Source organism: Choloepus didactylus, chromosome 10 (genome assembly GCF_015220235.1).
Source record: "Choloepus didactylus isolate mChoDid1 chromosome 10, mChoDid1.pri, whole genome shotgun sequence".
NCBI classification, from domain to species: Eukaryota; Metazoa; Chordata; class Mammalia; order Pilosa; family Megalonychidae; genus Choloepus; species Choloepus didactylus.
In genome coordinates this window covers 100,944,062-101,223,003 of record NC_051316.1, presented here as the reverse complement: position 1 = coordinate 101,223,003, position 278,942 = coordinate 100,944,062, and the positions used below count along the sequence as shown (strand labels likewise).

The following is a 278,942-nucleotide window of genomic DNA, read 5'->3' as shown; positions in this document are numbered from 1 at the left end:
ATAAATGTCAGGACTATTGAATTTTTGGTTTGTAAATCCTCTTTACACTTTTTACAGGAGCTAAAATGCAAATGCAAAAATTTAATGAGAAATCAGTGGGTTTGGACTCATAATGTATAAACATGTAATTTGTGATAAGAACTATATAATGTTGGTGGGATGGCAGGATATAGGAACATAGTTTGGGTACACTATTGAAGTTACATTGGTATCAAAGCAAATGAGAATGTTACAGATTTAGGATGTTAAATTTAAGCCTGATGATAACTACAGAGAAAATATCAGAGAATTTGCAAGTTCACAGAGACAGAACTTAGAGTACAGGCTGCTAGGGGTGGGAGGCAGGGGGAATGGAGAATTAATGCAAAATGGGTTCAGGTTTTCTGTTTGGGGAGATGGAAAAGCTTTAGTAATGGAAGGTGGTGAGGGTACTGCAATATTGTGAATGGGATTAATCCCAGTGAATGGTATGCTTGGGAGTGGTTGAGATGGGAAAGTTTATGTTGTATGTATGTTCCCACAACTTAAAAAAAAAAAAAAAAAAAAAAAAAAAAGAGCAACTAAAGAGACAATGACAATTAAAGGCAATACATGATCCTGAATGGGATCTAACACAGGAGGAGAGGAGGCTCAAAGGGACATTATTGGGACATAGGGAAAAGATAGAACATAGATGGCAAGCTTTCTGTCAAAGTTAAATTTCTTGACCTTGATAACTGCACTTAAGGTGGATACATAAGTGAATATCCTTGTTCTTAGGAAATTTATATGACAGTATTAAGGATATAAGGAGCATGTTCAGAAAATGGACTGATAGATAGATAGATACACAGATGGATAGATGGATGGACTGATAGATATGGCAGATGTAGCAAAATGTTAAAATTGGTGGGTCTGGGTATCTGGAAGGGAAAGGGGTATGTTGGAGTTCTCTGTGTGGGATCTGCATTATTTTTCTAACTGTCCTGTATGCTTGGAAGTATTTCAAAATGAAAAGTTAAAAAAAAAAAAAAAACTTTTAGGGGAGAATATCTGTAGTATCTTATAATAGGTAAGGATGTATTTAAACACATACCCTAACCTTAAAGAAAAATACTGATAAATTTGGCTACATTAAAATGCAAAACATACAGAAAAGACACCACCAACAAATTATAAGACAAACCAGAAATTGGGAAAAGATATTTGCAACCTGTATAACCAGCAAAGGATTAGTATCCAGAATATGTAAGGAACTCCTGTAAGTAAACAAGAAAAGAGAAATATTCTTCTTCCACTTTTGCACATGACTGAAGTCCTGGATGAAATGTCATGGAGTCACAGCCCCTGCAGGCCCATCAGGGCACTTATCTCAACTGTACTGACAGAATTGTTGGTTTATTATCTGCTAGCAGCATGCCCCAGGAGTCAGTGGCCATATCTGTCTTGTCACACTGCATACTCAGCACATGGCAAGTGCCTGGCATACAGGCCATGTGCAATAAACATGTGTTGACCGAATAGAGAAATCGGTACATGGATGGATGGATGGATGGATGGATGGATAACACATACTGAGATTCTTTATATGCTGGCCTCACCGAGATGGTGAACTGCATGAGGGCAGGGCCTTGTGCCTTTCATTCTGCTTACCCCACCATGGGCCTGTGTTGGGGATTGAATCACTTGTCCCACAAATGACATGTTCACGTCCTAGCCCCTGGTCCTATGGGTGTGAACCCATTTGTAAATAGAACCTTTGAAGAGTTATTATAGTGTGCCCAAACTGAATTGGACACAGAAGGAGAAGCTGCAGGGAGCAGCCAGGAGCTGGAATTTGGCAGGAACCAGGAAGAGAAAGGAGAAGACACAACCATGTGCATTGCCAAGTGACAGAAAAGCCGAGGAACCCCAAAGATAGCGGCCAGCTAGATGATACCATCCCCAGGAGGAAACCAGCCTTCTTGCCTCTGAAATCGTGAGCCAATAAATCCCTGTGGTTAAGCCCACACATCATATGGTGTTTGTTTTAGCAGCTAGGGAACTAAGGCAACCAGGTACAGGGTCAACTCTCACCAATGACCTTATATTTTTGCATTTCCACTTACCAAGGGCATTCTGCAGCCAGCCTCAATCCTCTCTCACCCAGTCCTTTTGTCTCTGAACAAGGTCCCTCTCTTCCTCAGTTTCTGCACATTAGAATCACTGAAGTGAGACAGGGTGTTGGGATGAGCACCCAAAAGTTTCCCGGCAGGAACATTGGCCTCCTCAAGACCTGTGGGGAAGAGAAATGTCAACAAGGGTGGGCTGTGGGAGGGCCAAGGTCCCAGAAGGTTGGGGAGCCCTTCTCACAGAAATACAGGTGGAGGAAGGTAGAACTTCCACAGAACCAGAAAACACACAACCGGGGAGCCCCATGCAATGGCCAGGCCCACCCCTCAAATGACAGATAGGGAATGATCTCCAGATACGAGACGGACTTCCTCAAAATTACAAACCTGGAATTTTCAGAGCTGGGATTCATTCCCCAACCCCTCACTTGCTCCTCCGTCCCAGGCAGGTGAAGATGCTCCCAGGTCCAGGGGAGAAGGTTTTTTTTGAGGAGCTGTGGGAAGTGGGAGGGTTGGTCAGGAAAAGCAGAAAGGTGAATTTAAGCGCTGAGTCTTGGAGGAAATGGGGATCAGCAGAGTAGAGGCACAGAGAAAGGAGACTGAAGTTCAACGCAGGAGAGCCCTGAGGTCTGTCTGGTGGGTCCAGGGAGACTGGGTGATGAAGTTATCATAGCAGAGAAGGTCTGATGGAGAAGACACGGATTCTCATTTTACTGCTTCCATAGAAAAGAACCTCGGGAGGGTCCCGGGGAGGGGAGGGGTGACATGGAGGCCATGTTTGAAGGGTGTTACTCCCAATCCTGCCCTCAGAGTCACGATAAAGTCACAAAGGAAGGAAATAAGGGAGGGAGAAAGGAAGGGAGGAAAGGAGAGACAGAGAGAGGGAAAAGAGGGCATGGGGAGAGAAAGAGAGAGAGAGAGAGAGGACTGACTTTCTGATTCGGACTGGCATCAGAGCATTTCTTTTCTTCCGGCTTGACAATACACAAGATGCGGGGGGGAACTGACGAGCCTGGGGGCCCACAGCAGAATTTGGCTCCTTAGAGGCCCATCAACTTCCCTGTCCTTTATTGACCCAGGGAAATGCTGGAAAAATCCACTATTTCTAGAGGAGGAAATGTCCTCTCTTCTTACTTGCTTATGTACTTTGGAAGTTCTTGGTTTTCTAATGATATTAAATTCCACTTCTGGTATTTACACATATCTAACTTTAAAAGGCAGAGAAACAGGGGAGAAAGCCAAGTATTTTTATGCTCTTGGATTCATTTTAAAAAACTATCAGTTGCTCCAGGGCCAAAGAATTTTACCCGCTGAAATAAAATTTCACCTATGCAACCAAAACTTACAAAGTTACATTCCACCGGGTTTAAATGTCTGTTCCAACGTTTACAAAATGGTCATAAAGATAATCCATTTGCGTGGAAGAATGGAGTGGGAGGGAAGTTTTCAATCATAAACCCTTTAATAATGTGGATTGTTTTTCCATGAGAGTGCCTTGTTTTATTTTAAAAATTAAATACACAAATAGGGTGAAAAATAAGAAAGCAACTAAAAAAAAAAACCACTAACTAAAAAGCTCATGTACTGAATCTTCACAAGAGTGCTGGGCATTAGAAAAAACAAAACTTGTGCATAGTAGAACAAGCCAAGATTAGCTGGAATCCAAGTTCTGTCCCTGCAATTCCACAAGCTGTTTGACCTTGGAAAAAATCACTTAACCTATCTGAATCTCAGTTTTCTTGCCTGTAAACCAAGGATAATTATCTCCACCTCCCAGGAATGTTGTAAAGATTAAAAATGAGATAATATGAGTTCTTACAGAAAGACTTCTATGTACTCTAAGGCACCAGGTAAATGTGAGTTTGTATCATCAGTTTTATACACAGGTCGTTTGAATTCTTCAATAGCTAAACCCTCCAGGAACGGGGTTGCCCCCTCCTTTACCAAACTGACCCTGACTCACACTTTAGGCCTCAGCTTGGGCACCGTCTGGCTCCCTGGCTCCTCACCTCCCATCCCTCTTCCCTGCCTGCTGGGCTCCAGCCACATGCTCCTTCATCTGGTCCTCAAACAAGCCAAACACAGCCCAGATATGGGCGTTTATACCCTACCTCCTCTGCCCACCCTCCCCCCAGCTCCCATGACCACATCGCTCGCTCTCTCCCCGTCATTCGGGTCCCTGCACAAATGTCACCTCCTTACTTTGCCTCCTGACCACCCCATCTAAGTGCCACCACTCCCCATCACTATTCTCTTTGCCTACCCTGCTTTATTTTTCTCCACAACACTTAGGAGGCCCAGCCATTCTGCTGTCGGTTTGTCTATTGTCCTTCTCCCCAGGAGGGCGGGGACTTCCTCTGCACCCTTAGCTTCCTGGCACTTACTAAATATTTCTTAAAGCAATGACTGGGTGAATGAGCCATCACTTCTGCATGCAAGCTGGCCTTCCCAGGGTCAAATCCCCCTACTCCATGCTTTCATATGTCTATGAATGAATGAATGAGTGGATGGGCAAGTGAAGTGAGGGTATGAGGCCTGAAGTCACAGCAGCATTCCTGGGACAATGAGTGGGAGAGAGAACTGTTAGGTTTTTCAATCGAGAAGAGAAGAGACGAAAACTCGATCAAAAGGAGTTTTTTAATCCAGCTGTTGCCATCAGGTGGGCTGAAGCCTAAGAAAATGGCAACAGCCCTGAGCCAAGGGAACTGTTAGGACTTAAAAAGGATGGTTGGAGGGGTCCCAGGGAAAGGGAGGCTGCAGGTCTAGGCATGGCAGTTTCTCAGTGGCTACTTTTGGGAAAGGGGGGGTAGCTAGCAAGTTTCCATTGGCTTGATTTTAAAGCAGGAGCTTGGAAGCAGGAAAGTTCAAAATTTTAATGTTCAGGATTCCTAAAGGTGGGGGCAATGGCTTATTGCAAACCTGCAGGGTTCCTAGGGAAGGGTGTGAGGGCTGCTGTTGGCCTCTATTGCAAATTCCTAAGGGCAGGGGTGGGGTGAGAGTGTAGGGCTTGAACCTAACATTCCAGGCTTTTTCTTGTATTTTTCCAGGGATGTTGAGGGACACAGGTCTGTTCTGTATCTGCTTCAGGCTGATGGGGGCTGTAGCGTTGTCCCTTGCAGTCTGTTGTGGCGGTAGTGGCTGGTAAGGGTGTTTTCATTGGTGGAGTAGCCTGGTTTGTCACAGCTGGAACAGTTCTACAAATAAACCTGGTTAGAAGTTTAGCAACAAGGTCCCACAGAATAAACACAGAGGAGATGAGAGGTAGGATAGGAGAGAGCTGAACTAGAGTATGTTGTTAGCTACATTTTCTTTAGCTCATTTTATGATGTCTGTATTCTCTTTTAAAGTTCAATTATTAAACAAAGTACAGGTTTTTCCCAATTCGGCAAGGGAGAGGTGGGGTTAAGGCTCAAGCTTGAGATTTTTATCTACTCCCACTATAGGACAGGTTTTAGAGGAGAGAGGACTGGAGTAAGAGGTTAAGACAGAATAGGTGGCTCCAATATTAATTTAAAAATTAACTATCTTACTCACCACGTCAAGAGACACCCAGGGCTTGACAATCTCTATATTCTTTGGTGAGATCCAGGGAGCCATGCCCCAGACCCCTTTAGTCTGGGTCAGGGGTAGCCAACCGGGCTTTTGGAGAAGCCTCACTCCCCCTTGGCAGCTCAATGCACTCTTGGGTCCGGTGTTCTGCCTTTCCATTCTCAGGGCTCCTTTCATCCTTTGGGGCACTCTCATTTCCAGTGCCTCTTCTCTTTGCATTGATGAACGGTTGCTGGTGTCTTCTGCCCCCGAATGACCCTGAGATGGCTGATTACCACTTACAGCTAAAGCTGTGAGCCTTGCCTTATCCAGTCCCATCTTGCGTCTCCTCCCTCTGCAGTCTGGTCCCGATTATTAAAGACAGAAAGGGCAATATTTATAAGGTCATTCATAGGTGTTTGATGGTCCCAAGGCTGACTGTCCTTATAAGTAGGTTTTTAAATGACTGTTTTTACCTTCTATTAGGCAATTATATGGTTCTTTGCTTTCAGTGTTTTATTGTCCCCTGTGATAGTTCTAGACAGGTCTGTGCTAGGGACAGCTTCAGTCCCAACCCTGTACTGTGTGGGCTGTTTCTCTTGCAGTTTATCTGCATGTACTTGGGCTTCTGCTCAGATCCTCCACTTTTTCTCGGGAGTGCAGCAGGAGGAAAGAATAACTTGAATGTTTCCCCAAGTAAACTCATAAGTTAAGACTAGATTTTTGATTCCTCCATAAATCTGGAGGGTTTTCAGAAAATTTCCCTAATTGTCTTTGTTCTAGTTTGCTAATGCTGCAGAATGCAAAACACCAGAGATGGACTGGCTTTTATAAAATGGGGGTTTATTTCGCTACACAGTTACAGTCTCAAGGCCGTAAAGTGTCCAAGGCAACACATCAGCAACCGGGCACCTTCACCGGAGGATGGCCAACGGCATCCGGAAAACCTCTGCTAGCTGGGAAGGCAGCCGGCGTCTGCTCCAAAGCTCCGGCCTCAAAACAGCTTTCTCCCAGGACGTTCCTCTCTAGCAAGCTTGCTCCTCTTCAAAACATCACTCCCAGCTGCACTCAGTTCCCTCTCTTTGAGTCAGCTCATTTACATAGCTCCACTGATCAAGGCCCACCCCGAATGGGTGGGGCCATGCCTCCATGGGAACATCCCATCGGAATCATCACCCACAGCTGGGTGGGGCACATTCCAAGCAAATCTAACCAACACCAAAACTTCTGCCCCACAAAACTACAAAGATAATGGTATTTGGGGGACACAATACATTCAAACCGGCACAGTCTTTTACACTGTGCTAGGTTTGTCATAGAAAAAGGGACATGGATCCTTTAGTTCCCATATTCCCATTTGCTATAGGTCAGGTGGGCTCAGAGGCTAAGTTTAGGGGATTTTTATTCCTGAGCCTTTTTGCTGTTTTAATTTGTGGAGGCTCGACTACCTGAGATAAAGGGATTTATTTCTTATTTTACCTTTAAGATAACATACTTTACAACTTCCATTTTACTTTTAAGATAGTATACTTTACAAGCTTTCCTCATGGTCCTGTCCTGATAGAGGATTATAAAAATTGGACATTCAGAATTTTAGACTATTTCCCTGTTCCTTTTTATGCAAAAAAAAAAAAAAAAGATTTAATTGGCATATGGTGTTGGAGCAATGTGGCAATGTTTGGACAGAGGGTGAGAAGTTATGTAGAGATAGATTACGATGGTGCTTTCTCACCGGGCGGGTGCAGCATTCGCAAGGAAGTTGGCTGCATGCTTAAAGAAGTGGCTGAGCAAGTTATAAGAATTTAAGACAAAGACATTCCTAAATGTCGGAGAGCACAGATGTGGGAACAGGTTCTGTGACACAGGGGTGATGCAGGAAGGAGGGGAGAATTATAGGATGGGGCTTTGTAGATAACTTCAAGAGTGACAACATGTGGGAGCCAGGAAGCAGGTGAACTAGATTAACATTTGGTGGTGGGAGGTCTGGGGTACATTTACATCTTGCCCTTTTGTGAGACCAAGAGGTTTTCAGTTCCTGCTTACTTCCCATTTCACGTTTTAAAGTTACATTTTAAGGTTAATTTACTATTATCTCTTTACTGGCTTACAAAGATGACAGGTTAAGCATTAGCTGTCTAGGTCACACAGACTGCTGTGCACTAAGGTCCACAGCCCCGTTTTGCTCAGGCCAGGGGCTGCCACAATTTACCCCCACACAACAGTTTGCATTGACCATAGCACAGACTTTGCATTTATAATTTACAGCAACAACATAATAAACAACAGAGTACAAGTAACTAGTACATATGGACAGCAATTCTATTAATAAGTGGCACTATAGCCAAGTTAATCAGTGTTACTATTTAAACAAAGGATTATCAAATGATTAATGCTTTGTATGTGATTTTGCATATGATTAAGAGTATGGGTTTCATTTTGTGAATTATTAGGCATATATACACAACAGTGACTATTAATTAGAGCACAAGTACTGCCTGGGAGGTGGTTAGAATATTTAAATGCCATTCTGTTCTGCAGAACTACTTCTTGTTTTATTAAGCAATGATGTCACCAGTTTTTATCATTCTCTAACTTTGACCACAGAAATAAATTTCCCTTTTTGCAAACTTTCTGCAACATTCTGTATCCATTTTTAGGTTTTGTCCCAAATTTTTAAATAGACTACTTTCCTTTCCTTTCAATAAAAACATCTTACATACCCTTTACATCTAAGTTATTAAAACAATCTTGTTCTTGAGAAAACATTTTATAACATACTATTACCATTAAAATTAAACTTGCTAGAATAATGATAAATACTTAAAACACTTTAGTTAATGCATTATTGAAACAGAAACACACAATTTTTAGCAAGAATTCTCAGAATAGGAGTGGGACATTTTGGGATTATTAAGGAGTGAGAAAAAGGTATACTATGGAGGGCATAAGGCAGTGAGGGGTTTGCAGGGGCTTAGAGATTCTCATAATAGAGACTGAGTGGAGTAAGTGGCTTCCATGTTTAAAGGAATGAAATGTTTTTACCTGTGACCGAGAGGATTACCCGTGGTTCTGTCAGTGTGATGGTGGTGACTGGAGTCTTTTTAGTACCCGGGCATTTTCAGTTGTCCATGGTGAGCCCCAGGAGATTGGGGAGCTCAAGCCATGAATTGGATTGGCTTTGGGAGTTTGATGTTCTCTGGCTGGGAGGGGCCTGAGAACAGTCAAGTTCAGTGGCTTCTCTGTTTACCAAGTGGACAGGGCTTGAAGGTTTATTTTTTTTTAAGGTTAGTAATTGACACACCTGCTTTTTAGAGTTAGCCTTGGCTCTTGTTTTCTCCTGCTTCTGCTGAGAGCGCTCCAAGTTTCTATTATTAAACAACTTTAAGTTTAGGTTTTTGGAGTTTGGGGCTAGATTTTAATTTTTGGAGTTTGCGGTCTATATCGGAAGTGGCTTGAGAAATGAAGTGCTTATTTAGGAGTAGGGTAGCCTCAGGCCTGTGAGGAAAGAGATTAGCCTAGTGCAGAAGGGCGTTTCTGAGACAGGAGAGAAAAAAGGCATAGTTTTTAGAGTATGAGTCTAGGCACTTTTTAATTTGGGAAAGGTCAAAAGAGAGAAGGGAACGTGGAGGCGGATGGGCCCCTCCAGTCCAGACACTTCTCACAAGGGAAGGATAGGCTGAGATCAAGAGGAGTGGGTCCTTCGTGGGGAAGGAAAGGAGGGCTGAGACACTGAGGTGGAATTTAGAGATGGGGGAGGGTGTTGACTGGCTGTGGTTTAACAGCAGTTTCAGCTTGGCCAGGAGAGGCTGTGTAAGGAGGAGGCTGCCCTGGTGGGGTGGGGTGTGGCAGCAGCAGTGGCCTGGAGCTGGGCAGGCACCCAGCGAGCGCAGTGAAGGCTGGGGGATGGAGCCAGGTGGGGAGCTCGAGGAGAATTGAGGAGACAGTTTTGGAAGGATGGAAGAAAGAATTGAGAGGAGGAGGAGGAGGAGAAGGATTTGATGAATGGAACACATTTGGCAGAGAGAGGGGCAGAGAGAGCAGAGGGGCACCTGCGCAGGTTGAAAAAGGCCTGGACACGTGGGACTTCCCTCCACTTGCCGAGATGCTGACAATAACTGTCAAGGTTTCTTGGGTTTTAGATCTATGCTGAGGCCGAGTTCTTTGAGGTTCATAGGATAAGGAGAAATCCCAGCTCTCAAGCTTAGGAACAATCAAGGGAGCATCCCTCCTTGAGAGTTTCTAAGCTCCAGTGCAGTGATGAGGGAGCTGACAGTGGCATCCCACCATCCTACTCACCCCTAGGGTCCAGGACCCCATAGTAGCACCTCCCACCTAGCGCTAGGATTCCAGTGAATGTTGTCCAGGACAACAGAGAAAGAGAGTGCCAGAGACAGAGAAGGCACTTTCTCCTTAACCAGAGATGATTCGCCGGTGTTGGGTGTTGGATGCTGAAGTCAGGCAAATGGGTTCCAACCCTCCTTATGGAGGTTTCATCTCTTTTCTCAATCCCAGGTTTCGGCAAAAATGTATGTTAGGTTTTTCAATTGAGAAGAGAAGAGATGAGAACTTGATCAAAAGGAGTTTTATTGCCTGGCCGTGCACAGGCGGGCTGAAGCCTAAGAAAATGGTGACAGCCCGGAGCCAAGGGAACAGTAGGGCTTATAAAGGATGGTTGGCGGGAAGTTCTTTGTCCAGGGAATGGGAGGCTGCAGGGCTAGGCATGGCAGTTTCTCAGTGGCTACTTTTGGGAAAGGGGATAGCTAGTAAGTTTCCATTGGCCGGTTTTAAAGAGGGGGCTTGGAAGCGGGAAAGTTTAAAACTTTAACATTCAGGATTCCTAAGGTTGGGGGCAGTGGCTTACTGCAGATCTGCAGGGTTCCTAGGGTGTGGTGAGGGGGTGGTGGCTCTATGGCAAAATTCCTAAGGGTGGGAGTGGGGTGAGGGAGCGGGGCCTGAACCTAACAAGAGCCACCATGCTAACGATGACAGAGCAGAAAGATAAGAAAACTTGGGCACTGCTGAGTCATACACTTAACCACCTCTGACCGGTCTGCTTGTTTAAGCCATTTTGAATTAGGTCTTTGGCTCCTACTAGCTGACACCCTCCTAAAAGATACCTTTGCCTTGCCAGAAATATGGATCCTGCCTCCAGGGTCTGGCAGCCTCTGTTCTCTGTTCTGGCAGCCAGCACTCTCTTTTTTTGCCTGACCCACCTCCTGGGCTCTGGACTCCTGCTTGCCTCAATAACAACAGATCCCATTATCTGAGCACTTCCTCGGAACTGGTTCATTATAATTTGGTATTTTGTTCTCACTGTGTAAGAAGGTAGTGGAGGCCTTTGCGCTCCCTTAGGTCAGGGTTACAGCAGAAGCTGCTTGAAGACCACACCTCACCCTGGATTAAGTTTATGAAATCCTCACTTTGCAATGGCCTGGCAGAGAGAAGCTGGTACCTTTGAACAAGGGTAGGGAGGAGGGGAAGAGGACCTGGAGAGCAGACGGGAGGGCTGAGAGAGACTCCCCAAAGCTGGAAAGAGCTAGTAGGGGGAGGCTGGTGTCCGTTCCGCTGCAGTGCTCTTATGAGCTTGTCTGCAAGGGTGGTTCTCTGGGCATGTGCCCTGAGTTCGTGAGTTCATGCATGTGCAGGCACTGAGGGTGTGAAAGCCTGGGCGCCTGCAATGTGCAAGGAGCCAATGGGCCCTAAGTTTCTTTCCACAGGAAGTGCCTGTGGTTTACATAATGGATCATTTCCCCTTTCACTTCAGAGGGGGTTGTAATAGCCCCTGGCAGCCTCTCAGATTCTCTCACACATCCACTTATTTCTGCTTCTTTTGTGAGAACTAGAAGCGGTTAGTTTGCAAGAGTTGCACAGAAACTTATCAAAGCCCTGACACAGAGGGCATGGAGGAAAACACCAAGGCTCTGCCTCCAAAGAGGGAGCCCCTGTTCTGCTCCCCGCCACCTCCTGCAACTGTGCTCCCAGGCCCTCTGTGTGTGTGAGTAGGGCCCTGCCCCATCCAGGTGAGCCTCAGTCCCTCACCAGGAAGGGTTTGGGCAAGAGATTTGGGCTCAAGTCCTGCTGCCACCTTGGGCATGGCTGCGTGGCTCTGGACAAGTCACTGAAACTCTCTGAACCTCCACTCCCTCACTTGTGAAATGAGACTCCTGATATCGAGGTTGACCCCTCCCAATTCCAGCAAGCCTGCACCCAGACCATGACTATGTGTAGTGAATGCTCCACCCAGAACTCCTTCACCCCAGCTGGTGCAGCTCTCCCCATCTTCTATGCAAATTGGCTTCTAGATCACAACCATCCCTTTCTTTAGGGAATTGTCCTGGCCCAAATGCAAGCTGCTTTGCCTGGGAGGTTGTCTCCTCCCCTCACCCCCATGCCAGAGCATTCAGCAACCAATGACCACCGACTGCTATGGATATAGAAAGTTAGCCCTCATGCCTCAAGATGGGCCCAACTTTGTGATACAATTCATGTTTTAGAGCTTCCCATGTGCTCAGGCTAAGCTAATCACCAGCCCAAACCATATCCTTCCTTAGCTTTCTATCCCCCACCACACCCTGCTTCCCTCACCCCCTTCTTCTCCTGAGAATGTGTCCCTAATAAATCACTTCCACATGCAGCCCCCTTTCAGGTTCTGCTTCTAGCTTAAAACATGATTAAGGCACTTTTACAAACCTCATCTTATTTTATATATACAATAACTCCATGAATTGGGGTATCAGTTGGGTATTATTGCTCCATTTTACAATGAGAAAATGGAGCTTCAGGAAATCATGGAGAACCAAGAGCTTAGACTGAGTTAAGAGCCCAATTGTCAACTTGAGCCTGTCAAACGATAGCCAGCTAGCTGTTTCATCATGATTTCCCCTACTCTCTAGCTCCTTGGGGTCAAAAGTGTGGTGTAATAAAGAAGTTGGCTGGTCATTGTCCCCAGTTCCTGGGAGAAGTCCTCTGAATCTTTGGAATTTTCTGTGATGGGCACATCCTTGTTATTCGTGATGGGTCACAGAGCACACCTCAAGAGTTCAGGCTAAGGCAATGACTCAGGTGGGAGCTTTGCATCACATCCTATCAGCCTGACCTCTGGGGTGGTGGTGGGGGAAGGGGCTGGAGATTCCGTCAATCATTCCTACAAAACCCCAATAAAAACTCTTGGGCACTGAAGCTCCAAAGAGCTGCCATGATTGATAATGTACACTGATGTGCCAAGAAGGTGACAGGAAGCTTCGTGTGGGACTGTTCCAACCCAGATTAGCCCCCAGACCAAAGAACACACCTGGCATGGAGTTACCCCTGAGTTTAATTAGGGACTTACAAAACAGAAGACATTCCAATGATGGAAGGTTGAAGGATGGAAGTCAGTGTTCTGCCATTCCACAGAGAGAGAGAGGTGTGCCAAGGAGAGGGTGCATATAAAGGTTTGTGACAACAGAGTTTCTCGCAAGATTTGGTTACTAACAGTGATTAGGGGAGGGAAGTTTTAATGCTCCCCACCCTGAGGAGGAAGGGTGTGTTGCCTGGTCATGTAGGTGGCTGCGTGTCCCTCAGTAATGGAGGAAGGAGTGGGACCCTGGGCCCTGGGTCCTCACAGGAGCCCTCCCAGACCTTGTCCTTTGCATCTCTTATTTGTATCCTTTCTGCTATAGTAAAACTATAGTCATAAGTACACTGCTTTCCTGAGTTCTGTGAGTCCTTCTAGCAAATTATCAAACCTGAAGGGATGATGGGAATCCCTGAATTTGTAGCCAGTTGGCCAGAAGTGTGGGTGGCCTGGTGTAGTAGACTGAATTATGCCTCCCACAGAAAAAGTTCAACTGCTGACCCCCAACCTTGAGGGTGTGATCTCAACTGTAACTAGGACCTTCAGAGATCCTGTTTGGATGAGGCCAAATCAAATCAGGATGGGTGTTAATCCAATGTGGCTAAAGTCCTTAAAAGCAAAGGAAATTTGAACACAGTCAGTTGGGAGAAGCCAGAGGAGAGAGGTTTCCATGTGATGGAGGCTGAAATGCATCACAAGCCAAGGAATGCCAAGGATTGCCGGAAGCTAGCACCGGAACACTGCAGACTCGGGGAGAAAGCAAGGCCTGGGGATACCTTGCTGCTGGACTTCTAGCCTCCAAAACTGTGAGACAATAAATTACTGTTGTTTAAGCCAATCAGATGTTGTTTTCATAGCAGACCTGGGAAATTAAGATACTCAGGAACCCCCGAAATTGCAGCTGTGTAACTGAGAGTTAAGAGTTTCTTAATGATTATAGTCACTGAATCATTACATAGATGTTTTTTTATTTTCTAGTAATATTGTAGAATAGTCAAAAGTAAGTACTTGAAACTAGTGTAACTCACTGAACTGTAACCCAGGTTCCTTGATCTTTGATAATGATGCTTTATTTTGTAAGTATATAATCTTTACCTTGTGCTGTAAAGCCTCACAATAATTGTGATTGGCCCTACTTATACTCCTGTATCTTCTTTTACAATTTTGAAGTCTTCGATTGCATACACAGCCCCTTAATGTTTATTAATGAAGGAACTTAAATCAGCTCAGAACTAACTCACCCCAATTCCTATACTATCTTACTAGACAGAGCTAGTTCTAACCAGAATTGGCCCACCTGACATGTACAGTAGCTTAACCCTTAATCTATAGGTGACATTTACCTAATTTGAAAACTAAAAATCAGGCCCATCATCATGTTAAGGCCGCCATTTTCTTACCTGTTACTAAGCATGTAATCAATCTGCAAATGCTCAATAATCAGACTCTCTCTAACTTCATCATCTCAAGCCATTATACTCATTATCCTATACCTGCCTGACTTTGAATACTATAAAACTCTCAGAGTTACTGCATTTTGGGGAGACAGATCTGAGGCCCATAAGCCTCCTGTTCTCCTTGCTTTGCACTTTCCAGTAAAGCTCTTTCTCCCCTTGAAACCCCAGGGTCACAGGATTGGTCATTGTGTGCATCAGGCAGAGTACCCACGCTCTGATCGGTACCAGCTGGTATCTGAAATGAGGGCAGGAATGTGCCCTTACTCTGTGGAGTCTGACCTAACTCTGGGTAAAGTCAGAATTGTATTGTAGTTGGTGTCAGAAGTACCTGGATTGAAAAGCCAAAGGGAACCTGAAACTCATCTAGGACATCCACCTGCTGTGTGACTCCCCTCTAGACCAAAACTCTATCCAGGCAAATGTCCAGTTTGTATTGAATACTCTCCAATGCTGGGGGGCTCACTCCCTCCAAAGAAGTCCCTTCAACCATTAGACCATGTATTAGTCAGGGTTCCCCAGAGAAATAGAACCAACATATATATGGGGGTGGGGGGGAGTGTGTAAAGCAGGGGGTGGAGAGAGAGAGAGAGAGAGAGATTTATTATAGGAATCCTCAGTTCTCCCTCTAAGGCTTCCAACTGATAGGATGAGGAGACTCCTCTCATTGCTGAAGGCAATCTCCTTTGTTGACTGTAGATGTAATCAGCCATAGATGCAACCAATTGACTAAAGATTGAAATCCATTAAATACTCTCAGGATAATAATTAGACCAGTGCTTGCTTGACCAAACACCTGGACACCATAACCTAGCCAAGCTGACAAATGACATTAGCCATCACAGCTGAACTCTTCATCTCTTTCTATTCACTCATCAGTTCTTCTTTAAACACCTATTGTGTGCCAGGTGTTGTGCTGTGCATGGAGGATGCAATGATGAGCAAACCACATCGAGCCGATTTTGGCCGGCAGAGTGGGGGCATAGGGGCTCCGCAGCTTCAGCTGGCTGTGCTCTGGGGCAGAGCAGCCTCTGAGGACAATTAAGTTACTGAAGAGTGCCATCTGCTAGACAGTCTGGAAACTGCAAGAACCCTTTCTTAGGAACACAGGAGCGGGTCTACACACCCTATATGGAAACCCAGCCCTGTTTTGGCTGAGAAATAGGGAAGACCCAACTGTTAAAGCAGGTCCCCAAAACATACCCAGGTCTTGATAGCTGGTGGAAAATAGAGCACCACTGGAAGCCAGAGTATTTGTATTACCACAAACAGTGAACTTGCTGGGGTGCCCAGTGCCTACCTCCCATCCCTGTGGCAGGCCACAGTGGACACCTGATTTGGGGGAGAAGACTGGAGGGCATAGCCAATCTGCCAACTGGCCAGGGAGAGAAAAAAGTAAAGATAGAAATCAAAGTCAACCAACAAGAAAGCCTTGGGCAAAAGAGAGAAAACAAACTACAGAATAAACCAATCAAGAAAATCAATGACTAGACACCAGCAGAAAATCATGAGCCACATCAGGAAATGGGAAGATATCGTCCAGTCAATGGAAGAAACTAACATTTCAACTGAGATTCAGGAGTTGAAACAACTATAGAAGTTGAAACATATCTTTTAAATCAAATCAATGAGTTGAGAGAGAATGTGACAAAAGACATGAAGGATATAAAGAAGACACTAGGTGACCATAAGAAAGAAGTTGTAAGCTTGAAAAAACAAATGGCAGAACTTATGGGAATGAAAGACAGAACAGAAGAGATGAAAAACACAATGGAGACATATAACAGCAGACTTGGAGAGGCAGAAGAAAGGATCAGTGAGATGGAGGACAGGACATCTGAAATCCTGCACACAAAGGAACAGATAGGGAAAAGCATGGAAAAATATGAGCAGGTTCTCAGGGAACTGAATGACAACATGAAGTGCACAGATATGCATGTTATAGGTGTCCCAGAAAGAGAAGAGAAGGGAAAAGCAGCAGAAACAATAATAGAGGAAATAATCAATGAAAATTTCCCAAATTTTATGAAAGACATAAAGTTTCAGGTACAAGAAGCACAGTGCACCCCAACCAGAATTGATCCAGGTAGACCTACTACAAGACACTTACTAATCAGATTTTCAAATGTCAAAGAACATTCAGAGAGAATTCTGAAAGCAGCAAGAGAAAAGCAGTCCATCACATACAAGGGGAGCTCGATAAGACTAAGTGTGGATCTCTCAGCAGAAACCATGGAGGTGAGAAGGCAGTGACATGACATATTCAAGATAATCAAAGAGAAAACTGCCAACCAAGAAGCCTATATCCAGAAAAACTGTCCTTCAAAAATGAGGGAGTGTTTAAAATATTTTTTATTTTTATTCTTATTTTCATTTTTATTTTTTGTAGTGATGAAAATGTTCAAAAATTGATTGTGAGGCGGGGCAAGATGGCAGAATGGTGAGCTGTAAGTTTTAGTTACTCCTCCAGGAAAGTAGGTAAAAAGCCAGGAACTGCGTGGACTGGACACCACAGAGCAATCTGTCTTTGGGCATACTTCATACAACACTCATGAAAACGTGGAACTGCTGAGATCAGCGAAATCTGTAAGTTTTTGCGGCCAGGGGACCCGCGCCCCTCCCTGCCAGGCTCAGTCCCGGGGGAGGAGGGGCTGTCAGCTCCGGGAAGGAGAAGGGAGAACTGCAGTGGCTGCTCTTATCGAAAACTCATTCTACTGATTCAAACTCCAACCATAGATAGACTGAGACCAGACACCAGAGACTCTGAGAGCAGCCAGCCCAGCAGAGAGGAGACAGGCATAGAAAAAAAACAACACGAAAAACTCCAAAATAAAAGCAGAGGATTTTTGGAGTTCCGGTGAACACAGAAAGGGGAAGGGCGGAGCTCAGGCCTTGAGGCGCATATGCAAATCCCGAAGCAAAGCTGATCTCTCTGCCCTGTGCACCTTTCCTTAATGGCCCTGGTTGCTTTGTCTATTAGCATTTCAATAACCCATTAGATCTCTGAGGAGGGCCGTTTTTTTTTTTGTTTTTTTTTTTTAAATGCTTTTTGCTTTTTCTAAAACAATTACTCTAAGAAGCTCAATACAGAAAGCTTCAAAGAATTGCAATTTGGGCACGTCAAGTCAAGAGCAGAACTAAGAGAGCTCTGAGACAAAAGGCAATAATCCAGTGGCTGAGAAAATTCACTAAACAACACAACTTCCCAAGAAAAGGGGGGTGTCCGCTCACAGCCACCATCCTCGTGGACAGGAAACACTCCTGCCCATCGCCAGCCCCATAGCCCAGAGCTGCCCCAGACAACCCAGTGTGACGGAAGCGCTTCAAATAACAGGCACACACCACAAAACTGGGCGTGGACATTAGCCTTCCCTGAAACCTCAGCTGAATGTCCCAGAGCTGGGAAGGTGGAGCAGTGTGAATTAACAAAGCCCCATTCAGCCATCATTTGAGCAGACTGGGAGCCTCCCTACACAGCCCAGCAGCCCAGAACTGCCCTGGGGGGACGGCACTCACCTGTGACATAGCACAGTCATCCCTCAACAGAGGACCCGGGGTGCACAGCCTGGAAGAGGGGCCCACTTGCAAGTCTCAGGAGCCATACGCCAATACCAAAGACTTCTGGGTCAGTGGCAGAGACAAACTGTGGCAGGACTGAACTGAAGGATTAGACTATTGCAGCAGCTTTAAAACTCTAGGATCATCAGGGAGATTTGATTGTTAGCGCCACCCCCCCTCCCTGACTGCCCAGAAACACGCCCCACATACAGGGCAGGCAACAACAACTACACACGCAAGCTTGGTACACCAATTGGGCCCCACAAGACTCACTCCCCCACTCACCAAAAAGGCTAAGCAGGGGAGATCTGGCTTGTGGAGAACAGGTGGCTCGTGGACGCCACCTGCTGGTTAGTTAGAGAAAGTGTACTCCACGAAGCTGTAGATCTGATAAATTAGAGATAAGGACTTCAATAGGTCTACAAACCCTAAAAGAACCCTATCAAGTTCAACAAATGCCACGAGCCCAAAAACAACAGAAAATTATAAAGCATATGAAAAAACCAGACGATATGGATAACCCAAGCCCAAGCACCCAAATCAAAAGACCAGAAGAGACACAGCACCTAGAGCAGCTACTCAAAGAACTAAAGATGAACAATGAGACCATAGTACGGGACATGAAGGAAATCAAGAAGACCCTAGAAGAGCATAAAGAAGACATTGCAAGACTAAATAAAAAAATGGATAATCTTATGGAAATTAAAGAAACTGTTGACCAAATTAAAAAGATTCTGGACACTCATAGTACAAGACTAGAGGAAGTTGAACAACGAATCAGTGACCTGGAAGATGACAGAATGGAAAATGAAAGCATAAAAGAAAGAATGGGGAAAAAAATTGAAAAACTCGAAATGGACCTCAGGGATATGATAGATAATATGAAACGTCCGAATATAAGACTCATTGGTGTCCCAGAAGGGGAAGAAAAGGGTAAAGGTCTAGGAAGAGTATTCAAAGAAATTGTTGGGGAAAACTTCCCAAATCTTCTAAACAACATAAATACACAAATCATAAATGCTCAGCGAACTCCAAATAGAATAAATCCAAATAAACCCACTCCGAGACATATACTGATCACACTGTCAAACATAGAAGAGAAGGAGCAAGTTCTGAAAGCAGCAAGAGAAAAGCAATTCACCACATACAAAGGAAACAGCATAAGACTAAGTAGTGACTACTCAGCAGCCACCATGGAGGCAAGAAGGCAGTGGCACGATATATTTAAAATTCTGAGTGAGAGGAATTTCCAGCCAAGAATACTTTATCCAGCAAAGCTCTCCTTCAAATTTGAGGGAGAGCTTAAATTTTTCACAGACAAAGAAATGCTGAGAGAATTTGCTAACAAGAGACCTGCCCTACTGGAGATACTAAAGGGAGCCCTACAGACAGAGAAACAAAGACAGGACAGAGAGACTTGGAGAAAGGTTCAGTACTAAAGAGATTCGGTATGGGTACAATAAGGATATTAATAGAGAGAGGGAAAAATATGGCAAACATAATCCAAAGGATAAGATGGCCAATTCAAGAAATGCCTTCACGGTTTTAACGTTGAATGTAAATGGATTAAACTCCCCAATTAAAAGATATAGATTCGCAGAATGGATCAAAAAAAATGAACCATCAATACGTTGCATACAAGAGACTCATCTTAGACACAGGGACACAAAGAAACTGAAAGTGAAAGGATGGAAAAAAATATTTCATGCAAGCTACAGCCAAAAGAAAGCAGGTGTAGCAATATTAATCTCAGATAAAATAGACTTCAAATGCAGGGATGTTTTGAGACACAAAGAAGGCCACTACATACTAATAAAAGGGGCAATTCAGCAAGAAGAAATAACAATCGTAAATATCTATGCACCCAATCAAGGTGCCACAAAATACATGAGAGAAACACTGGCAAAACTAAAGGAAGCAATTGATGTTTCCACAATAATTGTGGGAGACTTCAACACATCACTCTCTCCTATAGATAGATCAACCAGACAGAAGACCAATAAGGAAATTGAAAACCTAAACAATCTGATAAATGAATTAGATTTAACAGACATCTACAGGACATTACATCCCAAATCACCAGGATACACATACTTTTCTAGTGCTCACGGAACTTTCTCCAGAATAGATCATATGCTGGGACATAAAACAAGCCTCAATAAATTTAAAAAGATTGAAATTATTCAAAGCACATTCTCTGACCACAATGGAATACAATTAGAAGTCAATAACCATCAGAGACTTAGAAAATTGACAAATACCTGGAGGTTAAACAACACACTCCTAAACAATCAGTGGGTTAAAGAAGAAATAGCAAGAGAAATTGCTAAATATATAGAGACGAATGAAAATGAGAACACAACATACCAAAACCTATGGGATGCAGCAAAAGCAGTGCTAAGGGGGAAATTTATAGCACTAAACGCATATATTAAAAAGGAAGAAAGAGCCAAAATCAAAGAACTAATGGATCAACTGAAGAAGCTAGAAAATGAACAGCGAACCAATCCTAAACCAAGTACAAGAAAAGAAATAACAAGGATTAAAGCAGAAATAAATGACATAGAGAACAAAAAAACAATAGAGAGGATAAATATCACCAAAAGTTGGTTCTTTGAGAAGATCAACAAGATTGACAAGCCCCTAGATAGACTGACAAAATCAAAAAGAGAGAAGACCCATATAAACAAAATAATGAATGAAAAAGGTGACTTAACTGCAGATCCTGAAGAAATTAAAAAAATTATAAGAGGATATTATGAACAACTGTATGGCAACAAACTGGATAATGTAGAAGAAATGGACAATTTCCTGGAAACATATGAACAACCTAGACTGACCAGAGAAGAAATAGAAGACCTCAACCAACCCATCACAAGCAAAGAGATCCAATCAGTCATCAAAAATCTTCCCACAAATAAATGCCCAGGGCCAGATGGCTTCACAGGGGAATTCTACCAAACTTTCCAGAAAGAACTGACACCAATCTTACTCAAACTCTTTCAAAACATTGAAAAAAATGGAACACTACCTAACTCATTTTATGAAGCTAACATCAATCTAATACCAAAACCAGGCAAAGATGCTACAAAAAAGGAAAACTACCGGCCAATCTCCCTAATGAATATAGATGCAAAAATCCTCAACAAAATACTTGCAAATCGAATCCAAAGACACATTAAAAAAATCATACACCATGACCAAGTGGGGTTCATTCCAGGCATGCAAGGATGGTTCAACATAAGAAAAACAATCAATGTATTACAACACATTAACAAGTCGAAAGGGAAAAATCAATTGATCATCTCAATAGATGCTGAAAAAGCATTTGACAAAATCCAACATCCCTTTTTGATAAAAACACTTCAAAAGGTAGGAATTGAAGGAAACTTCCTCAACATGATAAAGAGCATATATGAAAAACCCACAGCCAGCATAGTACTCAATGGTGAGAGACTGAAAGCCTTCCCTCTAAGATCAGGAACAAGACAAGGATGCCCGCTGTCACCACTGTTATTCAACATTGTGCTGGAAGTGCTAGCCAGGGCAATCCGGCTAGACAAAGAAATAAAAGGCATCCAAATTGGAAAAGAAGAAGTAAAACTGTCATTGTTTGCAGATGATATGATCTTATATCTAGAAAACCCTGAGAAATCAACGATACACCTACTAGAGCTAATAAACAAATTTAGCAAAGTAGCGGGATACAAGATTAATGCACATAAGTCAGTAATGTTTCTATATGCTAGAAATGAACAAACTGAAGAGACACTCAAGAAAAAGATACCATTTTCAATAGCAACTAAAAAAATCAAGTACCTAGGAATAAACTTAACCAAAGATGTAAAAGACCTATACAAAGAAAACTACATAACTCTACTAAAAGAAATAGAAGGGGACCTTAAAAGATGGAAAAATATTCCATGTTCATGGATAGGAAGGCTAAATGTCATTAAGATGTCAATTCTACCCAAACTCATCTACAGATTCAATGCAATCCCAATCAAAATTCCAACAACCTACTTTGCAGACTTGGAAAAGCTAGTTATCAAATTTATTTGGAAAGGGAAGATGCCTCGAATTGCTGAAGACACTCTAAAAAAGAAAAACGAAGTGGGAGGACTTACACTCCCTGACTTTGAAGCTTATTATAAAGCCACAGTTGCCAAAACAGCATGGTACTGGCACAAAGATAGACATATAGATCAATGGAATCGAATTGAGAATTCAGAGATAGACCCTCAGATCTATGGCCGACTGATCTTTGATAAGGCCCCCCAAAGTCACCGAACTGAGCCATAATGGTCTTTTCAACAAATGGGGCTGGGAGAGTTGGATATCCATATCCAAAAGAATGAAAGAGGACCCCTACCTCACCCCCTACACAAAAATTAACTCAAAATGGACCAAAGATCTCAATATAAAAGAAAGTACCATTAAACTCCTAGAAGATAATGTAGGAAAACATCTTCAAGACCTTGTATTAGGAGGCCACTTCCTAGACTTTACACCCAAAGCACAAGCAACAAAAGAGAAATAGATAAATGGGAACTCCTCAAGTTTAGAAGTTTCTGCACCTCAAAGGAATTTCTCAAAAAGGTAAAGAGGCAGCCAACTCAATGGGAAAAAATTTTTGGAAACCATGTATCTGACAAAAGACTGATATCTTGCATATACAAAGAAATCCTACAACTCAATGACAATAGTACAGACAGCCCAATTATAAAATGGGCAAAAGATATGAAAAGACAGTTCTCTGAAGAGGAAATACAAATGGCCAAGAAACACATGAAAAAATGTTCAGCTTCACTAGCTATTAGAGAGATGCAAATTAAGACCACAATGAGATACCATCTAACACCGGTTAGAATGGCTGCCATTAAACAAACAGGAAACTACAAATGCTGGAGGGGATGTGGAGAAATTGGAACTCTTATTCATTGTTGGTGGGACTGTATAATGGTTCAGCCACTCTGGAAGTCAGTCTGGCAGTTCCTTAGAAAACTAGAGATAGAGCTACCATTCGATCCAGCGATTGCACTTCTCGGGATATACCCGGAAGATCGGAAAGCAGTGACACGAACAGATATCTGCACGCCAATGTTCATAGCAGCATTATTCACAATTGCCAAGAGATGGAAACAACCCAAATGTCCATCAACAGATGAGTGGACAAATAAAATGTGGTATATACACACGATGGAATACTACGCGGCAGTAAGAAGGAACGATCTGGTGAAACATATGACAACATGGATGAACCTTGAAGACATAATGCTGAGCGAAATAAGCCAGGCACAAAAAGAGAAATATTATATGCTACCACTAATGTGAACTTTGAAAAATGTAAAACAAATGGTTTATAATGTAGAATGTAGGGGAACTAGCAGTAGAGAGCAATTAAGGAAGGGGGAACAATAATCCAAGAAGAACAGATAAGCTATTTAACGTTCTGGGGATGCCCAGAAATGACTATGGTCTGTTAATTTCTGATGGATGTAGTAGGAACAAGTTCACTGAAATGTTGCTATAGTATGTAACTTTCTTGGGGTAAAGTAGGAACATGTTGGAAGTTAAGTAGTTATCCTAGGTTAGTTGTCTTTTTCTTACTCCCTTGCTATGGTCTCTTTGAAATGTTCTTTTATTGTATGTTTGTTTTCTTTTTAACTTTTTTTTTCATACAGTTGATTTGAAAAAAGAAGGGAAAGTTAAAAAAAAAAAAAAAAGAAAAAAGACAAAAAAGGAAAAAAAAAAAAAAAAAAACGATGTAGTGCCCCCTTGAGGAGCCTGTGGAGAATGCAGGGGTATTCGCCTACCCCACCTCCATGGTTGCTAACATGACCACAGACATAGGGGACTGGTGGTTTGATGGGTTGAGCCCTCTACCATAAGTTTTACCCTTGGGAAGACGGTTGCTGCAAAGGAGAGGCTAGGCCTCCCTGTATTTGTGCCTAAGAGTCTCCTCCTGAATGCCTCTTTGTTGCTCAGATGTGGCCCTCTCTCTCTGGCTAAGCCAACTTGAAAGGTGAAATCACTGCCCTCCCCCCTACGTGGGATCAGACACCCAGGGAAGTGAATCTCCCTGGCAACGTGGAATATGACTCCCGGGGAGGAATGTAGACCCGGCATCGTGGGATGGAGAACATCTTCTTGACCAAAAGGGGGATGTGAAAGGAAATGAAATAAGCTTCAGTGGCAGAGAGATTCCAAAACGAGCCGAGAGATCACTCTGGTGGGCACTCTTACGCACACTTTAGACAACCTTTTTTAGGTTCTAAAGAATTGGGGTAGCTGGTGGTGGATACCTGAAACTATTAAACTACAACCCAGAACCCATGAATCTCGAAGACAGTTGTATAAAAATGTAGCTTATGAGGGGTGACAGTGGGATTGGGAATGCCATAAGGACCAAACTCCACTTTGTCTAGTTTATGGATGGATGTGTAGAAAAGTAGGGGAAGGAAACAAACAGACAAAGGTACCCAGTGTTCTTTTTTACTTCAATTGCTCTTTTTCACTCTAATTATTATTCTTGTTATTTTTGTGTGTGTGCTAATGAAGGTGTCAGGGATTGATTTAGGTGATGAATGTACAACTATGTAATGGTACTGTAAACAATCGAAAGTACAATTTGTTTTGTATGACTGCGTGGTATGTGAATATATCTCAATAAAATGATGATTAAAAAAAAAAAAGAACATGCAGGTTTTGCAGGAGAGAGGGGGTGTTATGGGAATGTTCTAAAATTAGATTATGATGATGGTTGTACAACTCTGTAAATTTACTACAAGTCACTGAATTGTACACTTAAAACAAGTGAATTTTATGATATGTAAATCATGCCTCAATAAAACTGCTTAAAAAAAAATTGATTGTGCTGTTGAATGCACAATTATATGATGAAATTGTAAACAATGTACACTTTGGATGATTGTATGGTATGTAAATATATTTCAATAAAATTACCTTAAAAAAAGAAGGTGGGTGTGAATGGGGCATGGTAGATTGAGGGCACTGGAAGGAAGGCAATGAGATGGGTCAGAAGGCAAGCTGGGGGAGAACAGAGTGGCAAGAGGCTGGGGGGCAGGGCAGCACTTGCATTTACTGTTACCCTGAGAGTGGTGGAGCCCCAAGAGGGTTTTAGAGAGGGCCCTCATCCTCCCAGATCACCAGAGCCTCCTTCTCCCAGTTCTTCCCGTGGCAGAGTGACTGCTCTCCACCTGGGAGCTTCCTGTTTATGGCATGCCCTGTCCCACCGAGATTCCTCTGCATGCTCCAGCAAGCCCCTACATGCTGTCCTCACCACCCCTAAGTGACTCAGAATGAGACATTTTTGGATCTCAAAGAGACACACTTAGAATGTTGCATAAACAACTGGAATCTCAATAGCCTGAAGGTGAACAGATGGTGCAGGGCCCAGGTAACAGAAGGGCAGGTTTTCAGGGACAAGAAGAACCCATCAGAGATGTCTGGGGATCTCCTCTTGGGCACCCTGGCCCACTTCCCACCTCCACTCCCCCACACATATACACATACTTCAGACTTGGACTTAAAGCCACCGGGAATGTAGCCAATCCTGGCCCTACTCTGGAGTTTCTGGTTTCTCTGAGCAGGATACAGCTGCTGAAGTCCAGGCGGGTAGGAAGCCCTTTGGAAGCTTGAGGAGTGGAAGAAAAGTTTGATAAGGCTGCATCAGCTGTACCTGCCCCACGTTATGGGTTGAATTGTGTCCCCCTCAAAAACAAAAAAAGAGATGTTGAAGCCCTGATCCTCAGTATCTTATTTGGAAATAGGCTTGTTACCTATTGGAATGAAATTAAGCAAGTTAAAATCAGATCATACCAGAACAGGTCGGGCCATTAATTCTATATGACCAGTGACCTAATAAGAAGGGGCAAGGATAGCAGATGCAGGGGTGGGGGTGGGGAATGGGGAGTTAATGCTTAATGACTATGATGCAGAACAAATGTGGAGTTCTCTGCCCGATGTGTGCAACAGCCAATCAACAACACAGGAGTTTTCAAAGAAAAAAGAGTTTAATGCTATGCACAAACGAGGAGATCAGATGGCCTATTGGCCCAAAAATCTTTCTCCCTGAGTCTAAGGAGTTCAGGGTTTTTATGGATTCAAGCAAGGAGGGGGGATGAGTTGTTACCATTACAATAGTAAGTATATATAAGGCTGAAACCAGGCTAGAATAACCATTACAATAGTATAAACAGGGCTGAGACTCCTTGGGTTTCAGTAATTTCAGTTATTAACTTCTGCCTATTCTACAATATAGAAAGAAGAACATCTATGTAATGACTCAGTAATCATAATCATTTGTTGATTCTTAATTTCTTGGTTACTAAGTGCAGAGTTTCTGTTTTGGGTGATGGGAAAGTTTTGGTAATAGGTAGTGGTGATGATACCACAACATAGTGAATGTAATTAATACCACTGAACTGTATACTTGAAAGTGGCTAAAATGTGAAATTTTATGTTGTATATATATTACCTGTGATAGGTTGACTTCTGTACCCCAGTTTAGACATGTTAATCTGAATCTACATTGCTTTGGCTGTGAGTCCATGGTAAATAGGATCTCTGAAGATGTTATTTCAGTTAAAGTATGGTATGATTGAATGAGTCTTAATCCAGGTTACTGGAGTCTGTTAAAAGCAGAAGAAATTCAGACATTGTGCTGGTTTGAAGCTATGTACCCCCAGAAAACCCCATGTTCTTTTAATCCATCCCTGTGAGGCAGACCTATTGTGAGTGAGATCTTTAAATTAGGTTGTTTCAATTGAGATGTGACCCAGGCCATTCAAGGTGGGTCTTAATCCTTTACTGGAGTCCTTTATGAGCAAAAAAAAGGCAGAGACATTTGGAGAAAGCTTAGAGACAGAAATGCCCTGGAGAAGCAAGAAAGGACCCACAGAAACCGAAAGAGCCAGAACCTGAAAGCAATGAAACCCAGGAGAGAAGGACCAGCAGACACTGGCCATGTGCCTTTCCATGTGACAGAGGAAGCCCAGATGCCAGCAGCCTTTCCTCAGAGAAGGTGTCCTCTTGCTCACACCTTAACTGGGACATTTTCATGGACTTAGAACTGTAAAATTATAAGCTAATAAATCCCCTTTGTAAAAGCCAACCCATTTCTGGTATATTGCATTCAGGCAGTTTTAGTAAGCTGAAACAGACATAGTAAGATAAAGCCATGGGGAGGATCCAGAAACCAGAAGTCACTGGGCAGCTGGAAGAACGGCGAGGACATTGCCACATGATGGGAAAGCCTAGGAGCCTCACGGATTATACACACATGCCACAGACACACACAGAGACACACACCAAACATATTCATACTCAGACCAACCAGTACACAAACACACACATGCAGAGACACACACACTTTTAGGATTGTAAATTCCAAACCTGATAGATCATCAGAATCACCAGGGAAGCCTGTAAAATGCAGATTCCTCAGCCATACATCCGGATATTAAATCAACCTATGTTTACAAAGGGGCCCAGGGATCTGCACTGTAACAAGGTGTGGGAGGCAGAATAATGGCTTTCTCCCCAAAGATGTCTGCATCCTAATCCCTGTTAGCTGTGAATATGTTACATTGCATGGCAAAGGGGATTAAGAACTGCAGAAGAATTAAGGTAGCTAATTAGCTGACCTTAAAATAGGGAGATTATCCTGGATTATCCAGATGGGCTCAATGTCATCACAAGAGTCTTTAAAAGAGGAAGCAGGGGTGGGGGTGGGCAGGAGAGTTAGAGTTAGAGAAGAAGTGAGGATGGAAGCAGAGATTGAAGCAATACAAGGTGAGGACTCAACGCAGCACTGCAGGCTTTGAAGCTGGAGGGGATGCCAAGGATTGCCAGCAGTCCATAGAAGCTAGGAAAGGCAAGAAAACAGATTCTCCCCTGGAGCTTCCAGAAAGGAACACAGCCCTGCCAACACCTAGATTTTAGCCTAGGGAGACCCGGGTCAGATTTCTTATCTATGGAACGAGAAGAGAATAAATATGTTGTTTTAAACCACTATACTGAAAAATCCCATTGTGGAGGCAGGGCAAGATGGCAGAGTGGTGAGGTGTAGGTTTTAGTTACTCCTCCAGGGCAGTAGGTAGAAAGCCAGGAACTGCATGGACCAGACACTGCAGAGCAATTTGACTTTGGGCATGCTTCATACAACACTTATGAACATGTGGCACTGCTGAGATCAGCAAAATCTGTAAGTTTTCGCAGCCAGGGGACATGCACCCCTCCCTGCCAGGCTCAGTCCCGTGGGAGGAGGGGCCATCAGCACTGGGAACAAGGAGGGAGAACTGCAGTTGTGGCCCTTATTGGAAACTCATTCTACTGATCAAAACTCCAAGCATAGATAGACTGAGACCAGACACCAGAGAATCTGGGAACAGCCAGCCCAGTGGAGAGGAGATAGGGATAGCAAAAACAGCAAGAAAAACCCCAAAATAAAAGCGGAGGCTTTTTGGAGTTCTGGTGAACAAAGAACAGGGAAGGGCAGAGCTCAGGCAGAGTCAGGCTCATATACAAATCCAGAAGAAACACTGGTTTCTCTGTCCCCCTGGACCTCTCCTTAATGGCCCTAATTGCCTCGTCTCTTAGCATTTCAATAACCGATTAGCTCTGCAAAGAGGGCCTTTCCCCTTTTTTTTTTTTTTTTAGATCTTCTTCTCTTTTTCTAAAAACAATTACTCTAAAAAGCCCAATACAGAAAGCCTCAAAGACTTGCAATTTGGGCAAGTCAAGATAAGAGCAGAACTAAGAGAGCTCTGAGACACAAGGCAATAAGTCCAGTGGCGGAGAAAATTCACTAAACACCACAACTTCCCAAGGAAAGGGAGGAATCCCCTCACAGCCATCTTCCTGGTGGACAGGGAACACTCCTGCCCATCGCCAGCCCCACAGCCCAGAGCTGCCCCAGACAACCCAGTGTGATGGAAGTGCTTCCAATAACACAGTCACACACCACAAAATCAGGCATGGACAGTAGCATTCCCTGCACCCTCAGCTGGTGGTCCCAGAATTGGGAAGGCAGAGCAGTGTGAATTAACATGCCCCATTCAGCCATCCTTTCAGCAGGCTGGGAGCCACCCTACACAGCCCTGCAGCCCAGAACTGCTCTGGGGGGATGGCACTCACCTGTGACATAGCACGGTCATCCCTCAACAGAGAACTTGGGGGTGCACAGCCTAGAAGAGGGACCCACTCGCAAGTCTCAGGGGCCATACGCCAATACCAAGGACTTGTGGGTCAGTGGCAGACACAAACTGTGGCAGGACTGAACTGAACAATTAGACTATTGCAGCCACTTTAAATCTCCAGGAACACCAGGGATATTTGATTGTTAGAGCCAAACCCCTCCCTAACTGCCCAGACACATGCCACATATACAGGGCAGGCAACACCAACTACACATGCAAGCTTGGGACACTAATTGGACCCCACAAGACTCACACCCCCACTCACCACAAAGACAAAGCGGGGGAGAACTGGCTTGAGGGGAACAGGTGGCTCACGGATGCCACCTGCTGGTTAGAGAAAGTGGACTCCATGAAGCTGTAGATCTGATAAATTAGAGATAAGGGTTTTAATCAGTCTACAAATCCTAAAAGAACCCTATCAAGTTAAACAAATGCCAAGAGGCCAAAAACAACAGAAAATTTTAAAGCATATGAGAAAACCAGATGATAAAGATAACCCAAGCCTAAGCACCCAAATCAAAAGATCAGAGGAGACACAGTACTTGAAGCAATTAATCAAAGAACTAAAGATGAACAATGAAAACATGGCACAGGATATAAAGGGCATCAAGAAGACCCTAGAAGAGCATAAAGAAGAAATTGCAAGAGTAAATTAAAAAATACACCATCTTATGGAAATTAAAGAAACTGTTGACCAACTTAAAAAGACTCTGGATACTCATAGTACAAGACTAGAGGAAGTTAAACAACAAATTAGTGACCTGGAAGATGACAGAATGGAAAATGAAAGAACAAAAGAAAGAATGGGGAAAAAAATCAAAAAAATCAAAATGGACCTCAGGGATATGATAGATAATATAAAACGTCCAAATATAAGACTCATTGGTGTTCCAGAAGTGGAAGAAAAGGGTAAAGGTCTAGGAAGAGTATTCAAAGAAATCCTTGGGGAAAACTTCCCAAATCTTCTAAACACCATAAATACACAAATCATAAATGCTCAGTGAACTCCAAATACAGTAAATCCAAATAAACCCACTCCAAGACATATTCTGATCACACTGTCAAATACAGACGAGAAGGAGCAAGTTCTGAAAGCAGCAAGAGAAAAACAATTCACCACAAAGGAAACAGCATAAGACTAAGTAGTGACTACTCAGCAGCCACCATAGAGGTGAGAAGGCAGTGGCATAACATATTTAAAATTCTGAGCAAGAAAAATTGCCAATCAAGAATTCTTTATCCAGCAAAGCTCTCCTTCAAATTTGAGGGAGAGCTTAAATTTTTCACAGACAAACAAATGCTGAGAGAATTTGCTAACAAGAGACCTGCCCTACTGGAGATACTAAAGGGAGCCCTACAGACAGAGAAACAAAGAAAGGACACAGAGACTTGGAGAAAGGTTCAGTGCTAAAGAGATTCGGTATGGGTACAATAAAGGATATTAATAGAGAGAGGGGAAATATATATATGACAAACATAAACCAAAGGATAAGATGGCTGATTCAAGAAATGCCTTCACGGTTATAACACTGAATGTAAATGGATTAAACTCCCCAATTAAAAGATATAGATTCACAGAATGGATCAAAAAAAATGAGCCATCAATATGTTGCATACAAGAGACTCATCTTAGACACAGGGACACAAAGAAATTGAAAGTGAAAGGATGGAAAAAAATATTATTTCATGCAAGCTACAGCCAAAAGAAAGCAGGAGTAGCAATGTTAATATCAGATAAAATAGACTTTAAATGCAAGGATATTACGATAGACAAAGAAGGCCACTACATACTAATAAAAGGGGCAATTCAAGAAGAAGAAATAACAATCATAAATGTTTATGCACCCAATCAAGGTGCCACGAAATACATGAGAGAAACACTGGCAAAACTAAAGGAAGCAATTGATGTTTCCACAATAATTGTGGGAGACTTCAACACATCACTCTCTCCTATAGATAGATCAACCAGACAGAAGACCAATAAGGAAATTGAAAACCAAAGCAATCTGATAAATGAATTGGGTGTAACAGACATATATAGAACATTACATCCCAATTCACCAGGATACACATTCTTCTCTAGTGCTCACGGAACTTTCTCCAGAATAGATCATATGCTGGGACATAAAACAAGCCTCAATAAATTTTAAAAAATTGAAATGATTCAAAGCACATCTCAGACCACAATGGAATACAGTTAGAAGTCAATAACCATGAGAGGCTTAGAAAATTCACAAATACCTGGAGATTAAACAACATGCTCCTAAACAATCAGTGGGTTAAAGAAGAAATAGCAAGAGAAATTGCTAAATATATAGAGATGAATGAAAATGAGAACACAACATACCAAAACCTATGGGATGCCGCAAAAGCAGTACTGAGGGGAAAATTTTTAGCACTAAATGCGTATATTAAAAAGGAAGAAAGAGCCAAAATCAAAGAACTAATGGATCAACTGAAGAAGCTAGAAAATGAACAGCAAACCAACCCTAAACCTAGTAGAAGAAAAGAAATAACAAGAATTAAAGCAGAAATAAATGACATAGAGAACAAAAAAACAATAGAGAGAATAAATATCACCAAAAGTTGCTTCTTTGAGAAGATCAACAAGATTGACAAGCCTCTAGCTAGACTGACAAAATCAAAAAGAGAGATGACCCATATAAACAAAATAATGAATGAGAAAGGTGACATTACTGCGGATCCTGAAGAAATTAAAAAAAAATTTTAAGAGGATATTATGAACAACTGTATGCCAACAAACTGGATAATGGAGAGTTGTCCTGTGAGTTATTCATCCACAACATCTCTAAGGACCTACCACATGCTGGCCCTGAGCCAGAGTTATCACACACATTTTCAATTATTCCTCAAAGCACCCTGAAATAGAGATGATTCACTCCATTTTACAGATGAGGAAACTGAGGCTCAAAGTGATTAATGGATTTACCCAACATCGTGTAGCTAGAAAATAGCAGAGTAAGAATTTGAACCCAGGTCTGACTCCAAACTCAGGGTCCCTTTCTCCCAATATTTTCCCTCCTTTTTTACCAAAGTTCTTTTAGGAGCATCTATACTTGTGGGGAGACCCTGCAGGAGGCACAGCAAATGGTGTGGTAGAGAAATGAGGCAGAGGCAGTTCTCAGAGTTGCATTTCACAGGAAACGGGGAACAGGCACTCGGCTCTAGCATGTTCACAGGCCAAAGCGGGGATGCCGAGGCCCAGCCGTCTCTCCCCCACTCCCTATAACTTGGCTGCTTCCCTGAGGCTTTCTTGACAACCCTTGTTTTCCATGGTGATGGTGAAAGCAGCTGGCCCAGGAAACCAGTGAACCAGAAGCCACTCTCCGGGGAGGAGAAGCTGCAGGCACCCATCTGCTTTCTGTTGGTAGCAACGGTCACTAGAAAGCTCTCAGCATCCTTAGCAATCCTGCTTCCCAGAGGGAGGGACCAGGAGGGAGGTCAAATGGCCATGCAGAGTTACAGCAAACACACAGAGGTTTCCATATTGGCACCCTCTAGGTCTCAGCTGAGGGCTGTGCTGTCACCCTCCATCTGGGTTGGATGTCCCAAAGTCAGAGTGTAGCACAGGGAAGCCCTGGCCATACAGACCTGCCCCCTGAGAGACCCTGTGGGAAAGGCAGATTTTGTCCCTGCCCCAGAATGTCCCAGAATACAGAGGGGTGGGTGGAGAACAGGTCCAGTAACTGCAAGCAGAGCAGGAGAGAGAGGAGCCAGGGAGGGTGTGACAACTCCTGGGGGTCAACAGGGTTGGTGATGGAAGGGGCAAAGCCATTGTATTAGTTATCTGTTGGTCCGTCACAAATTATACCAAAACTCAGCACACATTCATCATCCCATAGTTTCTAGGGGTCATAAATCTGGTTGCAGCTTAGCTGGGTGTCTCTGTGAGCCTGCAATTGAGGTCGGCTGGAGCCGGGGTCTCAACTGAAGGCCCCATTGGGGGAAGATCCATTTCTAAGCTCCCTTGCGTGGTTGTGGACAGGATTGGTTTCCTCATGAGCTGCTGAATTGAAGCTGCCCTCAGTCCCTTGCCACCTGGGCCTCTCCTTAGGACAGCTCATGACACGGCCACTGGCTTCTCTGAGGGAATAAGAGAGAGCAAGAGGGAGCACCTAAGAAGGGAGCAATTGTCTTTTGCAGTTTCATCTTGGAAGTGACACCCATCACTTTTTCTGAGTTCTGTTCATTAGAAGCATGTCACTGGCTTCAGCTCACACCCAAGAGGAGGGATGACATGGGTGCATGGAAACCAGAGGGGGATCGAATTTGGGCCCTGTGCTGGTTTGGATGCATTATGTCCCCCAAAACACCACGTTCTTTGATGCAATCTTGGGGGCAGATGTATTAGTGTTGATTAGATTGGAACCTATTGATTCAGTGTTTCCAAGGAGATGTGACTCAATCAGCTGTGGGCGAGATCTTTCATTGGATAATTTCCATGGAGGTATTGCCCCACCCATTCAGAATGGGTCTTAATTGGATCACTGGAGTCCTTTAAAAAGAGCCACACAGCCCAGATGCTTCAAAGCAGCTGTGAGTGACATTTTGGAGATAACTGAGAGTGACATTTTGAAGAAGAGCTGCAGCTAAGAGAGGACAAAACACCCCAAGAGCAACATTTTGGAGAATGCCATTTTGAAATGCAACCTGGGAGCAAGCAGACACCAGCCACGTACCTTCTGAGCTAACAGAGGTTTTCGGACGCCATTGGCCATCCTTCAGTGAAGGTACCCGTTTGTTGAGGCCTTACCTTGGACACTTTATGGCCTTAAGGCTGTAAGTTTGTAACCAAATAAGCACCCATTATAAAAGCCAATCCATTTCTGGTAATTTGCATAATGGCAGCATTAGCAAACCAGAACAGGCCCTCTTAGAGGCTGCCTGCCACAGCCATCTACAAGCTGCTCCTGAAATATTCCTTCAGAGTGGAGCTGAGATGGGGCAGTAAAGAGAGCAGCTGACTTAGAAGTGAGGTGGGGGTGGCTCCCGGAGGGGGCAATGCTTGGGTGGATGGCAGTTCATCCTCAGAGATGCTTCCCAACCCAGGTACCAGCCAAGGCCACCAGCATCTTGCCCCTGTCAGAGCCCACTCCTACACCTTCATTGAACAGATGGGGAAACTGAGGCCCAGAGAGGGAAACTGACTTGTCCACACTCCCTCCAATTATTGGTGGCAGAGTCAGGATGAGACCCCAGAGTTCAGGGCTTTGGGCTCAGAGCTTTGACCTACGTCTGGCTGGGCTTGTTTCAGAGCAGCTCATGCCCAGTTTGTTCCATGATGTGACCAGCAGATAACATGGGAGACATCTGTTCACAAGAGGACACTCGTGAACACCTCCACCTCCACCCCAGGGCCTCCGCTGTGAGTGTCGGGCCTGAGCAGTCGCTTGGTCCAATCTCTTGCCTTTGTGTTATTGGAGACAGGCTCACAGACTCAATTGTACAAAGTACAAAGGCAATTGAGATGGGCCCTAATGTTTGTGGGTCCGGCGCAAGAGGGCAAAGGGAGGCCCCAGCCCATGCCCCTCCTATGTCTCCCCACCTATGGCTCCATCCATACCACAACAGGGGCCTTGCACACGTACACATGTGGATCCCCAGGTCATATAAGCTGTGTCCATATCCTCTCCCCAAACAGCCACCCCAGAGTCCAGGCATGTGAATGCCAGCAGTGTAGTCTACAGCCAGGGGACAGAGGAGAGGCCCTGGGAGGGACTCAGGGCCTCTGGGCAGGGAGCTCCAGGGTTCTGGGTATCCCGAGTATGGTAGCAAGAAGGGGATGAGGTAGGCTTTGAATAGCTATGCCCCTTGGCCCCATGGGCTCCTGGACCCCTGGAGAAGTCATGGCCAGAAGAGGGCCAAGGCCCAAGTGGGCTTCTACCCCCGGGTCTATGAGCAGGACTGATGGAGACTCGGACCCCTGGAAGGACGTCTGTAACAACCCCACCGCCACCCCATCACGACTCCTCCCTCCTGCCACCACGGTTCCCGAATTCCAAGCAGTGTCCATGGTTTCACTTTCCACGGTGTCCCCCAGCCAGTCTTGCTGCCCCTTTCTTCAGCCCCTGCCAGTCAGAGCTGCTGTTCTCCAACTTTTCAGGTAGGCCTGGAATATGCCCAATCACATCCATGTGAAACTGGATTTACGAAAAGGACTGACAAAAGTGGAAGTTCAGGAACAAGTTGGGCATTTAAGCGTCACTTCTATGTAACGGTCAATAAAGATGCCCACATGGTAAGAATTCTATGTAGAAAACAATTCCAAAGCCATGAAATTACCAAAAAAAAAAAAACAAAAAAAAAAAAATCCATTTTTGTGTAATTCTGCATTCTGCATATACCCTTTTTGGTTTCTGAATTTGTGTTGCACATGTCATACAGACAAAAATAGGAAACGTATGAAGTCATGAGGCTTTATAATGAAGCAAACACCTGCACACCTGCCACCTGCCTGGGAGTGACTGAAACTGTTAAAGCCACCTGTGTGCTCTCTCTGATCTGTCCCCCTGCTTTCCTCCCCTGGGTAACCTCCCCCAGCTGTACCCACTACCTAAAGCTGTGTTTGTGATTCCCTTGCTTTTCTAAAATAGTTTTGACTACAGATGTATCCACCTCTAGACAATATATTATTTGGTCTTGCTCAGTTTTGAAATTTGTGTGCACATGGTATTCCATTGCCTTCTGCCATTTGTCTTTTCCCTTGAACATAATGTCTCTAAGATTCGTCCATGCTGTTGTTTCTGGTTGTCAGGCCTTTGTTTTCACTGCTGTATATTAACAGTTCATTGTGTGAACAGAAACTGGATACATAGATTATAATACATTCTCCTGCTTTTCCCTGGCATGTCAGTCCTTTCTTGATGCATTGAGATTTTCCTTGTTCACGAGATCCAGGGCCTGGAGTCCATGATCTCCAGCATGCCTGCCGCTGAATCATCCCCCCTCCACCAGGCCAGGGTGCTCTCTATTTGCAGAAGGGCTCTGGTTGCTAGAAAGTTATTCCTTGGGTTGAGGGAGAATCTGCCTTCCCATGGCTTCCTCCCAGGGGTCCTGATTGCTCCACACAGGTGCTGTAGAATATGGCGGCATCTTCTGCCCCACTGATAGCCCTAGAGCAGGGAGTAAGAGTCCTCTCCCCTCCCCAACACCACCCCCTATGCACACCCACACGTACGTCAGATCCCTGCCCCAGGCTGTGCCTCCCCAGACCCTCCTCCTTCCCCACCCAGGACAAGATCTCCAGTTCCTCCACCTATCTGATGGCCAACCTTTCACCAGCTCCACCTTTGTTTTGGTGTAACCCAATTGTTCCCTGGTCTCATCACCTGCGGATATGGACAATGTCGCACTAACAGGTAACCCTCAATCCCACAGGTTGGAAAGCTTCCCCGGGCTCACACAGGAGCTCCAGACCTAAAGTGTGATACAAGCACTCATGCGCCAGTCCCAGCCACCGCTCCTTGTCACGGCCATGACCGCGGCTCGTGGAAGTGGAAAGTGATCCATGCTGAGACCAGCATTGCTGCCAGCTGAGCAGGGGTCACATCACCTGGCACAGCCACCCCTCTGCTTCGCCAAGGGTCAGGTCTCTGCCTGTGGCGTCTGTCTGCACTCAGGTCCACAGTGCTGCCCCAGCTCGGCACAGGGCTGCCAGAGAGGAGGCTCCCTCTTCCCCACAGTCCATGCTCACAGCAAGGCTGCTTGGGCCCTGATGTGTCACAGAGTTCAGGAAGGCCATCCTGCGGTCCCCAAGAGTGCGGCTAGGATCAGGGCAGCTTCCAACAGCAGTCCCCCACACCCCCTCTTCCCAAGCCCTGTGGCTGCTTCTGCTTTGCCGTGTCAGATTCCCTCCCTTCCTTTCCTTCCCTTTGCTACGCACACCTGTAGATGCTTGAATCCCGGTCGTGGACACAGGTCTTCCTCTCCAGTAGATCCTTAGCCCCCGTGAAATCAGTAGGGACAGGTAGCACTGGTTTGGGTGGGGTTGTCACCTAGCTGGATGCATGTACAAAGGTGTCTGACTCCCAGCTCTGACCAGCCAGGACACAAAGATGACAGTCTCTCTCCCAGGCCTCTGCTAATAATGTCATTATGCAGATGTTCCTTTTTTTCTTTCAGACAAAGGAAAACACCTGAAACCTCTGAGCTTTGGTCCAGCTGCCCTGATCTCTGATAATGACTATAAAAGCCTTTATCTTGTGCTTTCGTGATTGTAAAAGCCAAAGCCGGTGCTCCCTTTATCCATGGTTTTTTGTTTGGTTTTGTTTAGCCGGTGCTCCCTTTATCCATGGTTTTTTGTTTGGTTTTGTTTTGTTTTTACTTTAAGAACCTGTAAGGTCAAACCCTCTAATGCTAATGGAGGAAACTGAATCAGCTCAGAGCCAGCCATTAACTGGTTCCAGCACAGTTTCACTCCTTAACATTTGTAAACTGTTTCTGCCTAAACCTGCTATCGAAATGGTAACTCTGTTTCTTCCTTTCTGCTTATACTTGTTATTGAAATTATAATGACTTCAACTCACCTTGTTTGAATCCATATAAACTTTGAACTCCCTAGACTCAGGGAAACAGAATTTGAGGCCAATAGGCTGTCTGATCTCCGACTTTGTGCCTAGTGATAAACTCTTTCTCTCTTTGAAACCCGGGTGTCTCACGAATTGGTCATTTGAGCGCATGGGGCAGAGAATCCACGACCTTTGTCCCATATCAATAACAACCAATAATCATAGAATCAAGAGGTTTTACGGAGGGAGAGGAACAATTGGGGTTTGATGATATAAGTCTCCTGCTCAAAAACCTTCAATGGCTCCTCAGTGGTTGCAGGCTAAATAGTAAGCCTTTTGACTGGACATTCAAGGCTCTCTCTCTCTCCTTGTCTCTCCCCACTCACCCCCGTGTCCCCAGTCACACTGGACTCTCAGTGCTTATCAGTCAGGGTTCACTCAGAAAAGCAGAACCACTAAGAATGATGGAAAATAGTGATTTATTATAGGGATTTGACCTTATGCAATCATAGGGGCTAAATAGTTTATGCACAGCTGTGACTTCAGCATCTAGTGCGAGGTCTGAGGTCAGCAGGCAGGGAACCAAAAGGCAAGTTATGAGTCGTGAAGAGCAAGGATAAGCTGGAATCCATGAGAACCAACCAGAACGTGTATTGATCTCTCACTGCCTCCAAGCCTCCCACTTCCATCATGCAGCTGACCTGAAGGCAAACCTGGAGCCTTTGTCAAAGAGACTGGCCCAGGGGATGAAGAAACTGAAGGGGAAGGTCCAGAGGGAACTGAAGCAGCTGTGGAGCCAGCTGCTACATCTCGCCAAAAGAAGTGAGTCAGTAGATTCATGCCAATATGTGTGCACTCCAAGGGTCTGACCCTGCCATGACCTCTGAGCATAAGCACGGCTGTGCTTTACTTCCACCTTCCGAGTCTCGTGCAAATGGCCCTGACGGGCAGCCCTAACCCAAAGGAGAGTCCAGGAAACTTAGGCAACCAGACACGCGCCCAGACCGTTCTCCTTGGCCTAGAATGTGCTTCCCCATTCTCCTCCTAAACAACTCCTACACATCCATCAAGGCCCCGCCCAACTAGCTCGTCATGCCTCAAGTCTCCTGCCATCCCCTGGGCAGGCAATCAGTGTTTCCTTGTGTCCCCAGGACTCTCAGTACCTCCTTCCATTATAGCCTTAACTCATTATATTTCAGACAGTTGTCTAATATCTATCTTTCATCCTCAAATGTGGGCACTGGTCTGTGTCATCTCTGTGACCCGAGGGACTAGATACCACCAAACATCATGTAATTTCATCTTCACACTGACCCTTTGAAGTATGATGCTAGTATTATCCCTGTTTTACAACTCAGGAAACTAAGGCTCAGAAAAGAGAAATCACTTGCCCAAAGCAACACAGCTGGTAAAGGGCAGCTTGCATTCTTACCCGCCAAGAAATCCTTAAGGTAGAAAATATTAAAAGTGCAGAGAAAGTAGAGTGACCAACTGTCCTGGGTTGCCAAGGACTTGAGGGGTTCTTGGACTGCAAGACTTTCAGGTTTTTGTTTTGTTTTGTTTTGTTTTGTTCTTCATTGATCACTCCGATCTAATTTTTTAACATTTTCCTTGTACCAGAAAAAGTGATAGTAAGAATAAAATGATAATAGTGAAAAAAGAACACCCAAATTGACCCCCCCCGCCCTATTTTTCCTTTAGTTTTTTGCCCCCATTTTTCTACTCATCCATCCATACACTGGACAAAAGGGAGTGAGATCCACAAGATTTTCCAAATCACCCTGCCACCCATTGTAAGCTACGTTGTCATACAATCATCTTCAAGAGTCAAGGCCACTGGGTTGGTGTTTGAGAGTTTCATGTATTTACTTCTAGCTATTCCAATGCATTAAAACCTAAAAAGTGTTATTATATAGAAGACTTTCGGTTTTAAACCAGGGAGAGCCCCAGGCAAACTGGGATGAATTAGTCACCCTAGAAGAAGTGCTCCAGCCCTCCAAAAGCAGATGGGGTGCTCGGAAGCCAGGGAGAGGCCCAGAGGCCAACGGAGCCTAAACCACTGAACTTGTGCCACTCCCTCAAGATCAGAACAAGAAGGGAGCTTTGAAATGGGTTTATTTGCTATCCAATTTCTTCCTTCCTCAGGAACTCAGTCCTCTAGCTTATTTAGAAAGCAATTGCTGCTAGGTGAATGAAACTTCGGGACATTTTGTTGAGTGAAATAAGCCAGAAACAAAAGGACAAATATTGTAAGGCCTCACTAGTATAAACTAACTATAATGAGAAAATAAATGCTGAGAATTGAATTCTAGAGCATAGGTATCAGGGGACAGAACAAGGACAGAGATTGGGCAATCAACGAAGCAGAAGTACAGAATGTTCAGTAAGGCTCACTGTAAAGGTTCCTAGATTGTAAACTCTTACAGCAGTCACACCTATTCCTGGGTTTTAACTGTTATTTAAGAGGTGTTTATTTGGTACAAAATTTATACTGTCTGTAGCACACTACCTAATTTAACCTGTAAGTTCAATTTATTTAAATAACATAATTCATGGAACCCAGAATAGGTAACAAGATCTTATAATCTGTGAAGGTTAATGTAATACCCCAATGCATCCCAGAGTATTTTGGACAGGAAATAAAAAAAAATATATGCAGAGTCCACTTGAGGGACTTGGGGAAAATGTGGAAATATTAAACTTTCCCACCTGGGGAATTCCTGATATTCTCTTAAGCATTAATTTAATAAGTCAAGCCCTTGATTTTGAGGCTTGGCCTTATGAAACTTATTCTTGCAAAGGAGAAGCTAAGCCTACTTATAGTTGTGCCTAAGAGTTTCCCAGAGAACCTCCTTAATTGCTCAGATGTGGCCCCTCTCTCTCAGCCAACTCTGCAAATAAACTTACTACTCTCCCCACTATGTGGGACATGGCTCCCAGGGGTGTAAGTCTCCCTGGCAACATGGGACATGACCCCCAGGGATGAGCCTGGCCCTGGTATTGTGGCATTGAGAATGCCTTGTTGACCAAAAGGGGAAAAAGAAATGAAACAAAAAAATTTTCAGTGGCTAAGAGATTTCAAATAGAATCAAGAGGTCATTCTGAGGTTATTCTTATGCATTAAATAGATATTCGTTTTTTAGTTTCTAGTGTATTAGAATAGCTAGAAGGAAACACCTGAATCTGTTGAACTGTAATCCAGTAGTCTTGATTCTTGATGATTGTATAACTATATAGCTTACACTGTGTGACCAAGTGATTGTGAAAACCTTGTGACTGACATGCTCTTTATGCAGTGTATGGGCAGATGACTAATAAAATAAAGACAATATATATATATGTATATATATGTGTGTGTATATATATATATAAATTAGGGGGGATAAGGAGTATGGGATGTGGGATGTTTTGGATGTTCTTTTTTATTTTTATTTTTTTCTTTATTTTGGAGTAATGAAAATGTTCCAGAATTGATTGTGGCAATGAATGCACAACTATACGATGATACTGTGAGCCATTGATTGTATACTTTGGATGGGTTATGTAAAAAAAGAAAGCAAGCAATTGCAGGCAATCATAATCCTACAACTACTGGCTGCCTGTGAAACTGGTGGAAGGAGACCCTGGGTAAGGAGTGGGCAGGGATACCATCTCCTTTTCTGCAAGTCTATATGAGCACAGGGACTGGGGGTTGTTTTGGTTTCCTTTGGCTACTCAAGCAAATACCATGCAATGGGTTGGCTTAAACAGTGGGAATTTATTCGCGCACGCTTTTGAGGTTAAGAAAAAGTGCAAATCAAGGCATCATCAAGGCGATGCTTTCTCCCCAAACACTGTGGCATCCTGAGGCTGGCTGCCAGGGAACTTTGGTCCTTAGCTTGTCACATGGCAAGGCAAATGCCGATGTCTCCTGGTCTCTCCCTTCACTTCCGGATACCACTGACGTTCGGCTTCTGGCTGCTCCCTCTGTGCCTTTCATTCTGCTTATAATGGACAGCAGTTGTAGAGACACAGAAGGTTCCCTGGCTTGATAGGTTATTCAAGGAGGCCGCCTCCTAAGCATTGGGAGCCTGAAGGCGGGCACCAGGCTGGGAGAAGGCCAAAGCTTTGCGTGCCTGAAGGCAGGCACAAATTTAGATAAGGGTAAAGTCGCCCGGGCTCCTTCCATGCTCTGTCTCCTGCTCCTGCTGTCTCCCATCTAGCCCCTAAGAGATTGTCCCTTGAGATCAATGACATGCAATCACACCTTATGGCTTTAGAAAAAATGCACCCTCCCTGAAATACCTGAAACCAGTCATGTAGGAGACTACCTTGTATGCTATAAAAACCTGTAGGAATAAGTAGAATAAAACTTTCTTTTGCATGAACACAGAGACGGAGTCGGCCCCCTTCTTTCACAATTCGTGCCCCGTGTGAGGAGTTTCCACTCCTGACCACGACATTTGGAAGCTGCACAGTAAGTACAAGCGAGTTGTCTCGCGGTGGTTCAGTCGTTTCAGCCACTCAACTATATGGGTCAGTCTCTCAGTGTTCCCCAGTGCCGGTATGTGTTAATTTTACTATGGCTGCTGCAGGCTAGTGGAGCTTCTGTTTCAGAAGACAATTTGTACTCTTTATTGCATAATGTTGTTCAACATAACCCTTGGTTTCCTGAGGAAGGCACATTAGATTTAGATGTGTGGGAGCTCATTGGACGAAATTTAAAGCACCACTTTAAGCAAGGACAAAAAGTTTCCTCTAAAACATTTACTACACGGGCTCTTTCTTGTTCACACTGCCCTGGCCCCTCTTCATATTGCCAAGACTGAGGCTTCGGAAACTAAGGTACCTGAGAAAGAGACCGCCGCTCTCTCCAATAAAGGTCTCCTGCCTCCCAAGCCCTTGGCCCCCATACCACCAGCCGATAAAGGCGGTGGGAAATGACTATAGCCTCCCTCCCTCCCCTTCCTCCTTTATCACCGCCACCACCACCGCCTTCCCTCCCTAGAGGTGCTGCACCAATTTTGCAGCGCTCTCTTCACAAGGTGGCATTAGCCGGCAATCTTGTTTACCCCATTATGCTTAATCAGCTGCCCAGAAATTTTTCCTAGAGTACCGGGACTGGGAAGTCCAAATGAAAGAGCCTGCCACAAACAAACACCAAATGCATCTGAGTTAAGGTAGCTTTGCAATTCAAACTTTCCCTGTGCTGGGTAAGTGTGTAATTTTTTGTTTATTGTCTTCACTTTGCTTTCTTTTGTTTCAATTAGTCTATTGTGTAGTAAAGTTAGTTAAGTTAATCCAAGGTTCATGCATGCAAACTCAGTGGGTTTGAGCCCCACTAACCATAACCCCAGATTTGTAGTTCTCCTTTTAAATTTTGTGCAGTTTGCACAGTTTGCATTTGTGTGAAAAACCAGTGTCATAAAATAATATCTCTACTGAGGAATGTGAAATGAAGCCTGGATGGATAGGAATGTGGGATGAAGCCTAGATGAATACAAAAAGTTGTAGAAGGTTTGTAGAGTGGAAAATTTATTTCTGTAGTCGGGGTTGAAAAATAAATACAAAAAGCTGTAAAAAGTTTGTGAAAACAATTATTTCTGTGGTCAAAGTTAAAAAATAGTAAAAACTAGTAATAACACTGCTTAACAATAAAACCTCACAACTTAAAGAAAAAAAAAGTGGTTTTATAAAACCAAATAGCATTAAATATTTTAACCACCACCCAAAGCAGTAATTAATTTTCAGTGTTGTGGGTATGTGCCTAATAATTCATAAAATATAAAACATTCTTCACTGTACTGCACGCTCCTCACGTTACGGTCTCCTGCTGCTTTTATTAAGAAAAGGTTTCCTTAAATTATTAAGGTGCTATTTCTTGATAAAAGTTTATAGAAATGTTTTTCTAAATAATCAGTATAGGATGCAAAAAGTCTCTTTTATCAAAATAACTTCTTGCACTCAACATGTTAAGTTTATCATGTCCTTGGTTGTTTAGAAATATTGCCTTCTCACTTTTAAAAAACCTAAGTCTTTTCCTTAACTGTAACTAAATAAAAAATATATATACTGTATCAAACCTAATAACTTTTAACATTCTACTTTCTCAAGGTCAAACCCTAAAGAATATCTTTTTATTCCCAACAGTTACAAAGAATTTGTTCTTTCACCTTGGAAAACAAATAAATAAAATACTAAAAATAATTAAATTCATGTAATATGTTATAAATTGCAAAAAAATGTTTAGACAATGTTATAAAAATTAAAAACTTCTGACCCTCTTTTAGTTACTAATGTGCATAACATCAAACAACAATGTAGTACTGCTAATTATAATTTCAGTTATTTTTAAACGGTTATCTGTCACAAAAGCCCAATGGAACCCTGGAGCCCACCGTCTGTTTCCCAGAGAAACAACAATGCTGCGCTGTAACAACTGTACAAAGAAAATACCTCCCAAAGCTGACTCCAGTGCGGGTGGAAGAGCCTAAGAAGACATGGTGCCTGTTCTCGGAACCCCCAAGATATCCCTATGAATGAGCTTTGTGTCATTACACCAAATTGTAATCATAATAAAAAGGGGGAAGACGTGGAGACACGGAAGTTTCCCTGGCTTGACAGGTTATACAGCGAGGCCACCTCCTGAGCACTGGGAGCCTGAAGGCGGGCACCAGGCTGGGAGAAGGCCAAAGCTTTGCGTGCCTGAAGGCAGGCACCAATTTAGATAAGGGTAAAGTCCCTGGGCTCCTTCTGTGCTCCTGTCTCCTGCTCCTGCTGTCTCCCATCTAGCCCCTAAGAGATTGTACTTTGAGATCAAAGACATGCAATCACACCTTATGGCTTTAGAAAAAATGCACCCTCCCTGAAATACCTGAAACCAGTCATGTAGGAGACTACCTTGCATGCTATAAAAACCTGTAGGAATGAGTAGAATAAAACTTTCTTCTGCATGAACACAGAGACGGAGTCAGCTCCCTTCTTTCACAGGCAGTAATAGGATTAAGGTCACCCCCTAGAGATGGGTGACCACGCGTCAGCAGGGGCTGATGGAAGTGGAACCCCAGCCTTGCAAATGTCAGGGTGGGGAGGAACCACTTCCATCACCATCAGTTCACAGTGGGAAGGGGCTTGTCCACAGTCACAGAGCCATCAGGGACAAACCCACGTCTGCAGGCTTCTGCCACCAGGAGGAGATCACCTGGTAGAGGACAGGGCCCGGCACACTCGGGTTTGTGGCCACTAACTTCAGGCAAGCTGCTTCTGGGTCTCAGGTGCTCACTTCCTTTATCTGTAAAATGGGGAGAACTCAGGGTCAAATAAGAAATGTAAAACCCTAGATCCACGTGGGCCACCTAAGAACTATCCGTAGCCTTCTTAAGTCCCCTGCGTCTACCACTTGCCCAGCGTGGTGTCCTTGGCAGAGTCCTGCTCTGTGGCTCACCAGCTGTTTAACCAGAAGCAAGCTCTTTCCTTCTCTTAGCATTAATTTTCTCATGTGTAAAGTGAGGTAATAACTTTACCTAAGTAGACCCTTAGGGCTGCTGAGAATGTGAGCCAAGTGACAAGGTTATCTTAGCAGCTGAAAAAACACCTTGACAAGCTTCTGGTGAGACACACCAGATCAAGGTGGGCACGCACCTCTTCAGCAATGCAGGGGAGGGCTCTGTCTGGGGGCAGAGAGCTCTTAAAAGGGAGAGTAAGAGTCAAGGGACAGCCGTGGCAGGTAGACACCAAGGACCAGCATTCAGACAGTGCCACGTGGCAGCAAGCAGCACCACCTTGCAACCCAGGGCTCCTCCTCCTGGCAGCGGACACCTGGCAGGCTCCCTCTGCATCCCCAGAGTGCACCAACAATCAAGCATGTGATACAAGATTTCCTGTTGATAGGGGAATAGGGGCATACGGCGCAGCTCATTTTCATTTAACTTGAAGAATAGAGATGGGCTATGATTTGCTGCCAGAGTGGGTGGAAGAGTCTGTATTAGAAAAAGTGAGGGCTACTCATTCCCATGACTTCTGGGGGGATCAGGGGCAGGCTGGGCCCAACAAACTGAGCCAAGTGCCCCATCCCCTGCCCACTTCTGCTCCAAGCTGTGGCTCTCAGCACCTCTTGGCATCTCAGGCCTCTCAGCAAACTCAGAGACCCAACTATCCGTGAGCAAACCAGACCAAAGCAAGCAGGAGGCCTCTGGCCAGGGTTCAGCCTCCAAAACAAGCATCTTGGGCTCTGGCAGGAAGAGGGAGGCAGAGCAAGAGGGGAAGGGAAAGAGCTGTGAAGGCTCAAAATGACTTAAGGGAAAATCTTGGGGGTGGGGGATGTGGCGGACAGCATTGCCATGACAACCAGAGGCTTATATTTCCACAAATTCTATTTATCTTGAAGATAATCCATTTCTCCCCACTTGGGAGATGAGGAACTGCAAGCAAAGATGCCATGGGAGGGAGGCGGGGCAAGATGGCGGCATAGGGAGGGGTGGAAGCTAAGTAGTCCCCCTGGAACGACTACAAAAAACCAGAAACTACTAGTAAATAATCCAGAATAACTGCGGGGGGACAAACGAGACCATCCACTCATCATACACCAACCTGAATTGGGAGGAATGCCCAAGATCACAGCATAAAATCTGCAAGTAAAACCTGCGGATCCAAGTCGTGAGACCCCCTCCCCCATAGCCCGGGCTGCAAAGCCTCCTGGTGCCACAGAGAAGCTCTCTCCCAGCAAGCGAATATAGCTCAGCTGAGCTCCAACTGGGGTTTTAAGTAGCGAGTGTGAACTACTCACTACAGGTACGCATCCCCAAAAAACAGACAGAGGCTATGGGTGACGAGTGACCTGGGAGAGCCAGAGGGTCGCCTTGGACTGGGTCTGAAGGGGACTATCTTTCTTTTTCGGCTCAGTGGAGAAAGCCCCAGTCATTTTCAGTTTCCAGGGCTGTGAAGCAGAGACGGGTGGAGACAGCACAAGCAGAGAGAGACCATTGAAATGCTAATGACCTCCACCTGGGGGGTCTGTCTTCTCTAGGAGGAAAGGGGTGGGGCCCTTTCCATGCAGAACCAGACCCCAGAGCCTTGGGTACAGGGCCATACCTCCTCACACCAGTCAAGAATTATAGGCTAACAGGCGTCACCTGCTGGGCAGAAAAGCACAGTGACCTGAGGCATCAAAGGGTGGAGCAATTTTCTAAAACACACCCTCAGGGAAACCAGATACTGAATATTTCTGCCCTCTGGGACCTGAGCCTGTTCTGGTCTGGGAAAACCTGATTTGGATAACCAAGGAAACCATGCCTAGACAACAGAAAATTACAACCTACACTAAGAAAAACAAAGTTATGGCCCAGTCAAAGGAACAAACGTACACTTCAACTGAGATACAGGAATTTAAACAACTAATGCTAAATCAAATCAAAAAGTTTAGAGAAGGTATTGCAAAAGAGATAGAGGCTGTAAAGGAATCACTGGGCATATATACGGCAGAAATCAAAAGTTCAAAGAAACAACTAGTAGAATCTATGGAAATGAAAGGCACAACACAAGAGATGAAAGGCACAATGGAAACATACAACAGCAGATCTCAAGAGGCAGAAGAAAACACTCAGGAACTGGAGAACAAAACACCTGAAAGCCTACACGCAAAGGAGCAGATGGAGAAAAGAATGAAAAAATATGAGCAACGTCTCCGGGAATTCAAGGATGAAACAAAGTACAATAATATACATATCATTGGTGTCCCAGAAGGAGAAGAGAAGGGAAAGGGGGCAGAAGCAATAATAGAGGAAATAATTAATGAAAATTTCCCATCTCTTATGAAAGACATAAAATTACAGATCCAAGAAGCGCAGCGTACTCCAAACAGAAGAGATATGAATAGGCCTATGCCAAGACACTTAATAATCAGATTATCAAATGTCAAAGACAAAGAGAGAATCCTGAAAGCAGCAAGAGAAAAGCAATCCATCACATACAAAGGAAGCTTAATAAGACTATGTGCGGATCTCTCAGCAGAAACCATGGAGGCAAGAAGGAAGTGGTGTGATATATTTAAGATACTGAAAGAGAAAAACCACCAACCAAGAATCCTATATCCAGCAAAGCTGTCCTTCAAATATCAGGGAGAGCTCAAAATATTTTCTGACAAACAGACAATGAGAGACTTTGTGAACAAGACACCTGCCCTACAGGAAATACTAAAGGGAGCACTACAGGGTGGCAGAAGACAGGAGTGCATGGTTTGGAACACAATTTTGGGAGATAGTAGCACAACAATGTAAGAACACTGAACAAAGGTAACTATGAATACAGTTGAGAGAGGAAGGTGGGGAGCATGTGAGACTCCAGAAGAAAGGAGGAAAGATAAAGACTGGGACTGTGTAACTTGGTGAAATCTAGAGTATTCAACAATTGTGATAAAATGTACAAATATGTTCTTTTACGAGGGAGAACAAGCAAATGTCAACCTTGCAAGGTGTTAAAAATGGGGAGGCATTGGGGGAGGGATGCAATCAGCATAAACTAGAGACTGTAACTAATAGAATCATTGTATTATGCTTCCTTTAATGTAACAAAGGTGATATACCAAAGTAAATGCAGATAAGAGGGGGGGATAGGGGAGGCATGTTAGACGCTTGACATTGGTGGTATTGTCTGATTCTTTATTCTACTTTGATTTAAGGTTATTTTTCCTTTTGCTGCTTCCTAGCTGTCATTTTTTTTTTCTTCTTTCTTTTGCCTACCTTCTTTGACTCTCCCTCCTGCCTTGTGGAAGAAATGTAGATGCCCTTATATAGATAGTGGTGAAGGTGGTGAACACATAAATGTATGACCATGCAGAGAACCATCGATTATTTACTTGGGATGGAATGTATGGTGAATGAACAAAACCATATTAAAAAAAAAAAAAAAATGGGTTGATGACAAAACCTCGAGGGCAATATACTGAGTGAAATAACCAGACACATAAGGACAATTATTGCAGGGTCTCACTGATAGGAACTAATTATAATATGTAAACTCATAGACATGAAATATAAGGTACCAAGATATAGGACGAGGCTTAAGAATGGGGAGCGGTTGCTTAGTATGAGCAGAATGTTCAATTAGGATGAACTTAAATGTTTGGAAATGAATAGGGGTGTTGGTAGCAAGATGTGAGAATAACTAACAGTGACAAATGGTGTGTGAATGAGGTGGAAAGGGGAAGCTCAGAGTCATATATATTACCAGAAGGAAAGTTGGAGGTCAAAAGATGGGAATGTATAAAACTGAATCCTATGGTGGGCAATGTCCATGATCAACTGTACAAATCCTAGAAATCGCTTCCATGAACCAGAACAAATGTATGACAATACAATTAGAAGTTAATAATAGAGGGGCATATAGGGAAGAACTATATACCTATTACAAACTATATACTACAGTTAGTAGCATTTCAACATTTTTTCATAAATAGTAACAAATGTACTATATCAATACTATGAGTCGACAATTGAGGGGGGTTGGTTAGGGATGGGGAGGATTAGAGTTTCCTTTTCTTTTTTTCTTTTTTCATCTTTCACTTTATTTCTTGTCTGGAGTAATGAAAAGTTTCTAAAAATTGAACAAAAATTAAGTGTGATGGATGCACAGCTGTATGAGGGTACCCAGGGGCAAGTGATGATACACTTTGGATCTTTGGATAGTTGTATGGTATCTGAACAATCTCAATAAAAATGGAAAAAAAAAAAAAAAAAAAAAAAGATGCCATGGGAGCCAATCAGAGTTCTGTACAGAGAACCTTCAGATGCAAAATTGCCACCTCTTGGGTTCATGGTCCCTCACCACCCAGAAACCACAGGCCACATTCTTGGTGACCTTGGACCTTGGCTCCCAGGCCAGATACACTTTCTGTAGTCAGAAGAACACAGACTCTGGAGCCAGGCCAGCCAGGGTTTGAGTGCCAACTCCATCACTGACTAGACTGCTTGAGCAAATCATTTCATACCTCTGAGTCTCAGTTTCCCTATCTGTAAAATGAGGATAAAAATACTTGCCTGGGGAATCAGAAGAAATAAAATGCAAAAACAATTTGTCATCACCATTGTTATTATGACTCAGTGAGTATCTGCTCTGTGCCAGGCCCTTTTCCTGCATTATCTCATTCAGTCCTTACTCTGGTCTCACTTGACAGATGAGAGAGCCAGGGCCCAGAGAGGCAGTGATCTTCCCAGAGTTACTCAGCTTTGAAGTGGCAGGGCCTGGACTGAATGAAACCCAGGCGTTCCGACTCCAGTCCCCTGGCTCTTGCCCCCAGACTTCTGATACGAAGCAGGGTGTCATTGGTGCTCAAAATCAAGGTGCAGTCTACAGTGGGAGCGTGAAAGAGAGAAGGGCTCTCGGAAGCGGTGAGATGTGAGCTGAAACTTTCCAAAGAAGAGCAGGATATCAGCAGGAGAAAAGCAAGGCATTTCCAGGCAGCAGCTGCAGTGGGAGCAAAGGCCAGGAAGTAAAGGTTCTGGAGGCAGTTTGGAGAGCAGCATGTAGAGCCGTATGACCAGAACTGGGGCCTCCAGGACAGAGGACTTAGCAGGGGATTTGACACTCGGAGCTATTTCTTTACAAAAAAAGAGCAGGCCTTTCTCTCCCAGTTCCCTTCACAGATCCAATAGACTGTAGGCTCCATGTGGGCAAGGACCAGGTCAGTTTCCTTCCCTGGGGCAGCCTCAATGCCTCGCCCTGTGCAAGGAGCCTGGTAGGCACTGGACAAACATTTGCTGAATGAACTAGAAGGGGTGGGTATGGACTCTCATACATCTCTTATTATGGCCCGAAATGCATCTGCATCACAATACAACCCCTCCCACACACACACACACATGCACGCGCACACACACATACACACACACACACACACACACACACACAAAGGAGGTAGACTGCAACTCGAGTTGCTGAGGAAGGGAGGTGGCTGGAACCCAGCCCCTCTGACAAGCATTTAACTGGTATCTCTCAGGATATCAACTCTCAGGGGACAGAAGCCACAGCTGTCTCCTTTTCCCCACCTTGGACAACTGTTCAGTAGGGTATTGTAAGGAGACAATTCTCCATGGGTCTCGTGTTTCTGCAAGTCTTGCAAGCAGAGCCACTGACTGCCCTTTGTTCCAGACTGTCTTATCAGGAACTTTGTAGAGCAGTCTCCTCTTGTAAAAACAAGATAGTGTCACCTTCAAAGGGCAGGGATGCTTCCTGCCTGTGTTAAAAGACAGGGGTTCTCTAAGCCCAGGATCTGCCTCCTGCAGCATGGCTCACTGCATGTGCAGACACCCACCCAGGCCTGTCCATATCACCCCTGTGCAGGGTTGCCAGTTAAAATACAGGGCACTGAGTTAAATAATAATTATTCATTGTTTATCTGAAATTCAAATTTAACAGTGTCTTGTTTTTTTCTTTTCTAAATCTAGCAAACTTATCCACATGGGACAAGAGGGGGAAAGAGGAACTGAAGCCAATAGGCTGATGCCCGTGCTGCTTGCCAGGCCCTGAGTCATGTGTCTTCTGCCAGCATCCAAGTGAGCTTGCAATTAGAGTAAAATCTCACACCCTTCCCAGTCCTTGATAGGTGACCCAAGTTTAAGCTTGGAGTCTGGCAACCAAAAATACTTGTGGGATGAATTGCTGTCAATCCATAGGAATTGCTGCCAAGTACACAGAATTCCACAGAGATTTAGAGTGGGTTCCCAGTGGTTGGTGCCATACCTTTATATGTCACGAACTCATTATTGTTACCATGGTTACTATAACTACATAGTGCTTCATGGCTTCCAAAGAGCACTGCCATGCATTATCTCATTCAATTTCCCAATGACCCCCTGAAATATATAGGATTATCCTCACTTTAGGGATTAAAAAACTGAAGTACAGAGTGAAGACTTCCATTGCACAAGGACTCTCCACCAGTAAATGGTACAGCTGCAAGTCACTCAACCAAAGAGGACCTACTAAGACGTACTATGTGCCTAGCACTGGGCTGAGATGTGACATGCTTTATCTAGTGCAAGTCTTGCAACTTCCTTCTGATGCAAGTGTAATTAGCCCTGAAGGTGTCATAAAACCCACCCAAGTTCACTCAGCTGGGGAGTGGCAGTATCAGAAAGAGAGCCTACTTCTCTGTGATGCTGAAGCCTGAGTTAAAATGACAAGAGGGGGGAGGGGGGTCAGGGTATGATGGAGTTCTGTGTATGGGGTTAGTATTGTTTTTGCAACTGTTCCTATAACTTTGAATTTATTTAAAAAAAAAACTGGTAAAGAGGAGAGACAGACAGGAAAGCAAGAAGCTGAAAGCAACAAAATCCAGAAGAGAAGGCAGAAAGCAGAGACACTACCACATGCCTTGCCATGTGATGGAGGAGTCCAGGATTGCTGGCAGTAGATCTTCATGAGAAAGGGTCAAAAGGAAGAACATGGAAGACAAGGGATTCCAGGGCAACAGGGAATCCAAGGCGAGCATGGTGCAAAAGGAGAGAAAGGCAAAAAGGGAGAACCTGGTGTCAGAGGTGCCATTGGACCAAAAGGAGAATCTGGGCTGGATGGCCTGATGGGGCCCGTGGGTCCCCAGGGGCAACCTGGGGAAACAGGTCCCCAAGGACCTCCAGGATTGGATGGGAAGCCTGGGAGAGAATTTTCAGAACAGTTTACTCAACAAGTTTGCACTGATGTATTAAGAGCCCAGCTACCAGTCTTACTTCGGAGTGGGAGAATTCAAAACTGTGATCATTGGCAGTCCCAACATGGTTCTCCGGGTATTCCTGGGCCACTGGGTCCCATAGGGCCAGAGGGTCCCTGGGGATTTCCTGGTTTGCCGGGAAGAGATGGTGTTCCTGGATTAATGGGTACCCCTGGACGCCCAGGTGCCAAGGGATTAAAAGACCTACCAGGAAGAAGCGGGGCTGAGGGGAGCCAAGGATTTGGGTACCCTGGACAACAAGGCCCTCCTGGGCCCCCAGGTCCAGAGGGCCCTCCTGGAATGAGCAAAGAAGGTCCTCCAGGAGACCCAGGTGTCCCTAGCAAAGAGGGATCACATGGAAAACCTGGAATCCAGGGGCAACCAGAACCCCCTGGCATCTGTGACCCATCGCTATGTTTTAGGGTAATCGTTGGAAGAGATCCGTTGAGGAAAGGACCAAACTGTTAGTGTCTGTTGCCTCATTCAGCAACGTAGGCATGTTGCTTTACATTTGTGGTTTTTTGCATCTCAGGAAGATAACATGCAGTAATCCTTTGAAAAGGAACTGAAGTACCTGGGTGTTTTTATTTTATCTTTTTTCTTAAGGGAAAATATATAAAAGGTCACATACACTGGTTTTAAAGACTCTTCAATAATTCGTAGCCTTTAAATCTGTAGCATTAACTACATCTCAATGGTTTCTTATACATCCATTGTTTTAATCAAAGTTGAATAAAATTAAAAAAAAAAAAAATGCAACAGGAGGTGGTGGGAGAGGGAGGACAGAGGCCAGTGGACAGCAGGGTTCCAGGCTGCCACACCCTCTGCAGTGGTTCCCCAGTCAGTAGACACCACTCAGTGTCCAGGTGCCAGGGGTCATAACCAGCAATGACTGAATTGGCCAAATACCCTGAGGTTTGGATTAGTGGTCCCAACACTGTGTGGGGAAACTGAGTCAGCTCAGTCAGATGGACTGGACCAGATCAGCAACTACGCTTATCCTAGACTTCAAAAAATACCACAGTTCATTCCAGGACTGGTGGACTGGGCTGCCCCAGAGTCCCAACAGTCTCAGGAAAGGAGCAAGTGACTCCAGCTGGGAGGGACAGGGGAAGAATAATGGTGTTTTCTATAGATCCCTGGGAAAGCTGACTTTTTGAGAGAGGACACTCTTTTGTACCAGTGTTCTCCAAATTATGTTTCCTTGAACACCAGTTTCTTAAAAAAGGAAAAGGGAATTCTGTAGTCAAATAGGGTTCAGAAATGCCACAGCCCATCTCTCCCTCTTGGATTTACAGTTTTTAGTGTATTAAAGGCTCTGACAAGTCCTGTAGTAAAGGAATAGGTTAAAGTTTATCTATGCTGGAATTTCCTAAAAATATCTGATCATGACATTTCCCCGTATCTGGTGATTTTTTTGGTAAACCCTTTAATGAAAATACTTTGAAAACGCTAGAGTTGCAAGTATTTGGGGGCACAACATTTCTTGAAATTCTACCTTTTCCTTATTTTTGGCAGAATGAATCTTTAATTTTGGCTCAGGAAATGGAGAAAGGCAGTATCAGTGCCAGTGCACTGCACAGCTCTACGGGACACAACTAGCATGAACTCCAGGGGGGCACCATCCACAAAGCACTCTGGGGAGTCTACGTGAACAGTTTCCCCTGGAGTTGCGCAAGGTAAAGGCCCGAGCCCCAGTATTTGTACCAGCAGAAAGAGGTGTTCTAACAGAGCCGTCTTATCTCCTGGATCTTTAGCATAATGCCCATAAAGTCCTGCAAGGGAAATTTTCTAAAGGTAGGCACAAATAAAACCATATTTAGCCCTTCTGAGGTCGGTGGGAAGGCAGCTGAGGTCAAACTCCTCTGGTCGGGTAAAAGAGGAAGCAGGGATCATCTTGCCACTAGAACCAGCCCCAGGAAGCAAAGGAAATAGCACCAGCTGGGTCTGATAATCAGAGGGCTGGCAGGCCTGATGCACTTGCTGAAAATCCTGCCAGCATATATATATATACACACACACACACACACACACACACACATATATATATATATTTCATTTTATTTTATTTATTGGTTGATTGATTTTTATTTTTGCCTGCCAGCTCTTTTAGGTCCTGAAAACCCACCCTCTGAGTCATTCTTTTGGCCTGTGGATGGCTTCCAATCTGCAATCTCCCAGAAGAATGTAATTCCCTGAGAAGAAAAACTCTCTCAAGAACCCAAGGGCAACATTCATCAAGGTGTGGCCCAAAGAATGTGGGACATTAGCAAGTGTTTCAAGAAAAAATAGTTTTGTGCTCAGGTAAGTTTAGGCAACTCTGCATTACTACAGACACTCCCTGGAGAGTCACAGCTGACGCCAAAGTGCTGAGAAAACCTAAGAAAAAGAGAGACTGTGATAAACTTGAACATAGAACTGCTATTAATATATACCAGGACTGGGAAATGCTGGGTATAGGAGATTTCGTCAGCAGCACATTAAGACTCAGACCTGCAGGAATGGGCCATAACGACAAGGAGAAGGTTCTGTGAAGTGCATAGCCATGTGGACTCAGATGTCAGACAAAGAGGAGTTCAAGACTTGCTCCACTGTTAACAACTAAGAAACCTTGGGCAACTTAACCGAACTTCCCTGACCTCAAGTTCTTCATGTGTAAAAGAGGAATAACCAAAGTTCCTTCCTTGTGTGGTTTGGGTGAGGATTAAATGGTTAATGCCCATGGTAAGGGTTCAATAAAGAACTAAAGCCATGATTACTGTTGTTGCTATGTCACAAGGCTGTTTAGGGAGAGGGAAAGGAGAGAAGTGGATAGCAAGAAGTGGATGTATGTCCAACATACATTTCCACCGGCTAAGTCAAATTTCAGAGTTGAGGAGCCTTCCTTTACTATAAAGATGGAAAAACTAGAGACCAGAGAGATGATGAGACTTTCCTCAAATCAAACAGTCAGTTAGTCTCAAGCCATGAATTCATTCATTCATTCCACAACTGTTTACCTACTATTTACCTGCTCTTCAATGTAGAGCCAACTGAGCATAATCCGAGAAACACGTGCTGCACACACCAGCAACCTCACTGCTTGAAATTGACCTTATAGAAACTTTTGCACAATGTTTTCAAGATAAATGTATTTTTAAAAGGGGTGTAGGAAAACACGAACACATCCACTGCTTTGAGCAAAAGAACTGCGGCAAGGGTAAACCAGAAGCTGATGAGATGGGGCCAGGTGGGAGCAGGTGGAGGAGAAAGGTGGGGGTGAGACTTCTGGAAGTCCGCCTTTTGTGTGGCTCTGCTTCTCAGAAGTATGCTGATGTTTCACATACCCCCAAAATAAATAAAATTAGACGACATGGAGGGGGACCCAAAATGGAGTATAAAGGGTGTTGTGGCCCAAGGGGTTTTGGCAGCTGAAGGACTAAAGAAAGCACTGGACACGTTCTGAGACATGAGCTCTTATTTTGGGGCTTCCCACCTACAGGGTGGGAAGTTGGTCATGTTGCCCTGAAATCAGGAGCTGTTCTGAATGGCGGCAGGTTCAGAGCTCAACATGAAGATGCTTCACAAAAGCAGGGGATGCCAGGGAGTGTTTATAAGGGTTAGGACAAAGACATAGAGGAGCAGGGGTCTTGTGACGTAGGGAGGAATCGACTGTAGTCAACAGGGAAGAGGGAGGATTATAGATTATTTTATAGATAATAGTACCTCAGGGAGGAGATAGTTTGAGGATGGAGGCAAGCTCTAGATTACTTTTAGCTCCAGAGGCCTGATTTTACAAGGAGAATAGGTCGAACCTTAACTGTCCTAGGTCACACAAGCTGCTGTGTGCAGCTTCAAGGCCCTTGGGGAAGGCCCTGGGCTCGGGTCTCCCACAAAAGGTAACAAATGAATCTAATGGTATTAAAGATGTGTGGCCTCACCCATCTAAAGGCAGTGGGGAAGAAAAGACCTAACTTAAGCAACTTTGGAAAACAATTATTTTGATTGGCTACTATAAGGCAAAAGACAAAAAAAAATTGTATTCTAGCTACTAAATTTTTAACACAGGGGTATGTGTTAGCAATTCCAGAACTACGTTATGTGTCACTAGGATCAAGCAGTTAAGTAAATATATTGTGGATACTTAGAAGCCAGTTTTCTCGCTGTTGGAGAGAAGCGTTAGAATAAGTAAAGGAGGCTAGAATGAATCCTGGGGTGGTGAATTGGAGTCAGAGGTATCAATATGGGAAAAAAAATCATATATATATATATATATATATATATATATATATATGAGAGAGAGATGTAGAAATATAGATGTGTGTATGCACATGTGAGTATATGTAAACATGTTTCCTAGCTCTGCTACTGAGAGGGTCTAGAATCTATGACACCCAAAGCAATTAGGATACTTAACACCCAAATTTTAGTTTCTAAATACTATTCCCCCAATACAAGGAATCAGGAATCCTTGGGAAAATGGTTGATTCCAGGGTTAAAGCAGGGAAAATACAAGATAAGCCTGGAATATCTTATAGTGCCAGAAAGTAAGAACTCAAAATCTGGTACAATTGAGCAACAAAATAATGATGTCAATAGATTATAACTCATAAAATAAAATAGTCATAAGTTTATAGTGGTATAAATGGATGAATGAATGAACAAATGGGGGAAAAGGGACAGCTTTTTCTTACAGCCGAATTCCAATGAACAAATGTAGAAGGAGTAATGGAAATAGAAAATAACCATTAGGCAAACACCATAGTATTAATTGAGACAGGCAAGAATCTTTGGTAGATACTAGAATTAGTGAGCCAAAATATGAGAAACAGGATATTTGCATACTTTCAAAGTATCTCCCCATAAGATCCTCATTAATTATAAGGGATAAATAGTAACTTTATAGAGAAGAAATCAGACAGACACCTCCTGGACCAAGTGATCAATGTTAACATCACCAGTAAATAAGGCATTTGGACATCATGGACCTCCTGATATGATACATTGAGAAGGGGACACCATCACTACTGTGGTATTCTTGCCAAAAATATATAACTTAATTTCATCATAATATTCTAGCAAAACATAACATTATGTAATTATCAGAAAATATCAGATAAGCCCAAATTGAGGAATATTCATTCAACAAAATAACCGGGCCAACCTCTTAAAAAATGTCAAGGTCATGAAAGACAAAGAAAGACTGAGTAATTCTCACATATTGGAGGGAAAATTAAATACGATATGGGATCCCAGATTAGATACTGGATCAGTAAAAGGACATTAGTGGAAAAATTGTGGGTTACTATTGTAATCTGAGTTTCTGACCTATACCAGTTTCCTTCTCTCTGAAGGGCTTTTGGCCTTTTGTGCAAGGCAGGTCTACTATGACAAATTCCCACTTTTTTTTGTTTGTTTGTTTTTTGTTTTGTCATAGAAAGTTCTCTTTCACTTTGAAGGATAATTTTGCTGGATACAAAGATCTAGGTTGGTGTGTTTTTTTCTTTCAACACTTTAAATATTTTTCTCCATTCTCTCTTTTTTTTGACAAATTTGTATTGTGGTAACAACAAAAAATCCCCATTTTAACTGTCTCAAGTGTACAATTCAGTGGTGTTAATTATATTACAATATTATGCTACCACCACCACCATCCATTATCAAAATGTGTTTATCACTCCAAATAGAAGCCTGGTTCCCATTCCCCTGACCCCCAGCACCTGGTAACCTGCAATCTACTTTGTCTCTATGAATTTGCCTATTCTAGGTATTTCATACAAGCAGAATCATACCGTATTTGTCCTTTCGTGTCTGGCTTATTTCACTCAACATGATGTCTTCAAGTTTCATCCATGTTGTAGCATGTATCAGAACTTTGTTCCTTTTTATGACTGAATAATATTCCACTTTATGAACCACATTTCATTTACCCAATCATCTATTGACGAACACTTGGGTTGCTTCCACCTTTTGGCTATTACAAATAATGCTGCTGTGAACATATATCTGTTCAAGTTTCTGTTTTTAGTTCTTTGGGGTATATACTTAGAAGAGGAAATGCCAGGTTATATGATATCTTAGTTTGCCAGAGCTGCTATGGCAAATGTCACACAATGGGTTGGTTTAAGCAACAAGCATTTATTATCTCATGGTTTTGAAGGCTAGAAGTCTGAAATCAAGATGTCAGCAAGGCCATGCTTTCTCCTGGGGTTGGTAGCCTTCTGGTGATGGCAATTCTCCATCACAAGGCGAGCTCTCTCTCCTCTCTGGCTTCTTCTGACTTCTGGCTCCTTTTGGTTTCTGGCCACTACTGACTGTGTCCAAATTTCCTCTCTTTATAAGGTTTCTGGTCAAATGAATTAAGGCCCAGCCTGATTCAATTTGGCCACACTTTAATTAATAATATTTGTGGTTTTGATTTGCATTTTATTCATGACCAATGATGTTTAGCATCTTTTCATGTTCTTATTAGCTATTTTTATACCTTCTTTGGAGAAATGTCTGTTCAAGTCCTTGGCCTATTTTTTTAGGTGGGTTGTTTGTCTTTTTGTTGTTGGAGTTGTTCATATATTCTGGATATTAAACCCTTATCAGATATATGATTTGTGACTATTTTTTCCCATTCTGTTGTCTTTTCACTTTCTTGATCATATCCTCTGATGCACAAATGTTTTAAATTTTGATGACGTGTATTTTGTCCATTTTTCCTTTTGTCACTCACACTTTCAGTATCATATCTAAGAAATCATTGCCAGATCCAGGGTCACGAAGGTTTTCCCTAGGTTTTGTTCTAAGAGTTTTATGGTTTTAGCTCTTATATTTAGGTCTTTGATTCATTTTGAGTTATTTATTGTATATGATGTGAGGGAGAGGACTCTAATCTCTTTTTGGTTAAAATGGTTTCTGGCAACTAGTCCAAAGTAACTCTTCTCCTTGCTCTTCTATGGGTAAATTTTTTTTTTCCCTTTGGCTTCTTTCAAGATTTTTACTTTGTCTTTTGTTTTCTGCAGTTTGAATTGCTAAAATAAAATGTTAGACAAGATATTATTTGGGGGGGGCAGTATTTGAGCAGTTTATGATTCATCAATCAGGCAGCATCCAAACTGCACACAGAAAGGGGATCGATCTGCCCAGTGTGGAAAAAGGAAGCTCATAAAGGCCATCAAGGAAGCAAACAAGGGCATGTACTGATTGGCTAATGTTAAGTTTCCATTTTACATGGGGTGGGAGGGTGGTTACAAAGTGGGGAGCTAATATACATGGATTTGTATGGTATGCTTGTCGATTCTGACAAACTGTCTCTCCTGGATCAAAACTGGTTTATCATCAGCTGTTGCTTATCTGCAATTAGGTAGGGTACGTTCCATAGTCCCATTTTCATGGAAAGTCCCTGCAGGTCTATTGATTTTGTCTTATGGAAAATCTTTTCTCTGCAAGGGATCCCTCCTGGCAACACTCAGTGTAGACAACATTGGTGTAGAGTTTTGGTATGTATCTGCTTTGTATTCTCTGAGCTTCCTGGATCTGTGACTTGTCATTAATTTTGGAAAATTCTGTCATTATTACTTCAAATATTTCTTCTCCTCCTTACTCTGTTTCTTCTCCTGGCATTTTCATTACGTGTATGTTATATTTTTTGTAATTGTCCCGCAGTTCTTGGGCGTTCTGTTCTTTTTTTTGTATTCTTTTTCCTCTTTCTTTGTGCTTCAGTTTCAGATGTTTCTTTTCTGCCCAGCCTCCTTACTGATGAGCCTGTCAAAGGCATTCTTTACTTCTATTGTTACAGTTGTTTTTATTTCCAGCATTTCCTTTTGATTCTTTCTTTGAGTTTCTGTCTCTGTGCTTATTTTACCCATCTGTTCTTGGATGTTGTCTACTTTTTCCACTATAGCCCTGAACATACATATTTTTTAATAATAAACTTTATTTTTTTCAGCAGTTCTAGGTTAAGCCCTTAAAATATTAATTATAGTTTTGTTTTTTCTTTAAATTTCCAGTCTGATGATTCCCAAATCTGTATCATATTGATTCAGGTTCTAATGTTTGCTTTGTCTCTTCAGAATGTGTTTTTTTCTTGCCTTTTAGCATGCCTTGTATTTTTTTTTTTTTTTTTTTTTGGTTTAAAGCCCCACTTGATGTATCTGGTAATAGAAACTGAGATAGTCAGACCTTTACTGTGGTGTTTTATATTAATCTGGTCAGAGGTGGGCTGTGTTAAATGTTTGCTACAAAGTATAAGTGCTAGAGATTTCAGTTTCCTCTTGTGCTGTTTGTTTGTTTTTCTCCTCTGTTATCTTTGGTTTTCCCTAAGAATTTCTTCTTAAATAGAGTCTGCATCTTGCAGCTCTCTCAGTTGTAATCCACTGTTACACTGGAGCCTGTTAATGTGCTGGTAAAGCGTAGAGGAGGAGAAGCATTTTCTAATCTTTTCATTAAATCCCCAGTTGTTCTTTATATTGCCCTGGATCCCTGGAGAGGGGCTGGAGTTATCTAAATTGCCCTTCCCTCTGAGCAGATCTGGCTCTGATAAAGTAGGTTCTCTTAAGGACAGGTCTTTGTTACTGAGAACCCTGGGGACGTATTTTTAAGTGTTTTCCCCAGTTGGGCATATTTCAAAATGGCTACCTTCCCCCTCCCACTGCCAAAAGCATGGGGGGATTTTTCACCATTCTTCACTGTGAGAACCTGATGGGGGTCCTAGAGGTAAAACCCATGAAAGCGTGTGTATGTGTGTGTGTGTGTGTGTGTGTGTGTGTGTGTGTGTGTGTGTGTGTGGTCACCCTAAGACTGGGCTCCAGGGAGTTTTTAACTTTCCCAGGGGTTTTTAACCCTCAAGCTAGTCCACACTTAGCCTCCAGCAATTTATCCATTACCATTTCTGGTGCTGGTTTGCTCTGTGTCCTCAATTCTCTGACGGATCTAAGAAAAGTCAATGATTTTCAGTTTTTTTCCCCCGTTTTTCTTGCTATGAGGATGGGAATGACTGCTTCCAAGCTCTTCACCTGTTGGAAGCTGAAATCAGAAGTCAGTCAGTGTACGTATTTCTAAAACAGTAAATGTCATTCTGAACATTTTGGGTTGTTATTTATAAACTGACAGGCTCCTGCCCTTGAGGATCTTACGGTTTGGAGGGGGAGGCAGAGAGTCAACTAATTCCCCCGTCAGTAAATGATACAGATCCTGAGAACGGCTGAGAAGCCTACAAGAATGTCCACCAGGGAACCTGCCCCACTGAGGCGAGGGCGGCCAGCAAATGCAGCCCTGCAGGAAGGACAGATCCTTGGGACTTGAAGGATGCAAGAGTGGAGAGGGGTGGAGGGAGGGGCCTTGAGGTGGGGGGAGGCCCCAGCTTTTCCAACTCTCAGCCCAAGGCCCTTTCCCCTGCCCTTTGCTGCCTCTGCCCCCTTCACCTTGATTTGACAACCCCTCTGCATTTACCTGGGCAGTTGAGTCAGAGGTTCAATGCAGACGCTTTAAGGCAGCCAGTGCTGGGGGGCATGGGGGATGGGGGCAGAGGCAGAGTGGAGCCTGATAAGAACCTCTGCCTGTCTTCTCATTGGCCCTGGAAAAAGAGAACTGGGGGGAGAGCTCTTGTTCCTGGGAGCTACCGCCTCCAGCCTGGAGAAAAGCAAGAGAAGGTCAGTACCAGCATCCTCTTTGCTGCTGTATGTTCTTGTATGTGTCAGGCACTGTCCTTTGATATCACACTCTGTGAAATCAGCATTATTGTCACCATTTTCCAGATGAGAAAAAGGAGGTTCCAGAGGAAAGCTCACTAAGCCCAGGCTCAGGCAGCTAGAAAGGTGCATGGCTAGAATTCAAAGCCAGGTGTCCTGACTCGGAGTTCCTATCCCCTCACTCCCCCAAGTATCAGACAGACCCAGGGTGAGAGAGCTGTGCTCTCTGTAGCTTCGGCTGCCAGAATCTGTCCCCAGATGTGCACTCAGATGCTGTGGGTGATTTAACGGCAGGCCTGTTGGAAATTTGGCTTGGAGCCTCCATTGTCTCAGCATTTTGTAATCCAGCCTTGGGCAGGGGGTTAGGGGTGGAGGCTATTTTTCATGGGAAGTCAGGCAAGGAGGGAGTGTGAACCATCTGACTGGGACCCAGGCCAGGAAAGCTGGGGCCTGGGCCAAGGCTCTGGGCCCTCGGGAACATCCAACTGGATGGGGCCATGTGGGCTGGGCAGATGCGGGCTGGGGTGAGTTGCAGAGATGGGTGCTCACGATGCGTTTGAGGGGAGTGAGATGACAAGTAAACAGACGTGACAATCCAGAGGGCAAAGGGCTGACATCCAGGGCTCACAGGAGCTTCTGATCACCCGGGAAAGGAACCCAGTCCACCAGAAGGCTCCCCAGAGGAGGGGACACCCAGTTTGCTGAGACCCAAGAGATAGGCAGAAATTGGTAGGAGCAAGAAGGGAGAATGGCCTTTCTGGTGGAGGGAACAGCATGTAAGAAAAGCCTGTTCAAGAGGAAACGTCTGACCCATTTGGGGGAGTCTCAAGTAGTTCAATGGATCTGGGACATTAGATGTGAAATACAGTGTAGCAAGAAATGAGGTTGGGGATAAGGAAAGCGTCCAGGGGATGGAAGGCTCTGATGTCAAATATTGCATGGACATACTTATACTAAAAAAAAAAATGCGTTGTTTATCTGAAATCCAAATTTAACTGGACATCCTGTATTTTTATTTGCTAAATCTGGCAATCCTAGCCTTGGGGTGGGGTGGGGCTTTTGAGGAGGGGAATGACAGAATTGGATTTGCTTTTTTTAATTTTATTTTATTAGAGAAGTTGTAGGTTTACAGAACAATCATGCATAAACTACAGGATTCCCATAATTTGGTAATGGATGGTGGTGACGGATTTGCATTTTAACAGGAGATGGGCAGCAGTCTGAACTGAAGGCTGGGAGACCATTTAGGAAGCTGAGCTCTCAACTAAGAAAGTAGCTGGAGAGATGAAGTGTGGGTGGACAGGTTAGAGATTTATTAAAGAGGCAAAGTCAATGGGCCTTGCTGATCAATTGGGTATAGAAAGCAAGGAAGTAGGGCAGTCAAGGATGACATGCAAGTTTCTAGGCAACCAGACAGATGGTGGCATGGAAGGAGGAAAGGCAGGTTTGGGAGGAGGGAGAAGCAGAGTCCCGTTTCCAACATGTTGAGTCTGAGTGGCCTGAGAATCATCCAAAAAATGTCCAGGAGACAGCTGAGGATGTGAGTCTGGAATTCAGGCAAGAGGCCAGGGCTGGAGAGTGACATTTGGAAAAGATTAGCCTTTGGAGCAAAGTTGAAACCATGGGATTGGATGAGAGCCCCATGGGATTGGATGAGAGAACCTGGGGGGTGAGAAGGAAGGGGACCAAGAATAGAATGCAGAGACATAGCAGTGGTTTGAGGAAGCAAAAGGAAGGGAAGCCAGCAAATTAGACAAAGAGGCAGAGGCCAGAGATGTAGGAGAAAAGTAAGGAGAGTCTCATGACACTGTTCCCCCCACCCCTGGAAACTAAAGAGCGAGAGATTCAGAAGTAGAGTGAGGTCTGCAGCATCAAATGCTACTGAGACATCAATAATGATATGAAAACAAAAAATAGTTCATTGGATTTGGCTTCTAGAGACATGAGGAGGGACATTTCAGTGGAAGGGTGGGGCAGAAGCCAGGTTGGAAGGGTTGAGGAGTGAGTGGAAGCAAGAAGTAGAGCAAGAACTAACTCATGGACTTTGTCAGCGAGCCCTTCAACACAGTAGGTTGGCTGGAGGCATTTATCCCCTCTCCCTCCTCAGAACCCACTAAGTTGACAGTGAATAAATAAAGTAGGTATAAACTCATGAAGGACAAAGAAGATGGGAGAGGAGACAACAGCAGAAGAAAGATTACTACAAATCTTTGGAAGATGGGATGCTAATGGAGGAGTAGCAACTAAAATATTGGCTACACCTAAAATGACTGCGGAGGAGATACCGATGGAACAATTCTCTATGCCCTGAAGAATCCCTGAGAGGCACTGATCTTGGAGGGACCAGGTATCGCAGAAGGTGAGGTGAAGCCTGAGAAAATAGGGGGAATGGCTGGAAGTCTGAAGACAGGGTGGTTGTCCCCCAAGTCTTCTCCCCACCCCATGCAACCAGATGACTTGCAAATACCAGGCACAGCAGAGGGCAGGACTGAAAAGAGACATTAAGGGTTATGCATTGGATGATGGGACTCCCAGACCTCTTTCCCTTCCTTCCTCCCAGAATGCCAACAGCTTCACCTGGATTGGCTCCTGTGCCAGTTTGAATGTATTATGTCTCCCAAAATGCCATTATCTTTGATGCAATCTTCTGTGGGTATTAATGTTGATTAGATTGCAGTTCTTTAAGTGTTTCCATGGAGACGCAACCAGCCCAACTGTAGGTGATAACTGATTGGATGATTTCCATGGAGGTGTGGCCCCACCCATTCAACATGGGCCTTGATTAGTTTACTAGAGCACTATATAAGCTCAGACAGAAGGAGTGAGCTTGCTACAGCCAACAGGGATACTTTGAAGAATGCACAGGAGCTGAGAGAGGAGCTTCAGCTTACGGAGACATTTTGGAGATGGCATGTGAAAGCAGACTTTTGCTCTGGAGAAGCTAAGAGAGGTCAAATGTCCCAAGAGCAACCAAGAGTGACATTTTGGAGGAGCTGAAGCTTAGGGAGGAACATCCTGGGAGAAAGCCATTTTGAAACCAGAACTCCGGAGTAGACGCCAGCCACGTGCCTTCCCAGCTAACAGAGATTTTCTGGACGCCAATGGCCAGTCTCCAGTGAAGGTACAGGATTGTTGATGTGTTACCTTGGACACTTTATGGCTTTAAGACTGTAACTGTGTAACCAGATAAACTCTCTTTTATAAAAGCCAATCCGTTTCTGGTGTTTTGCATTCTGGCAGCATTAGCAAACTGGAACAGCTCCCTTCCCCAGCTCTCTGGGGTGACTCCCAGCAGCTCCTAGTTCTCATCACCTCATCACCAAGTGCAGTGAAAGGGACAGTGCTCTTCCTCCATATCCCAAACTGAGATCCTGGAATTTAACCTTGTTGCTACTGATTAGCCTGACTTAGGTCATGTGAACTGATCATCATGACCAGAATTGTGGAAAGCACTGACTGGTTTAGACTAGAGCTATGTTCCACTCCTAGAATGGGAGATGGAGTTTGCTACTTATGAAGCATATGGGCTAGAGGAGGGGCAGGGACCCCCAAAGCAAATCAGGGTACTATTGTCCCAAGAAGAAAGAGTGGCTGCCTTACAGCAAAAGTAATGATTGTCCAGAACTGTCGCTGGGCCCTGATGCTGGGGACCCCTGGAGCAGTGAAGGCACTCAACACATATTTGTGAGATAGAGGGACAGATGGACGGATGGAGAGACAGGTGGACAAGGCCAACTTTCTAGTTCCCGGAAAGTTGCCATGTACCATTTACCCTTTTGACCAGCCTTGACCGAGATTGTCTTTGTCTTATTCATTGCAGGATCCCTAGCACCCAGCCCAGGACCTGACACAGAGCAAAGGCTCAGAGAACATTTGATTGAATAAAAGAATAAACTCATCTGTAGGCAGAGCTCCCAGTTTGGCTACATACCCTTCTAGCCTCAGTTTCCCCCATCTAGACGTGTGTGTGCTACGCTGAACATGAGGCTGCCGTGACCACAAGCACAATGGTTCTGTGCAATTTAGTGCTCGCTGAATGTGGACAACATCACCAGTGCCAGCAGCAGCAGCCTCTTACACTGATCTCCAACTTTGCAGTAACATCCCAGCCCTGGCACTGAAGCAGTTAATTGCCCTCCTAAACTCCAGGAAACCTCTAGACTGCACCCTTCCCCCTCCCCTCTGTCTTGCCAGATACATAATCTAATTTTGCAAAGGCTGGAGGGCTAATTCATTTAGCAGAAGCTCCTAGTCATGGGGAAGGGAAGTGAAGAGTTAGTGATGGCCCCTGGGAGACCACAGTTTGGAGTACATTCAACTCCTGGCTGGAAAACTACTGGAAGATGAATCTTGGCCCCACACAAAGAAGAGTGTAGCCATGGCCAGAGCTGAGGAAGGATAGAAGGAGCAGGGCTTCCTTGTAGGTGGTGAGTTCCCTATCACTGGAAGCATTCAAGAACAGGGCACCTACTTAGAGGAGGTGTGAAGGCTGGAATGAGTGCATCCTTCCATCTCTGGAGTCTAGGACTCAGAGCCAGCCCACCATGACAGAGCATCTTCTGGGTGTTTCAAGCACTAAGGGGCACACACACTGGCCCCTTTAATCCTCCAACAGCCCAGGGAGGGAATTATCACACTCCATTTTACAAAGAAAGAAGCCACCGGCTCAGCAGGATCAAGTTACCTGCCCCAAGTCACTCCACTAATTACCACCATTAATGACTGAGAATATTAATTGGGGCTGTAGCCTGTGCCCCAAGGCCAAGCAACTTGTATTAATTCATTGAATCCTCACAAGTATTCTGTGAGGTAAGTACGCTTCCCGTTTTCCATATGAGGAAACTGAGGCTTGGAGAGATGAAGTAACACCAGCGGTCAGAAAGTCAGCAGGCAGCAGTGTCCGCAAGCCAACCCCGGTCTGAGGTCTGCCTGGCACCAGAGAGCAGCAAATGCCAGCTCAGGTTTTCAGATTCTACATCTGTTACTGTTTCCACTGCTGGGGGCGGTGCAGGCTCCTGGCAGGGTGCCCCTGCCGCTGGCTTCCTCTTTCGGGAGGAGAACAAGAGGAAGTGGGACAAGCTGCAGATATTCCTACCCCCACCCCCACTGGAGAGGGTGAAGCCTTGCCCAGCAGAGCTCTGGCCTGGGGTCCCTCCTGCAGAGACAGGGGCTCACCGTGCTGGGTGGGGGTGGGTGGGGGTGGGTGGGGGTGGGTACAGTGATGGAGCATGACCCTGAGATGGGCCCCAGGCACCCGCAAAGCCACCCACTCCTCCAGGACAACATGGGGAAGGAGGCTCTCAATTTCCTGAGGACCAACTACGTGCCTCTCTCGTTTACTCCTGCCGTGACCTAGAATGCTTGCCTGCCGTTAATTAGCCCAGGAGGCCTGGGGATCCTCCCAGCTGTTTCTCTGCTCCTTTCTGTCCCAGCTCCTTCCTTCCCTCTCAGGTCCCCAAGGCCTTTGTCTGCAGCCCCTGTCCGGCTCAATATCTGAGGTTGCCCTGGCCCTGGCCTGACATCTGGGAACTGCCATAGTGCCACCTTCTGGCGGGTGCTAGAATGACAAGGGCCCAATCCCAGGCTCAGCCTGCAGCCCATTCCAGCAGCCCAGAAAGAGGTTGGTGGGCTGGTTGATTTTTTTCCAGCTTGGCTGCAGAAAGGATCTCAAGCAGCTTCTAAGGACACATAGCATACACACAGTAGAAAATAAGAGTGGGGAAAAAGAAGAAACAGAAGGGTGGAAGATCAAAGGAGCCAGAAATGAAGTCAAAATACATAAGGATGTGCTGTTGTGGAAATAAGACAACAGACTCAGAAAATTTTATCATCTATGGATTTTATAATCTACTCAGATGCAAAGAAATGGGGTAGAGCCAGAGCTCTGCCAGTAGCCAGAGCCGAGTGATAACATCTTAGTTCTCAACTCATCACTTTTATAGGTTCTCTTTATATGTGGGTCCAATGCAAGATTTTACGCATACAGCACGCGCGCGCACACACACACTTACACACACATTCACCACAACTTTCCAGAAATTGTATTGAGATCCATGGAGGAGGGATACCCTTATTATGTAGATTTGAAAAGTGATCCATGTATACATTTTGAAAATAAGGAGAATTGCAGGAGTATAATTTTAAAGGAGTCAAACATTACGGGTATTTCTGCTAGTTGAGTCTGTAATTTTTGGAATATGTGGCATGAAGTTCTTTCGCCATGGAGGGGCTGGTTTCCCTTGTCCCTATCCTCTCGCTTATAAAGGGCAGCACATCCAGCTGTCAGCTCCCTAGCAGGTGGCACCAAAAGGGAAACTGCCATTTACACAATCCCTGACGTCTATCTCTGGAGAGAAACCAATCACTTAGAAGAAGCGTGACTCTGGTACCAAGATCAGGAAGAAGCTGCTCCCGGGCTGAGGGTTGGGGTACGGAGATCCAGCCTCCCCAGGGCCAGCTAGCAGGGGCTCACGGAGTTGTCTGACCTGGGTTTGAATCCCGGCTGTGCGCTTATTCACAGAGGGCCATGGGATAACTCGCTGCATCTGTCTGGATCTCCAGAAATGGGGCTAACCACTGCCCGCCTCCTGGTGGTGGCTGCAGAGAACTCCGTGGGAACACGGCCTGGAGCTGGCACATAGTACACACTCAATAGACAGGAGTTGTGGTCACTGCTCCTGGCTTGGCTCACTGTTCCGGTTTGCTAATGCTGCCATTATGTAAAAAGCCAGAAATAGACTGGCTTTTATAAAGGGGATTTATTAGGTTACAAATAACCTAAGTTCTAAGGCCATAAAAGTGTCCAAACTGAGGCATCAACACGAGGATACCTTCACTGAAGGAAGGCTGATGGCGTCCAGAACACTTCTATCAGCTGGGAAGGCATGTGGCTGGCATCTGCTGGTCCTTTTGCTCTCGGGTTGTTTCAAAATGGCTTTATCCAAAATGTCTCTGGGCTCCTGTCTTAGCTCCCCTCTCTCAGCTCCTGTGCATTCTTGCTTCTTTCTCCCAGAGCATTTCTCTCTAAGTATCTGGAGGTCTTCTCTTAGCTTCTCCAGGGCAAACTCTGGGCTTCATCTCCAAATGTCTTTGTCTGCATCTCCAAGTGTCTCCAAGCAGCAGTGTCAACATTGGCTGTTGAGCTGTCTTAAGTACACCAGTGAACTAATCAAGACACCCTGAATGGGTGGGTCCACACCTCCATGGAAATAATTTAATCAAAGGCCTCACCCATCACATCTGAGTGGACTGAAAAAACTGAATCCAAAGTTTCCACCCAACAAGATTGGGTTAAAAGATCATGTCTTTTCTGGGGTCCATAAGTTTTAAACCAGCACACTCACATTCTTTCAGCTTTTGCTCCTGCTGCCATTTCCTGGGACATGGGACTCCCAGTTCCAAAATCAGGAACAGCCCTGCAAGCCCCAATGGTTGTTCACCTTAACTGCTACTAATTCCCTCTTCTCTTCATTTCCCAATTCCGAAGCTTAGAGGGGAAAGTGATCCAGCTTGTCTTTTCAAGCCAGGCCACCCAAGTCACAAACATGCCAAGGGGAGGTGTCCTTGGGGCAGGAGCCCACCCTCAGTAGGGGCTCTAGGGTCATTTGATGGGGGATTCCCATTGAAGGGCCTGTGGGTGAGGCAGACTCCACAATGGTTCCAGGGTAACACCACACCTGGGGAGGCTGGTGGCCTCTGACCTGGGCTGACCTGGGCCTCTGTCCATCAGACGCCAGCCTCAGAGGCCAGCATGATAGAAAGCAGCCAGTGGGAGGGTTTTCCAAGTAGATGCCAGCCAGGCAAAGACCATTTCCCTAGCCCAAGACCATGCCCCAGCCTGGTTACTGGTGCTTGTCCATCAGACTCCCTTGCCCTGAAGCCACGCTTGCCCAGGACAGATTCAGAGAAGCCAGCACCCTGTGCTCAGGTATGGTAGCTGCTGTTGGGTGTCTGGGCATCTTCCCTGACCTCCGAGCTCACCCCAACCTCTGGCCGCCACTGGTCCAGTTAATTACAACACTGACCTTAAGGCCTGCTCTGTGCCAAGTGCTTTATGCCAGCTCATGTAAACCTCACAACAGCCCTAGAAGGATGTTCACAGGTGAGGAAACTGAGGCCCAGGGCCCCAGGGTCACTTACTCAAGTTCACTCCGCCGGTCTGTATCTGAGCCAGATTTGAACCTGGGTGGTTCTGACTCCAGAGATTGTGCCTGTCCTGGTTTCCCATCTCCAAAAGTCACTCCCTTACCCCAGGAATCCAATTTTTGGAATCCCAGGGAACAGGGACAGGGCAAGCCCCTCCCCTTCCAACCACCACCACCACCACCACCAGGGCGTGGGCAGCCTCCCCTCTCTGGGCCTCCGTCTCCTCACCTGTGAAGAGCCTTCTTGGGAAGGTGGGAGGGGCTGAGGTGCAGGGCTCAGCTGAGTCTTAGGCCAGCGTAGCTCACACCTGGGCAGGAGGTGCTGACGGGCGTTCCACATTAGGGTGGCTTCCCCGGCACCTCCTGACCACTGTGCTAAGAGCTTTCCAAGTATCATCTTGCAGAATCTTCATAGCCCTGTAAGGTGGACACCGTTGTTACTCTCCCCACTTTCCAGGTGAGAAACACGGGCTTGGAGAAGGGAACCAGAGAGTCGCAAGTGACACATATACTTTGCAATGAAGTCAGGACTTAAACCCAGACAGCCTTCTCAACTACAACTTTGCCCTGCCCTCTTACCCCCTGCCCCCTGCCTTTCACTCCTACTCCCATCCTTAAAGTTAAAACCAGAACAGGGACTCAGATACTTGCACATCAATGTTCTTAGCAGCACTATCCACAATAGCCAAAAGGTGGAAGCCACCCAAATGTCCATCAACAATAATGGTTTGGATAAACAAAATGTGGTCTATAATACAAGGGAATATTATTCAGCCATAAAAAGGAATGGAGTTCTAATGCATGCGACAACATGGATGAACCTTGAAAAGATGATGCTAAATGTAATAAGCCAGACCCACAAGGACAAATATTGTACGATTTTATTGATAGGGAATAATTAGAATAAGCAAACTCATAGACAGAATCTAGAATATAGATTACCAGGGGATGGCGTGGGTGTAGGGAATAGGGAGGTAAGGGTTAAAATGTATAGAGTTTATATTTGGGGTGATGGAAAAGTTTTGGTAATAGACGGTGGTGATGGTAGCACAACAGTGTGAATGTAATTAACAGCACTGAATTATATATTTGGTTGTATATATGGTAATACAATAAAAAAGTTTTAAAAATCCATAGGACTGTGCAACACCAACAGAGAACCCTAAGTTAAACCCTAAGTTAAACCAGGGACTACAGTTAATAGCACATGTATGAAAACATGCTTTCATCAATTGTAACAAATGTACCGCATCAATGCAAGGTGTTAATAATGGGTGGTGTATGGGAATCCTGTATTTTATGCATGATTATTCTGCATAAATCTTCTCTAATTAAAAAAAGAAAAAGTTTACTAGTCAAACTCCAAAAAAAAGTTTGCAAAATTGTAAAACAGACAGAAATGAAGTAGCCTTTTAATGGATGGATGTGACAGTTGTTCAAAATATATGATTAAATTAAAACAGTAATCCCATATTTGATTTAAAAAAAAAAAAATGAAAACCAGAGCCAAGTCGCCTCCTTGGGCCGACTCACGCCAGCCCATACCTTCCTATTCCACCAGGGGGCGTGCGAGCTCCTTGCAAAGACCCCAAGAAGCTAAGAGAAAGGTTTGAAATCTGAGGCCAAGGCAGCGGGAAAGGTAGTGGTGCCTGCAAAAGGGTGGGCTGAAGGTGGGTGGGCAGGAGCCTGGCTCCACTGGGTGGGGCCAGAGCCCCAGGCTGGGAGGAGACCACCTGGTCCCAAGTCCTGGCTCCGCCGCTGACTTAAAAGGCACCTCCCCTCTGCAAGTCTCAGCCGTCTATAAAATGGGAGGTAGGTCCATAGAGCAGAGCTTCTCAACTTTTGACATGCATATGAATCACCATGGAGTCTTTTGCTTGTTTGCTTTTTAATAGACTAGTTTTTAGGGCAGCTTTAGGTTTACAGAAAAATTACGCAGGGAATACAATGAATTCCAATATACCCACCCCCTTACCCCCCCACCCCCCTCCCCACAACAGTTACCCCTATCATTAGCATCCTGCATGAGTTTGGTACATTCGTTACAAAGGATGAGCCAATATTGAGATATTAGTAGTAACTAATGTCCACAGCTTACATTAGGGTTCACTCTTTGGGCTGTTCAGTTCTGTGGGTTTTGACAAAGCATATGTCACGTATCCACTGTCACGGTACCATACAGAAGTGTGTCACTACCCTAAAAATGCCTCAGCCTCCACCTATTCATCCCTCTCCCCTCCTCCCAGCCCCTGGCAACCCCTACAGTTTTGCTTTTCCAGACTGTCACAGAGTTGGAATCATATAGCATGCAGCCTTTTGAGACTGGCTTCTTTCACTTAGCAATATGCATCTAAGTTTTCTTTTGTGTGTCTTTTTACAGCTTGATAACTCGTTTCTTTTTATCCCTGAATAATATTCCACTGTATGGATGTGCTACCGTTTGTTTATCCTGGGAATCTTTTTTAAAGGCAGATTCTGATTCATCGGGTCTGGGTTTGGACCTGGGAAGCTACATTTCCAACACTCTTCCAGGTGGTGCCAAAGCTGCTAGTTTTCTCCATAAAGGACCTTTCTCAATAAGGACCTGCCAGCTCTGACAACATCTTGAGCAGGGAAGACAACCCAAACCCTTCCACCAATGTGGCTGTTCACCTGTTCATTCCCTCATTCCTTCATTCATTCATTCAACAAGCATTTTCTGGGCCCATCTCTGTGCCAGGTCCCTGCCTGGTGCTGGGGACCCTAGAAATGGACAAGACCCAGTCTTCCCCTTGAGGATATCATGGGTATGAGGACAAGAAATTAAAACCCCATGTGACCAGGGCTGGGGATGGACCAGAACAGGGGAGGTTTCCCAGGAGAGGAGACTCCTTCACCTACTTTTAATGAATCTGCAAGAGAGTGCCAGGCAGAGGTGAGGGTAGGGGAAGCAAAAGGTGTTCCAGGGGGAGGAAATAGCACCACAAAGCCCCAGAGAGGAGACAGCCAGGCTTATCGAGATATAATGGTTGTGCCGTGAGGGGAGCCCCACCATACATGCTCACACAAACACAAACACACCGACAATTACATACACACACACACACACACACACACCCACACACACACACCTTGGAGATGCAGACATGGGTAAGATGCAGCATCCTGAAAGAGATGAGAATTCCTGTTCAGGGAACCTCACTGAGTGCCAATTGGAATGAGTGGTTGTAGGAGAGCTTCCATGGCAACCCCCTGCTTTCCTCCCCAAAGACTCTGCAAGGATGATTTCCAAGGCTCCTCCAAGCCATGGCCCAGGATCCCACAGCTTCCAGTTTCCAGATTCCAGCCCCACTCCCATCCACCTTCTCCAGTCCCGGAACCCAGAGAGCAGGATCCCAGGGAACGTCCTGCCACATGGGGTCTGCTCCCACCCTCACCCCTGCCAGCCACAGGCCCTGTGCCTCTTCCCCATCCTCGGCCCCATGCTGTGCCCCCGTCAACTTTGGGAGGCAGTTCTAGTTACCCCCATTGGAGGCCAATGGGGCTCAGAGTAAGGTGGCGCCTTGCCTGGGTCTGACTCTGAGTTCGAGTCCTTTCCGCTACGAGGGAAGCGGGGAGTGCAGTCTATGGCAGGCCTAAGTCTTAGCCTCTCCACCCCAAGGCCGGGGCACTCCCCTACCCATCCCATTTGCTTGTAGCTGCCAAGCGTCCACCTTGGCCTGGTGCTGCCCCAGGAGCTCACCAGTTAATGGGGAGACAGACTTTGGATAAATAATCAAGGCCCTTTGGGTGTCCGTGGGCTAGTGTCTTCTACCAATAACTGGCTCCAGCAGGGAGCAGGAAGAGGGCTGGGAGTCCTGGGAGAGAGGACCTGAAAACTCAGACCAGGCTTGGGAGGGGGAGCCTAAGACCCCTCCACTTGATTATGTAGGGACTCATTTGGCAATGAGGAAAAGAGGCCCAGAGAGATAAAGGAACTTTTCCCTGGCCATGTAGTTGTGGAGCTAAAATTAGAAAGCAGCCCCAAGTTAGGACCTGCCCCACTGATGCCCCCAGGGCCCACCTTCGCACACCCGGGCAAGTGCATACATGCACACATCCCCTGGGCACTGGGCTCTGCCTGGTCTCATTCAGACTTGAAGTCCTTCCACCTCTAACCCCTCAGACAGAAACTGAAGTCACCTGGAGCCACCCAAGAGGCATCTCCTTCTCTCCCACCCTTCCAGGTACTAGATGGGGACTGAGTTAGGAGGCCCTCCAACTATATCCACCCCTCCCAGAGGGATCCCCCCTATTACTTCACCTGGGGTGCAGCAATGGGGGCCAGTGGGTCACAGAACAGCAACCAACTACCTCTGCCCTTGCCCCATCCAGCAGGGAAGGCACAGATGCACCTTTCAAAGGGGATCAGGAGGGAGTGCCCAGTTTGGGTTATCAGGGCCCGAGTAAGGAGAAGAGGGTGTCCACAGTCCACACAGGAGGATGATCTAATGGGGGGTGTTAGGGCCCTAGCCTAGTTCAAAGTGTCAAAGCCCAAGTGGGGTGAGGAAGGTATCCAAGTCTGAAGGGAGGTGAGGGTGGCAAGGGTGATGGAAGATCGACTGTTGTGATAGCCACCCACTAGGAGGGCTTCCAGTGATCCTTGCAGCCTGGTAGTCAAACCCTTGTGTAATTGCCTCCACGTTATATCAGAATGTGACCCAAAGAGTATGGAGGAGTGATGCATGTGACTTCTGAGGCTAGAACTTAAAAGACATTGCTGCGTCCACCTTGCTGTCTTGGATCACTTACTCTGGGGAAGTCAGCTACCGTGTTGTGAGTACACTCAAGCAGCCCTATGGAAAGGTCTACATGGCATGAAACCAAGCCCTCCTGCCAACAGCCCACACCAACCTGCAGGCTGTGAATGCGCCATCTTGGAAGCAAATCCTCCAGCCCCAGTCAAGCCTCCCTTCACCTGCCTACAGCCTGGCTGACACCTGAGTGCAAACCCAGCTAAGCTGCTCCCAAATTCCTGACCCACAGAAACTGTGGGATAAAAAATGATTTTTACTATTTTAAGTCATGAAGTGTGGAGGTCATTTACTATGTAGCAATAGACAGTTAATTTAGTTATATAGAGATTGGTCAAATAACTAAAGAGAAGTAGGGTATTTAAAAAAATGATAGAAGCCAGATTTCTCACTGTTGAATAATTTCAAATATGGAAAGGGAGAAAATGAGAATGAACCCTGCGGTGGCAGACAATAATTAAAGATATCAATGTGAACTCATGGTTTTCAATAAAAGTATATAGATGGATGTGAAAATATAGATGGCACTGTGAGTATATTATATGTATATTCATATGAAGAAACACCCATATATTCCCAGCTCTATCAGCTGAGAGGACCTCAGAGCAGTGACACTCCAAGAGCAGTGAGGACACCTAATGCCATCAGATCTTGGTTTCTAAATATCTTTCTCCATTAAAAAGAACCAAGCCTCCTTAGGGAAATGTCTGATTTTCAGGGCAGGGAAAATATGAGCCTGAAACATTATGATGTGCCAGAGAGTAAGGAAGCGTGCAAAGGGGAGTTGAAAGGGGTTCCCACTGGCCCAATATGGAAAATTTGAGCATCAAAATAAATATTAATGGTAACAACTTATAGCCCACTGAATAAAATAGGAATCCACAAGTAAATAAATAAATGAATAAATTGAAAATTTTATAAAGAACTGGATTTTTACGTATTTCAAAGTATCTCCAAATGCTTATTAATTAGAAACAGAAAAAGAGTAATTTTACAACGAAGCTTAGCACACACCATCCAATCAATCTATCGATGAAGAGAGAAATAAAAATCCAGAGCCACCTGATAGCATACAATGAGAAGAATGCCATTTCATTTCCTTGATGTTCCTGCAGATATCTGAAGTTTTTCCTAATTTTTCATCTGCTTGTCCTATCAGTTCCTGAAAGACAGATTGTGAATTTGTCTATTTCTCCTTTAAGTTCTCTCAACTTTTGCTTTTATATTTTGAAAGCTATGTTATTAGTTGTATGCAAATTTAGAATTGTAACTGTTTGATAAATTGAACATCTTTTTCTCTGTGAAAATCTCTTTTTATCCTTAGCATTGTTTTTTCCCTTAAAGTCTTACTTTTGGTTAGCAATTGCAAGAAATAATTTTTCCATCCTTTTACTTTCCTCATTTCTGTGTCCTTATATTTGACATGGTTGGGTTTTATTTTTTTATCAGAGTGTTTGTCTTTCAACTGCAATATTTAATCTGTTTATATTTAATGTGATGTAATTGTGTTAGGTCTCCTATCTTACTGTTTGTTTTCTATTTACGCTACCTATTCTCTGTTCCCTTTTCTCTCTTGTTTTGCCTTCTCTTGCCAACCTGGAATTATATACCGAGCAAAAAAAAAAAAAAAAGCCCTTCAAAATGAAGGCAAAACAGAGACATTTCAGGCAAATAAAAGCTGAAATAATTAATCACTAGCACACCCCCACTACTGGAAATACAAAAGGGTGATTTTCAGGCAGCAGAAAATGCATCCCAGATGGAAATGCAGAGATGTAGGAGGAAATGAAGGCCAATGGAGAGGGAAAAAATGTGGTTAATCTAAACAAATACTGTCTGTATAAAACAATAATAATAACATCGTGTGGAGTCTGAAATATATGAAGAATTAAAATGCCAGATGGTGCCAGATGATGATAGCAGAGAAGTCAGGAGGGGGTAAATGGAATTTTAAGTGGCCCAAGGTGCCTGCATTTTCCTGTAAGTGATGAGTTCAATTTATATTAGACTTTAATAAGTCAAGGATATGTATTGTATAATCTATAGGGTAAGTCTTAAAAGAATGGAAAACAAACAAGCAAATAAAGCGCTGACATAGATTAGTAAAAAATACCAAATCAATCCAGGAGATGAGAAAGATGAATCTGATATATTTTTAACCAGGAAAAAAAAAAAAAAAAAAGAAGGACACCACAAAAGAAACTTCAAAGGCAATAAAAATGTTCTTAAATTGAGTGATGGACACAAAGACTTTGCTTCAACCTGACTCTATACCTTATATATATTAAATAAATGTTCTTTTGTCTCTACTTCATAGTTGAAAACAAATTTAAAAGGTAAAGCAAGTGGCAGAACATAGGGCACATATAATATGACCTATTTGTGAAATAGATAGATAGATAGATGTAATTTTTCTGTATAAAAAAATCCAGAAGTCTATTTGCCAAAATGCAAACAGTGGTTGTGTATGGGGCCGTCGATTTCTGGGGGGGAAATTGTCAATTTGTGCCTTACATGCATCTCTGGAGCTGGTATATTTTCTCAGTAAGCATGTATTAAATAATCACAAGCATGCTGCAAATATATTTCCACTTGGAAAAAATAAATTTCAAAAATGTAACAAGAATAGTACCTGAGGGTGTGCCTTGACGACCGGAAGCTCTTTGCCCTTTGGTTCTCTCTCCCCAGCCCTTTAGCACCTCGAGTTGAGTGACTCGACCTCCTCCTGTCGTGACCCGCCTCGGCCACACGGTGGCGCTGCGAGGCAGGCCCAGTCGCTCCGGGCCCCGAGGGCTCTCCGCGCGGGGTGGGGGCGGGAGTGGCTGTCGCCGTGGGGAGGGGGCGGTGCGACTTCAGGAACAGATTTATTTCTTCAGCGCCCCGCCGACAGCCTTAGCTGGTGGCATCCGGAGCCTTCGCACGCAACAGGTCAATCGCCCCCGTGGATGGCTTCGGAGCATTTGCGCGCCAGCTGCCAGGCAGTTATCCAGTTATCCACGTCGTGGTGCCGCCCAACCCACCCGCTGTCCCGAGTTAAACGCCCTGATGTCTCCCAGTGACAAAACTGGATTCCCAGAGCATGCCTGTGGGGCCCTCGCAGAGCAGGCTAAAACACCGTTGGGGACTGTCTCCAGAGGTAGAGAGTTACAGGTCTCTGGAGGAAGGCAAGCCATGTCCCCGCCCCCCCTCTCGAGGTGAGGTGGGGTCAGGGGAGGTCCAGCCTTCGATGAAATGATCCCCCTCTGAGCTGGGGGTTTCTGATTTCTGTCTCAGAATTCTCCCACATGCAAATCTGAGCAAGTCACTCCCTGCTTAAGACCCTCCATGGCTCCCCATCACCCTCAGAAGAAGGTCCAAGCCCCTAAGCCCCTGCGTTTCTTCAGGACCACCCCCCACTTCCCCACACCCCCTGCTCCATCCCGCTAAGCCCTTCCCTGTTACACCCTTTCATCTCTGAGCCTCCCACATGCTGTTCCCGTTCACTCACTCTTCCACCCTCTTTTCTCCTTCACTAACTCTGATTCAGCCTTCAGACTTGTCACTTCCTTCTAGATGCCCCCCTGATCCACAAAGACCCCCCCCCCCAGGCTTCCCTCTCCTAATGCCAGGCTTGATCCTAATTAGGTGTTTATTGTCTGCCTTGGTCCCTACTGCTCCCGGGGTCAGAGCTTCATACATCTGTTCCATGAATGGATGTTCAAAAGCATGCATCCAGCTGGGGACCCCTTCCTTCTGGAGCACCCGAGGAGTGTTCTGTGGGCTTTGGGTGGTGTCGAGGGCTGGGCTCCTGCAGACGGGGGAGGTAAACTGCAACAAAGGGGCCCCTCCCCAGCACACAGCACATGGCTGGACACAGGCTGACCTCCAACCGCACCAGGAAAGAGAAGGGCGCGGGCCACAGCTCCACCAAGCTCTGCCCAGGCTCCACCCTATCCACGCAGTCATTTCCCAGACCCCAGTCTCCAGTCCACGTGCCCAGCTGATGGTGCACGCCTTCCCCTGAGCGTCCCCAGCAGCCTAAGCTCATCAGAATTCACCATCCTCCCTCAAATGGCTTCTCTTCCTGGTTCCCATTCTCAGGGTTGACTCCAACACCCCCAAGCCTCCGTACCTCCTCCCTCTCTCCATACACCCCCCCCCCCATCACCAAAGCCTGGTTTCTAATCAAGGACTGATCTGCTCTGCTGACCTCTCCAGGGTCCTGTGAGAAAGCACTTTCCACCCTCCCCACCCCTTCCCCTCTACCCCATCCCATATTACAGCGGGATTATCTACTTCTGGTTCCCCCGAATGAGCAGTGACAGCTCTCTCCTCCTGACCTTTGCCTGGGCTATTGCCTCGCCCTGGACCTTCCCTTTTCATCCTGCTATGGTTTATGCAGCCCTCAGCTTTCTGCTTAGGTACCCCTTCCTCCAGGAAGCCTTCCCTGGTTCAGTGCCCCTCCTCGGGCTCCCGTGGTCGCCTGGGCTTCCCTGTCTTAGCTCTAGTGGTGCTGTGTTGCTGTCACTTACTGTCTGTGTCCTTGTTACCAAAGCCAGGGATCAGTCTTCCATCCTTGGGGGCTCAGCCACGGCTGACACACCTGGTCACACTCTCCTTGTTGGAATCCTTTCCTCCCTGGCTTCCGGGTTCCTGCTCGCTGGCTGCTCCTTCATGGTTTTCTGGGCTAGTTCTTCCTCCTCACCGGACCTCTGGTGTTGGTGTGCCCAGGCCCAGGTCCTCTGACCCCTTCTCACCTCCATCCACGCCCTCTCACGTGGTGTTGGCATCCGAGCTCGTGGCTTCAGATCCCATCTGCATGCTGACAGCCCCCACGTTTCTATCTCCTGCCCAGACCTGTCTCAGATCTCCACGCTCAGGTCTACATCCACCCCTCCCCACTCTACCTGGATGTCCAAGTTAAGGTCTTGATCAAATCCCCTTCCCCCAGCCACTCCTCTTGCTATTACTCCCATCCTTTTGGTTTAAGAAGCTTAAAACCTTGGTGTCCCTCACTCCTTTTTTTTTTTTTTTTTTAATTTTACAAATTGTGATTTCTTTATTGCTTGCTTTTATTATTTTTTTTTTAATCTTCATTTTATTGAGATATATTCACATACCACGCAGTCATACAAAACAAATCGTACTTTCGATTGTTTACAGTACCATTACATAGTGGTACATTCATCACCCAAATCAATCCCTGGCACCTTCATTAGCACACACACAAGAATAACAAGAATAATAATTAGAGTGAAAAAGAGCAATTGAAGTAAAAAAGAACACTGGGTACCTTTGTCTGTTTGTTTCCTTCCCCTATTTTTCTACTCATCCATCCATAAACTAGACAAAGTGGAGTGTGGTCCTTATGGCTTTCCCAATCCCATTGTCACCCCTCATAAGCTACATTTTTATACAACTGTCTTCGAGATTCATGGGTTCTGGGTTGTAGTTTGATAGTTTCAGGTATCCACCACCAGCTACCCCAATTCTTTAGAACCTAAAAAGGGTTGTCTAAAGTGTGCATAAGAGTGCCCACCAGAGTGACCTCTCGGCTCCTTTTGGAATCTCTCTGCCACTGAAGCTTATTTCATTTCCTTTCACATCCCCCTTTTGGTCAAGAAGATGTTCTCCGTCCCACGATGCCAGGTCTACATTCCTCCCCGGGAGTCATATTCCACGTTGCCAGGGAGATTCACTCCCCTGGGTGTCTGATCCCACGTAGGGGGGAGGGCAGTGATTTCACCTTTCAAGTTGGCTTAGCTAGAGAGACAGGGCCACATCTGAGCAACAAAGAGGCATTCAGGAGGAGGCTCTTAGGCACAACCATAGGGAGGCCTAGCCTCTCCTTTGCAGCAACCGTCTTCCCAAGAGTAAAACCTGCCTCACTCCTTTTTTTCCACCCACATCCAACCCACCAGGAAAGCCTGTGACTACCTTCAAAATACACCAGAGTCCCACCCCTTCCCACCACCTCCACCCCAGCCGCCTGTCCATGATCCCTCATTGAGTGAAGTGCAGTGGCTTCCTGCCCCAGTGCTGGCCCCGACTATTCCCAACCCAGCAGCCAGCCTGTATGTCAGGCCATGGCCCTCCTCTGCCACAGACCTTCCACAGGTCCCCTCCTCACTTCTTTTTGCTGCCCTTCTCTCCCACCACTCCAGCCACGCTGGCCTCCTTTGCCATTCCCTCAACATCCCTGCCTCAAAGCCTTTGCACTGGCTGTTCCCTCTGCCCTTGACACCCTTCCCCCCGATATCTGCCTGGCTCCTTGCATGCCTCACTGTCTCAGATCTCTGCCCATAGCAGCCTGGCCTCACCAGTTTACATGCAGAATGACTCCCAGTACTCCCAAGCCCCTTTTTTCTGCCTTATCTTCTTTACATGCATTGGTCACCACCTGACACATTGTATTTGTGCATGTTTCCTATCCATCTCCCCTCTAGAATGTAAGTCCACAAGGGCAGGGATTTTGTCTCGGGTTCCCTACAATATTTTCCAGTGCCTAGGACAGTAACTGGCTTGTAGAATCAATAAATAAATGAACAAATGCATCGTCCTTCACCAGATAGTGGACACTAAAATGCCAGGAGCATGCTTTTATTTACACTGCAGCCTGAGAACTCAAGCTGTAACCAGGATCCATAAACATTTGTTGACTGTGTGGAGGGTTGGGTGGATGGAAGGAGGGGCTGAGGCATTGACTGTCCCCAAGGGTCACCCACTTGGGCTAAGTGTCCTGGGCCGTCCTCTGCAGAAGGAGACAGGTCTGTCCATCCTGGAGATGCCTGGGCCTCACTGTCGCTCCCTGAACCCCTGAGATGCTGAGGCCCCAGAGCCAGGCCAGCCCCTGTGGACATCACCAGGTCCCAGAGGGTTTTTATTTTAAGTATTTTATTGTGATAGTATATATATACAACATAACATTTCCCATTTTAACCACTTTCAAGGATGCATTTCAGTGATGTTAATTACATTCACACTGTTGTGCTACCATCACCACCATCTTTCACTGCTTGTTACTGGCAGCGATGAGAAACTGCTCCAGGAGCCACACCTATCCAATTTTAAGTTCTCTTGCCCATTTTTTTTTATAAATGCAATTTTATAGAGGTATATTCACACACCGTATAGTCCATCCAAAGTATACAATCAATGGCTCACACTATAATCATATAGCTGTGTATTCTCTCTTGCCCTTTGATAAGGCACTTCTGCTTCTGAGATTCTTTCCTACAAAAATACTAACAACAGTGCTCAGAGATAGATATGTGTGCTGGGAAGCTTATGGCCGGACTGCTTGTAATCACATAAACCTGGGATCAGCCTAGACCTCCATCCGTGGAGGACCACTGGGTGAATCGTGGCACCACCCACCATGCAGCACTTGGCAGTCGTAGATACAGAGATCAAGGAGGATGGGTCCACGTGCTGAGATGGGGAGATGTGGGGTTGAGTTGCTAAGTGACAAAAGCCCATCATAGAACAATCGTATAGAATGAGCCAGGTGTGAACAAAGAAACCTCTGTGCATGTGTGTTTGTGCGTGTGCAACTGTGTGCATTGGGAAGGGGCTGTGTCCGTGTGCATTTGGAAAGGTGACCGTGGTCACCCAGGGGGGTGGGGGGAGTGGGATTGGAAAGGAAACTTCCACTTATTGGTCTATATCTTTCTTCATTGACTTTTAGCAATAATCTTGGATTCCTCATGTAATTGGACACAGATTGTTAAAGAAATTGTCCCTATATATTGTTCAGCGCTCTATCTGAACACGCATTTTTCTAGTTTCTTGCTGGCTGTTAATGGTTTGATTGACAAGTTGGGTTGGCTAGAGGGTGGGTTGAAGGGTCAGTGGCGAGTTCATCACCCAGGGCGGAGGGGGTGGGGTCTATTGGCAAGCTGTCACCAAATCAACCCCAAAAGCCCCACCTTGGCATTCAAGATTCTACCCAACTTTCCAGCACAATCTCCATTACTCCCAAATGCGCACAGCAGGGGTTGACAACCTAGAGCCTACAGGCCCCATCTGCCCCTTGCCTGTTTTTGCACAGCCTATGAGCTGAGAATGGTTTTTACATTTTCAAATGGTTGGAAAAAAAATCGGAGGAAGAATACTGTTTTGTCACACATGCAGATTATATGAAATTCAAAGTTCGGTGTCAACAAATAAGGTTTTATTGGCACACAATAAAGCAACCATAGCTTTTGTGCTACAATGGCATAGATGAGAAGTTTCAACAGAGATTGTATGGTCCACAGATCAAATATTTACTATCTGGCCCTTTACAGAAAATGTGTGCTGCCCCCCTGCACATCCCCTGTCCTAAGCAAACCAGTCTTCTGTGTGTCCCCTGACACACCCCCTATAGGCCACGGCCTGGCCTTTGCTCTCTCAGGTCCATCCATCCTAAATGCCCTCTGGGCTGCCTCCCCTTGTCTACCAATGGGAAAATTAGTTGTCCTTAAAGAATTGTTTCAAACCCTCCCTTGGACTAGGTGGGCACACTTGCTCTGCTGATCCGTCCCCCTCCTGACCAATGCCTTGTTTGTCCCCCGACCCGCCACGCCACCCCATCAGAGTGGAGATCCTCACAGACAGGAACTCTGGCTGATTCATTTCTGTCTCCAGAGCTTGGCATGCACCCTGGTTGAAGTTTGCTGAATTGCATGGGCTGCCTTCGTTGCTATGTTGGTAAAATGCTTTCAAGCGTCTCAGAATTTTTCCTGACTCACCACAAAACCTGAAAACCAGCCAGGAAGCACGGGGGTCAGGTGGAATGCAGAGAGCTGAGCTCATGTGGGGTTTTCTGAGGATCGCAGGGGCTTCCCTCTAGGCAGAATTACTCTGCGAGACCACAAAGAGCAAAGCAAGGACCAGGGCAGAGCAGCAACAGGTGGACACAGCATGACTCCATCGAGGAAGGACCTTTCTTAGAGTCAGAGGGAACTGGGGACAACTTTGATGGCCCCAGGCCCCCATCCCTGTCCCCTCAGCCCTGAAAAGCCCCTGACTCCAGGCATTTATTTATAGCTTGCCTTCTTCCGGGAAAGGGCTGAAATTGTTTAATGATAATTCAGCCTTACATTTGTGCAGCACGAGGAGGCCACATCGCGTTGTGGTTGAGCGTGTGGGTCCTGGCGTCAGCCCTGCGGCTGTGAGCACGTCACCAGGACTCAAGTTTCTAATCTGCTGGAGAAAACGCCACTGTCCCAGCCCCAGCGGGAGAGGGTGGTGGGGAGGGGCGCGGAGGTGGGGCCCTGTTCTCGCCACCTCCTCAAGCCTGAGGTCAAGAAGCCACTTCCCTCCCTGAGCCCTAGTTTCCTCACAACGACGCGGTTGGGATTCCCAGAGATGACACGGGAACTCCCAAGGGCTTCGAGGCGGTGAGTCACTATCACCAAAAGGAAACCAGCCATTCCTTGCCCCTGTAAATTCTCTCACCCCGCTGGCGGGCCCAGAACTTGTTAAACGGTGCCAACCTTGGTTTTCCAGGCTTTTGAAAGAGCTCAGAAAGCAGGCCTGACCCTCTTCGTACACACAGGGGCTGGCCATCAACAGTCCAGCTTGGAAGGGCCCAGGATGGAAAGTGGGGTCTCCGGGGAGCAGCCACCCTCTCCCAGATGCGGGACACACACTCCTTTCCCTCCTTGGCTAAGAGCCACTGCTGGGTACTACAGTGGGGTGACTAAGGACTTCCTGTCAGGCCCACGTGGGTTCTAACTCCAGCTCTGCCACTTCTCGGCCACTCGGTGCGGCCTCTCAGCTTCCCCATCTGTGAAATGGGGGCTCAGAGAACCTTTTTGGAAAAATCAGTGAGTGAGGTGTGTGGGGAGTGCCGGGTGCACACTAAGGCTCCCCGAGTAGAAGGCCCTCTGGCCTCCCTCCTCCCAGCCTGGCCCTGGGGTCCCAGCCCTGAAGGAGAAGGGAAGACGGGTCCAGCCAGATAAGCATCAAGATACAGGGAGAGGCAGGCAGGAGCTTCTGGATGCAAGTTTCCTCAGCACCTCCATAAGGACTCTAGGCCGTGTGCTTGGAAATCAAGAAAATTGGAGAAAAGTAACAATGACAGCTAATGTCGAATCATTTCACAAATATCTCATACGACATATATGTATTGGGGTCCACTGTTCTAGGTGCTGGGGATACAGGATGGAGACTGCAAGAAAACTGGGGCTGATAAGGACCACACTCCACTTTGTCTAGTTTATGGATGGATGAGTAGAAAAATAGGGGAAGGAAACAAACAAACAAAGGTACCCAGTGTTCTTTTTTACTTCAATTGCTCTTTTTCACTCTAATTATTATTCTTGTTATTTTTGTGTGTGTGCTAATGAAGGTGTCAGGGATTGATTTGGATGATGAATGTACCACTATGTAATGGTACTGTAAACAATCGAAAGTACGATTTGTTTTGTATGACTGCATGGTATGTGAATATATCTCAATAAAATGAAGATTAAAAAAAAAAAGAAATGAATAAATAATTTTCAAGTTCTTCTTATGTAAAAAAAAAAATAAATCTACTCTTGTACATAAAAAAAAAAAAAAAAGAAAACTGGGGCTGGAAGATAATATTCCAATAAATATATCACGTCAGGTGGTATCCCAAGAGCCAAGAAGAATGCTAAAGGGGGGGGCAAGGTGGGTAGGGAGTGATGGGGGGTATGATGTTTTAGGGAAGGTGGTCAGGGAAGCCTCACAAGAGGTGGCATTTGGACAGAGACCTGAGTGCAGAGAGGGGCAAGATTCTGGGGGGCTCTTGCAGGCAGAGGAAGCAGCCAGGCCCAGGCTGAGAGTGCCGGGCAGTTCAAGGCAGAGCAAGGGGGCCTGAGAGGCCAGAGGGAGGGCGGGAGGAAGGGGGGTGGTGGAGGTGAGGGAAGCTCATGCAGGGCCTCGAAGGCTAAGCTAAGGACTTGAGATTTTGAACTTCCCAAGCACTTCCTCTGGGCCAGACCCTTTCTAAGTTCTACATGTATTAACTCATTAATTCTCCAGAAACCCATCAGGGACTATCCTTATCCTCTCATTGCCAACGAGGAAACTGAGGCACTCAGAAGTGAAATCCTTTGCTGAGGGTCACCCAGGCAGGCCAAGACAGAGCCCACACTCTAAACCAGCAGTCTCTCCTCCCTGAACTCACCCTGAAACACCCCAGCCATCATGTGCCCAAGCCAGACGCAAGCCACGTGGTCTAAGTATGTGGCCACACGGACTGAGTCCCGGAGAGGGGCAGCACGGCTTCTGGAGACAGCCCTGGACCTGGGTCAGGCTCCACCCCAGCTCTGAGTTCCAGGAGGGGGTACCCCGTGGACTCCATTTGGCCTTGGGGAACAGGTTTTAGCTAGAAAATCAGAACCCAGGGCAGGAAAATAATTGAAAGCTCACACAGTCTCCATGCCTGGGTATGTGCGACAGTGCTGGCCTCTTCCACCTCCCTGAACCCAGCAGATTCCTCTTCACCCCTCACAGTCCGTCTTGGCTGGCCCCTCTCCGCAAAGGCTTTCCTGATTCTGCTGAGCAGATCACTCCTCTTCCAGTTCGCCACTCTGCCCCTCGCATACTCTCTTCCAGCTTTAGATGTCTGTGTTTTGACTCTTCCTTTCTGTTCTGACTCCATGGCTCGGCCCAACCTAGTGAGTCCTGATATCCACCCAGCCCAGTGGCCAGGTCCCCAGGACTGGCTCCCCAGCTGGGAAGGCAATGAACGTGCTGCTTGCCTGCTCTCCCCCAGGCCCACTGCCTGGCTCCCTTGCCCCCTACTCCATCCTGTTGACCCCACAAAGCCAGGCTTGGGGCCAGCTGCCCTCAGTGACAGCTTAGCCCTCTTGCTTTATAAGGAGCAAACAGGTCATGTCTGGAACCAGGGAATTCAGTTGCTGGAACAGGGAGGTGCAGTGGGGTGGGCCAGCTGGGCTGTGTCAGGAGCTGCGGCTCCCGGATCTAGACCTGCGCTGTCCCCACCACTCCATAGAGCCAGAGCAGCCTCCTCGACATTTCCCCATGTCCATCTAAATTTCACAAAACTAAAGGTAACGGTAACAGAGCTCCCCATCCCCATCCCCAGCCACCCTCCTGGTCTCCTCAGCTCTGAAAATGGCCCTGCAGGACAATCAACTGCTCAGCCTCAGTGTCATCTTGGACACATTTCTTTTCCCTTCTTCTGCATCTAATCACACAGCTGCGCCCAAGGGCCCCACACGTACCTTGACCCGTCTACCTTTCCCTATCTCCGCTGTCAACACCCTGGTCCAGACCCCAGCATCTTTATCTTCAGAGACTGCAGCAGCCTCCAGGGGCTCCCCACAGCCCCTGAGTCCCTCCTGGCCCAGGGGGCTGTGTGCCAGTTTGGATGTATTATGCCCCCCAGAATGCCATGTTCTTTGATGCACTCTTGTGGGGGCAGAGGTATTAGTGTTGATCAGGTTGGAACCTATTGACTGAGTGTTTCCATGGAGATGTGACTCTATCAACTGTGTGCAAGATCTTTGATTTGATAATTTCTATGGATGTGTTACCCCACTCATTCAGGGTGGGCCTTAATTAAAACACTGGAGCCATATAAAAGAGCTGGCTTAGCTCAGAGACGTTTGGAGTTGTGGACCCCTGACGTTGGCTGCAGCTTAGAGAGACATTTTGAAGACAGCTCTTGAAAGCTGACACTGACATTTTGGAGAATGCCATTTTGAAACACAACCTGGGAGCAAGCAGATGCCAGCCACATGCCTTCCGAGCTAATAGGTTTTCTGGATGCCAAAGGCCTTTCTCCAGTGAAGGTACTCTCGTGTTGATGCGTTACCTTGGACACTTTTATGGCCTTAAGTCTGTAACTTTGTAACTAAATAAACACCCTTTATAAAAGCAAATCCATTTCTGGTATTTTGCATAATGGCAGCATTAGCAAACTGGAACAGGCTGTGTTAGTTTCCTGGGGCTGCTGTAACAAAGTATCACAAACCAAGTGGTTTTAAAACACAGAACTTTATTGTCTCATGGTTCTGGAGGCCAGAGGTCTGAAATCGAGGTGTCAGCAGAGAGAACCCTTCCTTGCCTCTCCCAGCTTCTGGCGTTTGCCGGCAATTGGTGCTGTCCATGGCCTGTAGCTGCTTCCCTCCAGTCTCTACCTGGTCCGTCTTCATGGGGCTTCTCCCCAGCGTCTGTCTGTCTGTGTCCAACTCTCCCCTTCTTAATAAGGTCACCAATCTGTTGGCTTAGGGCCCACCCTCAGCCAGGTTGGCCTCCTCTTCACTAGTAACATATTCAAGGTTCTATTTCCAAGTAGGGTCCCATACCAGGGGCCCTTCATGTCACTCCCTGCTTCCGCCTGCCACGGCTCCCACTCCTGGCCCACGAAGCCCTCCACCAAGTGGCCTCTGCAATCTTCCCCTCTCTTAGACCACTCTCCTGCCCACCCTGCCCCAGCCAGGCCGGCCATTCCCAAGGGTCTTTGCAGTAGCTCTGCTCACTCTTGCATGCTCTTCCCCCTTGCACGGCTGGCTCCTTCTTGCCAGTCAGGTCACTGCTCAAACGTCACCCCCTCCGAGAGGCCCTCCCTGACTACCCAACTGGACGCAGTCCCTGTCACACTCTGCCACATCTCTCTGCTTCTGTTGTCTGAATAGCGCTCTTCTCCACCTGGTAGTTGGTTTCCTCCCCCAGCTGGAGCGCAACTACCCCAAGAGCAGGGATGCTCTCGTGCCCAGGGCCAGGCACGAGATCAGCACTCAATATCTGTGTGTGGAATGAGTAAAAGAGCCAGACGGGGTTTGAATGCCCTTTGCTGCTAAGCATAGCTGGGAATGTGCAAATGTGGACACTTTTTGACCCAGTGATTTCATATCTAGGAATTTATCTTAAGGAGGTCATTAGACAGATGCGCACAGAGGTACATTCAACGTTCATCGCAGCATTGTTTGTCATCACAAACGGTTGGCAACAACTTAGGTGTCCATCAGTGGGGGATTGATTCAAATCAGATCTGGCAGAGCAAAAGTGAGGAACATTGTGCAGCCATTAAACGGGAGGAGATGGGCCTGTTTGTATTGACAGATCACTGGGGCAAGGAAGCACAGTCTAGTGCCTGCTGTTCAATACACATTTATTGTAAATGAATCCACAGAGAGTCAGAGCTCTGGTCGCACTTAAACATAACTAATTTATAAAAAGAGGGATATGGGTTGGGAGGGTGGGGACCGCCGAGCTAATTCTGCTCTGTATCTTGACTGATGAAGACAAAGTCAGGCCCGGAGAGGGAAGATGAGCCTTGCTGGTTGGAGGCATGGCCCTAACCGGAGCCCTGGCCCTCCTCCCACCAAGACCCATCTCCTGCTTTCAGCCAGTTCTGGGGGTGCAGCGAGAGAAGGAGTACATCCTGGGCCTCGCCGTCCCAAGTCAAGGCCCTTGTTTCTGAACCTCAGCTTTCTAATCTGTGAAATGGGCCTGTATTCTCTCCGGCTTCTCTGCCTAATCTGCTAAAGACATCCAGCCCTGCCCTAAGGGTTTGATGCACATTACTCCATTTAATGCACACAACAACCCCAAGAGGCTCCGAAAGCCCCATTCCACCAATGAGACTCATGAGGGTGGAGTCCCTGGCCCAGTGTCCCCGCGAGTAAGCAGCAGAGCCTGGAAACACACCCAGCTGGTTGGCTTCAGCCCCATGCTCTTAACCACAGCACCATACCCAGAAAGAGGGCACGTGTGCAAATGTGCCCCCGAGTGCCCAGAGGCCCCGCAACCTCAGAGAGCTGGGAGCAGAGCTGAACCTGAGCTCATCTGTTGGCAGCTGGGACGAGGGCCTGATTCTAGCCCCCGCCCCCCCCTGCCCCACCTGGGGCACCCACTGATAGGGAGAGCCAGCGATCCCGGTGCCTGCAGCTGGCCTGGGTAGGGCCTGGCCTCCCTGTAATTAAGGCAGCCAGAGGTTGGGAGCTGGGATCTGTGCCATCCAGAGGGTGGGGAGGAGGGGTGAAGAGTGACAGGAGGAGCCTCCCTGTGGCCCGGCCATGCATCCACATCAGCGGCCACTGGCTGCTCTGGAAGTGGAAGCAGGGGCTGGGGTACCCTGCGCCCCTGGGCAGCTGGGGGTGGCTGTGAGGGGCACAGGTGGATATTTCCCTCCCTGCCGCCTCTGGCTAGCCTCCCTGCCTCCCCTCTCCCTCCGCTTATTTCCCCTCCAACCCTGTACCAGAGCAGGTTTCCAAAAAGCAGGTCATCCAGGACTCTGCTTCCCATGTTCCCGCAGTGCTGTGGGGGCAGAACGGTTTCTGCTGCTTTAAGTGAGGCACAAAAGGAAAAGGCTGGGAACGGACCACGTGCAGGAATCCCTGGGTGTCCATTAGCAAGAAGGTTGTTCTCTTCTGGGGTTGCCTGTGCCTCCCCAGGCCAAGCCCACACTCCCATCCTGGCATTCTAGGCTCCCTATTGCTCCGGCCCCAACCCTTTCATTGCTCCTGATCTCCTACTCGTTCCCACCGAGTGTTCCTCTCCTGCCTCTATGCCTTTGCTTGTGCCGTTCCCTCTGCCTGGGATGCCCTCACCTTCCCCTTCTCCACCCATCCAAATCCTACTCTTCTTTCTCTGCCCAGCTTAGATGCCTCCTCACACAGGCAGCCTTCCCTGACTGGGGCTCAAACAAAGCTGTCTTTCTCCTGCAAGCCCACTGCAGTGTCCTATATGGGGTCTAACAGATTTTTTTTTTTTGTCTTTCTTTAAAATTTTTTATTGAGATTGTTCACATACCATACAATTATCCAAAGATCCAAAGTGTACAATCACTTGCCCATGTTACCATCATAGAGCTGTGCATCCATCACCACAATCTAACAGATTTAATTCATGCATCTTTGTCCTCCTCCCCACTAGGCTGTGACCTCTCTGGGGACCAAGCTTGCTCCAGGGGCCGCTCACAAGCTATAGCCTCGGACACACTGCTTCACTTCCCAAAGCTGCAATGACTTCATCTGTAAAATAGCTTAACCAGGGTTTCTGCTAGAAAGGATCATGGTGAGGATTATGCAAGGCAATGGGGGTAAGCGCTCACAACAGTGCCGGGTACTCTTAGATCTGTGCCTGTTGAGGCCACTCCTCTCCAGCCTCCCCAGATTCAGGCTGCCCCATCACCCACCTTCTTTTAAACTGTTGCAGGGGGGCCTTTCTAAAGGACAACTCTGATCATGTCACTCCCGCAGTCCACCCCCAGGGTAAGGCCTGGAACTATCCCCACAAGGCCCTGATGACCCAGCTCCTGCCCACCTCCCAGTCTTGTCTCTCATGGGCCCCTCCTCCCATCTGCTCTGCTCCAACCATTGGGAACTTATTTGGGGTTCACTAATGGCCCACGCATACTCTCATCTCTAGGCTTTTGCACAGGCCATTCCCTCCACCCAACACACCCTTCCCTTTGCTCCCTCCTTCACCTGGCTGATTACTTATACTTTAGGCCCCAGCTTAGGTGCCCTGTTCCTCCAGGAAGCCTTCCCTGACCACCTCCCCCATGCAGGGGAGGCACCCTTTCTCTATGCTCTCACCATACATACCCACATACTACATTGCAATTACCTGTTTACCTGTGAACTCTGAGAAGCGAGACCTTGCTCCCTGCTGCAAATCCAGCACCTGGCACAGTGTCTGGCTCAGAAATTATTTAGTGAATAACTGAATGGATGGATGAGTCAATTTCTGCATCCCCCACACTGCAGGAAATGTCTGTGGAACAGATTTGAGTGGGAGGTTCCGGCAGGGCCTGGGAGAAACCCCTGGGGTTTGGATGTTGGGTGGTAAACAGAGTGGACTCCCCATCCCCTCCCACGGGTAGGGCTGCCTCTCCCCTCCCCACAAAGCCCTGTGCCCCAGAGCCAGCTTCCAGATGCTCACCCCGTCTCAGCCTTAACACGTAGCTTCTCCATCTGCACAGCTGAGCCAGATCCCCGCAGCCAACGTCGCGGGCAGCCAGGCCAACCGTCCCCGGCGTCTTCCTATTTTAGACATCTCGCCGCCTCGGTCCCTTCTAATGTTTCCAGCCAGGCTGCAGGGGGAGGAAAAAGAGGTTACTGCTACTTTAAATGTACTGTATGAAGGCGAGGGCTGGAAAGGGGCCTGCTTGCAGGAATACCCAGTCATCTAGTTGGAAAAGCAGCCAGATGGAATACAAAAGGAGAAACCCAGACGCTCATGGAGACAGACTCGGTTCATAAATCAGGTGGGGCCAGGGACTGGGGGCCCGCACGCCATGGAGCCCGACAACCTCCTGGGCCAGGACGACTCCTACGGTAAGAAGGGCAGAGTTGGAGATTTCAGCCGGGCAGCTCAGCCAGACTTTTCTCCCTGTTTGCTGCAGGAATCCGAGTTGGAGGGGGGAGGTAGTCAGGCTGCTGTCTGGCCTCAGGCCCCATGGGTGGGCATGGGTGCCCTGGGTTCACAGGCACCGCAGAGCTGCAGGGTCCCCAGGACCGGGTCTTGGGCAGCCCTTTGGACTCTGGGCATTTGGCAGGGTCAGAGGAAAGCAGAGGGAGTTTCAACAGCTTCTGTTTTGCTCTTGGCCAAGAAGGAAAGGAAGGAAGTTTGAGGCCCCCCTGCTTGTCTGTCTGCCTCACTCGCTGCGCCCAGGCCTGGCTGGGGCTGGGGGGCAATTTAATTAGTGACATTCTGCAGGTAAACAGAGATGGAACAGGCGACAGGAATATTCTGGGTAATTGAAGTCCGGAGCTTGAGCCAAAAACGCTCCCCACTTTACAGGGCCCCGGAGGCTGCCACCAGGGAAGAGGCCCCTGCCGCAGCCTCCCCAGTGGCTGGAAGCCCTGAGCAGACTGTTGGGGAAAAGTTGCTTGGGACAGAGGCCATGGAGAGAGTCAGGGAAGGGATTGTAAGACTCAGAATGGTCCGGCTGTGGCAGTTTCTGCAGACTTGGGGCTCCAGGGGTGCAGGTAAGCGAGCTCTCCCAGCACCCCCACTCCCCAACCCCCCACCCCCACTGCTCAGCCTGCCCAGGCTGGCCACAGGCAGAGGAGGCAAGCAGGAGCATGGGCTGGCTGGGGGGCTGAGATGGGGGTTGGAGGGGCCACAGGTTCTAGGGCTCAGTGGGGAGAGCTCCCCGTCAGCTTCAGAGGAGAGGGCCTGTCGAGGCGCAGCCACAGCCAGGCTTGGATCAGCCCTTTGAGGCCCCAGGTCCTCGGGGGGTGGACTTCTCCCACCCCTACCAGGCCTGACACTGGGCACAGATTCAAGGCCAAATTTCCTTCCTCCTGCAGGAGCTCAGTTCTTTCCAGGGAGAGGGGCCCTTTGCCACACTTGGAGATGCAATCCACAGGGGAGCTTAGCGATGCCCAGCTGGTGGACCTGGCACCTTTGGGCAGACAGGCGGTCAGTCAACGTATGCTGAGCAATCCCCATGTGTCAAGCTCTGTGTCAGGGTCAGGGGTGCAGGAATGAGGAGCAAATCCTAAAAGATAGTTGGTGTTTAATGAATGGAAGGAGGAAAGGGAGAAAGGGAGGGAGGGAAGAGAAGAGAAGAAAGAGATCCTTGCCCTGGAAGAGCTCCCAGCCTAGAACAAGAGACAGGCAGATGATACATGACCAGATCCACCAGGATGACTTCCTTAGGGGAGGCTGGGGGCAGACAGTCTGGGGATGTGGCTTGGCACAGGGATGAGTAATGGGCTCACCCGATGCCTGGATGCTGCCCCCAACCTCCAGATCCCTCAGGACCTCCATCTCTCCACCCGAATGTGATGACCCCGTGGGGTTTCAGGAACCCACAGCCCCAACTTGCTGTCTCCTGGGTTTGCTAATGGCAGCCTCTGGGCAAGGCAAAGCTGGAACCCTTGGAAACTGCCTCCCCTGCAAGCAGAAGGCCCCATGTACAACCAGGCCCTGGCCTTCATCTGTGGCCAGCCTCTCGGCTCCCCGCTGAAGTCGGTCAGGCCTTGAGGGGCCTGGGAGCCAAGAGGAAGAGGCAAGGGGGCAGACGGGGCCTCAGGGAGGGGGCAGGCAGGAAACAGAGTGGAGACCAGCTCCCAAGCCTGGCTAGAGAGGGGTCTGGCCAGGGACTCCCAACCAGCCTGCCTCCAAGGTCCAAACCTGAAAGGGCCATCCTGGGCCAGGGTAGCAAAGGGAAGTTGTGGCCTCAGCAGGTCACTTACCCTTTCTGGGCCAGAACCCTCCTGTACTGGGTTCTAGAGTTGGAAAGAGAAATCAAACCTTGTCTCTACTTTTATGATGTTCCCAAGCTACTCTGAGAGAGAGGCAAGCATGTTGATGGGAGAAGGCAAGGCACTGTGGAACACTTAAGCCCACATTGGAAGTCCAGAAGGCTTCCTGGAGGAAGTGACACCTCCATTGAAAAAGTCAATCACTCCCTCCTTCGTGAAATACTTTCTTCACCTGGCTTCTGCGGCATGCCTGTTTTTTTCCCACCTGTTTCTCAGTCTCTTTTGCTGGCTCCATCTCCTGGACCCTTCCCTCTCCTTGCTGTCCACATGGTCCCCATCACCAAGGTTGACAGCTTCTGCCGCCTTGTATGATTGGACCTTCCTTCCTTCTGCCCCTCACTCTCTAGGCTCCAGCCATACTGGTTTGACCTTCCTCATGCTCACCAAGCTAGTCTTCACCCAGGGCCTTTGCATATGTTGTTTTCTCTGCCCAGAACACCCTTCCTCCTGCTCTTCATTGAGCTAACTCTTCCTCATCCTCCCAATCTTGAAAAGTCACCTGCTCAGAGAAGCCTTCTGAAGACCAAGTTCCCCGAATCCATCAAATTCAATTCCACCCTCTTAGTCTCTCTTTTCCTTTAAAGGACCTGTTACGATTTGCACTGCACATTATTGTGGGTTTATGGGTGTAGCCGAAGTACCCCCCACTCAGCTCTGAGCTCCTCGTGACAGCTGTAGCCCTAGAACCTAGTAAACATCCAGCAAGTATTTGTTGAATGAGGGAGTGAGTGAATGCAGTTGGCCTAGGCAAAGAAGTGTGGAGTGGCCTTTCAGGCAGAGGGCACGGCAGATGCAAAGGCTCAGAGGCTGGAGAGGGGGTTCTCTGACACTTACAATGAGGGTGATGCTCTTGATCAGGGGCTGGCAAGCTGAACTCCCTGGGGACTCAGGAGCCTCGATGGAGGCAGGGTTGGGAGAGGCAGAGCTGGAGGGTGTGTGTGTTGGGGGGGGTGCTTGAGGTACCCCCTCCTGCTTCAAGCCAAGCAAGACCACTTTCCATATGGTGGATATTCTGAACACTGATTCCATTTGCCAGGTGCTCAGGGGCTGAAAGAGGTTTGGCCACAGTGTGCTGGCACTGACGTTCTGGAGGTCTGAGCTAAAGGAAGCCTCTTGTTCAGAACCTCCTAGCAGACAGGGCTGAGCAGTGGAAAGACCCTTACAGCAAGGCCAGTGAGAGTTTGGAACCACAGCTGGGGGAGGGACAGACAGACGAGTAGGGATTTCTTTCACACAATTAGCGGCAGGAAGTCAAGCATTAGAAGGGGGCCTGGAGACCGTGCACTAACTCTGGTAGAGACTTTCATGGATGGATGTGACTCTGGGCCTCAGTTTCCTCATCTGTAAATTGGGGCAAGGGTCAGACAAAATCTGACTGATCCCTTCTGGTACAAGCCCCTTAAGGATGTACGAAAAGTCCAGATCTGAGAAGCACTTCCTTCCCATCTGCCTCGTGATTGCCAAGGAAAGGGATGGAGGGGGGAGGCCTGACAAATGGGCCAACACTGGGACTTGGTTCCCCTAGTCTGGGGATATTATTGTGTAAAATATTCTCTCTTTGGGTTCTCACAGGGTACAGTCATTTTCCCCATTTCACGGATACTGCCTTCCATCCATTAGCTCTTGGTGCCTCTCCATTCAGGACATATTTTTATTACTTGGTCACGAGATACTTGAGGACAGAGGCTGTGGCCTGTGTATCATGTATCCCCAGTGCCTGGCCCTGAGAAGGTGCTCTATACAGATGCCCTGGATGAATGAATGAGTGAGTGAATGAATGAGTGAATGGCACCAGCTGGATATGACACTTAACTTGGTCCGCACTCTCAGGTACCCTCCCCCTTTCTGGGCTTCTGCTTTCTCAGCCGTAAATAAAGGGGGCTGGACTCCATGCCCCGGAGTGTTCCAGCTCTGACCATCTAGGATTCTAAATCCGACTCAGCATCTGGCACCCTCTTCCCTCCCTGCGGCCTGAGCCTCATCCCGGCTCCTTTTGTCATTGCGTGGTCTGGACCAAGTCCCTGCTCCTTGCTCAGCCTTGGCTTCCTCGTCTGCCAAATGGGCAGACTCAGCCCTGCCTGGCTGCTTCCAGGGTTGTCTTGGGCCCCCATGGGGTGACCAGGTAAAAGCCTGCAAGGCTGGACACCTGCTGGGGGGAGTTCATGATTCATGTAGGAAGGAGCTGGGCTCAGACAGATGGAGAGAAGTGCTCTGGAAGGGGCTGTTTGCTTTGGAAATCCTGGGGGCAGAACAGGCAGCTCAAGAGCTCAGATGCTTCAGCATCCTCCCAACGAGAAGGACCCTGCCCAGGGTCGCTGGAGGCTCCGGTAAGCAGGCATGTGATTGGATGTGATGCTGTAAATCTCCATGTGCTGCAGATACAATAATCGGTACTTACTCCATGCCAGGCTCTGTGCCGGCTGCTCTACATATGTTGTCTACTTGAACTCTCAAGTAGAACCAGCTAGGTTGCCATTAGCCCCATTGTCCAGATGAGGAAACTGAGACTCAGAGAAGTTAAGTGATTGGTGAAGGTCTCACAGCGAGTGCAGTGATTTGAACCCAGATGGCCCCAGCTACAGAGCCCGGGGTCTTCCTTGTGCTGCGCTCTCTGGGAGGTGTCGCTGTGCAAAGCTGCCACCCAGCGGCCCCTCCTCTTGCCCATGAAAATCCCACCTCCCGAGGGGGTGGGTGTAACATGGCAGGCACCACACCGAAGGTGATGAGCGCAGCTGGGGACAGTGAGTGGGTGGCAGAAGTATCTGTAGCCAGATAGGGTCAGTCTAAAGAGAGGGCTATTTGGGACTGAAAGCTCTCAGAGGGCCTGTTATCATGACTCTCTGGCCCTTCTAGGGAGACAGAGAGGCCGAAGACGCCACCAGTGGGTTTGCCTTGGCTGGTAACACATAGGTGAATATCATAAGAATAACGGCTACGTGCCCAGCGCTTGTCTCACACTCTTCATCTCACTTCCCCTTTCCAGAGACCCAGTGAGGTCAGTGTCATCATTCCCATGTTAAAGACGTGGAAATTGAAGCTCAGAGAGGCTGGGTGACTTACTCAAGGCCACACAGCTAGTGTGAGCCAGAGTAGCTTAGGTTGTCCCACTCCAGAGCCCATGCTCTGAACCAGTGCCCCTAGGTCCTTCCCAGATGCTGCATCTGTGTGGATGGAGCATGGAGACTGCTCCTCCTCTCAGAGGCAAGAGCACTGGCCCAGGGCCTCTTCCTGGTTCTGCTACTCGACTAACTCATCAGGCCCTGGGCAAAGACTTGCCCCCTCGGCAAGCTTCGTCTGTGAATTAGGAGGAATGCCCCCAGCCTGACCTACTTGGAGTGAGGAAGGGATGGATGCTGGAATCCACCCTGGCCTGGGCTGGCTGGGCCTCATGGGCGACCGAAGGTAGGGGAGAAGGCACATGCCCACCTGAGACCCCTCATAAGTGAAGCAGGCTGGGACCCCACTGTGCTGGGCTCCATGCTAAGTGCTCTACACCCATCAAATCATTGACTCCTCACAGAGGAATGATGACCCCATTGCTCAGATGAGGCCAGCGAGGATCAGAAAGACCCTAGGCTCGCGATTCAAAGCCAGGACTCCTGGACAGGGTGCTCTTGCCCACCACTGTGGGCTGCTCCTGGTTCTCCTGGCCCCCACCCCATGCCCCTCCCCACTGCCAGGAGAGTAGCAGGGAGAGCCTCAGTCCTGCCTGCTGAACACACCGGGGTCCCTGGAACTTCCCCAGCTGGCAGGTGGGTGAGTGCTGAAGCCCCTACCTCTTGCCCCATGGGACTCTGGGAAGAGGCTAAATCAGGAAGAGTAGTCAGTAATGAAGAACAATGAGGCCCGATGGGGAGGGGCTTAAATCATTTACACACCCAAGCCTTGGCAGCTGGCTGCCCTTGAAGGAGGTAAGAGGCTCTGGGGAGCTGGCCCCTGTGCCTGGAGCTGGGCTTGGCAGAGCCAAGGCAAAGCGGAGGGGAGAGGAGAGTAAAGATACTTCACTCTGGTCCTCTCAATGGATTTCGGATCGCTCCCTCTTGAACTGCCACCTCACACTCATGGCCCAGGCTTCTGTCCTATGCCCCCTCCATGGGGGCCCGGGCCACTTGATTCTCGGGTCTCGAACTCCTCATCAGATGAGTGGGGACATTACTGGCCATCTCCAAAGGCACCTACTGTTGGGAGGACTGTGTGGGACAGATAATGCCTTCCTATGCTGTCCTGGGCAGTGGTCACCTCCGGCCAGCATCTCCTCTGTGGGGCCTGGTGCAGAGATGCGGATCTTTGCTAAATCACTCAGGAGTAGGTGAAATTCCCTTCAGCTTTCCCATCACCTGATGTATCTCCTAGCACATGTTCAATGCCCTTTTAATAGATGAAGAAACTGAGGCCCAAGGAGGTGAGCTCAGGAGCCCAAGTCTCGGCCCTGGCGAGTCACGAGGCCTGCTGGACCTCAGCTGTGGTCCCCTGATTTCCAGATGGCAGAGTGAGCCCTTCCCATCAGGCTGGCTTGTACCCAGTATCCTCTCAACAGCTGGCCTCCCTGGGCGGCCACTGCATGCTCCATGTCTGACCTTTTGTTCCCACTACTCAGTCATTCCTTCTGCAGAGTGGACCTGCCCTGGGCCACTGACCCCAGGCCTTCCAAAGCTAGAGCTGCAGCCCACACCCTTCCAGCTAGGATTGCTCCCAAGAGGTCACCTTCAGAAGCCCAGGGAGGCGGAGGTAACAGGAAAGGCCCCAGGTGTGAGGATGGGAGGCGAAGGTCCTCTGGGGTCCCTGCCTCTAGCCCCCATGACCCTCATGGGAAGACAGAGTGTGGAGAGAGGAGAACCAGGCACACCCAAGTTCTATTCTACCTCCTGCATGGTCCCGAAAGCTGTCCCACCTCCTGGCTCCCACCTCAGACCAGGTCCCACCTTGGCCACCTATGACTGCCTCCCCTTCTCCACCTCTGCCTCCAATTCATCCTCCTTAAGCAGCCAGAGTGGGCCCCCACAGGTACCTGGAAACCCCATAGGGCCCCCTACTGCAGCAGGATGAAGTCCAAATTCATTAACTTGGGCTCAAGGCCTTTGGCCTTGTCTCCAGCTGCACCCCTCCATTCTGTCCGTTCCCACTACCATGAGTGAATTTCTGCTTCAACTGTCTCTTCTCCCTCACCTTTGTACTTGCTGTTCCTTCTGCCTAGAGCACTCCCCCATGTGAGCTCTCACCACCACTTCTGCAAACTGGCCACTTCGACTCATCCTCAGGTCTCAGCTCAGGTGTCACCTCCTCCAGGAAGCCTTCCTTCACTACCTGGCCTGGGTTCCCCTGGAACCCCAGGCTTCCTGCTATCCTGCTGCATGCTGATGAGTAAAGCCCACTCATTTCCCTGCCTGGTTCTACCTCTGGGCTGTGAGCTCCTTGGTGAGTCAGACAGAAAACTCAGAGGCTGAAGGGCACGGGGTGACGAAAGTGGTCAGTATGACTCCAGATCTCCGGCCTGGGGATCAGGGAATGTTAGTGCCCATGCTCAGAGGGGGCTACGGGCAGAAGAGCAGATTCTAGGTGGGAGGGGAAGTGATGTCCTGGGGTTGCTGTGTCCGAAGGGCCTGCAGGGACATCCAGTTGTTTTGTATAGTGACGTCTATGATGGTCTTTGCAGATCTGATCCTGAGAGAGGCTCCCATTCCAGGGAGGAGGGACGGGAGCATCTGAGACCTTCACAGGATGTGTCAGTGTATCTCCTCCTTTTCTAGCCTTTCTGAAACCCTCGTCCAACAACCCAGCCAGGGTTCTGCCACCTCCCCCAGGAAGCCAGCCCTGATCAGCACGGCTAAGGCTGCTCTCTTGTCTCTCTTTGGCCATGACTTACTTCTGGTCCTAGGACATCTCATGGGCTGTGCCGTGGAAGGGTTGGGGGTGGAGGAGGGGCACATCTTGTAGACTACACATTGCCAGTCACAGGGACGGACCTAGACACAAAAAAGGCTCTAATAGTGGAAGTGAAGTTGTGTGGCAAGGGACCCTGCCCCTCCTCTGGACAGAGCCAAGGTCCTGGCATCTCAGTCTGTGGGATTTGCGCGGGGGTGGGAACAAGCCTAAAGAGGCTTTGGGTCAGATTGACACAGGTGGTGGGAGGGGTGGAGTTCCGTTCAATCTAGAAGCTTGGGCAGGGATGGCTGGATCCCGCCCCCGCCCCCACCCCGGACCCCGGCCGCAGGCGCTCCAGCCGGTGACCTACATTCCCCGCGCCTCGGTGTGTGCGCGCGGGTGCACGCAGGAGCCTCTGCGAGGGGGCGGGTGTGCCTGCGAGGCGGGTCTCTGTCTCGTCAGGCGAGCGTCTGTGAAAGCCTGTGAGGGAGCACCTGAGGGTGCTGGGGACCCCCACACTCCACCCCGGTGTTCCACAGACTGCACCCGAATAGGGCCGTGCTCGCGTGAAGCCGGCTCCAAGGATCGCAGTTCCTGCCTGGCTGCGCCTGTCCCGCATTCCCCGCCCCCGCCCCCACCTAGGACTCTCTCTCTCTCCCTCTCTCTCTCTCTCCAGTGACCCAAACTCTCTGACAAATGGCCTCACACTGCCGCTGCAAATGTGAAATGTTAGAATGAGACCGAGGGCGGCAGCTATTAGCGGTGGGGGTGGAAGGAGGGGACTTAATTCAAGAGTCTGAACTGGAGGGTGGCGGCGTGGGTGGTGAGTCTGCAGCGGGGAGCAGGCCTTGGGCTCCGGCCCCCTGAAACCCGCGGTTCCTGGGGTGGGGGCCCCACTCAGGCGTCCTCTTGGGGCTGTCCCAGGTCAGCACCCCCCAGGGTGCCCTCAGGTCCCTTCCGTTTTGGGGAGGCCGGTCTTTGACCCCATAGTCTTTCCTTTGGCCAGCCCCGTGGTGGGTGGGGTAGGGGCTGTGCCCCCTCCTCTTGGTTATTCTCCCAGCCTGAGCCTCTGACAGCTTGAAGGGGATTGGGTGGTCCCGCTTAGAAACTCTTGGGCTTCCTTCCCAACAGGCTGGCTCCTGCTCACAGCCCTGCTACCACCCCTCCCCTCCCCTCCCCTCGGTGACTCCTGCAAAGCTTCGCTCTCCTCTGCAGCCTTCATTCCATGCAGACTTAGCTGAGGACCTGCTGTGTGCTGGGCAGCCAGAAAGGAGTGAAGCTCAAGCCCCCTCAACTTCCCGAGGCCCCCCTACAAGCCCATCAGTGTTTTGGGCTCAGTCTGCCCTGCCCTCCCCGCTGCCTGAGGGCCTCCTTGTGATCCCCCTGCACTGGCTCCTTCTTTTCTGCCCCCAACAAGCCCCTGTCTCTCCCACCCCTTCCCCAACGCCTTACTCCCCTCCAGTGCATGCCCCACTCCCTTCTTCATAGCCAAGCTCTGTCTGGGCTGTCATCTGCCTTGTCACTGCCACATGGTCCTCTCCCCACCCACAAAACTGCTCTGGCCAGGGCCACCCCTGGTGCCCCAAATCCTCAATCCAGGGCCTTCTCCTCAGGGGCTGTCTTACCTGCCCCCTCAGCTGGGAGGCCCTGGGTGGGAGGTGGGATGGGCGGGGGAGGGGTGGTCCAGGAAGGCCCCTGGAGCCCAGAAGCCTGAGTTTGCACCTTATTTCTGCCACTTACCAAGCATGTAGCTCAGGGAAGATTCATCAAGTCTCTGAGTCTCGGTTTTCCCATCTGGGAGCTGGGGATGATTATCTCTAGTACTTACCTCACAGGGTTGCTGGGAGGAGTAAACAGGTTAATAATTCTAATGGAAATTCTTTGAGAAGCATTCCAGCCCAGTTAGCACTAAACAACCTGCTGTCTGTTTTCATTGTTGTTACGCCTGTGTTTGTCCTTGTCTTGGGTCTCTCGCCCAGCCACACCCGCCTGGTTTCCCTCCTACCTCTCCTGCTGTCACTTCTCAGTCTTCCCTCCCCACTTCCCTGGTTGTCCACGTCTGTCCATCGGACACCTGGACATCATTCCAGATGGCGGCTCCCCCTCTCCCCATACCCCCTGCCCCTTCCTCCATCTGTGTGTCTTTCAAATCCATCTCTCCCTCCCCTCCCCTCCCCTCCAAGGCCTAGCCCACACTTTCACCCCTGCCTGCACTGTTTGTTGCACAGGCCCCCTCCCTGCCCTGCCGTCTCACCTCTCACTGTCTTCATCAGTCCCTGCCCCAGACCAGGGGACCTCTCTAACAAGCCCGCGACAGCCCCCATCCTCCTCTGTTCAACTGACTGGGTCTTGATCAGGGCTTTGGGGGCCCCTTATCTACTTGGAAGCCTCATCCAAAGTCTGTCAACCAGTCTGTCTGTCCCTCCTGCATCCCAGGAGCCTCATTTGTGCAGCCTCAGCACTTTTTGCTGAATGTTTGTTGAATGAATGAATGACCTGATGCAAGTGAAAGTACTTTGCCAGCTGTAAAGGGCCCCTCTGATCTGTGTGACTGAGTATCTGACAGCTTCCTCAGGACTTGACAGGAGAGCCCTCACTTGGCAGGACAGTCTGCTGTGCCCGGATAGGGATGGGGGACACAGCCTGACCCAGGTCACACAGGGAGTTCCAACACTCACTGTGCCATGGAATCACTTGGGTGTTGGGATGATGCCTAGGATCACACCAAGAGATTTGGATTCAATTAGTCCAGAGAGGGGCCTGGGCATTGGAAATTTGAAATCCCTCTTGCTCCCTGCTCCCCAGCTGATTCTATCGGGTAGCCTTGGAATTGGAAGGGGATGGTGCTGGAGCCCAGGACCCTCCATTCCCTGTCCACATTCACTTACGCTAATTTGTGCCGAGCACTCCCTCAGTGCCAGCTCCGTGTTGGGCGCTGGAGGCCTAGGGAAGCATGAGGCTGGGTTCCTGTCCTGGAAGGGCTCAGGACAGGCATCCAAACCTACAATGTCAGTCCAGGACAGAGAGGGCTTGGTTGGGGGTGGGGAGGAGATGCGAAGCTTACAGATAGCCAGGCCTTGGTCTGGTGGAAGGAGGTAATGAGCAGGGTATTCCAGGCAAAGGAAAGAGCAAGATTCCAAAGTCTGAGAGTCATCGGTGGATGGGGGCTTTGTCCTCGGGCCTGCTGAAGTGGCAGCCTCACCCTGTCCAAGCACTGGGGCAATGGTCATGCTGTCCCTGAACACTGGGGCACAGGCCCCACCTTTTCCAAGCACTGGAGCAGCAGCCACACTCTCCCTCAACGCTAGGGCCAAAGGCCAGCCCCCTCCAAACACCGGAGTAGAGGCCCCCACTCTCTTGGCCTGCAGGGATCTCTTAGGTCCAGACCTCTGCTTCCATGGTTCTGTCCTTAAAGTCATTTTTTCCTCATTTCATTCTGACTCTGTCCCTCTCAGTCCAGGCTGGCAGTGCTTCTGCTCATACAAAATTCTCAAAAATCTTGCCAGATTTGCATGCAGTTCAAGGGAGTCCAAGCTATCAGACAAAAGGATTGCCCACAGATCCTTCCTGGATAAATAAGTCTCCAATCCTGAGTTCCTCTGGGATGGCTGACTGGATCCATGAGTCATAGCCTAAGCTCCTTATCAAAGGGAGGCTCAGCTACACCCTCACAGGGGGCCTGTTCCCTGGGAGCTCATCTCCCGGGAGCTCAGGGAGGGCCCTGATGCTATCTGGATAGGCTGAGAATTTTCCAAATCATCAGTTGCTGGTTCCTTTGTGCTTAACTATTCAGTCCTCAGTTAATCTCTTTCCTCTCTCATTTTACTATAAGCAGCAAGGAGAAACCAGTCTGCATCTCCCACACTTAGCTTGGAAATGTCTTCAGCTAAATATCCTAAATATTGCAAGTTCTGGCTTCCACTGACATCAGAAACAAATTTTCCAAGTTCTCTGTCACTTTATAACAAGGATCCTCCATAATTGCCTTCCTCCATATTTCCAATTCCTCCATAATTTCCTTCCAAGATCTCGCCAGAAGCACCTTTACCATCCATATTTCTACCAACATTCTGTTCATGGCAATGCATATATTCTCTACAATGATAGAAACTTTCTCTACAGCCTTCGCCAGAAATGCTTTTAATATCCGTTTCTCTACTGACAGTCCCTTCAAATCAATTTCAACCTTTTCTGTCAAGTACCTCAAAATTTTCCCAGCCTCTAACCATAACTTCCACATTTTTAGTTATTTGCCATAGCAGTACCCACTTCTGGTACCCTGTCTTAGTTTGCCAGTGTTGCTGTGACAAATACCACATCACAGTTTGGCTTAAATAACAGGCATTTATTGTCTCATGTTTGAAGACTAGGAGTCCAAAATCAAAATGCCGGAAAAGCCACATTTTCTCCTGGAGTTGTAATAGCAGTCTTCCGTTACTTAGCAAGCTCTCTCTCCTCTCTGGCTTCTTCTGACTCCTGGCTTCTACTGACTGGCTGCATCTGAATTTCCTCTCTTTATAAGGCCTATAGTCATACAGATGAAGCCTGCCTGCCCCATTCAATCCTGCTACATCGTAACTAATAGTAACAGCTTCAAAGAGCCTATTTAAAAATGGGTTCACACCCGCAGGAATGCAGATTAAGATTTGAACATGTCTTTTGTGGGGTATGTGATTCAATTTCCAACAGTTGAGAAACACCCTGTGGCCTATCTGGGAACCTCAGTGAGATTGGACCCCCAAATCCAGATGGGCAGTTGGGGGCTGGGGGAGCCTGGAGAGGTCAGCAGGAGTGGGGGTTAGAGGCCTTGAATGCAGGTGCAGAGCTTGGCTTTCATCCTGTGCCGTGGGGAGCTAGGAAGGGTTTCAAGTAGGAGAGGAATGTGGCTGCACTGAGTCTCTTCAGAATTCCCTAAGACCCCAAACCACATCTTCACCCTACACCACTTCCCTCCCCGTGGCCTCAGGCCCTGAGCCAGCTCAGGGAAGTCTGGTTGGCTGCCCACTTCTGGGTAGCTGATCCCAGCAGGGGAAGACTAGCTGGGAGGAGTCTGGGAGGCTGGAAGAGCTCCAGAAAGGGACAGAATGCCAAGAAGGCCAGGAGCCCAGGGGGCAGCAGTGTTCCTGGGCCAGCCGCTCACCCAGGCCCACTCAGCCTCCGGAGGCCCCTGTGCCCCTGCATCCTCAGCAGCCCAGCACAGGCTCGGCTTCTAGGGGAGGAGTGGGAGGGCAACCCTAATCTCCCTCCTCTTAACCCCAGAAGCAGACCCCTTGAGGAGGTAAACCCGCCAGACTGTCAGCGAACAAGGGAAGGGAAAGTGCTGGATAGCAGGTACTTCATGTGCACGAGCTCCCAAAGCTCTTCCCGGAAACATCCCCATTTTACAGAGGAGGAAACGAGGCACAGAGAGGCTTCAGGATTTGCCAATGGTTGCATCGCTAGGAAGTGGCAGAGGCAGGACTCCAATCCTAGTCCTGCTGGCTCTAAAGCCCACATGCTTCCCCCTGGGCAGCACAGCTTCGAGTCTGCACTAACTGCCCCACTGAGCCTAATCCTGTACAAGGGAGACGCAAGATGGGAGTAGGGGACTATGTCCCAGCTGCAAGGGGCCTGGGATCTCCACTCACCTATGCCCGCTCATTTAACAGATGGGCAAACTGAGACGCAGGAGGGGCAAAACTGGCTGGTGCTGATCAAGGGGAAAGAGAGATCAGGGTGTCAGGGAAGCAGAGGGGGCTTCTGGGAGGAGGCAGCCCTACAGCTGGGGTAGGTAGCAGGGAAGGATCCCAACAAACAGGCAGAAGAGGGTAGAGAGAAAAACAGCTCAGGTAAGTGGAGCAGAGCAGGGAGGGGGCCCCAGCAAGGAAAAGAGCACAAAGGTGCAGAGGTAGAAATGAATTTCATGGGTTCCCTCCAAACTGATGCTTGTGGCTAGGGAGTAACTGGGCAGACCAGATGTAGACATGGGTGGGGAGGCTTTACCTGAAAGCAGGGCTCCCCAACCTTCATACTATTGACCTTAAGGGCTAGGTAATTCTGTGCTGAAGTGGGGGCTGGGGATGGGGTGGGGGGAAGCTGTCCTGCACACTGTAGGATGTTTAGCAGCATCCCTGGCCTCTACTCACCAGATGCCAGTAGCCCCCACCCCCCAGTTGCACCAACCAAAAATGTCTCCAGACATTGTCAAATGTCTGTGGGGGCTGAGTCGCCCCTGGTTAAAAACCACCATCCAGTAGTAAGCAGGAGCCATGGGAGGGATTTGAGCAGGAGAGTGACAGGATCCAAGCCTGCAGCTAAAAATGGCCTATGCACCACACCTCCTCCCCAGCCCCCCATTACCTACTCTTCATCCTTCAGCTGACCTGGAGCTCACTACATGCAAAGAAAACCTCCACTAACAGCGGGTGCAGGGCTAAGGCTGGGCCACGAGGTGGAACAAAGGCGCTTGTGTTTGGGCCCGGAGCCCCCGCCCCCACTAGAGGCTTGGGAGAAGTGGGGGCTGAGCAAGCCAGGCCTGGAAGGGCTGCGGGGACTGAGGAGGGGGTTTGTCAGAGCCAGGATTCAGATAGGAGGGGCTAGAAGGAGGTGGGACCCAACCTTATGCCTGGCACTGACCAGGCCCTTGAAGAAATTCTGAGTTTCTGTTCATACATGGGCCATTTTCAGACAGCCCTGAAATCAAGGCTTTCCAGCCAGTCAGGAACTCTTCCCGACACACTATCTGGGGATGATAGGTCAGGGACTACCTTCCAGGCCAGAGGCCAGGCCCAGGGTGGGGGGGAGCAGCAGGCAGCCCAAAGCCCCCCTTCCTTTCTGTCCATTTTCTGTCCCTCTCGGAGGGAACCCGAGCCGATTGGAGTGGATCATGGAATGTCAGGGCTGGGAAGTGTGGGCAGGTGAGAAAGTGAAGGGGAGCCCCATTTTCACAGCATGTCCCAGCCCCTGTATGCAGCCAGACGAGCTTCTGAAATCCAAGTCTGGCCTCCCACCTCTATACGTTTAAAAATTCCACAGATTCCCCATGACCCTTAGAATCCACTCCACAGTCATTGGACAGCCCTTCCAGGTCCTTGGAGTCCTGAGTCCTGGCAGCTTGTTTCCTACCTGCCTCACCCCAACTGTCCCCCAATGCCCATCCCACCTTCAGCCAAACCTTGCAACTGATAACTCCTCAAACACCTGGGCTCTCCAGGCCTCTGTGGTTTCCCTCTTCTGAGCCTAAAATGCCTGCCTCCTTCCCACCTGCATCCCCCTACCCCACTTGGCCAACTCCTACTTGCCCACTGGTGCCCCTTTACCACCACTTTCTCCAGGAAACCTCCTCAGCCTCAGTGATTGAGTGCCTTGTATGTTGGTGGCCTCGATCACTTCAGGATGTAGTTGTCTATGTGTGAAGTCTCTGTCCTGAGGGCAGCATGTTTACCTCATTTCCTCCATAAACTTAGGCCTAGAACAGAAAGCTGGTGATGAGCGAGCATCTGTGGAAGGGGGGAAAGAAGGAAGGAGAGAAGGAAGGAAGGAAGGAAGGAAGGAAGGAAGGATGGGCAGAATGGTCCCAGGTGGGCATTTATTTGCCCCCAGAGCTCTTGAAGCACCACCAGCCATTAACAGTTCCCATCCTGGTGTAAAGCAGGGCTGCAGAAGTGTTTGTTACCATTATTTGTCAAATAACAGCAGAGAGTGGGTTCTACTGGCTGAGAGACTCCAGAAATGGAATAAATGAATTAATAAATGAATGCAAGAAAAATTAAGGTTCTGCCCCGGAATGTCTTATGGACCTAACCTGACCTAGTCCTCAGCCATCTGGGTCCTCGAGCCGCTTCTCTCGGCTGGGAGCCCACCCTGGCCATGTTGCTGGTCCTCTCCCTGCCTTTTCCTGCAAATGCTAGAGGTAGGTTTCCATTTCACCCCAAGATGACTTTGGGTGATAAAGAACCAACTTCAGCCTCCTTGAATTGAATCTTCTCTCCAGAACGTGTAACAAACCTGGAAATTGGAATTGCCCTAGAGCTGATTATTCTGGGAGGATACCTCCTTGCATTAAAACTAAATTAGATCAAGGTACCTCTGTTATTAGCGAAATAATTCCCTACGATTACAGAATGCAGCCATGAATCCTGATGGCAGATGAACTTCAGGTGACTTACCTGAGACAAATAACTGCAGAAATCAGAGGCTCATCTAACCGCTTCTCTATAGCGTCGCAGTTGGGTAATTATGCTAATGGTTATAAGAAATCACCTTTTGCGATCTGGGATTGGGAGGGTTGAGAAAGAAACGTGCATGGCGGATATTACCTGCTTTAAGCCGCAAAGGCTGGACACCCTGTTTGCGTCAGTAAAGGGCCCTTACTGGGGAGCTGGTTTTAGTCCTTGTCAACGGGGGAGAAGCCCTGTTGCACAATCAGGATTACAGTGGCCTCATTATTCATCTTGTTTTAGGAGCATCTTAATACAGGAAATTGAATTTGTCCAAGTTCCACTGTTGGATATGGTAATTCTGAAAAGCAAGTTAAACTAAAAAGCTCGGGACCTTTGAGTTGATTCAATTCAGCAAATGTGCATTTATTTGTGCCCACTGGCTCCAGGCATTGCTCTAGGAGGGGGTGGGTAACCAGCATTTGAGAGTGTGTCTGATGCTTTCTGAACCCGGTCTTATTCCCTCAGCAACCTGATGAGAGAGGCAGTATCACCCCATTTTAGAGACAAGGAAAAGAAGGGGATCACCTGAGGTTCTACCACCACTACTCAGTGAAGGGCATTGTAGGCAGAAAGAACAGAGGCAGGAGAATAAGGAGGAGAATTTGAGGATGGGAGATGGGGGTGGGAGGGTGGCTGAAGGTCAGACAGTAGGGAGCCTCGATTGACCAATTGAGGGTTTGGGCAATGGGAGCCACTAAAGATGTGTGAGCAAGGGAAGGATGAGATGAAATGTGAGAAGCACCTTGATCTCACTGTGGGGGACCAGAAGGTGATGACCTGGGGCGGGGGTCAAGGGGCTGGAGAGAAACCTTCCAGGAGAAGGGGCCAGGTGAGCAGTGAAAACCCTGGATTGAGATTGCAAATTCACAAGGTGTGAGAGATGGGCAGGGTGGCAAAGTGGAGGGCATATGCCCGACAACCTGAGCGGCTATTTCCCAGCACCAGCAGACTCTTGGCCTGCGTACAAGTGGACCCAGTACCCCCAGAACTTCTCATTTCTCTAGAAAATCAGAAACCCAGACATTTATGGAAAAGTCTCTTGATTTTAAATGATCATTCAAAATTATTTAAAACACCAGGTTGGCCAAATAAAACTTCCTGTGGCTCACAGGCAGCCAGATTGCGATCCTTGTGCCCTCTGATCTTGAGGATGAAGTCCATGTTCCTCAGAAGTCTGGCATTCAGGGCCTTTGCCAAATGTCCAGCCTCATGACCTGTCACTCCCTCCAGGTAGGCTTGCCAGATTTGGTAAATAAAAATACAGGATGCCCAGTTAAATGTGAATTTCAGATAGATAATGGATAAATCCATCCCGCCTTCCTATGGTTAAATTTTTAGTATAAGTATGTCCCAAATATTGCATGGGACATACTTATACTAAAAAGTTATTCATTTATTATATGAAATTCACGTTTAACTGAGCATCCTGTATTTTATTTGGTAACCCTACTCCCAGCCACCCCACATCATCCTCCAGCTGTTTCCTTTGCCTGGTATGACCTTCTCCTGCAAGCACACACCTGGCAAACTCCTGTCCACCCTGTGAGGCCCTGTACTCCTACACACTGCTGTGCAGCATTTATCATGAGCTATGGTGATTACTATCTTATGTAGTTGTTTAAATATGTACTCTTCCCTCAGCAGCCAACCTTACTTCCTGCTACATAGGGAAAAGAAGTGCAGGCTGTAGCTCCCTCCATTTCCTACCCTCAGCCCCACCCAAGTTGCCTGCAACTTCTGATTTTTACTCAGGATGAGCGGCCCCCTCCTGAGAACTCTTTTGCTTCCCTGAGTATTGCTCACCTCTCTCATTGGCAACTTCAAACTCACTCTCCCCTGGGTCGTTCCCACCAGCTGGGACTTATTCCCAAGGGCCCCCATCCTTCCTGGCACAGGTTGGGTTGTCCGGGAAGCAGGCTCTTAGATGGATGTCAGCATGCGGGAGGGTTATCAGGGAATGCGCTTGGGATCTGCACCTGGGGAAGGGAAGGGCTGGAAGTAGGACTGGACAGAGGGAGAAGCCAAGCTGCAACATGGTCTCAGTAGAGGGCTCAGCCCACCCTCCGATGAGGAGGCGCTAGGGCTGGGATGGCCCTTCAGATGTGGGAATAGTGTTAAGTAGGCTGGGCCTTTACACCTCGTGTGGCTCAGTCATGGGACACAAGACACCCCAGGAAAGGGCTGTGACCTTGAGTGAGGGGACTCTTCTCAGTGGAGGTAACCCCCAAAGAGGGCTGACAACTGCGGGCCATCATATGGCTGCCTCCCCACACCTGGGGGAGTAGGTCCTTCACATTTGAAGGGGGATCTGAGTGGTGTATTAGGGTCTACCATACCCCAAAACCCAAAACACTCCCCTCCAGCTGCCATCCAATCTCTTGTCTTCCTTCTGGCCAAACTCCTCCAAAGAGATGTCTGTCTTTCTTTCCTCACCTTCCGGTCACTCTCCTACCTGCTGCCCTGTGGCTTCTGTCCCATCCTGAGGCCTCTGGTGACTCCGTTCTGCTTTGCCTTATGGGACCTCCCGTGGCATGGGGCCCCAAGGTCCATTCCCTCCTTCTTGAGTCTCTGCTGCCTCAGCATTGGAAAGTCCACCCTGCCCCGCTCCCTGCCTACCTCTCTGACCGTGCCTCCTGGGCCCCCCCACAGCCTTCTCCTCCGCTTCTCCCCTTGGCCCAGGGCTCCCCAGGTCCAGCCCTCAGCCACCTCCTCTCTCCCTAGCACTCCTCCACCTGCGGCTTGACGTTCCAACACCCTGAGGCCCTCAGTCCAGGCTCTGCTGAGGTTTGACACTACATCCTTATATATCAACTGGGCCTCTCCTCCTGGGGATCTACCAGCACCTCCAACTCAGCAGGTCCCCAACCAAACCCCTCATCCTTACTTCCCATAGTGGCTGTCCTTTGCTCCCAGGACAGGTGCAGGGGTCTAGGCAGAACCTACAAAGCCATCCAGGCCTCACAGTCTTTGCAAGTCTCTCTTTGAGAGCCTGACTCTCCTCACCTACCTCTTCACTTGTTAACTTTGGCTCATGCTTTCACTTAAATGCTACTTCCTCTGGGAAGCCCTCTTTGGTTTTCCAGAAGGACTCAGGACCACCAGGTATGCACACACTTCCCTTCATGGATTTCATCAAAATTGTAGGTTATTAATTATGTGTAGAATTCTTTGTTTAATGTCTGTTTCGCAAGCCAGATTCCAGGAGGGGTGGGTATCTGGTCTGACGTGCTAATCCTGGTAACTCCAGCACCTAGTGCCATGCCTGGCACGTAGTAGAGGCTCTATAAATACATCTTGAATGAATATATTAACTTGTCCTCCACTCCTGCCCCCGAACCTGTTTGTCCTCCTGAAGGCTCCATTTCAGTGACTAGTCTCAAGAACCAACCGTTTGCTCAGGGCAGACACTGGGGAGTCAGCCTGAACCCCTCGCTCCCTCCTCTCTCTCCCCCTCTTACTGCCCACCAGCTCCTGCCAGTTTGACTTCTAACCTTCTCTCAACCCATTCTTCCTCCCTCCCCAGCCTGGTCCTAATTTCAGGTCCTCAACTTCACAGGTTTTTTGCTGCTCTCCAACCTGTTCCCTTTAATTCCATCCTCCTCTGCAGAGAAAGGGAATTTTGTAAAACTGAAGAGTTGACCCCATTCCTTCCCTGCTTATGACCCTCCAGGGGCTTCCCTGAAGCCCAAGGCCCTGAGCTTGGCATTTATGTACGGCCCCTCATGCCCCAGCCTGGCCTCCCCTTCCTGCCTCTTCTCTTACACCCCTCCCCTGGCACCTGATGCTCCAATAGCCCCTGACTGTAGTTGCCTGCGTGTACTGGGCTGTTTCAGGCTGCTGCACTTGTGTGGGGGATTATCTGCTGGAAAACCCTTACCTCTCTCTTTGCTTGGCTGACTTCCTCTCTCCTCCTTTAAGGTGATCTCAGAGGTCCTCTCCTTGGATGCCTTTCCTGGAATTGCCCCTCCCACCCCCCAGCCTGCCCCCAGCCCACCTTGGCCATTTCCAGTTGCTCTCGGCAGTATCCCTTAAGCTCCTCACCAGTGGCCCCCCATGGTGGCTCCTCGTGGTGCAAGACGGGCCCTTCTGGAGTTGCCAACTTTCTCCCTCCGCGCCCACAGGAGCAGCTCACCCTCCTGTTTATCTGTGTTTCCAGTACCAAGCCCAGAGCCTGGCACGGGGGGTGGGCGGGGAGGGCCCTGGCATTGACTGAGGGAACTCGGGGAATCCATGGAGAGCAGGGGTGGGTGTGAGAGAAACCACAGAGGCGGAATCAAAGCATTCCGGGACCCATTAGACTTGGGTGGGGCCTGCACTGGGAGCCAGAGCTGCTCTCCTATCCACTCTCATCTGATCTGTCCTCCGTGCACAGGGCTGGGCACCAGCCACCTTCACCAGCTGCCTTCTCTCTGGGCATTTAATTCTCCAACACCTCAGAGCCAGAAGCAAGGTCTGTACATTTCTGTTTATTCTCCGTGAAGTCACTGCCCAGCCCTGGATGGGAGTTTCTTTCTCCCCCTGGTCCCTCCTTCCCTCTCCCTTTCCCACCATTCATGTCATCCCTGCCCATGGATTCCTGGGCCCCTGGGTCTTTAGCGTGTGATGCCTAAATGGAAGTGGCTTTGACTCCGGCTTCCATTGTCGAATAAGGGCCCACCACCCAAATAAGAGATTAAGTAGTTGATTAGTTTGTATGACTGCACTGTATGTAAGAAAATGGTGATGTGGCACAGTGGTTTCAAAGCCCAGGATTTGGAGTCAAACTCCAAATGATGGACATGGGTTTCAGTCCAGGCTCCATCATAGGCTGGGTGAAATTGTGCAAGTTGCTTGAACTATCTGAACCTTGGTTTCCTCATCTGTCAAATGGAAATAGACTGTAATAGAACCTCCTCAGCAGTTGTTAGGAGAATTAAATGAATAACACAAGTGAAGCACCGAGGAAAGCACTGAAACTTGGGTATATATCAATGTGCATAGATGTAGAAATTTCTTGCAACTAACGGTGTCCAGCAGTGATGAATAGAGCCCCTGACTAGAGGTGTGTCAGCAGAGATGGACTCATTCATTCCACAAACATTCACTGAGCACCTACTAAGTGCTGGGGCCTTTGCTAGGGGTGGGAGGAGATGCAATAATGAATGAAACCAGCATGATCCCTGCCCTCAGGACACAAAGTTCCGGGTGGTGTGGAGACTCACTAACCCAGTAATCACATAATATACAGTCACCAGCCTGACCAACCCTTGAAGGAAAGTGACTTGGGGCCATGGGTGTGCAGTTTGGGAGTTCAGGGAAGGCTTCCCCGAGGCAGTGACATTTAAGCTGCCATCAGAAGAAGTTAACCAGGCCAAGGAGGGGAGGGGACAGGGGAAAGTGTCCTAGAGAGGGGAAACTGGTAGGCAAAGGCTGTGTAATGGCATATTTGAAGACCTGGCTGGGGTGGCTGGAGTTGGGGGTAGGAGGAAGACCAAGGAATGAGGTGGGCAGGGGCCTGGCCACCCTGGGTCTGGAAGGCCATATGAAGGCAACAAGAGGCTTTTGAAAGTTTTTGAGCTGGGGTAGGGGTAACATGATTGCATCTGGGCTTTGAAACCCTCGTGAAGAGAACCAAGATATGGGGCCCAACAGGCCAAGTGGATGCAGGGAACCAGCTGAGCTCTCACTGCAGTGCAGCCAAGAGATGGCTGTGCCCGGACTGGGCTGGACATAGACATTTGGGAATCACCGGTTGGAACTGCCTGTGGAGAGGGTCTAGAACAATAAGAGGGGACCCAGACAGTCTAGCCTCCAACTTTTGCAGTCCAGTAGAGTAAGAGGAGGCATCCAAGGAAGGGAAGTAGCGACCACAAAATTAGGAGAGAGGCTGGGAGAGTGTGGTAAGAAGGCAGCTGAGGGTGCAGAGAGTTCCCACTGGATTTGAGATGAAGATGGAAAAATATCCTTTGGAGTTACCAACAAGGAGTTCATTGGTGACTTTCTTAAAGATGGCAGACCTTAGGCTGGAAGGGATTCCTGCCTTGCATGGCCATTTGCATAGGACAGCGTATCAACAGTGGCTAATGGCCATGCTACCAGGATGAGATTACATTGTCTGGTCAGATCTGGATCAAACAGGATCAGCTCATTAGTTCAGAAAGTCTCATCTGAACTCTTGAAGCATACAGTGTTGTCCTTTTTCAGTCAGTGTCCATATAGCCCTGTCAACTTTATATATTAGTTTGCTTGTACCATGTGTAACACCAGCCAATTTGTCTTCTAGAGTCAGGCCTGTAAGCAATTTGCAATCCTGTATGTTGCTTGATGGAAGCTGCCAACAAGTGGATATATGTGGATTTTGCATATAGTGTAGACTATGCATTTTGGAAATTGCCTCAGACATATCCCTGGGGAAGGTGCTGAGGGCTCTGTCGTCCCTACAGATGGAAACTGGCAAGGAAAAGATGGGTCCAGATTGGGATCCCTTGGCTACAGGCAAGAACAGATTGGAGGAGACCAGAACAGACCTGGGGAGACAGAAAGGAGAGCCTGTGGTTGTGAAATGCACAGCCCTCAACCAGGGGTGGGACAAAGGACAGGAGCAAGGAGCACTAACTCAGAGAATATTTCTGGCACCCCACTAACCCCCTCCCCCCAGCTCCCAATCTCCTGGGCCAGCCTCCAGGTGCAAGCTTTGTTTAGAACTGAAGAATACTCCCTAGTGTTTTTTTTTATCAGCCTCCTGCATTCATAGTAACCCAACTGGGCTCCTTCCACCCTCCCCTGCAAACAACTTCCTCTTGGCCAATATTCATGTAATTGCTGCCTGTACCATGAACTGGGCCACACGTTTGCCTTTATTATCTCACTGAATCCTTACAATAACTTCTTGTGATAACCCCTAGTCCCATCCTGATAGGGTAGTCATGGAAGCCAAGGCTCAGAGGGATGTAGTATCATGCTCTAGGTCATACAGCTGGCAAGTGACCCAGCCTGGATATGAACCCAGGTCTCTCTGATGCCAAAGGTCACATTATCTCCCAAAAACATTCAATGAAGGCAAAGCAGTTAGTCTGGAAATTGGTTGAGTTGCTTTCCTTCCAAGAGTTTGGCATGACCCCTTTTGGGTTTTTGAGTACTTTGGTGCACTCTGCCCTTCTCTTCATTCAATCAACCTTCCTGGGCCAGGCCCTGTGCTGGATGCTGGGGCTGCAGTGATGGCTCAGACAAGGCTGGTGACCTGGAGGAGCTCAGTCTGCTCAGAGAGGAGACAGACCCATAACCAGTTGCAACAATTCACTAGGACATAGATATGGACAGTGGGCTCGATGACAGCTGTGGGAACTCTGCCTGGGCGAGTTGATGGAGATCTCCTAGGGGCTTCCCATGAGTTGGAATGCCTGAGCTGGATCATAAAGGATGAACAGGCACTGGCTCAGCAGCAATGGATGGGTGGGGGCAGACAATCCAGAAAGAGTAAATATGTGCAAAGACAAGGGATGCAGCTTCAGGGTGATACTTTGTGGGGATGAGGAGGGAGTCTCAGCTGGCTGGGACCAGGGTGTAAAGGACCCCAGTGGAGACTGGGGACTGGGCTCTTTAGGTCTTAAGATTTACTGAGCATCCCCATGGGCCAGACTTTGTGTTGAGCATTTCACAGACACAATGACCACGGACATAATGGAGCCTAAGACTGGATTGCTTGCTCTGCACTTTGAAAAGCGTTATGGAATAAAGCAAACACTTCTGTACCTACCACCCAGGTGAAAAAATAAAATCTTACCAGTGCAGGTGATGCCCCTTCCCACCACATCTCCTTCTCCTCCCCAGAGATAAATAGTGTATTTATCATTCCTCTGAATGTCTTTATATTTTTACCACCTAAGTGCATTCCTACTCAATATATGGTGTTGTTTTGTTTTGCCATGTTTTTAAAAGCTATATGAATGACATCATACAATTTGGTCTTCTTGTGCAATTTGCTCCTCTACCCTCATTTGAGATTCATAAGTCATGAGATTCCTTTGAGTCATTCTTTTTCCCTGCAGTAGAATTTCACTGAATGCTCCACACTTTTTCCCATCCTCCTGCTGATGGACATTGAGGCTGTTTCAGATTTTTTACTAGTAGAAACTCTGCTGCAATGAGCATTCTCATACCCTTTCTTGATGTACCTGCAATAGGCTCTGTAGGTATATTGCAGAAATGGAGTCTCTGGTGACTGGGGTATGTGCATCTTCAACATTTCTAGATGTCACCAAATTGTTTTCTAGAGTGGCTGTACCTGTTTCCCCTCCCACCAGCAGCTCATGAGAGTTCTTGGCACTCTACATCTTCACCAGTAACCCCTCTTGTCCCACTTCTTCATTTTTACCCATCTGACAGGTGTGAAATGGCACCTTCCTGACTACTAGTGAGACTGAATATCTTTTCATATGTTTATTGTCCATTTATGTTTCCTCTTCTGGGAATTGCCTATTCCTCATATATTTTACCCTTCTTTCTATTGCTTCTTTTGCAAATTGATCTGTAGAAGGCCTTTATATGTTTTATATATCGTGTTGCAATTATCTTCTTTTGTGAAACAGAAGTTTCATGATTTCATCAAATGTATCCTTCTTTTTCTTTATTTCTTGTGCTTTTTTGGTTTTTGTTTAAGAAATCTTTCCCTATCATGAGGTTTTTCACATTTAAGTCTTTATTTAAGCCCCCTGGAACTGATTTTTTTACGATTGGGTGTGAGGTAGGGATTGCAATATGGATATCCAATTGTCCCAGCAGTATTTATAGAAAAGTCCACCCTTTCCCCACTGATCTGCGCTGTAACCACCGCCACATTTCCATACATGTGTGGGTCTATTTTTGCAGCTGCTGTTCTAGTCCAATGGCCTATTTATCCATTTTTGCGCCCAGGCCACATTGTCTAGTTGTGCCTTTTTAGCCCTCCTCCTAAGCCCTCTTCCTTTGAATCAGAAGAGCCAGGGACTCCCAGAGAGTAGGCTCCGTGTCTGATTCATCTCTGCATCCCTGTAATCCCCCATTATGTGAACATCCAGGTAATGCTTTCACAAAGGGCTTTCTCACACACCATCTCTTGTGATCCTAAGACTCCCTTTTGCAGAAAAGGAAACCAAGGCACAGGGGTGAAATGACCTGCCAAGGTCACACATCCACAAAGTTGTTGGAGTAGAGACTCGGTCAGTTTTCAAGGCCAGCATGACCATCCACCCCATGTCCTCCTAGGTCTGGAAGACTTTTGCTGACATTCCCATTCTCCTGGTATCAGATTCTCAGCTTTCAGTCCTTCACTCCACAGAAGCTGCTCAGTGATTACTGCGTGTCAGCTTCTGCTGGGTGCTGGGGCCCAGTAGGGAGGGTGGGGCTTTGGTTGGGCATTTCATGGGACACAGTCTGAAGCCTGGGGTTAGCGCGGCACGAAGAAAGCCAGGCAGGTTTCAGAGTCAATTGAAAGAGTCCCATCCAGGGCGTGCACTTGGGGCCCAGGCGCTGCCTTCAGAGAAGACGCCGGCTTCCCTTGGAATTAGAGGCTTCCGCTCGCCCTCCCGCCTCGCGAGGCAGGAATGTGAAGGATCAGCTTTCTGCAGAGCTGCCGTTCCGGGGAGCTCCCGGCGCAGGCCCTTCCCGAGAGGACGAATTAACTGGTTCTGTCTGTCCGACTGGAAGAGTAGCTCTCTCTAAAAATAGCGCCCTGCCCAGCGCGACCTGCGCCCAGGAGGCCAAGTCGACCCGGAACCGCCCAAGGGGTCCGGGAAGCCCTGCACGTCCTCACGCCGGCCTGGCCCAGGCCCGATCCCCCCCGAGGCCGCGGCCACAGCGCTGGCCCCACAGGTGCCCCGGGGAGTGGAAGGGCCGCGGGGCCGAGGCGGGGCCGAGGCCGTCCGCGATGGGAGCCGGCGGCGCGGCCTCCCGCGCCCTCGCCTGTGCCTCCCTGCCCCTGCTGGGGCTTCCAGCCGGCGCGCTCCGCGAGGACAGGCTTTGCTGCGGAGGTAAGGCCGGGGGGCGTCTGCGGGAGTGCTCAGGGGCTGCTTTCTCCTTCTTCACCCCAGGTCCGCGGCAGCGGGCGGGGAGGCGAAGGCGAACCCAGGCGGCCGCACAGAGCTCTTCTCCAACCAGGCGCTCTCGCGAACTCTCTTTAGTTTGCAAAGGTCGCGGTTGCGCCACCATGGTCCATGAAGCGTCCGCTTCCTTTCTGGCCTCAGTAATCCTCTCTGGCAAACGGGACGTATAAAACCGTCAAGTTTAAATATTTGTTGTCATCCCAAGACAAGTTGGGGAACCCGCTGAAGCCGATCGCAAGCATTCCCGAGAAGTTTGCCGAAATCCAGATGAGGTCCTCTGGAGTGTCTGCTGCGGGGAGGGCGGCACGAACCCGCTCCCCGGGCTAAAGCTGAGATTTTGTCTTTGAACTCCGGGGGAAGGCCCGCGGCACACAGGGTCCCCGCAGGCTGACACTGCCGGCAGTCTCGATCCGGCCGGGCCCTGGGAGGGATGGGGAGTTTTGGCCCAACCTGGATCCCCAGCCAAAGCCAGCACAGGGGCGTGGGCCGGGAGACCAGGGAGGCGGGCCCGGCCCAGTCCGGGCGGGGCGGACTGGGGGCGGGGGGTCGATTGGCCAAACAGGTGCGCCCCCGCCCCTCCCTGCCACCGTCCCCGCCTTCGCTCGGTTCGCGCGGGCGGGCGGAGCTGCGGGCGGCGGGGCCTGCGATTGGCCGGGCTACACTGGCCCGGCCGCCGGCGGAGCCTCGGAGTCCCAGCGTGGCCGCGTAGGGGCAGGCGCGGGACTGGCCCGAGCGCGCTCCTGCAGGGTCCGCCACCTTCCCGGCCCGCTCGGCTCCGCCGGGCTGCAGCGACGGAAACTTTCCTGCCGCCGCGCGCCCCTCGGCCACCCGGGGACCCCGCCACCTCGCGATCCTGGCCCTGGGCCGCCTGGGCTCCGGCGCCTTTGGGATGGCAGCGCCGGGCGACTCAGGAGGCGCGTAGAGGTGAGAACTAGGGCCCCGGGGTCAGAGTGGGGGGGCCTGGGGATTTGCAGGGGCCCGAGGGGGGCCCGAGGTTCGAGAGGATCTGGGGGACGTAATGGCAGGTATGGGGGTACGGCACTTAGGAGTGGGCGACGACTTTGCGTTACTTACTCCTCTTCCAGCCCACAACCCCTCCCCCTCCCGCGAGGATCTTTGAGTAGTCCGCGGACCCCTTAAACTTTCTTGTGTGTGCCTTGTCTTGATGTCCGACCGCCTAGACGCTGTGTCCAGGGCTTTGTCAGAGTACTGGGTGAGCTGTCACAGGGAAGGCACTCCCCAGTGCCCGGGGGAGTTGGGGAGAGAGGGATTTCTCCAGCATCTCCACCCCTAAGGCTGCCAGTGGTCTCCCCAAACTGGGGACCCTCCTCAGCTCCACTCTGGGGTCTGGTGAACAGGGCACCAAGCTTCTCTGTCCAGAGCCAGCCGCCCTGGGGCACCCAAATCTTGGGCATCGTTTGTTCAACCTGTAGCCAGTCCTCAATTATCCCTCATCCAAGCAAGGTCTCTTTCTGGTTTCATGGGCTGCCCTCACCGCTCCCCTACCCCCACCCCCACCACCACCCCCATGAAAACACCTTGAGCTGAGCAGTGCAGAATCAGGGACAAAGGCAGTGTAGGTTCTGATTCCCGGCCTGATGGGAATGTTTGCTGTGTTTTCTGATTTCAGGATGGTGCACTCTTTTCAGCTTTCTGGTGTAAGTCATATGGAAACTTATTCCCTTCCCTTTCTTTGCCTCCTTTTGCTATTTAGAGTTTAATCTGCCTTAATTTTGATTTTGGGGGGGGATAGTTTGTCACCTATGAGGATCATCGTTTTTAACATTATCTCCCCTTTGATGCCAAAGCTAAACTCCTTTCTGTGTTTCCTTGACCTAAGGCGGCACACCTCCGAGTTAAAGAACAAAACACCCAGCTCTGGAGTTGAGAGAACTTGGGTTCAAACCTCAGTCCTGCAGCTCACTAGCTGTATGTCTTTGGGCAGGTTTCCTAACCTCTCTGAGTTCAAAGGTCCCACTTCACATAGATGTGGTGAGGATTTTGCCAGGTAAGGTGTGGAAGGCATCTGCGACAACATCTGGCTCATGGGACAGCCAATAGCCTGGACTGCTGGTGTGAACCTGGAGCTTGGGCTGTCTTGCTGCCTGAGGCACCCAGCCCCCTTGTGCCTCAGTTTCCCCTCCTCTCTAAAGTTGGTATGGACCAGCCCCTCTTAAACAACACTTTTGAGAAAAGCACACACATGCACAACTGGGCTTAAGATTTCAGTGAGTTTGTGGACCCCAAATTTAAGACAGATTCTGTCATTCCTCTGCCTGCCATTAAATATTCAGGGAGTATAAGGCTTGCTGTCAATTGCTAACCTTTCTCCATCCCTTTTGGATGCTTGGAGGTGTACAGATTGTAAATATCAGGGATGTGAAAATTAACTTATTAACCAATATGATGGGTAGAAGGACTGACCCACAGAACCTGGCCCCAGGTCATCTTTAAGATCATCTAGGTCACACAAACACACACACATACACACACTGTCTTTCCTTCCCTGGTGTTGCATCCGCACCTGGTGAACATCTAGACTTTTTTGCTGGGATCCTCTGGTGACAATCAGCTCACACCCTGTTGAGGCAGCTGGTTTCATGATTGGGCAACTCCAGTCTGTTAAATAATTCTTGTTTGGAGTGGAAATCTGTGTCCTTGCTACTTTTACCTACTGGTTCTAATACAACACTTCAAGCATCTGTTATTGGTTCAGTTATTCACTGTGGTCCCCTGGTGCCTGGCATTCTATTTCTTTCCTTGGGCATTCAACACACAACTTAGTTTGATGGTGATCACAGCACCATTTATTGAGTGTTTTATTTTGTGCTAGGCCCTGTGCTGAGAACTTTACATTTATTATTTCCTTGGGTCCCTAAGACCACACCTTGAGGTTGATTCTTTTCTTTTCTTTGTTTTGCATGTGAAGAAACAGGTTTAGAGAGGTAAAGGGACTTACCCAAGGTCATATAACTGGAAAGGGTCTGGGCTGGACCCCGAACCCAGTATGTCTTCAGAGCTCATGCTTCTAACCATTATTCTGGTTAGAAGTGCATGCATGCCCACATGTGTGTATGCCTGTGGCAGGTTCTGGTAATGCTTTTATCGTGATCACCTGGACACCTGTTAAAATGCACAGTCCTCATCTCTACTCCAAACCTAGGAACCTGCACTTTCAGAAACTTCCCAGACCATTCTCAGTTTGAGAACCACATTTCTCATAGTTTGAGAACCTTGGCCCTAAAGTAACCTTAGAGAGAGAATATAGGGTATGGGCTCCAAGAGATCTGAATTCAAGTCTTAGCCTCACACTTGGGCCAGCTGTTTTCTTTTCTGAGTCTTTCTCCTATTGCAGGGTGAGTGTGATGAACCAGCAAGCTGTGGTCTATGAATGGGCTCTGGAAGTCAGGGTTATTGGTGAACAACAGAGAAGCCCTGGTGAAGCCTCTCCTGTTATAGGTAGATGTGCATGAGACAGGCCTGTGACTCCCAGGGAGCTCACCACCCTCCAACCCCCTCACCTGGCAGGCCCCAGCCTCTGTTTCCTAGAGGGATTGGTGTAGCCAGTTTGATGGGAACCCTCAAGAGGTGAGGAGGCCCCACGACCACCACATATACACCTTCCCCCTCCCTAGACCTTCCCAGCCAGGAAGTGCTATACTTGAACCTCTCGGGGAGGGGGTGGGGTGTATCTGCTGTGTGCACATCTGTGTTTTAAGTCTGATAGAAACCCGTCCATTCCCCTGGAGGGCAACGCTGTTCCTGCCTGTGGGAGGCTCTGGCGAAATGCCTGACCTGAGCCCGGCTGGGCTGGACCAGCTCCCCGGGAGTGGTGTTGGGTAGAGGAAATGCTGGCATAGGCCTGGGCTGCATCACTCTCCCAGCCTTCAGCTCTGCTGTACAGCGCTTGTTCACCTTGATCCTGTTTGATCCTGCTGAAAGCATGGAATTATTACATACCCATTTTGTGGAGAGGTCGCTGGAGCCCAGGAAGCTGCAGTGACTTGCCTAAAGCCCTTTGGGTGTTGGGGTGAAGAGAGGTGGTGGAGTCAAAATTTGAACCCAGGTCCCTTGACAATAAGCACAGGCCTTTATTGCACTATATCTCATGTCTGACTTTTTTTTCCCCCCACCTCACCTGGTTGTGGCTTTGGTGCCAGAGCCCGCACTGGGAACTTGAAGACGTGGGTTCTGACTGGACCATGATGGGGCTGTGTGACCCTGAGCAAGGCTGGTCAACTCTTAGAACTTCGGTTTCCTCATCCCTACAGTGCAGGTGTTCAGCTAGATCTCTGAGGTTCTTTTCACATTTGACCTTCACAGGCTCCATTTTTGTCTGCATTTCTGGGAAGGGGGCAGGGGATCTGTGATGGGCTCAGGGAATAGGTGAGATGCTGGGTTGGGAGGCCGGGTTGTGCACTGGGGGCTTGTTATGAACCCAGCCAGATCTTGTGATCTGGAGGGATGGGCAGCAGGAGGAAGGAAGCCCAGGGCAGCGTGAGGTTGCTTGTCTCAATATTAATCAGTATTTTGGGCTCTCAAATGCTGTAGGAGGGTGATGGTTGGAATGACTGAGGATTGTGCAAGGGAGCCAAGGAGGAGCATGGGGCTCTAGGGCCGACCCAGCTGGAGGTCCCCTCTCAGCAGGGGCAAGCTTGGCCAGGAGACCAGGGGGATGTGTAACGGCCTCTTGTCTCTCTCCCGACCCGCTCTATGTCATCATCCCTCCCCTGGGTGTCCTTGGTCTTCCCTGAGCCCTAAATCCCTGCCCGCAACTGGTGTCTGTTCCTGGAATGGCTGGAGCAGAGCACTTGCCTGTTCGCTGTGCCCAGGGTGGGACCCCCACAGCCTGGTTTCCCAAACCAGGCTAGTGTTAACCATGGCTTCTGCCAGCCACCTGCCCTCAGTTTCCCCCCTCTATCACACGTTGTATTCTCTTCCCAGGGTTGATTCCTTGCTACTGCCCACAGGAAAAATCCAGCTCCCTGTCTGGCAGTCAGGGCTGCATATCGGGGTACACCTTTTGTTCCCCTCCTCTTCTCACCCTGCTCTTCAGGCTGCATGTTTCCTGGTCCTGGCTGTGACTCGTGGAATGCACCTCTCTCCCTGCCACTGCTTCACCTTCCAAATTCCTCCTGCCCCTCAGGGTCTGGGGCAGATGTCAACTCCATTCATTCTCATCATCCCACTAACAGAGCGCTGTCTCCCTGCTGGCCCCTGGCTGTAGCTCTCTCCTGCCTTGCATTCCACTACTCCTGAGCTTGAGCTCCTGGAGGGCAGGACCTTGCCTTGCCTCTCAGCTCAGGGCCCAGTGGGTGGGGCCTGGTCCGGGCCTCCCTCGGGTGCAGCCAGTGCTCATAAAGCCTGGTAGGTTGGACTGGATTTCAGTTGGGCTTGTGTTTTCCGTTCTTGGCTGAATGTTTGCCTGTACCTGGCCCCAACACAAACAGGTGGAAATCCTGTCACTCTGTGCTCAGAGCTGCGCTGGCTCCAGCTGAGGGACAGACAGAGGGATGCCTTTGATTTGCAGAGAAACTTTCCTGCCTCCTTTGGGTTATTGTTGATCTCCTTTTAAAAAAATGTATTCTGGCTTTATAGCCTCAATGACAGGCCTGAAAGCAAGTCTGAAAAGGCCCCCTGGTTAATTCCCCTGCCTGTAGGCCAAACTTCAGGTCAACAAGAATAATGCCAATTCACCTGATTCTTTAAAATCATAAACGAGTTTGCCAAGAACTTATGAAGGATCTGCGGGGTCATTGTGATTGTGTTAAGGACCCACAGATGTGGCCACAGAAGCACTGAGGGGTCACATGATTTTCTAGGGTTGCTCAGTTATTTGTGGTCAGAACTTCCACGGAAACTTGTCTCTGGGTTTAGAGAGGCTTGTTGAACCCCAGAGGCCTCAGGAGAAAGAGCAAAAATGAGGACTAGTAATTTGTGTTAAAACACCAGCAGTTATATAAGACTTTCTGGATGATACAGTGCTTTCACTCAGAGGGTCTTGTTTAACATAGCCCCTCTCAGCCACCCTGTGGCTTTTCTGCTGAGGAAGCCGAGGCTTTGGCAGAGGAGATACATGGCTAATTCCCTTGGCCAGAGAGGGGCAGCCCAGGACTTCTGGCTTCTCTTGCTCTGGGTTTAGTGCTCACTGCCCTCCACCTTACCCACGAGGAGGCAGGGCTCAGAGTGTGGAGCGAGAAGAAAGAAGGGGCTCCATCTTAACACCTCACATTTAGACTCAGGCTTTTTTTTTTTCTTTGAAATTCTTATTTTGGGGTCATTTTCCCTGCTAGCATCATTTGTTGAGAGGGAGCTCAGGAGGCAGCAGGTGGGAGGCGGTAGAGCGAGGGAAGATGGGCAGGGTCCTTATGAGCGCAGCCAGTGTGTGCACAGGTGGGCTAGGTTACCAGGTAGGAGAGCTCCCTCCCTTTGTAGGGGGCCCCCACTTCACCGTAGGTCACCATGCCTGGTCCCTAGTGAAGACCTGTCTGGGAGTGAGGCCCAGGGGATGCTGGGGGTATTGGAGGGAGAGGAGAAGATTGCTGATGGTCTGGTTTGATGTTCAGGTGCTGCTCAAGTCCCTTGCCCAGGTGGAGGCTGGTGGGAGGCCCTGGAGCCTCCCAGACGCTCTGCTCCCATCATGCCTTTGTTCCTGAATGTCCTGTTCTCTGTTGCTTTATCAGTTTATCTGTCGCGGTCCATGCCCCTGCCTCCAGACTGAGCATCCCAGCACAGGTGCCTCCTGGTTGACCCTTCTGGGTGACACACCTCCTCGGCGGCAGAGGGGTGGGGAACGTGAGTTGAATGACTGTGTGATCCCTCTCTGCATCTTCACTGGCTCCTCTCAGCATCTTTGCTGACCCTGCCTGGTTGTCACCAGCTGGAGAATATGTGACAGCTGAGTCCACCAGGAAATGGCTGTTTGACAGGGGTAGTGGGGACCCAGCCAGACATAATGGAAGCTGGCCTGGCCGGAGCAGAGACCTCGGAGCCTTTCCCGGCAGAGGGAATGCCATCAAAGCCAGTGCTGCTTCCGGGAGGAGAGAATTCCCAAAAGGCCCTGTCAGTCCCCCTGATAGGGATCTGCAGGGTGTGTGAGGGATTTGTTTTTTCGGCCAGGATGTGGGGAGTTAAAAATAGACATCCTAATCCCTTGAGTGCGTGTCACACTGGCTGCGGCGCCCGGCCCTCTGGCTCCATTGTCTCATATGCGCGGCTCGGCGGCTGGGACGCAGGTGGAGGTCGCCATGCCCACTTTGCAAATGGGCACGCGGAGGCGCCTTGCTTGCTGGAGGCTGTGCCCTAAATTTAGTGGCAGAGCCTAGGTCTGTTCCTCAGCCCCCATGACTGCGATTTCTACTCTCGTGAGGAGCATGGAGTCGACAGGCTACAGGAGGGCAGAGGGTTGGTTGAAACGGTCGGAGTAGACTATTGAGCCAGGCAGCAGTGGTGGTGGAAAGACCAGGGAGAATGCAGGTCCCAGTGGACAAAGGCCCATAATGTGTTGGGAGAGCAGCAGAAGACGGTAACTGGCTGGAGCTGGGCAGGGGGAGGGCAGAGAAGCATAAAAGTGACATCAGAGCCTCCACATCAAGGACCTCAAATGCCACCCTAATGAGTGTGAACATGGTACTGTAGACAGTGGGGAGCCATTGAAGATTATAGAGCATTGCAGTTGCCTGCTTTATCAACAGGGCAAGGCAGTGGTGTGCTCCCCTGCTTTGCCACAGGTATCTTTGTATGGTTTTTGGTAGAATAGATCATTTTTATGTCCTGAGAGGCTCCTTGTTCATCCCCACCTCTCCTTCCTGAGGCTCATACCATGGCAGAGGGAGGGCACCATTTTCTGCTGCCTCTGGGTTCTGGAAGGAGCCATCTCTGGGCCAAGTGTGTATCTGGGTTTCTCAGCTTTTTCTAGTTTTTAATCTAGGTACTGTCTGTCTGTCTTCCCCACTTTGCAAGGAATTGGGTGAGAGGGAAGAGGTGATAGCTAAAATTCTGGGGAGGGCTCTTCTCCTTCCCTGACTTGATTCAGTGAAACTTTCATGAGGTATTGACAAGCTTCCACATCACCGGAATCCATTTTCTTTTCCCTCAAGCTCCACCTCCCCTCTTCTAGGACCCCACTCAGGCTTCGGCTTCTCCAGATGGCTGATTGCCCCAGCACCACCAGCCCTCCTTCCACACATTTTAGCACCCATTGCCTTCTAACCCATACCTTTATTAATACCTTGCTCCTTCCCCCACTAGGCCAGAGTCCCTGATGGGCAGGAGGGGGCCGTCTCATGGAACTAAATCAGGTCTGAGCTGGACAGGCCATTGAAAATCTGGTGCAATCCACCCATTTTAGATTTGGGCCAGCAGAAGTCTGGATTTTCCTAAAATTTCATGGCAATTCATGACAGATCTGAGATGTGAACCCAGATCCCTGGCCCCGACCTGGCCTGAAACACCACCCTGCTTCTCAGAGCCACACTGCTTCTTGGCTCCAAGAGCCAGGGACTCCCAGCTCTGCAAGAATCCTGCTTTTGCAGCCTTGGCTCCTCCTGGGGCTGGGAGCCAACAGTACCAAGCCCGAGGGTTCCCAGAGAGGGCTTTTGGCGTCGGTGGCTTAGTCACAGGGATGAGATCACCACTCACCTCTGGATAGCGGAGGATGCCAAGTTTTGGGAACTTTCACTCTGAGCTGAATTTTTTTTTTTTTTTTTTTTGGTAAGAAAAACAAATCTGTTTGTTGGGACTTTGTACTTCGCCTGTGAACTGCAGGCCTGAGGAAGCCACTGGGGCATGATGAGCACCTGGGCTATGCCCAACCTTATAGCCTCCCAGGAGTGGCTCTGTGTCTGGAAAAAGCTTGGAGCAAGAGCTGGAACCTAGTGTTAGCACTTGCTCTGCCTCACACTGGCAAGGAGCATGATCTCTCTGGGCTGTCATAATAATAATAATAATCTGCCTAGCAGATCACACTTTCTGAGTACTTCCATTTAATTCTCACAACAGTCCTGTGAGGTCCTATGATCATCTCCATTTTGCAGATGAGGAAACTGATGCCCAGAGAGGAGGAGTGACTTGCCTGAGGCCACCTAGCTGGGAAGAGTAGCATAGGGGATGAATGCAGGTCTTATTGACTCCACCGGGGGCTTTTTCTAGATTGACATCACCATCCTCTAGCAGTCAGAGATGGAGAGCAGGTATGGTTGTATCCAGGTTCCATGGAGAAGGTGGGCACATTGGAAGGCACAGTTTTACAGACAGCCAGTTCTAGGCTTGTCTGTTCCCCTCTCCTATATCTTGTTGGCTTTTTTTTGTTGTTGATGTTAATTTCTGTTCCATTTTCTCCCAAAAGACACCTTCAAGGCAGTGGGGTTGCTGGGAGCATTTCTCTTTGGGTGCTGTGACAGAGGGAGAGTTGATTCAGATTTGACTTAGGGGTCTGTTAATGATCACCGACATCTGGGCTTGGGGAAGGATGGGCAGAGTGCATGGGGAGAGCCAAGCAGCTTGTTCCCACACCAGGGGAGACCTGTAGAGCAGGGAGGCTAAGGGTGGTGTGGGGTCTGTCAAACAGACCTGGGCCTGAGTCCCGGTGCTCCACCCACTGGCTGTGATCTTGGACAAAGCTACCTCCCTTCTCTGATCCGCAGTATTCTCGTCTATAGATCAGGGATAACAATGCCTGCATCCTAGGGCCCACATCCCAGGGTGATGGTTAGGCTAAATTCAACGTGGAGAGAGAAAATATACTGTCTGCACATTGTAAACAGTCAGCAAATGCTTGTGTTACTGTTATTATCTGTCATCATTTCCGTTACTCTTACTGAGGGCCATCTTCGCCCCCCTCCCACTGGTCTTGGGTTACTGTGGCCCATGGCCCTTTCCATGGTGAAGTCAGTTCTGGGTAGGGCAATGTTTAAATTAAAGAGACTATATGAATTCTTTATTTTTCTTGTAAACACACAGAGTGACTCAAATTGGCCAAACAAAAGGTTTCGATTGAGGGTTTTTAAGGGCGCTACTTCTATGAATAGAGAAAGGAGATTTGTAATTGGTGTACTGAAAATAGAAGAAAAATATTTCTTTAAGGTGCTTAAAATTGATCCTTTGCATGGCGTACACCTTCCCCTGTGAGCTTGTCCTGTGGTTTTAGTCGCTGGGGTGAGTGTGGAAGGAGGCCTGCTGGGTGACCGTGGTTGGGGGGGGAGGGTGGGTCTGGAACTCACCAAACCTGGGGTTCGGCCTGCCCCTCCTGCCCTGCTTCCCACCCAAGAACCTCCGCCGCCTGGGAAAAAGCAGGCCCACCCTTCAGAAAGGCCACAGATTGGTGTAGACAGCAGAGAGACTCAAGGGGTGGGGTGGGCAAGAGGTAAGGGGGTGTTTCCCAGGGGAAGCAGACTTGGAACCAGCCCCAAAGGACAGCTGTCCGGGTTTCCACAAACAGGATTGCGATAGCACTTCTCCCGAGCTTGCCTCGTCCTCCTTCAGTTGGGAGCACCCAGGCCTTTGGGGAAGGGGCAGGTGTCTAACCCTGCCTTGGTTTCCCCATCTGTACTAGGATATTCTTATAACCTCCCTTTATCCCAGGCATGATTTTGGAGAGGGAGCAGAGGGTGTGGATTAAGATGCGGGTTTGGAATCAGAGTTGATTCCCCACTTCCCATTGTGTGCCCCAAGGCAAGTCATTTTGCAGCGTGCACCTCAGTTTCCTCATCCATCAAATGAGGATAATAGTGACACCGACGTCATGGAGTTGTTTGGAGGCTTAAGTGAGGTAACGCGTGTAAAGGGCTTATCACAGAGCTGGCGGCACAGGGTGAGTGCCCCTAATTATCAACGGCTGCTGCTGCTGCTGTTTTAGTTCGGACACGCCTCGCCCGCCCTCACCTCTCCCCTCCGTCTGGGTTCCTGTTTGTTGTTGACATCCTCCTCACCGACTAGTGCAGGGATTTTAAGTATTTATATCCTTGCTGGAATTTCTCTTTGCATTGTCTAGTTAATTACCTAATTGAATTAGGGCAAACAATTTCACTTCCTTTCCTGTGCAAAGGCAGGAAGGGGCCTGGTGTCTTCTTCGCTGTGATCGAGATGATTATTGAAATATTTGATGATGGTGATGATGATGCCTGCCTCCCCTGAGAGGTTGGCTCCCTCTTAGGACAGCTCTCCGGGCCTCATAAGCCAAGCAGCAGGCACATGCTTGGAAACATAAATCTTGCTGAGGATGTTGATGTGTTTGGCCCCATGTTTCTTTCGGTGCCAACTTGCTGTTTCGGCACCTTCCTGTCAATTCACGGAGGGATTTTCAAAAAGACTCCTTTTAAATATTTAGAACTAATGATGTATGTAAATATTTGGGGAGGGCTGACCAATGAAATATAAATAAAAAACTAAGGCTTGGGGAAGGTGAGGAATTAGGGGCTCTTCTCCATCCACTCTGTGGCCTTGAGAGTGTTGGTGATTTGGGGTTCTGCTCGGTCCCTCATGGATCAGGGCAGGCAGTGTAATGGTTCAGAGCAGAGATTCTGAAATTGGCATGCCAGGGACTTCAAATCCCTGTCCTGAGCTTTGTAGCTGGATTGGGGCAGCCACTTAACCTTCATAGCTCTGGGTTTCCTTGGCTCTAAAATGAGGGATGTAAGAAAACGTGCTTCATAGGAGTTTTTTAAGAATTGTGCTTAATGCAATGCCTGGCACGTGGTAAAACACTTGTATATGTAAGCCTTGTTCTTTACGCCAAGACCCTCCCCATCCTGCCTTTCTGGCTTCACCTCCTTCTCTCAGGAGAACAACCAGGACCCAGCATATCCAGGGCTTCCCCACCTCTGGGCCCCTGCTTGGGCAGTTGCCTCTACTTGGAATGTCCCCTGCCCATGGAAACCCTCCCCTTTCCTTCAGAGCTTATCTCCAGCACTGGGCCCTCCATGAAATTTTCCTATAGCCCCTTAGCCAGCCCCCTTTAAACTCCTAATTACATCCTTATTGTACCTTATGTCTACAGCCAGTGTTGGCCCTAGTGTGTTCCATGGAGTGGTAGCCTAGGAAGATGCTTTATGGAAATGGCTGTATACTTTATGCCCGTCTTGTATAGCACTAACCCACATTAGCATTTTGAAAGGCTCTGAGAAGTCCTGCAGTAAAGAAACCTACTGAATTTTGTTTGCCTCAAAACTGTCCAAACCTCTTTGACCATAGAACACTTTCTTGAGATGCCTATCGACAGCCTTCACGACACACTTGGGAAGTGGTGTGGTAGACATCTGTGTAACAGTTTGCTGCTGTCTCCCCATTTTACAAACCAGGAAACCCAAAGCCCAGAGGGCTCCTGGTGAACCTGTGGTCCTGTCCCTTCATCATCTCCTGGGTCAATTCTAGTCCCTTGTGTGGCATCTGGGGCGGGATGGCGAGGAGGGCTGGGTGTGACAGCCGAGGACCTTGCTCTCAAGAGCTTTTGGCTTTGTTGAGGGGATGAGATGGACACACGGAATAGAGATTAACTGCTAATCTGGTATCCCTGGGCCTGCGTGCAAGAGGAGCCCTGGAGCCCATCCGTGTTCCTGTCAAGGAAGGGCACGAGGGTCTGACATCCTCAGAGAACCCGGCGCTGCCTTCAGAGCCCAGGCCTTCAGGTCCGGGACCCCGGAACTCAGCCAAAGAAGGGGGAGTGAAGGCAGCAGGAAGCCAAGAACCTTCTGTGTATCAATCCACAGCCTTCCCCTTCCTTTCTGGGGGAAAATGCATTCTTTTAGATTCTTCTTTTATTATCAGAAATTCTCGGGGGAGCAATTACCTGATGGTGGGAATTCTCTGGCGTCTTTTATTCTAGTGCCTGCCTGCCTGAGTTCATTCTTGGAGTAATTGATTTTGATAATTCAGGGCTGCTGAATGTCGTTTTAGGAGAGGGTGCTGGTGCAGAGGCAGGGGGATACCCACGAAGATGTTTTTAAAGGCATTGGCAGTTAGTGGCGCTGCTGGAGATAGTTAGTGGGGGTGGGGGGGTAGGGGCAGAACAGTGCCTGTAGATAACGTATTTTTTTAACTTTCTATTTTTCCTCTCTTGTATTCAAGGTGTGTGGGTTGCAGGGGAGCTTGCCTGTCTGTGGAACTGGGGCTGGTTTGCTGTAGGAAAATGAGGAGCTGAAAGGCAGGTTCTCAGGTCTGATGGACCTTGGTCACTGCTTGCCACGGGCAGCTCAGTCCTGTGCACTGGCCCCCACCTGACCCTGACCCTCTGGACTCCCAGGGGGCCAGGAAGGTGGCGGTGACTCCTTGGAGAGCCTTTAAGGAGAGCAGCTGCTGTCAATTGGCCTGACCTTCCCCTGGGCAGACTGAGGTGCTGGCTCTAGACCCCACAGCCCGGGCCATCGTTTTCCCCTGGGAAGGACAAGTCAGGGCACCTCCCTCAATAGGGACACTGAGACAAGTGTGAATAGAAGACCCCAGTGTGGGGAGGCTCGATGTGACTGGGGCATGAAAAGGGAGAGTAGGGGAGATTTCCTCCGGGAATGGCTCCCCAGCAAATGCCCAGAGGAGGCCCAATTTCAAATGCCCAAATCCTCTGGCTGTGGGAGAAGCAGCTTGGACTCTAAGGTCCTTCGGGTCTCTTTCACGTCCGATGTTCTGTGGAGGAGGCAGTGTAGTATAGCTGCTTCCACGGGGCCTCTCATCCCCCTCACCCACCCGTCATCGCTGAAGGGAGAGGACTCTCAGACGTGTGGGGCACTGGTTTAGCTCCAGCCTGTCCTTTGTCATAATGACCGATCATCTTTCTCTTATGTGGCTCCCCTCCATAGCCTTTGGCCTGGGATCTCCATGGCCGTTTCATCCCTATTTTACAGATGGGGAAACTGAGGCCCAGGGTGATTGGTCCAAGTTCACATAGCAGGTTAATAGTGGGGCTGGCCTCACACCCAGGATCTAGATTCCCACTCCACTCTGTGGGCCTGAAAGGAACTGAGTGGGGGCTTGGGAGCTCATTCATTGCCCATTGGAGGATGGGAGGGGGATGCTTAAGTGGGAGGGAACTGGTTTCTCTGGTTGCATCACAGCTCTTAGCTGGAGTTGGTTTGAGTTTGCCTCTCATCATCTGCTACACTGAGAGGCCTAAAGAACAGCAGCCCTTTGTCCCTTGGGGATCAACCCTTGGTGCCCAGCCCGGTGCTTACAGGGGGATCAGCCGGGGCCCTTTCCAACACAAGAGACAGAAGCCCCCCTCAAACTGACCCAAGTGAAAGGGATTTAGTGACACATATCCCAAGAACTCAAGGAGGCTCAAACCAATCAGTCAGGACTTGATGTCTGTCTCCCTGTCTGTCTCTCTCCTGTTTCCCCCCCAGTTCTAAGCTCTGTTTCTCCACTGAACTGGAAATGGGGAAAAGAGGTTCTATAAGGGAAATTGGGGAGGGGGCAACACCAGAAAAAGGAGAACAAGCACAAGCAAAAATGACAAAAGACCCATAAACATGTAGTGCGCATGCCATGAATGGTTGTTAAGTTCAGTGGATTTGTAGAACTCTTTTTTTTTTTCCCAAAGAAGTAATTTATGTTGTAGGCAGAATATCCAGGTGATATGCACATCATCTCCTATAAGCAAAACAAAGTGAACCCTGTTCTTGAGAAGGAATCTGAAGGTACTTCTTGGCTCAGCAGAAAGGCATGCCACAGTCGATTAATGATGTGTGCCCTGGCCCTGGCATTGGTCTTGGTGGTTGGGGCCCGGAGAGACCCTGGGTGGCAGGAGGGGGTGCATGTGCTGTGTTGGACTGTTTGTCATCCCTAGTCTGGTCTGAATTTTGGTATTATAGATACTTTGAAGGATTGAAAATAACTGTGTTGACCCTAAATAATGCTGAAATATTCCCCAAACTTTAAAGGACCAAATATATGTGGTTTAAAGCCCCTTCTGGCTGGCTGTAATACCCTCCTACAGAACCAACGGATGAATTATAACATGAAGGGACATGATGGCAGGGTGATAGTTGGGAGGTGGTGGCTCCTGCACCAGGGGCCTCCAGGGAGGCCTCCCCATCGGTTCATTGTGATGACAGTGAACTGCATAGCCCCTGCGTAGGCACATTGAGCCAACTCGTATTCCCCGAGTGCCTGCAATATGCCAGGCACTGTCTTAGTGCAGACTGAGGACTTTTCCCCTGGGACCGCATCATTTCACACTTCTGAAAGAGGAGATGTTGGAAAAGGAGGCAGATGGAGGATTTTTCCAAGCAAGGTTTGGGCGAGTCTTGAAGACATCCTTACACATGGATGGAGCATGGGATAATCCTGGTATGATTTCAGGAGTGCCTATAAATTACCTCTGGGCTGGGCTGGAACTATACACTTCTTCTAACTTGAAAATTCTGTGAATGCCCAAGTTTCTGCTGTTGATCCCCAATTCCTAGGAGGAAACTGACCATCCCATGCGAGATGCCAGGTATTACTTGTCTGAACAAGAATTGGTCAGGATGCCCATGGAAAGATCCAGGAAAGACCTGCTTCCCTGTAAAGCAGCATGTTGGCAAATTAGGAAGATCCCCATCAGTGTGACAGGCAACCTAGCCAGCAAGTTCTTGGAAGATGATGTATTGATGGGGAATATTAACAAGCACTGGCTTAAGCCCAGCCTGGGCATGTAAATTCTACCAATTCCTGTCTCATAAGAACAGGGGCAGGTCTACATTACCCCATCTTCCAGATGATGACGTGGAGACTCAGGGAGGGATTTTAGGAGCTCTTGTAAACTTCCTCTGGTGCCTGGAATTCCACCACTGGTGATTGATTCCTTTGGGTTAATGATTGCCCTTTTGAGCTGAGGTGTCAGGATGGATGGGTTACTGAGATGGGATCTCATTCAGCTCTGAGACCTCCTTGAGTTGTAAGTAAATTATTTGGCTCCGTTATATGACAAGGCCCTGAGAAGACCAGACCCTATTTGGAGTAGAGGTGGGAAATAGAAGGAGTTAAACCAGGGACCAGGATGTAGCTTGGAGCTAGTGGTGGAAGTCAAAGTTTGTGCTGTGTACGTCATTGTGCCTACCCCACCCTGAGTGCTAAACTTAGCAACAGTCAACAATTTTAGTCATCAAATAGCCTTTAGTGGCCATTGTTTTCCAAGTTTCAGTCCTTAAAGGCAGAAGGAGAGCTAAAGGTCCTTCCTGGCTCTGGTCACCCGCTGCAGCCTCCCAAGATCCTTCCTCTCAGAGGGGTGGCTCCGAGTGCAGCTGCCTGGTGCAGCTGCTGCAGGAAGTCGCTGGAGCCGGGTCAGGACTCTACTGCCCCCTCCGAGCTTCCCAGCTGGAGGACCCGTTGTCTGCCTCCACCTGGTCACCCTCTGCCCACTGAAAATGCTGGCCACTGACCAGTTAGCAAGCACTGACCTCCCAAGAACCTCCCCCTCCCATAAAGTGGCTAAAATGTGTGGACTCTGGAGTTGGGCTGGGTTCGGGTCTAAGCTGGAGCAGCTGAGTAACTTAGTCGCTCTTTGCTTACTTTTGCATCTGTAAAATGGGATAACAATGTAAATTAAGTGAGCAGATGTCCCTAGTTCAGGGCCGGGCATGTAGAAAAGCTTAATAGGGGTGATCTTTGATGATGTTAATTTCTTAATTGCCCAGGACCTCTGCTAGCCTCTCCACTGTGGGGCTCCGGCCCCCCAGCTGCCTCTCTCCTGCCTTCCCAGAAGCTGCCCTCTCGTGGCCCCTTGGGTGCTTCTCTGTTAACACCTAAGTCTGGGTTGTCCAAGGGTCCTACCTGGGTACCCTCCTCCTCTCACCTCCCAGCTCTCACCTGGGAGCCCCGTTCATGTCCAGGGCGTCAGCGACTCTAAACTCGAACCATTCCCAAGCCCAGTTGTAAATCTCCTACCCTTATCTTTTCTCCTGAGTTCCACAGGCAGAGAAGTGAGAAGTAATTTTCACCCAGTGCTCCAAAGGCACATCAACCCATCCAACATGAAAGTCCTCTTCTTCCCCCTGAAAACCACTTCCTCCCACAGCCCCCGGGCCGGGGAACCTCAGTCTGTGGTTTCCCTCCTCTCTCTCCCTTCCTGCCTGTTGGTTCCCTTCGGACTATGTCTCCTGCTCCCCACCACCCCCACTATCCAGAAGGGGATAACCCAGCAGCCACAGCCTCCCCCATCTTGTCTGTCTCCCACCCACCCTCCACGTTGCTTTCTAAACCTTGTTCTAATCAGGTCCCTCCCATGCTCAAAGATTTTGAGGAGCTACCTCTTTCCCCCCGGGTATATCCAGACTTCTCAGCTCCATTTTCAGTTTTCAGGGTCTTCCAAACTCTGGTGGGAGCCTCCTTGTCCTTAGCTCCTTTTTATGCACCCAGGAACTCAGCCAGCTGACCTGCTCCACGGCCTCCAACCTGTCGTGCTGCCATGTCTTTGTTCCAAGATCTCTTGCCTGGAATATTGTCCCCTCAGCCCTGTTCCCATGGGTAGAAGCCTTACCCACTGTCTGACCAGATTCACAAGGCCAGAGAGAACGCAGGCCCCATCCAGTCCAGTCCCCTGCCTCCAGCCAAAACAGCGTGGGTATTTTTTATTTCTTACCCTTCCACAGAATCTATACTATTTGCAGCTTAATTGATTGGGGCTCAACCCAGAAATCTCTGGGATCTGTAAGAGAAAGGTCTGGCCTGATTAGGAGGGCTGCCTCTCCAGAGGCAGAGTCGGTGCCTCCAGAATTGTGGGGTTTGATATGGCCAAGATGGGTACAGGACTGAGCTCTGTGCTTCGTGATTTAAATACCTAGAAAGCTACCTGGGTTTTGTCAGATTCTTGGGACTGCCAGCCCTCCACAGCTTGCATGAGGGGCCTCTGCCTCCCCTTCGGTCCATTAGAAGGTAATATTTCCCTGTCTCAGGGTTAGGGCTGCTGGGTGGATTGATCCGTGGCTTGGTGGGTGAAAGCAAAACAGAAATGGACAAACTAATAATTAACAGATGTCGATTGTTAATAGCTTAAAAACGCCACCACCACCCTACTACCCCAGGAGGGAGGAGACCACATGGCCCCTTGATCCCTTGGAAGATATTTTTTGGCAGCCAGCTTGGGACAGGTTGGGCTCGCAGTGACAGGTACCGTGGGGTGTGTGGGTAGGGGGAAGGGGTAGGTGCCTTTGCCATGGTTACTGGGCTTTGAATGACTTAGAGTCTCAGGGTTTTTCTTGGGGTGAGAACAGTGGCTACTGAGCTAAAGGGGAAGGTGGCTGTTCTTTGGGGGTATCACAGATTCTGTCCATTGCCCCTGCTCCCATTTCATCCCAATCCAGGCTGCTGTCGTCTGTCCTGCCTAATGGCAGGATGCTTCAAACTGCACTTGCTCCATCTATTTTTGCTTCTCTACAGCCCATTCATTCTTTACTCAACAGCCAGTGAATATGGATTTTTAGTTTAGCATATTTTGGCTCCCATTGCTCCCCTGCTTCCCACTGCTCTTAGAACAACATGTGGCCTCCTTGCCACGGTCCACGAGGTCCAGCAGGGCCTGCCCCACCCGCCTCTCCAGCTGCAGCTCATGCCCCTGTTTCCCCCTTTCTCACTGGTCTTTGCCCTCACTGGCCTTTCCTCCAGTGAGCTCTCTCATACGCACAGCTTTTGACCATTTCAGAATCCCACTCCTCCTTGTTCCTTCCCTTTGCTCAGATCTCACCTTAAATGTCACCTACTCGGGAAGGCTTCCTGTATTACCTAGTCCAGAGGGCACCCTTCCCCCAGCTAGCCCCTGCCTTTATACCTGTTTTGATTTCTTCTTTTTATAGGATATCAAAGTGTATATTAATATATATTATAATATGTAATACCTATTCTATGTACATATATGGGTGGATAACTAGATATAGATAAATTTTTAGCGCCTGTTTTTGTGTATTTCCCATGGGATTGGAAGCCCCTGAGGGCAGGTTCTCTATTTGGCTTCTCACTGTCAGCATCGGTCACAGTCCCTGGTACATAGTAGATCCTCAGTAAATATTTGTCATTTGAATGCACAAATGAGGAAATAAAAGACCCAAGTGAGACCACACCCTTGGCTAAGGTGACCAGCAGTCTTGGTTTGTCCAGAACTGAGGGGGTTCCTGGGATGTGGGACTTTCAGTTTTAAGACCAAGATAGTTGCAGGCAAACCAGGTGAGTTGATCCTGCTACCCTCGGGCCAAGCTTCCCTCCCTTGGAGGCCTGGGCTTTTTAAGGCCCAGGTTCTATTTAATGCTTGCTGCCTTCAGGAAGAGTCAAGGGTAGACACATTCCTGAGACCCTGGGACGGTGTGTGGTGCCTGGGGTTGTGCACATGCCTGATCTGCATCTTGCCTCACCCTTGTTAGCGAGTGGCAGCTCTACTCACCCCCACTTTGCAGACGAAACATTGGCTTGACATGCCCGAGGTCAGCTCCCAATTGCCACGCCCGGTCCTTACCATGACTCAGCATGGCTGCCCCCATTGTGCCCCCCTAGGCCTGCACGAAGTCCCCACCACCTGTATGCATCCATTGGGGGTGCTGCTGGGGGCTTTACCCAGGTGAGAGGCCTCCACTTCTTGGATTTTAAGGTTTAAGGTTTAAGTTTCCTTCCTATCCTTCATCTCCACGATCTGTTTGTCTCTTTCCTTTTCTTCCGCATTTGCATCTTCTCTTAGCAGAGAAACCATCTGTCCACTTTCTCACCTACCTTGGTCTCCCAAGCTTGGTCAGTTCTGTCTGGACTGCAGTTCCCAAGCCTCCAGCCCCAGGGCTCCGAGGTGCCCTGGATTCACTCCTGCTGCAGCCAGCCCATGGCCCATCCGTTCCCCTGTGGCCTGGCTCCTCCTCACCTCTTGGGCCCTGGCTCAGGTGTCTCCTCCTCCTCAAAGCAGCTCTTCCAGGCAGAGTCCCTGGCTCCCTGCCTCTGTGCTCTGCCTCCTCCCCATCCTCCTCGCCAGGAGGCAGGGCCTGGGCCCCTGGGTCAGCACCTGGCACACTGTAGGAATCATGAAGGCTTGTGGGGAGGAAGGAAAACACCCGGGAGGCAGGGTGCAGGGGTGGCTGAGAGCTCTGGAGCAGACCTGCGGAGGCCAAGTCTGGGCTGTGCCACTTAAAAGCTGACTCGGACAGGCCAAGGCACTTTTCTGAATCTCAATTTACACATGTGTAAAATGGAGTTGATAAAGATACTTACTTTGTGGGGCTGTTGAGAAAGCTAAATGACTGAAACGTATTGAAAGCATTTAGCATGGTGCCAGGCATGCAGTAAGTGCTCAGTGAGTGTTCATTTCTGTTGGGGATTTTGGAGTTTCCGAAAAGAGTTATGTTGCTATGAACAGGCCTTCGGAGGTGGGCAGCTTTGAGGCTAATCATTCCCCAAATGAGGTGGGAAGGGGGCCTTGCTTCACCGCCCAGCCCCTCTGTGATGTATTTGCATCCTTCACCTCCTTTGGGCTTTGCTGTCCCTGTTTGTCATGATAAGGATGAGCTGTTTAAGTCCTTTCCTAGGTCCCACGTGCTCTCCCCTGTGACCGCCTACCATGTGCACAACTGCCCAAGAGGCAGCTACTGTTATTTCCCCCCATTTTCCAGAGGAGGAAGCAGAGGCTCAGAGAGGTGAAGCTGTTTGCCTCAGGTCACACAGGATAGATGGTCTTCATGTCTCTTTTGGCTCAGGGTTTTGGATTCCATGGTGAGTGGGGTCAAGGAGGACTTTTGCTTTTTTTTTTTTTTTTTTTTAATTCTGCTCTGAATTCCAGATTCTGAGCCTAGAATTCTGAGCTATAGGTCCTTCAGGCCACCAGTGGTAGGTGATCTGGACCAAATCTGGTCTGCAGCCCTGTTTGATTTAATCTGCATGGTGGTTTTTAAAACATGTTTGTTACTTGCCGACATTTGAAAATCAGGGGGCATTTATATTAAAATCTGGTGGCTTCTCTTAAAATTGGATCGTCAGACCACCCCAGGCCTGTGTTCCAACAGGACAGTGTGGGCTGGGGCGTGTGCTCCCTATTTAGTCTGGCCCTGCTGGCTTCTGCTCCTCCTGGCGCTTGAGTTTGCAATTCCTGAGCTGCATGAGTGACGAGGTGGAGGCACACGTGGGTTGTGGACCCTGGAACACACCTCTGGGAACACGCAAAATGAATTGTAATTCAAGGCAAAATGAGCGTCCCCAGAGAGGCGCTCAGACAGCGCCACAGGGTTTTTGAAGTGTTAATATGTCCAGAAGGGCTAATGAGCTCTTGCTCTGTGCCACCGTGGGGGCTATCCAGAAACTTTAGGACACAAACCGTCCTCAGCGAGCCTGCATTTCAGGGGTGAGCTTTCAGGGTGGATGATATTTGAACAGGTGAAGATGAAGGTGTGAGGGAGTCCAGGCCAAGGAAAGGAGCGAGCGAAGTTCCCAGGCAGGACTGCAACAGGGCTCCACCTTCCTGTCCCTCCCCAGGTGGGAGCGGGACTGGAACCAGGGACTTGCCCAAGAATGGTGGAGGCCCAGGGGGATCTGGCCTGGAGAAGCACTGACTCAGGAGGGCACAGCTCTGTGGCCTTTCTAATTTCTGAAGACTTTTAATCTGTTTTTAAAAAAATGATAAAAATAGCATATTCTGTGAATTAAAGTCAAACATAACAAAAGTATAAGGTGACAATAGTGAAAATTAAGTCTCCTTTCTTCCTTGCCTGTCCCCCTGCCCTGCCATCACATGTGCATTCTCCATAGTAACTGCTGTTTATTTTCTAGAAGAACATATAAGAACCTATCTCTATGCTCCCACATCCAGGGGATAGGCCCACACATGTGAGCCGGCACCTGCTCTTCACCCCACAGTTCCCATGCCAGCACACACATGCCACCTTAGGCTGCGCAAGGGCCACACGGGCTTCCGTTTTCAGGAGGGACTGCAGTCTGTCCAGCTAGGCTCCTGCGGATGGACACGGGTGCCGTTTACTGCCTTTCCCTGCTGCAGACAGGGGTGTGTAGACATCCTGGTACATCTGTCCTTGCACACTTCTCTCTGAGAGGTAGAATGTGTAGAAGGAGTATATATGAATTTAAAATGGAATTTATAAATGAGTGCATATGGATTTTAACATTTGAGACACGTTGCCGGTTTGCCCTCCACAAAGGTTATAGCGGTTTGCACTCCTGTTGACAGTGCATGAGAACTGGCGTGGTCACTGGCAAGAGCTGGGCTGGGCTAGGCCTGGGGTAGAGTTTGGGTGGCCCCAGGGGCAGAACCCTTGTGTGGGGGAGGACACTCAGGTAGCATTTACAGCGTGTTTTTCTCTGTGCTGTCTTAGGCTCTAATATGTGCACACATATCCATAGAAAAGATATGCTTCTGTTTTAAATGTTTAAAAAAAATCTTTTGTCACCTGCATCTTGCTTTTCTCATTCATGAGATACTTTGGGAGGGTTTTCCCAGTCCAGACATGTACCCACCTCATCCCCTCCACAGCGCGTTCTGTAGTTTGGAGGTTTGGTCGCTGATTCAGCCACCCCTCCGTGGATGTTCTGAGCCCCACACGGTGTTTCTGTTTCAGGGGCATCCCTTGTGGGCCTCGTCGGGCTCAGGAGGCAGCGCCCCTCTGTCTGGATTAGGACTGCGGTGGTGGGTGGGATGTGATTTGTTATTCCCGACCTTCCCATAGTGGAGGCCGTGCTGCTGCCTTGGCCTTGAACTCGGGTCTGGCCCCAGGCCCTCCTCTGGACTCTTCTCAAGCTCGTGGGGGTGCCTTGGATCTGCTGACTTTGTCCCTCCAGCCAGGTCGAGACCCTGGCCCACGGCTTCCCTTTGCACCTTGGCGATCCCACTTGGTGATCCTGGGCGAATAGGTCAGGTGGGCCTCCGTCCCGATGATCCTCAGGCAGCTGCCCCTGCCTGCGTGTGGACAGACCTGCCTCTGGCGGAAGATTGGCCTGAGTATTGAGCCACGGGGTCACGTATTCATCCACCAGCAAGATTTTCTTCCAAGTTTAAAAGAGCCCCTGTGAGGTGTGTGGGTCTGCCTGGGGGTGCAGTGTGGGTGGTGACGAGGAAAAGACTCAGCCCCTACACATGGGCAGTGCGGGGGGCCTCCCCTGGCAGCCTCTGCCAAGGGCTGGGAGGTACTGGAAGAGTTCTGACTCTGTGGAGAGGGTTAGTCAGGGAAGGCCTCAAAGAGGAGGCGGCACTAGGGCCAGCAGGGTTTAGAGAGGTTGGGGAGGGTCCCTGGGCTCGGAGGGAACCCTGGGCAGATGCAGGAGAATGAGGGAAGGATGTGGGGACGGGCCTGGCAAACCTCTTTTGTAGAGACCTCTCTGGCCAGTATGGTTGCAGGGGGGCTACTGGGGGACTGGAAAGCTGCTAATAGATTTGCAGCCAGATGCACAGTGTTCAAATCCTGACTCTGTCAGTTACCAGCTGTGCCTCCTTGGGCCAGTCACTTAACCTCTCTGAGCCTCAGTGGCCTCATTTGTAAATGAGTCACAGGACTGGTGGGAGGGCACACTAAGCTGCTGCCTGTAAACTGATCGGCTCAGGTCTGCCCAAGGCAACTGGTGTGGGGTATCGTGAAGGTGACCCATTCACCCAGCACTTGAGATGATGACTAGTGTTGGCAATGGGGGTCTAGGTGAGGCCAGAACTCAGTGATGCAACCGAGGTGCTGGTGAAGGGGGAGAAAGTGAGAGGACCCCACCCCACCTGGGGAGTGCTCTTTAGGGCCCTGTCTGCAAAAAGCAATCCCTTCAGGGACACTGGATAGCTTGAGGCTTCCAGGACAGGACCCAGATTGGGCCAACAGGAGAGCCAGGCTGGCTGGCGACAGAGGGAGAGGGTGGTTGACAGCTAGACTTGGTGCTGCCTTCAGAAAATGTGGCCAGAGATGATCGAGCAGCCTTTGGGCGCATCCTCACGGTGCCCTTTCTTCCCGGGTAATTAATGGTGCTTTCATCCCTCTCGAGAGGGCAGTGGTGGGTACAGCTGTGTGGCTGGGCAGGCGCCGGACAGACAGTCGGAGCCCACTCCAGCCTTCCCCAGCGATTTATCACCTGTCAGCTCTGCTCTTTCGGGACATAAAACAAATTTCCTGGGAGGCAGCCAGTGGTCCCAAGGCCCTGAGCTGGTTGTTTGGGCTCTAGGGGGTCATTCTCCAGAGACGTCTGCCAAGCCCGCCCCACTGAGGGATTTGAGATAAGCCGGAACAACCAGGCTGTGGGCACAGGGCTTGGTTCCTCTCTGATCTGGCTGAGGCAGGCAGGTAGAGACAGAGGCTCTCAGAAGGGAAGGGACGTGCCAGACAGCACCCAGCCAGAGCCTGGGCTCCAGGACAAATCCTGTTCTTTTTCCTTTAAGCCCCTACTTCCAAGTCAGGGGTTCTTAAACCAGGGAACCCAAGGAGGAGTCTCTGGATGGAATTCAGAGTGTCCAAGAATTTGGATGGGGGAAAAAAAACTTTTATTTTCACCTACTTCTAATTACAGTTACAAATTATAATTCCTTCAGTTACAAATGCAGGTGACAAATCATAGTGGCACTAGCTGTTCTTATGGCAAATACCAATAGAAATCACATAAATTATCATGCCATATTATAGTTGTGGTTGGGTATCTTGAAATGCCGTTTTTGTTCATCACTACTTCAAAATTACTGTGGTGATTAGACCTAGATCTTGTTTATTTAATGCTTTAATAAATAAGCACATATATTGCTATATTTTTATAACCATATTTCAATGTAATTGGTTTCCTTTGTAATCCTCTGTATTTTATTTTATGCATTTGTAAGCATTTTTTTGAGAAGGGGTCCTTAGGCTTTACCAGATGCCAGAGGGGTCCATGGCACATAAAAAGGCTAAGAATGCCTGCCAATGGCCCTCGAAGGTGGGTTCCTCAAGCAGCTCCCTGTGAGGGATCCTGCCATCCAGGAGCTCCTGGCCTCGTTGGGGTGGGCAGGGGGGTAGGGGGTGGAGTGAGACCTGTACTCAAACAGCTGTACAAGGAGACAGTGGGATCCTGTGCTGCTGGAAATTCAGAGGAGGGAGAAGTCACTTCCCCTCTAGGAACCTGATTGAAAATCCTGGGAAGGCTTTGTGGATTGGTTTGGGGCCTTGGGAAGTTTGAATAAGAGACTTCTAAATGAGGAGGGTGCTTGTATCAGGCCAGCCTGAGGAAAGGCCTGGAGATCCAAAGCGGGGATTATGTTTGGCAAACAGAGAGGAGGTGGGCTCAGCTGGAAGGTAGTGGGGGAGAGAGTGGAGGGGAGGACAGGAATGGAAGTCCTGAATGCAAGGCAGGGGAGCCCAGGGAGCCCGCAAGGTTTCAGCGGGTCAGGTTTGGGATCAAGGGCATATCTGGCTGCTGGCTGGAGGGATGATCGGAGGGGACGAAGCTGAGGCTGAGCGGCTCGCAAGGGGGCAGGGCAGGCATCTGATGGGACGTGTTGAGACCTGACCTGGAGCCCAGGCTCAGGGGCCTGGTGGGGATAGACAGGAGCGTGTTCCAGCTGTTGAAGGGGTGGAAGGTCAGCAAGGCTCAGACCTCAGGTTCTGGAACCTGAATGTCTGGGTTTGAATCCTGGCTTCCCTGCTGTTATTCATGGCATAGCCTGGGGGGCGCATTGCTTTCACTCTACTAAGTTCGTTTAGTCATCTGAGACACAGAGTTGTGACAGCAGTAGCCTTGCAGGGCTGCTGCGAGGATTAAACAGAATGAAAATACATTTAAGGTTCAGCACTGTCCCTGGCACAGAGGGAGTGCTGGATGTGCCACAGCTGGGATCATTTTTATTATCAAGTAATAAAACAGGCGGTTCCTGGTGGCCCATTGGACAGGAGGGGGTGCAGGGAGACGAGAGACCAAGCCTAAAACTTCAAATCGGCAGCTGAGTCCTGGGCCTCTGCGGCCGGCATCCGAGGACCCACCCCCATCCTCACCCTGGCACCAGTTCTTCTGTCTTCCTGGTTGTCCCAAAGGCGGGGCTGGGACACCTCGGCCCCGCACTCACCCCCTCCGCCCAGCTTTCCCTTAGTGAGACTTTCTCTGGTCCCTCAAGCGTGGATCAGATGCAAACTCCCTAGGAAGGCTGAACAAAAATTCAGTCTCTGTCCAACGCCTCTGGCAAGTTCTTTCCCTCCAGGAGTTCCCAGTATGGGATGGAGGCGGACAGGTCATCGGGAGGGAAGGTATGCAAATGGAGGGTGCTCAGAGAAAGTGACTTTAGGAGCTCCGCTTTGGCCAGCTGCTTCCCAAGTCCCGGAGCTTAAGGATTTTCTGATTCTGCTGCCACCTTGAGGACTTGCATCCCAGAGCAGGAAAGTTCTAGGCAACGTCACACCAGGTGAGCCCCAGGCCCAGGTAAGGTGGGTGGCGTGGAAGGCAGGGTCGTCGAACATGACACTTTGCAGAAACAGGCTCACCCCTGCAGCCCTGCTCACACCGGGGCTGAGCCGTGGGGTCCTGGAATCCCATCTGCCCCTTCCCACACTCACCTGGGACCCTCGCCAGGGCTCCCGCACCCCCCTTGGTTCCTGCTTGAAAACACCACCGAGTGATTGTGTTGCTCTGGGCAGTGGGAACCTACTGATGGTGGAGAATAAATTTGTTGTGTTTTGTAGAGCATGCAGAAGCATATTTGGGGGGTTTAATCTTCTTAATAAATCATTCTCAGATTGTGCACTATTAAACTTCCAGAAAATTCACCAGCACGCTGGGAATAGAGACCTTATCGGGAAGGTTTGACATGAACAACAAAATAAACACTGCTTGTAAATTGGGTCAGGGAAGCCTCGGAGGCCCAGAGAGAGGGCATTCCCACTCTGCCCTCCCCAGGCCTATAAATTAACCATGTGTACAAAGGGTGCCTTGTCCTCTTTTGTTAGAGCCGAGGGTTGTGTCTTGGCCCATCAGCCCCCACCCCCACCCCAACCTTGGCTGCAAACAGTGCCTGGTGAGGCATTTCAGCTTCTCTGCTTTGTTATTCCCGTGCCTCAAAAGAAAGGTGGGTGTACATTTCAGCAAGAGAGATGTAGGTTAGATGGGGGAAGGACTTCCTGACTGACCATGGGGCAATGCAAAATCCTGGAACGGGTGGCTCAGGGAATTTGAAGAGACTCTTTTCTTTAGGACTTTTAAGACCTGGCAGGCTCTATCCCCGCTTTGGTGCTCTTGGGCCACTGCCCTGTGGCAGCAGAGACTGAAGAGATATTGCCTCTTTCTGGGCCATCTGGGGGAATGATCACTCTCCTGGCCTTAAAGTCCCAGCTAATGGGACACCACGTCAACATCATCCAAGCCCCAGCCCTTGTCACGGTCCAACCATGTAGCATTTGGAAAAGGGAGGTCGAATAAGGTCTCTGCTGTGGGTTCTGGGCTGCTACTAAGACCTCAGTGGTTCGCTCCTTTCCCCGACACCCTTTTGGAATCTACCCAAAGGCCTGGCCCAGAAGCTACCTCCTCTGTGAAGCCTTCTTCATTCCCCCTGACCCCATCAATCAGAATTAATTAGTCCCCCTCTGGTGCTTCCCTCTGCCTTGGGCCCATGTCTGTGGGTTGCCATGGGAGTCCATGTGTCCCATCAGACTGTCAGCTCCCTGAGGACAGGGACTGCATCGGAGCCCCTTTGGGCCCACACAGTGTCCTTTCTAGGACCATGCCAGGACTTGCCTGAGTTTTCAAATGGCAGCACCTGGGGAGTGTCCCCCATGTACCCCAGTGTGGGAGCTGAACGGCCTGGCTTCCCAGTGACAGCCATGAGAATCCTCATCTCTGGAGCAGGGAGCAGAGTGGGGGTGTGGGGAGAGGGTAGAAAGGGGAGGCCCAGAAGGCAGAGTCCTCAGTCCAGGCTGGTCACCACTGGCCCTGCATTTACATACTTGTTTCTGACCTTTCACACATTTTGTTCTTTCTCCTCTGAGCCTGCTTAAAGCCGTGGGATTCTGCAGGTCTTTGGAGGGAGTGAAAATAGCCCTCGGGTATATCAGGGGCCCCTCCCTGCACTGTGTGGCCCCAGGCATCCCCTTGTGCCTGGAAACCAGAAACCAGCCCATCCTAATGCAAGCCTGGGCAGGTGCAGCCTCCCGAGCAGTTGAAAGGGCGTCCTCGAGGTCTAAGGCTGGGCAGGCAGTGGGGGTGGAGTTCACCGTCAGCCCCGGAAAGAAAGGAGGGAGGCCCTGATGGGGTGGGGAGGGTGGATGAGCCTTTCTCTGGGGTGTGTGCAATGCAGTGTGTTGGGGAGGTGTACATGGGCAGCTCACCCAGACCACAAGGGAGGTCTGGGGGGTGGGGCATTGAAAGGAGGCAGAGTAGTGGCAACAGGAGAAGGAAGTGGGCAGCAGGGTTGGCGAGCCTCTGTCCCTGGCTAAGCTGGGAAGAAGCTGTTCCTCTAGTCCTTTCCCCACCCCAGGGGTGGTGCTGCTTCTGCTTCTTCCTGACCCGCAGCCCTGAGTAGCCTGATGACATTAGGCTGTGGCTGAGCTGTGGGGCCCCAGGCATGTTAGTGGCTGTGTGTGTGTGTGTTGTGTGTGTGTATGTGTGGGGGGAGCTGGTGGAGGATGACTGAGGTGTGAGGGCTGATTAGGGAGGCAGGGCCTGAGCGCAGAGCTTGACAGGGATGGGAGTTAATGCCGCGGGAGGCCAGCAGGTGGAGAAAGAGAGCCGTGAGATCTACGGGTCAAGGAGGCCCTTGGACTGTTCATTGAACAGCACTAATTCATGGCCTAAAAATAAACCTGGACTTGGCACAGCACTTCACAATTTTCCAAGCCCTTTCCGGCCCACAATCTCAATTCAGTCTCCAACAGCGTATGAGGAAGTGGGGGTTCCATCCTTATTTTACCAGCAGGAACATTCAAGTTCTAGAGCAGACTTGTGAAGGCTTGTGGCTAGTTCGTGGTCAGTCCAGGACAGGAGCCCCTGTCTCTTTGGCCATAGGCTCAGAGCTTCCTCCACCTGATCCTGTGCAGGGCACTGGGCATGTGGAAACGAGTGAGGGAGGCCTCTGCCGTCACGCCGCCTGCCCGCAGGGGAGAAGGCTGCCTAAGAAAGGCTGTGAGCAGAGGCACCGCCACCCTATGAAGGAGAGTCGAGCTCTGGTGGAGATGGTGTTAGTGGGAGGGTAGCAATGAGGACTTCCCTGTGGGAGTACTTTGGAGTTAAGCCTTGGAAAAGGAAGGATGTCCTGAAGCAGAGAGAGCTGGGTTTGGAGGTGGAGGCTGTCCTGACACAGGTCACTTTGTGGGTAAAGGAAAGAGAGTAGAAAGCAGATTTAGGACAAACTGGCTGGGTCCGGCAGGCTCTCTGAGAAGGAGGGTCTCATTTGGAAATTCCCACAGTGGTGAACTATCCTAATGATAGCAGCCTGGGGCTTGGAGGTCTTTGGGGGGCAAACCGTGCTTGCACCAACCCCCTGACTGCTGCCCCCTCCCCAAGGGGTCACTTCTCCCCTTCCAGCCCTGACCCTCTCCTTCCTCTTTTTCCTGGCCAGACCTCCTGCCCTCACTAGCCTTTATTCCTTCTTTAGCATAAAGGAGAGAAAAACTTGCCTCTTAAGATGGCAAAGTGACTGCAGAGAGGAAAAAAGAAAACACAAAAGAGAGGTGGTTGCCATGGAAACCATAAAGTAGAAGCAGAAACTTTCAGGAGCAGGAGTGGGGAGGAAAGCAGACCTGGAGGCTGGAGGGGAGGCCTGGCCCAGGTTGGCCTGGAACGGCCCTGCTCCCAACAGCCCCCAAGCCCGCCAGCGCTGGGACCCGAGCTCCAGAAGCAGGTGGGCTGTCTGCTTTCGCCCAAGCCTGGGCACGAGTTGCCTGGTACCAGAGTGAGGTAAGTGGCTTGTGGTCTCAGTATTTTTTGCTGAGATCCCTGCATGGTTCTGAGTCTCCAGTCACACATCTGCTCCCTGCAGGTCTTTGCATGATGTCTTGATGCCGCTGTTCTAACATGTAAAAGTGTCGTGGCCCAGGACTCGACAGTTTATATGTGTTGTCTCATTCAAGTCTGGTCATGGTCTTGGGAAGAGAGTATACATATTCTACAGGGAGTGAGTTGAGGCCCAGAGAGGTTAGGGGACTTGCCCCAGGTCACACAGCTGAGGATCCTTAGGGAAACACTTTGTTTTAGAGAGTAGCTCTGCCTGGAGCTGTGAGTCCCCTGCAGCCTCCAGACCCTTCTCCTTGTCCCTTGCTCCAGTAAGACTTCCCCAGGGGAGCTGCCATTTGCTTCCTGTGCAACCCCAGGCAAGTTGCTTCTCTCTGGGGCTTGATTTCCCCATCTGTACAATGGGCATAACAGCACCACCTGCCTCTAAAGGTTGTTGTGAGGATGCAGTGAGAAAACTCAGGTCAAGCCCTTGGCACAGTGCCTGGCACAGAGGAGACTCTTGGAAGTCTCTGCTGGCTGCCTCAAAACCTAGCAAGCATGGGGTGAGATGAGCAGGGCTGGGACTCAACCTCCCTGTATTTCAGAGAAGTTTCTTCATCTGTGAAACGGGTCTGATGAGTTCCTGCCTTGCCTGGGAAGTTGGAAAGGTAGATTAAGATCACGTCTGTGGAGCCTTTGGAAACCACTGAGACTGATTGAGGGGAAGAAAGTGATACCGGCTCCTATCCGGGGCCAGAGTCTCCACCCCTGCCCTAAACTGGCCACCCTGGGCCCTGGGGGCATCGGGACATCTCAGCCTAAATTCTTTCTGCCAGGCTTCCCTGGCCAGAGGAAAGGGGGGGAGGGGAGTTGAGCCTGGCCCAGTTAGCCCCTGCGTGAGTCTCAGACCTGATCAAGGTTTGGGTCTGAAATAAGTCCTTGTAATCCCACCTGGCCTTGCAGGCCTACTCCCAAATTGGAGCCAAGCCTTAGGTTTCTCCGGGGAGAGGCCCGGTGAGCCAAGTGCATTATTAAACAGCAAAAAGGCAGCACACTGCATATGAGAGATAATGGGGGAAATTTCTTTGATAGGCTATAAATCATAGAATGAAAAACACTGAAACCTGCCAGGAGGAAAATGAATAAGTCCTGCGCAGGGGCTGGTTTAGGGTGGAGGCAGGGGCACTGGGCCCCATTTTGCTGTGAGCCCAGGAACTTCATGCTGCTTGAAGGCCCGGAAGTCTGAGGGACTCAAATGTACACTCGCCTGGGCACGCTTTCCGGTATACACGGCTGTGACACCCCCACCCTCCTCTTGACTGGCTGCTGCCGTGTGACAGCTCCGGCCTGCCACTGAGTTAGGGTATGAGCGAGGTAGATGTCGAACCAGCCTTCAGGGAGAGCATGGTGTGCCGGGAGAGACAGATGTGAGATGAAGCGACAGCAAAAAATATATGTAAATGCACAAGGCGGTGGGCTCCCTGGAGAAAAGATTCAGGGAGCTTGTGGAGAATGATGCAGATGCAGGAGGGCTGTGGGGAGGAGCTGGTGGAGATTAGAGAGGGAAGGGGGTGGTTCCTGTGGGAACTGAAGATGGAGTGGGAGCCAGGTGAGTGGGAGCCAGGTGGATGCGGAGTGATGGGAGGGAGATGAGCCAGAAAGAGTGTTCAAAGAACAGCAGGGTCCGGGCGGCTGGGGCAAAGGAGTGTTTTTAATGCTCACTCTGGCTGCTTTGTGAATAGACTCAGGGAGCAGGAGAGGATTTAGGGGGACAGTTAGGGGCTGTGGAAGTCCCCAAAGCTAGAGCTGGTGGTGCCCCGGATCTGGGTGAGGACAGTGGCCATAGAGAGAGGTAGACAGACTCAAGTTCAAATTTGGAGCTAGCAGTAACCCATTTCACAGAGGGGGCTCGGAGAGTCTGAGAAGCCAGCCCTGCATCCCAGGAAGTGGGAACGGTGGGTGCAAAGTCATGAAGGATGGAAGTGGTGGGGGGCTGGGGACCAGTGTGGCTGAGAAAGGGGTAGGTGAAGGGACTGGTAAGAGGGGAGGTAGAAGAGGGCTGAACTGGGATCCCCTACCCTGAGCTGGGACTAGAAGCCAAGGACTTGCTACTACAAGATTCCATTTTACAAGTGGCTCTGTTCTCTTGGCCTTTGGAGAGGGGCTGGCAGGTTAGTTACCTGGGGACAGGTGAGGGAGTACCATTTGTGGCAGCACAGCGTTGCCGATGGGAGCCAGGCTGCGTGGGATCGAATCTAGTTTCTCTGCCTGTGAAGTGGGGATATAACACCTCTTAAGGTTGTTGTAAGGCTTAACTGAATTAGCATTGCCTGGCAGATAGTAAGCCCTCTATGGGGGTTAATAAATGTGTACTCTGTGACCTCAGGCAAGGCTCTCCCCTCTCTGGGCCTTGGTTTCTCCTGCAGGCTCTCTCCGAACCCTGAACCCTCCAGCCTCAGGTTCTCTAATCTCTGTTGTGCCAGCGGCGTCCAGCTCCCCAGAGTGGCCAACTCACTGTGCCAAGCTGGCAGGTGTCTCCTCAGATGGGAGCATGTCCTCCCACCCCTGCAAGGGGACACCAGTCCTATCGGAGCTGTAAGGAGATACTTCAGTCAGTCTAGGACCTGGTGAGGTCAGAGGGCCCAGAGACCAAGACAAAGGGTGCCAGTCAGGGCTGCTGCCCAGCCTGAGCTGACCCGCTGGGTCCCAGAATCTAGCTTGCATTTGGGGTGCCCAGGGAGGGAGGCCGAAACTGGAGTGAGGGAGCTTCACTTGGGAAACTGGTGGTTCTCCATCCTGAGCCTCAGTTTGCCTGTCTGTGCCAGGTTTGTGTCCCTGTGGGGGGCTGGGGTCCCACAAACCTCAGCTTCTAGTTGTGGGGAGGCAACTTCACTTCCAGCCTTTCCAAGGACAGCAGGCCAGTCTTTGGTAGTGAGCTCCCTGTCACCAAAGGTATGTCAGGTGTGGGGGGAGGAAACTTGCTTCCTCTTAGGCCTTTGCTTGTGGTCTTGCCCCCCCTGCATACCCTGCCTGTGTTAACTATTAATCACCAGGAGCACCCCATCTAGGGGGAGGGGGGCAGCTGATTTCCAGGATGACCTTGAACTTGTTTTCCTTGGCCCCAAACTTTCGGCTGCTTCCTGTTTGAGCAGGCACAGAAATTCTAGGGCCCCAGCCCTTCCTCCTACCCCTGGTGGAATTTCCAGACAAATCGCTGTTCTCAGGATGGGGGAAGGGCCAGCATTGTTCTCTGTCCAGAGGGGAATTGAGAGGTAAGGGTGGCAGAGGCTGTGTTTAATTACGGCCTTTGCCTGCCAGCTAGGGGCTGGCTGGGATCCTCTGGAGAGACCAGTAAGGGCAAGAACCAAGGCTTGGTAAAGCCTGCACCTCCTCTAACACCTGCTGTGGCTCCCGTTTGCTTTCTGGACGAGGCACAGAAGCTCTGCATGTCAATGTTCAAGGGCCTGGAGAGAATACCCAGACCAACTCCATTTTACAGAAAGGGAAGCTGGGGGATGTGAATGCAGGGGACTTGCTCAAAGGCCCACAACCGAGTAGAGGCATTTATTCATCTATTAGTTTATTCACCGAGTGCCTGTTTAGAGTCAGGGCTTGCACTCTGGTCTCCTCACCAGCTCCAGGCTGCCTCTCGCACATAAACTCTCTAGCCTGCTGTCTGTGTGTCACAGGGGAGGTAAGCCAAGGCCCAGAGAGGTGAGGTCACTTGCCCTGGATCCCAGAGCTGCCATCTGTAAAAATGGAATGGGGCCTTTTGCGCCTGCTTCTCTTCATTCACCTCATTCATCAATACTGTTCTAGGAACTGGGGGTACAGCTGTGAACAGGACTGACAAGGCCCTGCCCTCCTGAGGTTTGGGGGAAGGCAATTAGTGAACAACCCAATGCACAGATAAGACAGTTTCAGGAAGCAGTAAGTTGAAGAAAATAAAACAGGACAATGGGATAGTGTGTGGGGATTGGGGCAGAGGCCCTTGAGATAAGGCGGCCTGGGAAGGCCTCTGAAGGTGTGATATTTGAGCTGAGGCCTGCAGGGCTGGAAGGAGCTGGCCCTTGAAAATCTGAGGTCAGTAAGTAGGAGGTTGTAGGAATAGCAAATGCAAAGGCCCTGAGGTGGGATTGAAAAGGCAGCCGGCCAAGTCTAGAATCATTTTAGTTAGTGGTTCCCCAAGAAAGCTCCTGGAAAGCTCTTTTTAAAATATGGATTTCTGGGTCCTACCCACCAAGATTTGGGCTCAGTTGCATTGAGAGTGGGCCTCTGGCATCTGGATTTGAACACTCCGCATGTGGTCCACAAGCATCCAGACCAGCCCTGCACCTGCAGACCTGCCTCCTGGAGTCAGCTCTTCTCCTCATAGTTGCAGAGTGAGGATCAGAGAGGGGCTGGAACTTGTTCAAGGTCACACAGCCACACGGTGGTAGACTAAGCCTCCAGCCTGGGTCCCCTGCTTCCCTGTCCAGCAGTTCTTCCTTACTGTTTTGCTTCTCCTCTTGTGGAGCGCTGCCTGGGCTTCACTACGACCTGGATCTATCTCCCCAACTCTCTTCCCTGATCTCACCCCTCACACACTCCATACAACCTTCTCCCCAATCCTCACCTCACCTCCCAGTCCAGCCTCAGTTCTCCACACTGTCACCAGTACATGCTTTGCTGGTTCCCACTGCTGGGCCTTTGCTCACGCCATCTCCCCGTCTAAGAATACTTTCCTCTGCTCTCTCTGCAGTCAGCTACTGAGCCTTTGAGGTGCAATGCCAATGACTCCTCCTCCTGGCAGTCTTCCAGGACTTCTTCCTCTGAATCCCTCCATGTTTACTATAGATCAGATGAGCTCAGCCACATTTCCCAAACATCCTCCCCATCTTTCCCAGTCTGTCTTACTGAGAGCCTACTGTGCTGACCAGCTCTGGGTTGTCCTGCTCTCAAGGGGCTCACAGATCAGTGAAAAAAGAAATAGCCAGGAGGGGCAGGTATCGCCAGTTCATTGCACAAGACTTCTGATCCATTATGCCATTTGACTCTCTCACAACCTCACAAGTGCAAGTGTCTTTATGCCCATTCTATAGTTGAAGAAACAGGCACAGAGAGATGAAGGAACTGGTTTGGAGTCACACAGCTAAGAAGTGCTTGTCCTCACTCTAAACCCCATGCATGTTCCCCCGCTGAGACGGGGACTCCCTGGGAGCTGGTTACTGGGCTGGTTCATCTGTCCTCCTTAGTGGACTCTGCAGGGATTGAGCTCCCTCCCTCTGGAACCCAAGCCAGTGCCAGGCACGGAACGGTTCACAGATGACCAGGCAGGCCTGCTTGGGGTGGGGGTTCTCTGGCCTCACGCTGGGACCATATGCCACCTCCCCTGGTCGGCTGGTGGGTGTGGAGCTTTCCTGGCCCATCACTGGTGAGGGGAGGAAAGAACTGCGAGACCCTAAGCCTTAGCCCTAGGCCCAGGCTGGGGGAGCACGGAGGGGCTTTTGGCCTGGCTAGGATCCAGGGCCCACCTGGTGCTTGGCAGTGTTTCTGGGTCAGGGTGGGGAGAGGAAGTACACGGGAGGGAGTTGCTCCAGGCCTGGCCATCTGGGCTGCATTGCCGGCTGCTCTGGTGGGGGTGGGGAAGGAGAGGCCGGGGCTGGGTCCTGGAGAGTGGATCTCAGCCACCCCCATCCCCAGTTGGGTCACCGGAATGGAGCGCTGAGTCTTGGGGGCAGAAAGCTGGCTGTCCCCAGATGGCCCACCGTGAAGGCCCAGGGCACCTTTGGGCAGCTGAGGAGGCATCAGGGATTCTGGGAGGGATGGCTCAGGCAATTAAAGGGGAAAGAGGCCTTGAGAGCTGTAGATAAGTCCCAAAGGGGAGCCCCAGCCTAACTCCAACCCCTATATGTGACGTCAGGTGAGACTCCCGCCCTCTTGGGCCTCAGTTTCCCTGACTGCTCAGTGCTGGGGTGGGAAAGTCAGTCAGACCCTGGATGAGTGGGAATTGAGGCCGGATCCTGCCCAGGGAGGAATTAGGCAGGGTCTCTGGGCAAGCGGCTGTCTTCCAGGGCCTCAGCTTCCCTAGTTCAATCACTTCTCTGAAGGGTCCTTCCAGCTGTGGCATTTCAGGATTTTATGACCAGCTGTTGCCAGGGAGATTTGACCTCTTCTCTGGGCCTCTGGGTGGCAGACAGGACACATGCATGGTAGTTTGGGGACTGAGGGAGAGATTTAAGCCCTGATAGAATCCCAGGGAGGTGGGGGCAGAGCTGCCACCTCCCCATTTAACATGTGGAGACCTGAGGCCCAAAGAGGTTAAGAGGCTTTCTTTGGGTCACGCTGTGTGAACCTCCCCGGCCCCTGCCACCCCCACCCCCACCCCCCGCCCCACTGGCCTCCATCCGTCTTAGAGTCCTGCTTCTCCCAAGGATCCACCCTGGGGCCCAGCTTCGAATGAACTGATTTAAAAAACACTCACAGTTCCCAAGGTCCTGTGTCTGTGAGCCTTCAAATATCTGTGTTTGACCAGCCCCCCACTTCCACCTGTGTTGAAAGGGGCAGAGCCGTCCAAGACTGAGATGATCTCCACCCAGGCCTGGCCGTTTTCTGCAAAGGATGTTGTTAAATTCCCTGCTGGCTTTAGGGAAGAAGTCTGGGGGTGGTGGAGGCAGGAGACACCTAATTTGTCACCAAGTGCTTGAGCATGATCTCACAGGGCTTGTCTGCATCTCCCTCCATGAGCGGTGACCTGGCTCCAGCCACCTCCCATCTCACAGATGATCTTCTTGCTCCTGGTCCAGCCTTGTTCCCGGATGGATGGTGGACACAGGAAGCCGTCACTGCCTGCTAGACGGGCAGCCTCCTGGGACAGAGCCAGGACCTTAACCATGAATGCCCCCAGGGGCCCAGGGACTCGAAGGCTGACACTGGCCTGGGAGGTGGATGTGTAGGGGATGCCTGGCAGGGGGCTTCCTGACAGGTCTGAGTCCTCCAGACAGCCATTGTTTGGGGCCTGATGTCAGACTCCCCACCTCCAGGCCAGGCCTCCTCCTGTGCCTTGTCAAGCTGGATTTCAAGGAAAGCTCCAGGCTATTTTCCTCCCCCATCCCTGCGTGTCCTGCCCAGTGTTACAGCCTTTGTTCTCACCAGCCGGCCTAGGTTCAAGTCCTGCCTCCAACTCTTGCAAGCCCTGTGACCTTAGGCCACTTACTTACTCTCTCTGTCCCCAGTAATTTCTGTGAAATGAACATGGTAACGTCTGCCTCATGGGTTTGTTGTGAAAGTAAATGCGATGAATCCTGAAAACAGGGTCTGGTATCCAGTGAATACTGAGTCCACTTCAGCTTCCATTATTATTACTAAATCCAAACTCCACCCTCACACCAACCTTCCTGGGCTGGGGAGGTCTTGGATTCTGTGGTCTGCTCCAAGCGTGGGCACCTCTCCCCGCTGGGTGGAGCCTAGTATTTAAAGACAACCAGTTGTTGTTGTCACTGTTGTTTTCCTCCTATACAAATGGCCCCTCCATGCAAGCCAGGCCCTTCTGCTTTATGCTCAGCCAAAGAAACCGGTGATCAGCCCTAATGTTGGAGGGGCAAATGCCCTTTATGGGCCCTTTAAGGCTTTTCAAGGGTGATTCAGACTATATACTTTTTTCTTCTTCTTCACTGGCTTTAAACCTAACATCCCCAGGAAGATGCAACTGCACTGGGCTGGCCAGCCAGCCCCTCCCCTGCATCTGGGTGCCCCTCCTGACCTAGCCCTGGCCTGGCCCCCGCTTACCTGGGGGGTCAGCCCGGCTCCCATGCTGTCCACCACCTCCTTCCCAGCAGGGTGCAGTCTGCTGCACCAAAGCACTTATGGTTTCTGCCCAAAGGGGAATTCTGTTGGTCCTTTCTTCCCTGGTCACCCACTGTGACTTCCTGGTGTCCCCATTTTTCAAGCTCACTGATGGGTTATGGCAGGAGCATGAAGGAGGGTCTCTCTTGTGGGCTCAGGGCAGACTTTAAGGAGGTGAGGTTTGAGCTGGGTCCTGAGAGAAAAGGAGGAGTTTGCCAGGTGGGTGCAGAGAAGAGCTACATGGAAATACCCCAACAAGGGCAAAGGCCAGAGGTGGGAGTGTGGGGCCTTTGGAAGGCCTAGAGCAGGTAAAGCAAGGTGGCTGGAGTGTGGCGGGGTATAAAGGGAGGTGACTGTTTCATGACAGAGCTTGGTCCTTGTCAGTATCTAGGGGTCTGCCTTTGGAGGCTTTGGGGGAGAGGGTAAAAGTGGTGGTGGGGTTGGGTGAGACCTGATTTTGCCAGCTGGTTCCCCTGTCTGGCACTTAATAAAGATGCAGATTTCCAGGTTGGGGGACCTACTGAATCAAACTTCTGGGGGTTGGGGGACCTGGAAATAGCGTGCTTGGTGAGCTGGAAGGAGATTTGGAAGCTGTGGAAACAGTGTGCTGGGGAGGGGGAGCTGAACCTACTCAGAGTCCGCTTTAGAGGCAAGACAGAGGTGGGGGACAGAAGCACTGACCCCACTGCTAACCCTATAGGAACTGAGGCTGAAGATCAGGAGGGCCCCTGAAGTAGATGCTGACTGGGGCAGTCCCAGATGGCTTTCCCCAGGAGGGTTCTGTCACAGAAAGCAGTGTGTGGGCAGGGGGCGGGCAGGGATAGAGGGGATTTTCAGACCCCCTCCCCCAGCCCAGGCAGCCTCTGGAAAGGGAGCTGCTCCTGTTCAGAGGGAGGAGGCCCCAGGGGCTGCGAGTGGGGGGCAGCAGCATGGGGTGGGCCGGGCTGCTCGGAGATTGATTCCATATGCTCTGCTGGGGCGAGAAGGGAGCAGCTTTTGTCTGCCTGTGCGCCCCGGGGATCCTGGGTGGGAAGGAGGGGCAGGAAGCCCAGGCTCCTTCTCCCCAGCTCCTGCCTTGCCCCCTTCTTGCATGGTTCCCAGGCCCTGACCAGGGTACCCATGGAGGCTTTAGACTTTTGCTTGGGGTGGTTGGCAATGCCAGCTCCAACTCCAGGGCCAGGAATGCAAACACTTCTAACAGTTCGTGAGCTCCTCCCTCCACAAGATAGGTTGGGAGTCTATAGTTTTTCCTGGCAGGAGGGGAAACTGAGGCACAGAGATGGGCTTGAGGAGCTCAAGCATAAACTGGGAGACCATACCAGACCTCAGTCCTAGTTCCTGGCCACTTCTTCCCGCTCTCCCCTGCCTCTACCCATACAGACTTAAGACTATGTGTTGGGGTCCCTGCCCAAGACCATTTGCCCCTGGCCTGATCAGAGTCTGTGGGCAGTGAGCCTCTCTTTCCCTCAAGCAAAGGCTGAAAGCTGGCTATCAGAGGATTCCTGCTTTGGGAGGGAAGCTGGGCCAGATGAACCCCAGCCCCTGGGGGAACAGGGTTGTTGTCTGCACCCTGAGCAAGGTTCCTGGGAGACCCCCACTCCCCAAAACTGGTGGGTCTGACTGGGGAGTTATTCATTACTGGAAGAACCAAGGTGTGGACAGGTGGGTTCCAGAGCCCCACCTGCGGGGGAGGCTTGGAAACAGGACATGGGTTGCAGTGGCCAGGCCAGAGGGATGCCTGCTATGATGGTCCACAGCTCACCTTGGTGTGGGCGCTTCCCAGGGGCCTTTGCACTTTTAAAGGAGTCTTTTGTGCAAGGTCTGCTATTGAAAATGAGACAGAGCAATGCTTAACCTGAAGGAGGCTTATGGTGTCCTTGTGGGCAAGGTGCTCTTCTACCTTCCTGTGGTGGGATTGGGCATCATTCCGAGAAGAGGGACCAGGGAAGTTGTGTTTGCCCTTTCTGTGGGAATGTTTTGGACTCCTAGCAAGTAACTGGGTCTGGAGGAGCAGGACACCCCCAGCCCCTCCCCCCTGGTCCTAGGCAGACGCCTGCCTTCCAGCTGGGATCCAGGCTCCTCCTGACCTAGGGGCCCTCCCCGCTGGCTGAGGGAGGGAGGGGGCTCCCCCTGTGAGGTACAAAACCTGGCCTGGACTCCTGCCCAGACTGCCCTGCCTGGTTCTGGAGGACACTCATATTGCCTTAGGCACCCACTTGTGACTCCCCCCACACATGTACACCTAAGACTGCATATTGGGGGTCCCAGGCTAAGATCACTTGCCTTCTACCACAGTCTTTCCATGTGACTGGGGCAAGTCAGACTTCCGGGCCTCAGTTTCCCCTCTGTACCTGAGAGAATGGAGATTGGGCAGCTTCCTATCTGAATGGTTTAAAGGGCAAATGCTTGCTGTGGGGTTGAGTAGGGGAGAGAGACATCACTGAGGGCCAGGGAAGGTTAGAGGAGGCGGGCTCCAGAAGGATGGACTTTGACCAGGCAGAGAAAAGTAGGCTGGAGGGCAATCCCCACTGTAGAGCAAAGAAAATCAAGAAGAACTAGGAGGAATAGAGGGCATGAGACTGGTGGGTGGTTTGGTTGGAACCCCAAATGCCAGAGAAGAATGTTTGGGCTTGTTGCTGTTGGGCTTTGGGGAGCCACAGAAGGTTCTTGAGCTGGGGAGTGAGTGACCTGGCAAAAGCTTTTCAACAGGATGCAGTAGAGAGTTGGGATCCAGCCTCAGTTTCCTGTCTCTACAGAAGGTTAGGAATTGTTCTGCCCTCCCCACCAGAGCTGCTGTAAATTTCCAGGGGAATGCGGACTGCACTACATCCGTGGTGTTTTTATTTATGGGGCACCAGGATGGAGGGGAGAGAGGGAGATCCAAATCGAAGGGAGCAAAATGTTCAGATTTGGCAATGCAGACTGCATACATAGGTATTCATTATGTTCTCTCTACTTTTTTTGTGTGTTTGAAATATACATCATCTTTTTAATTATATAACAATAATGTGTGTATCAAATAGGACAATTTTTAAAAGGTAAAGACGAGGCATGTATCCTGTGTCGATCCGGCTGGGCCAGGGGCCAGACGAGCGGCGTGTTTGCGGGTCGATTCTCAGCCGCGCGAGCTTGCGGCGGGAACGGGCTTCATTCGGACTCCGATTGAAGGTGACCATTTCCCGGAGCCTGGTGTTCCCAGGCCACGCTGCGTGAACCCTGCCCCGTTCCCGGAGCGCGTACACGCGGGTCTACACCCGCCGCCGAGATGGGGCTCCCCGTGCGCCCCGGGGTCCGGCGTCAGGCCCACAGGCGCTGGAGGCGGGACCCTCCTGCTCCCCGAGGTCGGGGTCTGGGGTCCCCGGGGCACTCCGGGCCGCTTCTCCCCGCTGACTCCAGGCCGGGATTTCCCCCGCACTGACTTTCCGGGACGGAGCCAGCCCGGCCTCCTGGTCCCCGGCCCCCGCCGCGGGGCCGGCTGCTCGGAGGAGGGGAGAGGAGGAGGAGTTTGAGCGACTTTGTGGGGCAGCCTTGGCCTCGGCGGCGGCCGCTCCGGCGAGCGCGGGAGATCGCAGGGACGCCCGCCGGGCCGTCCGGAGCGGGCGATGGGGCCCGTGTGAGCGCGCCCAGGCCCGGCCCGGTGCCCGGCGGGCGGCAGCATGTCCGCGGGCGGCGCCGCCAGGAAGAGCACCGGGAGGCCCTCCTACTACTACCGGCTGCTGAGGCGGCCCCGGCTGCTGCGACAGAGGAGCCGCTCCCGCAGCCGGACCCGGCCTGCCAGGGGTAGGAGCAACCCCGACCCCTGACCCCAGGCCCTCCCAACCGCCACTTCACCACCTGATGCCTTGGATTGCCAGGAACCCTGAATCCTCCAGTCCGTTTACGGGGAACCCCCTCTCCCGCCTGCTACGTGTCTGCCTGACCCCAATTCCACCAGCTTCTGCCTCACCCTCCACTGTCTTGGGGAACCCAAGGCTCTAGTGTCTTCCCGTGCCATGGGAAGGGAGAGGGGAGATCAGAATCCGTGATTCTCTTACTTTGGTCTCATAAATCAGACCCCCTGTCCCACCGAGCCTCAGTTTACCCAGCTACAAGGCATTAAAGTGACCCAGGGTGGCTCCTGGCTTTTCCTCACTTCACCTTCATGTCCTGGCCTCCCAGCTTAGCCGCGCCTCCAGCCCTGGACTTCCTCCCTTTTTTTCAGGGTTAGTCTCCCCATCTCTTGGGTGGAGGGAGAAGTGGGTGGACTTTAGGGGCCCTGCCCCAGGAAAGAGCCGGATGCCTGGGTTTACAGATGTCTGTCCAGGTCCCCTTTGAGTGGGTGGGCTTTGAAAAGAGTTTCTCTCTTTCAAGCCTGGGAGGGAGGACTGAGCTGAGGGGGGAGGTGCAGGCAGCATTTTCTTTTTCCAGTAACTGGATCCTCAGCTGGAAATTCTTGTGATCCAGAGGGGCTGCCTTCGGAGCTGGGTGGGGGCTGGGACTTCCTTCCCAGGCTGGGTGGGAGGGAGGGAGGCCCCCTGGGAGAAGGAGGTCTTCAAAGGGGCCCTGGGGAGACCAGGAGTCCCGGGCGAAGGCTCACACCCACCTGAGGGTGCCCATGGGGTGGGGAGCCCAAGCCCCCACAGCCCTCGATGGGGACTTAGGCTGTGTTTCCACCATCAGTTTGTCATGGAAAGCAGGACGGCTGAGGACGGCCTGTTCTATGTCTAGCAAATGCTGTGCGTGGAATCTGGCAGACTCGGGGTCAAATCCCGACCCCTCTGAGTGTTGACTGTGTGACCTAGGCCCTGTAGCAGCGGCCCTGAGCCTTAGTTTCCTCAAAATTTCGAGAGTAAGTGAAGCGAGCAGGCAGTCAATGTTGGCTTCGTTTGCTTCCTTCCCAGAACGAAAAAGACTTTTCCCACAGCCAGGGCTGAGCAACAAAGAACAGGGTTTCCTCAGGAAGTAGTGAGTTCCCCCGTTCTTGGAAGAGTTCAAGATGAGGCTGGGGTTATGCACAGGTGTGTGCTGGAGGACATGCTTGAGGATCTCTCCAGGCCTGTGGTCCCCCTCCCCCTTTCCTTCCCCGAAGTGACCTCTGGCTACTCCCTCACCTCAGGCTTGGGCTGGGAGACCAGAGATATGGGTTCAAGCACAGCTCACTATGCTTAGGCCAAGTCACTTCCCTTTTTTTGAGCCTTGATTTTCTCAGCTGTAAAATGGGGCTTGCAGTACCTGGAGGACTCAGTAAAGAAACAGGTCCCTACTGAGGTAAGCGGGAGCTGTACATCTGCCCAATAATACTCAGACCACCCACCCCTCTCCTCCTTTACCCACCTTCCTATCACTCCCCTTGCCTCTGAAATGCTTGCAAGAGCTCGCTCTCCACTTGTTATCTAACCCAGTTCCTTCCCTGGTTGCAGAGGCACGGAGGGGACCTGGAGGGCCCCTCTGAACCTGGGAGCTCTGCTAACTGGGCAAGGGACAATCAATATGGCAGATCTTCACTGGAGCCTAAGTTCCCAGGCCCACAGGAGGGAGCCCCTGCTTTGTGTCCTGGCCTTGACAGAGCTCACAGCCTGCTAGGGGTAGGGAAGAGAATTTCATTGAGGAGGAGTTACAACTGGGGCAATCAGGAAGGGCTTCACAGAGGAGGTGACATTTGGACTGATCTCACAAAATGGAAAAAATTTCCTCTGGCAGAGGGAGTGGTTGAACAGATCTGGGTTCAAGTCGCAGCTCTGCATATAACTCTCCTTGGGCCAGTTACCTCTTCAAGCCTCAGTGTTCTTCCCTGGTAAATGGGGATAATGATGATAGTATTATGTAAGGAATGAGAGCAAATGCATGGGAAGCTAGAAACCAGTGTCCAGGTCCTGGGCCGCAGTTGAGTGTGAGCCACTGTGGTTCTTTATCTGGACGGAAGGAAAATGCCTCGGGTGTTTTGGACAAATGGACAGAATTCTTCCTGGGTCGGGGGTGGGGAGTAGGTTAGGGAGCAGAGAAGAGGGAATAGTAGTTTGGGGCCTGATGAAGAGTCTTGAGTGATGGGGTGTGGTGGGGGGTGCAGTAGGGGAGAGAGCTGCTAGGGAGGGTGACTGGGGCAGGGGGTGAGGTGGAGGCTGGAGGCCCCTGCCCTCCCTGGCTGGGAAGTGGCTGCAGCAGGCACTGACTTCCCTACAGTAAACCCCCAGAGCCCTGACTCTACCCCCAGGACCACCTCCTCGCTGCCCCTTCTGAAGACAGTTTCCCCACCCAGGTAGTAACTCATGCAGGGGCCCTTCCCACTTTAGATTCAGTCTGCCTCTGCAAGGAAGGAAAATGACCAAGAACTCGGGGTGGGTGTTTGTTCAGAAAGAGGAAAGCATAAGGAAGAGTGACTGGCGGTGGGGAGGTGCAGCTGGTCGGGCTGGGGAAGGGCTTGTGGCCAGGCTGCCACCTCTGAGGCTGCTGCCTGCCCACTGCCCCCTGTTGCCACTTTGGCAGGGCAGGGAGGGGCTCACTGGAGCTTTGAGAGCAGGACCTTGCCCCTGGCAGGGCTGTGAGTGAGGGACAGTATCTGCAGTTGTCTGGGTTTCACCAGTGTGGGGTGCAGAGTGAGACCTTTTGTTGGGGGTGGCCACAAAGCTTGACAATGGCCATGGGCAGGTTTGTTTGGCAAGGATGCTCTGGCATTCGACACTGTGCTTGTGATCCTGAAGTCCACTTGAAGGTTGCAGATGGCCCATGGGATTGAGGGGGTCCTGTCCCCTGAAGGATGTCATGAGCCAGGGTGCCTCTCTACCTGTCCTTAACCACAGTCAAGGAAAGTCTTGTCTGCCTGTCTGTCTGAACTGTCTGTCCCCCCAGGGCTGCTGGAGGAAATATAAGTATTCCTGTCGCACTGGGTAGAGTTCTAGCCCATTCCTTCTGCTAGCATGCAGCATCTTGAAGGCATGCCACTATGTGCTGGGCTTCAGCCTGGGCACCAGGGCACGTGGAGATGAATCACGTGTGCTCCCAGACCTTGTAGAGCCCACAGTGTGGTGAGGAGGCTGGCTTGTTGGGGGCACGCTGGAGCATGGGACCCCGTCTGGTGGAATGGAGAGGTGGCTAGAGGGAGACGGGGGCTCAAGTCCCACTCAGCCATGAACTGGTTGTGTGACCCTGGGCCCATCCCAGGGCCTCAGTTTCCCCATCTGTCAAGTGGGGCTAATCTGTTCTGCTGCCTCACTAGTGTCAGGGGACCACTTGGCACTGTAGTGGGTCCATACCTATGGGAAGCTGTGGTTCTTTCTTCATGTCTTCATTCATCCACCTGAGGTTTTCCAGGGACACAGCCACATGCCAGGCCTGATGGGGCTCTGGGGCTTGGCAGATGTTTTCTCCCAAGATGGTCAGGTCCTCCTGAGAGCCTGTAAGTCTCTCCATTATGGCTTGGCTGCTGCATGGCCCTCTTTTCCTTCCACCTGGAAGGATTTGCTGTATTCTGTCTGTGGGGCCTTGGGAGGGGTTCACAGGAACCCCCCAAATACACTCTGAAGAATACAGGCAGGAGAGGCCCACCTGGGAGATGGTGCCCAGGAGAGCTGGGGCTGGCCTCCTGAGGTCGTGGTCCCCTTCCAGGGCTCAGAACATGGCAACAGGGTGATCCAACCCCTGGGATCTAGAGGGGGGACACTGAGGCACAGAGGAGCTGGGACTGGCTGGCTCCCAGGAAGATGGCAGCATGGTTGGGGAGGGCACTGGTTTGACACAGCTGGTTCTTCCCTGGGAGTAGTGTTTAGGGAAGTGCCTGTATGCCGTTATAGGCGGGGCGGGGGCCATGACCCCTTACGAGGGACCTTGGCTTCAAACAGACCTAACAAGAGGCCCCTGGGGCAGCTGTTTAGACCCCAAGGTTTGGACAAGCCTGAGAAAAACCCTAACAGTGGAGGCTGGCTGTGTCTTGTTCCCTTTTAGTCCCAAGGCCTGGCTTTCTGCCCCCAACTTGGATGAGATCTCTGAAATCATAGTTGTGTCCTTTTCTGCCTTGTCTCTCCTGTTTTTGCTGAGACATGATCCCTTCTTTGGTGCTTGGCTCCAGCTTTTTCAGGCCCTCCTAACCCTTACATACCCCAGTGACTAGGGAGCTCACTACCTCTCATGGCATGTAACAAGGGCAAAAATATCTCCTGTTTGCTGAGTCCCTGCTCAGTGCCTGGCATTGAGCTTAACTCTGTACTTGCATTATCTCATTTAAATGCTCACAGCGACCCCATGAGATTGATACTGGTATTATCCTCATTTTACAGGTGAGAAAACTGAGGACCAGAAAGTGAGAGTCTTGTCCAGGTCACAAAGCTCAGAGAGAGTGGAGCCTGGCTCTGCCGGACACCAGATCTTGAGTTTGTCAGTGTTCCACCTTGCTGTACTGTGGGCAGGCAGGTCTTTCTCAGGTCAGGCCTTGGCTTTGATAAGACTTTCTCTTCTTCCTCACAATAACATCCCATCAGATTTGCCCAGGCAGCAACTGTGCAGAGTGTCCATGGTCATCAGCTCCCCCAATTCTAACCTGTCACTCAGGAGGGAAGCAGGGAAATGACCTTGGCATCTTTGGGATGCTTTCCTTCACTGGCTCAGGTGGGACCCTCAGGTCTGGCCCCTTCCCCTCCCTACCCCTGCCCCCTGTGTCCTGATCTAATTCATGTTCTGCCAACCATGCCATTTCCCTGGGCATAGCTTCAGCCCTGTTTCTGCACCAAGTCCTTTGTGCAGAGCATTCAGCATCACTCCCCGGAGCTGTCTTGGCAATCACGGGAGGCCAGGGGCCCCAGTTACTCTCCTGGAATGTCAGACTCTTGGCCTTTGTCTTTCCTGAGCATATCCTCATCACTTTTAATAACAATGAAGATAATAGCTCCTTTTTTACCAAGCTGAATGTGTGCCAGACCCTGTGCCAAGAGCGTCACCTGATTTTCTCATTTTAATCTTCACCATCTAGGAGGTCAGGGTCATGTGATTACTGCCCTTTGCCAGTTAAGGAAACTGAACTCACAGGGGTGTAGTAACTTTTTGTAAGAGGCAAGATTTGAACCCTGGACTCCAAAGCTCGCACTCAGAACCACAGCTGAGGACTTCCTCTTCTTTTCTTTGGTTGCTGTAATTCAGAGAGCACTGGCATGGGCCCAGGGTCAGGTTTAGAGTTATGATTCCTGGGTGCTCTATCTGTGCTCCACTGAATTCTTACTTACTGAGACCTGGTGTCACAGTGAGGAATTGGGAAACTGCTATGCTCAGCTGTGGAAGGGGATTGATGCTTGTGGTCTTTTGCAGTTACAGTTTCGGGGAGCCTGTGTTCTCCTTGACAGCTGGGGAAATTGAGGCCCACAGAGCCATGGTCACTTATGCAAGGTTACTTGAAGATGTTAATGAGAGAACCAGGTCTGGAACCCAGGCTCCTCTGCATCCTATTTTGGTGTTGGTTTTGGTAATTGCCCATCCCAAGATTGGCCCAGATAGGGAAACTGAGGCAGCTAGGCACCTTGTTGGGTCTTTTATGGGGAGGGGTTTGAACATCTGTGTAACTTGACACAAACCTGTTCATATCACTAATTGTTTTGCTTGAAAACAACATAAGCCTTTTGACTATTTTTAAAAGAAAAGCAATCGCTGCGATATTTCCCCTGCACCATCCTCTGAGGCCACTTGGTTAAATGTCAGGAAAGGGAGAGTATTTCCTGGTCAGGAACATTTAGAGCTTGCTGGGAGCTGAAGTCTTGTTTTCCGTTAAGGAGGCACTTGGAGAGTCAGTCCTGGCGCCCCTCTGCTGCTCCCTGGGAAGGTTGTGCTTGACAGTCACTGGGAGGAGGGATTTGAGAATGAGTGGCCGAGATGCCTGGGTGCCGTGCCCACCGTGGAGTGGCAGAGTGGTTATTTTTAGCTACCCCAAGCCGGTGGAGGCATTTCAGCATTTGTTCAATATTTAATTATCCATCTGAAATTGGCCACGTGGCCCTGAATTTGGAAGCGGCTCTCTGTGCTGTGGTTTCCTCTGATTACATAAATAAGGAAGCGAGGGGGGATCTCAATAGCCCACCAAATAATAATAATGGGAGAAAAAAAAAAAAGATTAGTTTCAGTACTCAGAAAACACACAGTCTGGACAGACCACCTGTCCGTGAGCAGAGAAGAAAAGCTCGCCAAGGACGCTGATCAGTCCCTTGGAAACAGCAGTGTTCACCTATGAATCTCAAACTCCATGACTGCTGGGTTTTATTGGGGACAGGTCCCCCCTACCCCCCACACCTGCAAGCCAGCGAGTTCCTGTGTTGACTTGGAGCTTCTGGGTATCCAAGAGGTGGTTTGGGGATTTTGCTTTTGGAAGTCTTGTTAGCTTTTATTTCCCTGTCCTCTTCCCTGATGGGAGAACCCTGTCTGCATCTAGGCGGTGTTATTTCTTTTTCCTTGGCCCTTGGAAGTGATGTGTTGACATGGCTGTGAAATGAAAAAGGCAGAGTGCAGGGAGGAAGATGTGGGGGCTGTCAGGCTCTGCTCCCCTCCCCTAATCCCCTGGCTGATGAGGTTGCAGAAGGGAGAGGAGGAGAGAAATGTGGCCAGAGGGAGCTGAGCAACCAGAAATGGTGCTCCTTCTTGGCACCCTGCTTGGCCTGGAGGATTTGTGAAGCTTGGGTTTAGAGATTGGAAACCAATACATTGACAATCTGGAATAGTCTTAGAAAAAAAGTGGGTTTCTACCCATTTATACCTCTTCTTTATTCCAGGGACACTGAGTTTGGCTCAGGAGTGTGGCCAGGGTGGACATCTTGACTGACCACAAATGCTGTGTGGCTCTGGACAAGTCATTGGACCTCTCTGGGCTCAGAGGCACATGTAATAGATTTGACATGCCTAGGGTTATCATTATAGCCTGGGCAAATTGTCATTATTATCTGTTCATCCAGAGCCTGAAGGGGTTAATCGTAGACCCATTAGGGCTGATCTAGAAATGAAACTGTGCTTGGAGATCCAGAGGCAACTCCTCTTCCCCAAGTGCTGCTGTAAGTGTGACTTATGTTTGTTCAGAGCTGCAGAACTTTAGTGAGCCACCTACTGTGTGCAAGTCCTATGCCACGGGCCTTGGAGGACTCAGTCAGCCCCTGCCTTCTGGGAGACCCAGGGTCTAAAGGGGTCTGTGGCCTTGTGATTGGCTTAGCAGATGGTATGACTGAAAAGGTGAGCAGGGCCTTGAATGGTGAGCCAAGTGTTTTGGACGCCACCTGGCAGCAGGGAATCAGAGGAAGGTTTTTGAAAATATTAACAATAGTAGCAATAACTACACACGAAGTGCCAGGTGCTATCAGGAGTCCTTTGTGTGTCTCATTTTATTAAGTCCTCATTTTCACAGATACCATTATTTTTGCAGGTAATAAGATCCATTTTGTAGATGAGAAAACAGGCTCAGGCTGGTGAAGTGACATGTTTAATATCACCAGCTACCGAGTGGCTGAGTCCATGATGTTGAACCCTCTTTGTATTCGCCAGAGCTGTGAGTTAGCAAAAGGACTCTCAGCAACGTGCAGACTTGGTCGGCGGAGCTGATCACGGTGATCAGGAGTGCCCGGGTTGGCTGTCCAGGTGTGGGAGGTGCAGGGAGGCTATTCACAGTAGCTGGGGAATCCTAAAGGAGGAGAGCCGGTTTGGGGTAGGGGAGGAGGCAGAAGGCAGGCTGAGAGAAGCTGAATTTGGCTTCTCTCAGCTGCTCCGCCCACCTGAGAACTCGTGCTGAACTGCTGGGTTTTCTCCTTGGTTGGCAGCGAAATCAGAACATTAAGGCCAGTGCAGCAAGTTTCCCATGAAGCTCAGTGTAATCCTTTTCAGTCCTTCTCCTTTATTCTGAGATGATGTAGGTTCAGCAGCAAGTGGCTTGGGGGCCTGAGTACCGCCTCGCTCCTCAGCAGCAGCCTCTGAGCTCTCCAGAAACCTGAGGTTTGGAGGAACCGGGCTGCAGCCCTCCCTCGGGGCCATGGAGTGGCTGGTTCTAGAGTGGGGAGCACTCCACGGCTGGAGGGCCTGGGGCAGCCCTTTGTGGGGATGTTACACAAACGGAGGCTCACACATTATAGACGGTCCCCAGGGGAGAAACTACCAGTTATGGGCCAACCCCTCCATCTCTTCTCTCTTTTTTTAATTAAAAGTCTGTGTCTCTGTTGTTGCCCACTCCCCACCCCCCATCTCTCCGTGCTTTAGGATTTCAAAAGCAATATAGAACAGAACAAAGTCTCAAAAAGAAAATAAAAATCACCTTTATCTCAGCAGTGATAAGCCTTGAGAGCATTTGAGGGTTATTTCATTTCTTTAGTGTATTGAAAATTCTAAAATATTTGAAAGCATAGGAAAGAACAGAAAATAACATTATAGACACCTGTGTACCCATCTCTCAGATTTAACAAATGTTAACATTGACAAACTTGCTTCACTTCCCTTCTCCTTCCCTCCCCTCCACCTCCCTTCCCTTTCTTAGAAATATGATTAGAGTGCAGCGACGGTTGGCAAACTGTGGCCCACTGGCCAACTCCAGTCCACTGCCTGTTTAATATGACCTGTGAACCAAGAATGATTTTTACATTTTTGAATGGTTGGGATAAAAATCAAAAGAAGAATAATATGTTATAACGTGAAAATTATATGAAAGTCTAATTTCAGTGTCCATAAATAAAGTTTTATTGAAACACAGCAATGCTCATTTGTTAACGGATTGTCTATAGCTGCTTTCACACTACAAAAGCAGAGTTGAGTAGTTGCAATAGAGACCTCAAGCCTTTATGGAGAAAGTTTGCTGATCCTTGAGATACAGCTAAAGCCTCCCACTCTCTCCCCAGGAATAAACAGCATCCCGAAGTTCGTGTGTGTCCCAGTCACATGTGCTTTTATGCCTTTAGTACATATGCGAATGTTTCCAAATATGTAGTATTGTTGTGTATTTTTTAAATATATATTGAGAAACTGCACACAGGGAGAGGAGCAGACACATAGATACACCCTGGGACCTCTTTACTCTCCTAAATTCCAGCAGCACAGAATAGAAGTCAGCTCTCTGCCGGTCCCAGAATAGACCCTGTGACTGCAGAGTAAAGAGTTGCAGGAGAAAACTCCAGAATAAAAATGAAGGTGACAATTTGAGCGAAATTACTAGAAATCCTCAGGAAATGAAGGAGGCAAAAGAAACTCAGGGTTGAGAGAAGCCTTCATTCAGGCCTGTGAATTAACCCTTGGAATCACCAGGAAATCCAGCATTTTCTGGGAGACTGAGAATTCTTAGAAAGTGAGGTGCATCTCAAGATGAGGAGTGGGAATCACCTACTGTCACAAGGTGTTGCCAAAGGGCTCCAGTGGAGAGGTATGGAGAAGAGCTGATAGCAGTATCTATAGATGCTGATAAGTTAAGTTTGCAGGGCTTTCACTGGGCGGCTCAGGAGGCCAACCAGAGGTCAAGCAGGGAAGCCTTGTCCCGTCCTTATGGAGAGTCCCTGCACAGGATCCTGGGATATAGCTGGGAGGAGCACGTCTCCTGGCTCTTCCTGGTGCAGATCCGGCAGACCTCCCACCTCCCCATCACAGTTCCTTAGAAGCTGCTGTGCCGCATCCCCCACCCCTCCAGTGCTCTACCTTGAGGGTCCTCAGGTGCCAGGGTGGGTGGTCATATCTGTGCATCTCTCCCACTGGACCCCACCCCTCAGCAGCAGTGGGCCACCTGCCGTGATTCCGAACCACATCCGGAACTTAAAGGCAGTTTGACCTCGGATCCCAATTCCATTTGAGAAATAATGGAACATCGCCGTTCCATATCCTCATGACTCCTCTTCCCCATACCTGAAGTCGTGAAAACAAATATGAAATCAGTGCCGCCATCCCTCATCTCTTTCTGGCCTGTGCCTGGGACTTGGATGGGACCTGGAAATGTAGACAGAGGCCAAGGCACAGAGAGGAAACTCCACTTCCGGGGCGACTTGGGCCCTGTTTCCGCTCTCGCGCATACCCGCATCCTTCTTCCTGCTCGGAGCACCTGACCTTCGGGAACAGCCTTTAGATTCAGAGATCACTGGGCTCGAACCCTGCCTTTTGCATTTCCTAGCTGTGTGATCATCGTCCCCTTATTTAGTGTTTCTGAGCCCCAATCTCCTTTAAAATTGGAGCTGATGTTTCTTACTTCAGGAATCAATTTTAGGATAAAAATATACGTACATGGCAGTGTCACAGTGCCTCTCAAATCTGTTTCTCCACATTTCTTCATGATCCATATTTATTAATACAGATATCAAGTTCCAGCAGTATTTATTGAAAAAAATATCTTTTCCACCATCGATTTACCTTGGCACATTTTTTGAGAAGCACTTGATCCTATAAGTGTGGTCTATTTCTGGACTCTGTTCTGTTCCATTGAGTGATAATGTCTATCTTTATGCTAATATCACAGTCTTGATTACTGTAGCTGTATTTCAAGACTATGAAGTAAGCCTTGAAACTAAGCAGTATGAATCCCCCCACCTGCTTCTTCTTTCTTGAGATTTTTTGCTGTTTTATCTAAATTTAAAATTCAGCTTGTCAATGTGTTCAAAAAGCCTGCTAGGATTTTGATTGGGATTGTATTGAGTCTACAGATCAATATGGGAGGAATTGCCATCTTAACTATATTGAATCTTCCAGTCCTTGAACATGGTGTTTCTATTTATTTGGACTGTCTATAATATCTTTTTTTTTTTTTTGTAGTTATCAGTGTACAGGTCTTGCACCTGTTTGTTAAACTTATTAATAATTATTTCTTAATACTTTTTGAAAAAAGAAAACCGGGGAAGGGTCTGAGATTTTACCCTCCTTGCAGGCTAACGAGTGAGCCTTGTGGAGTTTCAAGACACTGACTCCTCTAGAAACAGAGGACTCTGTGACTCATGGCATAGCAGGCAGCACGAGCTTCATGTTCGCGCCTGTCCCCTTCCCACCAGGTTCTTAGGACAGTCACCCATCATCTATTCTAGACTGTGAAATGATCTGCTCTGTTGTTTTTCCAAATGACAACCTATGTCCCTTCTAGGGTCTGATATACACTATGGGCTAACTGTTCTTCAGGCTGAAAATTAGACGAAGAGTTGATTTTCTTTAGTTTTAAATCATTAGATTAGAAATTTGGTGGAGATAATTTAAAATTTGGATTACAAGTTGTCAAATAAAGATAAGGAAAGTTTTAAAATTATGTGTAAAAATCTTTATATATATATATATATATACACACACACACATATATATACTTAAAACTTGACACCTATTTTATTTTGTTGGAAAAATAAGTCCTGTTATCATTTTGCCATGTTGTTCTAGTTTAGCAATACAATTTTTAAACAGAAGAGCAGAATATTAAGTACTGAGGTGAGATTTTGGGGAAAAAAGAAATGCTGTAGTTTTTAATTTATGGGTGAAATGAAAAACTAGGATGAGTTGAATGATACATCCAAATTTATATAAACTAAGGATGTATTGATGTAATTAGTGTCTAATACTAAGGCTAAAATACACAAAGTGGTGTGTGACTATTAAAGTGTGAATGCTCTCTGTGTACATATATGTAAACATCTCTAAGTTAGATTATGAAATAAGCAACAGAAGTGCCATATACTCTTATGGTTCTTTGTGGTTTTCAAACTCTTTCACATACATCATTGTGGGGAAAGAAAGAACTTTACATTATAGATAGGGATAAATATTTCTAAAAGGAAGGTTTTTTTTGGTTTGTTTTTTGTTTTGTTTTTGTCAACTGTAGTTTTTTAAGGGAAGAGGTGGAGACCTGCGAGTCCACAGACTGGAATTGACTAATGATCTGATATCTCTGTGCCTCTATCCTTAAACGATAATGTAATTAGAATAAGTTGAGTCTTGATAAGTGGGAGGATCCGTTTCCTGTTGCTGCTTTGACAAAGGACCACAGACTTAGTGGCTCAAACAACACAAATTTGTTCTCGTACAGTTCTGTAGGTCAAAGGTCTGACTTGGTTCTCCCTGGGATAAAATCAAGGTGTCTGCAGGGCTGGTTCCTCCTGGAGGCTCAGGAGAGAATCCGTTGCCTTGCCTTTTCCAGTTTCTAGAGGCTGTCCACTTTTCTTGGCACGGATTCCTGAATCCTTCTGACTGTTGCTTCTGTTGTCAACTTGCCTTCTCTGACCCTCCTGCCTACCTCTTACAAGGACCCTTGTGGCGACCTTGGGCCCGCTTGGACAATCCTGGATAATCTCATCTCAAGGTCCTTCCCTGAGTCACATCTGCAACGTCCCTTTTGCCATATAAAGCAACATTCACAGGTTCTGGGATGAGGATGTAGACATCGTTGAAGGCCATTATTCTTAGCCTACCACAGTGAGTAAGGTTTAGTAACCTTGAAGTAACACCACTCTTCCCTGCCCCAGAAATTGGTGACCTGAACTGGAAAAATGTGCAATGGAAGGCAGGAGCCCTACTTATTTATCAGTGCAAAATCTCGGCAGAGTCACTCTTCATTTGGTTAACTGCTAAAACAGATAATGACTGCACAGCTGTGCTTCATAGACATCTCCACCCCCCAAATACGCATGCAAAGAGGTGCACACAGAGACCATTTGGATTGCTGGGTGGCTTTTTTTGGGAAAGGCCTTTCAATCTGAAGATTCTTTGATCGGTTGCCATGGTGGTGTTTACTTTTAGCTCTCTCCACAGTTCACCTGGCCACTCCTGCGGGCAGCACTAGCTAGTTGAGCTCCAGGCTTGGCAGCTGTGTTCCCTCACCCACAGGTTTGTTTCTAAGTCCACTTTTTAGACTCTCCTAATCCACTTTCTCTAACTTGCTGGTCACTTGGTGTGTTGATTTTGATTTATTGTTTGCTAATTTTGTTTTTTCTCTTGCTTCTTGTCCTTTTCTCCATTTCAGATATATGATATATATAATATATTAATATTATATTTCAGATATATTAAGATTGAGTACTATTGGTACTCAATCATTATACCATCTGTTGATATCTTAATTTAGTTTTAGTTTTGGAATTTTTAATATTCATTCAATAAAATGCTACCATCAAGTTGCCACCCATAGCCTGTCCTATTTTCCAAAGAGAACCTCTGATACCAAAACTCTGTTGATGACATTTTTATTTGTAAATACACACACATGCAAACAGAATGTAAAACATCATATTGGTTTAATTACATAGACAGCAAATGTATTTTGGTCTAGGATCTATGATAAGCCTTTCAGTGATTTTATATTTCTTTGCCCCCTACTTCAAGATCACTGGCCACCCTCTCTACTCAGATAATACTGGATGCTAATACATTTCTGCAGTTAGCTTCCAGAATGGAAAGTCTCAGTAGTTTGGACATAGATATGATTCCAAATAGCCTCTTTTCTCTCTTTCTTTCCTCCTTTCGTTTCTTCCTTTCAACTTTTTATTTTGAAATAATTGTAAATTTACAAGAAGTTGCAGAAACAGTAGAGAGAGGCCCCATTGCACCTCACCCACTTTCCCCCAGAGGTTACATCTCCTGTTACTATAGACAGTAGCCTCCAGCATCCATGCCCTCCAGTCAGAGACCACTAGGAACAAACCTGTAGTTGCGACTGAAAGTTGCAGCAAGGGAGAGCACACACCAAGGAGAACCAGGCGGGTATTTCGGTAAGAGTATGCTAGAATGAACCGAGTAAAGGATTTGGCCTGTGGTGGGGTGATTTGGGCAGAGGGCATAAGAAAGTGGGAGTGCGTTCTGGATTGGCTGCTGTCAGAAAGTGGGCCATTTGTATGACTGGTTATCGCAAATCTTATTTATAGGGAGGGAAGACTAGCACAAGGACAAAGCTGTGATCGATAAAGCAGCAGCAGTCACTCATTTTGGCTGAGAGAAGGGGATGTTTGGTGTCTTGTGGGTGGCACCGTGACTTTGTTTTTGTTGGTTGCTTAGACAACATTATGAAGTGGACTTGTGTCTTCTTACTTCTACTTTATCATGGTCTCAAGGTAGCTTTGTCTGAGGTGAGGGTTCTGTGAGATTATGTCCAAGAGGAGAACAGTGTGACCTGTGAGTGCCAGGCCAGCGTCCAGATGGCAGGGGATTGCTGCTTCTTTTTCCTTTCTTACCAGGTAATCAACATTGGTACAATGTGTTTGTATAGTTCTAGGTCATTTGATCACATGTGTGGATTTGTGTAACTACCACCGCAATCCAAATACAGAAGAACTATTCCATCACCACAAAGAGCTCCCTCGTGTTACCCTTTCATAGTCACACCCACCCACCCACCACCCACCATCCCTAACCCTGGCAACCACTAATCCGTTCTCCATCTCTATAATTTTGTTATTTTGAGAATGTTGTATAAATGAAATCAGACAGTATGTGACCCTTTGAGATTGGCTTTTTTCACTTAGCATAATGCCCTTGAGATCCATTCAAGTTGTTGTGTATGTCAATAGTTTGTTTCTTTTTATTGCTGAGTAGTATTCTGTGGATGTATTTTTGAAGTTTTATATTGCTATGGTAACAGATTACCAGAAATTTAGCAGCTGCAACACATATTTAGCGTCTTCTAGTTCTCTGAGTCAGAAGTCTGACACGGACTTCTCAGGCTAAAACCAAGGTGTTGGCAGGCTGCGTTCCTTTCTGGAGGCCCCAGGGGAAGACCCATTTCCTTGTTTGTTCTGGATGTTGGTACAGTTCAGTGGGTGGTAGGACTGAGTTCCCCATTCACTTGCCGGCTGCCAGCTGAGGGTCATTCCTTCTAGAGGCCGCTCTTTTCCTGGGCTAGTAGAAGACCAGACGGCGTCTTCCATCTTCAAAGCCAACAACGGCACGTTGAGTTCCTCTCATCCTAGAATTGCTCCTGCCTCCTCTTCCATCATCACACCTCTGCCTCACTCTTCTCCCTTCCTCTTCCACTGTTAAGGATTCATGTGATTGGATCGTTCCTACCTGGATAACCTAGGATAATCTCCCCATCGCAAGGTCCTTGATCTTAATAACATCTGCCACAGAACGTAACGTTCGCAGGGTCTTAGACCTCGGTTAGGGCTTGGGCTTCTTACGGGGGCCATTATTCTGCCTACGCATTGTGGCTATAGCACAGTTTGTTTAACTATTTGCCTTCTGAAAGACATTTTGGTTGTTTCTATTTTTGGCTCTTATACATAAAGCCGTTACGAATATTTGCATCAAATGTGGATTGCGCTGCTTCCTTTTACAACTTGCTTGTTTCTTTCACTCAGCCTCATATTTCTGAGATTGACATATGTTGATCTATACAGCTCTCGGTGCCCGTATAACCTATGTGACTAGTGTTCCCTGCCCCCCCTCAGAGTTGTACCCTCTTCCTTGCTGTGTGGTATTCCACCGAATGACTGTCCCAAGGTGCATTCCCTCCATCTCCCTATTGGTGGACACGGAGGTTGCTCCCAGGTTCTTGCTACAACGAAAGTGCTGCTGTGAACACCTTTGTGCAGATCTCCACGTGTGCAGGATGAAACCGTTTTCTAGGCTAGACACGGAGGAAGGGAATTTCTGTCCTTGGGGATGTGTGTTGTCAGTTCCAACTAGCTATCCTCTAATTGTTCTCCAAACGCTTTTCCCTCTGGCAGCAGTAGTGAAAGAGTTCCCTAATCTGTGCCAACATTGGGGTCCTCCAAAGTATGAAATGCTATCTGGTAGTTTTACTTTGCATTTTCCCCAGTCATCGTGGAGATCCAGCATATACATCCCCTGCCCACCTCCCACCCCCCGTCCTCTTTCTACACTTTTGCTGACTTTTTTTCTCCTGACACCAGTATTAGAGGTTGCTGCCTCTACCTGTTTTAAGCATGAAGATCTGGGCAGTGCAACCCGACAACTGAAATTTGGTGTCTTTTCTGAAATTACAGGATGTTCCTCAGGCCTCCTTGTTTCCATGGGAACAAGTAACAGTCATCCTTCATGATTAGATGGTATCCATGGCAACCAAGCCAGCAGCATTTAAATGAAACCAATTTTATTTTATTTATTTTTTGCAAACGCATGAAGGTTAAAATGTGTTTCTCTGGCTGTGGCTTCCAAGAATAGGAGGACAGCCTGATCTTCCTGGTAAAATGGAGACTCTTTCTATTTCCTAGTGGAAGGGGGATCCAGAATCAGCTGTTCTCATGGCCTCATTTTGCAGACTTGTTGTCCTGGAGGTCATGTGGAGGTCACACAGCGAGTCTGAGCTGAGAAGATCTGACTAGTTCCCCAAGGTCTGGGAGACTGTAAGAGGCCGGTTAGTTCTCCCTCACTAGGGAGATTCTACCCTTCATGCTGTGTGACCTTGGTGGATTCACTTAACCTCTCTGGGATCCTGCTTGCACCAGCTGTGCTGCTTTGACCTTGGGATTGTGAAGTCCAAGCCTTCCAGTGCCTGTTCCCCCAAACTAGAAAAGACAGGCTGCTAAATCAAAGGTCAAAGGCAGTAGTGCTTGGGTCAGGAACTCTGGGGCCAAATTCCCAGAGGCAGAGTTAAAACTCAGGGGGATCACTGCCTTCTTTTCCCATGTAAAATAGAGTTTTTTGGGGGTAGGGGTGGAGGTGGGGGAGTGGAAATGCTCTTTCTCCCAAACTCAGTGGAGAGATGATGAACCAGGAGCTCGGAGACGGAAAGGGGCTGGCTTAGAGTCACACAGCAAAGAGTGAACAGAGTCCTGAAAAACCCTAGTCCCTACAGCGTCAGGGGCTCTCAGCATAGACTCTTACTTCCTGCATGGGGGAACTTCGGGGAAATGTAGATTTTGCCACTTGGAACCTCAATTGCCTTCATCTGGAAAATGGAGCTCACCAAAGCTGTCCAAGTTGTCATGTGAGGATTAGAGATAATATTTTGAAAATGTCCAGAACATGCTCTCAGTGGGGGTGCTATCGTCCCAAGCAGGTGAAATTGGTGCTTGTATAAAGTGTAATATACTTGCAGTATATAAACATATGTCTGTGGTATTAAAATTTCTTAGGAGAGGTAATTAGACATTAAAAAATGTATTAAAAGATGTCTGGTGGGCAATATGTAAAAAAATGCTGAGGAACACTGGTCCAGACCCCTGCGATCTGGGTGGTTATAATTATTCCTGTTGCACATAGAGGTTCCCGGGGGGCTGCCGGCTCTTTGGGAGGCTGTTGGGGGTATCGGGTCAGGAGAGGGCCTGGCCTGGCCAGAATGCCCGAAGTTCATTGTGGTCTTGGGCACAGCAGAGCTGTAGATAAACGAGGGCACCGTCAGTCCGGTGAGTGGGGAATGGTCCTTGGGGAGCTGGTTTTGCCGGGTGCTCTCAGTTGGGAGCCCAGCAAGAAGCAGATAGTACTTTCAGACCTGGATGACCTGAGGATGGTTTATTAAAGGGACTATTTCGGAAGGTGTGGGCAGGTGTGGGGAACCACACGGAGAGTGCAGGACCCCAGAGCTGGTGACAGCCAGGACCTGAGGAGGAGGGGAGGGGAGGCCCGGGAGACTCTGTTTTATTGAGATATATTCACATACCACACAATCATCTATGGTGTACAATCAGCTATTCACAGTACCATCATATAGTTGTGCATTCAACACCCCAATCACACAGGGTGATCTTGAGAGCAGCTGGGGACTTCCGTGCGGAGGCAGCCAGCCTAGGGGACTACGCTCTCCTTTCCCTGCTCTCCTTTCAGGACTCCCTGTTGGACAAACCCCAAGGAAGCTGGAGGGCCCAGGAGTGTGGTTGATGGGGTCTGCAGAGGCCAGCCCCCTGGAGCAGAAGGCAGGATGGTGAAGGGTAGAGAATGAAACTGGGGTCAAATAGCTGATGCCTGGGGAAGGTGCCAAGGTTCCCCTTCCGGTTCCTTTAGAGTGTAAGGCCCTGCTCCGGTCGTGAACTGGAAGGCTTGAGAAGTTGGGGAGCAGAGCTGGCTGCCCTGCTTAGGCTGGAGAGTAGACCCCTATCCTGCCTGGCCTCTGCAGCCTCCTCAATGGGGTTCCTGCCTTCTAAGGTCAAGGGGATGTGGCCAGGGTTTCTGAATTGATGTTGAAGGCTATTTTGGGAGCACCCATGGGGGGGATGAGGGACAAGTTCCTTTCCCTCTGGCCTCAGTTTCTTCATCTGTGCATTGGGAGGTTGGACCAAGCAGCTGCTGAGTAGTGGCAGTAGGCCGGCGGCAGGATCTGGGCAGGGTGTGGGGGACATCGGTCTGCATGAAGCCTCAGAGGAGAGGAGACCTCAGCGGGCTCCTCGCATAGTCCCTGCTGCGCCCTTGTGTGGCTCCTTCTTGCTGAGGGGTGAGGGCCCACCTGCCCAGGAAGAGGCCTGAAACCGCTCCTGGGTGTGAGTGTGTGTGTGTTGGGAAAGGGGGGGGGGAGTTTCCTGAGAGGTATCTGGAGGTGGCTCCAGCTCCTACTGCCCTGGTGACCCCAAGAACCCCACGGTGAGGCCTGGTCCTGCCAGCCAGGGTCCACGGTTGCAGTAGGTGCCCAGTATTTGGTGGGTGAATTGATGGGTGAATGGATGATAAACCTTGACAGAGCACTGTCTGGCTCAGTGTCGGGGGAGAGAGATGCCCCATTCTTTCATGAGGAGGTCATAGCCTGGAATGGTAGCAGGAAGACAGGTAGCAAGTCAGCAAGGCTGCCTGACGTGGGGGGTGAGTCATTCTGCCTAAAGTGATGTGGGAACATGCAGAAGAGGGGGCACCACCCCAGGGCTTGAAGGATGACTGAGTTCCTGCAGGAGGCCAGTGGGGCAAGGGACTTGCAGGCAGAGGGAGCAGTGTGAGTAAAGGTGCGCAGATGGGGTGCACTGGCATCATGCAGGTCTGCAACGCAGGTTGGCGGGAGAAGCAGCCAGAGAGGGTGCTAGGTAGAATGGCCTTGGGGGGCCAGCGTGAGCAGCTCATTCCCTTTGGGTGCACTGAAGGGATTAGAGCTTCTGGCTCAGGGGCCTCACGGGGCCTCACCCTGCCCAGCTGCCTTTCTACCCCAGCCCCTTCCCTAGACCCAGGGGTCTGCCTCCAGCTAAGGCTTGTGTGCTGAGTAAGGGCCTGAGACTGTGTGTTGAGCCTGGGCTAGGCATTGGGGGCCCAGGGACTCTGTGCTGCAGGAGCCATGGTGCCCAGGAGCCATGGATTGGGGGTGCAGACACACCTGGGTTCTCATTCTTGCCCTGCTACTCACTCCCTGTGTGACCTTGGGCGAGGGACCGCACACCCTGAGCCTCAGTTTCCCGCCTCACTGAGCACATGCCTAGACGCCCTCTCCCCTTGCCAGCCCCAGGTGGAGGTGAGGTGCGCTGTCACGGAGCACAGCGGGTGCTGAGGTGGGGGAGGAGAGATGAAGGCAGCCTGCTGGGGAGCGTGGGAAGAGGTTTCCTGGGGAAACTTCCAAAAAGAGTAGGTGTCCCCTAACATGTGATTGGCAGACGCGGAGGAGGAAGGAGGAAGGCTCCAAGTAGGGAATGCCACGGAGGAAGCAGCAAGCTCCGTAAGAGATGGAAGGCACCAGGCTAGGAGGAGCCCGGGAAGGAAGCTTCTCTGGAAGGGGTGGCTCAGGGCTGTGTAGACCACGTCTGGGCCTAATATCTGCCCCTGGGGGGGAACCATCTCTGCAGGTGGCCTGCCCCCACCCTGCGCCCAAGATGGCTTTGCCTGCTTGACCGTCAGCCAGGGCTCAGGATTGGAGCCTGCCCTAGTTGAGTGAGGGACTCAGTTCTGTCCTTCCATGTTTATGGGGGCCTCTGTCCCTCCTGGCCATGTGGAGGAAATGGACCGGAAGGTGGAGGTACTGCCCCTAATAGCCAGTTCTACCTTCTGGGAAAGCAACTCCTTGTACCTATTCCCCGTGGGTCATCTGTGTACACGTCAGCATGTACCTGGGGTGTCTGCATGATTGGGGACCTGTGCCTGTGTTTGCCTGGCTGTGAGCCACAGCCTTGCACCCCCGAGAGAAGCGCTGCCATGTCGTTTTTCTTCCATGTGACTCAACAGGTGTTTCCCGAGTGCCCCCCACTTATCCATGCTCCCCCACCCCACCCCTGTGGAGCAGGCTCCAAGTAGAGCACAGGGGACGTGGAGCTGCAGCCGATATTGGTGTGGGTGTGAGGAGTCAGATATGTGCACACACACATACACACGCACACGCACTCAGCGTACAGAGTCAGAGTGTAAACAGGAGAGACTCAGGCCTGGCAGCTGCTCTGGGAGCCACAAGGAGGCTGAGAGCTGGGTCAGGGGAGGGCACAGGGCCTGTCGGGGCCCAGCCGGAGCAAAGGAAATGAGTTAGCCAGTGCCGGGTGTGGGGGAACCTGTGAGGAGAATGGCCTGGATGCAGTGACTTGGGAGGTTTAAACAGGCATGCCAGGCCATGGTTAAAAGTTTCGAATGAGCTGTCACCATTTAAAAATCAGAATATTTCATATTTTAAAAATCTAGATTTCCAACTTCTCTTAAACTCTGGGAAGCTGTGGCTGCCCTGGGACCCCTGTTGCTACCAGGCAATAACCAACTGGAGCTGAGCCATTGACAGCTTCTCTCGATTCTGTTACCTGCCTGGCTCCTGCAGGCATCCCAAGTTCAAAGCCCCTGGAGAAGAAGTGGAAGCCAGAGCTATCACAGATTCTCATGTTTGAAGAGACTTGGGTCATTCAGGCCCTCACCCAGTGCAGCATCCCAGGAGAGGGCTCCGTCATCCGATGCTTGGATACCTCCAGTGACAGGGAGCTCACTGTGTCACAAGATGTATAACTTGAAGGAAGTCTTTTGGGAACTACTTTGTTTGTTGTTCTGGCCAGGACTGGAGTGGCAGGAGGGCCTGAGTGGGTGGCCTCAATTGGCCTTCTCATCCTCGTTCTTCCTGTGTTACAGAGTCGCCCCAAGAAAGGCCGGGCTCCCGACGCAGCCTGCCCGGCAGCCTCTCGGAGAAGAGCCCCAGCATGGAGCCCTCAGCTGCCACGCCATTCCGGGTCACGGTAACTATCCCTGCGTCACCACCGCCGCCACTGCCACCATCACCACCCGGGGTACTGCTCTGCGGCCCCGCAGCCCCGCAGCCCCCCTTCCTGGAGCCTCACGGATCCGGAGAGCCTCCAGCCTCCCTTGCTCTAGGTATCCGATCACTTGGCTGCTCCCCCTCCCCATGGCTAAGCCCCACCCCCGGGGGCCACATGGGGGTCCCATCCTGCCAGGAAGGGGGACCCACCTCCCTGAAGGCCACAGGGCCCAGAGCCGAGCTGACCCAGGGAGGAAAGAGGCTAGTGCTAGGGCAGATAAATGCACCCTTGCTCTGCGGGCACACGCCAGGCTTCTTGGCACTAAAGTGCATGGGTTTCGTTTCCAGACTTTAACGTCTCTAAAAGTGAGACACTCCTTACAGTCAATGGCGTGCCCATTTAATCGTGGTGTCTTTTCTTTCTTAGTGGCCCATAAAGCAATGCTGCAATCTGTGATGTCTTAGAATCGACAAAGCATGATATATATATGTATCTTAGCTGTTGAATTTAGTGATCCCTACCTGCCCACACACTTTTTAAAATTACAAACCTGAAGAATTTTATGGAAACAGAACCCTGGGACCCTGATGCCTGACTCTGTGCCCCTCTGAGTCCCTGGACATTTTTGCCATTTGCTCTGGACATCCCTAAAAGGTGGTTCTGGGCCCTAGGCTAGTGGATCAGCCTCTAGACAGCAAGGAGGAAAGGAAGCTGGTGCAGACTGAGGACTTGGGGTCACTCCCCTGGCTGTGGCCAGGGCACCCCTGGGAGCTGGTCTGGAGCCACAACCAAGTCCTGGATCTCAGCGCCATGGCAGGCAGGGCTGAGCCTTGGGGCGTCTTGGGGAACAGCCACTGTGCTCACTGTCTACATACATGATTTACTTTCATCCTCATGGCAACCCTGCTGCTGATCCCATTTAACAGATGAGGAAACTGAGGCTCAGAGAGGTGAAGTCACTCGCCTAAGCACTGACTGCTAATAGCTGTTGGAGCCAAGTTCGGACCTAGGTCTGTGACTCCAGGGTGCAAGCCTGCGCTTCCTCTCGCTGTGGGAGGAGGACCTGCTACCCCCACAGCCTCCCAGAACCCCATTAGCTTCGCTTTTTATCTTTTCCTCTTTCCTTTTCTGATCTAATAGCTGTATTGTCACACCTTGAAGTTGCTATAATTTGAAGCTCTTTAATTACCAGCTGGGCTTGGCAGTTTTTCCTGTGGTGGCATCCTCTTTGTTTCCTGGTGTGAAAACCACCTGTGGATCAGAGCCAGAGCCAGCCAGCACCATCCCACCTGCCTGATGAGGGTCTGCAGGCTGGAAAGCATGTTCACAGTCATCGTTGTCGCCTCTCCTTACGGCAACCCTGTGGGGAGGCACCATTAGTATCCCTGTTTCACAGATGAGCTGAGGCTCAGAGAGGTGAAGCTGCTTGCCCCATGTCACACAGCTCCTGAGTGACAGCTGGTCATGGAAACCAGGGATATTGGAGGTTTGTTTTGTGCCCTTCCAGGGGCACCTTCAGTCCTTTTTCTGGGCACAGCAGTTAATGAAAGGGGTGTGAGTTGAGTTTCTACCCTGGTCTGGGTGCTTGGAACTGGGGGTACTGGAAGAGCTCAGAGGTGGGGATCTGGGTTCAAATCCTAGCTCCTCAATGACCTGTGTGACCTCAAACTAGTTGCTCAGCCTCTCTGAGCCTTGGGACCTCATCAGTAACATGTGGAATAACAACCCTTCCCAGAAGAAGTGTGGTGGGGCTCAATGCAAATGCGCCCAGCTCAGGTCTGACCAAGGCAGGGGCCTAATCGATGAAATCCTCCATTATCATCTAAATTGTCTTTCTCTTTTGGCTCTAGAAGAGTAAAGATCTGGCAGAGCATCAGGATCGGGAGTGGGGGGCAGCGTGAGGGCAGAGAACAGGGTGTTTAGGGGGAAGGTCAGAGGTCAGCCTGGCCTGGGACTTGGGGACAGACTTGCAAACAGGTCTGGTGCAGGGCCGGAAGCCCACCCCCTTGCCACCTGCAGCCCCGTGCCCACCCACTCACACACCTGCTTGCGCTCCTACATCCGCCTGCACTTGGCTGACTGCTGCTCTGTGCAGACCCCTGGGGGATCCTGGGGAACATGGTTTTGCCTGAGGGAGGCAGGGGTGACACCACAGGATATGCTTGAACAACTGCTGCCAATTCAATCCCGGGTGCCGGGGTGTCGCCATCTCTCACAGGGGTGCCCCTTTGGGATGATGTAGTTTAATGGAGAATTAGCATGTGGGAGTCGATTGGGCTCATTCTGCCCACCTCCTCCATGAAAACTGAGGCACGGGAGCACACCTGGGCCCTTGCAGTTTCTGAGCCTGGGCTGTGTGCACCCCCATTTTGAGTCCCTTACCATTTTGTGAGTCAGCCTGGGACCTGCAGCCCCACCCCCACCCCCGCCATGCCCCCCCATTGGCTGGGCCTCAGGGGCTTGGTTCTGGTCCTACCTCTGCCTCTTAGAGACCATGTGACCCTGGAGAGCCTCAGTATCCCCATCTGTAAAATGAGGGGGGAGAGGTGGACTTTGTAAAGTAGCACAATGCTTGGGCATACAGTAGGCACTTAATAAATGTTTTGGTTCAGTAGCTAAGAGAGTGAGCTTCAGAGTCAGCAGAACTGCATAGCCTCATTCTAACTTTGTGATTTGGACAAGAGATGGAAACTTTCTGACCCTTAGTCTCTTCTTGGGAGACTTAAATAAAATAATATATGTAAAGGTCTCAGCATGGTACTAGGCACATGCTAGTGCCTCAGTAAATGGTGATTATTCTGCAGAGGGAGGGTCCACAGTTCTCTGCTGCTCATTCTGTCAACAGCCTTGATTGTTTGCAGGCCTGGACCCCATGGATGTTGGATGGCTTGTGCACTGCACACACCCCGCAGGGCTGGGGTGGTGGTGAGTGGGGCCAACAACGAGCCTGTGCCCCCCCCTTGCCAAGCTGCCTCTGTCTGCATATGTCCAGAGAGGGGTCGCATCTGCTTTACAGACAAGCACCAGAGAAGTTGAGAAATGTGTCTGATGTCAGTGTTGACATGGTCTAGGACCCAGCTGTTCTGGCTCCTGAATTAGCCCCTATACCCAGCGCTGGGGGCTCATAAGTCTCCCACTTGTCTTCTGCTAGCAGTCCTGATTCCCCATCTTGTTGAGTGCAGAAGGGTAACACTGCTTCCCTGCTGGAATGGGGGGCACCAAGAAAACCCCTGAGTTTGCCTTAGGGAGGTAAGGGGAGGTCTTTCCTGGGGCCTGGGCACCCTGTGATGGGGCCCCAGACCCACAGCTGATGGGTGGTGGGGCCGGGGTTGCAGGGCAAAGGATGGGTTTTAGTGTAGACCTGTGGCCATGTGGAGGAGCCTGTGGTGGAACCAGGAGATGAGGGGAGCTGTTCTCCAGATGCCCCAGAGAATGATGGTCTGGGTGGTTCATCTCTGAAACATGGGGGTGGGCAATCATGAGCTGCCCACCTGTTGCTACTTCCTTCACCCCAGGAGGAGTTGGGAGGTGGGGGCCTGGTTCCCCAGGTGCCTGCCCTGAGAGCTACAAGCTGCCCTGGGAGAAGGTAGAACAGGGAAGGGGGCTGAGAGCAGGTGATCCAAGGGCCTCCTGCCCATATATGGCTATTAGCTCCCAGGCTCCCAAGAAGAAGCAAACAAGTGACTACAGCTCACATTTCTTGAGCACTTAGTATACATCAGGCACTGGACAGGGCCTGTTAGATACGTTCTCTTGAACCTTCACAACTGATCCAGTGACAAAGGTGTTCTCATTTTGCAGACAAGGAGTCTCAGGCCCTGTGAGGTTAAATCATGTGCCCAAGGTCACACAGGTGAAGCTGAGATTCAAACCCAGGTCTGTCTGCTCTGCACCGTAATGTTTTCTGGCAGGGAAGGAAGGAAGAAAGCCAGCAAGCTGCATCTTCAGAGAATGTCATTCAGGCTGGGTCCAGGGGCTTGACATACACACACCCCACTTCGCAAGGCCAGGGGGTCTTAGTGGCAGCAGTGTGCCAGCCTCTCATGCTCCACCCCGTGTTAGAGGAATTCGTGCTTGGTTTGTAGGGTAAGGATATGGTGACTGTCACTGGTCTGCCCACCGAGTCTCTCAGCCCCCTGACTTCCCCAGACCCTGCCCGCCGTGCTGTGGGCTGGGCCCTCCAGCCTCCTTCCTCTGCCCCCACCCCACGTCGAGGAGAGCTAGCGAGGCCTGGGTGTGGGAGGTGGCGGAGGCACCGCAAACTTGACAGCCAATTGATTCCTCTTCGGGAAGTTGAAAGTGGAGAGTAGTGTTTGAAGGTTTAGCTGAAATTAGGTCTCAGGGCTATTTTTTGCGAGATGGAGAAGGAGAAGTGTCAGGGAGGGGAAGGCCCAGGTGGCTGGTAGAAGCTGCAGAAAAACTCAGCATCGGGTTGATTGCAGATTCTTCTAGAGGCAGGTCTTTGGATCCTTTCAACCACCCAGTTGTACTGGGAGTGCTCCAGGTGGTGCTGACCTTGTGGTTCAGGTGTGCTTGAGGGGCCAGGGGAGCCCCGGAACAAGGGCCAGTTGCCTCTGGCTGAGCAGGGCAGGAAGAATTCCTAGAGGAGGGGCCTCTGGGGCTGGGCTTTGAGGAAAGTGTAGGAGAATGTGTTTGTTGTGCACTAACTGACTCTGCTCCCTCCCTCACTTCTCTGCCTCCCTTTTCCTTTCTTTTGATAAATTTCTATGTAGCACCAATTCCATGTCAGCCACTGAGGATTCAAATAGGATTAAAATATAGATGCCACTTGCAAAAGCACAGGGAGATCAGCTGGGTCCTGAGTTTGTGGTTTCCAGGCAGGTGAGGGGGAAAGGACATTCTGGGCAGCTGGGACAGCTCCTGCCAAGGCCGGGAGATGGGAAACAGCCCCAGCAAATGATAGTCTGTGGGGCTGAAATATGAGGAAGTGCCTAGAGTGGGAGGGTTAGCAAACGCACAAACCAAACGCACAAACCATATGTGAGGCTACATTAACAGGAGCATGGGCTCTGCAGAGAGGGAGGTGAAGCAGGCCAGCACAGATCTAGAGTGCTGTATATCCTTCAGAGTGGCACACTTGACCAGGCTGGGGAAGGTATGGAGCATGTTCAAGGCAGTGGGGCATCCAAACCTCTTTTCCCAAGCAGGACCCTGGGATCTTTAGGAGCAGGGCTGGAGGGAAAAACCCACCTATAGAGCCCCTAGAATCTTCTGGTTCCTTCCAGAAGGTGCTGGCCTTGACTTGGCAGCTTGGGTGGGGAGGATAGAAAAGGGGGATGACAGGAGAGCCTCTGCCCGCCTCCTTCAGCTCTTCTGTTAGCCCTGGGGTCCTCCAGAGGCACCCCAGGCCATCCCTGCTGCTGGGCCTGTTGATAAACTGGTTCCCACTAAGGTGTAACTGGCGGCCTCCCCAGTCCTGTGTTATCAGTTCCTCGCACACAAGGAGCCTTATCAATTGGAAGTTTGACTGAATCACTCAAGGTGTAATGGCAGGCTCTGTGAGTGGCTGGTGGGGAGCTGTTGGGGGGCCTTTTGCCCTCTCTTCACACCCTCTCCATGTGCTTGGGTTACAGGGCCAGCTCCTCCCTGCAGTCCACCTGGAATGGAGCAGGTTTGAACCTCAGCCTCCCCACTCCCTACTCTGGGATTGCTTAGACAAGTTGCCCAACTGTGAGCCTCTTTCCCCATCTGTAAGTGGGCATAGGAGCCATTCCCTCCCTGGGCTGTTGGGGCTTAGTGCCTGGCACACCGGAGGGGGCATTCAGCCAGCGCTCATGTCCCCCTTTCCAGTGGACAGGGCTCACCCCATCTCACATCTTCCTCAAAGTTCCAGATAATAGGGCAGCTCCCTCCCTTCTGTGCCCCTCACTTGCTGTCCCAGAGTGACAGTGCCCCTGACAGAGGTTCTGGGGCTCAGCCCTGGCACTGGGAGGCGGAGAAGGGGTGAGGGGGTGCCCAGGGAACCAGAGACCAAGTTTCCAGGAGGAAGGGAACTGGAGATGTCTGCTCAGGGCTGTTTCCTGCCAGTTGGGGGCAGCAGAGGGCAGCGAGTGGACATCTGGGCAGCTATTCCCAGTGGAGAGTTGAGGCCCTGGGGGTTTCTATGCCTGGGGCCCTAGGGGGCCAGATGAGCTAAGCTGCAGAGCCCTCCACTGGGTGGTTAGAACAATTAAAATCAGGGGGCACCAGTTGGCAGCTGGGCTGGCACAGGTGGTTGAGTTGTCTGGGTGATGACCAGAGAGCTGGGGGACCTCTGAAATATCCCTCATCAGGGCAGGATGTGGGGCTAAGGCAGCCTTCCATCAGGAGGGGAGGGGTTGAGGGTGAGGCAGGCCAGGTGTGGGCTGCCAGGCAGTGTTGGCTACCCTGTCGTCCCCAGGCTGGAGCCAGTAGACACCTGTCCTGGTCATCCCTTGACCGTTTTCAGGTGTCTTGTTCCAGCCTCACTACCGCTTAGGGAGGGGGCAGGGCCAGCTTCTGGGAGAGGTGGGGTGGCAGTCAGAGCCTGGGCGTGAAGGCACACTGACCTGATTCGGATCCCAGCGCCATCACCTCCTTGCCGTGTCTTTCAGATGCAGGATCATAATGCCTGTTTTTGCTGAGCACGGCATCTGTGTCAAGATCTGTGCCAAGCACTCTCCTGGCATGGTCATGCAGGGAATGCAAGCCCCACTTTGGTAAGGTGTCAGCGCTGAGGCAGGCGGAGAGTGAAGGATTTGCTGAGGCTCACTAGGCTGGCGAGCCGGTGTGTTGCAGGTCAGGCAGAGCCTGGCCCGTTGCTGTGCAGCCTAGCAGTGGTGTTGACTCCATCCTGTGGTTGGGGACACTGAGGCCCAGAGAGGGGAGGTGACTTGTCCACAGTCACACAGCCGATCAGGACAGAGCTGGCACTTGAATCCAGGTCTTTGGCATTTAGGCCCTGAGCCTCCACAACTCCCTGTCTCATCTTGTCCTGCCCCTGCTTCCGGCTGTCCTGGCCCCCATGGGCCAGAGGGTGTCTGTGCAGAGCAGACACCCCCTCTCTCCCTGGGTAGAAGGAGCTGCTCTTTCGGATGCCGGCAGGCTCTCCTCTTTCCCAAGTCTCCCCTGGGGTCCTAGGAGGTGGATCAGGTGGAGACTGGGAGTGGAAGGGGCAAGACTCAGATGCCTTCACTTCCCTACTTCCTTATGCTGTGAAAATGAAGCACTTGCCTCTGTCTCATCAAGTGGCATTTGGGTTTGATTGCAGACGTAATTATATCTGCATCCTCGGGTGGGAATTAAAGTTTCCAAAGCCAGGAGGCCTTCTTTGGAGGTGGCAGCAGTGACATCTGTTTCCAACACGAGGCCTTGCATTGAGATGAGTAACTTTTCCTGTAGAATTGCTTAAAGAATAGCTAAAACGAGGCATGATTGCTCCTCCCCTGCTCTAGTGCCTTAGAAGGCTCCCAGCAGGAGGGATCCTGTTCCCCAGCCTGGCATTCGAGGCCCTCCCAGGGCCAGCTCCAGCCTCTGTGCCTTTGTGCAGGCTGGTTTTTCTGCCCAGAATCCCTCCCCATGTCTCTGCCTCATGAGCTCCTTCTTGACATCCCTCGTCCCTGAACCCCTGGCCTCCGGGCAGGCCTCCCCTCCCCTGCGCTCTGAGAATACCCTGCCTGCACATCCTCTATCAGGGCCCTAGTCACACTGCAACTTCACGATGTGCACGTGTCAGCCTCTCGCACCAGATGGTGGGAGACCTTCTCAAGGGCAGAGACTGTTTCTGGTTCATCTGAACCCTCGGCATCGGAGCAGAGTCTGACCTGTGGTGGGCACCTGGCAGGGCTTATGCAATGAATGTGTATGCAAGAGAGAGACGGGAGAAAATGAATGGAGTGGAGTGAGAACAGGGTGAGGAGGGAAGAGGGTGACATGGCTTGTCTGAGGCTGGGCTGGGTGGAGTGAACCCTCCTTGGGAGTACAAACCCCAGGTCAGCCTGACTGCCTGGAAGTACCCCTGCCCACGAGGAGAGGCCGGCACAAGAGGCCCAGACCACCAGAGAGCCCAGGCAAGGACCCCAACCCTTGCCCTGGAATTGATGTTGGCTCCTCCCTGTGGGTTCCCATGATCCCTCAGGGCCCAGGACTCCCAGGCGAGTGTGGCCTGCAGACAGTAAATCACCCTGGAGGAGAAAGCCTATAAAACCCTATCCCCTAACAGCATGTTTTGTATCCTGTGATGAAAAGGGCTTTTTTAAAGCACTGCTCACTCAGGTGGATTTACGGGAGTTGCTTGCCTGCCTCTTGCTCACAATAGTGTTTGTTGGTTCCTGAGGCTGGAGCACCCCGGGGCCTCTTGATTGGTCCAGGGAGAAGCAGAATCACACTTTCCCTGCCTTGCTGCCCTGGAGTCACCCTGGGCAGGCCGGGTGCCTGGGAGGGTGTGGGGCGATCTGATCCAATAGCACCTCCGACAGCCCAGCCAGAGCCTGAAGTCCCACCATTAGCACCCCACTTTCCTCCAAGCTTCTAGATGGGTCTAGAAGACCCCTCTCATTTGTTGTCACCTGCAAATGGGTCACTAGGAAGGGGAAAGATGGCATGCCCAAGCTGGAAAGGATTTAGAGATCAGCTAACCCCTCACTGGTCTAGATGGGGAAAGTTATTCACAGAGAGGAGAAGGGGCTTGCTCAGAGCCTCATAGTGTGTTGATGGGATTATGTAACAGATTGGGCTCTGGAGCCTGACTGCCTGGGTGGAACCCAGCTCTGCCACTTTCTGGCAATGTGATCCTGTGCAAGTTGCTTGACTTCTCTGATTCCCCATTCTCTCATTTATACATTGGGTTGTGAGAATTAAACGAGATAAGCTATTTAAAGCTTTTAATACAGTGCCTGGAGCTTAGACAGGGCTTAATAAGTCTGGCTAACTCTGATTAGCATGTTAGAACAGCCCTCATTATTATTAGTGGCAGAGCTGGGTTTTGACCCCAGATTTCTTGACTTGGAGGCAGTTTTCCTGCCTCTGCTGAGAGTGTTCACTCGTGCAGAGTGCACGGAGCACAGGATAGGGAAGTTTTGATGGGTAGTAAGCACCGAAGGCAGTGAGTCACCCCAGGCAAGGCTGGCCAGGTGCCGGCTAGTCAGCGACAGGGCCTGGGGGTGGGCAGAGGGAGAAAGCAGAGCCCCTGTTGCAGAAATGAGGCTCCCTGGGGGTCGGCTCCCTTGTAGTCATGTTGTCCTCGGTGCCCAATTCCCCACCTGAGGTCAGGGTCAGCCAAGGGCCTAAAGAGCTGACAAGGCATTTGCGGCCATCCAGACCTCTGGGATAGGCTTATTATGCTAAGGCTTATTATGGCTGGAGGATTTATGGAGCAGGGAGCCACTCTCTGGCTGCTCAGGGTCATCACATCCCCAGCCGAGATCTCAGCAACATCTGCTGTTCACTGATGCCCATTCAGTCCTAGGCACAGCAGGTACCAGAATGGCCTCTCTGATGTCTTGACCTCCACCCCACCCCTCTGCCCAGGCTGAACCTGCACCTCCCTCCCTCCTCCCAATTGGGCTCCCCTCTGCACTCCTCTAGACTCTCAGGGGTCCCCTTAGAGGCCTCCTTTACCTGGGTACCCTCTGCAATGGGGAGGGAGTATGGCAAGACCCCATGTTATAAGTAGTTTCTCTTTTTTCTTTTTGCATCATTAATATTTTTTAATTCATTCAGGAAATATTTATGGAATACCTGTCAGGTGTCTGGTAGTCCCTGCTCTGGAGGCTTCACAGTCCAGTGGGGGAGGGAGGCATTCAACAAATACGCATATAATGACAACTGTGATAAGTCTGCCAGGAGACCTGACCTAGTCCAGGGGCATCCGGGGAGAAACTGAAGGGTGTGCAGGGACCGCTGGGCAGAGGGAGCCCAGGCTATTCTAGAATAACCCGTCCAGAGTAACCTGTGCAATGCCCTGTGGCAGGAGGACCCTGACGAGGCTGAAAGTCCTGATGGAGCAGGGAGGGCTGGAGCCCAGAGGGCAGACCACATTGGGCCTTAGGATACTACCGAGGAGTTTGGCCTTCATCTCCAGAGCCCTGAATTGCTGGTCAGTGGCAGAGTCTGATCTGCTTTTCTTCCGGTCCTCCTGGATGCTCCTAGAGGATGAATAATGGAGAGGGGCAGCAAGAACAGCGAGGAGGCTCCCGTGGGTATCTGGGCAGGGCGAGGGCTCCCTCCCCAGCTGGACTGTGAGACCCTAAAGGGCAGAACACCTGCCCCTCCTGAGGCCCAGCTCAGAGCCTGGTACACTCACAGGGAGGCTCAGGAGCACATCCTGAGTGAGCTGTTGCCCAGCCCCCTTCCCCATCATATATGCTGTGGAAGGGGACTGATTCCTCAGGATCACTTCTGTAAACACCTGCCCTCTGTCCCCTTCTGGCTAATGGCTGGGGCTGGCCCATGGTGGTCAAAGGAGGAGCAGTAGAAATGATGACAAAGCTGACCTAATGATGGTAATGACAGCAGCTAACATTTATTGAGTGCCGGAATGTGCCAAAGTTCTTTACATGCAAGATCTCCTTGAATCATCCCATCAACTTATGAGGTGGCTAATATTGTCCCATTTTACAGAAGAGGAAACAGGCCAGGATGGTTAAGTTCTGGCCTCAGGTCCCATGTTCATTTGTTGGTGGAACTTTCAGGGAGAGGGATAAATGATATTTGCATTTTACCTAGAGATTCCTAGAGATTGGTAGGTAACCTTGGGACCTAAAGAGGTCAAATGGTGGCTATTCAGGGGTAGTGACGAGCAAAAGGAGAAATGTTTGGGGCAGGAGCTTCCAGCTCCAGATAGGGGTGTGGCTTGGCAGAACAAGTTGTCAGGCTGCGAGAATTGAGAAGCCACACATTCAGGGAGCTGTGAAGACACGCTTTCAGGAGGCGAGAGAAGCAAAAGGGCCGTCCTTGGAGACTGCCACGAAGGGAGGCCTGTGTGCAGAGTAAGGGGGCATTAGGGCAGGAGCAGCATAGAGCTGTTTCCAACCCTGGGACCTGAGATCTGGGCTCCCAGCATTTTGTGCTTACTGGATCACTGCCCCTTCCTGCGAGAACGGTTGTGCATATAAACCCATGTGGGCTGGTGAGTTTAGGTGTGTTGGCCTGTGTGTAAGTATAATTCAATGTATTAGCCTGATGATGCCTGAGGTTGTGTGTATATTTCTGTGCTTGTTTCAGTGTTTTTGTATGTTCATTTGTGTATTTCATGATTGCACGTGTCTGTTCATGTGTGTATTGGCCAGTGTGCATATGTGTTTATGTGTGTGTATTTGTCTATGTGGTGGTGATGGGGAGTCTGATGTGCTCACAGATGCCTTTTTTGTGGGCCTATCCTCCATGTGTGCATTTGTATATGTGCATGTCCTTGAACTTGTGTTTCTGACCCTGCGTGTTTAGGTGTGGCATCCTGGAAATATTTTAATGCAAGAATGGCCTTTGAGTGTCAGAGAAGCCCCTTCCAGGGCTTCCTTGAAGGCTGTTGTGGCCCATGGATTGGTTCTCTTTGTATGAGATCCAAGTAGCCTGCGCAAGGTGGGGTGTGGAGGGTCTTATGGTACAAGGGAACATGGGCAGGGGGTTGGGGAGGGTTCTGTGGGCATAGGGTGGCCTGTGAGTGGGTGGCTTCCAGGAAGGCACCAACATAATCCTAGCCTAAATGCCTCACCTCTTTCACCTGTCTCAGCATCTGTCATCCCACCATTAGTGAGTCATTCCCCCAGTGGGACCCTCTTTGACAGTGCATACCCATCAGGGAAGCCTGACAGCTTGCTGAGGGTGGAGCCCTCAGGAACAGGAAAGGAGGGCGGGAGAGTCTCGCATTTGAAGGGCTCAAGCAAATCCGGAGAATTCCCTGGTGCTGTTGGTGCCAGGCCTGGGAGATCCCAGGCAGCCTGATCCCGGCAGCCACTCTGGCTTCATAGAATCATCAAATATCAGTGCTGGAAAGGAGCTTGGTGATCACCCAAACCAACCCCTTATATTAACAGATGGGAAAACTGAGGCCTGGAGAGGAAATGTGGGGTGCCTGGGAGGTTCCTGAAGCGTGGGATGCTGGAGCTGCAAAGAGCACAAGGCAAGGAGACAGGAGAGCTCATTCTCTCTTGGTTCTGCCACTACCTGCTCGGTGACTCTGGGCACGTCCTGCTGCCCTCGGGGCCTTGGGTTCCTTGTCCATACAATGTAGGGGTTAAACTGGCTGCTCTTTGGGGCCCTCCCAGCTCACAACCTGGGACCCTGGGAGTGGGGTCTCCCTCCTCAGCCCCTTCTGGAACCTGTGCCAAGGTGGGGTGAGGTGCCCTTCCTAACCTGCTATGGCACTGGGTCTGCCTGAGCGCAGCAGATCTCCTCTCCTGGGGCTGAGTGAGGGGGTAATATCTGGATGGGATCTTTCTCTCCCTTTCCTGTTTATTTAGATGTGCCTTTGGCATTTGAGCAAAATCCCAGAAAGAAAAATATTGAGAGACACGCCTGTCAAAACAGCCTTCCTCCTTGAAGGATCTCTGGTTGGGTATGGCCATGGGAGGAGCAACTGGGCCTGAGCTGAAGGAGGGGTCACGGGGTTCTGCCTCCATCCTGAGCACCATCTTGGGGTCCCAGGGTGGGCAGCCAAGGGTTCAGCAGGAATTGAAAGCACATCTGTCCTGTCCACCCATCTGTGATGACACAGGGCCGCTTTGTTACAAGGGGAGAAAGTGACAAAGGAAGGCCTGGATCGAGGATGCAGGACCATAGAGATGATGGGGTTGGGAGAAGGAACTCACTCTTGATTGAGCACCTACTGTGTGCTAGGCATGGCGCCCAGGGATTCATGCTCAGTCGAGAGACAAGAGTCTCAGAGACCATCATGACTTGTCCATGGTCATGCAGCCCCTGGGTGGGTGGCAGTGCTAGAATGCAAACTCATTGTCCTCTAGGTGCTGCCTCCAGGTCCACTTGTGGGCCCCGTGTGACAGCCCTGCCTTTCCTCCCAAGTCTGGCCCTTGGTCACTAGGGTCCAGCATAGTGTCTGGGGTTGAGTGTGGGGGGTACAGGAGGAGCTCTCAGTTCCTGTTGTGGCCTTTGATGTGCATTTTGGGAAGAGGCACCCTGCCCACCCCAGGGGCCAGAACTCTCCTGGTTACAATCCTAGCTCTACCATGTAACATCTCTGCCACATTCAGTGAATGGCTTAACTTCTCTGAGCCTCCATTTCCCATCTGAAAACCTAAAGCGTGCTGAATTCTGAAGCACATGTCCTACCAAGGATTCCTGATGAAAGACCGTGAACTGGTAGCACCCACTCCTAGGGCCTGGGAGGTATTTGCTGAGTTGCTGCAGACACAGAGCGACTTGGCAGAGCAAGCACTCGATAACTGGCAATTTATCATCATCATCATCATCATCACTTGAAATTCACTCAAATGGGTGAACGAAGAAATGACATGTCTGGAATTCTGAAAAGGCCTTTGAGAAAATCTCTGAGGACATCCTGGAGAAGGGGCAGAGACGTGGCACCAGGCAGCAGCCTTGTGTAAACGCCCCCCAGGCCTTAGCAGACCTAAGTACAGTGGCTCAGCTGCCTGACAGGCACATGGGAACAGGACCCTGTTCATAGGGACAGAGTGCCCAATCTGGGGAGAGAGCAGGCTCAGTCCCCGTGGACTGTGCAGGCTGCCTGCCGAGCTGTAGACATTGTTCCCTGGCCCTGTGAATGACAGCAAGGCTTCCCCCAGAGCAGCCCTGCCCACCCCTGCATGCTTTGTACATCGGGAATTGCTGAGGCTTTTTTGGAAATAGTCGTGGCTTAAAAGCATTCAAAACCACCAAACTAGATGACATTCTATGGCTCCAGGATCATTTTGTGAGCATGTTCATTCATTAACTAGTCATGATATAAGCCCTGTCCACTCTGCCAGGTGGCCTCCAGGCTCCTCAGGATTCCCAGAGTCCTACCCGACCCGAGGTGGTCACGTAACCAATGTAGGGCAGAAAGGGGCCATTGCACTGGAGCCAACATCAGGAATAATAATAGTGATGCTATTGTTACAATAGTGATATAGTAACAATAGTATAATAGTAATGATAGTGATAATATCTGAATGTCATTGCTTAGTATTTACTGTTTTACTGGTGATATCTCATTTAATCCTTCCCACAACCCTATAAATTAGCCCATTTTACTGGTAGGGACACTTGAGGCTCAGAGAAGCCCAGTAATTTTCCTACAGCTTCTCTGAATTAAGATTTGAACCAAAGTGGCGCAAGAACTTAAGCTGGCCCAAGAGGTGTAGTCAGCAGGGCAGGCTCATAAAGTGGGGATGGCCTCCTGGAGAAGGATGGATGAAGCCAAGCTCTGGAGGTGCCATGAGAGGGGTGCAGAGTCCGTGGGAGGGAAAGGGAGTGAAACCGTGGGAGTTAGACATAGAAACCATGGTTCTCAGATGAGCTGGACTCAACAAATGTTTTTACAAGCTGAATGTTTTTAACAATCCTGTATTATGTGGTGAGCAGATGTGAGAACTGCTTCTGGTTTTTGTTGAGTGCTTACCTTGTGCCATGCAGAGAGTTTTATCTGCTTCAGTCTATTTAATCCTCACTGCACCCCCACCCATTTCACGGAGCTGAGGGGTCTTGCCTATCATCCGCCAGCTGGGGGTCTTTGGAGCCAGATTTGAGCCCTGGTATGCTTGCCTCTGGGCCGATGGCAGCCCCAGAAGGTGGACATCCAGAACCCTACTTTAGTGAAAGAAGGGACATGACTCCCACTGTTCCTTAGTTAAAGGTTGACTTGGGTCTAGAACAAGATTTTTGGACTTGAAGACCAGTACCCCTTCCTGAGTTCAGGGCTGCAACTGACTCCAGGAGTCCAGTCCCAGGAGCTGCTTGTGAAGGGGCAAGAGAAAAGCCATATCTCACGTCACACCGGGCTAGTATATAATCAGCTACATAAATTATGAAGCCTGCTTCATGGTTCTTTGTACCCCAACAGTGTAAAACTGTGAAATTTTCATCAGTGTAGAAAATAAAATCCAAGAAAAAGTATAAGCCCATTGGGGGAACTTGCTTGACATCGACACCTGTGAGGGAAGAGCCCATCCAAGTTAACCAGGTGCAACTCCCTCCCCGCCAACCCCATCCCTGGCAAGAGGCCAAGGTTGGGAGAGCCCAGAGCTTATAGAGGCACAGGTCCCTGCCTGGGCAGTAGAGCTGGGTGTCTGCCACCTTTATGGTCCCTTGCTCTGGGCATTGTCTTGTCTATGGACCACCCCTCTGGAGGAGGGTCCCTCATGCAACCCCTAACATCTAAGAGCTATTTGCTGAGCTGCAGCTGATTACTTAGAGAGGTGGTACTGGCTGCAGAGGTGAGAGGCATTTGGACCCCATTGCTTAGAAAGGCCTGGATGAGGTGGCATTTCAGATAGGCCATGAAGGACATGCAGAATTTTGATAGGTGGACACAGAAAAAGGTCTCCTTTGGGTATAGTGGATTGAGGAAGAAGTAGGGGGAGAAAAGAGAGGAAAAGGGAAACTTGAAGAGAGTGGGCAGAAGCGGCGGGGGGGGGGGGGGGGTTTCCTAAGGAAAATGCTGGCTTGTAAACTGTGTGTCCTTGGGCAAGTCATTTTATGTATCTGAACAATGTTTCTTCTTTGCAGAAAGGGTTATGTTTCTCTGTACTTTTCTGTTTGTGCAGATGACATGAGATAACATGGCAAAGCCAGATTCCTTTCTAGGGTGCTGGAATCATAGAGATGGACGGACCCGCCACAGGGCATTGTCCACAGTAAAGGATACCCCCCACCCCACCCTGCACACAGAGGGGGCCACCAGGCCCAGCGTTTTTTATGTGGTGGATGAAATGTGGTGTTCAGGTCACGTACAACATGAACTTCAAAATAAGCTAATGTCCCATTTGCTTCTGTCGAGGAATTGAGCCTGGGGTGGGTGATAACTCCAGAACCCCTCTCAGACAACTCCTCCTCCCTCAAGGAGCCCCCCCACCCCTGCCAGTTTTTCTCTCCCTCAAGCTGCCTATAGGTTCCAAGCCCAGCAAGGTCCAGACTGCAGCTCCTTGAGCCCCCAAATCTACCCTGTCACCTGTAAAAGAAGCATTGGTTTAACCTGCAGGTATTGAGTACCTTTGCCCATCCTATCTCTTCCATGAGACCAAGAGCTTTTTAAATAGTGGGGGTGCGGGAGGCAATTAAGGTCTGTCCTCAGAGTACAGGGCAGAGTGGTAGATGGATAGATGGCCTGAGAGAGGTGCCCCAACTGAGGTTTGCCTAAGCCTCTGGCATCCTATACCCCTCCCAGGAAGTGGGAGGAGCAGCTCTGGCCCCCCACTCACCATGGGGTTTGATGGGGCAGGTATCAGCCATTCCAGAGAAGGTCCAGCCTCCCTCTTGAGCATGCCATAGGGATACTCAGCAAACCCTTCACGCCCCTTGGGCCCTCCCTGAGCTGGGCGCTGGAAATCCTGCCCCAAGGTGGTTGCCCCTGCTGGAGGTTCCGGGCTCGTGGCTCCATCCTGACGGCCAGCGACCGCCGCCTGCGGAAGGAAAGGCGCCCAGGGGGCCGGTCCAGGTGGCCAGGGTACCAGCCAGGCGCCGGGACCCCTTAGTTTCCCCCATCTCTACAACTGGGGCCGAGAACACCGACCTCGCGGGTGGGGGCGAGAGACAATCCGGACCGGCTGGGGGGCGTGGATTCCTCAAGGTGGGTGGGGGGTGTGAGTGACCTCGTTCCGGAGCACTAGCTGCGAGGCCGCCGGAGTGAGGGGGCAGCCGGCGGCCCAGACCCCCGGGGGTCCTCGCCCCTCCCCGGTTCCGCCCCCTGTCCCCACTCTCCCACCCCTGCCCGGTCCTTGAGCCCGGGGGGCTCGGGCGGCCTCGGTCGCGCTCGGCGCCGCTCGGCTCGGCGTCGCCTTGGCAACAGCGGCTTAGGCGGCGGGGGCGACGTGGCGGGCGGGGCCGGGCGGGCCGGCTGCGCGGGGTGGGCTGGGCCGCGCTGCGCGGGCCGGGCCGTCGGCGCTCGGTCGGCGGGCGGGCCGCGAGCCGCTGGGGCCGAGCCCGAGCCCGAGCCCGCGGCCGCCCGAGTGAGGGCGCGGGTTCCGCGCGGGTCCCGGGCCCGCCGGCGCGGCGCTAACCCCGCCTCCCCGTCCCCCTCTTGTCGCCCCGCGCGCAGGGCTTCCTCAGCCGCCGCCTCAAGGGCTCCATCAAGCGCACCAAGAGCCAGCCCAAGCTGGACCGCAACCACAGCTTCCGCCACATCCTGCCGGGGTTCCGGAGCGCCGCCGCCGCCACTGCCGCCGCCGCGGACAATGAGAGGTGAGCCCGCCGCCCCGTCCGGCCTCCCCGCGCCGCCGCCCCGGGATGCGCCCCCGGAGGGCGCGGGGACAAAGCGAGAGCCCGGAGTGGGGCGCGTTAAAAGGGGGGAAGGTACCTTACGCGGCCTCAGGGAACTTGTGGGGCCACCGCGGACTGAGGGGAACGAAGGGAGGATCCTTCTCTCTCTGTCCCCAGCTTGAGGAGGGGCTGCCCGCGGCTGGGGGCGAGGCCGGGCGGGAAGTGCCCTCACCGAGAAGTCCTGCCTTGTCTTGTTGAGGTGGGCATATTGTTTCCCGGGTCGTGTAGTGCCCAGAGCTGGGGACGGAAGTGGTGCCTCCACCCCTAGGACCCATCCCCCTGCCTTCGGGAGCCCCTGGGCAGCTAATACAAAAGGCATTTTCAGCTGAGTTTTGCTGAGACCGGGAAGCGCCCGCGGTGAGGAAAAGGGTGAACATCTGGAGGGGAGGAGCAGGGGGCTGGGCCACTTAGGGGGCACATCTGCTCTAAGTAGGGCGCATGCTCCTCTGGGGGCTGGGATGAGCAGGACGGACAGTGCCCAGGCCCTGAGCTTGGGGGCATTGGCCTGATGCCCTGGCAGAAGGACCTTCCCCTCTCCATCCTGGGCAGCTGCTTGCCTCCCTCTCCTCTCCATTCCCAGGCTTGTCTCTTGCTCCGTTTCCTTCTCCTGGGCAAGCCCGGAGCAGGTGTGGAAATTCCAGGGGGAGGTGGCTTGTGGAGCAGAGGAGGAGAGGAAGGAGGATATGGCTCAGCCTGCCAGGAATCATGGTCACCGGCAGTTGAGCAGGTTTGAGCGCGCAAGGGCAAGCCATCCTGTCCGTGCGGGGGCACTGGGCGGACATAGCCTCTCCGGGCCCAGTCCCTCCTCCCTGAGCTGTGCCAGCCACAAGCACCTTTCCACTTGGCCACAAACAGTGAAGGATTCTGGTGCCAGTTAGAACATGTCCCTGCCCAGCTGGTGGAGGTTAAAGAATGGGCAGGGACTAAGGATTCTTTTCAGCATTCAGCCCCAACATCTCAGACCCCAGGCATCTGCCTTCATAAGGCTGTGTCCGTGTGTAAGATCAGCGAGCTGGCTCTCCCTGTAGGAGAGGCATGGATAGAAAGAAAATATCTCTCCCTTCCCCTTTGGTTCTAGCCAGCAGAGGAGTGCAAGTTATAGCCCAACTCCTGCCTAAGGTTGAGTGACTGTTTAAACTGACTCCTAGCATCTTGCCTGCGAGTTACCCCACCCCACCTGCAAGTAGAATTGCTGGAGCTTTCATTTCCATCAGCCTGGAGCCGCTTTCTCCAGTGCATCCCCACCACTGCCTGCATCTGGCTTCCTACCCCAGCTGCCATGCTCAGTCCAAGGCAGGACCCCTAGTCCTGCTCAGATGGCCGCGGTGTCCCAAGGGATCAGGCGTGCCCTGGCAGGAAGATGCAGCCAGGCCAGAGCTCAGCACTGGGTGCAGCCACTGCGTCTTTGAAAATCTTGCTTCCCATCTTTGTTATTGTCTGGGCGGCAGGCCACCCTGGTCTGCTGCCTTCCTCCCTCTGCTGGGGCCTTCGGCTCTCTCCCCCAGGAACATGCCCTTCTCTGCACTTTCCTTGGCAGGGGTCAGGACCCTGTGTACCCGCATGCGGGGGCTTGTGTACGTACCCTGTTTTGTGTGCATGTGGTGGTTGTCTGGGTTGCCGGAGAGACAGCAGGCAGTCTGGCTTCTGAGTGTGTCTGCCCTACCGGGCGCGGGCCGCGTGCATGTCATGTTTACCTCTCTCCAGCGGGAAGCCTGCACTGAGAAGCTGGCAGCACTCAGCTGGCAACCTGGCCAGAGATCCAGGCATGGCCAAGATGACCCTGTGCAGGTCCCATCCCAGCCTGCCTCAGGTCAGCCTCACCATGCTGAAGGGGAACAGAGTGGGTGATTGCGAGTGAAACTACAAACCTGTTTTTGGAAACTGGTAAACTGTAGCAGTTGGAGCAGAATGTCACTGGCAGCGGTGTGGAATTGTCTTATTAATTTTCCATAAACAAAATGTGGCTTGGTGGCTTCTGTTGCACGGAAAGGGAGCCCAGATTTCCCATGGACAGGCAGGGAGACTGGGCTTGAAATCCCTCTACCCAGCCGTGGAGCTGAAATAGGCTTTGCTAGGACTGGGGTCTCCTGATTTGCTGCTTTGCTTAGAAATAAGATTCATCGGCTGCTGCTGGGATGGATGAGCAGATATTTCTTGGGGGCAGTGTCTGGAGTCATCTTGTTTGGAGTGAGTGAGTAAAGCCAATTATGGTGAGTGCCCTCCAAACCCCTCCTTCCCCCAACCCCCCAGCTCAAGGTAAACCTGACTGGAGAGGTGTCTTCCCCTCCTTGGAGGTGGTGTGGTTGTGCTGTCGGAAGGCTGAGAGGACAAAACGGGCGACTTTTAGCTTAGCTTAGCAGTAAGTTGGGGGTTAAATCTTGGCTCCATGGGACCACCACTGGGCTGCCAGTCCCCAGGCTGGTGAGGGGGTAAGTGCATAGACATCAGCCTCAGTGAGTGGATGGGGACAGCGATGGGAATGGAGGTGTTCAATGAAAAGGGGGGGGGGGGGGGCGGTGAAGGCTTCTAAGGTGACTGGTGGGAACCCTGGTTCCTTTGGGGTGGGCACTTGGGTTCTGACTTTGGATGAATTTGTCTGCTTTATGGCTGCTGAAGAGGCTTTGTTGCATGCTGTTTGTGTGCTCTGAAAACTGCTGTGTTGGAGAGGTTGTTTTTTGCAATGAAATTATCTTATCTGGAGGTTGGAAACCAGTTGGTTCTGTGCTGGGATCTTTCTCTCTTTCCAGGTGTGGGGTCAATGAGCCTGGCTGTTTAGGGGAGAGGGCTGACTTCTGGCTGTGAATCTGGAGCCAGGCCAGCCAGGGTTTGGTGGGCATGACTGGGCACTGCCAGCCGAGGGCTACAAGACAGGCTTGAACATTTTTAGAGTAATTCCCTTGAGAATAGAGGTTCCCAAGGCCTGGAGCAACTGCCCGGCTGGTCTCCACAATGCTTGGGCCCCTCACACAGTCATTTCTTCTTTGGGGTCTTTGGAAATAAGCATCAAGGGCAGATAATCATTTCTCTTCAATGGCAGAACTGGATGCTGCTTGGAACACTTTCCAGGTGAAAGGTGCACTAGCAAATGCATTTTTGTTTTGCAGGCTGGAAATGTTGGTGCTTCATTTACAAGGCTGTTTAATGTTAGCAAAAGTGAAATAGGATGTGGTGGCTCTGCCTTCCCAGAAGATAATTTCTAAGTCACTCATTTATTAATGTTCCTGAGTAGCAAGGAGGGTCAGCTGGCAATATTATGCTTCCCTCATCCCTTTTCTCCCTTGATACTGTTTCTGCGTGACTTTGGCCCTCCCAAAATGCTTGGAGTGTGCTCTCTCTGGTTCTCTACCGGTACCCGTCCACAGTTACCCTGGGTGGCTGAACCCCCTTTCCCATTCTTCCCAGTCAGCCTGATACAGAGTTTAGCTCATAAATGTGGGCAACCCAGGTGCAGGTACGCAAGGCCGGTTTGTGTGGCATTAGAGATTGATTACTCCTTCCCGGGACTATGTGTGTGCCTGGCGTTCCCACACCTAAAAGTTACTAGTGATGGGATTCTAGGCATTGTAGGACCAGGAAGGGAATCCCTGGAAAGGTGAGGGGAAGTTGATGAGGAGCAGGGGTATTGGAAGGTGAGGTCTGTCTCTCTGCCTTGGTTGTTGATAGTAGATGCAGGAAGGGGTGGGCGCCCAGGCCTGGCTTTTCTCACCTTCTGTCCCTCCCATACTATAGACAGGGAGGGCCTGGTCTTTCTCCGCCTTCCCACGGGGCTGGTCTGTCAAGTGTGGTGACGTTGGGATGATGGTGCAGTTTAGACATCTCCGGGAGTGATAGGAAGTATGTGATTTTTGGATCTTGAGCCAGGCATTCCTGTGGCAAGTCACTTGACCTTTCTCAGCCTTAATTTGCACATCTGCATAATGGGCACGATAATAATAATGTTGGAAACATAAATGTTAATACTTTCTGCATGTATTTGAAGTGTCTTTAAATTTTCTTAGCAGTTAACACAGGGTCTTGCACATATATTAAACATTTCTTAAACTTTATTAAATAATGTGTGAGAGAGACTATACTAGCATGTCATAGGTGTCCAATAAGTGGTAGTAATGGTAGGGGTGAGTCACTTCATCTTGGTAACACTCAGTTTTCTCATCTGCGGTGTGGGCATAAAAGCAGGCAATCATGCAGTGTTATTCTGAAGTTCAAGAATGATGAGAGTTGTTGCTGTGCCTCCTAAAGTGAATAGAGCTGTAAAGAGGGTCGTTATTGCCGTGACTACAAGAAATAACCAAGATAGTAACCTTTGCTCCTGTCTACACTTGTAAGGCAAACCTCTCCTATGTGTTTTAAAAGGTCATTGTTGCATCTTAGGCTTGGATCGTATTATTTTTTAAGATCATTTAGGCATTTAGGTTATTCTAGTTTTTCTCTATTAAAAATGATGGTGGCACTTTAAATTCTTGAATATCTATCTTTGTCTACATCTCTGATTATTTCCTTAGGATAAAGTCTTACAAATGGAATTACCAAGTAAAAGAATATGAAAAGGTTGAGGTTTTTGAGAAAAATGTTCCCCATGGAAAGCCTGTAATAATTTACACTCCCCCCCCCCCCCCCCAGTGCTATTGAAAGTACTTACCTGTTTCCTTACACCCTTAAGAACACTGGTTTTAAAAAATCTTTGTCATTTGGATAGGCAGAAAGCTGGCATTTGTTTGTCATTTGCACTTATTTGCTTTTTAGTGATTAAACATTATTTCCCTGTGTTTCTTCTTTTGTGACTTGTTTATTCCTTTGCTTTCTGACCATACTCTGGCAAGCCCTTTGCAGGATTCTTGGTTGCCCTGTGTGGCCTTTCTGAGCTTTGAGAAGCTCCGTGTAGGTGGATCTTTATTAAAGGGGTGTCTGCCTTCCAAGAGTTACAGCAGGGAATCCATTAATTACCTGCAAGGAAGGCTTGCCCTGCTCTCTCCTTCCCTTCTTTCCCCTCCCTTCCTCTCATCTCCGTATGGGAATCAGATTTGATTCTTAATCCGATAATTATCATTAGGAGGCCTTGCATTTACACAGCACTTTGAGAGGTCTTCTACCCTGCAGGGTAGGTAGGCAGTGAAGGGGCTGTTAGATCCAGGGAAACTGAGGCATGGGGGTGGGACCAACACGGGAAGAGCCAAGCCCAGGACCCAGGAACCCAGAAATGCTCAGGGTGCAGCCCACCTGTAGCACCTGTGGGGGCCAGGCTGACCAAGGCATGCACACAAGCACATGATTCTGAGCCTCATTTCCAGGAAGGGAGGGGAAAGCCACAGAACATGACCTGGGTGTATAGAAGAGCCAATTTATTTTTTGCTTTCTCATTTTTATCGCCCTCCATTTAGATCTGCAGCTCCCTCGTGTACCTTCCAAAGATGTGAGCTGGGCAATATTTTTAGGAACGACGGAAATTAACTAGTGAGAATGTGATCAGCCCAGGCTGGCGTTTTAAAGGCTGGAGAAGCCTTTCTTTGTACAACTGTCTGTAGGCATGTATGTGTCTGTGTACACGTTTTTATATATCTTGTATATGTGCACTTGTCCTCATAAAGATGTGTGTATGTTACATGTAAATGTCCTTGTGCATGGCTGTGTATTTTAAATGAGTTAATATATGTAAAGCATCTGTAACAGTACCTGGCATTTTGTATCAGGCTGGACACTTTGAAGTGGCCATTTTTGAAGGTCAAAAAATGGTTGACTATTGGCAGTTGTATATGGTTCAATCTAATTAATGCTCAGTAGGTATTGACTACCATAATGATAATGTTGATGATATCTGTTTTCTTGTGTGTACACATCTACCAGTGTGTGTGTATGTGTGTGCTTATGTATGTCCTGTTGTGTCTATGTATATAACGTGTTCTGTCTTTGAGCATACTCATGTATACACTTGTGTGCGTGTGTGCAGTTTCTGTCTGGGTGTGTGGACACCGAGCTGGCCAGTTTTGTGAATTAGGTGCCCACCTTTTTGGAGAGCACTTCCTCAGGGCTCTGCAGATACCTGGGCAAGGACAGCAGTCCTCTGGCTTTGCTCCCCCATTCAGATGCCAGGCAGGGCCCAGGCCCAGGATGCCAGGCCTGAGGGGTGCCATGGGAACTCAGGCATCCATCCTAAGTAGCCCTGCCTGTTTCCAAGCTCCATGTCTGAGGATATGCAAATCGATTCTATAATGGAATTCCTTTGCAAAATATTACTAGAGCCAGAAAGTTAATTATCAGACTCTAATTAATGGCTATTTTAGAAGGCCACAGAAGAGAGCTGTAGGAGATCATAGGGAGACCAAAAAGGCAAGAAGGAAAAACAAGCAGCTCCCCCAGCCGACTTGGTGAATTCTTCCCAGGGGGCAGGGCACACTGAGCCCACCCCCTCCTGCTCTGAGCTGCCTTCCCTACTCCCTGTGCTGATCAGCTGTGGGTGGGTAGAAAGTACCCTGCACAAAATGCAGGGGCTTGTAGTCTTCTGGCAGGCTGTCTATCCTTCCACCTGTGAGAAGGGGCCTGGGCAGCATTTCCTGGTGTGGGGTGTGTTTTTGTAAGTGTGCGCACATGTGCTTTTTTGAGGGCAGTAAGTAGGTGTGGAGAACAAGCCAGGAGAGAGGACAGGCTGTACTGTCCCCTCCCTACCCCCACCTTCAGAGGCCTCAGAGCAGTCAGGTGACATGCCCAGGGCTGGGGCCAAGGGAGGGACAGTGATTGGCCATTGCCCTGAACCTAACTTCTTCCTACCCCTCCAGGGACCAGGGGATGTTGCCTGCACAGGATCTCCCAGGGCTGAGGCAGCCTTCTCCAGGGCCAAATCCCCACCATTCTCCCCACACCATGACTGCTGTGCCAGGATAGAGGGCAAAAAGTGTGGGCCCAGGAGGGTGGGACAGGAACTCAGTGTGGTCTGCCTCTGGAAAGCCACTGAAGCTCTCTGAGACTCAGTGCCAAGAGTGGAGTCACACGTGGCCCAGGTGGAAAGTGGCACCTTGCCTTGTGTCCCCCTTCTTTCCTCTTAGAAGAAGAGAGAGTGACATGGAAAACTGTGAGCACCAAGCCAGGTCAGGCCTTGCCATTTCTTCTCCGTTTGGCCTGGGCAAGTCTCAGTTCCTCTCCGGTTTCCTTCTGCCTCCGTTAAGTGAAAGCGAGTGTGCCTCTTCACTTACTTCAAAGGATAAGCTATAAAGCCCAGACAAGATTATGATGATGGAAATGATATGGCAGTTCCCCCTCCTAGCTGGGGTGTACTAGGAAGGTGGCTTGGCTAGAGGGCTTCCTTGTCTTCTGTGGGCATGTGTGGATGTGAGCACGTGGATACCCAATGCGCTCACACATACCTGGGAGTGCACAGCCTTGGCTACCCATTCTGTGTATACATGCTCTACCATGTGCCACATAGGTGTGTGCGTGCAAGGACTTCCTTGGCATTTGGAAGGCAAGTCCTTGTGGAAGCCACCAGTTGCATACCAGACATTCCTCTCTGCCAGGCTAATGGTGGGTTGAGGACTCAGGGGAGGGAGGAGGGAACAGGACCCCTGCTCAAGGCTGTGGAGGGTCAGCCCAATTCTGGGGGCATGCCAAGGTTAGGGCCACCCCTTCTGCCCCCACCTTTTCCTGCTCAGGAGGCCTGCATGCTCCCAGCTTCAACCCCTGACACCCCCTGGCTCTGAGCTGAGGACGCTGTAAAACAGTGATGGCAGTGCCTGGTGGAGGGCTGGTCAGGAGCTCTGACAGAGCGCTCTGTATGAAGAGCTGTCGGCAGAGGAGGTGCTCGGTGTTTGCTGAGTCAATGTGCTCAGGTTTTCTAAGGGGCAGAGCAGAGGGTGGCCTCCAGGCCCTCCTCCTTAGAGGTTCCCCCAAAAGCAGCCTGACCATCCTGCCACTGCTGCTTCCACTGTGGAGACAGCTCAGGCCTAGGAGGGACAGGACTCAGTGTGATCTGCCTCTGGAAAGCCGCAGCAGCTCTCTGAGTCTCAGTTTTCTCATCTCTCAGGTGTGGCTCGAGTGCAGGAATTGCCCAGAGAGGTGGGTTTGCACACTTACCTGCATCAGATGCTTGGGATTGGGGGTGGGGGTTACTCCCTGGTACAGTGGTCAGTCGTTTCCCCACCTCCGTTTTCCCTGGGCCACCCCTGGGGGGCAGGGTGGGGAGTCTCAGGGCCCTCTTGGCCCCTGTCCCTGCTGGCTCTGGCCACCACTTCCTGCCTGTCACCCTGACCTTGCCCAAGAAGGGCCCTTGTTTGCAGACCCCGCCTGATTGTAAAAGAGCACACTGGGCAGAGATATAGATGACACCCGGGTAGCGCGGGCCCTAATTTGATGCGACATTGTCATGGGGAGTTTTCGTACGGAGGGCAGTGAATTAGTGTAGCATCTCCCTGTGCCCACTGACTAAGGGGAAGTTAATTTCATGCTCTGTCTTTTTGACATTCGTAATCAAAGCGTTGTATTGCAGCTGCAGATTGTTAGCATGTGAAGGATGTGTGAGCCTCAGAACAATTACTGTTCCCGGCTAGGGAGGAGATTGATTAATTGATTGTTCACAGTCCCACCCCCTCTACTTTTTCTTCTCCTTCCTTCCTACTTTTTCTCATTCCAGCTTTCCCAGATTTCCCCAAGAAACTCAGTCCCAGGATTGACTTTGAGTAGAACCCCACTGTCCACTGTTCCTTCGCAGGAGGAACCTGTTGGAAGGTGGTCACCTGGAGCATTTGGTAAAATGCAGATTCCTGAGCCCCACCCTAGACCTTTTGAATTAAACTTTCTGGGTGAGATAATCCTGATTCCCTAAAGTTTGAGAACCATTGCCCAGGTGTGTTTCTTTTGCAGGAGAGTAGGAATTGTGCTCCTAGCACAAAGTCTCTTTCCTTGGCACTTTCCATGCTCTGTTCTTATTGATTCCTCATAGCAAGAGGGCTTTTCTTTCCCATTTCATAGATACAGAAACCGAGGCTTCAAGAGGGAAAGTGACTTGCCCAAAGTCACACACTGGGGGAATCCCCTTGCCCAGATTATTTTCCATTCCCTGGTTGATGCCCCAAATCCCACCATCAGCCTGTCATACTCTTTGTTTTAAGATTGTGATGCCTTTTGAAATATAACCCTCCCTCTCCTGGGAAGAGTATCAGTAGCCACCCCTTGTGCTTGTGCAGGGCTTTTGCTGTTAAAGGCTCTTGCCCTGGGTCTACCAAGGGTGTGTAAAGCAGTTAGGGTACTTAAGATTATGATCTGCATTTTACAGATGGGTTCTGTGAGGCTAAGAGGCAAAGAGTTTCACCTTCACTTGCATAACAGTTGAGGGGCAGAACTGGAATTGGAACTTGTCTCCTAACTCCAGGGCCAGTGTTTGAACCCCCTGTGCCACCAAGGCCCTCTCCTTTTGCTGATACCCCAGTTACAGGTTGGGGGACTGAAGTTCCATGAGGTGTAGTCACTTACCAAGGATCAAGTGAGTAGCAGTAATGTGATTCAAACCCAGGTCCCCCAGAATCAAAACCCACAGAACACAACTGGCCAGCGTATCAGGGCTGGACCAGGTGCACTTGGCCCCACCTGGTAGTGGGGTCCTTCAGCATATCGTGGAGTGTCTTGGCTCAGGGTTGAGAGGGGCTGTCCATCCAGAGGCCACCTGGAGAGGCCAGGCCAGACTGAGCAGGCTGCACTCCTAACCAAGGTTGCCATGGCCTGGTAGGGGTTGTGGGGAGGAGGAGAGTGTGGGAAAGGCCAGAGGAATCTGGGCCTGTGAGTGGTGGAGCTGGAATCTGAACCCTTGACCGCCTTACTCCAAAGCCCCCATCCCATGCCCTGCCAGGTGCTGGAGGTTAATAGCAGGTTTGCCTGAGTCAGTCACCCAGAGCTGGTGGCCCAGGTCCACTAACTGCTTTGCTCGGGCCTGAGTTTCCCCTTCTCAATAAAGCAAAAACAAAACCACAAAATATCTGAGGGCCCAGGATTCCAGGGAGGAAGGCAGGCTAGCTGAGGGTCTCTGCTGGGCTTTGGCTTACCTCAGTCAGGTCACAGAGCTCCTGGAGCTGTTCCAGAATGGAGCCATTGTAGCAGGGGTGGGATCAAGGTACCTTTCATCTTTGCCCTCTTTGTGGCAAGCTTCGCTGGGTGCTGTGATCATAGCACTGCCTGCTGCCTTGAGTGGCCCCTCCTGTGGGCCAGGTTCCACCTGGTACTTTTTCATTCATTTTCTCGTTTATCCTTATGACAACACTGTGAAGGGTAGGTGGTATTACTGTCCCTATTTTAGAGAGAATAAAGTTGAGGCTCAAAGAGATGGAGCAACTTGCCCAAGTCCTACAGCTAGTAAGTGGCAGAGCTGGGATTTGGACCCAGTTGCCTGGCTTTATTTATAAAAGTCCTTGCCAGCAACCCTGCTTTACATGGTCTCTGCCAGTTTTGCATATTCCGTATTTTGTCAATAATCACTTAAATAAACCGCCTACCACCTCTGAAGCATCTGTGTGTCAGATGTACATTATGTATATATCACCTCCTATCCTCTTTACTACCTTTGTTTTACGGGTGAGAACACTGGTCCTCAGGGAGGTAAAATCACCTACCAGGACAACAATCACTATGGAGGTAGAATCTAGGTCTCTTTGAATCCAGAGAGTGGAATAGCTAGCGTCTCTTGGGCACATCTTATGGGCCAGGCTCTGTTCTAAGCACTTTGCTGAGATAACTCATTTCACCCTCATTACAGCCTCATGTGGTATGTACTGTTATCCCTGGTTTATAGAAGAGGAAACTTGAGTTGTGCAGATGGAAATGGGAGAGCTAGGATTCGAACCCCAGTGGTCTGGCTCCCAAGTCTGTGCTCTTACCCCCCACGCAGTTCTGTCCTTCTCCCTGTTCTGTAGGTGAGGAAATTGAGGCTCCGAAAGGGGAAGTCTCTTGCCCTGAATCGGTTGCTAGTGAGTGGCAGAGACGGGATTTGCATTCAGGACTTTCCAGGGTGTTTCCCCATGAGAGCATGGCAACAGCTAGTGGCACATGGGAGAGTGAGTATTGTTTATGGCACTTTTGCTGTCCCAAGGTCACCAGGAGCTCTGCAGGAGGCTGTTGTGGGTGCAAAGTCCTCACATGGTGGGGATGGCAGTGGAGGGGGGCCTTCCAGCCTTCTCTCAGTGGGTGGGGCCCCCAGGATGTGCGGGTACGGTCAGCTCAGCGACTGACCCCTCCCATTTGCAGTTTGTCAGTTATTATCAAGTGTCTTCCTCTGCAGGTTCCCCTAGAGTTCTAGGCTTCCATATCTCTTTTTCTCTTGGTAAGGCTGATGGCTGCATTTGGATCTAATGACTTATGAAGCTGGGTGAGGTGGGGCAGGTACAAAAGAGCAGGAAAGAACTCCAGGGTCTTGGGTAGGCTAGTTGACTCTCCACACCCCTTTCCCCACCCCCAAGGTCAGCATGCAGAGGGTGACTTTTATTATTGCCTACCACCTTTGTCAAGGGAAAAACAGAAAGTGTCTGCAGTTGGCAGGGACTCCCCAGACCAGCTTTTGTTCTGGATCTACGGGAAAATGGGTGAGTCTGGCCCTGAGACCTCCATTTATCCAGTGCACTGTTGCAGCAGCCTCTCTAAGGTGGGTCATTGAGGGTGACACTGCCCGGGTGACAGTGCTCTCTGAACTGGAGATTGGAGTTCCACATCATCCTGGGGCAGGGTCCTGGGGGTTGGTATGGGGCAATTGCAATGTCACGGGCCAGGTGTTCTGCCAAGGCCCCCCCATCCAACCTTTCCTGGGTGGTCTTGTCAAGTTGCCCTTGGTTTGTGAAGTACACATTTGTGATGTTGGTTGTTTTTGAGGATGATGAAAACTGATTCCAAGGAATTTCAGAGTCAAGAGATGATAGAGCTGGCAGGAACTTGGTGTGTACTCTGTCCGTCGTTTCCCAAATTCAGTTCCAGAGGTTTCTGGAGATGAAACCAGCTGTTTTACCCCAAAGGGGTTGTGTGCTCAGATAAATTTTGCATCTTTACTCTAGAGGAGTCACTCTGTGATCCAGGACATTAAAGGCCCTGAGAGGTACTACAGTAAAGAAACCAGTTTTGCTCTGTTTAATCCGAGATTTCCTGTTTGTGTATGTGTGTGTGTTGTTTTTCCGGGGAGCAGCTGTTAGCATCTGTAGAACAACAGTTGGTAAACCACTAGTTTGAGGTGTTACTCCTCCTTGGAAACTTGTTGTTTTAAGAGGGACTTGGGCAGTACTCCATGCCTTTAGGACCTACAGGAGTAAACTTTACACGATGGCATTGCCAGCCCAGCAACAGTTGGGGGTGGGTGGGTATGATTTTTTGGATAAAGGCCCCCCAGGTCCTCAGACTCATTCCTCAAAGCACATACCTGCTCTCCTGTGTCAAGGATGGGGCCTGACTCTGGTTAGAATCTTCAGTGGGATGCTGATTTGACCTGGGCTGGCCTGGGCCCAGGGTGTGGGGGGTTATTTCCCCTTTCGCAGGCCAACTGTCTCCCTGGCAGCTTGGGTTCTGGGTCTCCCCATCCCCCACCGGACTCCCTCTGCAGAAGGCAGCAGTTGGGCAGAAGCTGCCCACTGATTTGCATAATAGCACTGTCCCCTGAATAATTAATAAAGCTCTCTCCTTGCTGGGAGCAAAGTCTGCACCATTATGGATGGGTTCACCAAGGATGGGTTTGCCGGAGCTCTTTCAGAGAGCCGCTGGTTCCTGGACTCCTCAGCCTTTCCTGGCATGGAGCCCCTCAGAGAGGGCAGAGGGCACTGGGCAGAGGAAGGAGGGCTGGTGTGTCCACGTGGCTCCTGTAGCATCATAATAGGTGTGTGTGGCGGGGTAGTGCATGCCCACAAATGAAGTCTCCAGCATACAGATGATTTTGGATTTTATATTCTCCCTGCTTTCTATGGCACACCAAACTTTTCTCTGAAGTATGATAAACTGTTGTGGGGACTTATCCCTTCTCTCATAGTCTGGAAGGGGCAGTGCTTAGCCGAAGGATAAGAGCAGTGAGGGTGAGTTTTCAGACAAGAGCAAGGGAGAAAGCGAGGTATTTCTGCTTGTGGCTCTTCCTTCTTAGACTTCAGTCCCTCCTGGTTTCTGGTCCTGGTAAGGTCAGAGGTAGCCTGGGAGTGACTCCTGTTTGATATTTCTAAGTCTCTTCTTAGGGTGTTTTGTTGAAATGAATTTGCTTTTAGAGCATATATATGGTTTTTCCTCCTTGTCATGCTAGAAAGGGAGATTGAAGGGTGGACCTGCCCTTTACATGTAGTTGACATCGGGAAAGTCCTACGGTCTCTCCAAGCTAAGAGTATGCTTGAGAGGCCTTGCCCTTTTGTGCATCTCCCCCCAGTCATTGCCCAAACTGCCGATAGGAGTGTTTCCCAAACTGGGTTCCCCAGAGTACTATGACCTTGTGGATGTTAATAGGGGCTTGGGAGGAGAGGATTCGTAATGCAACAGATCAGGGAAGCATCAGTGAGCCTATGTAAGTAGGTTTCTTTAATGTGTGACTCCTTGGAGGCTTTAATATGCTCATGTGCATCTGTGTCTACCGGAGGAAATACAAGATGCTCTGAATCCCATCCACACTGACTAGCCAGGGTATGTTTGGACATCTTCAGTGATGGGGACCTCTTTACCAACTGGGGCAGTCCATGCCATTGCTGGACAGTGCCAACTCTTGGAAACTTTCCCTTTTGTGAACTTCCATAACCAATGTTCACATGGTTCTTTCTCATTTATCGTTTGATCTTCATACCAGCTAGGGAGGTGGCAGAGCAGGAATTGTCCCATTTTACGGATAAGGAAACAGAGGCTCAGAGAGGGTAATTATCTCGAAGGCACATAGATAGTGATGGAGTCTGTATTTAAACCCAGATCTGCCAGCTGGACTTTCAACCCCTTAAAAAAAAAAAAATTATTGTGGTAACATATATACAACGTTTCCCATTTTAACCACTTTCAAGTATACAATTAAGTAGTGTTAATTACATTCATAGTGTTGTGCTACCATCACCACCGTCCATTACCAGAACTTTTCTATCACTCTAAACAGAAACTCTGTACCCATTAAGCACTTTTCCTCTTGACCACCAAGAAACCGGTTGACTTCTGGATTAATGTCATTATGTTGGGTGGGGTTGGTTCTTGGAGCCTTGGGGCCTGTTGCTCTTACAGACCCCCTTCCCAATTTGCTGGGCCTGAGTGGGGGTACGGGGGTGGGGTAGGCTAAAACCCTGTTGAATAGTCTTCCAGCTGTGGGGCCTAGCTTTGGAACTGTATCCAAATATGGGCATAAAATTGCCAGCTGTCTGACTTATCAAACCATTCCTGACCCTCTCACCCTTTTCCTTCTCCTGCCCTCTTTCTATCAGGTGGGGATGTTTGTGGTGCCCCACAGAGCTGGGTAGGAACTTGTCTTGGGCGGGTAGTGGGTAGAGGAGGAGGGCAGCTGGGTTCAACTGCCTTGTTTTTCTCCAGGCCTTTTAGAGAGTCACTGACCAAGCCACAGGCAGCCTGGGGTGAATTTGTTTACCACAGCTAGGCTTGGAGACTGCACTGAGACTGAGGGGTGACTTCGGGGCTTAGGCCGACTGTTTTGTCTCCTTGGGTCACACCATGAAAGGGACCACATTGCCCCCAAGTGGCACATCCACTTTGTTCTCACAGAGAGCGCCCTGATGAACAGAATTCTGCTCTGCTGACACAGTGGCCTAGGACTGGATCTGAGTCCCTAACTTCCTGTGTGATCTGGGAAAAGTCACCAATCTCTGAACCTCTGTCTCTTCATCTTTTAAATGTGCAGGATACTGGTGCCTACTGCTGGGGTTGCGAGGTTTAAATCAGATCATGTATGTCACGTGAGAATTTTATGACATTGTCCTTACATGTGCACACACACCGTGCTTTCAAGCTTCTGTTTGAGATCCCAGAATACTGCCAGCAAATCCAGCCCAGCCCTCCCAGGGCCACCCCATCATGTAGCAGGAGACAGCCCAAGATGGGCATGGAATGATGTTTGTGCCGACATTTCTCTCACTTAGAAAATCAATATTCTGTGGTCTGCCTAATTGCTCTGTTGCTGCTAAATGAGTCATTATGGAGGGGAAAATAGCAAATGCATTGTGAGATTAATGGGAGAAAATAGTTGGCAAATGACTTTGGTTTGCTTCTGAAACTCCAAGAAGGTGTTACTATGAGGAATCTGGGAACCACGCAAGGCCTCATCCCAAGCAGCAGACTCATGTAGAGCCTGTCCTGTGCACACTTGTGTTTCATGAGCAGTCATAAAGATAGCCCCATGACCTCCCATGACCTGGGCAGGCCCCTGCGGAGAAGCACCTTGCACTACGCATTAGCTCCCACATGCCACAGTCTTCTCGCGCAGGAACTGCCAACTTCCTCAGCACCTTGATCCTTCAGGTCTCCCATTAGATGGTGCAGCTGGGGTCAAACAGAGCCCTGGACCCTGAGAGCTGCTTCCAAAGGGTTGGCCTGCTGTGCTTGCCTGAGTTGCAGGGCAGTTCGGCCAGGGTGGCAGTGCCTGGAAGGTCTTTTTATCCATGGTCACATTTCTTGAACCCACTCTTTGGACTAGTGGAAGCACATTTCTAACCTCTAAACAGTAACACTACATCCTTTTTGGTGCAGTTTTATGGAAAACAATTTAATGGGCTTGCTGTAGCTACCCCAGGTATGTGGATTCCTGCCCTTGGGTAGATTCATTTAAGTCACACACATATATTTATCATACTGTTTGTAATTTGCCTTAATGTGTTTCAGCATGGACAGCATAATACTTAGCAGTACCCTGGGCACTCTGAACTGAACCAAACCAAACCTGCCTCTCCCGGCCGGTGGCCCCTCCCCATCTGCCGTTCTGGTGGTGGTGGTGGACCCTGCCAGTGGCCGCTGTGCCCTGGGCACTGAGGGAGATGGCCAGCTGAGAGTCCAGTCGGGCCCTGCTCTCTGGGGGCTCATCCTGCCTTCCCCGCACCCTCTCCCATGACCCTTCCTTCTCTTTTCCCCACCTCCCCTCTCTCCGGGCTCATGGGTCTCCTGCTGCCAGGGTCCAGATCCCTCAGCAGAGGGTGAGGCATCTTTCAAGTTGAGCCTGGGTTGTTGGCACTCCTGCCCCAGAAGCTTTGAGCTCCAGCCAGGATTCCTGTTTTGGGCTGAGTGTGACAGGGGTCTTGTTTCCAGGAGGTCCTGTGTGCCAGTGTGTCCCGTGTGATGGCTTTTCATGCCAGCGTTCCCCCTACAGGGCCCCTGACATTTTGGGTTGAGGGTTTTGGGAGGGCTGGGTGCCTGGTGGGCAGCTTTGTGGCCGGGAGAGAGCGATCGTTCTAAATCACTCTGCCTGTGAAGGCAGACTCTCCGGTCCGCCCTGGCAACAGCTCCGCACCAGCCTGTCGGTGTGGCTGCTGACAGCCGCGGCTCCTGACTGGCTGCAGCTCTCCTTGCTCACTCATTAGCAGCAGCTCAGGCATCCTTCAGGCAATGGGTGCAAAGGAAGGGCACGGGCTGGGGTCCTTGGACTCTGTGTTGTTGAGCGGGTGCCCTGTGTTGTCTTGCACACTCCTGTGTGTAGGTGGGGGTCACTCTCAAGGGACCCTCAACATACACTCTGTCGGATTGGGTGCCATTTAAGATTAGTATGCAGGGACAACGGAGCCTGACTTCAAGGTCTTAACAAGTCTCTGGGGAGTCTCCAGACTCTGCTCCTTAACGCCTCACTCCCCGAGGCCCAGGAAGCCATGCCCTGGCTCCTTTGTCACATGCCTGGGTTCCCACCCCAGCCCCACCAGTCATCAGCCCTTTGGTTTTGGGGGACTTACTGAACTCTGAAAAATGGGGATAATAGTACTTCCTATTTCATACTGTTATTCTAAATGCTAGTAGAGCCGCTGTGCCAACAGTCAAACTCTTGAGATGTGTTAGCTGTTATAATGCCACACATTTCCCTATCTCGCATTTCCCTGTCTCGAATGCCTCCTCACCTTTCCTTCCTACTTTGCTCCTACCTATCTCTCCGGTCCTAGCTCCTGCTTGAGGCCTGCACTGACCCTCCCATCCCTAGTCCAGGCAGACTTTAGGATCTTTGCTTGGGTTTGCTCCCCTCCTAGCCAGTGGGGAGTGAGGGCTCTGGCTGAGGGCTCTTGAACTGCACTTTTCCTGCCCTCCCCCAGAGAACAAAGCAGAGTCTAGTTTTTTCTGAGCCCTCCAGAACCGCGGGGTGAGCCTGGGTGTGGCCCCCCTCCCCGATACAGCATGTGTCTTCAGGCAGGGCAGCTGAGGCCTGGAGAAAGGAAAGGAGACGCCAAGGACAAGAGGAACTGGAGACCCCTCCTTTCTGCACTTCTCTGCTTGAGGGGTTGTGCCGTTGGGTAGGAGTTAGGTGTGCTCCCAAGGAATAGGGGGGCTTCACAGAAGAACAACAAGAGGTGATGTTCAAAAGAAGAGTTCATCAGATGGAGAAGGGGGGAGAAGGGATTTAGGCAGAGGGAACTGCATGAGCTAGTGCCTCGGGCTCAGAGGATTAAGATCTGTCTTGGAAAGTGAGACTCTCGTGGGAGGCAGGAAAGGTCTTGGAGCACTGGGAGAATGGGAAGTAGTTCAGAAAGGCAGAAGCAGCAGGTAAGGAGAGGTGAAGATGGAGGAGGTGAGCTGGCTAGGGGATGAGTCCGGGCAGTCAAGGCCCAGGGAGCCATGTGTCGTTGGGTTTTGTCAGAGGAAGCGGAGGATGTGCTTGAGAATGAGTGCTTCTTCTGTGCCAGGTGATTTGTCTCCTTTAACAGTCACAGCGTCTGGAGAGATGGCAGAGATGTGCTTGTTCCAGAGATGCAGAGACCAGGTGCAGAGAGGTTTGGTGACTTGGCCAAAGTAAGTGGCAGAGCCTGACGGTGAATACCAGGCAGTGTGACACAAGTCTCTGCTGGTGGCAGCTGCTTGCTGGGGCTGGGGAGGCACCGCCTTCTCTGGGTATGGGGCCCAGGAGTCTATTATTTTAAATATTCCCGAGTCAGGTGCTGGGGGCACTGAGAGAATGTGTGTAAAAGGTGTGGTAGAGAGTCTGCCACGGCTGGTGCCGTGTCATTGTGGGTTTCCTGCCCCTGCTTAGATGTTGATGCACATGTGTGCCCACACATGTGCAGGTACATCTGGCCCAGACATGCACTCGATGGATGCCTTCGGTGAACTGGCTCATTCACTAGCCCTCGCAACTCTTTGTTTAAACCAAATCTGTTGGGAAATGAGTAGAGTGCAGGCAACCTGCAGGTGGGCAGCCCGATTCTGGCCTCCGCTGCCCTCCACCCCCCACTCCACTCCCCACCTTGGGAGCACAGGCCCCTCCTGGGTCCCACAGCACTCTAGTTGATCCTCACTTCCTGGCAGTTTTTGTCATGTGACATTGTGTGTCCCCCTGAAGGGCAGCCCTCCGTGGGCAGGGCCCAGGCCTCCTCTGTGTCCTTGGCTCCTAGCACGCATTCTAGCACAGGGCATGTGTCTGGTATACATTGAGTACCTACTGGGTGTCGGGTGCTGTGCCAGTTACAGGAATAATCAACTTTGGCATGGCATTTTATGATTCACAAAGCTTCTCTGGTCCTCATTAGGAGGTTGATTGTCTCGGATCAGGTATTTATTTCCCCATTTTCCAAATGAGGAAACTGAAGCTCAGAGAGAGGAGGCGGGTAGCCTGAGGTTACATAGGGAGCCAGTGGGGTACTGGGGCAGAGCCAGGCTAAGCCCATCCTCCCAGCTGGTTCTTCTCCCTGGACCGTGAGCACACTTTGGGGTTGTCAGCTGCTTCTTTTCAACCAGCAATTATTGAGTGCTGGCACCGTGAACAAGAGATGGTGCTCCCAAGCCCACAGAGAATCGGAATCCGGGAAGCAGGGCTCCTGGGGGCACAGTGGGCACTTGCTTGCTCTCATTGCTCCACCCAGCAGCAGCAGGGGATTCCTCTGCCACCACCAAGGAGCTGGTTGTCAGGGACAATTGTCTGTGTTTGGGGTAAGTCAGAGGCTTGAGAACAAAGAGCACCCTTCCTGCCAAAGCAACTCTGACCTTGAAACCCTGTGGGAGTTTCCTTTACTCGAAAGAAAAAGGAAAGAGTTGGTTGATTGAAAGGGGAACAGGTCTCCTGCAGGTGGTCGTCGGCCGGACAGGTCTCCTGCAGGTGGTCGTCGGCCGTGGCTTTATAAGTTCTTGGTGCTGAATTTTTCCCTTTCAGTTTAATTGAAGTCCTGGGGATCACTGTCCATGGACTGGCTGGGAATCCTGCCGCCTTTTCTAGAAGGTAGGGTGGTGTGTGGACCACTGCTCTTACTTTGGCTTGGCTCTAGAAGCTTTTGAAGCAAAGATCAAATGATTGATGTGTGAGATCTGTGCACAGTCCCAGAGGCTTATCCTGGTGTCCTGCTCAGGTGTGCACAGCTGTGGGAGGAGGGGACCTCAGTGTGTCCCCACCCTTAGGAGCATGGGGTCTTCCAGGGAAACAGTAGACCAATCAGGAAATCCTGGGTACAGGGAAGCCCACATATTTATTCCTTATTCCACAGACAATAAGCCAGGCATTGAGTGTGATGGGAGGAGGTTTGATGTGGGGTGGGCCCTGTCCTGTCCCACCTGCTGTGGTTCAGGGACCCCTGGCAGAGGCAGACCCTGGGCCCTGTCGGGGCTGCTCTGCAGATGCAGAGTCCAAGGGGACAGGGCCACAGCTCTGGGCCTTTAGTGGCAGACCTTTGGATTTACACAAGAAGTCAGAAATCTAGGGTAGTTTTGTGACATTTTAAAATTTCACATCTTTAAATGTTGGCAATTGACTCAAAACTTAAAAATGTCAAACACTGACTGGGCTAAACAAAACATGAATGTTGACCAAACACAGCCCACAGCCTTTAGTTGGAGACCTTTATCCTAAAGGTTGGATAAAACCCAGGTGGGCCCCAGCCACCCGGATAAAGGTGTGGCAGTGGGAATCTGTGTGAGCATTTTCAGGCAGTCTGCAGCAAAGGGAAATAAATGGGAGACAGGTGGGGCCACACCTGGTTTTGGAAGCCAAGCTTGCCTTGCAGAGGGGCTGGTCATAGGTGTGTGAAATGCCACCCTGGGCAAGGTCTGTCTTGAGCCACTGTGAGAACCTCCAGCTGTATCCACCACCCCTGCCTTGTCAGAGTGAATGGAGGGCTTAGGCCAGATAGGAGCTCAGGGAGGAGGGGTCATAAGTATTTAAAGGAGACCTCCAGGAACACAGATGTCCTCATCTTCAGCAAAGGTGTAAGGACACAGCTCCAGTGGTGGTGGTGGGCATCCATCTGACTGTGCCCACTGTGTGCGCGACTGCCCCCTACGGCTAGCACTTGTTCTCTTGCTGGCACACAGCTCCATCAGGTCCTGTGGGGACAGTGCCTCCGTGTCCATGGGACCTTTTAAATCCTCCGAAAGGCCCACGCTGGTGACGCAGGGGCTCGCTCCCTCCTCGCCTCCCTGGGCGCACGCCCCCTTCCTCCCATAGGGGTCCTGCATTCTTTAGAGGGTTCGAACCTCTCTGGACAAAGCTTGTCTCCATGTCTTCTTCCTGTTCAGGGCTGCAGCTGTAACTTTTCACCCTTCCTCTCTTTCTCCACCCTGCCTGCCACTCAGTCCATAATCTATGTTTGAGTTCCTTTCTAAATGACCACCTGGTTTAAGTGGTCCTTCAGATTGTCTGGCGATTCACCTAGGACAATTTCATTGAGTACCTGCTGTGTGCAGGGCCTTGGGCTGGAGCCACAGAGGTGCCTGAAGCTCTGGGTACCCACGGACTGGTGGAGTAGACGGACACACAGACAGCTGGCAGACATCCACCAACACTTGCTAAATTCCTCACCTCTGTCCTCTCATTCACTGTATTATTCTTTACTTTCAGGTTTTCTTTTTACTATAAAAGTAATTAAAAATACATGTCCGGAGTACCAAATTCCAGCCATGCAGAGGAGGGTAAAGTAAAAAGTGAAACTCCTCCTTCCACACCACTGCCAACACAGAACCTCCTCACCCCACCAAAACCACTGCTGATGGTTGGTTGGGAGCTTTTTCTGCTGACTTTTTACATAAAAAATATTATTTATGCTATATGCTTGAGTCTCTGTCAGCTAGTTTAATCTAACCTCCTTGGCCTGTGGAGAGGAGGAAGGCCAGCTGTTTGGGCCCAGAACCCTAGGACCCTTAGGTGGGGAGGGGAGGGCAACCTGGCTGTGCCTGGGGAGATAGTATGTAGTTGCAAACCCTTCCCTCCTGGCACACATGCCCTTTAGCCCCACAGCTGCTGGAGCAGTTAGTCCCATGGTTCAGGAGGGAAGAGGGAATGGTCTTTTCCTAGCAGCTTCAAACAGGCTCAGAGGCAATGGGCTGGCCCAGATGGCCAGCAGGGAGGGAAGAAGGCTGGCAGGGTGGGTGTCTCCAGGTTTCTAGTGCAGACACAACTCCCCCAAGGGACCCTTGGGATTGAGTTATTTCTGTTTTTGCACACCTGTGCCTGGCCCTGGGGATAGGGATGGAAATCAGCTGTGGCCCCGTCTGCCCTGGTAAGACTTTCTCTACCCCAGGCCCTCATGGGGCTCTATTGGGCATGGGGTGCTGTGGGACTCAGCAGGGAGCAGCAGAGGCTTTGCAGCCTGGCTCTAAAGGAGTCTTTTGGGGCTGGGGGTGGCCAGGCCCCCCTGGGAGGAGTGTTTGCCTGGGCTCAGGGAAGCTCCTGGAGGAGGTCAGCTTTCTCACTCCTGGTTTCATCATCTGATGGGCTAGCAGTCCCTCCCTCTCAGCAAGCATGAGACTAGCTAGGAAAGAACTCTGAAATCTGTGGGATGCAAACACTTGGGGCTGTTACTTTGTTTGGAGTATAATGTGTCGTCCGTTCTCCACCCCGGGTGCCGCCCCGCCCCCCCGCCCCCCCGCCCCCCCACGTTGGAGGCCTGTGTGGAGTAAGACAGAGCTGGTTGAAGATGGGCCCTGGCCAGGGGAAGAGGAGGGCACATGTGAGGATCTCCCTGGTGAAACCAGGGGATCCAGGCTGGCCCAGAGCGCTGGCTACTGGCTCCTTAGCTCTGCCCCTAACCGCCTGGGAGACCCTGAGCAAGCTGCTTCGTCGTCTGTGAAATGGGGTAAGGAGCTTTGCCCACTTCACAGGGCTCTTCTGAGGCCCTCCCTGTGGCTGACTGTCAGCTTTGGGACCAATGGAGATGAGGCCCAGGTGATGGGCCAGTGTGACGAGGATGGCAGGGGGGACATGGTGTCAGGCCCCATGTGAGCTTTGCACACCTCCACCACCACCACAGAATCCCCACCACCGTCATCTCCCATACTGACCTCTGTAGCTGACCACTAGCCTGGTCCCCCCACCCCCAACCTTGATTCTCCACCAGCAGCTCCAGCAACCTTTAAAAACTAAAAATGAGAATATCTCCCTCCCCTGTCCAACACCCCAGTGGCTTCTTGCCCATTCTGATTTTATGTGGATGCCTTCCTGTGGATTCTGTGTGGGCGGCCCCCTGCCTCTCCGATTTCACTCCCCCCACCAGCCCTGTCCCCCTGCCCCTCACAGTGCTCCAGACAAGGCTCTTTGCCTCTGTCATTCTCTCTGCCTGGAACACTCTGCCCAGATGTCTGTGTGATTTGTTCCCTCACTCCATCCAAATATCAAACAGCCTGGCCTCAGAGAGACCTTCGAATCACCCTGTCAAACAAGCCTCCTTCCCACCCTCTAGCCCAGGACCCTACTCTGTTTCTTCCTAGCACTTTTCACCTGACATTATTAAACATTTATCTGTGTTCTCCTCCCACACTAGACCGTAAGCTCATGAGAGTAGGAAATGTATGTCTTGTTCCTTGGTGTGTCCCTAGCACCTAGAAAAGGGCCTGACACATGGTTGGTGAGTGAACAAATAAACATTTCATTTAATTTTACCCTGTCAGGTAGGCACATAGCTATCTGCATTTTGTAGATGAGGAAAACTAAGCCCAGAGAGATGGGCTGCCTAACCCCAGGCCACACAGCTACAAGAAGACAGCGCCAGGCTTAGCTAGTAGAAGCTCCCACCTGCCCAGAATCTAGACTGGCCTGGCCTTGGGGAAAGGCTAGGAACGTGACGGCTCTTGAAAGGCTGGGCAGGGTTTTTCCCTGGGAAGAGATGAGGGCCAAGGAAGAAGTGAGTAAAGAAACTATGGGGGTCTGAAAGGGCCAGGGGGCAGATTGGGTGCTTTGGTGAGGGTCCGGACAGGGAGACCCTGCAGGGTAGTCCCTGGGGAGATCGATCCTGGGCACCAGCTGCCCCTCAAAGACCAAGTGTATCGCCTGAGTCCAGACTCACTGTGTTGGCTCTGGCACGATTTCTGTTTCCCAGAGGAGCTCAGGCCTGGTCTGGCTTCCCAAGGCAGAGAAACACATGGTGAGTGAGTGTGTGTGTATGTGTGTCCAGCCTTGCTGTTTGCGTTGTCGTCACGTCTTTTTAATCAGCCTATTTCTGGGAGCGATGACTTCATCTCCTGTGATTCTTGACACAGCCATTGTCGAGCATCCATGGAAAGACTAGACCTGGCACTGTCCATATTCCCCTAATGAGCCATGTTGGGAGAGCCATTTGGCGGCCCTCACTCAACCTGGGTCCAGGGCTTATGGTCAGGTCTGCCTCTAGAAGGCTCCACTTCCATGTCACCCTTAAATCTGGCTCATTGGCCCTGGGGAGCCCACTCATTGACCACCTAGCCACCTGGCATTTCCTGGGTGTCCCCTCTGCGCACACTGTGCTGTGTGCAGGACAAGAAGGCAGTCACAACCAGTCCCTGCCCCCAAGGGCTCCTACGGGCTGGATGAAGTAGATGGGTCAACAGTGGGGCTATGGGAGGACAGGCTCTGCGAAGTCTCCAGCATCAGTGGTTGGGCACAGCGTGAAGGCTTGTGAAAGGTTTCCCTGAGTTGAGGCCAGGCGGTTGCAGTTGCGTTTGGCTGCCCGCATGTGACTGTGTTGGGACCGGTAGGGGAGGGGATAGGGTGGAAAGATAGTGGGAAGGCAGGCAGGCTTTGGACTTGATCCTGAAGGCAGCTGGAAGCCGGAAGGATTTTAAGGGATGGGTCATGGTCTGACCAGTGATTTTAGAAGCAGCTCTCTGGCTGCTGGGAGAGTGGGAGGAGGGTCAGGAATCTGGCAATGGAGGGTTCAGTCCTGTTTTCCTTATCATCCCTAAGGGACAGGGACTCCTTCCCTTGCCTCTTTCCCCCCTCCCCGCATGCTCCCAGGACCACTCTGCAGGAACTGGTGTCAAGGCCAGCTGAGCTCAACAGACTGCGAGGAGCTCCATTCCCCGGGGATCCCTGGAATGTTGGTGGACTGGGGATGAAAGGGGTGGCAGGGAGTAGGGATTTAGGGTAGTTTCTGAAAAATATTTTGCGTGGGCTTGGGCAGCTCTGAAGGCCCTAGAGCCTGGGTTCCAGAAAGCACATCCCCTACCTCCTACTCCAGGTTTATTTGTAGCCTGGCCTGGAGGCAGGGGGTGGGTTGAACTGCCCCTGGCAGGGTGGAAGACAGAGAAGTAAAGCACTGTGCTCAGGCTGGTGTGCTCCGGGCACTCATTACTCCACGACTCCCATCCTCAGAGCAAAGCCATTAGGAGCTGAGGCTCCTGAGGTGGACTGCAACTCATGGGCAAATCCCTCCTCCACCATGTCCCAGCTCTGTGGCCTTGAGCAGGTTACCTAACCTGTCCGAACTTCAGTTTCCCTCTCTGTAAAATGGGGTAATGATTGTACCTACTTCCCAGGATATTTTGAGTATTATCTTTTTAAAAAAAGAGGGCTTAGTCCAGTGCTTCACGCAGGAGGTGCCTAGTATGTGTTAGTGGTGAGTGGCAGTGGCAGCGGCAGTGGTCGTAGGGGTGAGGGTGATGATGTATGATGTTCACCATCATGGCCAAGGCCGCTGTGTGCTGGTGAGGAAGAGGCTGGGGGCAGGGGAGGAGGAGGAGCCTGTTGGAGGAACAGAGAAGCCTGGGTCCTAGTCTCCCCCACTCCATGGCCGCAGGCCAGTCACTCTGAGCCTCAATTTGTGGGACCAAGGAAGGGGTGAGAAAAAAGAGTGATGAGGGTCCATGAAGGGGTTTGTGTGTGGGAGGAGTTAACAGATCTATTAACACTTTTGTGTTCTCATTTCCTCCAAATCTGGGAACCAACCACCTGCCTCTTGAGCAGGCACCCAGCCAGCATCCAGCAGGGAAGTGCTTTGAAAGGGGACTTTAGAAAGCTGGGGACGGCCAGGTATCCCCACCACCACCACATCCTGCCACAGAGGGTGGTTTGCTCTCCCCTTTGGCCCTGAGCCAGCACGCATACTCCTTTGCACATCTTCACCCTCCAGCTGTTCAAGCATTGTCTTTTTTGGTAAAACAAGAGTTCAGTTCAGCAAACATTTCCTGAGCATCTTTTGTCTGCTTGGGGCTGTGTTGTGCTCAGGGAATACATGAATGCTTAAGATATCATGGCGGCGGGTGGGGGGGAGACACTATTGAATTGTTTCTGTTTCTAAGGATCTAAATGCAAAAGCGGCAATCCTAGGGTGAAAGGCCCCAGGTTCTAGGGCCCTGCTCTCCTCCTTTCTCTCTGTGGGACCTGGGGCAAATTATATGACCTCTCTGAGCCTCAGTTTCTTCAACCAAAAACCCAGGTCAGTCTCTGATAATACCTCACTGTTTTAAGGCTCTGTGGTCAATTTTGGATTATTAACTTACTCTCTGTGATTACCAGGTAGAGAAGTTTGTGCTAAGTTTGATTTCAGGGCAGAGCTGGAAGTCCTACCTCAGCTTGCTAGTTGTGTACTTGGAGTAAATTTCTTCCTGAAGTCTAAGGCTGGGTTTTCTCAGATGTAAAATGGGCATTATGATATACCAGCCAATCCTAGCCGATGGGGAACTCCCAGGTCCTCTTCTCCCCAAATACAGTGCCTTCTCCATGTCAAGGACATACATCTAAATCCCCCTCCAGCCCCCAAATGGAGAGGAGCTGGTTAGTGGGGGGCTTCTGCCAGACCCACTGGGGAAAGAGGCTGAAGGGGCAGTATCTGGAGCCTTAGGCCTGAAGCTGGCCAAGGAGCCCTTGGGTGGGTTCCACAAACAACCCAGATGGGATGGGCCTTACATGATTTAAAACCTCCTTGATTTGGAAATGTACTAATTTGGTATTCTATCTTGCTTTATGAAGAAAATGTTTGCTAATGAAATTAATAGTGTAAACAAGACTTGGGGAGGGTGAGTGGCCAGGGGAGACGGGTTACTTAAACACACTTCAAAGAACGTACTTCGCTAGCATCTAAGCAGTACCATTTGCATACGTAATGATTGTGCTAATTATAGGTGGCCTCATCTGTTAACAACAGGTTTTCCTGGTTATACTGCATTATTGTAATCACCCAGTCAGAATTCTCTAGCATGCTTTTCACTAAAGAGAACAATGATAATAATAATGCCTGTCATTTTTTTGATCCTTTGCTGTGTGCCAGTCATCAACTCATTTAATCTTCACAACAGCTCTGTGTCCCAAAGATTCTCATCTCCTATATAGGGAAGAGGAGACCAACTTTCTCAGAGAGGTTAGGTAATGCACCTGGGCTCACACAGCCAAGAGCTGGCAGATTGGGGAAATGGATCTAACCCACTACTAGCTCATGCACTCTTCCTGCTCTGTGGCATAACTTCTGAAGGAAGTCTTGGCACATGTTCTCACTTCTTATTTTGAAGCTTTCTCTTTCTTAGTCCTTTCAGAAACCTCCGAGATCCTAGCAGGGAGTTAGGAGTAAGGCAGAGGGTGAGCTGGGCACAGCATACCCACCAGCCTTCCCACAGTAGGGTGGTGGGAGCAGCCCTGGGGTGTCCTCTCCTGAGGTAAAGGAATCCAGGCTTGGTGGGGAGGCTTCCCCTCGTCACTCCTCCTCAAGCACAGCTAGGCTTGGCCTGACTGCCAAAGAAAATTATAAGCCCATAAACAGCTGGGAGGACACTAGCACGTCATAAATTGCTGCATATGTTGTCATTAAATCAGAGGTTGCACACTGGTACCTCGTGGCCCGATGTGACTCACAGATAGGTTTCATTGGGTCTGACAGGGTGGAAAGTTTTTTTTTTTTTTTTTTTTAATTGATGACCAATGCTTAAACACCCCTGAAACATTCACCCAAAAATCTGCATTTCTGGCTTCTCTTGAAAAAAAAAAACAGATCTGGCAACATTGGGCCTGTATTCATCCGAAACTCCTTTCCTCCCCTCAAGGCCTTTGAGTTGGTAGCCTGCATGAGCTCCTCCCAGCGACCCTGGGCCGTGGGTGTGGTGGGATGTCTGTGTTCCATTCCATAGATAAGGAGGCTGGGGCTCAAAGGGGAGTGACTGGACCACTGCACAGAGCTGTCTGCGAAGCCAGGACTTAAACCTCTGTCCTCGCCACCATCCTGTGCTACTCTCACTCCACCACTCTGCCTCCCAGCCGTGTCTGACCCCTCTGGCCGCCAAGGAAAGAAAGAAACCTTTCACAGGCCTAATGACTCAAAAATAACCAACAGTGAGCCCCTGGAACTGTTCCTGTGCCCCCCCCCCTTCCTACCCTTCTCAAGGCCAGAGGGGACATGGGAAACCTATTCATTTAAACTCAATTATTTTCTTGAAGACGGAACGGAACTGAATTGGGTCAGCGGCTATATTTGCTGTGCTCAGCTGTTTCCCCTGCAATACCATCACCCACTGGTTCTGTTGCTGGGCTCTGTGCTGCCATATTCACCAATTATAACTCCATATTGGGGACCATTTCTCGGCCAGCCCAGCTCAGGGAGAGAGGAATGGTTGAGTGAAAGCTGGCACTCTCTGCTCATTCACCCAACAGGCCGCAGGAGGAGGGTCCCAGGGCCAGGACGGGTTCAGGCTCTGGAACCATTGTGGTCACCAATTCCTGGCACGGGGGCTTCAGTAACTGGACATTTACTGTCCAACACCAGTCTGCAGTGGAGGCATTTCTAACACAAGATGAGAAAACTAAGGTTCAGAGAAATTAAGTGCTTGCTGGAGAGGCAGACCTTGGAATCAGACACAACTGGGACCTTACTAGCTCTGTGACTTGGAGTAAAGTACTTGATCGCTCTGCACCCCTGTTTCCTCCTCTGTAAGTAGGGGTTGATAACCTGATACCTCACTGGGCTGGGCTGTCAGGAGGGTAAGTGGTAAACTGTGTGGCAAGGGCTAGCCCAGGGTCCCTCTGCCCACACTCATTCCTTTTTACCATCTGCCAGGTGCAGAGCTTGGTGGGGGATGCAAAGCTCAGAAGGAGGATATCCTGGAATGCCCTCCTCTCCATGAAATCTCTCCCACATCCCTGCTCCCAAACGGGAAATGTTGCTTGTGCCGTTATTGTAGGTCAGCAGCTGGCCAGCTCTGCTGGATACTTCCGCACCTTCCTCTGGGCCCACATCTGTTAGGTGTACTTTAGTTTGGCACTGTTGCCTGTGTGGGTCTCCCCTCCACTAGACTGCCAGCTTCTTGAGGGCAAGACTGTGTGTCTTGTCTACCTGTTTGTGTCCTGGCATCACCCTCTTGCTGGCTGTGTGGTCTTGGACCAGTTGTTTAACCTTAGTGGGTCTCTTTTCCCATCTGTAAAAATGTAAAAAATCTGACAGATGTCATGGGGAGGAGGCGAGTAGTAATCGGCATGATGGCACCTGACAAGATGCCCACGTGGAACAGGCTCTTGGAAAACTTTTGGAGGAAATCAAATGACAGCCTCCTCTCTACTCCTCTGAAGCAGAGCATAGCCAAGGCGTGGGTTTTGGGGAGTGCTGGGGGAAGGTTGGCAGCCCCGTGGCAGAATTGCTGTCAGGGAGGCCTCCTGTCTGGCTCCGTGAAGGAGTGGGGACAGGGTGATGGCCTGTGGGCCTCCCCTCATCTCCATCCTGGCTGCAGAGGGCTGGACCTTCCTGGGAACAGTTGTTACCCTCACGGCTGCTCCTGGCCCCCAGGCACCCAGGCTGTAGGCAGTCAAAGGACCCTCTCTAGGCATCCCCATGATACTGTTGATGGCCCCAGGGAGAGTGGGGGGTAGCAGGGGATAGTTCTGGGAGATTTGAATTCCTTACCCTCCCAGGATTGCAGTGAAATTAGGGAGAGTGTGTGTGAACTTGGGCATCGGGCCTGATGTAGAGTGGACACTTGGCACATGGTGTGGGGATGGCTGTGAGGTCAGGTGGGGTGGGGACAGGACTGGGGAAGGTTACCTAGTCAGCAACACAGAGTCTAGTCTCTGGCAGAAGCCCCGTTGTTGGAACTGGAGTCCCTAGGGGTTGGGGCTCAGGCATCAGGGGGGACCTGAGGCTGAGCCTCCAGCATTGTAGGCTCATAAATTGTAATCATCCCCTTTCCCTTGGCTCTTGTTAACATTCAGTCCCTGGCATACAGGCTGGGTGTTGCCCAGCACTTGAGTCTGTGACATCCGAGAAAGAAACAAGCTGACCACGTCTCATCATTTGTAAGAGTAAATCTACTCTATTTTTCAGAGGAGGTATCACACGGTGGGGGGAGGAATTTACTCCTCCTAAATGTTTTGATGGAAACAGTACACTTTTTTGAGTGAAAAGGTATCAACATCTTGTGGGGGAAAAGGCTCCAGGGTTGTCTGCCAGCTGATGTCATCGCCACAAGACACTGGTCTGGGGCCTGGCAGATGGGGGTGATGCAGCCAGGCTGGTGGGCCTAATAGGAGAGAGGAGGGGGCTGAGCAGGGTGTGGGTATTTAGTAGGTGGAGAGGAAGAAGGGGGTTGGGACGCTGGGGCTAACACTGTACGTAAACCACCTGCACAGTCCCCCACCTCCCCCCCAACACACACCTCAAAACAAGGTGGGTGGGAGCTCATTGGACAGCAGCAGAGAGCAGAGGCTCTGGAATGCCGAGTGCTGGCAACTCAGACCAGAAAAGCAGGTGGGGCCAGACTGTTGGGGGGCTTGGAATCCCAGCTCCCACCGGTCACCAGCTCTGTGACCTCGGCAGCTTTTCCAACCTCTCTGTGCTTTAGCTTCATTTTTAGTAAAATGTGGTTGTGGATACCCACCGTTTACAACTCTTTGGAGGATTGAACAAGATAATTTATGTAAAATACCTAGCACTGGGCCTGGCACATAGCAGGTGCCAGGACAGATTTGTTGTTTGTTGGTGATGATGAAGCCACACAAGCAAGGATGTGCTCACATAAATTAACAGCTGGGGTGCATTGAAACTGCTTCCCAGAGTTGCTCCTCAGTCTAATACTAAGTTTGTGTCTCACCTTCAGGTAAGATGTAGGTGGTTCAGCAATGGTCTCTTCAGAAGCCCGGAACTTCAGGAGTCGTGGACTGCCAGACGTGGGGCTGGGTCTCCTCTTTAGGGGCGAGCCTCTCCTGGCCTGAACCTGCTGCTGCCCCACAGACTCATCCTCCTCCAGCTCAGGTGGTTCGGGTCATGTCAGAAAGGGCCTCTGTTCTCTGCCCACCCTCTCGAAAGAAGACAGCTGTTGTCCCAAGATCCCCCCTCCTGGGATGCGAGCATGCCTCCCCAAGGGGGGGACGTAGAAGTGCAGGCCTGGAGGTGTCCCTTTACAGTCTTGGGTTTGGTGTTCTCATCACCCCAGGAAATGGGAAGCCCCTTGAAGGGGTAGGGTGCCAGAGTCCCTCAAAAAGCCTAGCCCAACTGGTAAGGACACCTTCAGATCTGAAAGAAGCTAAGATACCTGGGCTCCGGGCTCTTGGGAGAAGACTGACCCACAGGGTATCTGTGTCCACACACACTAATTGTGTCCCCAGGCCCTGAGGACCCAGGCTTGAATAGACCCCAAAGAGGGCCTGGCAGGGCAGGGAGCAGTACCCAGGAGAGGAGGAGTCAGGAAGAGAGAGGGAGAGAGTGTGCACGTGCCTGTCTGGGGACACTGGGGAAGGCTTCTCTGAGGAGGGAGCAGTCAGGCTGGGCCTTGAAAGATGAGTGAAAATTAGAAATAGGTGCAAGAGAGGAGATCAGCTGGAAGAAGGATTTGGCTAGTGAGAAAGGGCAGGGCCTACATGGGAAGGAGTGGAACAGGAGGAGGCCCTTGTGGCTGTTTGGGATGGTGTAAATAGTGTGAGGCTGGTGGGTGGGGCCCAGAGGATCTGGGAGGCCCAAGGCGCTCTGATTGTTCTGGAGGTGTTTGGGGTCACTGGAGATGCTGGAACCAGGAGTGACTGGAAATTCCCCTGGCTACACGTGCCCAAGAACGCTCACTTTGTACTCTTACACATTATTCAAGATGCCTCTGAAAGGAGCTTGTAAGAGGTTATGCAGACAGAGCTCTGAGCTGGAACTAGGAGGGTACGGGGAAGTGACTTATTTAAGGTCAGGCTGATGAATGTGGGTGTCTGACTTGGGATGGACATCTGACCCCCAGATGCTGTCTCATTTCTTATCTTGTGATCCCCTCCTGTGCCAGGCTGTCACTCAGAATGAGAGACCCTGCCTCAGGGCTCTGTTTTGGTATAACAAGATAACAGAGCCATATGGATTAACTGACTGGGGATGGCTTGCTGCCTGGGGGGATGGGGGAATCTGGGAAGGCTTCCAGGAGGAAGGGCTATTAGACTTGAGTAATTGGATATTAGAATTGGGTAACTGGATATTAGTAATAGGCAAACAGTTGTCTAGGTGTGGCACACCTATTTTCAGATGTAGCTGGGTCAACTTGTGCAAGTGACTTAACTTCTCTGAACTTGATTTCTGCAAGTAAAGGGGTCTTAATACCTGCCTTGCCTGTTTGCCATACGATCAAGTGGGAGAAGGCCTGGTTCATAGCCTGCAACCCTGGAAGAGGTGCTTGGAGGAATTGTTCAGAAGATGCACTCTGTTTCTTCCTTCCCTGTTGCCTTGGCTATTCTTTGGCCCTAGACTAAATGCCTACAGACTTCTTGCCTGTTTGGAATTTTTAAGAAATTGGATAAATCCAGATGAAAGCTGGGAGGGGAACCCTGCTTCAGGAGGAAGGGGACCACTGTAAGTGTAAGTGTGGGGAGTCAGGTGAGCCCTCTGGGCTTTGGGATGTAGTCAAGTGTAGATATGGGCAAATGAGGTGTGGTTGGATCATCTTTGGTCAGGATCACCTGTGCCCAGAACAGAGCTAAGCTGGGAGCCCAGAGTACAGTAGAGGATGGAGTAAGTCATGTACTTCCCAGGTTGGAGGTTGTTGCTGGGGCCTCAGTAGAACTCCTCCACCAGCCCTGCAGTTGCCATAGCCCCAGTCCTGCCTGCCTAGGCAGTAAGTACCTGTGTATACAAAGGCTGGCACTTCCTAGGAGTGTAGGAGTTATTTATTGAGGGACTGGAGCAGGCTGGAACTGCAGTAACTCAACTGGGCCTTTGGCCTCAGGATACCGGAGGTGTGGAGCTGAGTGAGACCCTAGGCAGTGGCTCTCAGCCTCCAACTGGTCTGTCTTTATCCATGTTTACATCGAGGGATTGGATTCCAAAGTCATGTTGCACCAAAAAGTTATCTAGTGACCATTGGGGGCCTTGGGGTCTCTGGGCCTCAGTTTGATGAGCCCCTCTGGGTGGTGGCTGTAGGGGAAGGATGTATGAGACCCTGCTTGTGGCAGAGACTTAATAAATGGAAACCATTGCTGTGGCTTTTCTAGCAGGATGGGAAAGGTGACCCCAGACAAAACTGGAGGGTTGGCTGGGGCTTTGCATGACCCCTTGGGGCGGCATTTTGGTGTGGCATTCACAATCCTGGACGGCACAAAGTATGTCTCCTCCTTATCTGCACTTAACTGTCCACTTCTGCCCTGCTGGCCCAGCCCACGATATTGGCGCTTCCCACAGCAAAGGAAACAGCCGCAGAGCTGGAACTTGAACCCAGGGCTGCTGCCTGGGAATCCAGTTTTCTTACCAGCTAGGGGACCTCCCTCTGGTTTCCCTTGGCCCTTCTGCACGCGGTGACCGTGGTAGGCAAATCCCAGGGCTTGTCTGCACCTCACTTTTTGTTCGCTTAAAAAAAATGTTTTGAGTGGAAACGTGGGGCCGGCGGTTTGCCCTGGTGGGGCTCCGGGCTCCTCTGCTCTGAGCCGGAGAACCGCGGGTGGGGCCTTCGCGGGCGGCGGGCGCAGGCTACGACTCCTGCCCGCTGCCGCAGGGCTGGGCGAAAGGAGCGCGCCGAGGGAGCCAGCCACAGGCGTGTGAGTGGTTGTCGCCGCCAGGCGGGTCCCAGCCCACGCGGAGGTCGGAGTGGGAGGCTGCAAGGCAGAGGCCTAGGAGTGCCCCACCCTGAGCCCTGCGCGTCCTGCCAGCTCAGGGTGCCTCGAAGCGCAGCGGCGTGTCGGGAACAGAAACTGGTTGCAGCTGGGGGCAGCTGGCCGCGGAAGGTCACCCGCTGCCTGGCCTGGGAAGGGAAGGGCCTGCTGCTCCCGGGGTTTGGGCGGGCCCGCAGGCCTGTTGAGGGTGCGGCGGGACGGCTCCCCAGCCGGGGATGGCTGGGGGTGGGGGCGGCTGCTTCCGGCCTGGAGGGACAGCTTGGGGTGTGGCGCCGCCTGATGGAGGTCTGGAATGCTCTGGGAGCCGCGCCGCCCGGAGAGGATAGGTTGCTGCGCCTCGAGTCCTTTTGGTTAGTTAACTCGGCTCCCACTCACACAGCTCTGGCTGCCGGACTCAGATCGGCCAGAAAAATAAATCACTTTTTTAACACATCTTTCGAAGGCCTACTTTGTACCAGGCACTTGTTCTAGGCATTCTGGGTTTACCGGGGTGAACAAGCCCCTGTTCTTCTGGCCCTGGCATTCTCTTGGTGGGGGAGAGGCAAGAAACAAGACGATTTCAGATCAGTTGTATGAAGAAAATGAAGCAGGGTGATAATCTTGACGGGGAGGACTTGCTACTTTAGCCAGGGCAGTCGGAAAGGCCTTGCCTGGGACGTGACTTTTGATCCGAGTCCTGAATGAGGAGAAAGCAGCCTTGCCTTGCGCTGGGGCTGAGCGGAGGGAATGACAAGTGCAAAGGCCCAGAGGTGGGACCTCAGCCGGATATGACCCTGGGCGGAGTCAGCACTTTAGGGGAGGAGCCTGGAAGGGGCCTCTCCTGAGGCCCCTCCAGCTTCCGGGACCCAGAGTTCGACACACCAGGCCCGCAACCTGCCCAGGTGCCCTAGAAGGGAGACTTCCTCATAGCTGGAGGCGGTTGTTTATCTTCGGGTGCCTTTCTGGACTTCGTGGACCTGGAGGTTGTCCCATGTGGTTGGTTACCTGTATGGAAGACTGCTTGTTTTCTGCTCATTCCCTGAAGAACCTGGAACTCTCTAGATGTCGTTGCTGCTGTTTTTTTTTCTTCTTTTAAGATCATTTTGGAAATTTCAACTTGGAAGACCCAGATTCAGTGTGTGCTTTGCGGGAGGGGGAATCCCTCCTGGGCACACCTCTTAAATGCCAACCTGGGCTGAAAGGCCTCCAGATCTGGCCAGGAAAGGCACCTGGGTGCCCACCACTGACAGGAATGGGTCTCTATGGCCTCGGACTCCTCGGTGACAACCTTGACAAGATTCTAGGCCTGGCCGAAGGGGCTGCGCTGTGGAGCCCTGGCTATCCCCAGAAGTCAAGTCTGACTCCCAGACCACGAGTGCACAGGCCTTGGTCAGCGCTGAGGCCTGTGCTCCCGCCACAAAGGTCTGTGGGTGGCTCGGTGGGGGGTGGGGTGCACAGGGAAGTTCCTCCCTGGGGGACCAGCCTCCAGCCAGGTATGCGCTGGGCCAAGCCTGGAATGGGAATGGGAATGCGAATGCGAATGGGAATGGGTCAGGACCCGGTTGCGGAAGGTGAGGGGCTGTTTGTCTGTCCACAGCTTCATTGGTGCGCTGTGGCGGTCAATAGCTGGCTCTTTCAGGCCCTCTGAGCAGTTGGGCCCCCACGCCGACCCTCAGGGATTGAATGGGGAACTTCTTCAGGGGCGTAGGAGGAAGAGTGAGGGTGCAAGCCCTGCCCTGCCCCCCGGGAACTTTGATTTGTGTGTGGGAGAATCCCGGCATGTGGTCCCAAGTGTGCTGGAGGAGAGGAGGTAGAAGCAGGTTGCTCTAGGCCCACAAAACCTGTGAGATTGGGGAGGAGGGTGGCAGCTCCAGGGACTTCACTCCAGGCTGCAGAGCCATTGAGGGACCTCGGGCAGGTGTGCCCTTAACCTGAGGTTTTAAGTGCAAGCAAGGAAAAGGGCAAAGCTAGATGCTTGGGTGCTCTCCTGCTTTCCCAGCCACTGCCTCTCGGGACAGATTTAATAATCTGAGCCTGCCTCATGGTTGGTATTGTAAGAGAGAAACTTTACTCCTAGAACTTTTATTGATTTAGACACTAATAAGAAGTAAAAGGTTTTTTGGAACAGGGTTGTTTTTTATTTTGTTTTGTTTTCTTTTATTTTTTTCCTACCAGAGCAAAGAACATCAGAACCTAAAACAAATTTGTTTTCTGCCTCTCCCAAGATTTGGGGGGGTGTGAGGATTGGCCTTGTTTAACTCTAACCTCTTGATGAACACTTCCCTGACTGCAAACACCCGCAGTCATCATCTGTTCTCCAGCAGTTGAACGAAGCTGCCACTTGTGCATTTTGTCCCTTCCCCAGAAAGACTGTGACTTTCAGGGTGGGGCATTGCTGCAACCCCTGGGGCCATTGAGAGACATCTGCCCTGGGAGACAGAAGATCTGACTCTCGAGTTCTTGTGTCTTTCTTGGTTGGTTTTCCACAGCCCTGGTCTTTGTTTTTGCATATTCATTTCATAAATATTTATTGAGATCTTACACCATGCCAGACCCTCTCTTAGGATGCAGAAATACAACTGACATTGCCCGTGGCTGCACAGAGCTTACTTTCTGGTGGGAATGACAGACAATAATAGATAAGTGGAGAAACAAAGTATTCCAGATTGTGTGAAGTTCCCCTACTAGAATGTAAGTTTTGTCTGCTTTGTTTAGCATCTGTGTTCCCAGTGCCTAAAATAGTGCCTGGCATATAGTTTGCAGTTAATAAATATTTGTTGGCTGAATGAGCAAGATGCTGTGAAAGAAACAAACCTAATGTTTCACAGGAGAATAATGGAAGTGGGGCAGGACCTATTGTAGACAGGGCAGTTGAGAAAGAACTGAGTCCCAAAAGACAGGAGAAGCCAGCCATTTGGAGAGGCATGGGTGGAGCGAGAGGCGTGGGTGGAGCAAGAGGCTCCAAGTCAGGGAGCAGCAAGTACAAAGTCCCTGGGGTGGGAAAGTGGAGGCTTCTAGGCCACAGGGTGTGGGGGAGGCTGTTGGACGAGGTCAGAGGGTAGACAGACCAAATTCTGCAGGACTTGGTCCACCTATGGAGGAGTGTGGATTTATTCCGAGTGCTGTGGGAGTAATTGAAGATTTTTAAACCAGGGAATTAAATAATCTGATTTGCATTTGTGAAGGTTCCCTCTGACAGCCTGGTAAGAGAATAGATGGGGGGTGGGGGGCGTGGGGCAGAGTGGCAACAGGTGGGTGCCTAGACAGGCCTGCCAGGGTAGATGGAGAAGAGTGGATGAGCTTGAGAGATTTCAGAGGAGGGAGCTGCAGGATTTGCTGATGGATTGAATTCTGAAGGCGAGGGAGAGGGAGGATTCTTGGCTTTTGAGACTCCTGGCTTTAGCTGCTGAGATAGTGCTCCACCTTGGACATTTCAGGCTTGAGGTTCTGTTGGGCTCCAAGCAATGTCAGGCTGGCATTTAGATTTGTGAGTCTTCAGTTCAGAGGAGGGAAGGGCTGTAGATATAAATTTAGGAGTCCTGAGTCTGTTGGAGGTATTTGAAGCTATAGGAGTGGATTAGATCACCAAAGGAAAGTACAAAGTCCCTGGGGTGGGAAAATGGAGGCCTCTAGGCGACAGGGTGTGGGGGAGGCTGTGTTTTGCATAAGAGAGCCCCTAAAATCAGAAGGAGCCCTGTGAGACTCCCAACATGTGGAGGAGAGGTAGCAAGGGCTCTGGACTGGAGAAAGCAGTGCTGTGGCTAAGAACAAGCCAGAGAGCCTGGTGCCCTGGATTTCAGGGAGGTAGCTAGCTCATGGTTTTGGCAACATGAAGGCCTTTGGTGTCCTTGTGGAGAACCACTGGGGTCAGAACACAGACCAGTGTGTTGAATAGAAAAAGGTGTGGAAGTGGAGGCAGCAAGTGTGCAGAGAAGGAGACCTCAGAGGACCAGGCCAGTCAGGGAGGCCGAGAAGGGTCAAGGGAGGGCCTTAAATGTGTCTCTGCCTTGGTTTACCAGCGGCTTATCCAGTGGTTCTTAACCTGAGGCATGGATCAGATCCTCTGAGCAGTATCCCCAGAGATTCTGATTTGGAAGGGCTATGTGGGCCCCCAAAATGATGTTTAGCTGCTCTCTGAGCCGTCTTCCCTTTCCTTCTCCTCCCTCTCTGGAGGGCCTGCTAACTGCCCTGAATGTGTCTCACTTTTTCTGACTCATACAGAGTCTGCTGACCCTGCCCTCCCCCTCTCCGGGCCCTGGTCTCCCTGTGTGTTCAAGACCCATAAATAAGAGCGCCCTGCAGTGTGGTTTACTCAGAGGGTCTTTCCCACCTTTCCCAGAGCAGAGCTAGACTTCCTTTACACTAATGGCTTATCTGGAAGGCTCTTGTGTGCGTGTGGCTTCCAGAGAAGTTTGAGATCTTTTTCAAGTTATTTTAGTGGCCTGGACCTTTTCCTCCCTCAAGGCCTTGCTGGCATGGGGGATGAGTTCAGAATGTTTGGCTTAGGAGACAGTCGGTGTAGGGTTGGGAGCAACCCAACATCTGATGGCTCCATTATGGGTGCTCAGTGTCTGTTGAATAAAGGACAACACAGATAATTTGAGTCTTTGGGGTTCCCAGTTATTGTGTTAAATGTTTTTTCTGCATTTGGATAACTTGTATTTTTACATCTGTTATTTGCAGGGGATAGTGTATTACCTCATTTTACACATGAGAAAACTGAGGCTCAGAGAAGTGAAAGTCCTTGCCCCAAGTTCCACACTTGTTAAGTGGCAGAACCAGAATTGCAACCTGGGCCTTCACACCCCCTAATCTGGTCACCCCCAAATCAGGCTTCCTCATAGAACCTTGCTGACAGGTTAACCCTGTGGGTGAGGTGGTAATGGTGGGGTTTAAGAGACCTGGGTCTCCAGTTGCCCCTCAGGAACGGTAGCCATATGCTCTGCCCCGGCTGTAGGGCATCCCTGCTTCCAACCATCCACTCCCTCTGATGCTCAACACACTGCTCCCCACCTCCACCCCCAACACACAGCCCAAATGTATTAAGCTCCAAGAAGATAGGAAGAGATGAGCCTTGCACTTTGTCAAGTCCTGGGGGTTCTTGTAGCAAAGGTAGCCCCTGGCTTCTGGGGAGGCATTTGTGCACCAGGTGTAGGATGGCTTGTATGGCTGATGAAGAATGCCTCAGAGGCAAAGAGAGCTCAACTGCACCCTACATATCCCATGGGAGACCACCTAAAGAGGAGAAGGCCAGAGACCCAAAGGAGCCTCCTCACTGGGAACTGGGGAGACAGAATCAAAGAGGGCCAGGGGCAGGGCAGAGAAGAAGGTCCGAAGAGAGAAGGCCACCTTTTGCCTCCTGACAGCCCCACTTGTCTTTGGGCCCCTGCTTTCCTCCCCCTACCCAGCAGACCTCAGTAAGGATTACCTGGTGTATGTGTTGGGGACTGTGGGAAGCTGTTTTCAGGCTCCAGAGGATTTGGGCCATAACCCTACCTCTCAGTCTTTATGGCCATCTGGGAGATGGCAGAGAGTGGTCATGCCTGGTAGTCACTGAAGGTTCCAGTTGGACCTCCTCCTTTTACAGAAAGAAACAGGAGGCCCAGAGAAAGAAGTGACTTGCACAGGATCCCTACCCAGGAAGCTCAAGTTTTCTGCTCTGTGCCTCCCAGCATATCCTGGGGCACTCCCCTTCAGCCTAGCTAATCATGCTGGCCTTTATCAAGTGCTCACTCTGGGCAAGGCTTCCTCCTGGCAACCTCATGAAGTAAGTACTGTCATTATGCGCATTTCACAGATGAGGAAAGTGAGGCCTAGAGAGGTCCAGAACCTCTTGTCCAAGAACACATGGGATGCAAGTAGTATAGCCCAATTTGAACTCTGAGCCCATGTTCTTAAGAACTACCAGGTACAATTCCTCAAATTTACTTGACTGCCAGGCTCCATAGAAACAGAATGAGGGTGGTAAATCCTTGGGTAACCCAGCTCCTGCAGATTTCAGCTTGAAGACTACATGGCCTTGACTCTTCTGCTGGAGGATGAGGGTACAGCATCTACGGCATGCCCAGCACTTTCAGGTGTTGGGAACCAGCACATCCTTCTTGGAGGGCTTCTGAGACCTGTACTGAGGCCTTTCCTTTTCCCTTTCTCTCCATATCCCCATTCCAGCAGCTGGGCAGGACCTGCCCATCCTTGGAGCCTAGGGGCTCCAAGAGAAAGCCCCTTTCCCCGCAACCCTGCCCCACAATTCCAGTCGAAGTGGGTGGGAGGGCCTTGGCCAGCTCATCGGAGCCCTGGGCTTGGATGAACACTTCGCCTCACCTGCCTCCTTCTGGCGGTACAGCCTGTCCCAGAAGGGACTGAGGGCCTGAGAGTAAAGTACCGCCACCTGCCTCTTCTCCCCCTCTTCCTCCTGCTCTCTCCTTTTCCTCTGCTTTCACCTTTACCTAGGGTCTGTCTGTGTGTCTGTCCTTTCTCATTGTCAGAAGTCATAGTTTCCAGTCTTCTAGTCTAAGTCTTCTTGTCACAGGTTTGTGTTGCTCAGACTTAGAGTCCAGTGGTGAAGCACCCGTGAGCAGTGATTCCACCTCCTCACCCCCTTCTTTCTTTCCATGAGGGAACGATGCTAGTGGATACAGAACAGGTGGGGTGTGGGGCTCAGGCTGGGGAAAGCTGAGCCTCTCTTGGGAGGGAGCAGGTGGGAGAAAGAATCCCGGCTTTGTGGCTTTACATTGAATCCCCGGGAGTTGTGTCCCAGCTTTGCAACTAGCTTGCTGGGAATCCTTTCCGAGGCTGTTACTCCTTGGCGTCCTCATCTGTAAATGGGGACAGTGGGGACTAGTCGCTTGTGGAGTTCTTGTGAGGAATAAATGGGATAATGCTGTAAAGTACTAAGCACTGTGCCTGGCACATAGCGAGTGCTCAAAACCGGCTGCTATTCCTACTCTTATTTTTGACTTGGCCTGAGTGCTTTTGTTTTTGGGTTCTTTGGGACTTGTGGGTGAAATTTGGATTTTTACTATTGTTCATTTTGTCTAAAATCTTCCTTAGGAGCACAAGGCCTCCAGTCTGATCATGACTTTTGGTTTTTGTTTGTTTGTGCTTTTCTGTTTGTTGAACAGAAAAAGAGTTCTGTGCCTTTAAATCCCCAGGAGGCCCGAGTGGGTCGCTGGCCCTTTAAAAGCACATTACACAGAGTTGGAACATAGCCTTTGTTTAACTAGCTGTGATTAGTCCCAGCGGACAGGGCTGGTATGTCTAGGACCAGAGTGGGACTGGACTGGCTGAGGCCAGCAGGGATCAGTGGGCAGCAGAGGGGGCAGGGCCGGCCTCTCCGTTTCCCTGGCCTGGTGAGCTTGGTGGCCCTGCTGAGGGATGGTGAGTGACCTGGGCCGAGGTGGGGATGAGGGAGGCTGGGAAGGAGTGAGCTGGCAGCCTCAGGCTACTGACCAGACCAGCCTCCTGGGCCTAGAGAGACCTCAATAAGATGGGTGGCCTTGGGTCAGCCAGGGGTTGTTCCAGGTGCCCAGTCTTGTGAGGGACCCTGGAGTGCCCTGGGATGGGTGTCTGCTCAGTCATCTACTGCCAGCTGCCAGCCCAGAATGTGGAAGCAATTGGGATCACCCCGCCAGAGGGAGAAACCAAGAAGAGTGTGTTAATGTTTTCAGTTTTTCAAAAACAGAGGAAGCCCAGTGTTGGGTCATGCTTCTCCACAGGAGCCAGTAGTCTCTCTGGTGTGCTCCAGCAAAAACTGGGAAATGCCAGGAACTCTGAAATGTTTTCTGAGCAGAGTTGCTTGGCCTCTGCTCTGAGTCCCCTAACCTGGGGTCAGGCTGGAGGAGGGTAGGGCATGCCTTCTCCCCAGGTCCTCTATGGGCTTTTTTTCTTTCTTCCTCCTTTCTTCCTGGGTCTGCTTCTGGATTCATTAGGTCCTGTGGGGGTTGTGGGGGAACGGGGAAGACCGGAAAGGTTGTGTCTGGACCTGAGGTGTGTTTCGGCTCCAGCTTTATTGTCAGCTAGGTCATTAATGTGGTAGAGTTTTTACTGGGGAAATACCCAGTCTCTGAAGAAGTCAGGGAAAGGATTTGGCTTGTTACAGTCAAGTCTGGGTGCCCTGTAGTCATTATCATTTCCACTGCCCCTGCTGGAGTGGTGTGGGGTGGCTGACTACCTGTCATCAAGGTGTCCTTCTCACCATTCACAGACAAGGGAACCAGTATGCCCAGGCTCACCCAGGAGGTGACAGAGGCAGAGTTCAGTACAGTTTCTGTTGACCCAGGGTTCCTGTTGGTTACTTGGAAGTTGGTGTATTTGATCTCATGATTTCTTGTAGGTTTTTTGAAAGCCTCAGGGCAGTGAAGGGCAGTGAAAAGTTTTGGAGTTGGAGCTCAGATGCTGGGCCTCTAGCCTTCTACCTGTGACCTTGGGCAAGCTGCTTGACATCTCTGGGCCTCTGCTTCCCCGTGTATTGTGAGAGAATCGTTGTTTGTGCTAGAGAAGATTCCATGGACATGGTGGCCGTTGAGCCAGGTGTTAAAGGATAGGGAGCACTTTACGGCTGGGAGAGTGTGCTTTAAGTGGAGGGAATAACTTGAACAAAGATGGGCAGTCCACCGGGGCTGAGCAGGGTTTGGTTGTGGCTGGCTTGGGACACACCTTGGAAGCTGTATTTAAAGTATATGGCTCTATCTATCAGTTGGCACATGACAGAGCAAGAAAGGAGGGCTAGCTTATGCTAGAGTTAAGCCAGGGAAGACACTGGGCTCTGGACTGCAACACATTGTTTGGCCTAGCGGAAGCGCCTTGATATCTTGGAGGCTGTTTCCATAACTGTAGGTTCAGGCACCTGTAGTTGGATGGCTGGACTGTGTGAAGGTCAGAGGTATGGGGTCTGCTGACTGTGGAGCCAGTGCCTCCACATGCACACACCAGGAGCATGGGCAAGCAGTAGTGTGTGGTTGGTGAGGTACTCGGAACTCACGGGTGGCTTGGGTACACAGTCACTAGGAGCAGGAGGAACTCGGCAACCACACCCCTGGTTTACTTTGACATCGTTTCTCTGAGTTTCTGCCTTTGTCTGTGTCCTGGGAGCTGTGGCGTGCTGTCAGCCATTTTCCCTCACCTTTTTAGTGCTGTTGACCACTCCTGACTGTCTCCTGCTAGTTATAGTCTAAGAAGCAGCAGTTCTGAGATGCCCCCTGGGACTCCCAGACACCAGGCTTGGGGGAGGAATGGCATGTTAGGGACAATCAGGAACTATATACAGGGTGGCTGGATCAACTCAGTCCAGGAGTGGGGGGCATTAGCTTAATGAATCTCTTGCAAGCTCTGGCAAGAGGTAAGAGCAGCCTGTTTGACAGGTGTAGAAGCTGAGGTGCAGAAGAGGCCAACCTGGGGGCTTTGCTCCCTTGATCCAGTCTTCTGCTGCTTCACAATTTGCCTCTTCTGTCTTCCGGAGGTCAGACTGCTGACAGGAAGGGGCCCCTATGTGGCCACAAAGGCCTCCGTCCCAAGTGGATGCTGGAACTGAAGAGGCAGCTGGGTTGGGGGTAAATAAGCATTGGGGCTAGAGTCTAGGGGCCAGCGCTTGTTCCCAGAAGTGTCCTCTCTTGACAAGGGGTGAGTCAGCCTTCCTTGGGCCTGGTTTCTTTATCTCCTTAGGCTCCTGCATAAAATGGCCTGTCCTTGAGCCTGCTCTTGGGGGGTGGAATTGTCGCGGGTGATATTCTCTGTGGTCTCTTGGCAGCGAGGCTTTTTGAAAGCCCAGATGCAGAGGGGGCAGGAGGGGTCCGCGGGCTGGGAAGTGAGAGAGGCATCCTGGAAATGTTGATGGGGCCAGGAAGAAGCCAGGGGCTCCAGAGATGTGGTGCAGGGGCAGGAAGGGGCAGCATGACCAGGCCCAGCCTGGGCGGGGCATCGATACCACCTATTGATAGCTCACTGCTTGTCACGTTACCCCTCCAGCAGCCATAGGGCCTAAGGTGGTGTCCCCATTTTAGGATGATAAAACTGAAAGAGGTCAATTAGGTTGACCAAGATTTTAGAGTATCCTGTTTGCATGTATTTGTTTTTAAGGAAGGAGGCCTCCTCACCACATTCATCCAGACATCAGCTAACAGTGCCAGGAGCTGGGGTTGCAGGGACAAGTAGCTGGTCCTGGTTGAGGCAGAAAGCCTGGTTCCCAGGGATGAGAGGAGACAGTTCCCACATCACCCTAACATGAACGGCCTGCACCCTGTAGGAGGCCATGTGGCATGGCGTCTGGGTCTTGGGTGGAGGAGATGAGACTGAGAAGATGCTGCCCCTGCCCTGTGCCCCACATTCTGTGGGGGGAGCAGCAGGAGCCCTAGAAGGCTTTCTGGAGGTGGAGAGCTGTGAGCTTTCAGATCAGCCAGAGGGGAAGCACTATGCTACCTCACCCAGTAGAAGTACTTGGCTTTCAGCTCATTTGTCATCCCTTATTCCTTCCTTGTTCTTTGTTTTCCCCACTCAGTCCTGAGCCCCCAGGGCCCTGAGGACCATCAGGCAGCTGTTGGAAGTGTTTTTGGCCCCAGAGGGGGTGGGGAAACAGAAACCAGTCCCACACTCTGGTGTGACCTAGGGAGTGCATGGGTGTGTTCACCCATTTGAGGGGGAGACAGGCACAGACGGAGCTGGCAGAGGGGACACTTTGGCCTAGGCTTTGAAACATTCTCAAGAATTGTCCCAGATGGGGGAGGGATGATTAGGCAGAGGACGGGGACTGCCCTGGAGGTGCAGAGAGCCTGGAGGCTGTGAGATTGGCAGTGTCAGGGTTGCTGGGTGAGGCTGAGGCCACCGCCCCAAGCATGTGGGGGGAGTTTGGAGGAGGCAGGGGTCTGGTGGGTCTTTGCTTGGGAAGATGATGGGGGCTTAGGGTTTTGAGGTGTCATGCACCGTAATCTTTCTGAGCATCTGAGCCAGGCCTGGCAGTTTCTCCTGGGAATCAGAGAGCGGGGTGGAAAGCTGTCATGTGCACAGAAGCAGAAGGGACAGTTGGCCCTCAACTCACTTTTGATTTGCCCAAATCTCATCCTATTCAATGAGTATTCCTCAGAAATCTGCTCTCTTAAGATTCAGGGCACTTTGCTGTTCTACTGAGGTTTATAAATGTTTAAAAACTGTTTTGCGGTCCCCAAAGTAATTTGACAAATCTGACAGCTATTGATTAAAGACCTGAAATTATTCAAGCTGCAGGATGACTTGGGGGATTAGATGGAAAGTTTTTTGTTTCTTCTCTGTCTGTATTCCCCCCTCCAAAAAAAGATGTATATATGTAAATGTGTTCCTGAGTGTTTTTTGAAAACTCCATTATGCCTGAAAAGTATATTGGACAGAGGAGGAGGGAGGTATGGTCAGGATGTGGAAGGCTGCCTCTCTCACCTAAGCAGTTCAGGGTTATGCAGCAAGTCCGGGGAACCAAGGGAAGGGATGTGAGCCCAAGGTCATAGGCAGATTAGTGGTGGGACCAGGACAGGAAGCCAGGACTCTCTGGCCAAGTGTGCCCATCTCCCCATCTCCTCCACCAGATTGGACTGGGGCGCTGGGCTAACTGGACACCAGGCTACTGGAAGGTCAGTCGTAGGGTGACCAGACCACTAGGATCCCAGCTTCCACTTCTGGACTGCGTGCCTGGACCAAGGCCCTTGCTTTCTCCATGCCTCAGTTCCCTCTTTAGGAAAATAGAATGCCTTGTCTCTTCCTTCACAGAACCCTTTTAACTGGGGGTGTGGATAGGAAAGGCCTCTGCCTCTAGCCATTGCCCCTAAGCCAGAGCGAGTTTGAGTTCTTGCTCTACCTTTCCACAGGGCGATGCTGCCTTTTGGACAGAGTTGTTGGGAGAAGGCCCTGTGATGATGGTGTATGTTGGTGAGAACGTCTCTCGGGCAGCTGGACACCTAGGAGGTGTTTAGTCAGTGTCTGTCACAGTTGGGTCCAGGCTGCCACTGCTCTGTTCATTCGGTCACATACATTGGGCCCCTACTATGTGCCCGGCCTTGGCTGCCTTGGGGCCACAACAGTGAGCCACCCTGTCCTCCTGTTTTGATTGCCAGGGTGTGGACCTTCCTCTTGGTCAGTTCAGCCCGTGGAGGGGGGAAGGGAGGGGAAGTACAGGCTCTCAGAGACAAAAGTGTTTGCTGGCAGCCCAGGGGTAGGGGCAGGGCTGGAGGCCAAGCACATTGCCTTCCAGCCCAGGGCTCAGTATGTGTATGGGAAGGGGTCACATTAGTTCCTGGTGATCTGCCCCCTAGCCTTGGGCTGAGGGAACCCTGGGGGAAGAGGGACCATGCCTCTAGGCCCTGTCATCCCGGAAGCCTTCCCAGGCAGGGGGGCTAAACTCCCTGCCTTTTTAGGGCTGGCTCTGTCTCCCTAGGGCCCTGGGGCCACCAGGCGGCTGCATTCTTCTCCCCTCCTCTGGGACCCCAGCTGGGCCAGGAGAGCGCTCTGGCCTTCTCAGCGGCGGGTTCCCAGGCCTGCTGGGCCAAGCTGGGCCTGGGGATAGATGGCTCTGCTGGATGCTCTAGGCATGACACTGCCCTTTTTGTGACCTGCTGCTCGATTCCCAGGGGGTCAGTGCCCTGTGTCCTGACTGTGTTTCAGGGCTGTCTCCTCTCACTGTGGGCGGAGATTGTCAACATGGCTCCTGGGCCAGCCTGGCTGTGACAGCAGAAGCATGGTGGATGTGTTCCGACTTGAATTGGGGCTTCTGCAGTCTGCTGAGGTTCTGACTCCAGAGTCAGATGGTCCCACCAGCCCTCGGTTCAGCCCCTCCTCCGTGGAGACAAACCTTGTCCAGGATTTCTCCTGGTCTGGTTGTGGCATGGGTGATGGCATGGGACCACATAAGCATGCATGTGGGATATTAGGGCTGGGACTGCTGTGTCTGCCCCCAGGTGCCCTCTTCTCCCTTCCTTTCACTTCAGGAAATGAAGGGTTTTTTTAAAAAAGGCATCCCAGAGCCATTTGAGCAGATGTGATTTGTCCCCATTTTGCAGATGGGGAAAACTGAGGCATGGAGAAAGCAACGAATTTGAGTGGTTGGGGAAAGGACAAGGAACAGTCTAAGAAGTCACCCCATATCTCATCACCCCAAATGTTGGAGACTTAATGGACGTTAGGAGCATCAGTCTTGATAGCAGCATGCCATTCTTCATCAGTGTTGTTCACAGCTGTGTCCCTGGTTCCTACAACAGTGCCTGGCAGCGAGGGAGTGAACAGTTGGCCGTGACTACTAGCTGGCATTTGCCTAGCTCTCTTGAGCATCTTACCTGCACTGTCTCATTTAATCCTTACAGCTACCGCATGAGGAAGATATGTCATTATCCTCACTTAGGCTGGGGACACTGAGGCCTGGAGAGTCGAATGGCTTGAAGTACTCAAAGCTGCATGTTTTATAAGGAGTAGAGACTGTGTTGGTCATTCAGCCAGGCACCCTTGACACTAGGCCCTCCTGCTGTGTTGCCTGTTCCCAGGTGTAGATGACATTTCTGTTTCATGCACACCACACTCCTAGGACTCCCCCCGCTGCCTGCCTGAGGCTTCCCTCTAACCACCTGGCGCTTTGCCCCAACAACACGCCCTCCAGCCTCTGCAGCATGTCTAAAAGGCTCTCCCAGCATCTGTGTACCTGCTTCCAGACGGTGCCCACACCCTTAAAACTAAACCAGCTTGGCCCCCATTTGGGGACGCCTGTGGCTGAACTGGAATTGGCCTCTCCTGGTCCCAAGCCTGCCCTCTGGGGCCATGCAGGGCAGCTTCCTTTGCCCCTTTGAGTTGAGGTTTGGAGGGTGAACCTGAGCCTCTTCCTTTGTCCAGACTAAACAGCCTCACTCTCAGCTTACTCCGTCCAAAGCTGGGAACATCCTCTCCATGTAAAACAGGGCTTTTTAATTATCACAAGTTTTTGTTTTTGGGTCTCCTCCCTCCTTAAAATAATGGAGAATTTGTTGAACTTCTGTGTCACTAACCTTTTAAGAGAAGAAAGGATGGAGTTGAAAATCAACTCCTGGGTTGGATGAAAGGCTATCAAATAAGGCTGTGCCCCAGGAGCTGGGACAATGTCCCCATTGTTTCTGCCCAGCCCTCACAATGAGCTGCTATCAGGGCCTGGTTTTATCTTCAGCAGGCAGCTCAGCCAGGCCCAGGCCCAGAAGCCCTGGGCAGGGGCTGCCCCACCCTAGTCAGCCCCTGTGGCTTCTCCCCTACCTGGAATGAGCCGATCAGCCTGATTGTGGACCTTTGCCTGTCCTTCTGCCTGTGGTGTGGCCTGTGGCGTATTGAAAAGCCAGGCTGGGGTGGTGCCTTGTCATGGAGCTAGTCTGGACTCCACTGGACTGGATTCAGATCCCACCCAGCTCCTTGCAAAGTTCTCCCAGAGGGTAGGAATTCATGGCTTGTTCTGGGACCAAAGAGTGGAGCTGGGGAGGGAGGGCAGAAAAGGGGCATATCAGGAAGGGCTCGAACAACCGAACAGTCAGGTAGAGGCACCTGGGGCTTGATTATCCTATAGGCCCTAAGGCAGGAGAGGGAGGATGATGTTGTGCTGTGGTCTAGATGGGAGAAGGCCAGTGGGACACCCCTCCCCACTGCCCCTATGTCCTGGCCAGCTCTCAGGTGCTGCGGAGTTTGGGCAGGTCTCATCATCTTGTGGTTTTGTCTCTCCCACCTGTGATCTGGGAATCATGGCGCCACCCCCTTCCCAGGAGTGGGAGGGTTCCATGCCATGGAACAACGGGCCCAGGTTGGGGAGAGAAGAGCAGGGGAGAGTGCCTCTAGCCCCTGGGGGCTGTTGTGAGACTAGGGGTCAGCTCTCTTTTGGAAGGTCTTAGAGAAGGCTGGGCCAGGAAGGGGTGGGGTTGCAGCTACAGAGAGTAAGATGAGCCTCCTACCCTTGGGAGAGTTGGAGGGAGCTCCCACACCTGAATAAAGCCAAGGGCTGGGGCATTTCTCAGAGATTCCAGGATGCGCATTGGCATGCTGCATTCTGAATTGGCCATGAGCAGGCAACTGCCCTGATGCCCCATATTTGGGCCTTTGTTCCTTCTCCCAGGGAATCACCACATCCTCAGGGTTTGCAGTGTTTGGTGAGGATTGTCCTCATCCCAGCTGGTCTTCTCCGCTCTACCCTGGGCTTAGCTCAGCTGGGCTGCTGGGTTATGGGGCAGCCCTGAGCTCAGGGAGCTCTGGATCTCAGAGCTGAGCCAGACCAGCCCTGCCCATGAGTAGCCCTTGCCTGTCAAGGCCACTACGGCAACCCCTTCCCAGCACACCCTGATGAATGCCAGGATGTTGGGTCCAAGTGCAAGTTCACTGTCTGCCCGGAGTGTCTGGGAAAGCTTCCTGAAAGAAGGGGTGTTGATGCTGAGTGTTGAAGGTTGGATAGAACAAGGGAAAGGGAGGGACTTGTAGGCAGAGCGGATTGCATGTGCCAGAGGCCTGTCTGCAGGCATGGCGATCCCTGGGTTAAAGGAGCCCACTGTGAATGAATGGTGGGCCAGTGGGGTGGGGGGCAGGCAGGTGGCCCCGAGGCCAGTGGTCCAAAAGGCAAGTTCTGGGGCTTGAACTGAATCCCATGTGGTCTTGAGAAAAAATCCGCTCCTTACAACCCATAGGTTTGAGAAATGCTACTCCTTGAAAATCCTGTCCTTACAGTACTTGCTTAGTGTGTGCTCGTTAACAGTCTCTCTGATCTGAGGCCAGAACCCTTCCTCCTTTTTTAGATAAGGTAATGGCCCCCAAGGGCTTGGGGACTCCCCCTGAGAAGAGACACTGGGAGGAAAGAGGGGCTCCTGGGCAGGTCACTTGCCCTCTCTGAGCAGGCCTGTTTCTTGAACCCTGGCTTTGAAGGCTGAGCGACGTGAGGTGATGTGCGTGCTGTCATCTAGCACACGGCTTCTTGTAGCCTGGCCAGGGATGCATCTCGGCCCTGTGAGGAGGGGCGGGTGGGTGGCCCCCACAGACCTGCTCTTTGGAAGTGGTCTGCACAGCAGAGGCCCTGGTGTGAAGGCCTTTTGCCCTCCTTGGTGCTGCCACTCTGAGGAGACCTGGGGCTCTGGGAAGGAAGCCTTCATGGGCCTGAGCTGGGCATTGAGAGGGGGTCTGCAGGGGGAACGTGTTGGGCCACTTTCTCTCCCACCCAACCTTGGGTGGGGGGTGGGACCCAGACTCCACACCACACTGGGCAGCCACAGGCAGGTCTCTCAGACCAACCTGGGCCTCCTTCCCAGGAGGTGACCTTGGACATGTCAAGTCATTTCTCCCTGAGCCTGTCTTCTCTGTAAAATGGGTAGATGAATACTCCTGGCAGAGTTATGTGCAATAGGAGTGAGAAAGGGATGTGCCCTGTAAAGGGTGATGGAGGGTCTCCGGGGAGTGGAGTAGGAGCCAAGGCAGAGGCTGGGCCTGCTCACCTTCTCTGACCTGAGCCTCCCACATGAGGAGTCATGCCTCTTGCTGCCCGCCTGGAGCCTGGGCAGTCTTTGTGCCCTTTCCCCACCTCGCCCTCCCTCCCTGCCTTGGTTGGGTTGCTTGCCCAGCCTCTGTGGCAGAGCAGAGGCTGGAGGTGAAAAATGAAGTGGCCCAATGATGCCTGGCGTGAGATGAAGGCAGGGTGGGGTAAAGCTGCCTTGGTGATTGATGGGGCATGTGATCCCAGGCATGGTCTGAGAGCTGCAGGTGTGAGACAGGGCTGGCTTCCTGGAGGAGGTGGTTCTCAAGCCATGAGGTGATCCTGATGGGTCCAGGAAGTGACCAGTGACATTTTCCTTTCCTAAGCCCCACCCATCTTATTAGCTACCTCCCACCACCCCCCCATCCCCATGGGCACACACACTTCTATTGGAAGGTCTCACCTTGGCAGGGTCACAGTGAAACAGCCACCTCTGGGCACAGACGGGTTGAAGACAAAGGATGCTGTGCATCAGGGCCTGGCAGGCAGATGCCCCTTTCTCACCATGAGCATTGTGGGGAGGAGGGCATGGCAGGCAGACTCCTGGCAGATGGGCCGGACATGTGCATGTATATGGTTAAGAGGGCGCTTACCCACTAGCCCTGCCGCCACCACACAGTGCTGCTTCCAGAGCCTGGCCTTTCTGTCCAGGAGCGGCCTTGGAGACCGTGGAGTAGCCAGTAGGCCCTCCCCGTGCCCTCCCTACCTCCTTTCCCTTCCTCCCCTCCCCCTTCATTCTCCCCCCAGTGGGCTTGGGCTGCAGAGGTAGGTGCTGCCCTTGGCAATGGGGAGAGTCAGGGCTGCCCATCTGCAGCCCAGTGGGCTGGGCCAGTTCAGGATGTCTCAAAGGTTCAATCAGGAACCTTCCCAGTGAGGGCTGGGCCAGCTGGGGCACATTTGTGGAACAGGATGGGAGGAAAGGAAGAGCAGGGTTCTGTAGCCACAGGCTCCAGGCTCTGGCTGCTTTGGAGCCTGGCTTGGGGCTACGGGTGTCCTGGGGCTGCAGAACCTGGCCCCCCTCGGGTCTCCTTGAGCAGACCCTGGGCCTGCCTAGCCTGCTGAGCTGTGCCTCTCGTTCCTCTCCCCAGCCAGCTCTTTTCAGGCTCTCCAGACAGGAGGCGGCCTGGATCACCAGCTCCTCCCTTTGCACTTCCTGAGTCCTGTCTCACCCGCCCTGGCTCCCAGCATCCTTGTTTGGCAGGATTTTCTAGGCTGGGCCAGAAAGCTGCCTGATTCCAGCCTGTAGACTGTGTTTTTGGCCCTGATGGTAGGCCTAGGGGTGATGGCTCCCAGCCCTTTGTAGACGTCTCTTACACTAAGGTCCAAACCCTATCCTGAGAGGGAGGCCTGGAGTCTGCCCTGTGAAGCAGGTGGTATAGGCCGAGCCCCAGGTGGAACCTCTGCCTAGGGGAAGGCGTGGTCCCTGCCATGACCGGGGGTGGAGGCTGGCATTGAAGAGGCCCTGAGGGAAGATCAGAGGGTGCTGGAGGGAAGGAACCTGTGGAGCACCTGGCAGATATTGGAGTGACAGGCAATAGAACACATTGTGAAGTGGAGAATCTCAGGGAGAGGGGACCAAGGTAGCAGAGGCATTGCCATCTGTACATGCCATTTGGGGTCAGGCCATGCTGAGCAGATGCCTGTATGAACCCTGGGCAGGTTTGGGACCCATACCTATTGGTCTGTTCTAGCTTGACTGCACCCTGTCCCTATAACCCCTTGTTCTGTCCATTCCCTGTAGCTTTCAGAAGTCCTGCTGAGGGCATGGATTGGGCTCAAGTGATGTGAGCTCCACCTTGTGCCCAGCTCTGCGTAGGCCAGGGGGAGTGGTCAGGAGCCTGTGTTTGGTGGGAGCAGGTTGCCTGGGTCTCCTGAGTTGGACTGTGGGGCTCCCAAGGGCTGAGGTTCCCTTCTTACTCTGAGTCCTGTGCAGGTTCTGGCAGAGGACTCCACATGGGGGGAGGTTTCATTTGCATAGTAGGCTGTAGACATGGAGATGTGGAGTTTGAGGGTGGCCTCTATCAGCCTGGGAGACCCTCTGGATTCCTGCTCATCTCTGGGTCTTGCTCATCTCTAGTTCCTGGGCCCACACATAGTAGGTGCTCTGACCCACAGCTCCCTCTTTGCACACCCCACCCCACCCCGGTGGTCATGGAATTGGGTGTACAGGGTGTGTGCAACTGGAGGAGGGCTCTTAGCAGGCCCAGGGCCCTCAGTCTTTTCCTGTTCTGGCTGTGGGAGGGGCTCCAGCAGGGCACTACCATGTGCTGTTGGCTCTGGGTAGACTCTACTGAATACCCGTGCAGGTACCATCATACCTGATGGGCTGAAGAATCTGAAGCTCGGGGGTGGTGGCTTGCCCAGAGCTGCAGAGCAGGTGTCAGAAACAGTCCAGGTCCCAGCTCCATTTGGGCACCAGGTGGCATCAGCTCACTCTGCTCTTTGTGCCAAGTCCTGTGTTGGGCCCCTGAGTCTCAGCATGAGGACCCCGACTGGGTCTCAGGATAGCAGGTACTGGGCAGAGGCTGCTGTGACCCTGCCCATTTGAGCCTCACTGTCCTCTGTAAAATGGGAGCAGCAAAGGTCCCAATGGGGCAGGTGGAGTGGGATGGTATTTAGAAAGGGCTCTTCTGGCAAGGCTTTTACCTTCTGAATAAATGTTGGGATAGGGTGACTGCATCAGTCTTGGTTGGGGACCAGGGCAGAGGGGAGGCAGCGAAGGCACCAGACCCCCAAGGCTGCCTGGATCAGGCCAGCCCTTTCCTGTGAGTCCCTGGGGCTTCTTGGGAGCCAGGCCAACCCTGCAGGCTCAAGTGCTAAGTGTAAACTCCTGAATGATTGCCTCAGCTTCTTCCTCCCTTAGAGAGGCCAAGCCACTTCCAGAGTCCCACAGTGGGGAAAAGGGACTGGGGGGTCTCTATGACTCCAGCTGCCCCTATCTGTCTTAAGACAGAAAAGAAAGTGAGAGTTGAGAGGAGGCATTCCCTCCAGCCCAGGGGTCCAGGCAGGCTTCCTGGAAGGGAGGAAGGGAGGACAGGGTGGAGAGGGGTGTGGCAGTCAGCCAGGAGGAGGGCAGATCCATCCTGACCCACCTTTGTCCCCTCACCAGGTCCCATCTGATGCCGAGGCTGAAGGAGTCACGCTCCCACGAGTCTCTGCTCAGCCCCAGCAGCGCGGTGGAGGCACTGGACCTCAGCATGGAGGAGGAGGTGGTTATCAAGCCCGTGCATAGCAGCATCCTGGGCCAGGACTACTGCTTTGAGGTGGGTACCAGTGTTCTCTCCTGGTGAGGCAGGGTCTCTTCTGGATCCCCTCCTCCATGAGTGCTCTGAGGGTAGCATCTGCTTCATGCTTGGGCTGCTAAGACACCAGGGCTGGCTGGAGCTGAGGGTGGGGCTTTGTTCTTGCTCTCTGGGCACTCCTTGGAGAGAACACTTCTTCTCTGTGCTAGCAAATGAAGGTGGCTAGGGAGCCCCAACAGGTGAGTGAGTAAAAGCACATGTTGCTAGACCTTTGTCTCAGCATCCTGCTCACTTCTCCATGGAAGCCCCCCAAACGCAGTGTGGGATAATGGAGAGCCCCTGTGTTTTTCGGCCTCTTTCCCCCACTGTACAGTGAAGGCCAGAACCTCCCCTGCCCTCGCATTCTGTGACCCAAGGTTTAGGAGCAGAGGACCAGTGACCCAGCCTGGTCAGGCCTATTACCTGGGGATTACCTGTCCAATCCCTCATTGCAGGTGGGAAACAGAGGTCCAGGGAGGACTGGGAGATGTCACATAAAACTGAGGCCAAGTCAGGACCAGGATAACTAATGTTTCTGGGTGTTCCTAGGAATTTTGGGGGATTTTCTGATAACCTCTCCAGTTATTCATATTCTCTTCCTACCTATGTTTCTGGGAAGATGCCCTGCACCCCACCCCCCACAATCATGCATAATTGGGAGAGGTCTCTGGAAGAGGAATGAGGCTGGTAATAAAATCCAGCCATTTGGGGGACCAGTGTGGCCACCTCCTGGCACCCTTGGTCCCAGGGAGGGGGTGGAAGGGTGGCTCTGCCTCACACCCTGTGCCCTTTGTGCTTCAGGTCTCTTGGCCAAGCAGGGCTGGATCTCGGTTCTGGCTTCCTTGTCTGGGATGGGCTCATGCTGGTTCCTATTTCCTGAGTCCACGTCAGGGGCTGCTGCAGAATGTGGAGGCCCTTAAATGTCCTGATAAGGAGTCTGGGTTCCTCCATAGAGGCAGCTGGGGCATGGAACATAGAGCAGGAGGAGCTTGGGCCAGGTATATTCTTTGGAAGAGATCTCTAAGCTGAAACTGGAGCAGGAGCAAGCAGAGAGTTGGACAGGGGGACAAGGGAACGGGTTACGAGAAGAAAGACCCCAGGTGCCAGCGGGCCCAGGCAGCCCAGTTCTCGTTTCTCCAGTCTGGCACAAAAATGTTAGGGTTCTCTTACCATCATTGCTTGGCCAGAGAGAACTGTGGGAAGGTATCAGCTGCGGCATGATGTGATCACTGTACCCACCCTGGTTGTCTCCTTTGTGCCTATGGTTCCACCTTCTTAAGCATTGCCCTGTGACCCAGGCAGAGTGGCTCATTCCTTCTCTCCTTCCATGTCAGGGAGAGGGAAGTTAGAGTCAGAAAAGGGCCTGAGGCTGGGGTGAGAGCCAGGACCGGGAGCCAGGTGGCTCAGGACTGGGCCACTCTTCTGTCGTTGACATGCTCTGTGGCAACAGGTCTTAGTTTACTCCCTTTAAAATGTAAAATATAGGGTCATTGTAAACCCTGTGTCCCTCCTTCCCCAGGCTGTGGTGCAGACCTGGTGGCCCAAGTCCCCTGAGTCCTGGAAGTATAACACTGGTGCACAGCTTTGCTGTGTTCCCTTTCCACATAACATCCTGTCCGCCCCCCACAGGTGACGACATCGTCGGGAAGCAAGTGCTTTTCCTGCCGGTCAGCAGCGGAGCGGGATAAGTGGATGGAGAACCTGCGGCGAGCAGTGCACCCCAATAAGGTAGGCCTGTGCCAGCTCTTGCCAAAGCTTGTGGGGTTGAGGTTAGACCTGGAGCAGGAGCTGGGGCTGAAGGGCCAGGAGGGAAGGATCTGTGGGGTGGGGCTGGGACCAGGGGTGGTCCAACTGCATGGAGGCAGGGCCGAGTAGGCAGTAAAGTTAGACTTTGAAAGAGGGGTTAGACTTGGCCAGGCAAACAGGTGCTGAGGGCCTCTGTTCTCAAAGCTGCAAACTGAGGAGGCTGGGCTAGAAGGCTAAGTGTTGGGTTATTGGGATGCTGGGTCCCGGAGTCCTGCCTGGAACCCTTGCCTTGAGCACTTCTCTACCTGGCCAGCTCCTGCCATCCGATTCCAGTTTAGACATCTGTCCCCTCCTCCAGGTGAGTGTCCCTAGCCCAAGCCAGTTTGGGTGACCTTCTGCATTCTCACTGCCCCCTGGTTTCCCTCTCAAGTTCATGGGACTCCACCTGTAATCGCTTCCTTCCGTGTTGGCTTCCCCAGCTGATTGGGTGCCTGGGCTGAGACCTGGTCACTGTGGCATCACTAAGGAAGGGACCTGAGCTTTGGTTATCTCTTCAGTTCTTTACAGATGAGCAAACTAAAGAAGAGCTAATAAATGGCACCATGGCCTGCTACTTGCCAGGCTTTGGGCAAACCTTTTCACTTGATTTCTAACTCTCTGGGGGTAGGGGTATCATTTTATTCCCATTTTATAGAAAAGGAGACTAAGGCTTAGATCAAGTCACTTGTCCAAGGTCAGTCAGCCGGACTGAGTCCGAGCAGAGATCCAGCCCTGTGTCTGTCTCCATCCTCCCCTCCTATCTCAGACCTTGGGTCCTCTCCAACACCACCCTCTTCAGAGCCCCTCCCAGATCTTAGAACTCTTGGCAGGAATCTGAGCTGGCCAGGTGGGTGGGTGGCTGGCAGGGGCTGTGGGGCCACCCCCAGCTGACTGCCTCCCTGTGGTCCCCCTTGTGCACGGGCAGGACAACAGCCGGCGTGTGGAGCACATCCTGAAGCTGTGGGTGATCGAGGCCAAGGACCTGCCAGCCAAGAAGAAGTACCTGTGTGAGCTGTGCCTGGATGACGTGCTCTATGCCCGCACCACAGGCAAGCTCAAGACAGACAATGTCTTCTGGGGTGAGCACTTTGAGTTCCACAACCTGCCGCCTCTGCGTACTGTTACTGTCCACTTGTATCGTGAGACCGACAAGAAGAAGAAGAAGGAACGCAACAGTTACCTGGGCCTGGTGAGCCTGCCTGCTGCCTCGGTGGCCGGGCGGCAGTTCGTGGAGAAGTGGTACCCCGTGGTGACTCCCAACCCCAAGGGCGGCAAGGGCCCTGGGCCCATGATCCGCATCAAGGCGCGCTACCAGACCATCACTATCCTGCCCATGGAGATGTACAAGGAGTTTGCTGAGCACATCACCAACCACTACCTGGGGCTCTGTGCAGCCCTTGAGCCCATCCTCAGTGCCAAGACTAAGGAGGAGATGGCATCCGCCCTGGTGCACATCCTGCAGAGCACGGGCAAGGTGAAGGTGCGTGTGGGCACCTCGGCCCAGCAGGCAACGGGCAGGGTTTCCCACCATACCACAGGCCTCCATGGAAATGCCTGGTACACGCACTAGGTTATCTGCTGTTGTCCCATGGCTGTGTTATGTGTCACAGCTGTGGTGGGGGTATTGGAGGCACCAGTTACAGCCAGGTGGGTTGCCTAAATCCAGGAGTTGGGTCCTGAGGTGAGGGGCTTTGTCCTCTTCTGTGGCTGGGGCTGGTCTCTGAGGCAAGGCTGGAGCTGATGGATGGGGACTGTGGCTTGTGATGGAGTGGATTTGCCTTGAGGTGCCCCTCCCAATGCCCCACTGGCTCTGTGGGAGCTGGCCAGGCTCTCCCAGCACACATGGCTTCTCCAGCCCTACCCAGTGACACGAACACACACATAAGGTAGGTATTGAGTTTAGCAGACAGCTCCAACAGGGTGACACACCAGGGTGCAACCACTTTCACAGTCCCAGCCTCACCCCACACTCTCATACCCAGACACACAGTTTCACAGACACAGATACACACAAGCAATTGAGGCATTGGACAGATATGTGTAGCCATAGCCCCACAGAAACTGGGGTCATCCATAAGCCATCCAGGCAGGCCCTACTTCTAGGGCCCAGCTCCCTGCTCTGCAGTTCCTTCTACCTTCCACTTCTGAAAATGGGCCCAGCAGCACACCAGGCCATGTCACACCTCAGCCCACACCCACCTGGTTTGAGACCGAGTACCCATGGGAAGGCTCCCCATCCCCTACATGCACAGTCGAATCGTAACATGGTTCTGTGAATCTCAAAAGCAATCTCCCCCTCTTCACCCTATGTACTTGTCCTTTGGGGGAAGCTGCCTAAAGGATGTACAGTGGAAGGAGAAGGACTGGACGTGGAGTCCATTTGTATGCCAAGAGGCCTTGGATGCTGGGCGAAGGAGCTGGCCTCTGCCCTGTGGACAGTGGTTGGTTTGGGTCAAGTGATATGTGTGGTAAGGGTAGGAGCCATCGCTGTATCAAAGTCCTGAACCCTCAGCCTCGTATCAGGGGAGGCACAGGTCAGGAGCCAGGGGTCCATGAGGCCACGCCATCCTCTTACGGAGGCCCTGGATGGAGGAGGCCATGGCTGGATGTCCCTCAGCCTCTTCTTGCCCACCTCTTCAGGCCCTCCACAGCCCCACTGCCTTTGGGGCCAGTGCTGACTCCCCAACCCCTTTACTCACAGCCTGTTGGACTGGGAGTGTGCACTAAGGGCAGAGCTAGGGAGGGAGACCTCTTGGTGTGGGGCCCTTGAAGACAGGAGAGCACTCTTTTCCTAGGTATTGGATCACCTCTCTCCACCCTCAGCGTTCAGGCTTGACTGGGCCAGCTCTGGCCACAGGAAGTCTGTCCTTGATTTATTGGTCACCATTGGGGGCAGGGGAGATACTGGGAAACTGAGAGTGAATCAGGGAAAGGTGTAAGGCACAGAAAGGCAGCAGGGGAGGAGAGCGACTCGGGCGGTGTCCCTCCCTGTTGCTGCTCTTGAGGGCTGGCTGGCAGGGCAGCAAGTTTCGAACTGAAGGGATCTTTGTTCTCGGGACTCACAGCTCACAGCTGAGAGGAAAGATATCGAGGGAAGTGGGAGGCAGAGCTCCAGCCCCTGTGGCCCCTCAGGAAGTTGGGGGAGCTGGAGGTGGAAGGGTAGAAGGTCACCTGTGCTGCTGGGGCGACTTCCATCTAGGTTCCCCTTCTTTGGAATACTTGGGAACCAGCAGGGTGTTTGGGGTGACAGGTGGAGAATCTCATTGTAGAAGCTTGGGCCAGGGGAGACGGGCGTTCCCACATTCCCGAGGTGAAGGGTGCGTCCCTGTCAGGACTAGCCTGGCTGTTTGGGTGCCTGAGCACCTTTCTGTCCTTTCCTCAGGCCCTGCACTCCTGAGTCTGCTTTCCAAGGAACTCTCGTTCTGGGATTTGGAGAGGCTCCCCTTTGCCATCCCCGACTCCCCTCCATGCAACAGGAGGAACAAGGGGACCTGGGAGGCAAGAGACTTGGGCCAGATCTGGTCCAGGTAGCTGTGCGGCCTTGTCTAGTCATTTTTCTGCTCTGTGCCTTGGTTTCCCCGTATTGTGTCCTAGGTCTCCAGGGTTTCTCCTCATCCCGGCACTGGGGTCTAGCACCCACCTCAGGGAAGACCTGATGGCTTCAGCAGGAGCCAGGGTGGGGGCCATGGGGTGAAGGTGAAGTACTTACCTGTACCTCAGTGTGTTCAGGGAATGGGATCCTAGAGGCTGGTCTCTAGGGCAGGAAGGAGTCCTCAGGCTGCATGATCCCCTGGGCAGGCCAGAGGCAGCATCCTCCCATCCCCTCCTGTCCCTCCACGACAACTGAACTCTGTATATATAACAGCCACTTGCAATTTCAAAGTGCCCCACAGTTTTGCTCATTGGAGTGAGAAATTTCGGAGCACCAGAAATCCAGGCCTGTGCTTGCTGCCTTGCAGGCTCCATGCCAGGTGGCCTCTGCCCTGTCACCCTCCCCTGAGTCTCCATCTCTCTCTGATTTCCTTCTCCCCACTCCCCCAAGTCACAGGTTGGCTGTGGGTGTGAAGAGATGGGAGCTCCAGAGGGAGGGAGTTATCAGCTGGTGGGTGCAGAGGGTTCATTTTATAGCCTCCCCCGCAGAGTCGGGAGGGAAAGTATGTTTCAGGCTCCCCTCCCTGGGGTTTCCCACAACACTTCCTGGTGATGGGCACAGCAGTTTAACAGCTGCCCTCCAAGGAGTCTGGCACTGACAGCAGTGAGGGACTGGCACCACAGCCTGCCCTCCCAAGCCAGGATCCCTGCCAAATGGACATCAGTCTGTGCTTGCACCCTTCTAAGCACGGGCGGCTCACTGCCTTCCAGGGCTGGGCAGCCTCTGCCTCTTTCTAGTCCTTCTCTCTGGGGCTACAGGAGCAAGTCCTGTATCCGGTGTGGAGACCCCATCAGAGTGATGTGTGAATAATGGCAGTGGCAGCTCTTTGACCATTCTGGCCAATTGTGATGGCTGGAGACTCATGGCTCCACTTGGCATGCTCTTGCTCTGGCCTGCCACCCCCATCCTTGGACCCAGCTCTGATGTTGCCTGCTCTCGCCAGGCCTCCCTGCCCTGCCCTCACTCCCTGGCAGCCCCGAGGGTGGAGACTGTGTTTCTCTCTGGGTGCCCTGCAGTTCAGCAGTGGATCAGCCTTGAGAGGCTGGGGCTTCTTCTCTGCCCTGGGAGCAGAGCAGGTCTGGAATCCAAGGGTCTGACCTGCCAGGCGAGCTCAGACCCTGCTGTCCTCACCCTCCTGCCTCCCCAGGACTTTCTGACAGACTTGATGATGTCAGAGGTGGACCGCTGTGGGGACAACGAGCACCTCATCTTCCGGGAAAACACACTGGCCACCAAGGCCATCGAAGAATACCTCAAGCTGGTGGGCCAGAAGTACCTGCAGGACGCACTAGGTAGGGAGGATGCAAGCTGGCAGGGGGCAGTTGTAGAGGGTGGGTAGCGGCTGTCAGGTCCTCACTCCACCCTCCCTGCCTGCCACAGGCGAGTTCATCAAAGCGCTGTATGAGTCGGACGAGAACTGCGAGGTGGACCCAAGCAAGTGCTCAGCCGCTGACCTCCCTGAGCACCAGGGCAACCTAAAGATGTGCTGTGAACTGGCCTTCTGCAAGATTATCAACTCCTACTGGTCAGTGCTGCCACCCCTGACATCCCGGGGCCCTCCCGCTCCTGCCCAGGGCCTCCCCACCCCCTTACCCCAGTCCTGTGTGTCCAGGTGCCCACAGTGTGCCAGGCATTGGGCTAGGCCTGCTGCATTATCCCCATTTTATAAACATGAGAACTGAGGTTTAATGAGGGCGAGAGTAAGTGATATGCCTGCAGCCTCACAGCTTCAGAGCAATGGTGCTGGGATTGGAATCCACCCTCTGCCTGATCCCTATCCTGGTCCTTTTTAGGCTCTCAGAATTAGGGGAGTGTTCCAGAATGTCTACGTGATGTGGTTTTTACAGTGTTATAGTAGAAAGAACATGGACACACAGTCTATACACGCCTTTTAGCACATGCTTTCTGTATGCTGGTGCTATGGCAGGTGCTTGGGCCGTATCCGTGAGCCAGACTGGCAAGGCCCTCCTCGGGCACAGCCTGGCACCCCCTCGGGGCAGGTGTGCAACTAACCTGACTCCTCATCAGTTAGGAGGGGTTATGATGCTCATGCCACAGTTTTGTGGTCGGGCCATGTGTGGATACCAGCCAGGGCTGTAGAGAATGAACAGAAAACAGATTGGGCTTTAAATAGAACAGGGGTCTGCTGGCCAGTGCCAGCCCCAGGAAGGAGCAGGGGTAGGTGGGATTGGGTTGCACAGGCAGGACCGTAGTCAGGGCTAGAATCAGTCCCTGGGAACTCCCTGGAAGACTTGCCAGGTGCCTGCTTGGTACTGGGGTCGTGTGTGGTGGGCAACTGAGCCAACACCAAGACAGCCTCACGAGTGGCAGGCATGCCCTTCCAGGAGGACCACTTTCCAGTCCCAAGCAGTGAGTTTATTTTCCCACTGCCCAGATCTTATCCTTAGTCCCTACCTCAGCTCACATGCCGTCCTCTCACCCCAGCCTCCCTCGTCTCTGATTGGACCTCCCTTTCCCTCACTCCACACCCTGATCTACACACTCTCTTTCCTTTTCTGCTTTAAGGCCGCCTTACCTCTGACTCCCCTCAGAGGCCTCCCTCTTATCACCCCTCCTGGGTACCCTTTGTCACATCCCTGAGCCATTGGAGCAGGAGTGTGCCTGTGTCCAAATCTGTTTCCTGCTTACACTGGGAACGCACCCCAGTGGCAGGGCAGCTCCACCAGCTCAGGACTGGACACATGAGAGAACTCGAGGATGGTTTGCTACTCCTGAGGACCAGGCAAAGGCAGGCTTGTTAGGGGAACTCAGGTCTTGGGAAGGGGGCAGGTGGGATGGCCGGTCAGAAGGGTGGGTGCCCAGCTGCCCAGGTCTCTGTGTCCCTGGGCTGCACAGGGTTCTTGCCTAGTGCCCGCCTGGTGCCTCAGGTCTGGGCCAGGAATTGTGCAACTTTTTACATCCCTTTGTGGGAACATACTTCCCATCCCTGGGTTACACAGTGCTTTCATCCTCTGCCCTCATGTTCCCAGGAGGAAACCATATCCATGGGCAAAGATTTTTCCGTTTCCTCTTTCTGGTATTTGCCAAGGGCACCTCTCTGTTCCAGACAAGGCCATTGATGGAAGTTGCGACTCATTGCTGGCCCCATGCCTAGTCTGTGCCAGCCCAGGGCTAAAGTTGCCCACCCTCGTGGCCTTTCTAAGCCTGCTTTTGTTGGTTCTTCCAGTGTCTGCTACTGGAGAACCTGCTGGGCTGGGTGCTAGGCCAGGTGCTGGGCTTGCTGGGGGAAAGCATTTAAAGTTGGCCAAGCTCTCTTAGGACCTTGCGTCTCAGCCTTAAGCCTCTGTGAGTTTGACAGGGCAGGCCTTGTTCTCAGTTTAAGGGTGAGGAAACAGGCCCAGGGACTTCTAGACTCTTGGTTGGATCATCCTAAGCTAGTGACAGAATTGGGAATAGATTGGGTTCAGGAAACTCAGCACCCTTCTTTTAGGGTGAAAACAGTTGGAGAACCACTTAAAGGTTGGCCAGATGACGCCTGACCATAGCAAACTGGAAACGCCTATTGGAAATGCCCAGAGTGCCCCTTACACTGTCTCATCAATTCCTGCCAGCCCTCCCACAGGCTCAGTGCCAGGCTCCAAGCTCAGGCGTCCTGGCCAAGCTCACACAGCCATGCAAGCTGGGGTTGGAACTCAGGGTTCAGTCTGCACCCTCTTGTCCTGGGGCCCTGCCTGATGACCAGGCCCACCCTTGTCTGCCTCCACACAGCGTCTTTCCCCGGGAGCTGAAAGAGGTGTTTGCCTCGTGGCGGCAGGAGTGCAGCAGCCGCGGCCGGCCCGACATCAGTGAGCGGCTCATCAGTGCCTCCCTCTTCTTGCGCTTCCTCTGCCCAGCCATCATGTCGCCCTCACTCTTTAACCTGCTGCAGGAGTACCCTGATGACCGCACTGCCCGGACCCTCACCCTTATCGCCAAGGTTACCCAGAACCTGGCCAACTTTGCCAAGTGAGTGTCCTGTCCCCTCTAGCAGGCAGTTAGGGGTGGGGCTGGAGCCCACAGGGGCCAGCCACGAGTGTCCCTGACCCAGAGCTGGGCTGGGACAACAGGCCCTGCTTTTGTTCCTTTGCCCTCTGTTTTTCTCCTCCCTATTTTTTTCAAAATAAAATCTCCATAGCCCCCTTCCCCCTGCTAGAAGTATATAGACAATTTAGAAAGTATCAAAGTAGAAAGGAGCCATCATCCTATCATCTCTCCATGCAAAGTTTTCTTAATTTTCAAAGGTGTAATGGCATGACATGTTTTTTCCTTCTGCTTTCTTGAATTAACATTGCATCATAAGGATTCTCTTGTGTTCTTTAACATCCATGAACCTCACTTTAAAATGAATGACTCATATTTCTCCAGTGGGTGAGGAGGGATGGGAGCTGAAGAGCACGGGCGGCACAAAGGAGGAGAGGGTATCTCAGAGAAGGAGAGCTCCTGGGCTGGTGCTGCCTCTGGCTCTGGGCTCTCACCCTGTTTGCTCCTCCTGACCAGGTTTGGCAGTAAGGAGGAATACATGTCATTCATGAACCAGTTTCTGGAGCACGAGTGGACCAACATGCAGCGCTTCCTGCTGGAGATCTCCAACCCCGAGACCATCTCCAACACAGCTGGCTTCGAGGGCTACATTGACCTGGGCCGTGAGCTCTCCAGCCTACACTCGCTGCTATGGGAGGCTGTCAGCCAGCTGGAGCAGGTGCCTGCCATGCACTGGGGGCAGAGATGAGCAGTCTCAAAGGGCCCGACCTGTGTGGCATGGGTCAGGAGCCCTGCCTTGGTGTCAGGAGCCCGTGGCTCTAACTCAGGCTCCATCAGCACACACTGGGGCTCTTTGGACTCCACTTTCTTTGTGGGTGAATGCCACATTCCAGCAGTACCAGGGTGCTTCACTCAGCAGCAATGCCAGGGAAGGCCCACACTAGGCCCTCGGGCTTTGGGCAGAGCCTTGATGCATGCAGCATTTAGTGGACAGCCTGCTCCCTTCCTTAGTGCACTTGAGAAATGTTATTGGGCTGAGTTCCTTTACCTGCTTCACCTAAAATGTTCTTGCTCTCGATTTCGAGGCCACTGATAAGAAAAAGACTGAAGACACTGCACCCCCGTGTCTCAGGCAAGAAGTTGCAAACCTTTCCAGAATTGCCCCTGACCATGGTTTTGACAGGGTTTTTCCCTAGCTGCAGTCGCTCAGAGTGATCTTTCCCTGGCTTGGGGATTCCACTAACCACCACATGGCCCCACCCCCCCAGTAAGGGCTGTGGCCTGCCAGGAACCACTCCCAGAACAACTGTTGCTTTCCAGGGTTCAGAGAGGCCATCTTAGAAAAGAAGTGAGTGCTGAAGCAGGACTAGAAGGTGCCACCTCCTGGCCCTGTTCCTTAGATGTGACCACTCCGAACACTCTGACATGCGACCTCGTAGACATACTCTGTGCACATGTAAATGCACACACACGGGCATAGGCACATGCCATCTTTGTTTTTCTTTTCCTTTTTTTTAAGTGAGAAATTACCGCGTACCCTGCCATGTGTTTGTCTTACTGCTTTGGACATCCCGCACAGCTGCTGTGACCTTTTTAACAACCACAGATTGTCCAATCATCTGAATACACAGTTTATTTCACCAGCCCCCATTGATGGACGCTTGGATTAGTCCAGATATTTGCTAAAAAACAGATAACGTTGCAGTCAGAAGGAATCATTTTTGCTCATTTATGTTTGCTGCACTTTGGCTGTGATTTGCACAGGATTAGGGAATGGAAATGAGAGCCCAGCCCCTTGCTTCCTCCCTCCGAGCCTGAACCCCACACTGCTGTGAACACCAACCACTCTTAACCACACCACCTACCAAGCTCCTGCACTGGTCACTGTCATCTGTATCTGCTCAAAGAGCTGGGAAATAGGGAAGTTGACCAGCTGCCATTATACAACTGAGAGTGGTACAGCAAGGATTCAAAACCAACCTGAGTGCCTCTCAAGTCTGCTCTATTGACTATGAGTTTTCAGACTTCCTTTTTGCATACAGACTTACGTGGAAGCCAGGGTGTACACAAGGAAGGCATAGTCCCCTGTCCCCAGCCTCAGCCCCACGCTGCTTTGTTGGAAGCCTCAGCACCGTCATCTAAACTGTGACAGCAAGGTGCAGATGGGCCCAGGCCTGCCCCCTTGCCTGACAGGTGGTGTCTGCTCTGTGCCTGGGTTGTCTCCTCTGAGCTCGCATGTCCAAGTGGGTCAGGCCTAGGCCTACCTGTGGAGAGGGGACAGCCACAGAAGCCCCTGGAGGTGGAGGTGTGGGTGTGGGTAGTGCTGGGCCTCCATGTGGACTTTCCCCTCTGAGGGGTCTCTGGGGCAGGGCCAACGGGTGAGAGGCTTAGACTAGATCAGCATTTTCCCCTGTGGGCTCACACCTCTGTCCCAGAAATATCTGAAGACCTGGTAAAATATGCAGATTTGCAGCTCCCAGAGCTCCAAATTCCCTCGCAGACCTGCTGCATCTGATGGGGTGGGGGTGGGGGTCTGCATTTATGACAAGCCCCTCAGAGGCTGCAGCACCCTTGCCCTCCCTTGGTGGCCCCAGGAGGTTACACCTGCCTCTTGCCATGTCTCCACAGAACATTGTATCCAAACTGGGGCCCCTGCCTCGAATCCTGAGGGACGTCCACACAGCACTGAGCATCCCTGCCAGTGGGCAGCTAGTGGGGACCAACGACCTGGCCTCCACACCCGGCTCTGGCAGCAGCAGCATCTCAGCCGGACTGCAGAAGATGGTGAACGAGAATGATCTCTCCGGGTAAGGGTGGCTAGGCGTGCCGGGTTGCATGGGGGTGCATGCAGACACATCACAGCCTTCTGTGGTCTTAGGTTGGGGAGGAGGTTGGCTAATCATGTGTCTACAGAACAACCAGAGGTGAGACTAGAAATGTGTTGTTTGGGCTCTTCTTAGCAGTGAGCTGCCACTGGGAAGGATCAGGGGAGGCTTCCTGGAGGAGGTGATGCTGTAGTTTCGAGACTTTTAGGAAAAAGTAGCATTTTTAGCATTTCCATTGGTGGAAAAGGCATTGTAGGTAGAAAATAGCACAAGCAAAGGCCAGAGAAAGATGCCATGATGTGTTGAGGAACAGTTACTGTTCCCAAACCTGACAGCATTTCCAAATCAGCACCCAGGTGCTTGTTAAAGTACCTGTCTTCAGTCTCATCCTGGGCATGAATCAAAATCTCCAGAATGGATAGGGAAGAACTATATACCTATTGCAAACTATATACTACAGTTAGTAGTATTTCAACATTTTTTCATAAATAGTAACAAACGTACTGTATCAATACTAGGAGTCAACAATTGAGGGGGGTTGGTTAGGGATAGGGGAGGTTTAGAGTTTCCTTTTCTTTTTTTCTTTTTTCATCTTTCACTTTATTTCTTGTCTGGAGTAATGAAAAGTTTCTAAAAATTGAACAAAAATTAAGCGTGATGGATGCACAGCTGTATGAGGGTACCCAGGGGCAAGTGATTGTACACTTTGGATCTTTGGATAATTGTATGGTATCTGAACAATCTCAAGAAAAATGAAAAAAAAAAAAAAAAATCTCCAGAATGGAACTTGGGGTTGTGTGTTTTCCCCCCGGAGCTCAGGTGACTGCCAGGCATTGAGGCCAGGAGCCCCGGAGGGCATAGAGGTGCTGTGAGGCCCAGCTGCCGCCCGAGGACCCACTGCGCCTTGGAGCAGCAGTGTGCTCAACGTGAACAAAACACACTGAGTAGAGTGGGAGGCAGAATGTTCTGAATGTCTAAAGCAAAGTGGGACATTTTTGAAAAAAAGTTTCGTAGTTTATGTGAAGCTGTTTATACTCCATTCGTTTACTCCCGTTACCCTTCTCACACCAGCTTGTGCGAGGTAAGGCTGGAGCAGCAGAGCTGGGGTTCATCCTGAGTTGGCAGTGGCAGTGTCAGGGTCTTAAGTGGGTGGTGTTGATCAAGGCCTGAGATTCAGAGGCTGTGATGATGCCAGTGCTGAGTCCCCCCGAGTCTCAGGGAGTCTGTTCATATGACCTGTCAAGTGCATCAGAGCAGAGTCGGGAGACGGTTCAGATGGCAACACACTGAGGCTGAGGTGGCCAGGTGTGCCAGCTCTGCGCCCTCCCTGCTCGGTCTGCCTGCTGTGGCCAGTTCTGGCCTAGAGTGCTGAGGCCCTTTGTGGCTGCAGCCTTCCCATCGGTTGGGTTTGGTGCGCTCTCCATCTCAAGCCAAACCAGCTCTAGCTCCTCATTCTAATCCTTGTGCCAAGCCCCAAGTCCTGGTTGCCTCCAGCACCCCCAGAGCTCTGTTGAGCCGGTGGTCTTCCCTCACAGCCCTGCCCCCCAGCCCCACCCGTGTTGTGCCTTCTTCCAGGGAGCAGGGTTCATGTGGGGGCAGGGAGAGGCTGGATGACAAGTGTAGTGTGAGAAGGGGGGCCTATGGAATTTGGCAGACTGAGGGGGTGCAGCCTGCTACTGCAGGCTTCAGACCCCTCCCACCTGAGCTGTGCCCTTGCAGTATCTTCCCCTGATTTCCTGCTTTTGCTTGAATGCCAGTCAAGCAAGGGAGTGGCAGCACGCGGCTGTGCAGGGGGCGGTTTCATCAGGCCCCCGCTTTGGTTAACAGTCTGATTGGGAGCAGGAGGGAAGAGGCAGAGGCAGAAGGAGAGGGAGCCCCAGTAACTTGAAGTCGGAGTTCTTAATGCCGGACCCTTGGATTGGAGAGAGCTGCTGAGGTGTGGATTTGGGTTTAGCTAAGGGGAGTTTTCCAGAACACTCCAGGCCCCAGAACCCATTGTTCTAAAATGCAGCTGAGCTGGAAAAAGGGCCTGCCCTGCAACCTAGCCTGGAACTAGCAGCCCGACCCCTGGAGCAAAGGTTCGGGGTAGACTTTGCAACTGGCCATTGGTCTCTGGGACTCTCCGTTTTTGCTGCCCTGGCACCCTCCCCTCTCCTCCCTACCCTGCTTCCCTTGGCCCTGGCTCAGGCCACCAGGCCCTGGCAGGTTGGCAGGTGCTCTGGGTTCGGACCCACCTTGGCCACATTCACAGTTCTTCTTTTCCCCTTCTTTCCCTGTGTGTGCTTGTCTCCCTGCAGTCTGATAGATTTCACCCGGTTACCGTCTCCAACCCCCGAAAACAAGGACTTGTTTTTTGTCACAAGGTCCTCTGGGGTCCAGCCCTCACCTGCCCGCAGCTCGAGTTACTCGGAAGCCAACGAGCCTGATCTTCAGATGGCCAACGGTGGCAAGAGCCTGTCCATGGTGGACCTCCAAGACGCCCACACGCTGGACGGGGAGGCGGGCTCCCCAGCAGGCCCTGATGCCCTCCCCTCCGACGGGCAGGTGCCTGCAACTCAGCTGGTGGCAGGGTGGCCGGCCCGGGTGGCCCCAGTGAGCCTGGCAGGGCTGGCCACAGTTCGGCGGGCAGGCCAGACGCCGACCACGCCGGGTACCTCTGAGGGTGCGCCAGGCCGGCCCCAGCTCCTGGCACCACTCTCCTTCCAGAACCCAGTGTACCAGATGGCGGCAGGCCTGCCACTGTCGCCCCGCGGCCTTGGGGACTCGGGCTCTGAGGGCCACAGCTCCCTGAGCTCCCACAGCAACAGTGAAGAGTTGGCGGCAGCCGCTAAGCTGGGCAGTTTCAGCACCGCCGCTGAGGAGCTGGCACGGCGGCCCGGGGAGCTGGCACGGCGGCAGATGTCACTGACTGAAAAGGGTGGGCAGCCCACGGTGCCACGGCAGAACAGTGCCGGCCCCCAGCGGAGGATCGACCAGCCGCCACCCCCACCCCCACCGCCACCCCCTGCCCCCCGCGGCCGGACGCCACCCACCCTGCTGAGCACCCTGCAGTATCCGAGGCCCTCAGGCGGGACCCTGGCATCAGCCTCACCTGATTGGGCTGGCCCTGGCGCCCGGCTACGGCAACAGTCTTCTTCCTCCAAGGGCGACAGTCCGGAGCTGAAGCCTCGGGCAGTGCACAAGCAGGTCAGTGCTGCTGGTCAGAGGGCAGGGCTGGGCTCTTGGGCCTAGTTGGGCCATCACACCCATGTCACACCCACCTCTCTGTCATTTCACCTCCGCCTGCACCCAGCTGCCATCCCACGCTGAATGATGCTGCACTCGGCCCCATCCCTCCAGCCTGCCACACAGCTTCCCGCCCCATCTCCCTGGGCCCTGCTGGCCCATGTATCAGTCCTGTGAATCCAGGGACATTGTGGCCTTGGGGAATGCCAACTGCCTCTGCCAGTTCCCCCAAGTACAGGCTGGAGGTGGGGAGAAAGAGAGTGAGGGCCAACCATCTCCAGTTCCAGGCCAGTTAAGCCCCTACCCAGAATGGGAATTGAGCCTGTCCCCACACTAGCCTCTAGCCCTTTTCCCTGAACCACTTGGAGGCTGAGCTGGCCTCTGGAGCTCAGCTGCCCAGGGCAGATAGGCATGCCCTGTCACCAGGGGGCTGAACACAGTACCAGGAATGGATGTGCTTTTGGTTGAACACCCACCCTGCCCCATCCACCCCTCGGCTCAGCCTGCCTTGGGGTACCGCTCCCCACTTCCCGCTTCTTCATCTCCCCCTACCCCCACCCCATTCTGGGAGGCAGGCTCATTTGCTCTCACTCAGCACCAGAGTGTGGTGCTCAGGAGGGGGCGACTACTCTGGCTGTTCTTGGGCAGATGGAATTCTCTGGGTCAGGGGCTGCCTCAGTAGGTGCTCAGGCAGCCGAAGGTGCCCTTCCTTCCCACCGTGCCTCTGTGGTTGGCACAGTGCCACTCCCTGCCCATCTCCCTGTCTCCCTTTTGCCTTCCTCCAGGCCCCTCACAGCTGTGTTTCATTGTAGGGCCCTTCGCCTGTGAGCCCCAATGCCCTGGACCGCACGGCCGCTTGGCTCTTGACCATGAATGCACAGTTGTTAGAAGACGAGGGCCTGGGCCCAGACCCCCCCCACAGGGATAGGCTAAGGAGTAAGGAGGAGCTCAGCCAAGCTGAAAAGGTAAAGCTGGACCCTGGTAGTACGGGGCAGGGCGGGGCTGCTTCCCTGGGGCAATTGGCAGGATCTGCTCCCAAGAGCTCTGAAAAAGGAGGTGCTGCTTGTTCCCTCAATCCCTTGTCCCACATGAGGACAGCAGGTAGTAGAATCCAGAGGAAAAGCAGCAAGAAGGCTTTAGCCTAGCTGGGAGGTTTCCTGTACAGGTAGCTCATCAGAATCGCCTGGGGAACATGCATTGAATTCCAGATTCCTGGGACCTCCAGGAGGGCCCCCTGCCCCAGGTGACTGAAGCAGTGAAACTGCTGAGAATCCTGGGCCTGGGGGTGCCAGAGAGGTCCCTTATGGAGAGCCTCATGAATTGAGGAGGTAGAAGCATGGGTGCCCAAGACAGTGGGCAAACCCCCCCAAACAGGTCCCCCTTTTCCTAAGGGCTTGTGCTAGCCTAAGGCCTGGCTCTTTCCTAGACAAGGTCAGTAGGGCCTAGGAAAGAAAATAGCAAAGTTATCAGGGCAAGGGATGGGTCTCAGATTGCTGCTGAGATATTTTCTTCCCTCTGGGGGAAAAAAAGTCTATTCTGAAAAATCCATGTCTCCCCCTCCCCCCACCATACCCATCTAGGTCTTGGTGGGGCAGAAGGATGCTTCCACTGTTCTCAAGTTCTTTTAGTTGTTGAAGCAGCTGCCCCAGATCCATGGCCAATTCTTATCTCCCCCTGGAGGCCAAGGCCCAGGTAGACCAAGGACCCAGTGCAAGGCCAGCCAGAATGGCACCCACTTCCTCCACTTGTATCTGGGTGCCCTCGCTTCTTGGCCCCTGGAAAGCTTGTAGCAGCTTCTCAAGCAAGGGCGTAGAGGTCAGGGGGCAGCTCTCCCTTTCCCTGGCCTAGGGTGAGGACCCATCTCCATGCTGCATCATGCCACCCTCCCCCATGCCCTTGGTCCACTGCATCCACGTGCTTTCACCATAGTTATGCGAGGGGACCAGGGGATGTGGGGCAAAGAGCTCCAAGAGCCAAGAGTGAGGCCCGGCCTCCCCCCAGGCTCCCTGCATGAACCTGGGGCCAGGCTCCACACCTTTCTGAGCCTCCATTCCCATCTGTGAATTGCAAGCTGCAACTGTAGTTTCCTCTTTCCTCTGTTGTTCCTCAGTTGAATGAGCTGCCTCCTTCTTTCGCCCTCATTGCTACTAACCCTTACAGGAAAATCCAGGAGCCTTTGTTCCATCAAATTTCCTGGAGACCTAGTCCTACATCTGTCTGGGAGGGCCCTTCCTACCTTCTGTCTGGCCAGCTGAGCCAGAAGACCTTGGAGGGGCCTGGGCTCTTTCTCCTAAACCTGGGGCTCTCCTGCTGGTCCAGCTTTATTCCAGGATGTAGATTTGGGGTGGGACTGGGGTTTCCCCCAGTCTCTGTATTTGCTGCCTACTGACCTTTAAGCAGTCATTTGCTGATGAGCGAGTTGGGATCCAATTGCCTAGGACACAGGAGAGGCTCTTCCTGCCTCCCTCAATCCCCATCTTCTCCTGTCAGCCCTGGGTCCTTTTGATTCCAGTGTTGACCCTGTCTCTCTCCTGTGATGATGCTCCCTGCTCCTCTGTGTGTCCCCTACAGCCTCCCAGGTGCTGCTTCTCTTGCCTCTTTATGTATCACTTCTCTTCCCCAAAGGCTGAGGTCCCTGCTGGACTAAATCAGATCCAGAAAGCCCAAAACCACCTTTGACTTCAACCTCTCTCTCTCTTTCCTCCTCGCCTGCCACCACCCTGGCATTAGGATCAGTTAGAGGTTGGGAAGGTATCCTACCCCACTGGTCAGTCAGTCACTCTCTTTGTGACTTCTTCATGTCACCTTCTGGGCCTCAGTTTCCCTTTTTGTAAAGTTCCCACCTCACAGGACACTGCCACATGTTCTTAATGTATCTATGGGTTTTTAAAGAACATGTTTATTTTAAAGGTTCAAGGCCCTAGTTAAACACTTACTCCTGAGATTTGGGTTTGAGTCTTCATCCCCCTCATAGCCATAAGGATTTGGCTGGGGGTTGGGGACTTGGATGGAGAGATCCCTGGGTTGGGGGCACAAGGCTCGGAGTCTCACTTCAGCTCCCCGCTGGCTGGGCACCTTGGACGTCTGTTCATGGTGTGAAGAGGGCTGGGAGTGCAGCCACTGGGGCGTTGCGAGTTGTACTCCCACTTCCCTGTGTTCCTGCTCGTGCTCATGAGGCTGTGCTCTCTGTCCTGGGTGTGGTGCCTGCGGCACGCTGCCCCCTGGCAGGACCTAGCAGTGCTGCAGGACAAGTTGCGAATTTCCACAAAGAAGCTGGAGGAGTATGAGACGCTGTTCAAGTGCCAGGAGGAGACAACGCAGAAGCTGGTGCTGGAGTATCAGGCTCGGCTGGAGGAGGGCGAGGAACGTCTGCGGCGGCAGCAGGAGGACAAGGACATCCAGATGAAGGGCATCATCAGCAGGTGAGGGCGTGGCCTGTTCCTGATCTGGGCCCAGTCCTGGCACTGCTCAACCAGGTAGACTGCCCTCCAGGAGTCTTCAGACTGGGGAGGAGCCGAGAGGAGGGAAGGGTGTCCCAGGTTGTGAGGACAGCATGAGCCCAGGCCTTAGAGGTAGGAGATAGCCCAGAGTGCAGGGAGTCTGCCCGGCACAGAATGCCAAGTTAACCACGAGATGCAAGGCTGGACCAGTCAGCCAAGGCCAACCCTTGCAGCCCCTGTGAGGAGTCAGATTGTCTTTGTAAGCTCTCTCAGGGGAGTTAAGAAGCTGGATTGGGGGTGTGAGGAAGGACAATGAAGACCAGATTTAGGGCAGGATAAGTAGGAATGAGTGTCAATTATATTCATTAGGGGAAGGTGAGAGATGAGGGAGAGGAGAACAGGAATAACCCCCAGATTTCTACGAAGAATATCTGGGTGCATCATGATGCCCACTACTGAGACAGGGAGAGCTATGGAAGAGGGGCAGTTTGTGTGGTGATGGGGGACAGGGATGATGATGTTAGTTTTGGATTTGTTGAGTTTTAAGGTGCCTGTGGGTTTCTAGGGAAGATTTGGGGAGGGGGGGGCGGCATTTGGTTTTAATGCTATAATGCTGATTCTTATCTTTAGGGCTTATGCTAGTCCTTTGTTGACCCCCACCCACCCCATTTCTCTCTCCTCCCCTCTCCTGCACTGTGTGTAGGGTGGGCAAACCCTCCTTGGTGTCTGCAGGGGGCAGGGAGTGCAGTCAAGGTGTAGTATCCCAGGCCAGCCCACAGGATTGAAAATCTGGGGTTTATTTCCCGGTGATACCAGGCACAAGAGCACAGAGGGTGGATTGACCACCTTGTTTATTTGCATGGTGTAAGATCCCATCATCTGGATATATTTAGCCCATGTGCAGTATCTAGGAAATTACCCCTCCTGGCCTCATCCTTTGTCCACTGCATTAACCCTTCCCAGATTCCTCCTATTTAGACCACCTATTTCTCTGTTCTTAATTACCTGCTTGCTTTATTTACCTGTGGTTTCATTCACTGTAAAATGGTTAACATAAGCTGAGGGTCATGATAGGGGTGACCAGTTTATGTTCAGTTGACCTCTACCTGTGCTCTTGGCTCAACTCATGTTTGTGGTTCTAGGAATAGATGCACTTTCCACCCTAACCTCCTCCACCTCCTTTTGTGTATTCTCTGAGAGTTGCATGTTCTCCTGAATTCAGTGGCTTAGCACATTTATTTCTACTAACCAATCCCAGTATATTTCCTCCCTAATATAATTGTCAATTAGGTCAATTTGGTTAATAGTGTTGTTGATGTCTTCTATATGCTTACTGATTTCTCTGCCAGATATTATATTTTTCACCTCCTCTGGTTCTATCAATTATTGAGTAAAGGATATCAAAATCTCCAGTCACAGTTACGGATTGATCTATTTCTCCTTTTATTTCTATTGGTTTTTGTTTTATGTATGCAGAGCTTTTTTCTTTAGGTGCATACACATTTTGGTTTGTTATACTCCTGATGAACTGACCTCTTTATCATTATAACGTGACCTTCTTTATCCCTGAATTATCTACTTTGTCAGTTATTAAATAGCCACCCCGACTTTCTTCCAATTCGTGTTAGCGTGGTGTAGCATTTTCCATCCTTACATGCCTAACCCGTTTGTGTCTTTATACGTAAAGTGGGTTTCTTTTATAGGCAGCTTATTGTTGAGTGTTGCTTTTTATCAAATATGACAGTTTTTGTCTTTTAACTGGAGTGTTTAGACCATTCACGTTTAATGTAATTATTGATATAATTGTGTTTAAATCTATTATCTTGTTATTTACAAATAACTCTTTGTACCTTCTGTTCTTTGTTCCTTTTTGTCTTGCCTTCTGTCTCCCTTATTAGCTTATTAACTATATGTGTTTGTTAGTTGCTTTAGGGCAGGAGTTGGCAAAGTTGTAAGGCTCACCTTGTTTGTTTCCCTTCTCTTAGGAATCACTGTACTATGTGGCCTGTTGTTAAGTGTCTGGAAGCTTTTGTTTCATATATTTTGTCCACTTTCCCTTTTGTACTTTTTTAAGGCAGGAAGGTAAACCCAGTCCCTGTTATTCTTTCATAGAAGCAGAAGACTCTTCCTCCAAAGTAATTTCCCTTCTGAGTGATATCATCTAAGACCCCTCTCCCTTCCTCCCCCATACACACCTCTTACAGGCTTGTTTCACCTGATAAACACCCCCTGACCATTATCCCATTGACTTCTCACAACAGCCCTGTGTGATATTTACCTCACTGTGGTTAACCTCCCACGCATCTACTATGAGATGGGCTAAGACCTGCCCAGTTGTTGGGGGAGTGCTGTGGACTAGAGAAATTGTCAGGGTAGAGATAGAACGTCCATTGGGAGTGGATGAGCTCACCAGAGAGGAGTATATAGAGTGAGAAGAACAGAAAGCTGAGGCCAGAGCCCTGTGGAACCCTAACTTCCTAGGAGCAGACAGGCTATGGTGTTCTCAGCAGTAGCCTGAAACAGTACACTCCAGTAGCCCGAGAATACTCTCTAGTATCCTAGAGACTGTGGGGTCCAGAAGATAAAGGAAGAGAATTGGAAGATAGGAGTGACCAACAGTGATAAGGGCATCAGAGAGACAAAATAAAGGTTAGGAAAGGTCCCGAGGAAAGAGCACCCAGTGACGGAGCCAAACCTGCCTTACCTCTGAGCTTTTGCGGATGGTTGCCCCCCCCCCCCCCACTTTCTTCTCTGCTCGTTACCTCACCTGCAGACACTTGCTTATTCTTCACATGTTGAATTCCAGTGTGTGGACCCCCATTCCAGCCTCAGGAAAGATAGTTACCTGCTATTCTTTGTTCCTCTGGCCCCTGTGCCAACTTCTAGCACAGCTCCGGACATGCAAGGTGTAGTTACTTGTCTGCATATCTCCATCCCTGCTGCATGGTGAACTCCTTAAGGGAACGATTACGCTTCATTCATCTCATCCCTTGAGTGCCCAGCACAGAGCCCTGGGCAGCCTCAGAGAATGTGGGTGGATGGAAAGAGAGACGGTCCTGGAGCCTTTCAGGGCCTTCATTTTCCCACCGGTATCATAGGTCCCATGATGCACCAACTGCCCTATCTTGTGGGAGTTGTGAGGATCTAAAGCTTACTCCCACCCACCTTGGCTTCTGGAAGAACATTAGGGAAGGGGCAGCCCCAAGGGATTTGGGAACAGAGTCTGGGAAGGATGGAGAGGGGAGGTCAAGGAAGGAGCAGACCAAGCCCATATCAGTGGCTGGGTGCCGGTAACCGGGGGGCCTCTGTCTCAGAGAAGCATGGGAGGCAGGTCTGGGGCACCTGGAGGAGTTTCCTAGGGTGTCCTCTGTGCAGCAGTGCTGGGGTTTTCCCACAAAGCCCCATGCCACCCTCCTTGCCTTCTCCCTCAAGTTCCGGCCTGACTCTCCTTATCTCTGGTTGCAGGTTGATGTCAGTGGAAGAAGAGCTGAAGAAGGATCACGCAGAGATGCAAGCAGCTGTGGACTCCAAACAGAAGATAATCGATGCCCAGGTGGGGGGCTCTGGCCCTTTAGTCAGCCACAGGTGTTAGAAGACCTGGGCCGAGGAGGGGGTGACTTTGGTTTCTCCACATCCTCAGTCATGTCCCCACTGAAAAACGCTGAGGAGCAGTAGGAGACCAGGACCCCTGGCCCTGAGGAGCCAGACCTGTGGGTCTCAGTAGGCCACAAGCCCACTTAGGACAATCTGTGAAAGGGGAGGAGTGGCTTTCCCCTGGTGGGGCACTTGGTGGGCATGGCCATTTCACCAGGGTTGCTGACCAAATGTGGATGCTTTGATAGAGACTTGGGAAGACGGGTTGGGGTAACAGCAGGCTGGGCAGAGGGACAGCAGGGCTTTTGTTTAGAGCTACGGCTTCCAAACTGCTTCAGAGGTGGGACATATGCGCGACTCCGGTCCCTGGTTTCCTTCAACCAAGGCTGCACCCTTTTCCTCTCACTTGCCTAGGAACGGGGGGGTGGGGGGGGGGGCAGGCCTTGCTCAGAACCATGAGCTGCACAGCTGGTCCGGGAGCTGTGACTTCCATGCCGCCCCCTCTCCCCAAACACACACACGCGCGTACACACACACACATACACATGTGCACACGAGTGAGGGGCCTGGTGCCTGCCCCCAGGGCCTCTGGGGGCTGAGGGGTGACATGGCTGGAGTTGTCCTGTTTGGGACAAGAAGCCAGCAGTGGGGTAGAGCCTGGAGGCCCTTTTGGAAAGTAAACTGTAAGCGGCATCTTCATCCATGGTACCATGAAGGCCCCAGGTCACCCCTGCTGCTCCCTGGCCCAGATGCTGCCCCCACCCATTGCTTGGCCCACTCCTCCTCGTCTCTGGGTCTCCCCCAGGCCCCTCCTTCCCCTCTCCCACCTGCTTTAGGCACTCACAGCCTGGGGGAGATCCCCCTCCGCGGTTGCCGCTTACGCCTGCGTTGTCCACAGGAGAAGCGCATCGCCTCGCTGGATGCCGCCAACGCCCGCCTCATGAGCGCCCTGACGCAGCTGAAAGAGAGGTACAGCATGCAGGCCCGTAACGGCATCTCCCCCACCAACCCCACCAAATTGCAGATTACCGAGAACGGCGAGTTCAGAAACAGCAGCAATTGCTAACCTGCCCGAGGAGAGGGAGGACCGTGGTGGCCAAGGGCAGGGTCTCGGCCTGGGGAGGAGCGCCCCCCAGCCGCAGCCCCTGTGCAGGTGGTGAGGGGCTGCACCCAGCTCCCCCGCCCCTCCGCCCGTTGTCCAGGAGGCAGCCTCAGAGGGCACCGCGTGAGACTGACGCACCGAAAGGCCGGGCACAACGGCCCGCGCCCACTCCGCCCGAGAAGCACATTGGGTGCAGGCGGGAGAGACTGCACGCTGGGGAGCAGGGACAGCCTGTCGGGGGTGGGGGTCTGCCAGAAACCTGTCTCTGTTGATGGCTGAATTTGGTGTGTGTCACCTTTTCCTCCTTGACCTGGCCGAGTGCATGTACCCCACATCCTCCCCAGGGAGGGAGCTGCCTGCAGAGGTGGAAGGATTAGAGCTGGCTGCCTCCTCCTGTGGCTTCCCCTGCCTCCTCAGAAGCCCAGGATTCCTTGGCGGCCAGGCCCCTGCCTTGTGGGACCTGCCCCCTCAGGTTCTAGCTGCTGACAGGCCAGTTGGCGGGTGGGGAGACGGTGGGGAGGGCGCAGAGCTACCAGGGCTCCGTGGTCCCCAGCTTGTCTCCTGCCACTGCATGTGGCCTGTCTGGCCCTTCCTGGCCGTGAGGAACCAAGGACGTCACCCCCATGTACCTGTCCCCAGGCTCCACACCTTCCATCCCCACCTTCCCCGCTTTCCCTCTCTTTAGTTGTATTGCCACATAGATCCAGAGAGGAGCCTGGCGCTGTCTCCTGGGCTCTCTTACCTGAGGGGACCACCTGAACCGCCCACATTTGCTGCACAAGCCCAGGCTGATGCTCTGGAGCTCCCTGAAGCCAAAGCCCTGGGCCAAGTTGGCCCAGACTGCACTGTGTGTTGTGTCTGCCCCTCTCCTGAGGGCCCAGTGCATCCAGGCCACTGTGGCCCTGTAGGGAATGGCCAGGTGGTGCTCACCCTGGGAGAAAAGGCAATCTCTCCCCTGATTGATGGTTTAAAAAAAAAAAAAATTCTGATGTCCACAGGCCCTGAGAAGGTGGATAACTGTGATTTTTTTTCCTTTCACAGTATGCATTAGAAACAAAAGCCCGCTTGCTCGCTTGCTGGAACACAGGGGCCTTTTAAATTGAGCGTGCGCACTGCATGGGAAATAGCAGCCCTGGAGGATGTTAGACTTGCTCCCTCTCCAAGACAGCAGCAGCCTGCACCAGGCCCCGTGTGCGGCCAGCCTCCTCCTCACTCCCCCGGCCCCCCAGCCAAGGACCAGGCGCTGCAGACAGGGGAGGGGCGCATACCCACAGCTGGGGCTGGTTCCCCTCAGCTCTAGGCTGTTGTGTGGCTTATTAGCCCCACCCCACCCCCTCGTGGGACATGGAGGGGCAGGGGCTCGGGTCTCATCCCTCTGTGTTTGCGCCCACTGCAGCTTTTAAGCCTTGGCCCTGGGAAATCTAGGGTTAGAGCTGAGGATGTTTGCACAAGTTGCCCAGGGCCAGGGCTGAGCAAGCTGGGACCACAGGGGCTGCCATCTCCCACTCAGCCTCAGGGAGCTGAGGAGTTCCCTTGGAAAGAGGCGCTGAGCCCCCTGCTGCCCTTATGCTGGGAACATGCCCCCAGGGCCAGGGTTGCTGCAGAGACACCCCAACACCCCCACCAGGAAGGGTGGACATGCAGGAGGGACGGCCCAGAGCCTGCCCTGCATGCCACCTGGGCTGGGCACAGGCCGCTGCTTCAAAGGGGCTTGTAGATGTAACCTACAGATCATTTAAGGCCAGAAGCAAATGCTGGTATAGAGGCCACCAAGGGACATCGACTTCAGGGAGGCAGGCCATGGGGGTCCCCACTCATCCGTCCACACCCCAGCACCTGTGCGTTGTGGCCCAGGGCGGCCACACAGGCAGGGCCTGGCTCCAGGAATGTCCTCCCGTGGTTCGGTCTCATCCCTCTACCACCCAGTGGGTCCCACCCTCCTCCCCACCCTCTCCAGAGGCAGCGCAGGGCAGCCTCGGACTGAGCACCTCTTAGCAATACAGGGGTTCCCAGGGCCTGAGCAGGCGGAGCGGGAGGCAGCGGCCGCGGCAGTGCTGGCCGCCCGCGGTGGGGTGTGGGCTCCCAGGCCAGGGGCCTTATTTACCTAGTGCAAAAACTGTAAAAGTGTACAGATTCTTCACAGATTTTTTTTCTTAACTGCAAGTCTGACGGTTTTTGTAAATGTTCTTGGTGTTTGACTGTCATGTAACTATTCACCTGATGACTGTACATAGATAGTCCTTTCGTCCTGGTGCTGCCGCGGGCTGGTCGGAACTTCTGCTCTCCCCAATGAGTTTTATTCTAGAGAACAGTGTTGGGCAGGAGGAAGAAGTTTGGGTCTTGGGTGTTTGTGGTTTTTCCCTGCCTGTGGCATTTATTTGTTGGCCTTGTGACTCTCTGCCTGGGGGAGGCTGCTGGGGCACATGCACTCAGGCCAGGCTGGTGAACAGGGGCTTCCTCCCGAGGCCGCAGGGACCCCACGCCCCCAGGTGTGGCCCTGCCTGCAGCCAGGGCAGGCACTGCAGAGGTCCCCAAAGGAAGGGGAGTGGAGCACAGGGCAATCAGTCCCTGCGCAGGGAAGTCCAGTCCCTCGACACCCAACTCTGCTGGAGAAGGTCCTTTTTGCTTAACTTTTATGTTCAGAGTGAAGGAAACTGCCAAACTTCCTATAAGTGAAGACTCTTTCTCCAGCTGCCCAGAAAATGGGGTGGGGAAGGAAGGCCAGAGTGGCCAGAGCCTCTGCCCCGAGGCCCACCTCTGCCCCCAACCCCATCCGTCTGCTGCAGCCAGACGCCCAGGGAAGCAGCCCCTCTCTTTTCTACATACCCAGCCCCACAGCTGACCCCAGCCACTGCACCGCGTCCTATCTTCCCCCTTTTGTAAGTATGTGAAAAGGAAAAAAATGTAAACGGAGTTTTGGCTGGACCGCCTCCCTCCAGCTGTGACTTTTAACTATGTAATAATGTACAGAGAAAATTGTTGGTGTTCTAAGACTCTGTGTGGCTGTGCAATTTCTGTACATTTCCAATTAGAAATATTAAAGATTTATTTAGCTATTTTAAGCCTGACTCGCCTCTCCATTCAGCTGTATAGAGGGGCAGCTCTGCATTATGGGTTGATTCTGTGCTTTACCAAAGGAACCCCAGCACGTGGTTCTCCCTGGTGGCAATGGTGGGCAGGGGAGACCCCCAAGGCTGCCGCTGCCCCAGTGGTAGTCTCCTGCCCGGCTCAGGGACTGCCTCCTCCTCCTCCCTGCCACTGTCCCCATGCAGCTTGGAAGTGCTTAGAAGGATTGTTTTGCTGGTTAGACAGCCTCCCAGGAGGCAGAGTAGCCCTTCATGTCCACTGAAGTCTCACTCTAGGCAGGCAGAGGCCAGAGAGGGGAAGAGGTTGGCCTGGAGTCACCAGCATGTCCAAGCTTCTTACAGCCTGGAAGGCCCCAGCTCGTGGGGCTGTCCCCAGCAGGGCCATCCCAAGACCCAACCCAGGGCCTTAGTTGGCAACTAACCATCTCCCAAGACCTTCAGCTGCACCACTGCAGAGAGTAGCTTGCAGCCTTGGGCCCTTCTCGGCAGTTGCCAGGCACTGCCTTTCAACTCACAGTGATGCTTAGGGGTGGGTGCATCCCCTTTTTTACACATGGAGAGTCTGGCTCTGAGCAGGCAAGTCAAAACCAGCCACAGCCAAAACCCCTCAGGAACTCGGCTCAGACACAGGGCCAGGGGTCTGCGGGGGACAGGGACAGTGATCCACTCCACCAAAGGCCTCACCTGCACAGCTGCACCCAGCCCCTCACCCTTGCTGCCCTCCCCTGCCCCAGCAGCCACAGGAGGGCGGGTGACCCTCTCCCTCCCCACAGCCACCCGACCCAGGGCCCTGCATCTTCTTACTGCCTTATGGGCTCCTAAGTCTCCAGCCTTACCCTCCCACTCCTCTTTCCCACAGCATTCCAAAGTGCCAGGTGCCCACCTGCTGCTTGCCCCTAAAGGCTCCGCTTTCTTTCCTCCACTACGGTCAGCCTTCTTGAAAGTACGCTGTCTGCAGGGAGCTGGCTCCTCCA

General features: G+C 50.8%; 1 protein-coding gene and 1 pseudogene across 12 annotated transcripts; both read left to right on the top strand.

Moving 5' to 3' along the window:
- Positions 1 to 50,354: 50,354 nt before the first annotated feature.
- Positions 50,355 to 52,864, top strand: LOC119545319 (annotated as a pseudogene).
- Positions 52,865 to 92,089: 39,225 nt separating this feature from the next.
- On the top strand, positions 92,090 to 277,944 carry LOC119545566 (DAB2 interacting protein). Of its 12 annotated transcripts, none has more exons than XM_037851182.1 (17): positions 159,024 to 159,670; positions 180,713 to 180,816; positions 198,023 to 198,165; positions 251,107 to 251,260; positions 252,908 to 253,006; positions 253,989 to 254,543; positions 257,863 to 258,007; positions 258,096 to 258,240; positions 260,445 to 260,681; positions 261,213 to 261,414; positions 263,325 to 263,503; positions 265,819 to 266,707; positions 267,559 to 267,711; positions 269,975 to 270,168; positions 273,652 to 273,739; positions 274,617 to 274,749; positions 275,924 to 277,944. In XM_037851182.1, the coding sequence occupies exons 1-16, from the start codon at positions 159,547 to 159,549 to the stop codon at positions 274,722 to 274,724; spliced, it is 3,519 nt and encodes a 1,172-aa protein (XP_037707110.1). In that variant the 5' UTR covers positions 159,024 to 159,546; the 3' UTR covers positions 274,725 to 274,749; positions 275,924 to 277,944. The 12 variants fall into 12 exon arrangements, with proteins under 12 accessions (XP_037707112.1, XP_037707109.1, XP_037707120.1 ...); XM_037851186.1 differs by having other exon boundaries at positions 159,025 to 159,670; positions 274,679 to 274,749; XM_037851184.1 differs by lacking the exon at positions 159,024 to 159,670 and adding an exon at positions 92,090 to 92,214 and having other exon boundaries at positions 274,679 to 277,944.
- The last annotated feature ends 998 nt before the right edge of the window (positions 277,945 to 278,942 follow it).

Bases quoted from the DNA above. Each gene is read 5' to 3' on its own strand.
- LOC119545566 (XM_037851180.1), top strand. From the start codon at position 159,547: ATGTCCGCGGGCGGCGCCGCCAGGAAGAGCACCGGGAGGCCCTCCTAC. The intron at 198,166-251,106 runs GTGAGCCCGCCG...TCCCCTCACCAG, and splicing joins GCCGCCGCGGACAATGAGAG to GTCCCATCTGATGCCGAGGC. The intron at 258,008-258,095 runs GTAGGGAGGATG...TGCCTGCCACAG, and splicing joins GTACCTGCAGGACGCACTAG to GCGAGTTCATCAAAGCGCTG.